Here is a 226,348-nt window from a genome sequence, read left to right on the forward strand (position 1 = left end):
TTACCTACTATATGACCAATTGTACATGGATGGCAGAACATTGGTTTCTGTGTATCCAGATAACTGTTTAATATTTCAATATATTTTTTTCCTTTCTGCCAACAGCATCCAAGGATTTCATTCTCATAGCAGTGTTTGGCCTGCAGGCTGATGAGTGGGAGGTAAGGTGGAAGACACCACCACCAGTACACTGTTTAAAAGAATGCTCTTTTCCACTTGAGTCTGCAAGCACTGTAATGAAGGAAAGATCTCAGTTCTGTTCCAGAGATGTGTTACATAGGGACATAAGTTTTGCTCAGGTGTAATTATCTGACTTCAGCTTGGTCTTCACAGAGCCTTTTCCTTTCCAATATGAAAGTGTTCAGGCAACTTGTACATGATCATCCTAAATGACTGTCATCATCATTGTGATCCATTTGCAAAAGAAACATGAAATCTATGTGTCCACAGCTTACCATGTAGAACTTGCTTAAGGTTGTTTTTCAGGTGCTAAATTCATTCATTCTTTCAACTTATGTAGTCACAGAGAAATATGATCTTCTGTGGCTGGAATTTCTGCACGCTGTCTGAGCTCCACATGAGGTCATTTATTTTGCACTGATGAACCTCTTATTTCTCCATGTGATTGTTTTACACGTGAGCCAGTAGGAAGAGTTAATCACCTGAATTGTTTCACTCCTGTATTCATCAAATTATTTTAGTCATCATGTAAAAGCACTTGCACAAGAACTCTAAGTACCCAACACCACTGAAAAATAGTCCTATGCTACATCTGTACAAACTGAAAGTACAGACTGAAACACATTAGAAGTGTTTAACAACAAAATAAGTGTTACAAATTTTCACTTTTCCAACCTAAGGAGGAAAAGCAAAGCTCCACAAAGTGGCAACACTATGCATCATTGTTGCTAGATTCGTGGAATTATTTTTACATTTGTGAAAGTTTTAATATAAACTGCTGCTCATGTGGTAGTACTTTTTCATTTTTCTCCTAGGGTTTTTATATCGTTATTTCCAGGACAGATAAATTAAGTTTGCACTAGGAGGAATAATCTTCCCAAATGCTTTCACAGGTTCATATTTTGCAGTTTTCCATTGGAACGGGAGTTTTGTATATATTATAATAGCACTCAATTACCAGTTAGGAAACACATCAAATGGGTCCCCAGTCAGATTGGGTGCTGCTCAGATCATTTTCACTGCTCTGCAGCACTAAGTCAGTCTCAGAGGCTGATTTATCTTCCACAAATAAGGTACACTTTATATTTTACAAAATTAAGGGTGCGATTATATTTACTTCATATCTGTGCCCTGTGCATGAAGATAATATGTTTCAGTTTGTACTTTAAAATACTTTAAATTGAAGCACAATTATGATGTTTGACAGCCATGTTGTGTGCTTTACACACCAGGATAGTAAGGGCAACGTTCTGAGGACCCAGTTCTGTTAATCAATACCTGAATCACAAAAGATGTTAAATTCCAGGCCAAAAAACAGCGAAGTTTGCTTTCACTTGTCAAGGATGCCAAAGCTGTCATCAAACACATCTTCACACATTGCAAGTATAATCTTGTAGAGTAATCTGTGTTACTATTTCTGGTCATTCTGAAAAATTCACCAGTTGGATTTAATACTAAGAAATAACAAAGAGATACTGAAGTCAAATCACAGCTTGTAACAATGTTCCTGAGCAGATTCCAGTGCTGGCCCAGCTGCATTCCTGAAAAGCTGTTATCTAAAGATGATGATTCTGTGAGGCACATATACTGCTTTGTCTACTGGCTGAAGCATACATTTTAATTCCACAAACAGAAAAATAGGAGTATGTGCAATTTATTTTTGTATGCTATTTTGATCCTGGAAAGCCAACATTAGGAAATGTTCACACAACAGTAACAGTTCCTAAACTTCAGTTTGATGAAATTGTCTTTTATTTTGATGTTGAAATGCATTAAAGGTAAAGGTATGTTCTCAAAGTGTATTGATCTTCACAAAAGGGAACACAGGTGACCTCAGTGTTACTGTTGTTTATCATTGACATGGAAATGCTATATGCTAGCGATTAAGGAAAAATATTGAGTGTAGTGTACATGCATTTCCCAGCTAGAGTGGCTCTGTGGGAATGAATGTTGTTTACAGTAGAGTTATGACAATATAAACCTACTTCACAGCCACATACAAATAAGAATCAGGCTTATGTTTCAGACAGAGTAATATATCATTTTTTTTTTCTTCTCCAATATTCCAAGAAGATGGGAACTAAATGAACAAAACCACACACTCCATTTTGATTAACCCTTGAAAAGTATTTTCAGGCAAAATCAATTTTGAAGGCTACCAGAATTAAATTAAAAAAATAAGTGAGAGTAGTTTTGCACCTCATGAAGGATTTGTATTAGAGGAGACACAATGTATCCGTTGCAGCATTGTTCTCTCTTCTTTGTTCTCACTCTTCTGCAGAAATGACAATTATTGTACAACTTCCTTCTTATATGAGATCAACAGTCAGGCTTGGAGCTGACTTTTGTGCATTTAAAAAAAACAACCAAACTACGACTTTGCTACCACAGGGTGGGATGGGACTACTATTGATGAGTCCTATAGGCTGTTGTGTTCTATAGGCTGACAGAGTTTTGCTGGCATGCCAGAAGGACATCTCATGGAGTCTTCAGGTGGAATATTGCTGTATTTTAGCAAAAATTCAATTTCACAAAATGAGTTATTGTAGGAGACATAGTTCCAGCCACATAGACAGATCACTGCTGCAGAAACTTATGTCTCTGATCTACCCTAATGATTAGTAGCTCATCTCACTGCTTTTTACTAATGTTGTTTATCATTTTCCTTGGAGAGTCTTGTGATTGTTTCTGTTTTTCCCTGTAATTGTTCATATTTGATTTAAGCTTTCCAGTTGTCCTTTTCTACCATTATCTCTCATGAGGTGCCATTTATGTAAGAAAACAGGTATGGTCAGCAAAGTATCATGTATGGTCAGCTGTCTGTATATCTGAGATGTTTTAATTGTACCTGGAATGTGCTAATGAAACATGCCTGAGATACTACAGTGATGAGCAGCAAAGAAATGTGTGTGACATACTAAGAATTCCACAGCATCTGGTAATTATTTGCTGTCAACACTTAAGGCAGACTCAGCATACTCTATTAAGAAATCATCCCTGCACTTGCTTTTCATATGTGTAATGCAGTAATTAGATGTGGAAGTGAGGTAAGTACTTCTTTTGTCCTTGTTTGTCCAGATGTTTTCTGTAACAGTGAGTAACCTCATATGCTTTCGGGGCAGAATTTGTCTTAGGGTGAGTACAAGGGCTTTGGTTATACACACTTTTGGGGAAAAACTCAAGTTTTAGACATGTACCCTGGGAAATTAAACAAAAGCTGTGGAAAGGCCTAAATGCAATAAATGGATAAGATCTTGTCCTGGCGGAGGAAGAGCAGCTCAAGTGAGTGGATGTTCACCTATGCTAGCTTCCCCCCACCCTAGTAAAATACATCCTCTACAAAAGAAATTATTTGAATGAGACAGTCCACACAGTACCATAACAAAGTGATTTTATTGACATTCCTCTATAGTGATATGGTTGAATAGAAAGCACAGCCTATCATGTGACAATTTTCTGTCAATATAAGCAAAATCAGTCCAACAATGAGGACCTTTCCTGCCATTAACTTTATATATTCTTAAACAAAAACTGTAACAGGCATATCTTTTTTTTTTTTTTTTTTTTTTTTTTTTTTTTAGAGAAATTGGAAGCTGCAGGGAATTTGGCTAATGGTACAATATTTACTATGTCTAGTAACTACTATGTACAGGCATCTGTTTTTCTACTAGAACAAAGGAACTACATGACCCACAAGAGAGAAAGTAACAATCCAATCTGTTGGACCTTGTGATGACTGGAAATCCTATCACAGATTTAGTAAATTGCAGCAGTTTTTTGTGTTTTGTTGTTGTTGTTTTTAATAATGAACAGTGAGGTACAGCAAGAATTATAATAGAAAAAGCACCGCATTTATTATAGAAAGATCTATTGGTCTATGTTTAACTGAAAGTGTTCAATCTTGACTGGGAAGCTATATTAATATTACTATAGAGACAGGGCAAAAAATATTATTTCAACAGAAATGAAACAAATCTCATCACATTCATCCTTCTGGATTTCCATAGACTGCCACAGGATTAACAGCAAAGGGCGAGTTTAACTCCTCTGCTGTGAGTGTGTATTTGTTAGTCAATTTCCATGTCAAAATTCAGTATCCTACTTTTTTTGACCTAGAGATATGTCAACTATTTGTTAATGTGAAACAAGAATAAGAAAGCACAAAGCCAACCCCCTCCACAGGCTTTCTCAGACTAGAATACCAACTCAGACCTTAGCTACAGTTCGCTAAAAACTTCATGGGCACTTGAACAAACCTGGTGAAAAAAGTCCTGTGTAAGACTGTACAAAACTCATGATTTCTCCATTAGATGTTTGGTGTAATTTGGATGACTTACTCTTTGCCTTGTCATAGCCACAGAACTCCTTAGAACATAAAATTATATTCCAAATATGCACAGCCACATGATTAAGACTGGATGCTCACAGAATATACTGCAGACTGAAATGACATTTGTAAAGTTTAGACCTGATGCAGACAACAGTAAGGTACAGCTGTGATTGTACTGGATCAAATCCTACATTTTGTGCTTATGAAGTAGTGTGACTACTTCAAAGCAGAGGGTGGACCTTCAAATACTTATTTTCATTCTCTTACTGTACTGCAACTGTAGCACCAGGATTTCACCAACAGCGATTCTCTGTTTCTTCCTTCTGCCATTAATACCATCACAACTATCACTTTGAGAAAAGTAAACTCACTGAACCCAAATGTACAAACTACCATCATCTGTTCCTCCTGTCAGAAACTGCACTTCAAAAAAGCTGTCAGATTGCCTATTCCACTTTTAATTTGCATTTTTAAATCTGCTGATGTTTGTTTGTGTCATATCTTAATCTAGCCAACACCACATGCAAAATGAACTGAGGTGAAGGAGCTGAACAGACTTTTTGAATGCTCATTGCTCATGTATTTCACAGTAAGTCTGCTTGATACAAAATTTGAAAGTCCTTCCTATGAGAAACTGAAATCAGAAATTCTGTAATAGTCATATTTTACAAATGAAAATGCAGACCTGGGAAGAGAGCAGAGATACTAATAATAGCATTTGAATCATAAGATCAACGAGGAAGGTTGTATGACTTGCAATACAACAATACAATAATGCAAAATCAATTTATTACGTAATAGACAGGTTTAATAACAGAGCAGAGGAGATGGGTTCTTCCCCTCACTTGTTATCACCATTCGCTCTCTCACTCCAACATACAGGGACACCAAGGTGCATGGCTTCCTCTTCACTTCAGAATGGGTCTAGACTCAGGCTGTGGTATGAATGAAAAAATGCCCTGTGAGATGTAGATCCAAATACCCCAGAGATTATATCAGTGTTTGAAAACATATTGGGGGAGGGTGTTTGGGAAGAAAGACGAATAGAAATGGAATCTGAAAGAAATGCAAGAGTAGCATAGTGTTTTCTTTATCTTTAAGAAATATTTGTCTGCTTTCCTTCATACCTGACTTTAGACTAAAACAAACAAAAACTAACAAAGAACCCCAAACAAACAAACAAAATCCTGCAACGAAATTCGCATGATCTTGTTACTTTGATGTCATCACAAACACCTACGCATAAAAACTTTTAAAAATACTCTTAACTTTTGCACTTGAAAGCTTGGACTAAGGATTTTGATGGGAAGTAGCAGGCTGTGCTGTATATTTTCTACAGCAGAAGCACACAAGCTGCTTGAGATGGCATTTGTCAAACATGGAGATGCACGGCACCTCATTTAGATCTCAGCATGTGGTGAGGGCCAGAATATTTTGGGAAGAATTTCAGGAGAAAACTTTTGTTCTTTCAGTCAGTGGGTTTTGATGCTGCCTCTGAAATACAAATATATTATGCTACAAAATATAGTTTTACTTTTTCTTAAAAAATAGAGTTTTAAATACTTTAAAAAAATAACAAACTAGACAGCATTGCAAAGATATTTTTTTTAATTTTTTTTTTACTTCTTTTACTATGTCAATGAGGCAGCTCTTCATGCACTGTTCTCTTTTGCCAAACCAATAGGATACTTATCTGCCTTTTCTTCTATTGTTGGAAGATGCCCAATGTTTGACAAAGCACAGATAAATTTGTTACAATAATATGACCAGGAATAAATCAGGAGTACACTGAACTTTGGAGCTCAGTGGCGAAGAGGCAGAAATAATGTGCACTGGAAGATTTTGTTTGATCTCTTATGCTTTGACTCACCCTTATGTAGTTCATATGCATGTGATAGATGTACTCAGAAAAAAGATTCCATCTTTACTCTGCAGTGGGGCTGGGCATGTGCGGCAGATGCTCAAGTTCTGTGGAAATAACAGGCATGATTTCTGGTGTCTGGTATAAGAAAGGCGGCATGTAGTTAAGGCATCCCTACACAACTCTACTCAATATGAATAACACGTATTTTAAAATATGTTCTCAGTAAAAGCCATACAATAAATTACTATAAACAAGGCAGAAATGTTACAGAAATAGAATGAATGGGTCAACTTAATTATCCCAAATATTTTCTATATCATTAATAAAACGTACTGTCTAGATACATACTTTGGGTTCCCCTACCTTTCAGATGTTCACTAATGTAAGAATCAAAGCAGAATGGTAAGAAACTATGAATGCAGTTTTTCAAGTGTGATGAGTTTGTGTAGCCACCATTAAACTATGTGAGAAAACAGGGTTCAGCTCTTTTGTCTGGAGATAAAACTGGGAATGTGTCAGACACTGAAGTAATCTGATTTTAGTTATTCTGGAGCACAGCTAGAACACAACTGTTACAAGCCCCCAAAGGAGTTTGGTATTTCATGTGAACTGTTGGATACTATGAAGTTACCTTCCTACTTACCTTCATTCACCCTTCACAAGACTCTCACTTCCTATTTCGTGTATCCTTTCACATGTTTAGCATCAGAAGTAGTTACACTTATTTTCTTTTCCCAGTGAAGACAAACACTTTCAATTTGAGATCAGTCTTGGAAAACAAGGTCAGCAAATATTAATAAGTAGAACACAACAGAGCAGTGATGTTGCCTGTAATAGCCTCAGCAAAATCCTTCCAAAAACAAGCCTATTGCTGTTTTCCTTTGCTTCCCTGCTTTCAGAGTTGGAATGCAAAGTACACCAATTTGAAGTGGGTTCTGTCTGGAGAAATAAGAAACTGCTCTTAAGTTTGGCCATACATAACATGTCTGGAGGGCCCTTAGGCTGACTCCAAGAGGAGCTACAACAAAATTTTAACCATAACAGAGTTACAGTACACTTCATCCTTGACTAGCACCACCATTCACTGCAGCTTCTCATTCGATAGATCCTAGACTAAATCTTCCTGTCTACAACCATTCTGAAGGTTATGGAGATTTGCATTGAACAAGAAAAGAAAAATGACAAAACCAAAACCTGTCCCCAGCAACCATGTTAGCCCAGTCTGACAGACAATAAGTGGCTTCTAACATAGGGGATGGAATCGTCTGTATTTCCCATTTGGAAAGGAGCATTTTAAACATCAGAGAACAAAGATCTGGTAAACAGAATCCAACGGTATTCACAAGAGTAGAACATTCATCTGATTTCCCATTTTCCTTGCTGCATACAATAGTAAGGTAAAGGAGCCCGGTCTTTATGCTACATAATAAGATATCCTTCTTTAGTGTGCACAAACTTATGCTTCTTATGTGGTAAACATTACAATAGAGATGCCTCTCTCAGTATCTCTGAAGTGCAGGTTCTCTTCAGTACTGGCAAAGAACAATTGTAGCAATCATTGTTTTTTAAGTATTCGAAGGTCCTATCTGCACTGTGAATCTGGGCCAGTTCCAGCTGATGAAACTGATGTGAGTTCATATATAAAAGGACTGTTCATTAGTGTCTCTGAGATGGACAGTATGTACAGAGAAAACAAGAATGGGTGAAGAATATATTTGACCAGCTCCTCGTACTGTATTCAACTGTTAAGAAGTAAGATGGGCTGCAAATTGATTTAGAAAATGTAAGTATATAAAAGCTTGGAATGCTTGGGTTTTTATTTTTTTATTTTTTAATCAGTGTAGGTGGAAGTAAACAGTTAATAACATTTGATCAAGTGTAGTGTAACTTGCATTTGTATTTTCATTGTTATTAATGGAGGTATTTAGAGAAACCTTGAGACAGTTGTTTTTCTATTGCATACAGACTAGCAGTCCATAGGAAACAGGATGAAAGCATGAAGTTTAGATCTTGGAGGGTGACAGTTCTTCATGCACAGCCTTTGTCAATCTTGATTCTTTTTTATTTTATTTTCAAAACTGAAAACATGGGAAACCAATATTAAATTATGTTGGAAAGATGACATCAATAGCCAGAAAAACAGCAGAATTGCCTGAAGCCCCTCATTCAAGTCCAAAGGTACTAGTTTCTTCAACAGCTGTCAACAGCTTCTCATACAGCATAGAATATGAGGGGTAAGGTGGAAGATCCAAACGGTTGAAACATGTGTGTGCCCTGTAGAAGGAAAATATGCTACATGTTAAGTTTAATTCAAATAAATACAAAAGGAAACAAATATTGAGAAAACAAATTCCTATTGAAACTCAAGACATTCAAGTTCACTTGAGAAAAAATTGTAACTATTAAAGCAAAACTGTAATTCTCCAAGAGTCTGAGGTACTGAAATACATGTGCGCGTACAAATGAATATTTCAAATATAAAACTCAACCTAAGTATAAACGTAATCATAGAATCTTAGAATTACTCAGCTTGGAGAAGACCTCAAAGATCATCAAGTAATGTCATTCTCTGCTATCCCTGCATTAAATATTGCAGATATCTGTAGAAAAATGTCAGAGGTCGCTAAGGAGCTGGGATCTAGGCCCTGATACAGAAAAAATGCCACTATCACTTCAGTTGCCTTGAGTTCCCCACCCCCCACCCCCCCCAAAAAAAAAAAAAAAAAAAAGAATAAATAAAATGCAACTCAGCTGTACATCTAACATGAGCAGCTAGTATGAATCCTTTGATACTCTCTCCTACAGCATTCTCCTGGAGAAGGTGGCAGTCCATGGCTTAGAAAGGTACACTCTTTGCTGGGTACAAAACTGGCTGGATGGCCAGACCCAGAGAGTGGTGGTGAATGGAATTAAATCCAGCTAGTAATCAGCCACAAGTAGTGTTCCCCAGAAGTCAGTTTTGGGGTTCATACTATTTAATATCTCCATTGACATCTGGATGAGGGAATTCAGTGCACTCTCAGTAAGTCTGCAGATGACACCAAGTTGTGGGAAATTACTGATCTGACAGAGGAAATGATGCCCTACAGAGGAACCTGGACAGCCTGGATTGATGGGCTGAGGCCACTGGGACCTGGGGGTATTGGCCAACACTTAGCTGAACATGAGCCAGCAGTGTGCCCAGGTAGTCAAGAAGGCCAACGGCATCCTGGCTTGTATAACAAATAGTGTTGCCAGCAGGATCAGGGAGGTTTATCATCCCCCTGTACTCAGCTTTGGTGTGGCTGCACCTTGAATACTGTGATCGGTTCTGGGCACCGCACTACAAGACACTGAGGCCCTGGAGTGTGTCCAGAGAAAGGCAATGAAGCTAGTGAAGGGTCTGGAATACGAGTCTTATGAGGAGTGGCTGAGGGAGCTGAGACTGTTTAGACTGGAGGAGGCTCAGGGGAAACCTTTTTGCTCTCTATGGCTACCTGAAAGGAGTCTGTGGAGGGGGTCAGTCTCTTCTCCTGTGTAACTAGTGACAAGACTGGAGGGAATGGCCTCAAGTAGCACCAGAGGAGGTTCAGGTTCAAGAATTTCATCTCCAAAAGAGTGGTCAGGCACTGGAACAGGTTTCCAAGAGATGTGGTAGAGCCAGTGTCTGTGGAGGTGTTTAAGGTAAGGGTAGATGTGGTACTCAGGGACATAGTTTAGCGAGCAATGTTGGTGGTAAGTGGATGGTTGGACTAGGTGATCTTAGAGGTCTTTTCCAACCTTAATAATTTTATGATTCTATCATCTTTAATCTCATTCGTGGTTCACAGTGCTACACTGTTTCTCTCCTTTTAAGAATACTCTCTATAAAATTATGTGCATAAGTTTTTAAGCATTTTGCATTATTTTTGTTATTGTAAGGGATTAAAGGAAGCAACAAAGAAAAAGAGTGCACAAGCAGTACATGTGCACATAACTTCCTTCTATTCTGGTTATAACTTCAACCTGTCCCAGGAAAGAAGATGCTCCCTGCTTCAGAAAATGCTCTAGCTGGAAGATTTCTCCATTCTACTCAATCAGCCAGAGAAATCCAAGTCATTTAAAGAAGTAAAATATGTAACTTTTATTTCAGGATAAGCCTTTGCATATTAAGTAGGGAGAGTAAAAGCCAACTTTGAAGAACAAAGGCTTGAACCTGTTGGCTGCTCATTGCTATTTCATCTGAAATTCTACATTAGTTTGGAAGAATCCATTATGCAAGTTTACACCAACAGAATCAGACTGCCGGAATCTGGCAGTATACTTGGAACCTGCTTTAGGGTTGGTCATTGTCTGGAGATCTGGGATTTCTGGAGCAATCCTTCTTATGTGTATGAACTTAAAATAAATATTGACAGGAATAATGTGCCTGGTATAGACATCCTTCAGAAATAAACTACTGGCATAATCTAATTCTTGAAGGAGTATATAGCAGCACTGTTATCTGGTTCATGTCAGAGAACGGGTAATGATGAACAAGTTCACCAGTAAATTTAGAATTGAGTTACTTGATTCACAGCCTTGCTGAAAAAGTCCTGTTTATCCAAAGTGCTTTCAAGAGGCATTCTGCATGTTACTTGTTAGTGGTTATTCTTTGAAAAATAATGCATTCTAGAAATTTGCACCATGCATCTCTTCTGGGTTTGCTACGTTGCTGTTCCAAGTGCAACAGTGTTGCTGTCTTTGGTTATGTCATCACATCACACTCACTATAAGCCAATGGCAGTTGCATGCTCCCTTGTCAAAGTACAAGGACAAGGTGTAAGAGAGAGTTGCCTAACTACTTCAGCATTCTGGAGAAGAAGTGAGAAGATGCTGTGTCTGATGCATGGATTCAGATGTGAACAATTCAAATCATTTATTACAAGTTCTCACATCACTTATATACCTTCACAAGTTTTCTTTTCCTAGATTTCCCATTCGCCCCTACATGTCAACATTCCACAAACACTTGTCAACTGTTCATGTGGGCACTTATCCTATCAGAGCCGCAAGCTGTTTGTTCTTCTTCTAGAGGTGTCCTTGGTTCTCATGTTGTTTATCTTGCTCCACAGCTGCTGCTCTCTACAGTCCTTCTTGTATTCCAACAAGAAGACACACAGATTCATAGAATCACCAAGGTTGGAAAAGATCTCCAAGATCATCTAGTCCAACCGTCAACTTGCCATCAATATTTCCCCACTATGCCATGTTCCTTTGTACAACATCTAAACATTTCTTGAGCACCTTGAGGAGAGGTCACTCAACCACCTCCCTGGGCAACTCATTCCAGCATCTGACCACTTTTTCTGAGAAGCACTTTTTCCTAGTATCCAACCTGAACCTCCCCTGGCACACTCTTCTGACGCGGTTAGAAGTTATCTAACACTTCGAGAGAAATCAGAAAACCCAAGGGCCAGACCAGCCTGTTCTCAGTGACCCACCATCTACATGGACACAGTACTGCATTTATTGGAGCAGGGGCTAAGAACTAAGAACAGTAATTAGCAGCTGCAATCCATATTTGAGCACATGTATGACTAAACCCGATGACTGCTAAGAATGAGAGCTGTTCTAGGACTTTGAAGATGTCTAACAAGGTAACTCTCACTTTAAAATTGTAGGAATTGTCAGAAGGAGAAGGGAATATTCTAAACAGCTAAAGTTCACTCATACGATATGGCAGAGGCCAAAGGCCTACAGGATATGACAAATGACTTTTCTTAACCTCTAACTCTGAGTAAATATGTAAGTAAATACAAATAAACATGAGTAAATCATAATCAGGCATTTTAAAAAAAAAGTTTAAAATAACATTTATTTGATTGCCTAAGATTTAGAGAATCTCCGAGTTTAGCCTGCATGTTTTACGTATTTCTTAACACTGTGTATACTTGGCAGCACTCCATTATTTTATAAAAATACAAGTAATAATTCACAATGATCAAGCTGTATTCATTCCCCATGAGCAAGTGTTGTTTCTCTTTCCCCTGGCTAAAATGAATGCAGAGCTCTGAGACTTCTAAAAGGTTCTAACAACGTTCACCTGGAAAAGAGGCCTCTTTCAGTGATTAGTAGACAAACATGAAGTTGTTAATGTGAATATCCCAGGGCTAACTGGATCTAGGTAATAAGTAATGCCTAGGTTTGTAAAGAAAGTTAAGCAGAGCAGAAAGAGGCCAATTACTTTTTCAGAACTTAATAGGCCAGCCCAAGGTGTTTTCTGTGCATGTGCCAAGGCCCTCCCAACCTCCCCTGTTGCCTCTTTCCCACTGTGGGAAGCAATGCAGAGAGCACTTTGCAGAAACACTGCACAGGCTCTGACTTTCAGCTGCTGCCTGGCTACAGGATGCATTGCCCCTGGTCAATTCCAAAACCCTTATATGGAACCACACCATATATATGCTGCAAAATGAAGATGAGGCCTATGAATAGCAAGCTGTAGCTCTTGGGCTTTCCACAATGCCTGCAGAAGCTCAAAGCACACAAACCATCTCACTGACCTTACATAATTCTGTCTGTTTTTAAATCTCAGTTTTAAATCTCTTAGCTTTCTAGCTTTCTCTATAGTATCAGTAAGGTCTTTATGGTGAATGCAAATAAATCAGAACGTAACAGGTGTGATAAAACCAAGTTATTTTAAAAGTCTGCTTTAAGGTGAGATGAATTATGCCTTAAAAACCCTTCCCTTTTTCTGATTTTATTGGGGAGTCCATGTAAGATGTCAGCTCAGAACCTCTGCTGACATGGTGCCCTGGTCCAGATCTTGTGTGTTCCCACTTCATAAAGATGCGTAGACTTGGACGAGGATCATGAGCAGCTTTGGACTTTTCCTCTCAGTAGTATGATTCTGGGTAAACAACATGGATGGCAAGTAACTAGAAAACTGTGTCACAGCCACAGTTAATTGACTGTCTGAATTTACCTGCAGGTCTATGAGAACAATTTTTTGTAGTGTGCCCTGAGAGTGGTTAGCCTCCTTGGGACTGCAGCTGAAAGCCCAAGGGACTCTCTGAAATTGCCTCCCTACCTAGGTGGTCTGGAACCTTCCTACATAAGACTTGTTGTGATTCTAGGCAACCCTGGCCTGATGAGAGTCACCAGAGCAAACTCTGAATGCAGGCAGGTAATCTGCAAAACATGTTTGGGTGCTTCAGGGTTTGCTTTGGCTTCCAGTTTGTTTCCAAGATAGTAGTTTATATACGAATAGACAATGGGGATCTTGGAGTGCAGGAAGAAAACATCCTTCGAAGGGCAAATGTTATGTAAAAAAACTCACTTAGCAAATTCATCTCAGAGGTGCTGAGATGCGGACCCATACTCTGTAATCACACAGCCTAAGGCAACTGTAAGAACACTCAAGAAAAGGTGTCTCATTTCTGGGAGAAGGATGACTGCTGGTTACAGGTATGAAGAGAACTTAAATCTCAGCGTTATTGCTAGCTGTGCCACAGCTCTCTGCGGTAGCCGTAAGTAAGACCACCTCTTGGTGCCTCATTTCCTTCATTCTTAAAAATGAAGATGATTCCTCCATAGGAAAGCATTAAGACTCTGTATGACATCACGGCTCATTTGACCCTAGTTGACAGAGCTAGATGTAACAAACTGAGTATGATCACCACACAGTTCCTCCACTAAGCTTCCTTGTGATGAAAAAGTGGAATCATCAGAGCAAATGAAGGGATTACACCCAGGTCTCTTGCCAAAACACAGAAGTAGATTCTGGCTTTCATGGCTCTGTAGCTTCACAAGTATTTTTATTAGTATTTTGGGAGCAAAAGGAACAGAATCAGCTGACAGATGCTTGTCTGGGCCTGGTAAAGAATCAAAATAAGGCAGCAAGGTTTGGATATGTGGATATCTTTACCTTAACCACTTCCCAGGACTCAAAGTAGTTTAAATTGAACCAGCAAATAAAAAAAAAATAACAAAATAAAAGACTTATCTCTGAATGTAAATACAGAACAAACTGATAATTGTTTCTTTATTGTTTCAAGATGTTCTTAGAGATTCATCATCTCAGTCACACAAATGAAACAAAGTACAGGCTCATGCCTCACATCAAACCTCTGTTTTTGTACTGTAGTTGAGACATACCTTGGAAGGGAGGTAATTTTCCCCCATTTCTCTATACAGAAACGCCGAAGCCCATTGCTTCCTCGGAGAGCTGCAAAGCCCTCATATGGCACACTTGATGTTCCAGTAACAAACTGCAACAAACGGAGTCTCTGTTCATTGTTAAATCTCTCCACTGCTGCCCAGAACCACCGTATTACAATGTGTCCATCATGGTAACCTAAACCAAGAAGCAATGGAGAGAAATTAAATTCATACCTTCCAGTGTAACTAGCCTAGGGGAGACAATCTCATCTAGAAAATCTCCTGACCTAGCAATATATTTTATTCTTGATTATTGATAACTCATAGCCCCCATCTTGTCCTGGCTCTGGATACTATAATATGACTAACTCACTTGGAACCCTAAAATTCAAATATATATTTATTGCATATATGCTTCTTACAAACTCCTTGGCAAGAACAGGGGCTATGTATATGAGATATAAATGACCAGTTGTAATACACTACACAGTTTAACTTCTAGTGGCTTAATTTCTGGTTCCCAAATACATTCTCATTTGAATAGCAAAAGTGTCCAACATATGGAGAAGAGTTTGGGGCTGCAAACTCTTCCCTGGCAAACTTCCCACATGCAGGGTTCTGTGCCTCAATTGGTGCTTATAAAAGCCAGCAGAAAACCAGGCTAACTTTGTTTCAATAGCTAAACTTTAAAAGAGGGAAAAAAAGGGAAAAAAGAGGAGGAGGATAACATGGGGGACCAGCTGTACTTGTGATTAGCTGTTTATTTCAAGGTAACTCAAAAGTTAGGCAGTCAGCAGCTTGTATTTCTGAGAGGGATACATGAAGCTCAGAGACTTTCCTTCTGTGATATAGAACTCATGGATTTTGCATTTATTCATCATCCAAGACAGCCTTGATAAATCATGCTCAGTATTTAAAGCAGAAGCAGACCATACATTAGAGAAAAATGAAAAAGGTCCAGCTTGACACAGGTTGAGGGGATGGCTAAGCAAGTTCTGTATTCCATACAAGTGTAATTGGGAGCAGAGGAGTTCTACTCATGAACCTTTTTCTCTGCTGAAGTTGAGAGGACTTGTTATATTACTTTCAAGGAGACCAGGAGTTCATTCACAGTTATGTGAGTAAGTTTTAGACCTACTACTGCAAATCCTTTTCAGTTCTTATTAGTTTGTTCCTGTTAAGTTGGTAGTTGGTAGAATGTGAGAGTAGATGAAATCTGGACAGAAGTAGCAGAAGCAATTTTAGTGTTATTACATCTGTTGATTCAAACCTAATGTCTTACTTATTTTTTCTCATTAGTTAATCTTCACAAAAATAAATAAATAAATAAATAAATCTTAACAAAACAGGGCATATCCTTCAGTAAAGAGGTGGAAAAAAGTGGATAAAATCTTTCACGTTTTAGACTGAAAACATTCAAAAATATTAGTAAGCATCAGCAGGCAGATTACCTCCTCGATATTCCGTGTTGTTACGCCAGTCATTGAGATCTATTTCTGCAGTGCCAGCTATAACCAGCTCCAGTTCTCTGGCATCAAAAACAGAGACAAGCCTGGAGTCTACAACCTGGAACATAAAACACTTGTAAGCACAGTTTCAGTCTGGAAATAAAGAGATGCGATGCCTCTTAAACCTAGTGCTCTGACAGACAGCTCTTCAGATGTTGGCCACTGAAGTCTGCATGCTGATGGCAACTTTTCACTCCTCTGCTGATAAATCTTTACAGATCTGCTTATGTTTGATCTGCAAACAATGACAATACTTATGATTTGACCTGAATGAGGCAGTAAGTAGCAACCCATAATCTGTGAAAAAATTCTTCATTGTTAACATTGATTCTGATGAGTGATTTTGATGGTGCACTAGATTTGTAATATGAAAAATTTATTTTGTACTGGACTTTGTTTACAGTTTTGTACAGTCAGGGCTGACCACGTCTATACAGCTACAAAGGCACCATCACCGGCTTCCTCTTTCAGTAAACTTTAGTGCATGACTGCTCTGAGAGATCAGTTATTATTACCATTCTGTGTATTCAGTATGTGCTGCTCTGCTTTCCAGAGATCCTATTCTTTTGGTTTATTTCCCGCTCTGAGATGTCCCTCAACTTCTGCTATGTAACTGCTGCCAGGGAAAGACACGTGGTTGAATGTGATTAATATGGGATATGAATAGGTGACTACCTGGAGGGGCTAGCAAGGCAGCAGGTTTTCATCCCATCTTTGAAAGTCCTTGTAGCAGCTCTGCCACAAGGATGTCCTTAGTTCCAGGTCTTCAGCAGAGGTAAGTTAGAAAAACTTAGGGACAACAATGCAGCACCAGTCATGAATATCAGCAAGACAGTCAGTTGACTGTATCCCAGGACTAACTTTACTGTAGTGAGTCCCTAAAAATGCAGGCACACCAGCTCCTAACTGAAGTCATTCTGCTACAGACTCAGACACTCCAATTCCTTGCCATTTGTGTGTTTTTGACTTCCTAGGCTACTGATGAAACTTGTTTAACCAACGTGTCATCTCATTCAGATGATGAAAGCAAGACCACAGTGGTTACTGTTACTTACTTCGTAGAAGCCACGGACCAGGGCCTCTGTTTGTTGAACAACTCCTCTTTCCACTCGCCATTTAACCATTCTCTCAATGTACTCCTTTTTGTTCTTTTCTGTCACTGCTGTATTTGCTCCTCCAGATTTCAGCTCTCTCTCTGTCACCTACAGAACAAAGACGAACAGTGGAGTAACCATGTATGGATCACATCATGTTTTAAATTTAAGGTGTGCTTTGAAAACATAAGTGCAAAATGTAACAGCTATATTTTTAGTTCTATCCCCTGGCCTCTTGTCCTTCTTCAATAGAAAAAAGAGCAATAATGATGGGCACTCACCTCCATTCCCCAACCACTCCTGCAGCACATACAGAGAGTGTTTCAAAACTTTTGGCTTATCACATATATATTTAGCAAAATGGGAAACTTTCAGAAGTTACATACAGCTTTCTGTCCTCTGTTCCTCTCTCAGCTCTAGCTCTAGCCTTGTCCCCAGATGAAGCTGGACTGTTGTGCAGGTGACTCTAAACTGTACAAGCAAAGATTGATTCTGAGGGCACAGTTTATAACATATGCACAATATGCCATTCTGGCCAATCTTTTTTCTTCTCTCCCAGTTGCTCCCAGGGGGGTGATATTCCTGCCAGCTTGCTATTGCTGCAGGCTACCCAAGCAGTAGTATGGGAAACAACAGGTTGGACACAATTCCACTGTTGGAACTTGGCAGACCATTTTGCCAACTGGAAGTGCTATGTATCTACTTGTGACAGAGTCTCTTAAGCAACAACTGTTACACCTACATCTAATTGACGTAGAATAGGTGTTAACTCAAAAATGCCAAAAGCTAAGAAAATTCTCACAAAATAAATAGTTCCAATACACTACCTAAACAGGAACTGGCAGTGGATAGCACCTCACACAGATGAGAAATACAGTCACTGTGGCATTCAGAGTTTTATATCAGACATCCAAACATGAGAAGTTATAAGCTATTTAGGAGTAAGAAAATGGCAATCAGTATGTACTGTAATCATTTTATTTTTTTTTTAAACAGATTTGCATTGCATTTTAATCGTTAATTTATTTGGCTTAGGTTACTAGGGCTTGAGACAGAGGAGTGATTTAAGGAATCAATCAAGATTCTACTTAGCAAAAATATACTCCTTGCAAGTGATAGGATATATTATTTATTCAGTAACTATTTTCACATTGAATCCAGTGGATTTTAAAGGAAGAATGTTTTGCTCTCATCTTCAGTTTTCTGTTCCTATAACAATGATGTCTAGTGCAGATATTAAATGATCTGCACGAATACATGCTCATTACTTGTACTACTTACATTATTATCTATTTGTTAGCTCACTAAAGTGCATGCAGAGAAAATTTAATATTTACATCATTTTGCAGGAAGGACACATAGAAAACTGAATTGTGGAAATACTCAGTGAGCCATCTAATATGTAGCTTTGCTGAGAAACAAGTAAGGTTGGATGTAATGAGTTAGGGATTCTTATCTGGTTCAGGCTAAATTCCCAAATATAAATCACTATGTCACCATTTCACAAGCAAAGCTGCATCATTCAGATGCTGTGCTGTACTTTCCTATACTGCACTGGTTAAAATCAACAATGAATAAATGCAGTCTAACTTTAAGCATGACCATAAATCCAGTTCCTCTGAATTTCCTTTCAAGGTTTCCCACAAATACCTAGACATACTCATTATTTCTTCAGCTTATCTATATAATTTCAAATACAATTATTTATCTAGACTTGGAAACAGCAAATCAATGACAGTGGATTCTCCCTCACACCCCCAATCTCTTTTTTGTTTGTTTTTCTTGGAGGTATTAGCCACAGTTTTGAGCTAGAATTAGGAGGAGCACATTCAGAGCAGCAAGAAGACACTACAACAAATCTAACACACTTCTTTAACCTGACCAGAACAATTGCCAGTGTATCCACATATAGGGCTTGGAGACAGGCGTGGAAGAACACTTTCTGCAGGGTAAGAGCTTGGGAAGTTACTTAAAATCACAAGCAAATGATTCTGGTGATTCTTCATTCCCTTGTACAACAAGTAGACTAACTTCATTTTTGAAAATATCCTCTGAAGTCTTGCTTGATTTATCTCATCTTGCTGTGCATGCCTTCACTCTGCACTAGCTCCTGTCAACTCTCCTTCTGAGGGCTACGCCACTGTCTGTATATTCCACCTGATCTCTCCATTCTCTTTGACACTGTACATCTCTGCACCTTACACAGGAGTTAATTTCCTTCTCTTGAGATTCTACATTATTTGACATGCATGGTTCTTCAGCCTCCCTAGCTTTCAGCATGCACTTGGAGATTTTCCCCTGAATATTGCTTTGAGTCTTGTCAAAGCTTTTTAGAGATAATTATAATCCTGTATGGGTTACAACAGCAAAGGCACCAAGGCTTCAATGCAAGCCAAAGAAATCCACAGAAGACACTTCTATGTGTTCTGGTCACCAGACTGCACTGAAGTCAGTGTTGTTTCCTATTTAAAGTTGGAGATATCCAGATCAGCTTGATTAAAGAGAACTGTCTGACTAACGTAGAGCTGAATGGTAAATAGTTTAATACTTGTATACAGTAAGATGATAAACAGATGCAAGTAGATAAGAGACAGTGAAGCTAACAGGAATATATTAGACAAAATAATGGTAAGAGTTGACATGTCTTATATGACCCACCAAATACTTTCCTTTTGACCCCCTCTTTCCAGTCACATCAGCTTTAAGTTACATTATTGAATACACTGAATGCCACAATCTGTGTGAACTACACTCCGGAGAGAAAAGCTATGCTACACTTCAGATAATTCCTCGTGTTCATCAGTGTGTGCCTCAACAGGCCTGTAGGGAGGCTGCAGCTGGTATTCTATATTACAGATCCTAAGAATAAACATCTGCATTAAAACACGTGGCTTGAAAGAAACAGAAGGCAGGAGAAGAAAATGTTACTGAAAGGCTAAATGATCTATTCCAACATGAAGATGTTCATCATACTCAACTTTGTCAGCTTAAAATTTGTTTTTCAGATATTTTGTGTAGCTGTGCTCACCTGTCCAAACACCTCCTCATTCACTGTGAAGGTGAGATCCAGGATATCTGTGATGTTGTTATCTTTCATCCATTGCAAGCTTTGATGGAACTCTTCATCCAGGTACTCTAAGTCACTTAAATCACATGGCCTGGTTATGAGGCAAGAAAAAAGATGTAGCTGAATATATGAATCTACAACTAGTGTCAGGACGACTCACCAATTAGAAAGTAAGTAAATCTATGACAAAGATCCAACATAAGGCTGGTGTTTGTGTATCGGTTTTTTGTGGTTTTTTATTTTATTTTATTTATTTATTTGGTGTGTTAAGAAACACAAACCCTCTTAAACTAGTAAAGTAGCCAATTCTGTTGGCTGCCTGTATTATTTGCTGTTGGAAGGCACCACACCCTTGGGAGTTCAATTTTATGTGTATCTTCAAGATGCCACACACTTCAGAGCACATACTCACCTTCAGCCCCAATAGGCCCCACCATGTTGTGCCTGGATGCTTCCTTGTATTTGTATCTGTCATCCTTAAGGAGAGCTCACAAGACTGACATAAGGCAGACCAGGCATCTAAATTTTTGCTAACAAGGAGCCAGTTTTGCTGATTGAAAAGGCACATGTATGTTACAGGCAATTTGGTTTCAAAGCCTAAGGGGGCAAGAAGGATGCAGGAACACTCTAGGTTTTATTCTCTTTTCATACTAGCTCAGATACATTATGAAGATGATTGTTTGGAGCAATACTAATTGTTGAAAAAAAAAATAAATAAAATGTATGTTAAATAACTCTAAAGACTCAATAAAAAATTCTTTCCTGATTTGGATTAATTCTATTTCAGCTATGCTTTGTCATGACTTACTACTTGTTAATACTGCAAATTTTATGTACGTTCCCTTCCCACAATCTATTAAAGAGAGACAGATTATCAATTAAAGTTAACCTTATAAACCTTACAGAATTGACAAGCAAGATAATATATTATTAGTAGCTTCTGCTTGCTAATGTAAATGACAGTAGAAGACCAAAAAGAAACATTCACTGTTTCCATCTGCATTAGTATTCCTAATTTAGTCCAAGTTGTGAAAAGCTACTCCACTAGTGAGAAATCATGTATCTTTCTTAATATGTTTCCCCCCTTTATTTAAAGAGGAAATAATGATATCTGTTCTACTAAAGATGATTTTCAGTTTTCCATATATTTTAATTGCTTTCATAACTTTAATCAATATTAAACTTTGGAATTATGGGTCAGTACTTTCAAAGGCATATTCCTAAATATCTTACTTACTATCCACTTTTAACAACATAGGCAGCATCTACCAAGGGCAAATTTTTTGTGAATGTCAAGAAATGAACAAACCATGAAACAAAAGAAAAAAAATGGAAGGTCGGAGTGCTCAAAGCAGTTCCATGAAGGTCTGTGTTTCTGTAAGATCCACTGCTAGATCACTGCTTCTGCATTATTTCTGCACAGTTGTATGCTTATACTTACAGCCTTAATAGTGATTTGTAGAACGGCCTTGTGAAGAAAGCATCAAGAAGGTACTGATGAATGAGGGCAAGACCAAGAATACGACCACTGAACCTGAACCTAAGATACAAAAATGCAGAGTAAATGAAATATAACTCAAGACATTCAGCACAGAAACTTACACAGGTAGTAGCTGTTCTTTGTTTCTCATGTAGTTTCTTATATTCATTCATTTATGTATTTTTTTCCCCAGCAGATATTTAACATTATCCCTCACATCTCTGACTGATCAATAATGGACCTTTCCTTAATCTATCTCCTGCAGTACCCATATGTGTATCTGGCACGAGGTGTGCTTGCCTGTGCCAAAACAATAAATGTTTTGAACAGTCAGATTCTGTGATCCTTTTTTGTGAAGCAAATGTTTAGACAGTGAAACTCTGGCCTTAGCAGAAAAAAACATTATCAAAACTCTTTCCACAGTAGGACTTTGAAGTACTATACAAGGGTAATGAGTTGAATTCATAGGCAAGGAATTGAGATTCAAACAAGATAACTGTTGTGAACAAGGACATATATTAAAATCATGAGCTAAAGCTCAGGGAAACTGTACTTAGACCACTGTCTTGATGATGATGCTCAGCATTTGCATACTTCACACCATTAGGAACAACCTCCAGCCCTATTCCAGGTACACTCAGAAAGTACTCTACCCAATACAGTCCATGATGTGATGATAAATTGTAAATTCTTTTATGTTTTTGTTGTTGTTGTTTTTCTATGACTTAGGCATTCTCCCATCAAATCTGGTTTCAAATCAATAACCTCAGACAGAAAAATATAGAACTGATGGAAGTCCAAGTGGAATTGTTTTTCTTCTTCTTCCTCCTTTTTATTCTTATTATGATTTGGTAAAAACAACCCCTATCATGTTCAAAACTTATTTGTGAAAAAGGAAAAGAAAAAAATAACACATCCTAATTGCAAGTATTTGAATTTTAAGCTGATTGACATCATAGTGAAGTTTTACTGCACAAAAGATGAGAAAGAGAACAAAAAGCTGAGAAATCATTCCTTCTACTATGGGAACCAGAGTAAAGTAAAGAGTAAAGACTCTTCTTGCATAAAAATTAAACATGAATTTCATAAAAAAGCAGCGTAAAATATCCATGCAGTCAACTTTATGCTCATGGGACAGTACAACAAGTGCTTAGTTTGTCAAATGGGTCATAAAATAGCATGATTTTGGCACAGGTAGCATCTACATCACCACAGAAGCTGCCTCAGGATCCCCTGCACCCAAGAAGATGTTTTCAAACATTCAGGAAAAGAGGTAGGCATGTTACATAGATCTGATAGAAAGGCTAATTTGCTGGCATGGATTGAAAGCAATTCTTATATAAACATCAAGTACACCCTGTAGCGCACAAATAAGAATATGTATAATCAAACCTCGTAGATCTAAACAGATTTAACTGTGTTCTTTCAGATAGAGAAGGACTGAAAATAATTTTTCTGAAGACTGAAAATGTTCAGCATGTACATATGTTAACTGCAGGAAAAACTCTCACTTAATGGAGGGTTGCAGGAAATGCGTTAAGTCTCAGTTTCTCCATACATGTGAAATATTTTCCAGTCATTATGTCCCTTTTTTTACTTTGCATACAACTACTCTGCACTTTGATGTGCTCATTTTGGATTCTGGCATTAAATAAGCTATCAACAGAGGATGAACTTTTAAGCTGGGGAGTGGGTGGGAAGCAGAGTATTTTTCAGTTCTGCCAAAACTTCACATCTTTACATTTTATTACATGTGATCTATCTCAAACTTACCACTGTTCACTTAAAAAGAGAAAATATTAAATACTTTTGAGGGAATTTTTCTACTATACCATGTCTTTACAAGTCTTGCAGAATCACTCTACAGAAAAAAACATGTAAAAAGTAGCTGTCACACAAATGATAAGCCTCACGGCATCAAAAGGCAAACAGTTCAATAAATCTGCAAATCTAAAACAACTGTGGTTGTGACTGACATTAATCTTCAAGTTTTAAAAGGATAATCAATCAACTGTGAATTCTGAAAACCATTTCATCCATGTTTCTACCAGTTTTGGAAACAGGAAAATAATTAATTGCAAGTTAGAGAGACTCTAACTTAGACTCTGCTGGAACTATATCAACAAGTAAAACTGCAAACAGAAGATTTAGCACTGACTTGGATGAGAACAATGTTAGAGAAAGGGACAGAACTTCAAAAAACTCCATTCCTCATGAACACATGCAGGTTAGTACAGTGTCCTCAGAGAAACTAGTGTGCAAAGAGTTAATAGAATAATCCTATTATTTCTGTTTTAAAAAGCTTAATGAAAACATCATCCTTATGTCCAGACTTCTGAACACTGTCTTCCAGTTATACATTTATAGCTGAGTTCAGTCAACATAAACAGCATAACAAACTTGGAATGCCTGCATATCTACAAGCTAGCTGTGAAACCTATCAGGCTAATTATAAACTGCTGCTCCCAGCCAGTTGTTTCCCTAACAGGTTCAAGAAGTATTACTGAGGACTTACAAGATTGCTTATCTTTCCCTTGGGTTCTGCAATGTTACTCTACTTAATGCTATTATATGTACACGCATCTTTGTTCACAGTATTTATTTCACACTACAGGCCAATGGACTTCATCTCTCTTTCATTAAAAAACAAACAAACAAGAAACTAAAAATACCTTAAGTCCAAACAACATTCTGTATGCAAGTAGCCTCTACCTATACAAGTAGTTGGAAAAACATGATCCTAAGTGTTTAACTGCTACTGATTTCTCATTCAAGTAATAATGGCTATAAATAAATATATTAGGTGTCTTTCCACCTTTTAATATGTCCTGATTATCTTTAAAATCTGCCTCTTCCATGATAAAATCTCTTAATGAGAAGGACAAAATGGGAGTAGAGAACAAAGTAGGATGTATCACTTCTGTTAAAAAAACTGAAGCTGAACTTTTTTTCCACACAGACACTATTTACAACAGATAAGAGAGAGGACTTATTTCGAACACCATGGGATAACATGGTATGACCAAATCTGGAGAAATTTATTCACAGTGTAGGCAGAAGAGGTCCTGTGTCCTGGAATCAAAATAATTCCTCACAAATACAGCCTCTGAAATCAGAAGTTTATTCATGCCTCCTTTAAGCTGAACAAAGGACAGTCTGTATTTTTAACTTGAAAACTGGGAAGCCACTGCATGATGTTTAATTAGTAGGGTTGCAGAGGGAGACCGACAAGCTTTAAGAACTATGCCACTCTCCTCCTGCTAATGACAGCAGAAAAATAGTCCTAGTGCAAAGATCATTGTTATCATAATGTTCCACTGCTGGAAGTGGCAATAGAAAAAAACTATTCAGAGACCATTACTATGCCACAGCAACTCATCCTTTCTTCCACTGCAAACTTAGTAGAGAGGATTATGCTTTTTGTTTTTCTTGACTTCCTGCCCGCTGTAAACCAAAGCAAACAGAGAACTGTCTAGAAGAATAGAGGGACATGTGCTACTGGCAATTTAAAAGGGCCTGAGTAGCATTCCATTAAAAAAAAAAAAAAAAAGAAAATAATTTCTAAGAGGAATCAGTGAGATTGGTTAGATAAAGCAAAACATAAGAACAGACAAATGTGATCAAGCATATGCTTCACTGAACCACACCTGAAGCTATTAAAGGGAACGCAAATCGCAAAGGTGGAGTGATCTAGTGGCAGATAGAAAAATAAAAACATCACAATATGCATTCAGAATTTTTGATGAAGAATGAATTTGTCTGTTTGCACACATACAAGTTAAAGAGAAGAACATGTTTTTGCTCTACTGGCCATGCTGTACACAGGTAAGGACACTGGCAGACAGAAAAGGTGTACTGCTTTCTCTGGGCCTTTTTAAAGGCCTGTAGTAGGTACAGAGCACCAATAAGGCTCTTGGAGAGCACTGTATAGCTTCCAAGCACCAGGCTCATACTAAAAGACTACACATGATATTCTTAGAAAAGGATCCACAAGAGCGTAGCCCTTATTCCCACCCTTTTCACAAAGAACAAAAACATCAAATTCCAAGTAATACAACTAGAATATCTGAATAGAATGTACCTCATCACAATTCCTTTTTAAAAGCTTGCTGTTGTATTTACAATTACTCCTCCTCTTTCTTCTCCCAGTCTACCTCTTACTTCCCAACAGCAGCAATGACACTTGCGGGCAGTCTAGTCTAAACAGACAGCTTTCGTGTTTTGCATTTCTATTTCTGAACTGCTCTACAATGATTGTTCAGTTCTGCATAGAATGTCCTTACCATTCCAGGTGATTTTCAACAAAGGCAGACATGGGGCTGATCTGTACAGTGTAAGTGTCATTGGCTGAATACTCAAACAGCCCGTAATATGGATTGAAGAGCTCCTGAGACAGAAGGAAAAAGAATTCTCGAGAGGGGCCACTGTAGTCCAGCCTGGAAGGGAAAAGGTGAAAAAACATAAAAAAAGAGAGTCATTCACATTTGAGCAGATTTCCTTGTTTTTGCTTACATTGGCTGCTAATACCTACCTTTGCACAATTAAGTGTTTCTAACATGGTATAGTTCCTCACCCAAAACTTGATTATAGAGCCTAGAGGGCAGAGAGCAAAAACTCTTTTCTCACTTTTTAGCTTTTTAGTGAGTGGGTTTGAACTGCCTATGAGCATATGAGTTCTCAGATCAGACAGCTCAGACAGAAGCAAAAATTGATCCTACTTCCCTACTCCCAAAGATACAATCTAGCCCCTGATATGATTTCTTAATACTGAGAAAGACCAAGTCTCAGACAAATTCTCTTAAGATGGAATGGTGATCCATCAGTTATTCCATTCAAGTTCTTCCAGTTTCGTAACAGTTTCAAATACATGTGGTATACTTCAAGTTCTGCTTTGCAATTGCATGTTTTTGCTCTGTAGAGAGTGAAATCTTTTCTTTTTTCTCTTCAATTTAATTTTTAAATCAGTTTCCAGTAATACTGAAAACAAACAAAAAGTCATCACGAATGAATTAATCTCAGTTGTGATAGATTTATTAAAACCAGATAAACCTTTAATACTGATTATTAGGCAGGCTTTTCAATCTGAAATATATCTACATATAGCAAAATGAACAAATGATTTACAGCCATACATCATGCATGCAAAATCAGTTTCTGAGGGAGGCATTATTCCTTATGCTTAATAAATGTCAAAGAAGTGGAAAACTGCAGCTGGATCAGAATGTTTTGTAATATGTTTCAAGTTACAGAAGCATAATCACAAGAGTCTGAATGATTGGCTTGTGTAACAATAAAGATGATGATGGGCAGACAGGTCCACCACTGTCTGCTTTACATTTGAAGGCTCACTGCCATCCCCCTTCAGCAGCTTTAGGCCTAAGATCATGTGAGTGAGACTAAACATACAACAGCAAGAGGGGGTGGTAATAACCCCACTTGAACTATTAGTGCTAAACATGCAACGTATCCGGTTCAATGGACACTGTAGTTGGCATTCATGCTGATAGCTAAAGAACAGTGAACAACACCTGCTTATAAACAAAAACCTCTAGAAAAGATCAGATACTGCATTTCAGAGCAACACATTAACTCATCATAAAGCTTCATGGTTCATTTTCAATATCATTTTAACTTTGAAGCATGTTTTTGTTTTGTTTGTTTGTTTTTATTAAGTGAAACCTTATGTACAAAGCTATTGAAAAATATTATTTCAAGCCTTTGTTACAAGGAACAGTGGAAACATGCAGAGTGGTTTCCCCATTAAAAAGCATAAGGATTAAACCTTAATTAAAATGTACCTCTAATAAAAAAATGTTAATTGGGTGGCATGCAAAGCAAAAACATTTAAAGCAAATCTAGATTCGTTTTTTAGAGTAGGAGTAATAAAAAGGGTAAAGGCTTTCCCACTAATTATAGTCTTGAGAGTGATTCAATGTGTAACCATGGGCCTGTAGCTCAGTTTTGTCTTCCATCCAGTCCAAATATTTATAGCAACAAGGTGACATCAGACTTAACCACTTAAATTGTCACTTTCAGACATCTAGATGCTATAAGAAAACAAAGAATTTTAGCTATTCTGATCTTTAACAAATGTTTGGTCTAAGATGGATCATTAACACAGAAGTAAAACAAAAACTTAAATATAAACAGTGCACAAAAGAAGGCTCAGCCTTAGTCAACTCTGTGACTAGCAACATAACAGCTACTTCAAAATTGAGCGCGTTTAGTGGTTTCCTACCCTTCCTCTCCGACAAACGTGATGTAGAGTTTGTTTCGTTGGAGCTCCTTGCGTGAATATGCCATCACCTGGTTGAAGGTTCCTTCCAGTAAGTGGTCACGTCGTATAATTAACCTGCAAAGGGAGGCAGAAGTAAAGATATAATGATTGAACCTTTTGTGAGTCTGTAGGCCCAAAGGTAAGCAAGAGCTGGTAAAGAGAGAGATTCGATTCCAGAGAAGTCAAATGAAGTTGTGTCCACTGGCATACATCTACTTGACTAGTATGGCTTTCATTAGGTTATTTTCTATATGCTTCAAATGTTAATGTCTTCACAAAGCTGTGATGAGGTTCAAAGTGTTGCTCTACTAACGCACTCTGCTCTCTGCACCCTCTACATATAAATCTGTATGGTAGAGGGGGCTGTGAGTTTCCTGTGTATATGAGGTCACAGCATTCTGGGACTGGCCCTGGATTCAACCCAGTGAATGCCTATGGAATTATTGTTTCTGTAGCAGGGTAAGCAAAGGGAGTATCACCCTTCATTTATACAACACACCTCTCACTCTCTCACCAGCTTCTAAAGCAACTTAATGAACAGTGTTTTTTAATATCATCTGTGCAAGACATTTTTCTTGACCATGTCATAGACTTTTTAAGACAGACCCACTAAAATGTATTTCCTTCTGCCTGGGACTTCCTTAGCATTACACTAAAGGGGATAACCAATGACTAGGACTCCCCAGGTCTGTAAGAATATTTTGATGATGATGCTTGCCTGGAATAAATCGCTTAATTTCAGTTCCACCCCTCTCCCCCCCATAACAGATGTGATTTGGTAAAAGGCCAATCTGATGCATAAATTCAATCAGATGCCCAGGAAATACCTTAGAAACATAGAGTCTTTTAGCCAAGTAAGATGACTCAACCAAGTACGAGTAGGTATAGTGTCTCAAGACAACTACCACGCTGTCCCAGAAGCCAGTCCCACAACTAAGACAATGATCGCCAAAACACATGAAGAGAGGTAGAAATCTCCCTAGTTCAAATCTACAAGGGCTACCAATACAAAGTACTACCTGAAGTTGAAACTGCATAGATGGGATAACTTCTGTAGCATCATGCTCTGATCCTGAATTATTAATAAGTAGATCCAAAGGACTTGGAACCGCTCCATTATTACAATGAAATAGCTGGTAATGATATATTGTTTATTACCATGAACAATTGCCTGAACAGATTATTTTCCTTCTAGAGAATATAAGGAGGAATATCAACACTCTTTTAAATAGGTCAGTGAAAGAATATAAATCTGTAAGAAATAAAATTTCTTCACTCTTTTGCAAGATGTATGCTTATCAGACACTGATGACTCACATATGAAGTCCAATCTCCTGTGTTTTTCCCACTCCCTATCAGTCAGTGCCTTCATTCATGGATAAGGATTAAAGACAATACTAGGCCACATTATACTATTTAAGTGACTTGTCATAATACTTACTTAATTTTCCCTGGACCTTGTCCATATCCTTTGGCTTCAAGTTTTCGATAGAAATTACGTAGTTTGGCTTCAAAATCTCTCCTGTACGGAGAGGGTGCTCTTGCGCTTGCTCGCTGCAGTCCTGGTAGGAAAACAGCATTTTAAACTGCATGGTTCTTTTAAATTCTTCCAAATCATGTAGCTGATGTTTTCAGATACAACTCACTAACAAATGCTTTAGGAACTCCTTACACTAATACACAGGGTTTTTATGCACTTAGTATTAATTCTACCTGGCATAAATGGAACTTTAAGTCTGTATAACTCAGATGACTTCCAGAACCTCTATCTTCTTCGCTAAGAAAACAGTTAAGGTGGTATTGTGTGTGCATGCCTTTGTGCTGCCTGAGACTTTAACTATGATTGATCTGTATGAAAATGCAAGGATCAGAGAGGCATGACTGAAATGTCAACATGCATAACTCCCACTCACAGTCATTAGTATTTAGATTTTCTTTTTGTTTTGCACTTTTAAAAGATCTCTCTCCTTTGCATTGTATAGCAGATCTTCTTGCTTGGCAGGATTAAACCTCTGGAGCACAAAGCAGCAGTCTGGAGTCTAGCACCCTAGCCAAACAGAGAATCAGGTTTCCCTGAGTTAATCTCACTGTATATTAAACACTTCCAGTCATCAACACAAAAACACTTTGTGGCGCTGAGAAGGATTTCCATCAGCAAGAAATGTGACATTTTCCTATTATGGTTCACACATACAGCAGATTTTCAGTAATTTGGGATCTGTTTTGTTTTGAAGTCGGCATTTTTTAAGTGGTTGATTAGTTCTTATGTATGAAGAAGTGCCATGCCATGGAAAGAAGTCATGGATCATGTCAAGGAATGGATCCATGAAATCCCATTTCCCTTTCTCAGCAGAAAAGACAATATAAACAAGCTCTTATATGAGAAATCTGGCAGAAAGTTCTCCATAGGTAGGCAAAAAAATCCCAAACACATTTAGTGGAAGCACAAAGTACCATGATTGCCAGAGAAAAACATTACTAATTCTGTGTCAGTAAAACAGAAAGGAGTATTTACATGCTGTGCAAGGAGAATCCCTTGAGACAATGTTGTTAGACTTTCTGACCCCCATAACTTAATTGTGGTTCTCAAAGGATATGAAAGCAGTGGCAAAAATAAGCAAGCAGACAGCATGTTGCCACAAGTTAGTATTGCTCTTCTTTCTTTTTTTCTTCTTTCTTTTCACAGAGAAAAATCAGTGCATCTCTGTAAGCCATGTCATTGCCAAGTACCTAGATTTTGTCTTGCAGGAGACTTGCTTCTGATCTGTCCTTATGCAGAGGAAAGAGGCTACATTTACTTACAATGATGTTTAAAGTCATTCATGACAATAGAGCATTCTGACAAAACATTGGTCTCTTGGAGACAAAGGCTCAGCATATAACTTCTTAGTATAAAAAAAAATCAATTTTTGCAAAGCCACCTTTGAGATTTGGACACCTCTTGTCCAACAGTTTTGTTTGAAATCAGATAATATTAATGGATGTTTTCAAATATTAGCCAAAAATAGATTTCTTCAGATCACATTTCTGTAAATTTCTCTCACAGTAACCACTGGACACAGCCATGCAGTGAGACTGCAGTAGGGGGTATATATCTTGGCAAAATGGAGACATCAGTTCTTCAAATTTCTATAGCAAAGAATAACTTCAGAGACATACCACAGCTGGAAATTACCTTCTCAGATAGCATGTCTTTCTGGAAAACATATTTCCTGTCAAACTTAAGTTCTCAACACAGGAGGTCAGACAGGATGATAAAGATAATTCCGTCAGGCCTTAAAATAGATGAGTCTTGGAAAGAGGTGAAGTATTTGGAACACAAACTGGAGGTGAGTTAACTCTATAGGAGTACTAGAAGTATTACAACAAGCCTTTCATTTGGATGTTGCTCTTTGCTCGTCACATAATACGAATGTACTTCCATGACACCAAGTTATATTGCAAGCACATTATTCTCTTTTGATCATAATCTTTCCCAGATATATATGAAAAGCAGCAAAATACATTCTTCCATAAGGGCAATTTCTGATTTGTGTGCTCTAGCTACTGTTAACATTTCAACAGCAATGACAACTGATCCAGCAAAAAAGCAGATTTGGAATGGGCACTGGAATTAACAGGTTAACAACTTATGCTGGTTCTCTATCTTTTCTTTTGTATTTATTAGATTAAATACCAAGACTGCAAGATTTTGAGTTATTTTTCCAATCCCCTCACCTGGAGAATTTTGGGGTGATGAGCAGGGTGAGCAGCGAGGAGAGAAACTGTAACCAGGATGGAAAGTGGCCTGGAGTGGTATGTAGGACATGATATCTTCTTCAAAAAGGCTGCATGTAAAAAGTGATAGAGAGAGGTTTAATACACATTCATCACGTGAGGTAATGCAATATTTTCCATGTAAACTTAACATGAAAGTCCTTAACTATGCTAAAAAATAGTAGTTAGCATATAAAGATCAAGCTCCCCAGTCCCAATAAAAGTCTTTTTACCCAAAAAGCATTTACTGCACTGTACTTCAAGGTTCATTTGTGGGACGTGGCTCTGTGTGTATGGACATCATCACTACACTAAAATTAGCAATTTTATAAGGAGTTGCATTATTTACTTGTACTGTGAAATAAAAGTTTTTTTTGTTTTGTTTTGTTTTTCTTTTGTAAAAATAAACCAGCTTTAAATGAAACATTTTTACTTGATTGATTTTATCTGCTTTTTATGGTAACACCTGAAATTATTGAGCTAATTGTGGATGGAGTTTATTGCACTGATGGAGGCTGCCTTCCAGGAAGTAAGAATGGAATGACTGACACTGGCTGAATTCTTTTGAGTGACTCTCAGTAACAATCTTATTCTGATTACAAATGGTCCCAAAGATTTATCAAGATCTTTTCAGTTATGCCGGGAAAGAGACAGACACTTTCTCTTGTACAATAAGTAACAACATTATGCTTTCAATCAAATTTCTTACCTCAGCAGAATTACTAAATCTGCATCACAGGACAACTTCTCAAGCCCATGTGTACCTTCTGTCCGAATATAATGGATCTTCTCCCTGAGACATAAATAATATTATTGGCAAGAGGAGAATGAAAGAAAAAGGTGAAGAGAACATGCCACAGTTAAGGCATGAGCTAGATACAAAATTATGATTCCTTGGTGTTTCGCCAGTTCCTGTTTCTTTCTTTTCAAAAGTGGCAGACAGCTTAACTTCCTGATTAATTTGCTAATTACACTAACATACTAGTAAAAAAATAATCTATTTATATCACTCAGTTGCCTAAAACGAAAGATATTACACCACATTTTGGAAAACAAAATAATTCTTCACCTTCTAAGCCCATGTGTAATATTGTAGCTACTGTCACTGACAGATAGACTTGTTTAAGGTTACAACTAAGATATCACCTTTCATTAACAGTATTTCACATAATACCACTTCCTGTACCTCTGCCCATTCTAGCTGGTAAAAACCACATTAGAATATAAAGAATATGATACCAACCAAAGAAGTTACATGGTGTGTGCACAAAATCATGCATTTTGCTTCTTCAAATGAATTCTAACAAGGATGGAAAGCATGGGATAGGATCCCAAAAGTAGGTCAGACCCATGAAAAACATAGAGCTACATCCCAATCTGCCAGCATGTTTTTGTAGCACTACTGTATCCAAAAATATCAAGCATCAAAATATAAAGTCAAAAGATCAGAAGTCAAGGATGTACTTTAGTACTTCTCTGGATGGGGCAGAGCCAAACCTTGTAAAAGATGGACATTTGTCCCCTAGGAGTTTGCTTAAGGTCTGCTATATGAGCATTAGATAGTAGTTCAGGATTACTTCCAACCTAAGCTACAATCAAAGCAATTGATTGAACTTGGAAGCAAAGGGCTCAATATCCTGTTACAAATCTTATTACATGCTGACTAAGCTGTGCCATCTCCATCATGAGTCAATTTTGTTCTCTGCTCAAAAGGACTTTAAACCATCATCTGTTCTCTGAGAAATGAAAATTCAAATTACAGCTGAGGGACAAATGTCTGGAATAATTTGATGGTGAAGATAAAAAATTCTCAGTTACAGAAATGTACATCTTGAAGCAGCAGTTTTCATTCTTTCTTTCTCATTTTATTTGCATGTATTAATTCCTTCAGGAAGCAAGTCTAATCCTTACTTCCAAAGAACTCTTTGTCTGGCTCTCACGTAAATTATGAGTCAGGATGGCTATCAGAAGAAAATCACCAGAATATCTTGAAGGCTCTTCTGCTGCTCATCCTTTGCTTCTTTGCTGGGTCCCCAGCTGCACTTTTCACTATACAAAGCAAACTAAACCCTTGGGCCAAAGTCTGTGCTAGTGTACGCTGGTATGGCTAAGACTGACTAAAGCCAGCTCAGGTTCTGGGCCAAAACAATTAATCTAACTTTTGGAATTAGAACGAATTTAAAATTGTCTTGGCTTTTAGTTTTGATTTTTTTCTTTTTTCTTTTTTACACCTAACAGAAAAGAAATGGGTGTAAAAAAACAGAGATATAATTTAATTACTTAGGAAAGGACTACCTTTAAGTCAGGAGAAAGAGTAAAGGCAGGAGTACTTCATAATATTGCTGCTTATAAAGTCTAGAATGGCTATGTCCTTGGCTTGAGTATAAATCTGACCACAAGGGAGAATTCTAACTTCTACTGGAATTACTCGCTTTTTGCTGTTCACTCCCATCAAAACTGTATGTTAATGCTATCTTCTGAAAAGCAAGGTGATAACTGTAGATGAAGATAGTTTCTGCTATTCAGTGACACTTAGCGACAGATTTAGTAGAATTTGCTTTTTTGACTACAGTAAATAACTTACGGAATTTGGTGTCAGCAATGTGGAACAAAGCAGTACCTGAGTGCGTGGTTTCTGGCCAAACTGGGCTGACGCTCTTGCAGCATCTCAAAAATGTTAGGCTGGCGTAGAAATGCAACAATCTTGTCATTGTAAGCTAAAAAGGGAAAAAAAATAATACAGAGTCTTTATTTACCATTGAGGGGGCCTTCTGGACATCACTGCGATGATGCAAGGGCCCACTGACTGCACTGCTAGTGAGACAAGGGACAACATAGAGCTACGTATGTGAATGACAAATTGTTCTAAAAGATGTTTTGTGAGCTCTGATTTGAAAAGGGAAATTTGGCTTACCCAGAGGTAATGTCTCATAATGATGCTGGTTTCGAATAGCTGTTACGAGACTATTGCCTGGTCTGGCCAACAGAGTAACTCCTCTGTTCCGAGAGACTTCAGAAGCCTACAACAAAGGAAGAAAGGAGAAGAATGAGCAAATGGCAGTCAGCAGCACGCCAACTGGTAGAAATGTTTTTGACCTTTACTTTTATGACTTTCAGAGTGAGTGGTCCATGATGCTGACTGACTGGAGGACAGAAAGTCTGCATGAAAATTATAGCTTTACATATCAGTCAGCGTAAAAATATCAGGTAAGGTTGTGCTCCCAAATGTAGGGACATTATTATCCACAACTATCATACCTCTTCTATGCCACAATGAAGGCAACAGAGTCCAGAAGTAAAAGCACATTAGAAAATGTCTTATAGTGATGGAGTTCTCTGTCAGTGAAAATAAAATCTCTGTCACATCATACAGTATCTTGTTCTAGCATAACTATATATATGTCAACATTTTTACAGCAATGTTAATTTGAAAAACAAAAAAACCACAACACTACAAGTATTCTCTCTGTATTGTTGAAAAGACATTTAACATCGGAATAATATGAGCAAGATGTAACTGCATTGAGCACAGTTCAGAAAAGAGCTTTTGCCTCACTTTCGTAACCAGAAACAGATACTGAATTGTATATGCTGAAAAAAAGAACATCAACTAAAAAAGTAGGTAAATAAGGAGAAATGAAGAAGAAATTTATAGCTGCTACTTAATTGAGAGACTTTACTTAAAGAATGCCACTGTCCTAAACACAGTATCTAAAGGAGGGAAGGCAGATTCATTGGGAGGTAGGCAGACACTTAGATCTGAGAATATAAAAAGCCATACAACAACAGCAATTTGTCTTCAGTATGTCATTATGTAATTTGGTTCATCTAATGCAGGGTAAACTGATAGATTTATAGACATCGTAATTGATTCTGAGATGTTGCAACCAGTGTGGAGTGTCCAACCCCAACACAGAGCCTTTCAATGATACAATATCATTTCCTGGGCTTTATATCACTGCTGGATTTGAGAAGCTTCTGCCTGTTTGAGCCCTCTACTAGCTTGCTGTGGTTTGGGTCAGTAAGGAGAGTTATATTACTGCTACATCTTTGTACATCCTTGATCTTTCTTACTAATAAGGAACTCTTGCCACTCCATTATGCACGCTTACTTATTTTTCTTTTGTCTTCAAACTTTCTACCATTCCATCATAGTGATTTCTACTGCAGGAAAAAAAAAATATATCTGAGAGAGAATGCAAAGTTTTCATCCAAAAATTAGGCAACCAAGAGTTTAATCAACAACATTTTCTCTCTAAAAGATTAACTCCCTTAAGAAAGTGCTCATGGAAGCCTCATTAGCATTATTGTCAAATTAAGTAATTTACAGTGCCATTTAACATCAAGAATCTACATAGATGAATATCAAAACAGAGGTCATTCTTTCAGGAGAAAAACTCAAATAGAGAAAAGCATAAATATTAAAGAATAATTTATGAAATGTTTTCTTGGAAGAGGGAAATGGGATTATTATATGCAGATTTTAATTTTTTTTCCCCTTAAATAAACAACATAGCCCATTCAGCATGTACAGATTAAGTTAAAAGTAGCAGTTTGAGTCTCTGCTTGACCTGTTAGTAGTTGGATAAGCTCTGAATAAAAACACTTCAAAGCAATAGGCAGCCTTCAACAGAATCTGTTTGGCTGTTCTCTGTTCTCTTCTGAGAATAAAATTAATTTCCGTAAAGCAAATAAAATGGCCATATTTCATAAAACTTATTTTTATTCTTTAATTACACGAATGAATCTTAAAGGTACACATGGAATATCAAAACAATTATTATTTTGCAATGAAAGGTATTCAATTCAATACCACAGATCTTTAGCAACAGTCAAGGACATGTTTTGACAAACTGAAAAGATTTGTATGATTTGTGGACATCACGGAAGGGTGAGCCGGTGATCACCATTTGTTACATGATGACCACAACCTAATCACTGCACTAGATTTAGTCAGGGAAATCTGGAACTTGATGGTAAGACTGACACAGTTTGATGATTTTTGTTATTGGTATTCCACATCATAATATCATGAAGCATGCTGGAAGTTAATGAGTTAATGCTCCAGTTCCATGGATTGTCCATACTTCTGGTTACCTGTCCCAGAAGTGAAGAATAAATTACAGCTCCCAGAAGACTTCATTATTCTGTTTCTGTTTTCCGTTCAGAGGGAACAATAAAACTGACTGGGAGTCATGAAGCTCTCTCTATGCTCATCTCTGTAGTGTGTGCTGCCTAGTAACCTCACCTATAGCATTAGAGGAAGGCCGCTTGTTTTAGACACTCTCTCATTTTATTTGATTTACTAGCTTCGATTCTAATTATACTGTATTATACTGTGTTATCTCCTATCCCACTATTTTATTTAGTAAATTCATTTTCTTCCTTAGCTCACTGCTGCTGTTTTCCTCCTCTGGGCCCATCTGCCTATCTTTTCCCTACTCTCTTTCCCTTTTTTCTGGGACATGGGTCCATGAGTCCCTTCCTCCCCATTAATCACAGAACTAAGCTGAACTGGGCTGGAATCATGAAAAAGACAAAAATGGCTTTTACATGGAGTACATCCTTCAGAAAAGCACTGTGTTTTGGCCTGAGAATATGAAAAAATGGAGATGTAATCACGATGTAGATTAGTTCCTAATGATAACTCTTCTCACTGAATTTCAACCCTTATGTCAATTGAATTGTTTAGATTTTACTTCCAATAACCAATTCTTGCAATACCTGTTCTTTGCTAGGTTAAATAGAATTCCACACATTGTATTTTCTTTTTGTCTGTTGCTGAGTACTGTGGTTATAATCTCTTAGAACCATGATCACTTCTTCATGATTGCACAGTTCAAAGCAATTGACAATTGTGTGAAGCTGGGGTATTTCTTTTTTCCCATTTGGGCTCATTTATCATAGAATCATAGAATGGCTTGGGTTGGAAGGGACAAGGCTACCAACCTCTAGTTCTGGTACTAGACCAAGCTTCCCAGGACCCCATCCAACCTGGTCTTGAACACCTACACAGATGAAACATCCATAACCTCTCTGGGCAGCCTGTTCCCGCACTTCACTAGTCTTTCTGTGAAGAACTTCCCCCTAACATCAAATCTTAACCTTCACTCCTAAGCTTAAATCTATTCCCACTTCTGCATGACCTATTGCAATTTACCTATGTAACTTATCCCTTGCAATTTACTACGATTTTTATCTGCTACTTCTGCAACTCATGATGTAGCATCACAAAGTCCCTGGGAAGTCCATAAAGACACTCAGCAACTCCTTTGGGCAGTTGGGCAGACTGACTGTTGCTTATACGTGCAAAAGCAGGAAGGAGAGTTTTGACTCTCAGTCTCCTTTCTATGCCTTCTCTGGCCTTCACAAGGAATCATGATTGAAGCTGCACTGCTCTGCTTTCTTTCATATCCATTTGGCATCTATGCATCTTGTTCAACACCAGCAGTCATCTTTCTTGATCCTTCATACAGAAGGATCTTGATAACAGATTCTGGAGGCTATACCACTACAACTAGCCTAGCCTGAAGATAGCTGAGACAAAGCCAGGAGAAAGCCCCTAGTGTGTTGCTACAGATATGATTTCCACATACTGGAGAGTTGGTCAGGGAGGAATCTGATGAGTTTTAAGAAGACCAAGTGTAGAGTCCTGTACCTGGGGAGGAATAACCGCAAGCATCAGTATAGGTTAGGGTATAACCTGCTGGAGAGGAGCTCTGTGCAGAAGGATCTGGGGGTCCTGGTGGACAACAGGTTGGCCATGTGCAAGTAGCATGCCCCTGTGGCCAAGAAGGCCTTAGGCATCCTGCTGTGCATTAAAAAGAACATGGCAGCAGGCCAAGGGCGGTGATACTCCCTATCTTCTCTGCCCTGGTGAAGCCACATTTAGAATACTGTGTCTGGTTCTGGGATCCTCACTTCAAAAAACACATGGTTCTCCTGGAAGGAATGAATTGAAGGGCCACAAAGATGATTAAGGGCCTGAAGCATCTCCCATATGAGGAAAGGCTGAGTAACCTGGGTCTGTATAGCCTGGGGAAAAGAAGACTGAGGGAGGTTCCTATCAGTGTTTATTAATATCTAAAGGGAAATGGATGACACTAGGCTCTTCTCAGTGTTGCATAGCCATAGGACAAGAAGTAATGGTCTAAAGAACTCAAACATAGGAAGTTCCACACAAACATGCAGAAGAACTTCTTTATAGTAAGGGTACAGTAAAAGAACACTGGAACAGATTGTCCAGAGAGGTTGTGGAGTCTCCTTCTATGGAGATATTCAAGACCCAGCTGGTCACCTACCTGTGTGACCTATTGTAAGGTATCTGCTTTATCAGGGGGACTGTACTCAGTGATCTCTTGAAGTACCTTCCAGCCCCTGCAATTCTGTGATTCTGTAAGTTAAAAATCTCACTCCAATACATGAAATTCTGTGATTCTGTGATTTATAGAACAAAAGTATGTCCAAACATACTGTGAAGAAATAGCATGAAACACAAAGTTTCATGGCCCAAATTGCAAATATTTGAATCTTTTCCCTGTAAGTGGTGTGCTTCCAGGCACTGATCCAAAGATCTTGGGAATCAATAGGAATGCTTCCAGAGGAGGTGCAATTATTCCCAGAGGGGAAACTAATGGCTATGAAAGCACTATGAGATCTGGGCCATGGTGGCAGTGAGAGTGCCAACACTGATAGCTGTTTAGATCGAAGGCAGCTCTTCACTCTCTTCCCTGTACATGACATTTTCTTTTTGGCAGCCCTGCAACCACTTGAAGAACTAAGTGTATTTCTTGTGTTAGGTTGGCTGAGTAGCTCAGCAGCGTTTCTGTCCTTTACAGGGTGGATTTGTAATCAAGCCTCAGAAAAGTATGAGCCCAAATGTGAATCATCACAGAGGTGGCTTTCACATTCATATCACTTGAATCAGTCACAATAAAAACATTAAAGTGCAGGCTGCTGGCAGAGGGAAGTTGTTGAAGTGGTGGGAGGACAGGACTTAAAGAGACACTGATGCACTTCAGTATTCTGAAAATATTGTGCTGTATTCACACAAAAGACTCCATCAAGGCTACTTATGTCTTGCCTGCCCTTGGTGCTGAAGCACTGACCTCACACTTAAATGAGCTCCTGATTCTAAGTTCCTTTGGTAGTAGGAAGTGTTCAGGCTGGTCCCACTGGAACAAGTGTCAATGTCAATTTCACAAACACTTCTCCTAATGATTTTCTGCAAGAGATAGATCCTGTGGCCCTTACACATATCTACTCCCATTCAGCCACAATCTTTACAAATCTTACACTGTATAAGAATCTGATTACCACTATCCTTTCCTTCTTAACTCCACAAAACAAAAACAGGATTTATGTGCCTGCTATCCTTCCCACACTACTCAGTGAAATAAGTCATCTCTATGAAACATAGGAAAGATTGTTTAGCATGATTTCAATGCAATAATATGCATTACTGTACCCACTAGGGAGTATATCTCTTCAGAGAACAGTGCCACAGTGGAGAATGAAGAAAGATACAAGGCTGCTGAAGTATCAAAGTATACAAATAAAGAGTGGCTTGCCTCTACTAAAGCAAGACAAGGATGGCAAACATGGGTTCTTTTAAAATCTGTTTTATCACCATTTCACTGTAATTTTTAGTGTACTTGTTTATTATTTTATTCTGAAAATGGTAAAAATATAAATCTTCATTATCAGCAAACACTCACAGAAACCATTCAGAAAGAACTCTTACTTCTTTGGAAGATAAAAATCCACAAGACCTTTTTTTCAACACATTTTAAACTGACTACTGTGAAAAGGGATCAGTGTTGATACTAGTTGGTTACCTCTCCAGCACTGTAGCTACGAAGCCGCTGAAGATGTTGCCTGTGAGTCAAGTGATTAGGAAGACGACCATTCTGCAGTGGGATCCTGGGATCTATGAATGTGGTAGCACGACTGTTGTGGTCAACGAAGAAAGACTGAAATATACAGGAACAATGTGGTGTGATTATTTTTGGAAGAAGAAAGCCAACAAGTGTGACAGTACTGTGGCAACAGACGGTGAAAACCACTAGAAACTGCATATCAGAAATCCCCCGTTAAGGCATAGCCCACAGATAGTATCTTCAAATGATAGGACTTTCTTAGCCAAATTTAGAACAGCTCTTGGAAAACATCTGAAGCTACAGAGCTCAAAATTACATGTAAGAGCCATGAGGCAAGCAAGGCAGAAGAGAAGAAAATCACTAGGGAGCACTGTTTATTTGGTAGCAAAACCTCACGGAAGCAGACACTGTCACTTGCATGACAGACCTCTACTCTGGATGAAACCTTCATTAGTCCAGTACTTCCTCAGATATGGTGCAACAATCCGCAGGAAGCTAGAAGGTTACCACTATGCTCTACAAAATTTGTTCCTGATGGTTTTTTGTTTTTTTTTTTTCCCCCTGCTTTTAAAATAACTGCTTGCTGCAAGTTATTTAATCCAAATTTTTTCCATTTTTGAGATAAGAATGAGGGAACCTTCAGTGATCACATAGCTTGAAGTGATTTGTTTTGTTGGTACTCTTACCTTGCCCTGCTGGTCAGTTTTTATTTCCCAGCCACGAGGAAGCTCTAGTCGGGTGTCAGCAAACATGTTGATAAAATTTACAAGGTCTCTGTTGTGCTGATAGCGCTCAAAATTACGAGCATCTCTACGGATCTTCAGAATCATATGCTTCAAGCAGGTACTGTTAGTGAAGACTCGATAGGCACTCTTTGAAATGGAAAATAGAAGTGAGAAAAAACAGTTCTAATTTCAAAATGAAATGCTTAGTTATTTCTTGGGACATCTATCCAAAGAAATGAAACACATACTGTGAGAGTTGCATTAAACTGAACAACTATTTTACACAAACATTTAGAAGTAAGAAATACAATGTGGAAAGCCAAACATTTCTGCACACTGTTCAGTTACCCTCCATACAAACTGCTTAATAAAGCACACTACCTATTCAAGCTGCATATAGTTGTGTCTATTTCATTTCTTTCATAGACTAGCAGGAAGCCTGCTTGTGTGACTGGATGATCCAAGAAAGGTGCAAAGACTGCTGTGAACAATGTATTTATGGTATGATTAAAATTAAGATGGTTTTGGTAGGATTTATCAGCTGAAGAGGACTGCAGAGCAGATGTCTGTCAGGATGTTTGTTACCTTATTTATGGTCACTTTATAGTGACAGAACAGAAACAGACACATTCAATTGCCTATTTTTGGAAGATATCAGTTGCTTCCTGGAAATGAGCATTTGTTTCTGCATTGACTAAAAAGCCTGTCAGATGGAGATGTTTTTATGAGTCACATGAATACCATCCTGAAGGCAAATAGTCATATCTCATCATGGACATTAAGAACACTTTTTAGGAGAATATCCAGTTAAGCAGATCTGAGTTAATGCTGATCCAGGTGCAGAAAAGGAGGCAAACTGAACTGTATTTGTTGCCACAGTGTATTCAGTGATATAATACCACAAAATACACATTTGGAGGCAACATTTTTTCTCATCCACAGGCCGCTACTCTTGGACCTTTACTCCAGGGAAAAGGTTCCAGACAGGGTAGGAAACTTCACAGAAAATGTGCACTTCTTCTGAGCATTTCACAAGACAGAAAATGAGTGCTCTGGTTATACTGGTCACCTGAAAGGACTGAATTACTCACTAGAGCATTCATTATACTACATGAAATACTTTCTGCCTTTTCTCTCTTCTTGAGCAATTAAGGGTTAACAGAGAATTCCTGTCTCCACTGAAGTGAGTCCTAGTATGTTTATATGTAATCTGTCCAGTGAGTCTGGTTCCAAAAGCTTTGAATTCTCAATTTCTGTGTACTTTTAATGCATTTCTGCAACTACAATGCAATAAAACATTTACAAGCATTAGTTTTATAATGTGGGGTTTATAGTTGCAGTAGTGCTGAGAAGGGAATACTCTTTGCAGCAAAGGTCCTTAATTATGACAAAACATTGGTATATGTAGTGAAATCAACGAGATATTATCTTTGCCCTGAAAATAAAACCTGAATATACCTCAGGAAAGCTTTATGGTCACAAGCAGCTGAGTTCTCACCCTACTCCTTTACAGAAGTTCTATTTCACTCTAATATTTCATTAATAACTCTGACCAGCACTACAGAAACAAAAAACGTATAGTAGATTTATCTCTCAATAGAAATAAAGTATCTGCATAATGAAAGCCTTTCCCTTTTAACTCTAACCGCTGCATAATGTTTTCCAAACCCACCTTCACTAGTATAATTAGTAGCTTGAAATTTTAATGGAGGCATGTTGCTAAAATATAACAACAGCATCAAGCCAGGAATTACGTGGGTCATTATTTCTGTGCAAGTGGAATCTATATGACTATTTGACAGATGTTTCAACAGATTGTTATTGTTTCCATGTTAGAGACAGTTTATAAGCTCAACTGAAAGCTTCTCTTGACTTTTTTTATTTCAGTAAGAAATGAAATTGAGATTTAAATCTGCTAAGAACTTTTTCTTGCACCACCACAGAAACATTTGCCCCTTCTGCAAATAACTATGCTGAATGAAAATTATACTGTTCCCAGACATAAATCCTCATATATTACTCTGTCAATGGAAGAAATTATGTGCACTCCATAACATAGTTCAGGTAACATCAGATGAGTAAATATATGTTGCCTTCTACAAGACTTCAGGAGCAATGAGCTCTGGCAGAGGCTTGGAGAAGGACAGGTGATTTCAATCCACAAAGTGCTGTGGCCAGAAGCAGTCATTCGTCATTACTTAAACACTGTGCTGAGATAACTCTTCAAATGTTTCAATTCCTGTTCATTGCAACAAGAAAGGGCATCCCTATCCAGAAATAGAGCGTTTTCCAAATATTCAGAAGTCACGTGTGGATGCCTAGCGAAACCTGCATTCTATATAAGGAAACCAAGACAGGAACTGCATCTTCTTGTGAGTTTTCCCTACATACTTGTCGTGGTGAATCTACCACTGAACTTTTTCCACTCCACATCAGGTTTACAAACTTACTGTATTAATTAAAAAAAAAAAGAAAAAAAGAAAAAAAAAGTTATTTTAATGTTTGAAACTTCATTTTTATTCTTGTCCTTTTTGTTCCAAAATAGCTACACTGACTTGAGTCAGTATTTCTTTCATTGCTTTATGCCTACCTGCTTCTTGAGAGTGCAAACTGGAGTTAATAACTTTTCCCCTCTCTCTGTTCCCCTGAGATTTTTTTGCAATCTGAGTGAGGTTCCTCAGGAATATGGCTCCAAAGGTAACAACCTAACTCCCTGCAGGAACAGACAACAGAATCATCAACCTGAAATCAAGGGTTCCTGCTTATTCTGGAATAACATTAATAAGCTTCTCTGTGCCAGGGAATTCCCTGTGTGTGGCAGAATCCTAGCAAGATTTTTCTTGGCACAGTCTGTCTGTGCTGTCCTCAACCTGGCCTTGTGCTCAGAAAAGACAACCAAGCCCAAAGTCACATAATTCGAATTCACTGTGCATTCTCCCTTGAAGGCCTCAGGCACAGTACTGGGACTCAGAATAAGCAAATCATAACTACTCACATAGTTTGCATGCAGCACAGTAAAGAACTCAGGATTGGTGATAAACTTCACAGCTGGAGACTGCAGCAATAAGGTGATTTTTGGAGAATTCACAGGAGAAAGGGAACCTTCCCTCCTAATCTCTGGACAGAAACCAAAAGAAGCACAGTTTTATTAACAGTGGAAAAGACAGTGGGCTCATGCCAAGAGGAAGAATCAGTTTGGCTACAAAGCGCTTTAACTACAAGAAAACTTTCAAACAGATTAGTTCCCTCCTCTGTTATGAGGCTTTGTCATATAGTTAGTGATGAGTAAAAACACAGCTGTGCCTCCTTCAGTGGCAGGTCTCTTAGATCTGCTAGTAGCTTATCACAAAGCTGTACTCATAAAAAAACACAAACATATTCCATACTCTATGCCAGGGCTACTGCAGGTGTGACCACACAAAGAAATGTGGTAGTGCAGAAACCATGCCCATAAACAATAAACTGAAAGGCCCACAGTTTATCACAATGCAGCAAAAATAAAACAGAGCTGTTTTTACCACTACTGCATTGAACAAAAACAGACACCATCTTCATTTTATTTTAAAATCATTTTTTCCTAAAATAAAAATGCTCTGCCTTAATAGTTGTTTAAAAAAAAAAAAAAAAAAAAAAAAAAAGAACCTTTTTATCTGTCTTTGTATCTGTAGCTTCAGACCTAAACCTTTTTTTCTTTATAGCACCCTGCTATTCTATTCCTCAGCATTCCTCAAAACTGAATGCCAACACTGAGTAGCACTGAACATGCCCTCAATAACTATTTTCACATACCTGAGCTTGGTTGGGAAGGCTCTGCCTCAGAGTCACTTCCTCCTCCAGTGGGAACTCTCTCCACCCTGTTGTTTGCTACACCATCATCTTCAGTCCTCTCTGTTGCAATTGTTCTCTGGATATTTTGGTATCTGCATACATTTAGAGTAGGGAATAACATGTCTTAGTTAACAGAATAGCATTCTCATACTTCCTACATTAATAATCAGTGCTGTTTTTGAATGATTCCAATATTTTTACCTCCTTGAAATGTTAAATCTGTTCACACCCAGGGCCAACCATTACTCTGTCTGTCTGGCATTTTGTGCTACAATAGCTACACTAAAAGTCAAGGGAGACTCAAAAATCAAGTTCACAAAGGTACTTGAACTACAAATTTCTATTAGTCTTCTCTTTAAAGCTAAAACCTAATCTAAAAATATTAGTGGATCACAGTTCTCTTTCTCTCTTCATCTTAGGGTAGCAAAATCTGTGGTGCACTGATACCCTTCTGCCTTGCTTACTACAATATCGATACAATATGCTCAACCCTAACATAGTAAAGGATTAAACACTAAAAAGGTAAAAGTGTTCACAATGTGGATGATGATATAGCATGGCCACTTGTTGAGAACACTTCTATTTTGGTAGGCAATTTGTAATGCAGCCAAGTAGACTGTATGAACTCAGAGAGCAACAACCTCATTAAAATGACCATAGAAGAGGAAAAATAGGACACAACACATCCTGAGTGAAAAGCATAACAATGTGTAATATCCACTTATGGAAATTAATGGGATTGGATATTAGCTTGCATTGGGTGGTGACCAGCTAAAGAACAAGAGAGAAGAAACAATACAGACATAAGCAAAAAAATGTGAGGAGGATGACAGAAGTAAATGCTGAACTGAAACCTGCAAACACCTTTAAAAACTATATAATTTCCATATTAATTATGGAACTAATTGCCACATTAATTGATGCTAGAAGGACTAATAACTCTTAGAGATTATTCATATCTCAAATACTTTACCAAATCAGGAACAAAGTATATATCTGGCTGTGGAAATAACTGTTTCAAATATGTACTACACAAAATAAATTCTAGTTAACTTGTTCACTCATACAAACAGATGAATAAGAAGAGAGATCGTGATTTCTTTGGTGCTACTAGTAAGCCATGAATGTAAATATTTTTATATATTTAATAAGATAATGTATTTTAAATCCAGAGAGAAAGAAGGAAGTAGAAATAAAAGGGAAAGAAAGAAAGAAAAAAAAGGAAAGAAAGAAAGAAAGAAAGAAAGAAAGAAAGAAAGAAAGAAAGAAAGAAAGAAAGAAAGAAAGAAAGAAAGAAAGAAAGAAAGAAAGAAAGAAAGAAAGGGAAAAAGAAGAAAAGAGAGAAAGAAAGAAAAAAGAAGGTCTTGTTAATTAATTTATTAACTTTTAAATTTTTAATCTGTATTTTTGGATTGCATTCCTAAACATACATAAACAAGACTGGCTTGACTGCATTTAATCTGATCCAACATTGTTTGTCTCCCATTTTCTTGACTTAGGCTCTTTGTTTCTCTCATCTCATATTTGACTTAGAATTTTTAATTACTTTCTCCCTCTCTCTATGTTAAATTATATTTTATTCCAAACAGAAAATTGGTCAGGAGTTAGTTCCCTAAAGAGACCTGGTATCAGTAAAGACAATGGTGATTTGTTTTTTACACTTCCAATAAGCAGTGAGTGTCTCCAATAGTCTACTGCAACTCAACTTTGGGCAGATGAATTAAGAAAAAACAGTTAAGTTCTAATAGATTTACACTAAACTTTCAGAGTAGTATTTATATCCTTCAGCATTCAAAGGCATTTAAAACTGCATTTAATGTATCAGATGAAAGCTCAACAAAGAGCAAATTTAGATTTTTTTAAAAAGACTGGGTGTTCTATTTTGAAGTCAATATACGTCTTTACACAGAAATTCTGATAGCAGATTTCATAACAGCATGAATTTACATTAGTTGCTATGTCCCTCTGATTTAGACCTACACTTCACATTTTTTTTCACTTGACTACAGGCAAATGAATAAACTTTCCATTCCATTACTGGAGGAGTTTTACAACACTTATGTACAACAGCAATATACATGTTTTTTAAGGATTTCATGTAATCAAGGGATACAAGCACATTAATAAAAAAAAACAACAAAACAAAACAAAAAAACAGCTGTAGAGCTGGGCAGTAAGAAACCGGATGATGTTTAACAAAAGCAAGTGTAGAATCTTGCGCCTAGGGAGGAATAATTGCATGCACCAGTACAGGCTGGGGGATGACCTGCTGGAGAGGAGCTCTCCAGAGAGGAACCTGGGTGTCCTGGTGGATGACAGCCAACAAGTGTGCCCTCGTGGCCAAAAAGGCCAATGGCATTCTGGGGTGCATTAGAAAGAGCATGGCTATCAGGTCAAGGGAGGTGATCCTCCCCCTCTACTCTGCCCTGGTAAGGCCTCATCTGGAGAACTGTGTCCAGTTCTGGGCTCCCAGTACAAAAAAGATTCCAGTGGAGGGCCACAAAGATGGTGAAGAGAATGGAGCATCTCCCCTATGAAGAAAGGCTAAGTGAACTGAGTCTTTTCAGCCTTGAGAAAAGAAGACTGAGAGGGGACTTGATCCAGATCTATAAATATCAAAGGTGCAGGGTGCAAAGTGGCAAGGCTAGACTCTTTTCAGCATTGTGTGGAGACAGGACAAGGGGAAATGAGAAGAAACTGGAGCATAGGAAGTTCTGCATGAGTGTGTGCAAGAACTTCTTTATAGTGAGGGTGATGGAGCACTGGAACAGGCTGCCCAGGGGGGTTGTGGAGTCTCCTTCTCTGGAGACCCGCCTGGGTCTTTTTAGGGCCAGGCTGGCAAAGGGGACACTGTTGTGGGTGTGTACTACAGGCCTCCTGATCAGGAGGAGGAGGTTGATGAGGCCTTCCATAAGCAACTGGAAATAGCGGCACGCTCCCAGGCACTGGTACTTACGGGGGATTTCAATTATCCAGATATTTGCTGGACGACCAACACGGCCAGGCATGCGCGGTCCAGACAATTCTTGCAGTGCATTGAAGATAACTTCCTGATGCAGGTGGTAGAGGAACCGACGCGGGGTGGGGCATTGCTGGACCTTATTCTCACCAATAAGGAAGGACTTGTTAAGGAAGTAAAAGTTGGGGGCAGCTTGGGATGTAGTGACCATGAGATGGTGGAGTTCGAGATCCTGAGTGGAGGAAGCAAAGCAAAAAGTAGGATTGCTACCCTGGACTTTAGGAGAGCCAACTTTGATCTCCTTCGGGACCTACTTGGGGCTATCCCGTGGGCCAGGGTGCTAGAAGGCAAGGGGGCCTGTGAGAGATGGTTAGCGTTTAAACGGCTCTTCTTCCAAGCCCAGGATCGGTGCATCCCTGTGACTAAGAAATCGGGAAAAGGTGCAAGGAGACCTGTGTGGATGAGCTCATGTGCAAGCTCCGCGGAAAGAAGAAAGTACATGATATGTGGAAGAAGGGTCTGACCACTTGGGAACAATACAAGAATGTAGTCAGGGACTGCAGAGATGCGACCAGGAAGGCCAAAGCCCACCTGGAGTTGAATCTAGCTAAGGAGATAAAGAATAATAAAAAAGGCTTTTTTAAATACGTTAACAGCAAAAGGAAGGCTAGGGAGAATGTGGGCCCCATACTAGGTGAGGGGGGCGCTCTGGTAACAGGGGATGCTGAGAAGGCGGAAATACTGAATGCCTTCTTTGCTTCTGTCTTTAGTGAAAGGGCTCTCCCTCAGGAATCCCGGACCCTGGAGGTTGATGAGAGAGTCTGGGGAATGGGAGATTTCCCTTTAGTCAGGGAAGAGGTGGTCCGTGAGTGCCTAGGAAACATTAAGGTCCATAAATCCATGGGACCTGATGGGGTGCATCCGTGGGTGCTGAGAGAGCTGGTGGAAGTCATTGCTGAGCTGCTCTCTGTAATCTTTCAGAGGTCTTGGAGAACTGGGGAGGTGCCTGAAGACTGGAGGACGGCCAATGTCACTCCAGTCTTCAAAAAGGGCAAGAAGGAAGACCCGGGTAACTATAGGCCAGTCAGCCTCACCTCTGTCCCAGGGAAGGTGATGGAACAGCTTGTGCTGGATGCCATCTCCAGACAACTGGGTGATAAGGAGGTTATCATGAGTACTCAGCATGGGTTCACCAAGGGTAGGTCGTGCTCGACCAACCTGGTGGCCTTTTATGAAGATGTCACTAGCTGGGTGGACAGGGGGAGGGTGGTAGATGTAGTCTACCTTGATTTCAGTAAGGCTTTTGATACTGTCCCCCATGACATCCTTATAACAAAGCTGAGGAAGTATGGGATAGATGAGTGGACGGTGAAGTGGGTTGAGAATTGGCTGACTGGCAGAGCGCAGAGGGTTGTCATTGGCGGTGCGGTGTCTGGCTGGAGGCCTGTAACTAGCGGCGTCCCCCAGGGGTCTGTGCTGGGTCCGGTCTTGTTCAACATCTTCATCAACGACCTTGATGAAGGGATAGTGACCACCCTCAGCAAGTTTGCTGATGACACGAAGTTGGGAGGATTGGCTGATACGCCTGAAGACTGTGCTGCCATTCAGCGAGACCTGGACAGGCTGGAGAGCTGGGCAGTAAGAAACCGGATGAGGTTTAACAAAAGCAAGTGTAGAAATAATTGCATGCACCAGTACAGGCTGGGGGAAGACCTGCTGGAGAGGAGCTCTGCTGAGAGGGACCTGGGCGTCCTGGTGGACGACAGATTAACCATGAGCCAGCAGTGTGCCCTTGTAGCCAAAAAAGCCAATGGCATACTGGGGTGTATTAAAAAGAGCGTGTCCAGCAGGTCGAAGGAGGTGATCCTCCCCCTCTACTCTGCCCTGGTGAGGCCTCATCTGGAATATTGTGTCCAGTTCTGGGCTCCCCAGTACAAAAAAGACAGGGATCTCTTGGAAAGAGTCCAGCGGAGGACCACTAAGATGGTGAAGGGCCTGGAGCATCTCCCCTATGAGGAGAGACTTAGGGAACTGGGTGTGTTTAGCCTTGAGAAAAGAAGGCTGAGAGTGGACTTGATCCAGGTTTATAAATACCTGAGGTGTGGGAGCCATAGTGGTGAGTCTGGTCTCTTTTCAGTAGTGCGTGGGGATAGGACTAAAGGTAATGGGATGAAAGTACAGCATAGGAAGTTCTGCACGAATGTGCGGAAGAACTTCTTTACAGTGAGGGTGATGGAGCACTGGAACAGGCTGCTCAGGGAGGTGGTGGAGTCTCCTTCTCTGGAGATATTTAAGACCCGCCTGGACGCCTTCCTGTGTGACATGGTGTAGGGAGCCTGCTTTGGCAGGGGGGTTGGACTCGATGATCTCTGGAGGTCCCTTCCAACCCCTACAATTCTGTGATTCTGTGATTCTGTGGATGCCTATGTGCAACCTGGTGTAGGGAACCTGCTTTGGCAGGGGGGTTAGACTTGATGATCTCTGGAGGTCCCTTCCAACCCCTACAATTTTGTGATTTTATGATTCTGTGATTCTGTGAGAAGAAAGTAGGATTAGGCTCCCAGATTTGAACAGTCACAGCTGTGTTGAGTTTTTTTCTTTGTTTATTCTTTTTTTTTTTTTTATTTTTTTATTTTTTTTAAGCTAAATTTCCAAAGCTTTGTGGTTTTGGCAGAGCTGGAAATACCAGGCTCCCTTGTAATTTTCTGGTTTTCCCATTCCCTCCCAGAAATGAAACCAGGAAGCTGAGTAAATTGGTTCAAAAAGAAAAGTGGACAAGTTTTTTCAAACTAAGCGGTTTTGAGTTCCATTTTGTTTATAGTAAATGTTCAGGCTGCTGGTAATTCTACCTTCAAGCCCCATGTTTGCTCTTGCCTAACCTAAAATGATTTTCAGGTGTTGCTGAAAACTGTTTCAAACAATGAAGTTTGAAACACAACAAACCAGTATTTCTAAAATGAGTGTTTAAAACAATGCCTACTATAACACTTTCCAATTAAAATTTATTTAAGCTTCTTTTGCTCATAATACATAAATCCAGAGACTCTAAATACCTGAAATTTGTTTCAGGACAAGGATAATTTTATAAATTCAAGCAGCCAGGTTGAAAATGCAGAAATCACTTTCCAATTCTGAAATGCCCAAGTTTTTTAACTGCATATTCACCATAAGTCTTGTTTATCAGAATCTTGAGAATGTTTTGTTCCCAAACTTCGAAATAACTGGAGAACTCCCTATTCATCATTTTAAAGCAATATAGCTCTTCAACAGAGCAGTTTTTTTCCTCTGTCCCAATAAGTCATGACAATTTATGTCTCCAGTGGTATTCAGATAAAGAGAACTATGCCACTACTGAAAATCCTCTATACTTTTGACTTTGTAACTGAATTTCTAAATACCAAAAAATATAGAGATTTAGTGAAAAATGTTAGACCTATTAACATTCAATTACCAATCCAAACCAGTGACAAGTCATAAACCTGGAAGCCAGACAACCTACATAAAAATACAGAAGGAAGTTTGTGGCAAGGACATCACAAACGTACATACTCTGCAGTATCTGAGATAGTTAGTTTATGAATTAATCTGTGTTATTTAAAAGAATGTTACACTCCTAAAATCACTCTCACAGACACTTATTTCTAGTCTTAAGCGAGAGTTCAACTTTAAAAAAAATAATAATAAAAAATGCTGATGTATATCCAAAAAAGAGCTTTTTGTGGCAGAAAACGTGCTTATCAGTAGTCAAATACTCTGAGCTTTCATATAGTAAAATCCCTCTTATAGACAAATGCAAAATGGTAGAGGAGAGTCATGTAAATCCTTTGAAAAAAATCTAGATTTAGCATACACATTGGGACTTTTTTTTTGTTGTTTGTTATTAACATGGTAGCTTGATGCCTTCTGGGAAAGCTGTAAGGGAAAAAAATACAGCTTCTTTCACTTCTACGAGACATAATAAACATTATGAAATGCTATCCAAAGTAATACATTTGGAGAATAATTTTTTTTTTTTTTTCAAGAAAGAGATGATAGTGTCAAATTTCCATGTACAACAATGACTTAAAGAAGATTGATACACTCCCCAAAAGTTATGAACACTTTTCTGTGTTCATTCAGAATCCAGTTCTCCTTACATACTGTAATTCCAAAACTATTCTGCACAATGAAAACAATACTTCTAAACTTTGTATTTTACTTTTAGCTGCAGATCTTTCTCTTAGCACAGAGAAAAAGACCAAAAAACCTTTGTGTCATTTTACATGCTATAATTAGAATATAATTTCAGCTTTGCTGTCTAGAAAGGAAACCATATCATTATAGTAAGCAGGGAAAAAAAATAAAAATTGTCTGAAGAAAGAAGGGAGGACTTTTAACCACTGTTAAATTCAGCCCAAAAAGTGAGCAAAAGAAAGAAACAATAAACAAATCTATTTCTAGACCAGACACAGAATAGCCTGGGGTGGAAGGGACCTCAAGGATCATGAATCTCCATGATACCTGGAGGGCCACCAACCTCCACATTTAATACTAGGTCAGGCTACCTAGAGCCCCATCCAACCTGGTCTTGAACATCTCCAGGGTTGGGGCATCCACAATCTCTCTGGGCAGCCTGTTCCACCACCTCACCACTCTCATAGTAAAGAACTTCCTCCCCGACATCCAACCTAAATCTTATCCCCTTCAAGTTAAAACCATTTCCCCTTATCCTGATATTATCTACCCTTTCAAAGAGTTGACTCCTCCACTGTTTATATATATTACCTACTGCTTATATATTACCTAATGTTTATATATATTACCCTTTAGGTACTGAAAGGCTGCAGTTAGGTCACCCCACAGCCTTCTTTTCCCCAGGCTGAACAAACCCAGCTCCCTCTTCATAGGGGAGGTGCTCCAGCCCTCTGATCATCTTTGTGGCCCTCCACTGGACCCTATCCAACAGCTCCCTATCTTTCTTGTTCTGGGGGCTCCAGACGTGGATACAGTACTCCAGATGGGGCCTCACAAGGGCAGAGTAGAGAGGGACAATCCTCTCCCAGTCCCTTCTGGCCACCCCTCTTCTGATGGAGCCCAAGATACCATTTGCCTCCTGAACTGCAAGAGCACACTGTTGGCTCATACTAAGTTTTTCATCCAGCAGGACTCCCAGGTCCTTCTCTGCAGGGCTGCTACCAAGGACTGCTCCTTCCCATGTCTGGAATTCCCCCAGTCCAAGTGCAAAACCTTGTACTCTGCTGTGTTGAACCTTGTTAGATTCCCCCATGCACACCTTTCAGGTCTGTTGCAGTCCCTCTGAATGGCATCCCTTACTTCCACTGTGTCAACTGCACCACTCAGCTTGGTGTCATCAACAAACTTGCTGAGGTGCAGTCAATTCTACCATCAACGTCACTGATAAAGATGATAACGAGCATTGGTCTTGAGACAGACTCCTGGGAGACATCACTCATTATCAGCCTCCATCTGAACATAGAACCATTAATCACCACCCTCTGTGGCCTTTCAACCAATTTCTTATTCATCAGGTGGTTCACCCATCAAATCCACATCTCTCCAATTTGGAGATAAGGATGTGGTGGGGGACCATGTCAAAGGCCTTGCTCAAGTCCTGGTAAATGACAAAAGTTGCTTTCCCTTTGTCCACCAATGTTGTAATGAAGGGAAAATGTGTGTCATACTAAGATACATCTGAGCTAGCAAAGAATGAGCTGAAAGATTTAGAGCACCTATTACAGCACTAAGATATCCATCTCTATCTGGAAAGACACAGTACAGTACATCTCTATTAGAGCAGTGTTTTGCCCTAGAAAAAGACAGACCTTTTGGTGGGCTTAACTAGCTTGAGTAGAAATGCCACACTACTATGTAATCAGCAGTTAGCACAGAAACATTTGTAGTTGCTGCAGTGCAGTGCTAGGTGCTGAGCCATGAGTACCACTCTAAGAGTTAAATAGAAAAAGTAACTCTATCAGATGGAAGAGCACTCCTTTCTCTTTTGGGAGTAATTTCAAAAATGTTCTTCAAAGGCCGTTTCATACAGTTTGAAAAGTTTTGAAACATCTTTCACTCAACAGCACCCCTCATGTGGGCAAATTTGTGTACTGGATACCCATAGCAGGTACACCAAAACAGAAAGTCAGCAGCAGCCAGGGCAGGAAGATGTGTGTTTCCTTTGGACAATGAAAGAAGCTTAGGAAGCCAGTGGGATGCAGTGAGGAAGGAATCACAGAATCATAGAATGGCCTGGGTTGGAAGGGATTCCAAGGGTCATCAAGTTCCAACCCCCCTACCACAGGGAGAGCCACCAACCTCAAGATCTGGTACTAGACCAGGTTGCCCAGGGCCACATCCAACCTGGTCTTGAACATCTTCAGGGATGGAGCATTCACAGACTCTCTAGGCAGCCTGTTCCAGCACATCACCACTCTCTCTGTGAAGAACTTCCCCTGACATCCAATCTAAACCTTCCCTCCTTGAGCTTAAGACCATTTCCCCTTGTCCTATCACTCTCTACCCACGTAAAAAAAAAAAAACCAAAACGATTCTCCTCCTTTTTACAATCTCCTTCTAAATATCAGAAGGCTGAAATGAGGTCTCCTTGCAGAACTTCTCCAGGAAGGAAACCATTGGGGCATTTGTTGAGAAAAGAACGTGTATATCTTAGAGGAATACAGATGCAAGTGCTCACCGCCGGTTCAGCTGCTCCATTTGCTGGATAGAGCCAGACCTGTGGATCCCATCTGGTGTTGCTGCAGCTGTGGGGCGCTGCCATGTGGTAGTTCGGTTGACATGGTCAACGTAGAACACCCTCCCATGGCTGTCTATTCGAGCTTCCCAATCTGGGGTTGGAAAAAAAGGAAGGGAACATGCTGTCAGTGTGATATCTTCCAAGAAAATTATGTGGGGGGATACAAAAACATACATATATAGATTCACAGAGAGAAGATATATACACAAGATAGATACCATACACATGCCTATACGCGTGCAATATTTGTATATATATTCAACATACACATTCAAATGCATATATATACTATGTGCTTATCTATATGTATATATAGTATATGCATATACATAAATATTTCACACATAGTACATAAGTAGCCTACGGAATTTACCATCATAGACTACAAAGACACATTTTAAAACACTGGATAATTTTACAATTACTACTACTAGCTGGCTGGATTCATTACAGGTCAGGACAGCCACAGAGAACTGACACTTAGTAGAGAAGGATTAAATCTGTGCTAATGTGGCAAATCCATGTTTTATGTTTTGTTATGTTTCAGAATAAACATGCTTACACATGTTTCTTACAACAATTATAGGCTTGCCTGAAAACTGATCACAGCCTGATTGGACATATCCATACAAATCTCTGTAGATATACACAAATGATTTTCATAAACCTAGTGTTCTGATGAATGCCAACTTGACTGAATGCTTGCAGCATAATATTGAGCTTTCAGTCACTGCCTCCTTTTAATGTTCAAAGTTATCCCAGGATTGAAAACTAAATGTTCTGATGGTTTCTGGAAAATGGCAATACTGATTAAAAAAAAAAAAAAAAAAAAAAAAAAAAAAAAAAGTATGAGGAAAATTCAAGTAAGTGATTTACTTAACAAATCTCCACATTGGATTGCTTGGAATGTATGGAGTTGTGATACAAATGTGACTTGCTACCTTCATATTTCTACACAATCCATCAGCTAATGATGTACCTATCAATAAACACACACTTTCTGCTTGTGCTTATTACAAACCTCATGAATGCTCATATGGTAATTACCTTTGGGGGGAAAAACAATTTTCTATTCCCGTACTCTTACTGTGACTACTCTAACTGGAGAGTCCATTCCTTCTACATTCTCCTATGACCAAATTGGGGTTCAGCTGGACTTCACTCTTTACCTCTTATCTGCTACTGCTACTACGAGTAGAACTGAGTTGCATCTTTCTGTGCTGTGTCTGGAAACCCATTCTTCACAGTTTCCTTCTCCAGAACGCCAGCTATGGCTAAACTCAGCTCCCATATCTGGACTGGTCCTATCCTAGTGTAGGTAGTCTTAAGTCTGTGGCTGGTAGCCTGTGGCACATTATTCCTGGGAACCTAAAATGAACACCGAGTCCTTGGAGAGATTTTCTGTGATACTTCATAACAGCAAAAGCCTTATACACATGCATGATTTATTTTAGATTTGACTGTGAAAGTACTTTGGTAATTATAGGTGCAAAAACTACGCTAACATAAGTACATACATACAGTCTCTCTGTGAACATCATATAATATTAAGGGGAGGGCTCTCTGGTTATCCAACTGGGTAAGGTTTCTCAAGGATGTTGCAGCTGTATCAAGAACAAGAACATAGCTTCATGAAAACGATGTCTAAAACCAAACAGTGAAAGAGAGCACATAAAGCACAACAGATGCACATTGAATGAAATCAAACTTGACAGGGCAGGCTGAAGGCCAAAGCCTTACCAAGCATGCTGTCACCAGTAGTGGGTGTACCACCATGGCCATTCTGGAGCCATGCACTACCTGCAAAATCCCGTACAAGGAAATTATCTTGGCCAGATCAACGGTGACATGTTGTACCTTAAGATCACTAAGAAGGTCTTCTTGCTGTCCTAGTCATTACTTCACACTAGAGTACATATGTAACAAGCTGAGAATAATAAATCTCAATGGATAATTAAGGATTTGTTGGTAATGCTCATACCCACACTCTTATTAGTATACATAGAAGACAGCAATATTGAACTAGAACCTGCTGATCCGACACTTACTAAGAATAACATTATCCAATTACAGTGTAAATCTAGGGTTTCCAGCCCTTTGCATTACTTGCTCTAGACCCTATCTTGCAGTGTAAACAATTCTAATTCAGAATTCCTGAGCTTCTAAGTACAATCTAAGAGTACTTAGAGTACTACTTCTAAGTAGAATCTAAGAGTAACAAAACTTCTTCAGAGCTTGAAGGCGTGAACATTTCAGGTCAGAACTGTGCAGACTGGATTGCAGTTTCAGGATGGCTATCTCTGCAGGACTCATCAGACATCCTGCAGCATTATGTACAGACATGAACTACCTCTGTCAGTGAGCACTGCTTTATTAATTGCTGAATGTGTATATGCACCTGAAACCACATGTTGACACTTTTAGTGGCATACTGAAATATTAAGAACAGTGTCATGTGGCTTTTGGGACTTCCACAGTGATCCTAGATAAGCACTATTCCTCACAACAGCTTTTAAAATCAGCTGAAGAGCTATTCTTCTGATCACTTAGGAAGGCTGTTGAAAGAGTGGAAGGTGCTGGTATTTTGGTTGCACAAAGATGTCAGCTGAACTTTCTGCCTTCCCACAAGACAACCAGTGAGTCATACAAGTCACTGAAGCTGCATACAATACCAGATTTGTGGACAGATGGATAGATACCTGCACAGAGAGATGAACAGGCTGACAGGTGAACTGACAGACAGGACTCAGGTTTTGAGCTATGCTCAAGTCCCTTCATGCTGCTTCAGGGGCACAGGTAATCCAGGAAGCAGCCAATTCTCTTCAGGCTTTTCTGTTACTTTTTCAGGCAAAATAAAACGGTGACTACAACAGACTAACCTTAATCTAACCTTTACAGAAGTAGCATACTCAAGCACAGAGTGGAGACAGGTCAGTACTTGTTTGTTTTCTAGTGATCCCCCTCCATCAGATGAGTCATATTTTACAACAGCATCTGAAACTGCTCTGATCTGTACCAGAAGATTTGACCTCTTCTGGCAGGCCCATAATCCTGGAGTGGCAAAATAAACAAAAAAAAGCTGATTTTCCCTTTCCAAGCTCAGCCACTCCTTTTGTACAGAGCAGTGCTGAACAGGGCACATATATTTTTCTTGGCTTCAGTTCTGTAGGGCATGTAGCAGTACTAGAAAATGCATGCATAATAAGATGTGAGCATTAATGCCATCAGAAGACAGTAAAAGCTCTGCAAATCTCCTGTCAATCTCATGTAGGCATTAACATTTGAGCTGATCACCACGACATTCCTAAACAAACAATAAATCTGGTCTACCTTAATTTCCTAAACAAAACTTTCTGAAACAAAATTTCCTCCCCAGTATCAACTGTTGTGCAGTTATGATGAAATTAAGTTATTCAGAAAACTCCCAAAGAGAAAAAGAACTGACCATAGAATATTCCATGGCCAATGTATAACCAGTCAACAATGATCTTGCAGCACTGACATTTTTTTCATCAGTGCAAAGAGGTTAATTTTGCAAGTAAGAAGAAAGCCAGGTTTGTTCACGTAACTGATGCTTAAAATACAATTTTTTTTTTTTCCCTTTCACACCACTCAAGAATTATTTAATTGTGATTAAGAGGCATTAAGGGCACTGAGACAGTGATACTGGATACTAAGATTAAGACTATAGCTTTCCTTTTGAAACAACTTTGAAATCTCACTAAGATCACTTAGCACTGCCTTCTTAGGTGATATTATCTAATTCAACTTTTTTTCCCCATAAAATCAACTTAGTAGAATCTATTCCCATTAAAGTCAATATACTTAATTCTCAGTGCTTTTATACAAAGTCTCAAGCCATTATTGGTAAAATGATGTTATAAGCAGATGATACAATAAAATCCTACAAAGGGATATAACTTCTAAACTGTGTTGTCATACACTGCTTTTCATATACTTAACCCTTGCGAAAGCACTCATGAAAATTAATTGTAGAAATACTTGCCTTTTAAGAATAATTACAAGAAAGAGGGAAAATGCATTGAATTGGTTACGGATGAATATGGGACATGGCTTCACTGTACATTTTGTTTATCTGAGGTGGTGTCAGCATCTATCACTAAGCCATCTAATTGGGAATGTGCCCTATTCACAAAACACTGAGTTAAGAGTGGGAGGAGGAAAAATATTTTCCTGTTACAGAGGTAACCATTCCTCATTTCATCATTCACTAGCATGCCACGTGGGAACTCTAATAAGACTTCACTGGGCTAAAGGTATTTGAATCATTTATGCTACTGTGCAGCTGACACCAGCATCAGGACTATATTTAGCTTATGGAATACTGACAACATGGCTGATGATGAATTACTTTTCAAGGGCACCACAGGACAAGTTCCCTCCTCGGGCTCTGAAGAAAACAGAGCGCTTTGTTCACATGCCTGGTTGTTTTTCTGAGACACTGCGTGCTTCGGGTTGTAAATCACGTGCTGAACTTGCAAGTTCATTCATAGCACGTTGCAGGGCAAAGACTGCACTCTGCTGGGCAGTTAGCGCTAATGTAAAAAGCGGAGTAATCCTCTAGGTACACAAGGGAAAAGGTACTAAGACAAGTGAAAATCTTCAGCAGTAGATACAGAGGTAAAAGTCCTGCCTTATCAGACCGCTAATCAGTTATTCTCCATAAAAATCTCTGATTTTTGTTCATATCAACTGCAGATGTCATTACTTCCAATAACAAACAGAACATTAAATTGATCACCAAATCAAAAAACAGTATGATGGCATTACCATGCATGAGCTGCCTTTCACAGAATCATTTGGACCTACTATTTGTTTCTGGTGCATCCTGACTGATCAAAAGCTCTGCTGGACCTGAAAGCAGGGCTGACTGAGCACAGGGAGTGCATCCCAAACTGTTTGAAGTGGGTTACAGAAAAACCTGAAGACAAACTTTACAAAAACAAAAAGCGAACAAACAAAACAAAACCCACAGTACTTTGCTGATAAACCAAAAGCTTTTTTTGAAAGGCTTCCAGCACACCTGACAGATACATATTCATTCCAATCTCACAATATTGACTGGAATGAGGAAAATACTATTATTTTCATTTCATGGTAGTTAAAGAAGAGAACGGATCAAGGCAAAAGGATGTTATAGAGGTTGTCCAAAATAACATGACAACACCTGAAGTCAGGGTCAAACATGGGAAACAAAAGACCATATTGCTTGGGTTCTGGAGAAAGTATATACAGAACAGATGGAGTTATATGGAAAGACATACTGACCTCTACACTGTTTGAATTAACAGGAAAGGCTGAAAAAATGTAATAAATTAAAAAATGCCAAAGCTTACTTGGTGGAAGAGGCTCATCGATAGTTGGGTAGTGATGATGGTCAGGCCGCAAGGAAGGAAGCTGGCTGACTGGCTGAGAATTATGGAGTAAAGGACAATCACCTATGGACAAGATATTCAAGATATTGACAGTCATTCACTGTTTTCACAACATGGTTCAAACTACTGGTTCAAGCTACTCTAAAACAAGTGATTATTTGTCACAGAGGTTTTCCTGGTATAGTTGCAGCTCTATTTATTCCTATTCCCAGGCACTATTTTAAAAACAATTCATACACCAAAGAATTATGAAAATAATGCAGTCAGGGCCGTGGTCTCAGGTTATAGCCAATGCTAAGCTATTATGGGCCAGATTCTGGACTCATAGGCACAAAAGTGTAAGCAGAAGAATCAGGCTTGATCTCTGAGAAATATAGTACAGCTCAAGCTTCTGTAGAAAGTGGACAGGAACATGCAAAATCCTGGCTCCAACTTTTCTCACCAGCAGAATACGAGGCTAAAATCTGCCTTGAATCTTCCTCTGCTTTTCCAAAGAATTAGCAACTGTATAAACAGATTGGAGAGGCAGAATTATGCAGTCCCTGTAAAGCAGAACACCTCCTTCTACAGGTGTTTTTCAAAATTCAAAGTGTTCATCTTGGGTAGGAGGAGAGAGAATGAGATAAGAACCAGAAACAAATAGGAGACAGATGATAGAAGAGGAAAAAAGATAGTAAAACATAGTCAGGACCTGAGATAAAGAGAGAAGACCTGAGATACAGAAGGAAAGAAGAAGGAAAACTGACACACAGTGGACAGTGAGACAGTAGTTTTTAGAAAACAGTCATAGTGTATATGTGCAAATATATCTGAATATGAAATAAATGAAATCTAAGTAAATGTCCAAACTCATGTTCCTTTGAGAGGAATAACTTAAGATCCAGATATTTTGTTTTATAGAATTCTGTAAGATATGAAGAAGTTTATTGTAAGGAAGAAAAACTATTTTTCATCTTAGACTTAACTATGAGAATGAGGAAACTAAAAGATAAAAAGAATTCAGATTCTTTCTCATTCTGTCCTTAAAACCTCAGAAACCAAGATTATTTATCCTAGTAACAGACACTTAAAAATTAAAATCAGACCATTCAGCTGAACCAAACTGTGTGCTGTGTTAAATCAGTGTTATTTTAATATCCTAAGAAAGTACATTAAAAAAACAAAAAACAAAACAAAACAAAAACAAAAACAAAAAACAAACAAAAAAACCATACTGCTACTAGATATATTAAAAAAAATGTCTAAAAATAAGCATACACAAACAACAGCTACAAGGCAGGAGCTAATTTTGTGTAAAACTGAAAAAAATCTCACACCATCCAGAAGCGAGAAAAAATACTTGTCAAGAATACTCCTTCTTCTAGGTCCTTTGATGACACCATATGGCACCTTAAATTTCTCCTTTAAAACACTTGTATATGGGCATATCTAACAATCTTATCTGCTGTGTGTTTTGAACAGACAGCAGAGTTATGTAAGTTATTACTCAGTGTTAAAAGTCTACCATAGCCTTAAAAACTGTGCTATTTCTACAGGTGTTGTAGCACAATTTACCAGAACATTAATCTATGTTTCTTTACTTACCTCACCATAATTGACTCTCCCCTAGTCATGACATTTATGCCAGTGGAATCATGGTAGTATCGGTCACCCGGAGTGGATGGAGGTGACCACATCTACTGTATGTGTAACAGCCACCAAACATGGATCAACATGCAAATTTACTGAAGTACCACCTGGTCATACCAAAAGAGTAGTAAGAACAGGGCTGCCCTTCAGACATTCTCTCTTTCATCCAGACAAGGCAAAGTTGCTGTGCTTTATATAGACTCAAGAGACAAAATTTTGAAGTCGTGCCAAATCCATACGCAGAAGACATCCTCTCCCTAAAACCCCTCTCAGATGTGCACATGGTCCAAAATAACCATCGATTCTGTAACAACTGTCTCATGCACATGCACACTCATGCCCTCCTGGGTATACAAAGACCCTCACTTGCAAGGAAGGTCCACCCTGCTGAGGATTTCTATCTCTCCGTACTTCTGACAATTAATTGTTTGAGCTAGAACTAAGGGTTTAACAATCCCCTTACACCTTTCCTTCTGCAAGAGCAGAGAAAGGTCAGGGTAAATGAAGTGGGAATGGACAATAAAAAGGTACAAGGATGCTTTAGCATTCTCTCAGTGCTGTTTAAATTTGGTGTCACTTATACCAGGAGACAGCTGACTCATAATATGGGAATGCAAATTCTACTTCTTGACCATAGCAGCCTCCGAGGCCTTTACTTCTTCAGCCTGAGAAAAATGATAAGTGAACTGAAGATGAGTAACCAACTCTATCCTTCATGTAACTCCATACGATGTAAAAAAAACCAAAAACTTACCAAAGGTATATATTTAATGTTGAGGTTTGAAAAGACTGGGAAAAAGAATACCTACATTGCGAAGAAATAAGTGATTTTTCACATTATGTTTTATCTCTAGAGAAAGATAAGACAAGAATTTTGTTGGATATTGTTCAATCTGAGAAAAAAAGTATTCTGAGTTGCCCTGTGATCTGTGAAATTTGATGTAGATTTGTTTGAAAACATGAAAAATTATTGGGAAATTTGTGTAAACAGGCTTTGTAAGAGGCAGCTGTTTCATTTCTCACTTGAAAACATTTCCTTTTATCCACCTATACAACTGGGTATATTACATACAGACACCAGCCTGGGTCCTTAGCTGAAATAAATCAGCATGTCTGCCCCTTGACAAGCACAAGCTGACCCTCTCACTTTCTAGCAGAGACATGGCAGTACATCAGATATGTGAAATGAAACAATCCCAGGAAATAAGGAATGAGTTGGTGGATGTGATAATGCTAGTCTTCCACATAACTTCAGCTAATCTTGATTTTATAATGATGCATGTATATCTACAGGAATCCATATATACAGATCCCCATCTGTATATGTTGGGATATTTAAAGACAGGATCAATTACCCAGCCCTCCCTAAAATATTACCCAGCTCAGAGACCCCAAGTTTTTATGAAATCAGCCATGAGCTATCTGAAACCTTGATTATTTGATGCCTTCTGTGACATCCATATAATCAGGGTTGCTCAGTTCATAGATTCTCAGCATCTAACCTTCTCTTCTGCTGCTTGGACCTGCTATTGGGGTGTCTAGACTTTCTGCAGCTAGTTGTGGATTCCCACCATGAGCTACTAGTTCATCTGGCCACTGGGAGGAGCCATCCACTTGCTCCCTGTCCAGCTCAGGGCTCTGTACTGAGTCTGGCACCGATTCAAAAGCACTATTCTCCTCCTCATCATCATCCTGAGAGGAAAAGACCGTGCTCTCAGAAATCTTTGCACTGTCAACAGAGGAGAAGCGGGTATGGCTGGAGAAGCGATTGTTACTGTCATAGCAGGAGGTGCTGTAGCAAGAAGTGCTGTAACAGGAAGTACTATAGCAGGAGGTACTATAGCAGGAGGGGCTGTAGCAAGAGGTATCGCATGCCTCACAGTCATTGTCACCATTGGGTCTGGAGCTTGACTCGCTTTCACTTCCTGTCCTGGGGTTTTCCCCATCCACCAGTCCATCATTTAAGTCAGAGAGTTGCTCGTCTAAGGTCCCAGGAGGCACTGTGCACTGGCTGAAGTTCTCTTCGGCCTCATTTTCTGGAGGAGGCTCTGCTGCCATTGTCTCACTCTCACTGACTGTCTCCTTCTGCAACATCTCCTTGACTGTGGACTCTTCATCATTCTCCCCACCATTGCCAGCATCTTGCTCTTCTTCCCCATCACTGCTCATCTGTGCTGAGGGCAGGCTGTGGAGCAGGTTGTGGATTCTTATATAGTGAGTGCGAGGGGTCTCTGGTTCACCACAAGCTGAAGCTATAACCGTCTCAAGTTCAGACACAGGCAGGGAGCATGGCCTTGTTTTCCTCTTTGCTGTGGTTCTCAATTGATGCTTGCTGTCTTCCTCCTCTTGGGCTGATGCCCCTTCTTCCTGACTCTTCTCTAGGTCTTTGCCAGCATACACATCTACACTCACCTCATTGACCTCTAAAGTTTCTGTGCTGTTCAATACTCCATCATCTTCTTGAGTACCAGAATTGACTTCACAATTTTCTCTGACTTCAGTCTCGGAAGGAGACATGCAAGCCTGCAGACCCAGCTCCTCCATGAGGTTCGTCGCATTTAAAGAAGGCAGCACTTTTCCTTGGATGGTTTCCAAGGAGTCAGGAACTGGCATGGCATCAACCTCCTCATCTCCTGCTAGCTCTTCATTTACGTTGTTCTGGTTGACTTCCCTGGGTGGTTTGACAGCCCCTGGGCTATCAATATTGTTCACATTGTATCCATTTAGCTCTTCTGGAATTGTATTTTCTGAGGTCACTGTGTTGATGCATGGAGGCTCACCGAGGCTTTCCTCTGTGGGGTTGTTCACAGGGCTTTCCTGGAGGTCAGCTGGCTCAGGATCTGCACTAATGGTGACCTCTTCATCATCTGTACGAGACAGAAAAAGAAATTATTCTTTTAACACAAAATGTTGACTGAACAAGAAGCTTGGCTGTGAGGTCAGAGGCATCCACAGCAATATGAGAAAATTAAAACATAAATTAGAGACTGAAACGAGTGGTTAACTGAAAAAGGCTGTTTTTGTTCTAGGCAGTCTTTGTGCAGTAGATTTAATAATCACAGAACTTACTCATGGTAGTAATGTGTATGCAGCATACTGCCTTCTTGCCATATAACCTGAAAGTAACACCTTTCCTGAAACTCCCCTTTAAGCAAATGGGCATGGGGAGGAGTAGCATGGTATTGACAAGGATGCCTTCTCTGATGCTTTAATTACATTGTTCTTGTCATGCAGAACCTGACAAGATTTTACAACAGAGAATTTAGCAAATTGCTTATCAACCCCCTGAAGTCTGGAAATTTTTTCTTTGATATGATCTTCTCTCAGGTGCCAGACAACCTGGGCTTTCTGATCCCATCCACCAGTCAAAAGAAAGACGTCATGTTTTTCCAGTAAGGGGCTGGTCATAATTTCCTAGTATTAATGCAGCTGTTGGCTTGACAAGGTGTACCTGAGGCAGAATGACTTTAGAGAAGAAAAAAGCCCCTGAGTATTATTTATTACTTATTACTGAGATTTTCACACAAAACCAAGATTCCAACTGACACCATTGTGACTGAAAGGGAACAATACATTTTCTTTTACTTTTTTTTTTTTTTTTTAGATTAACAATAGTCAAAATGAGGAAGTCTTCAATCATCTTTACTATCAGATTATTCACTTTTACTTATAAAATGCTCAAATGTTGATGGCTCTGCAAATAATTGCCCACCAAACACTTCCTCAGGACAGATGACAGAGAAGCAGGTGGGACCTTAGTTTTTCATCCTCCTCTCTCCAGTGACATGAAGGACTATGTGAAGCAGTAAAGAACAGGAGGACACATTAGCAGCTGTAAGCTAAGGGGAAGCAGGGAAAAAACTGCAACTCATGATGCATTCTGGGGACAGAAGACTATACACTTTCCTTTCCTCATGACCATAGCTAAGGTCCCAGAGCTGCCAGGAAAGAATTTAGACTTCTGAGGAGAAATGAATGCAAAGCCAAAAAAGAGCTGGAAAAAGAATGCATTAACACTAACAATTACCTTGATGAATAGAAGAAGTTATCTCAAATCGGAACTGCAGCTGGCCACTGACATGATCTGTAGGAAGCCTGCGACCAAGTGTGTAGCTTACAACCCTGTCCCTGAAAGAAAACAAGTACTGTCACAATAGACTATAGCCTACCAAATATCTACTGTCCATAAATAAGGCTGCTGTGTCCTACAAAAATACGGAATGTGTTTCAGATTCTATTCAACCCAGCCATGAGGGCATGTTGACTTGCATACAAAAGAACAAATGGCAGAGAAGGAGAGGACAGTGTCTTCAATTACAATGGAACAGCTGAGTCAGTGATTTATACAGGTTTTTGCCATACACAAGCACATATGTATATATAGAGAATGGTGGAAATGGAACTTCTGCAGCATGGGCATGGAGATGTCAACATCGGAACCAAACAACTCCCACTTCAGCTATTGTAACAAGACTTCCTTGCTGACCTGACCATATCTACGCTTATGCATAATCTCACATTTCTGTATTTCTTTTCCTTCATCATCTGCACAAAACTCAGCTTTCCTGTACTTTCTTTCAAAATTCTGGATAGATCAGGCCCCACTTACCACCTTCTCTTTTTAAGCTGGTTGAACTACTCTTCATCTCTTTCCACCCCTCTTACCTCTATGAAGCTGAAATATCAGGAGAACACCTTCCTGACAAGGTTGATCAATGATTCCATTCTGTCCTTGTGCAGGTCCCTCCCTTTGCCACACTTCATCCACCCCTCAGAACAGAATGAAACTACAGAAGAGATTAACTTCCCAGTTGCCCAAAATGAGGTCGAATCAACGTCTGCAAAGCATTTGTTAAGTGCAGAGGCTTCACTGAATAGTAGTATTTATATATCTTTTAAAGAGACATAGTCCCAGTTGGGCCCAATATAATTATTAGTGTAGTTTCACATGCATTGGAAATCACATAAATGAGATGATCTCAAGTTTTAAGTATGTTTCCGAATTTCTGGATTCTCATTGGGCTTGCCTGAGATTTAAAAGCCACTGTGGTATAAAAACTAAGCCAGATCTAGGTACAGGCTGGAGGCACTGCTCTTCGCAAAGTATGTCCTTAGACAGACAGTGTTTTCTATAAGGAAGTAAAATAGGAAGATATAATCAGATGATGATGACAAATCTTTCCACGTTGAGGGAAGCCAGTGATTTCAGTTACAAAGCTCTACTTTCCCCAAGCTGTTCTTTTCCATCTGGTTTCTAAAAAGCCATTCTGTCTTTTCTACTTGAGAAACATGCATGTAATTTAGTCCCTTCTGTTAGATTCAGCTGTCAATATCATAGCCAGTTTCTGAACTAGCTGTTCAAAAACACTTCCAACAAACCCAGCATCCTGCTGTTCAGCTGAACTGAGATCCAGTTTTCAGAAATGCCTTCCTGGCAACTGCATTATCTATGCTCTCTTCAGTAGCTTAGTCTTTCACTGCTCCTGAAGGTCTAAACCTCAAAGTTCAGAGCAAACATTTTGGCTTTGTCAGCATGCTATCCATCTATCTCAGGTTGGAGTATATTACTTCAATACTGCTGCACACACTCTCCTTGGACATTCTTATAATGGGGAAGCAGGGCAGGGCAATGCTGCTATTATGAGGATATTCCTTGGCAGCAGTGGGAAGGTTAGAAGGACTCAGTTACAACATATATTTCTACAGTATTTCCACTGTCTAAAGGGAGGAGGAACAGATCTGGCAAGATTTTAGCCCAGAGTTAATTCTCTGAAATATGAAAGTAGACTGCTGATAGCACTAAAACATTGTTTAAATTGAAAATATTGCACTCTCCAGATTTGTGGCCAGGATACACACAAAACCTTTCCTAAATGCCAGTTCTCATGTTTCAAAATGTAACAGATAAGGTTATAGAGAGAAATCAGTGCCCATCGTCCTATACAAGAAGACAAGTCTCAGTTTAATAATGCCCACACAACATCATTATGTAACTATAATGATGTATCACCAGGAACTTCAAATTGGCAGCACACTCCTTAAACAACTGAAAGTACAAGCAGCAAAATTACCCTATAGCATGTCTTTCCAAGAGGCGCTGAACTGGCATAGAGAGTTTTCCCAGGAAACGCTTGATGATTGGCCGGCTCTTTGCAAATTTGTCTTTAACTTCTATTTCCAGGACATCCGTGGGCAGGGAGACAAAGCTGAATTGCTGCAATAAAAGAAGAGTAAAGAACATGAAGCCAGTGGCTGAGCTACAAAGTACTGCTGCATACGATCAGCCTGCGGGATTCTCTGGCTTTTTCACAGAACAGAAACAGGCCTTGGAACCCAAGGCATAGGCCTGTAAATAAAAATAGCTTGTCCTCAAAACAATCAAGTGAAAACATCCTATAGGTACTGTGTAATACTGCAGAATCAGGCTTGGAGAATGCAAGAATTTCAGATATTCCTGGCATATTAGCAAGAGAAGGCTTGTCTATGGTAAGAAGAGTATATCTATGGGATCTAATGAACTCTGCCCTAGCAGTGGTTATTGATCTAGATGTAATTGGCCAGATGATCTTTTTTCCATTTTTCCACACAATTTCTAAATACTTTAAATAGCTGCATGTAAGTACAGCAAAACTTCAAGCGTGGAGAGATGTATAGTCAGCATTTTCTTCCACTAGACTGCCTATTTGTGGCAACTCAGCTTTGCAGCACACCTCAGCTACTGAGTAGTAGGGAACTAATGAAGTGTCTCTCCAGGAGGAACAGAGAGCTTACCTCCTGTGCAAGAAGGGACAGGCAACATGTGGAGAGTACGAGGATGTTGCTAGAATAATCAGGGGGAAAATCAGAAAGGCTAAAGCCCAGCATGAACTCAATCTGGCCACTGTTGTAAAGGACAATAAAAAACAGTTTTTACAAACATATTAACAGTAAGAGAAAGGCCAAGGAGAATCTCCATCCTTTACTGGATGCAGTGGGAAACATGACCACTGGGGATAAGGAAAAGGCTGAGATTCTCAGTACCTTCTTTACACCTGTCTTTAATAGTCAGACTAGTTATCCACAGGGTTCCTAGCCTCCTGACCTGTAAATCTGGGGTGGGAGCAGAATAACACCCCCCATGATTCAGGTGGAAACAGAGACCTGCTACTCCACCTAGGCTGTCACAAGACTTGCTGTCACAAGTCCATGGGGTCAGATGGGATTTCAGCAAAGTTTCTGATGCTATATATCACGCTATATATCACTATAACACTGTCTCCCGTGCTGCTCTCCTACAAAAGCTGGCAGCCCGTGGGTTGGATGAGTACACTCTCGGCTGGGTAAGGAGCTGGCTGGAGGGCTGGGCCCAGAGAGTGGTGGTAAATGGAGTTAAATCCAGTTGGAGACCAGTCATGAGTGGTGTTCCCCAGGGGTCGGTGCTGGGACCTGTCCTCTTCAACATCTTTATTGATGACTTGGATGAGGGCATTGAGTGCACCCTCAGTAAGTTTGCGGATGACACCAAATTGGCAGGGAGTGTCGATCTGCCTGAGGGTAGAGAGGGCCTTCAGAGGGATCTGGATAGGCTGGAGAGCTGGGCCAAAGCCAACGGGATGAGGTTCAACAAGACCAAATGCCAGGTTCTGCACTTTGGCCACAACAACCCTGGGCAGCACTACAGGCTTGGGGCAGAGTGGCTAGAGGATTGTGTTGAGGAAACAGACCCGGGGGTACTGATTGATGCTCGGCTGAACATGAGCCGACAGTGTGCCCGGGTGGCCAAGAAGGCCAACGGCATCCTGGCTTGCATCAAAAACAGTGTTACTAGCAGGAACAGGGAGGTAATTGTCCCCCTGTACTCGGCATTGGTGCAGCCGCACCTTGAGTACTGTGTTCAGTTTTGGGCCCCTCACTGCAAGAAAGACATTGCGGCCCTGGAACGTGTTCAGAGGAGGGCTACAAAGCTGGTGAGGGGTCTGGAGCACAGGCCTTATGAGGAGGGGCTGAGGGAGCTAGGATTGTTCAGCCTGGAGAAGAGGAGGCTCAGGGGAGACCTTATAGCTCTCTATAACTTCCTGAAGGGGGGTTGTAGTGAGCTGGGGGTTGGCCTCTTCTCTCGTGTAATCAGTGATAGAACTAGAGGGAATGGTTTTAAGCTGCGTCAGGGGAGATTCAGGCTGGACATTAGGAAGTATTACTTTTCGGAAAGAGTAGTCAGGCATTGGAATGCACTGCCCAGGGAGGTGGTGGAGTCACCGACCATGGGAGTGTTCAAGAAACGCTTGGATGTGGCACTGAGGAATATGATTTAGCCAGGAAGTATTGGTAATGGTTGGACTAGATGATCTTCTAGGTCTTTTCCAACCTTGATAATTCTGTGATTCTGTGATATCATAGCATTTTCCTGAAGAAGCTGTCAGCAAATGGCTTGAATAGGTACACTCTTTGTTGGTGGAGGATCTGCAACTAAAGTCTTATAAGTAGCGGCTAAAGGAACTGGGATTGTTTAATCTGGAGAATAGGAGGCTCAGGGCAAACCTTATAGGTCTCTGCAACTACCCAAAAGGAGGCTGTGGCAAGGGGGAAGTCATCCTCTTCTCCCATGAAACTAGCAATGGGACTGAAGGCAATGGCCTCAAGTGGCAGAACGGAGGTTTAGGTTGGATATTAGGAAGAACTTCTCTGAAAGTGTGGTTAGGCATTGGAAAAGGGATGTGGTGGAGGCAGCGTCCCTGGAGGTGCTTAAGGAAAGGGCAGATGTAGTACTTCAAGATATGGTTTAGTGGGCAATATTGGTGGTAGGTAGACGATTGGTCTAGGTGACCTTAGAGTTCCTTTCCAACAGTAATAATTCTATGATTCTATGGTTCTTTTTTAGGGCATTCTGGCATCCTTCTGAAATTTCATTCCTAGAAAAAGCCATATTTGCTCTAGAAAGACAAGCAGATTGCCTCTTATCTTTCCCCATTTGCAACAACTTCTACAGGCATTTGTCAATACCAGTACTGTTAGAGTCTGAAGATCCAGAGATTAATTTTTTACTTCTAAGTTGTTCCTACAATTTTGATGATAAGCATGTTGGAAAGGACAGACCCTGTTAATCCCCAGCTAAAAGAAATGCTGCACCACTACAGCACACCTTATTAGACACTGGAGAACCTGTACAAGGCATTGTTTTAAAAATGTCCCAGTACAAGAGAAAGCTTTAACTGATATTTTCTCTGGCACCAAAAATCAAAAAGTTCTAATTAACTATATCCACAGAAATACAGTGAAGGGAGAGAGAAGCAAAAGTGACCTAATGGAGAAACCCACATTAACATACAAACTCTTCTTGGGAATAACAAACAGTATTGCCAGTTCTGGCTTTGGCAAGCGTCATTAGGATACTCCTCTAATTTACACAGACTGTGCACACCTACCTTCTGTACTGTCTTGTATTCCTTTATTCACGTTCAAAGAGATGCAAATCAGAATCAAAGATATTCTGGATTAGATGACATATTCAAATTCTTGTGCAGTCTCAGTGACCTAAACATAGATCTGAACTTACACTGCTACCTTTATGTTGGAGTAAGACCTGAAGGGAAGACTCAGAGAGTGAGTTGCTTTTGAGTGCTAAGGTTTTTTGTTGCTGTTTGTTTGTTTGTTGTTTCTTCCAGACCCAATAATGATTTTACATATGAAGATAGTTCATTTCTTTGACATGAACAGATCTTATGGGAGTTTTGTGTATGATTTATATATGGTGAAAACTGAAGATACATGCCAAATGCTGACTTGATAGAATATATCTGTAACCATCCATAAGAAAATAAAAACATTTCCAGAGTCTGAGAATAGTTTACACAGAAAGCAAATTGATGATGATGATTAATTCCCATGTTTTCTTTTCAAAAATGTTATTTGCATGCCTGGATATGGATTATAGTGATGAGCTCTCAAAAACAATATCAAGAAAGTTGCTAAAATGAAAAGAATAAGTCTACTATTACTGATTTAAAAAGTCAAGTGCCAGTGAAGTGCTAAGAACAGTCAGCATATTAACTGGTGAAAGTCAAGTAAATTATTACATTGGTGACAAAGAGCATTAGGCTCTTAGATTGGAGTTGAATATGTGATACAATTAAAAAGAATATATTTGTGATACCCATCATGTCACAGGGACAATATATGCAGGAATAAATCTTAAAATGCTGTAAATCACTTTTGATGGGTGAAGACAGATTTAATCATTCAGATGAATATTTCATTAGTGGCTTTTTCATTTGATATACTCTAGTGAAACAAATTAGTGCTCTAGGTACTCACTTTTCTCCATCTGTATTATTCTGTAGCCATTCAAAAATCTCTAGTGCATATCACTTCTGTCCCACACAGTACTTCTCATATAAGCAACTGGATAAGTTAAAGGAGAATTCCACTTTCTTAAACTTACTATACTACTTATCAATGACAACACAGAATATTGCTGCTGAAGGGTAAGAAACCCTACAAATATTCTTAGAGGGTCTTTGGCCTGGGATTCAGCAGTGACCACAGTATCAGAACCTGTGTGGTACCCTATTCTGGCATGGCACAGTGTTTCTTTTCCTGCAATAATAAGGATGCAAAAAAACTGTGCTGCTGTTTTAACATTTCATACAACTCTTTACATTGAACTTCTTTGAAGTTGAATGGGACCTTCCATTTTGACTTCCTAGATTTTCCCCCAAATTTGCTCTCCCTCTTTATTGGGAAAAAAGCCCCAAAGAATAAAAAGACCCACTTATTTCACGTAGTCTACGGAATTCAGTGTTACTGGCTAAAAGACCCATGAATTTTCTTTGATGCAAGATGTCTTTCACTTTACAAATGACCAATTTCAGCCTTAAGACATTAAATGTTTAAAAGGACTCCTGGAAAAAATAAAGCACTGGCAGTGCTTCAAGAGTCATGATTTTTCTTCATCTCTTATATACTGTCCACAAATTCATTAGTATAGAATAGACTGGAACTATATGAAGACTCCTGCAAGTCCTAGAACACAAGATTAGCGAGACTGATAGTATGCTAGGTGCAGAAAATGACATCAGAATGTGTTTCTGAAAGAATGACATATTAGAACAATCTAGATAATTTTTCTCACTCCTTCCACTCATTTCTGAAAGAACTAAAGCTGTCCTGGGCTTTCACACTTCAGTCATCACAGGATACTAAAACAAACTGCAGCTTTAAAATCACAGCTTTTCTGTTTAGTGAAACTATTTGTTCTACTCTTTATGTGGCTATGTGTATTGGAATATCAAGTACTGAAACTGCTACTCACAAGGCAGTGCCATTAAAACCCCTAGCAAAACACTGAATTCAGGATTTAGATTTCATAGCATCTGTGCTGGACTTAGGTACAGCTTAGGTACAAAGGCCTGCCTGTCTCTGCAGCTTATTCCATCATATTTGCTAAGAGGGAGAAAGATTATCTAAGTTAAACAATAAAAAATTGAAGTTCAATCAGTGTCATACTCCTGTTGTTCCTTCACATTGAACTTCTAATGGAATAATGCATTATATGAAGCATTGGTAGGATTGCAAATATCTAGATCTGGGCCGTAAATCTGATCAAAATGAGATAAAATACAATCCACATCCAGTTTAAAATCATACAATTATTTTAAAAAGGATAAAGCATCTTGAATGAGTGGCTCAGCACTCAGCCAGCCTATTACATTGATACCACCTTGACAGATGCAGCCAGCACCCAGACCCTCTGCTTCTATTCCTGTTGACAGTAGTACAGAATTCTCCTCTTGCCAAACCAACACATCTAGCATTTGAGTCCTGGACTATTTCCTTCTTCTGATTGGTAATCTGAAGAGATAGATTTCATGAGAATTTTTTTCAAGTGCACTATTTTTCAAAGGTTGCAGGTTCTCTGAGATGCTGTCAGTACAAGTTATACATTTGAAAATACATTAATTCTGTTTATCAGTTCTGATACATTAAATACTACTTGTCAAGTGCTCTTGCAACAGAGTACTGAACACCTCTGCTTACACACATCAAGTAATTTACCAGAAAAATTTAGCTATCTTCAAAGTGATAAAGCAGTCACTCAAAGCATTAGTTTGTATCTCAGCTATAATCTAACAATATTTGTAAAATGGACACTTAGGTCCAGACATGGAGAAAAAACTGGGATAGTTGTGATAGTCAGTGCCAAGAGGAAACCAAGATAATCTTACTATCAGTATACTAAATACAGTCACAGAGACATACATTGCCTACAACTGTAGACAGTCATTGGCAATTGTTTTGGCTTGTGCCAGTCAACTGCTGGAAGTGGGATGGGGCTACTACAGGCAAGATAGCACCCCAGACAGGTTGTTTGGATACACCTGACATGTTTTAGATGATAGCAGAGTTGAAGTACATAGATGCAAGCTGTCCAGAGTCAGCTGTTTTATAGAACCTGATCTATGTTGTTTAACAGTACAGATCTATGTTGTTCTACAGAACATATATTGTCAAAGAACGCACCACACTGAAAGTAGAGCCAGGAGTATGAAAAGAAGCTAGACCATTAACTATGAATCAGCAGTAAGTTCTCTGTGTGAAGGGAACACGTTTTTATTTTCTATAATTGCTTTATTCTCATTACTGACTGTAGAGAGGCTGTGGCACATTCAGTAACTAGTCTGAACCTTTCCTTGAATATTTACTAGCTTTTGTAATTGCTCACTACAATATTCAGCACTTTGGCTTAGCAGAACTGGATGCTATGCTTCCATATGGGAAAATACAGAAAAAAATCACAGAAGGACTCCCCTCAACCACTGCAAGATACCACATGGTTCTTAACCTGCTTCACTGAACAGTACTCACTGAAGGCTTTCACCTCACTTTCATTTGAGTATTGCTACAAGCATCAAAATACAACTCATGTCTTAGTAAGAAATTTCCATTTGGTTATATCCTCCTGTATAAAAGACAATGAAACAGAGCAATAGAAGAATAGCTTTAATTCAGGGTCACTTGTGCTGAAAAATATTTGAATAGCCTGTGAAATGAAGATCATTAGTATTACAAGACATAGGTGAAATATTGTTTGAGGTATCACAGTGCTCTCAGAGTGTTCTTTTAATGCAGGTGGTTACTATGCATATAAAACAACTTGATAAGAATATGAGGTGGAACAGCAAAATGAATAATGAATATAAGTAAGTAAATGAAACAGCTTATTTTGCTTTGTAGGATTTTATTTTGATGGTGATGTCCTACAGAATTAAAACAACATTTTCATTTCTGAATTTGTTCAAGGGTAATCAAGAACATATACAAATATAACAATTTGTAGTTTTATTTGCCTGTTTAAGAATTTTTCAAGCTTAGGAGCCAAAACTAATTAGATATGTTAAGAAAGAGAAAGAAACTGAAAAAGAGATCTTCTTGCTTCTGTTAACATGGCTATGAGAGAACCTTAGGAAAGAATCACACTTTTGAAGTAATACACCCAGAGTATATTGGGGAAAAATGACCTGTGATGGAAGCAGTTAATGAAATAACTATGAGTTCTCAACATTTTTCATTTAAAGTGTTCATATCCACCAGTGTTGTTGAAAAGGTGGATGGAAAAATAGCTGCCATCACAATTTAGCAGTTGTTTGTAATTCTCCTTCACTTGTCCCATAAAAGGATAAAACTGAAGAAGCCTAGGAACTTCTGTGCCAGATATGCTAACTTCAGAGCAGTTGATACGTGTAAACTGCAACCCAAGTACAAGCAGTTAAAGATTTCCACATCAGCCAAAGAAGATGATGGATAGTATGCTGAATGACATCTCTGTAGTTGTAGACTACTTACCCACTAAAAGGCTAAGAACAGAAAGTAAGAAGATACGTATTTGTACAAAATCAAGAAAACCAGAGGGAGAACACAGAAGGTAGAAGTCAGCTATGTGTTTTTCCTTTCCTACATTTACTATTAGGTCATTTCATTGTTTCTCCTTTTATTACTGTCAAACTCTTTGGAAAAGAAACGTCAGCTCACAAACTAAGGCATATCTTATGACCCTTGACACTTAATTGGGGCCACATTCTTCCTCTGTGGTTGTTTTATCCTCCAGAAGTGCAAAAAGACCTTGACATGAGAGCAAATTACTTTTGCTGGAAGTTATTTTTGATAAAAGACTTCCAATCAGTATTGAGCACTTCAAAAATGATAATTTTCAGACTCTATCAGCACAGCTGATGTCCCTTTCCAACACGAACAGCTTGTGTCACCTCAATAGTTTAGCCTGGCAAACAGTGAACAGCAAGATTACAGGCGCATCCTATGTCCTTTGAGCACCAATTTCTGGCATCCATGCTTTCCATGAACTCCCACAATCACATGCACTACATGAGACACATAATGCAGCAAGTTTCCTTTTTATGCCTGCTTTCTTCTGGACTGGTGTGTTATACACTTTACTGAAACATTTCTGCTAATGACCCCCAGTTTCAGCAACTCTGACCTGGGACCCCTCTGCCAGATACATCTGATGCTTAGGGCAGGAAAAAAGACACTGCTTGGTGGATGCCTCACAACAGGGCCTTCCACTTAAGTCCTGTAGAAGGCATTTGCTCTCAGACTAGCTTGGAGGTGTCATCTCCTCCCTAACAAAGGTTCACCTGTAGCATAACCTGATGTGATACTTAATTTCTTGATCATCCTCCTCCATGAAAGAGTATTCAGTGATAATTCTTTAATCTCCTTCCCTGCTCTAACTTTCATGCCTATGCAGTTTGACCTAATTATACCTAAATTACTCCACAATTTACATTTTAATTTGAATAAATCTATTTAGTCTACTTATTTACTTCTACTCTTTCCTGCATTTAAGATGTTGGTTCTGAAAGAGAATATCAGTAAATCAAACTCATAATGTCGAGTTCCTTTAATTCCTGAAAGACTTCTTATTCTTTTCTCTCTGTTTCCATTTTGGGTGTAATTTAAGAACAGCAGGGAATAACTGAACTCTAAGATCTTATTAATGACCATGAAGCTCTTCCAATAACAAGCAGCAGACTAGAGAGCATTTCTTCAAGGTGATAGGTAAATGTGCCAAGGTTGATTTCAATTTATACTACCACTGATATTTTTGAAACACACAGATTATTTTTATTTGCATGCTATTCTACTTTTTTGCATGCTATTCTATTTTAATTTATATAATGTTTCCTCTCTGTGTAAGAATACTATGACAATCTAGTAGCAATCTTTCACATTATTAGAATATATTTTTCAATTCTGGGTTACATTTGCCTTCCATAATTAACTTCATAAATAACATCCACAAAGAACAACCCATACTAAAAGTTCTAATTTATCACTTCTAGCTATTATTTAAGCATTTTGCATTGATAAGAAACTATGACACACACCAGACTTTGTTAGATCAACAACTGTTTAGACAAGGAAAAGCTTACAGACAAGAAAAAGCTTAAAAAGAGAAAAGAATATACAGCCAAAGTTGTTTCCATGTTTTAAGACAAGTCTTGGCTCAATACTTAAACTGCTTACCTCTCCTTGCCAGACTGGGTTAACTGTATTGCAAATGATCTTAGACCTTTTCTCCTGTCCATGATGAGGAAGTGCTGGGAAGATGCTGTGTTTCCCAGGCTGGATGGAAATCTTCAGATAAGGATCCGGATTGAAAAACATTCCTTTCTTCAGACCAAAAGCCTGGAAATCTGAAATAAGTTAAATAAGGTAAAATAAACTGATTATTTTTTTCAAATTAGAGGCAATTCTCTAGGAAATCAGGAAAAATAGACAGGAAACTGATGAGGAATTTAGATCTAGGTCAGAATAAAAAGCCAACCAAACAAAAAACTTACTATATTTGTTGTGAGGTAACATAGGGCTGAATCTAAATATTTAAAATTTATTATCTAATTAAACAAAATTTTACGGCCCGATTGTGCAGAGTAATATGGCTTCTAAATCAGTACTTGTGGAACTAAATAAAAGTGATCTGAGCTAAGCAATTGCTCATTCCAATTCCAAAACATCCATTCATTTTGTGACATAAACGTGGCTATCATGATACTTCTCCTAAGTATCAATTTTCTACTTCTACAAAACATAGCTTTTAGATTACTTTTTTCTACATGAGAAACCATTTTACATTTTTTTTCCACTTTAAAATGCTTCCTTGCATGCGTGGGTTAACTCTACCTGAACTCATGGAAAACTCATGTATATGATGTCAAAATTTTGAGCAGGACATTCTAGCTGCAGAACTCCCTGATATATGAGTTGTGCAGAGAAAATCACCATGCATTTATTTCAACATTAAGATCCTGAAGAAAGACACAAGTTCATTATGATTTCCTACAATGAAGTCAATGAAAAGCAAATATGCAACTTATGTCAGTGAAAAGCAAATATTGCAACAGTTGCAAATATGCAATATATCAAGTAAGTTGATTTTGACTGCATAATCCACCATACAATTCATACAGCAGATCATCAAAAGCTGTTTGTCCAGAAACTGACTGTATTAAAGAAATCTCATTCTTCTAATGTCCTCTAATAAACAAAGAAAAAGATAGGGTATATCGTTACTAACATATGAAAGTATTTTGCTGACACCATGTATTACCAAGGTTAAAGCAATACTTTTACACAAGTAAAAAAATATGGTTCAAACTGTTAACATGGGTTTCTTCTCTAAGTGTGCAATCTGTAAGTTACCAGCATGTATCTAATGTATCAGCCCCTGATTAAATACTTTATGGCAAACTCTTTTGCTTCAAAAGTTGTACTGTTATAAGAGCATTCCTGAAATAAAAACCAAGATTGCAAAAGTATGACGAATGAAAACGCCCAGCAGTGTAATAGTGTCAGAATGCTAAAATATAAGAGAAGGAAAAGACCTCTTGGATCTTATTTTCTTTCTTTCTGATGTTTCCTCAAAAGATTCTGAAGCCACAATTTTTTTTGCTGTATGTTTGATTTCTTTTTCCTTCAAAGAGCATCCATTCTATCTTTCTGTACCACTGTGCAAACAGATATTGATAGATACATAAATACTAGGTATCATAAAAAACCCTCAATAGATTATGATAACCTATCACTCTCTTTATTTTTGGGAAATAAACAGTCATGAAGGTTAGGTACTCCTAACCTTAATTAGTAATTTGATTATTATATTTGGATAAGAAAAAATGTTTTAGGTAAGCACATGAGAAATTTTATCTTTTTGTATCATTTTCTTGCTTAGATTGCACAATACAGCAAATTATGTTAAAATGTTAGAAACTTCTATTTTTAAAGTCCAATACACACAAGGATAGCAGAAGTAGCTTTCTCAAGTAGAGAAGTAGCATGTAAATATCTCACCAAAAATTCTGAGCGCCATGAAAATCAGCATAAAAAATCCAAAAGCTCTGAATAATGCTACATTGACACCTGTGTATATGCAGAAGAAATGAATTTAATTTGAAGTGGAACTGATGAATGCTGTAATTTGCTGTTACTACAACACTCAGGTACACTCTTACCACTGCTTTGTAACACCTGATCAGAAGAACACCACCTGTTCCACTTTCACAAAGGAAAGTATTTCTCTCTCCTCTGTGTTGTCTTTAGCAAAGGCTCTGAAGATACTGAATATCTAGGATTAACTGAATACAAATCTTGGTAAAACCAATGAATCCAGGCAGCTGAGATTTATCTTGCTGTACACTGCAGTTTTAGTGTATTTCTTGAAGACGTTATGAGGAAAGGCTACCAACATAACTCACCCATGCTTTCCAAGGGTGTATTTTCAGCCAGTTTACTAAAGAAGTTATTGATATATCATACGTCAGTTTCCCATTTATTCATAACTCATGCTTTTGTGTTAAAAAGGTCATACACAACTATCAGTCAGATAATGTGAGGCCATCTCTCTTACAAAAGATGATGAAAAGAAGAAATCCAGGCAACAACTGTAAACTTTTTCACTTCTACAGACTTTCAGTTTAAAAAGTATGTGCATCTTATGCCAGCTAGGCTCACTTCACTATATACAAATGGCTTACACCACGTGCTGCCTGCTGCCCCAAGGGAATTATCAATTTGTTCCAGCTTCATGTTTCCCTTTCATACGTGCTGATTTCTGGCTACCTCAAGGAGACTTATGGAAGCTTTGCTCTGGGTTATTTGCAGGCAGGTAGTGTCTGCCCCTAAGGAGGGCAATACACTTTGTCTACGCTGTAAAGAGTCATCTTGTAAACCCATTTTTCATGCAGCAAACCAAATTTTTTGGCTCTGATGATAACTAGTTTGTATCTTTGTGGCAATTTGGAAATCAGTGTGCGTTTAGTGGGAAAACATGCAACTAGATGGGGATGTTAATCAATTCACAGATGGAATCTGTGTTTACCAGGTCTGATTTTGTCTCAGTACAAGTGACTAAGCTTCCTGAAGGTTAGAGGAGAGAGTATGACAGTCACATTTTGTCATGCACAGCAAGGAGATTCTTCAATCATAATGATTAGTAAAACAATTGTGAGGATAATATTTCAGTTCCTTGCAGATATAATAAAGTACTGGATTTGATCCATGTCATAGAAAAGAATGGAGAATAAGAGTGACAACCAGTGTATGGAAAGAGCTATTTCCTAAGTGAATTATTGTTAGTCAGATCATCAGTCTGTTGGTAGGCAAGTTAATGAAGTTAGAAGTTGTTCTCCCCAAGAGTAGAGAAGCTTTTGTCAACAGCTGTAGGAGAGTATTCCTAGAAAGTGCTCACAAGCATATTTTGTGCAGTTTATAAACACATCCCAAGAGGAACAAGTCCACACATCCACCACTAGTCTCTTGATGGTGCATTTACTGAAATAGACAGAGTTTATAACCAACAGAAAGGTCAAAGACCAGTGAGTAGCACAGCTATTACTCTTAAGAAGGTGTTATTAATGTTCTACTACTTGGTAAACTCCATCCAACAAAAGACAGGTATTGAGTTTTTTTCATGTTTCCAAGCACCATTAAATTGATTGCCATTGCTGCTTTTCAGCTAGCTTTGTATATAATATATGTGAGAGAGATTATTAAAGCCCCAGCAATTCCATGGTCAATTCATTGAATTCACATTTTTCTTATTAGCGTACTAGCCATGTGTGCTCAGAACCAGGAAGTGTTACATATTGCTCATAAGTCAATTGACCCTCTGAGAAAACAAGACATTTTGAGTTAGGCCAAACTTGTTCAGAACATATCTAAGAGCCTAATGATTTTCTGCAAGGTTACCAGGACACTTGAAATAACAAAGCATCACCAGAAAGACCACAGTCACAGAATCACAGAATTACAGAATTAGGTTAGAGGGTACTTTAAAGATCATCTATTTCTAACCTCCTGACACAGGCAAGGTTGCCAGCCACTAGATCAGGCTGCCCAGGGTGCCATTAACCTGGCTTACAAAAAATAATAACGTAAGTAAGAGAGAATTGGCTGGTACCTTTACACAAGGAGGTTCTGAATTTAAAAACAAACAAACAAACAAACAAAACAAACAAACAAAAAAAACCAGACACAAATTTAGCTAAGCAGGATAGATTAGCCTGAACATCTTTGTTGAATGAGACAACCAGACAAGATATTAAAGACAGTGAAAAAGAGGGAAAAATCATTTTTCTAGTAGGATGTGCTACAAAGGGACTATGGAAAGGATTCTCATTTCTATGAGGAAGAGGCAGTGGAGGTGTAAGGAAAGAAACAGGACTATTTATAAATGAAAAGGAACTAAGAAATTAATTATTCATAAATGGCCAAAAGGCTATTTTAAAAATTGCCTTAATCAAGAAAGAAAGCACATAAAAAGTATGAAAAGCTACTCTGAAAAGTTTAACAGTGAGGGTTTCATCGCTGCAAGCTGTTAGACGCTGGAGTGAAATACCATCTCTTATCTTCCTCTGAACCAGACTACACACCTGTCTTAGACAGACAATATCATGCAAAGCTCCATACCACAGGGTAAGACTATGTGTGTTGCACAGGATAATGCAGTAATTAATTTCAAAGACTTTAAACACATCAATCTAGAGCACTGCAGTACCTAGCCGCTGGTGTACTGGAGGGGGTAGCAAGTCACCTCACCTTAGCACAAGCTATGGAAGGTAAAACAACAAACAAACAGGTGAGTAAGTGGTAACTTTACGGTTTATAAAGAATACATTTGGGCAAGTCAGTTTGAGTTGGGGGAGGGCAGAAAAAGTGGCGGGTTTATGGTAATATTCATTAAACAAAACTTACTGGCTACGATTCCTGTTAGAAAATTGATCATTAGGGCTTCAAGGAATGTTTAGAAGACAGACTATGTTCTATATCCACATTTTGATCTAGCATTTCATAGCAACTACAATTTTCAAAATAACCTTTAGTGCACCTAATATTATTTTCAGTTGTTATTTAGATTCTAAATTCCAAAAACTGAAAAACTGATGTTATTTAAATGTGTGATCTCAAAGATATAGAAAATAGAAATTTAAAAAAAAACACAAACAAAAAAACAACAAAACAAAACAAACAACAATCCCTGAGTGTCCTATGAGTATTCAGGTTCATATTTTAAGTTTGTGACATACGTAGATCTTCTGCAATTTTGTCCCACAGAATCACTTAGTAGATTAGAAGTGTGAAATATGTTAAATATTAAAGCTTGAAAAAAGTTATTTAATGTGATATATTGTTAGGAGGTGTATCACACAAATAACACTTTCTAAATACACTATCCAAAGGAACAGTTTCCAGGGCTTTCAGTAAATGTGTTACATTGCTGCTAGAACATGAACTTTCAGTGAAGCAGCTGGTACACTTTGGGCAGATTAGCACATTTCTTCTCTCTGTACCTCATGCAAGAGAGCTTTGACACTTTCAGCAGCTTATCAGAAGCGTGGCACTCACTGGCAACTAAATGCAAAGTTGCTGAATAATTTTCCTTCAAGACTGTATTCAACCTAACTAAATTAGGCTTGTAATATTTCTCTTATTACTTTAAATAAAGAAAGCAATAATAATACAGTTGTAGAAAAGACTAAGAAGCCTAATCATGGGAAATTATCTTCATTGAGATCAATGTTGCTAATTAACTAATTAATTTGAACTAAGTTTTTACAGGACCAACTTCCATCACTAAAAAGCAAATACTTTTAGAAAACAAAATTTCTACAGATCTGTTTTGGAGAAGTTAGTGATCTCCTTTTGCTTTGAAGCACCAGTTTACTGTTTCTGGTCTGGAGATAAAGTCTTATGAAGAGAAGCTGAGGGAACTGGGATTGTTCAGTCTGGAGAAAAGGAGATTTGGAGGAGACCTTATCACTCTCTCCAACTACCTAACAGGAGATTGTAGTGACTATGGATAGGAAAAAAGGTAATGGTCTCAATTTGCACTAATGGAGATTAATACTGGATATTAGGAAAGCTTCCTTCTCTGAAAGAGTGGTCATGCATTGGAACAGGCTGTGCAGGGAAGTGGTGGAGTCAACATCCATGGAGATGCTGAAGAAACATGGAGATGTGGTGCTCAGGGACATTGTTTAGTGGATATGGTGGTTGAATTTAGCAGTCTTAAAGGTCTTTTCCAATCTTAGTGATTCCATGATTCTATGATTGGAAGGGACCTTAAGATTCAACCCCTTGCCATGGGCAGGGTTGACATCCACTAGACCATGTCTCTCAAAGCCTCACTCAATTTGTCCTTGAAAGCCTCCAGGGATGCGGTGCTGACAGCTTCTCTGGGCAGTGTGTTCTAGTGTATCATCACATGCACACTCATGCATGGATAAATGTACAGAGAGAGCCATACATATGTATGCATAAACACACACACATATACATTAAGGGTTTTAATAATTTCAGTTTCCCACTCTGGGTTTAAAAATTTCACTCTAACAGTACCTTACCTGACAATGAAAAACTTATCAGCCTCCGATTTCCCTGTCCCTGGATTGAATCTTCATTGGTGATGCTTTTAAAAATCTGCTGGCAGAAGAACAAAGATTAGAGGAGTATCTCTTGAACTGCTTAGTAACTGACCTTTTTACAAGGTAACCAAAAAAAAAAAAAAACAAAACAAAACAAAAAAACAAAAAACCAACAAAAACAAAAAAAAACCCAAAACAAACAGTTCTACAACCATTAATCAAAACAACGTTTTCATCTGGGTAACAATTTAACCACTATTGGTCTAAGTAGGACCATCCTGGATTCATTTCACTAAAATATTATTCACAAAAATATTATTGTAATTTTAATATAGTAGTTCCTCATCCCAAAAGGGACTATGGGACTATTTATTAAATGAGATAGAAGTCATGCATAAGGAGCTCTCACCTCTATTAACATTATCTGTCTTTATAACAATATTGATAGGGTTGGAAATCTTTCTCCAGGCAGTGTATCGAGCACATTTTTCTGAGAGCTTATACTACCTTATGAAACAACTGCATATTATAACAGTAAGTATTGATGGTGAAGCTGAAAAAAATAACATAAATCAATAGGTGACTTTTTGAACTCACTTAAAACATATGGGCCAGGTCCACAGACTGAGTTTAATGTTAGGCTGCTGTTATATAAATTAAAACTCATGTTGCCTTCTGGCTGTGATCAAAGCTGGGAAGCAAAAATACCCCCATATCAGCATATAAGGCATAAATAAGAACCAGCATCAGCTGGAGGACAGAGTTTTCTCTGCTGCTTCCCTGAACAGAGTTGAAGAAATTACTCTGTGAGTCAGGATCTGAGTTCAGCAGGGCAGTGCTGCTACTCTCACTACCTCCCACTGAGCCAAGCCAAGTGCTGTGCTGCTCCTGGGAAGTCACAGCTCCTCACCAAGCTTTCAGTCAAAATAGAAAAAAGAGCATTTATGCAGTAAAGTTCCAATTTCTGACAGAAAAAAAATAATAAAATGAAGTCCCACTCAACTGTGACTCATTGCGCAGTATATTAAATAATGTGTATTCAAGCTTAACTTAGAAAATAGTCATCTTTGCTTCCCTCCTGGAAGTTCAAAACAGAGGAAGTGGCACTGCAGTCCACTGTCAGGGAAACAATGAACACAGCTGACTTGTCAAGACACAAGCAAGATACAGACCGTAAATGTACAGAGTGAATTCTGTCGCCATTTAAAAAATGGGCTCTGCTGGACTTGATTTTTTGCCATGGTTAGTTTGTTTCTTATATGTTTTTTGTTTCTTATAGACAATTTAAATGAGGAAATGAGTATACCATACCATAAGCAAATTCCACCATAGCATGGATCACAAAAATCGTGCAATTACATCTTTGGAATTCTCAGGTAACCAGGTTTGAAACTACTTATTAAAGCCACCACTGGCTTCTGGAAAGATACAACTTTATATCAGCATTATATGTGACACTGAAAATACTGTGATAAGAACTCCATGGCCAAAGCTGTGACTCTGTCAAGAAACAATGACATTTTTTGAAATTTGTATTTTTCACACTTCTTCGATGGCTGACATTTATTATACACTATCCTTTAATGCTTACTACTTCTGGTCTTAGCACAGTTCTTTTCCAGGAGAGTGCCTGGGCCAATGGACTAGGTTTCATTTTAATCAGCTCAGCAAATTTTAAAGTCTCAGCTAAAAGCCTCCACTCTGTGGTCTGTTCTGCACATGTATGACACATCTCATCTCAGACACAGGTCCCAGAGACTTGGTGTGTGCCCAAGTGGGCTCAAGAGCAGCTTTACATCCTTTCAAAAGAAAAGAAATGTTTCTGCATGGATATGCCTAGGGTAGGGTGTTGCAAATGCTGGGAAGGTGGTTTTACTTTAATGCTGACATTCTGAGGAGTTAAGATGACCAGTGGTGGAGGAAGATTAGTTATACCAATAGCACGGCATTATTTTGCTTGCTGTGTAAGGGAAGCTGAGCATGTAAGAGTTCTCCCTGAGCTTTTGGACAGCCAATGTAATTATGTTTGCCCCACTGTCTAGCTGGAGGTAAGCTTCCAGGACCAAACCAAAAATCTCAGGAACCTTGAAACAATGTGAAAAGTCTTCCAATGTAAGTCAAATGGCTTTTTTGGGGAAATAAATAAATAAATAAAAATGCTATCAGCTTCAGGGTCATCACTTTCTGTAAACTATCAGGTTCTCCTTGGTTACAGGCACTCTGCACAGGATATGTAAGGGAATGAACATGCTTACCAACTACCACCAACAACCACACAGATTGGGATCTGTGGAGTTTTGATGCCTGGGATGAGAAAGTGCATGGATCTTATTCCTTCTTGCCATTTATCATGAAAGAAACTCTAACTAATTTTAGCAGCTCCAATAAAATTTCACTAGGAGCTTTGTCACTGAAGGTAAACTTTGAATTTTGTCACCATGATGCTATAAAAGCTCTTCTCAGCTGCAACTTAATGCACGATTAGCTGAGAATGACATTCATCTTGACATCTCACTGACTGAAGTACGTGGTATGAAAAGGAACAAACGTAATCTTTCCGCATAACCTTCACTCCTTTATGCCCTTGAAGTGAGAGCTCAGACTGAATTTGTATATTGTTATTGTTTATAATGTAATGTTTGAAGACTGTGCATCTCAATGCAATTATTTTTAAAGTCCTGATGTGAAACCCTATTAATATGCTTTTATTACATGCTTCTCTCATACATAGACATGCAGAGATAAGATCTGAGTTGCAGCTTGAAGCCTACTTGAATCTTTCAAAAGACAATATTTCCTGATCCCGATTCACACCTCACAGTATCACAGAATCACCAAGGTTGGAAAAGACCTAAAAGATCATCCAGTCCAACCATCCACCCATTACCGATAGCTTCCACTAAACCATGTCCCTCAACACAACATCCAATTGTTCCTTGAACACCTCCAGGGTCGGTGACTCCACCACCTTCCTGGGCAGTCCATTCCAGTGCCTGACCACCCTTTCTGAGAAGTAATATTTCCTAATGTCCAGTCTGAGTCTCCCCTGCCACAGCTTGAAACCATTCCCTCTAGTCCCATCACTAATGACACGAGAGAAGAGGCCGACCCCCAGCTCACAACCTCCCTTCAGGAAGTTATAGAGAGCAATAAGGTCTCCCCTGAGCCTCCTCCAGGTTGAACATTCCCTGCTCCTTCAGCCTCTTCTCATATGGCTCATATGGCCTATGCTCCAGACCCCTCACCAGCTTTGTTGCCCTCCTCTGAACACTTTCCCTGCTAGTGATGAGAATCACTGGTATTTTCATAAGTGTGTGCACTCAAGCAGGTAAAGAAGCATCAGTGTTTCCTTTAAAATATTCTCCATTAAACATAACCTGCAAAAATCTATTCCAGCCTAGTACAGAGCTTCCCAGCCACTGAAGCATGGGCAATTGGCCACCTCCAGAGTATGCCACAGCTATCTGCAAAAAGCACAGAGGTACTTGAGGCCATGTCAAAGTTTCTCATGACTTGCTGAACTCAGGAAAAAAAGTCCACACATTGTAGTTCTTTTCATTATCTGAGAAGAGAGAAAAAAGAAGACAGAAGTAAATGACTGAAAGCTAAAAATAATGTAGTGTTGTCCCAGCATCACTTTTCCTTGTGCATAGTTCCTGCGAACGCTGCAGGGAAGTTACGTAACCCTGAATGAGAAAGGAGGCAGGCTTCACATTGCCAAAAAGAGTCCCTGAAAATCCCTCTCTGTTTAGCCACGGTTATGAAAAAAAACCAAACAAACATACAACAAACAACTTGAGAAATCCTACATTATGACAGTACCTCAACTGTTACTGAGGCAAAACCCTAAGCACATACCTAGAAAATTGTCTAAACTGAAGCTAAGAAACAAAAACTGACAGTTAAAGTATCTTCTGAAGTGCCTTACCCTTCACAAGCCTATTTGAATATATGGAGGAGTAACAAGAACTATAGTCTTGCTCCTGAAAGTAAAGTGGCTCCAGGGTAAACCTCAGGTACTTCTATTCAGTTTCCCTCTATGAAGAGGAAAATATTTTTGGGTAAGAGTGAAACGAGTATGCAGGAATGGAAGAAGCTGTAAACATTTGTCTGGTGTTGCAGGACAAATGTCCTTTTACGCAGCAGAGTGACCTGTAACAGTGCAACATGCTAGTAAATCACACTCAACACTGCTCTCTATGCTACTCTTTGTGCAGCCCAACTTAATTATTTTAAAAGTCCTGATGACGTGAAACAGAATATGATTTTGTTACATTCTTCTACCACACATAGATACATACACAGATAGCAAATATAAGCAAATAGTCCTTTTCCAACAACACAGCAGAGAAAAACACAGTTATGCCTTAGTTTTACTATTTTTTAACAGGCTTTACTCTCTAGAAGGGCATTCTAGGACCATGGAACAATATAGACAACGGAATTCAACAAAGCCAAACAAATTCTCTTTTACCATACATAGAAGAAACATTTAGTTTAAGAAATTGTACTCTTCGCTAACAATTACAGCACTTGAGTAGCCACAGCTTCTGCTGCAAAACAGTGGTAACATTTAATGACCATAATCACTATTCTCACATGGGCAAGTATTTCTTACATTTAAAACACTGGAAAAGGCAGTGGCATTAGAAATACCACTGCACTAGCTATTTGTATTAATGTTGAGTTCATATATGATGAACAATATCGATGTGACCTAATGCTCAATTCAATTAAATTCCAGTTTTAAACTATACTGATTAGCATCTAGAATACTTCACACTGACAACATGCATTATTATAGTAGTAGTGTCTAATATAGATTAAATCCTGAGACTGTAAACTTTTAGGGCTCTACACTGGATCATTCTACCTACTAGAATGAGTTAAAAAAAATAAAAATTAGTTATAGTAATTATCAAGTTATACAGAAGGGCTTATGCTTCTCAGCAGCACTATTCAACTTGTATGGAAGATGGAGATCTACCAAGAAAGAAACCTAGAAACTATAATGTGAAGCAGCAAAATATCTTCGGTTTTATGCACCAGTTCTGACAATCAAAAGCACAGATGAAAGCATTGCAAAGAAGAGAAGCTAGTGACCTGTGTTTGATTCAAATCACAAGTGAAAAATAGCCTCAGCTCAGTCCCCAGCTATTCATCAGCAGGAGAAAAAAGAAATAGTGCTAGATGTGTCAGAGCAAAGAACATGGCGCTGCAGAGTTGGGTGAAAAGACAGGACTGACCAGTAACTGCTTGTCCTCTCCTTGCCTCAAGCTCCAGTTCTCTGCTCTCTGCTTTTCAGGAACACTAAATTTGCCTTCATATTTAAAATAAAATAAGCAAGAGTAATAGCCCAAATTCAATGGTCATAAGGAAAAGAAGCTGATGCTTTGTTCTGACTTCTTTCATCATTTTGCATTTTTCAGTTCATCTGAGACATAAGATGGGTCCAGAATTCCCCAGAGAGACACAGAGAAAAGTACCAGTTTCCAATCTGCACTGCTTTCCTATTGTCAGTTTAAATCAGCTTTGAGCTATTATTTAAAACGAGTGTGTACATGGCACAAGTGATAAGAAGATTTTCTTGAAAAATCACTTTCCCATAACATAGCTCTGCTGGCTTTTATTGTTACCCCTTTGATTTCAGTAAATATTAGGACAATCTCCTAAGTGAAAATTGTCTTTCCACAGTAAATGAATATGAGGCACTGTCCCATATTCATGCTTCACATTTTACCATCCTCTCCATAAAGGAAATTGTCTTTAGTGGTTTTGTGTGAACATTCCTATTTTCTCCCAGTGCTGACTGGCATTGGTTCAGGAAGAAAACTTGATTAATTAAACACAGAGTTCATAAGTACTTTTTTTGTGACCTCTGTCACTCAACTTCTACTACCCCTTAGGTACACAGGGTGCCATGCAATGTGAGGGGTGAGCTGTGGGAGGAGCAAAAGGAGATCTGAGCTTCATGACTGTCACTGACAAAATTATGACTATAATTCCAAGAACTGCTTTGAAAATCTAGTCCTAATTAGCGGCAGTGCTTCAACTACAGCCCTCACTCTCTTAATAGAATTATCCAGTTCTTGAATGCAATTTATTCCACTTATCCTGTTAGCTCATTAAGCCACTGCGCTGGCACCATAGTATTTTTCTGTTATTTTCATAGTATTATTCTGCAAATCACAAGCAGCCAGTTTCTCCATTAGCAGAGCCTAACTCCCTGCTGGCTTCTCTGCAGTTGCCTTGTGTCCCCAAAGGATTGTGAGCCTACACACATGTATAGCCTTTCTTCCATGTATAGCAGTTGTGGTCAGTCCTGTTCCAGCCTTGTAATGGAATGCCTCCTCAATGCTATCACCTAATTAATGGGAGAATTTGCTATTCTGGAAATCTAGCAATTGCCATCTGAAAGCAGACAGCTCTTGTCCTAACTTGCAGCAGTGCTTACTGATTATTTATTTTATTTCCAGGAGAGTGAAGTTTTTCATTTGAAAACCTTCTCTCCTGGAAGCCTTTACAGAAGTTAGCAAGAAAGCAAGCAGGTAAATGAATTTCCTTCCTCCCCTTTCCTCCCTCCCTCCCTCCCTCCCTCCCTTCCCTCCTTCCCTTCCCTTCCCTTCCCTTCCCTTCCCTTCCCTTCCCTTCCCTTCCCTTCCCTTCCCTTCCCTTCCCTTCCCTTCCCTTCCCTTCCCTTCCCTTCCCTTCCCTTCCCTTCCTATTTCTCTTTCAATCTCTTTTTTTCTCTCTTTCTTTTTTTCTCTCTTTTTTTCTCTCTTTCTCTTTCTTTCTCTTCCTCTCTTTCTCTCTCTCTCTCTTTCTTTCTCTCTTAATCTCTCTTTCTCTTTCTTTCTCTCTCTCTACTTTCTCTCTCTCTCTCCTCATTCTCTCTCTCTCTTTCTCTTTCTCTCCCTCTCTTTCTTTCCCTATTTCTCTCTTTCTCTCTTTCTTTCTTTCTCTCTTTCATTCTCTCTCTTTCTTTCTTATTTCTCTCTTTCTCTCTTGCTTTCTCCCTTTCTCTCTTGCTTTCACACTTTCTTTCTTTCTTTCTTTCTTTCTTTCTTTCTTTCTTTCTTTCTTTCTTTCTTTCTTTCTTTCTTTCTTTCTTTCTTTCTTTCTTTTTCTTTCTTTTTCTTTCTTTTTCTTTCTTTCTTTCCTGCTTTCATTCCTTCCTTCTTTCTTCCTTCCTTCCTTGCTTTCTTGCTTTCTCTCTTGCTTTCTATCGTTCTCTCTTGCTTTCTTTCTCTCTTGCTTTCTCTCTTTCTCTTTCTTTCTATCATTCTCTCTTGCTTTCTCTCCTTCTCTCTTGCTTTCTCTCTCTCTTTCGTTCTTTCTTTGTCACTTTCTCTTTTTTCTTTCTTTCTTTCTTTCTTTCTCTCTTTCTCTCTTTCTTTCTTTCTTTCTTTCTTTCTTTCTTTCTTTCTTTCTTTCTTTCTTTCTCTCTCTCTTTCTTTCTTTCTCTCTTTCTTTCTCTCTTGCTTTCTTTTTCTCTCTTTCTCTCTTTCTCTCTTTCTTTCTTTCTTTCTTTCTTTCTTTCTTTCTTTCTTTCTTTCTTTCTTTCTTTCTTTCTTTCTTTCTTTCTTTCTTTCTCTCTCTCTCTCTTTCTTTCTTTCCTTCTTTCTTTCTCTCTTTCTCTTTCTCTCTTTCTCTCTCTCTTTCTCTCTTTCTCTTTCTTTCAATCATTCTCTCTTGCTTTCTATCTTTCTCTCTTGCTTTCTCTCCTTCTCTCTTGCTTTCTCTCTTTCTCTCTCTCGTTCTTTCTTTCTCACTTTCTCTCTTTCTCTCTCTCGTTCTTTCTTTCTTTCTCACTTTCTCTCTCTCTCTCTTTCTCTCGTTCTTTCTTTCTCACTTTCTCTTTTTTCTTTCTTTCTTTCTCTCTTGCTTTCTCTCTTGCTTTCTTTCTCTTTCTCTCTTTCTGTCTTTCTCTTTCTGTCTTTCTCTTTCTTTCTCCCCTTCTTTCTTTCTCTTTCTTTCTCTTTCTTTCTTTCTTTCTCCTCTTCTTTCTTTTCTCTTTCTTTCTTTCTTTCTTTCTTTCTTTCTTTCTTTCTTTCTTTCTTTCTTTCTTTCTTTCTTTCTTTCTCTCTCTCTCTTTCTTTCTTTCTTTCTTTCTTTCTTTCTTTCTTTCTTTCTTTCTTTCTTTCTTTCTTTCTTTCTTTCTTTCTTTCTCCCCTTCTTTCTTTCTCTCTTGCTTTCTCTCTTGCTTTCTTTCTCTTTCTCTCTTTCTGTCTTTCTCTCTTTCTTTCTCCCCTTCTTTCTTTCTCTTTCTTTCTCCTCTTCTTTCTTTCTCTTTCTTTCTCTCTTTCTCTCTTTCTTTCTTTCTTTCTCTCTTTCTCTCTTTCTCTCTTTCTCTCTTTCTTTCTTTCTTTCTTTCTTTCTTTCTTTCTTTCTTTCTTTCTTTCTTTCTTTCTTTCTTTCTTTCTTTCTTTCTTTCTTTCTTTCTTTCTTTCTTTCTTTCTTTTTTCATTTAAAGTGCTACAAATCCTTTCAGCAGATTCTAGATAATGAACCCTGGAAGTTAAACTAAGTTACAGGACAAAGTTGCTGTTTAGTGCTATCAGTATTAATGCAAAGTCCTCTAGAAGGCAATTATCAAAATGTTTATGCCAAAAGGACAGTCAGTGTCTCCAAACTGGCATGAATATACTTCATACTTCCCATGTCAGTAGAAAGCTGTTCTAACATAACAAGAAGCTAAAAGAGGGATGTTATGAGCAACCACTTTCAATTAAAACAAAATCATGGACTGAGGCAACAAATCTGAACCTTTCACAGAGTCCATTATCTTTTTCTTCCTAAATTTTATTAGATTCCCCTTTTTCATTGTTTTAACATTTCTGCCTAAAAAATGTCAGCTATCCTTTGGCAGTAGTGGAAAAGCTTTGATTAGAGACTTTGATCTTCCTACAGTCTTTGAAATTCCATTTAAATAAATTCTTAGATTTTCAAATATTTGGACAGTTGTATGAGCATGTGAGATAGGATTTAATATGTGCTTTCTGGGTTGAACACTGGATTACATCTAAGTGACTGTAATTTTTTCATGGTATGTAGCAAACTTTTTGAGACGAGCTTTCTGCAACATAACTCACCAAGCACCCATTTTGGCTCTCTGTGCTATCTGACATCAGAGGGCCTTTAAGCACTAACAAGTCTCTCAGCAAGTTTATAGCAGTCCAAAGAATGCCAGTAGTTTACACCCTACTGTGAAAAATGTTCTTTTACAGAAACACAGGGTTCTTTCCCACTGTCCTTACCTCTGCTCTAGTTAGCTGGGAAGAAGGTTCCTTGAAGTTGCTAAATAACTTGGTGTTCCCAAGAGCTACCATTATCCACAACCAAAACAAAACAACAAAAAACGAACAAAAAATTAAGAAAATCTGGGTTTAAGATCAGATTAACATCAGGTAGCAGCCTAATGCACAACAGGATCACGCCTGTAAACTTAACAGGTCTGTACACAGAGTATTAATGTGCTTAAGCACCCTTACAGCAAATAACTGCATATAACAACCTCCAAAGAACAGCTAATATAGCCTCTACAGCACTGGGAGCTTCATCATTTATAAGCAAAACAAGACCAGTAAGCACTGTTTCAATCCCATAATTCAGCAAAAAATTTGCACCTTTAACTGTAGAAATCTCAAGAAAGTCTTCTATTTTACTGTGAACTAAAAACATGTCACTAACACCTTTTCTTTTTGAAGGCATATATGGCGGAAATACCCTAAAATACAATGCATCCATGATGTCTTTACAAGATGGAAAACAATGTTAGAGTGCAGTTTGTTGCTTCAAGGCAAGCTTTAGAAACTTGTTGCACTTCTGATGTAGTTTGGCTGGGACAACAACATAGAAGAGTAATGCTCACGTGTGTGGGAGACACCTATATCATTCAGTTGAGCTATATTTGAGGAAATAGTCTTGCTATCAAGGAGTCTGGATGGGGACTCTGGTCAATCATCCTTCAAGCCATAAAAAAGCAGCAATGCAGTGGACAATGCCCATTCTTCTGAATGAATGCCCCAAATAGCAATTCACTGTGAATACCATTATTTTCATAAGTGAATTATAGACTTTTTACTTTCAGCCTTGGATACTACTTTAGGCAAAATAGAAATGACTACAGAGATTTAATAAGAAGAGAAGTATCTTTGCTACTTCAAATGTCCCTCAGTCTTGCTGAATTACTAATAAAACATTGCACCCCATAGAGCATTTCTTTTTTTTACCCACGATGGTACAGAAAGAATAAAGCTTAAAAGCAAAAAAAACCAAAAACTCATTCTTTTACAGTATCTACAGTTTCTTAATGTAGCCTCATTCAAGCTCAGTGTTTTGGGTGATACATCTGACCCAGTGGAAAGTGACTATACTGTTTCAGTAAACTCATGGTCTTCTCTTTTCTAATTGCCTTCCTTTTCATATTTGATTACTGCAGCTGAGTAGCCACTATTTTGTTTTCCTTAGCTTACTGCTTTGTATAGCAGCAAGCTTTAAAGAGTCAACAGCTTTCTGCAGTGAAGTGTGGGAAAACTTATTGTAATCAAACTGTCACAGATTAACTCATGTTAGAAGGGACTTCCTGAAGTCATCTGGTCCAACCTTTAAGTTAAAATCAGGATCAATCTAGAGGCTGGTCAGGGCCCTGTCCAGTTTTGGTCTGATCCTACAAACTTCTTAGGCAATCTGTCCTGATGGATAACTCCTCTCACAAGGAAGAAGTATTCCAGAAATTTAATAAGAATTTCCCTTGTTGCAATTTGTGCATATTGCCTGCTGTGTTTTCACCATGCTCAATGGGAAGAGCATGCCTCCTGCTTCCCTACAGATTCCCATTGTGTAGTTAAAGGCACCACCAATACCCCATGTAAGACTCCTTAAGACTGCACAAATCTAGCTCTATCTCTCTTGCTCCTCATATATAACAACAATGACTAATCTGAAAGATAAAGAAAATAGGGGTTGTATTCATCCCAAAAAATGACTATGATGGGATGTTATGGCAAAGACATTTGGAGGACACAACTTTTACACATTCCAACTTCTGATAACAGCTGAGTTAAAAACAGAAATCTGGGTACCACAGCTTCATGAAACATTTGCTGCATACCAGATGCAAAAGACTTTTGAATGTAAAATGATTAAATATGACAGATGAATTAAAGAAGGAAGTAATAAGACATAATAACAGAATAAAGAAGGAAGTAATAAGACAGAATAACAGAAGGAAGTAATAAGACATGCAGACAATTACTATGGCTATCATGTGACCATAACAAAAGATACTGGAAAGTAAGTGGCGAGGAGACACCAGACACGTATTGAACCCATTAACTAAGCAATGGTTTGTGTAATGACCTTCTTGGTGCTGCTGAAATAAAATCACTCCAGTTCCCCAACCATCAAGCTTTTAATATCTTCAGTACAGCTCTGTGCTGTACTGTAAGTCTGCTAATTAAACCACTCTGTGTCCACATTTAGAAGTTCATAAAGGACCATACTCAGTAAGGTTGAAGCGGCTTTTTTAAAAAAATTTTATTATTTTATATGCTGTGGCCAGTGATACTGAGGGATGGATCACAAGCTCCACAATCAGTGCTACTTAACTGTGGTCCACAACAGTGCAAGAAGTTGACAATGTTTTAATGCAGACAAACAAGTGGTGTCTTTAACCCTGCCTTCTGTTCTGCCCCCGCTTTCCTCCACATTCCTGCACAACCTCATATTCAGAGTAGCACAGTAGGAAAAACTCATTTTGCTTAATAATTAATTTAATTAATTTAACAGATATTAGTTCTCTTAAGCAAGCTCTTCCCTGTTTAAAACCAGGGCAGTGCCAGAAGTGCGAAATAAAACAGATTTTAAAGTTACCAGGTGCACAAGGATGGTACCACAAGGTACCCCTGCAACTTCCACTTCTGATCACTCAGTTATACTTCAGTGCACTGCACAGGGCAGGCACCTGAACTGCCTTGTTTGTCTTGGCACACAGTGAAGAAGAAGAATCTGAAGAATCCTTGGATATACTCATGCTATATGCAAATGATTTAGTGCAGAAAAAGCACCACAGGGTATCTTGGGCCCATTTCCCCTGTCTTTCAAAATCTTTCTGATTTCTGGTACCAAAGTTGTGTTTGTTGCTTGTGTTTGAAACTTCAATCTTTAACTGCAGAGATCCAATACACTATGCCTCATCTTTCATATGAAGAGATCAGGAAATTAGAAAGAATACAAAATTTTAAATATATAAATGTGCTTGAAAGCAGATATTCCTCCTGCCTCAGAACAATAAAAAAGGTCAAACTTTCATGTTGTGATTTACAGGTTGCTGCTCAGGAAATCAATGCTGATGATCGCAAATAATATTATTGTTTGTTCTTCCTCTGCTCAGTTTGTCATTGTTAAGCAATAAAACCTGAGCACATACCTCTCTCATAAGTGGTGTCAGTCTATGATAACATAAACTAGTGGTAATAATGGTTTGAACCACACTGAGCTGAAGAAGTTGATATCAAGATAAAAGGGAAAAAGCCACAAGGCACTCAGAACTGCATCACTTATCACTTGTTTAGCTACTGACATATCTGAAATGTGTCCTAATTCAAATAGAGTTTGAAGTGATTGTACTTGCTTATTCTATTTTGTTTCTAAAGACTCTGCTAATTTGGAAGAAAAAATCCTAAACTTCTCCTGTAAAAGCAATGAAATTTCAGCATTTGCTCCACACCTTTAATGAATCAGGACCATAAAAGCCAGTATTATTGAAAAGTACTCAGAAGAGGCCTCAGTGCAAATGAGTTTTCTTAATCAGTGCTAATTAGGATATAGAAAATCATAACCAAAAATGTAATTACATTGAACTACAGGCTCAACTGTGCAACTATTAGAAGGCTGCTCTTGTGATTAAGTATGCTAGAACATAACAGAGCATTGCTAGATCAGGCTGTAAAACACTACCATGGTTTTATAATGAAATAAAACAGAAGGGAAGGAATGAATTCATGACATTTTTCAACTGTAATAAATGTGTTGAGGGTTGTTCTCACACTAAAAATAATTCTATTTGTATCAAAGGAATTCAAATTCTGCCTGGAAAATCTGTTCTCCAAACACCTGTTAATGAACCATTGCTTCATGTAACAGCTATCATATCACTTTGGTGTTCTGCACCCTGGTACCCAATCCTCAAGTACAGATTTAGGTAGATACTACAATATGAAGTCTTGACAACAATAGACTACAAATGAAAATCTGTCTGGACTGTTCCTAACCATCTCCTTGCTCTCTGTAAGGGAAACGGTTGATCACAGCCTGAGCCTCTAATTAACCACCCGAGGCAAGCAATGAGTCAGCTGTGGGAGCACAAGTGAAGGTAATTCAGCTGTGCTCCTGGAAGGGGTGGAGATTGGCTCTCCTAGATCCCATTTAAGGGCTGACCACCCTTAAATGTACTAAGGTAGCATCTTTTTCTGGAGATTGCTTCTTTTTGGAGTTTTTTGTGGTGAGCCTCAACATAGGCAAGCATCCATCTTGACTGAAAGCCTCAGCATTGGTGAGTCTTTGCTTAGATATCCTCTGGCTATATATTTACTCTAATTACAACTATACCCTTGTATTATTCCAACTGTACACTCTCTATTTTTACCATCAGCTCTTGAGAACCATTCAAGACAAGTATAAACTGAGCATAAATAGGGCCATGTAACATGAAAGTGCTAATATTTCCCGTATGCACAGTAAAATCTTTCCTGTTCCTTTCTAAGAGACGCTAATATACTTTCAGTTACTTCTCATGAGCCATTACAGCTACTTAACTCCAGACACCATGAAATTGTGATGAAGTTGCTCCCTGTGTATTTACAGAAAACCAATGACACATACAGCTTCTTGTTAAATTGCTTAAGTAACTTCGCAGTAAATTTTATTTCTTTAAATCCGAAGACTTATGTTCTCATGCTGTATTACATATTTAGTGTCAGCCTACAACAGTGACAATGTATGAACACATGAGGTGGGAGGAGTGTGCTCAGCATTGCTAGAACTGTGAATACAAAAACATCAGAAGAAAACAAAAATGTGCAGATACTTTCAACAGATCAGAAGCATATGCAAATAACCTTCCCACAGTTTATGGATGAGGTTTTTTTCAGTATTATTCAACTTTAATCAATAGAATGTATTCTCTTACAATAGTTTTTTTCTTAGCTTACATACTCTGTCAGACCCTCCTTTACAATGCAAAGAGACTACCTTGGCAGAGAGACCTTTGTTTTTCATTTCTGTAATCTACTCTGCATTCCATGTGAGCAAGTATTGCCAGTTCCAATCATTCCCTCTGTTGCTTTGCCTTTAATTTTTTGTTTCTGATTGACTCCATCTCCTTTACAGGAAATCAAGAGTTGTATACAGGGATATACTGAACGAAGTGCTACTCCTCACCTTGCATTAAAAGGCAGCTGCAACTGGGAGTGCCTCTGGCTACTTCATAACTCAAGGTAATGGAAGAGGACTTTTTTGTTAATTCCTGACAGGTACTGAGTCACCTAACCAGACCCCAAACCTCCAGAAATGATGCTCCTGGTCCCAGAATTGACACAACTCACACTTGTTAAAGACACCTAGCTTTCATTCCTTGCTGATTAATCACCAATAATTAGGATTTACAAACAAAAGATCAGCAGCCTGATTTTGTTTTCCATAATATTTTGTTTTGTTTATAAACTGTAACTGCTGAGCAGTGCAGTAGCCTCTATAAGTTGCTGATACCTCTCCTGTTTCTTAAAGTATAATTATTCTTAAACTCTCAAAATCAAACTGTTGGAATTATTAGATGTAATGAAGCGCCAGAAACACAAGTGATCTTAAAATTCACCTATCACAGAATAAGGCATGAAGTGAAAAAGAACACACAGCTGAGATTTTAAATCCAGTCTTTGGAAAGAAGAGAAAGGTAGCTGCTCTTACATGTACACTATTATAAAATATTGGCTTGTAACACATCTGTGAAAATAAGGCAGAACACTTCATAATCAATCAATTTGCTATGCCCAGCTGAGGCAGCATTTCCACATAAGTACAACACAGAGAAGGTCTGTTCCGATTATTAGCTTCAATTTACAAAGCTTTCCCCGTGATGCTAAGTGTATTTGATGAGAGGCATCATGATCTATGAGACAAAAATGGTGGCAAGAAAGCTCCAGAGATTTGATCAGCTGTGATTATTTGCATCTAATACAGCTAGAGAGCATTTCCAGTTTTGCGAAGACATTTGTCCTGAGGCTAAAACATCAATTCTCCACTTATTGTCTTTTAATTGTGATGTCTCCAATTTATCTTTTTAGGTGATAAACTCTTAGGGGAAAAGATTGTCCTTTTCATTCAGTATACTGCTCTTGTGCCTGCCTTATTTTACACCAAAAGAGCTGTGCTCAGGTTAAATCATTTTCGTAATAACAGATTCCCCCCCATAGCAAGATGTATCTTTCCTATTGCTAGAATTAATTGCTGTAACTTGTTTTTCTACAACAATATCTGATGTAAAGATGAATTCAAGGTTGCATTGTAAGTAACAGAAGAGAAGCAAATACAAGAATGTTCCAGATGCCATAAAAATATTCTTTTCTACTAAGGAAGCTGTTTGGCTCACCCATACCATAGTAATGCTTATGCTTTACAAGTACAAACTAACATGTACAAACCTGCTTTATGGATGTCACTTGTCCAAGTTGTTCCTTTCTGCCATGATTACATTGTCCTAAATTCACATTTAGCTTTCACTGTGTCCAAACTGGTCAAAGCATACAGCTCATGGTTCTCAGATATTTAAGCTTGATGATTCATAAGTGATAAAATGTGACAGGACTTTTCACTGACAAATGAACTGCAGGGCATCCTAGTCAGCAGGCAAGCAGTTCAGATAACTGGGTTAGAGTGTAAGGAGATAAATTCAAATGGAGCAGAACATTCATAATATAAGGAAGGTGAGATGCTACTCAGCCTAAAACATCACTGGTGCTATACAAAGATATCCAGCTAATGGCAATGTTTTGTTTTTTTTTTTTCTTCCCCCTTTGAAAGCAACTTTTCTTTTAACTGTCTGTTAAATACTGCCTCAGCAGCATATGAACAAGAATGGCAACCACTTCTGGCCCCCAGCATAACTGTTTCCAACTTCTTTTGTCATTTTAGTTGCAACTAAGCACAGACAGTGTGGGATTTTTTGATGGTTTTATATTATGGTGTTAGGATCCTGCTGGTTTTTCTGCCTGCAAGGCTCACTGGCAGGATTGGATGCACAGCAGGTGGCCACCCTGCCAGCTGCTGCCAGAATCATGCCAAGACTCAAACAGAACCTGCCTGGGTGGCTGCAGATGCAGATGAGTCTGTGGTAGCAGGGAAAGTGCTGACCCCAGAATGTCACCTGTTCCTACATGCTGCTTTTCTCAGGACACCTGCTCCTGATCTTTTTCACAAGCTATGCCAAATGAGGTTTGTTTTTGGCAAGCATATAAAGTCTTGCTCCCTCTGCCCCTCTAGTGAAAGCTGAGTTTCAGGGTGAATTTGTGATGCCATTACTACATTGGTAAAAACTTACCCCCTTCTAGGCAATGGGCTTTAAAAAATCCTTCAGTGTCTATACTCACAGAAGGATCTCTATGAGATTTTCTCCCTACAAAGCTTCTATTTCTGACAGAACTCTAAGGTCCCATAGTCACTGGTAAAACTCACACTGATTGCACAGGGTAAGTTTTCAGGCACAGACCAGAGGATTCCCTCTTTGAGCTGAAAATATGCGTAAGAACCTGTTCCAGGATCTGAAGTCCCTGCTCTGCAGCTAGGCCATGCCAGCTTGAGAAGCAAGGCTTCGACTGGTGATGTGAGAAATGCCATGCGTGGAATCCCAGGGCAGTGCTCAGAACCACTGGAGCAATGAAAACAACTGAGGGATGTGATGCATCCAGTTTGATCACAGAGGGTCCAGAATGTCAGATCTCACTAGTGTAAGGAGCCTCAGGCCCTCAGACAAGCTATGTGCATGGCACTATGCAGTCAGCACTTAGCTGATCATACTGAGGAACACAAGAAATAAAGCAATCTATCACCTCGCTGCTCAGCCACGCTTAGCTTATCAATTCAAAAAACAGAAGAGAATTAGCTGCTCCTCAGTATACTTTCCTGTGGAGTGACTGCAAAGAGATGGGGAGGGGCTCAGTGACAGGGATAAGGAAAGCTATTCTGTGCTGTCTAGCAGGTGGTGAATGAGCATAGTCAAGTACAAACCAGAAGAGTTGCTACTTCTTAAGGAAAAGAACTTTCTGATAATTTCCCCAAGCCATTATTTGGAAAAAGTGTATTTTAAAACAGATAGGGCAGGTCATTTTGTGATTTCTTTAACCTGTGCTATTAGTGAAATCATAGTCAAAAGAAGTGCAACCACATACAGGCACTCACCAAGTATAATCACCAGTATTTCAGTCCCACTGTCAGCCTATGCAAAGGCACATGAAAGCCCAGAAAAAAGGTAGGGCTGAGCAAATCCTTTCTTTTCCTCATCTATTCAGTTAGGATAACAGCATTTTTGAATGGTGTAGAATGCTGTCAAACTTTCAGATACTTTAGTAATGAGGGCTACACACGCACTGCAAAGAGCCAGATGATGACAGTCAGCTGGGACTGGAGACTGAAAGACCATGCTTAACTAAAAGTCTTCACACATGCAAGAATCAGCCCATTATTTTTCTGTTCAGTCATACCCGACTTTTCACATCTTGGCTTGAATTTTTCTCTTGTGCTCGTAGAGCAGGGTCACCCAGGTTAACACTGCATAATCTTGGTTACTATTCCTTTCTTCTTTTTTTTTTTTTCACTGCTTCATATTTGCCTTACAATGCACCAAATATTTATGTCATTCAGCGAACAACGGAAAGAAAACAACAGAGAAATCAATGATGCATCTACAACACTGCTGGCCTCTCTGATCTGCAAAGACAACCGACAAAGCCAGACTAGCCTGCAACCCAGAAAGGCAAAAAATATCAGAGAAAGATGTGAAAAGAATGCTACTCCCAAGGACAATGGTTTGACCCTCACATAGAACAGTAATGTGACACTACTTAGCACTGCATTTTGTTTTTTCAGTCATATACAGCATACTTAGCTGAAGACCATAACTAGTGTTTCATTTTTCATTTGATCTCTGTGAAGTATTTTACTAAACTGTAATCTTCTTTTAAACACAAAACCTCTTCAGCTGAAAGTGAATGTCTGTTTCATTTTATTTCACATATATGAGCAATGACCTCAACTGAAGAAGTTGGGAAGATTATGTATCTTAGCACAAAGTGCAGGTTGTCTGACATTCTTCTACTAACTTAAACATACTGTCAATAGTTAATAAAGAAACATTAACCCTTCCACACTAAACCGGACAAATCAACTTACATAGTTTAAACTCAGGTCTGAGAAATAGATGCGAATAATGAAAAATAAATATCCTAACCTCTCAGCCTACTGGTATTCACTGCTTTGGTTGGCTGGCTGGGTTTCAGAGAAGACTTGGACTGAATCAGTGACATAGACAGTCCCCCATAAACTGATGGCAATCAAGAAATAAATGGCAAGGTCTGAGTCAACAAAACACTACATGCTGCAGACTATAAAGTGCTTTTCAGCATCCCATAAAATGAAGATGTCCAAGGGAATGTCATGATGTTCCTCTGACCACAGCTGAAAAGAATTCCCCAGGATCCAGAAGTGGTGAATGGACTCATTCTGAGCATGTGAGGAAGGTGTATCAATACACAGGTGCCTTTCATTACTACCAGACACATCAACCGCTACTGAGCATACAGTTTCCAGCTGTTGTTTGCATCAAAAGAAGGTAAACAACAAAAAGTCTCTACATGCATCAAGGGAGAAAAAAACGTAATCCTTTCCAACCCAGATGCAATCAGACAGTCAATATATAGCATGTAAGACTTTTCGGCCTTTCTAGAGTTATTAACTTGGGACCATTCCAAAAAAACCCACAACACAACACCAAATAAATCCATACCAACAAATCAACAACAGAAAAAAACACCCCCAAAACTTTTAGAAGTTAAGCTTCAGGAATGTTCACTGAAACCTACATACAACAATGCGTAAGACTGACCTTTCCTTAGCTCAACTTCCAAAGTAAACAACATCAAGACTCATCCTTCTCTAATGCTAGTTGGACTAGAATTCCTTAGTTCATTCAGGTCTCTTCAAAGATAAGTCTAGCAGGCAAAGTCTGTCAACAAGGCCAGATAATCTCTGGCATTCAGCAAGTCTCTCTTTTAAAAAATGCCCACTCCCAGGGTCACTGAATTTTCAAAAACAAGACAAGGTATGCAACTTCTTAGAGCCAAGTGAGATACAGAGCTTTGCTAAGCTCTAGCAAATCAAAATTGCTCTCAATGAAGCCTCAGCCTGTCAAAAATGATTTTCAGTACTTCGATAGATCAGGGCCTCAATGCTCACTTCTTGTCATTGATGTTGGCTCAGATACAGTGCCATGAAAACATTCATGCCATGGTTTTGTAAAACGCACCTAAGAAAACTGCACTTCTTTTCTCAGCATTTATCGTACTTACAATCCAAGGATCCCTAATAGTTGAGAGATTTTAATCAAGTCTCACAGTACTCAGTAGACAGAAGACAAGAAAAAGAGATACAGCTAGGACATGGGACTGACCCCAGATCACAGAAGTTATCTGTGACAGTTTGAGAGCAGAATCTAAGTTCTTCTGGCTTATAAATACATATCTAAACTGAAAGAATACTCATTCCTCTTAAAAGCAAATATCCTGTTTTATTTTCATACATTATTATACAAAGTTGGCAAAGAAAGCAAGGCACAGAACAGTGATGATAGGGAAAATAAACAGAAAAAAAAAAAGAAAAAAGGCTAGCATAACTTACGGGAGCTGCATTGTTTTTCACTGTGATGCTTGGAGTTGTGGCTCGTAGTGCCCCACTCACACCGTGATAGTATTTGAAGCATATCTTTGTTTCAGCTGAAAAAGATAATTATTTTGGATTAGAAAAATTGCCAGGGAGAAGTTGTACAATTGGTTGCAGCAGATAAGCATGACATGGTTCACTCAAAAGGCTGGCAAACAGCTGAACTTGAACCATGAGAGTGGTTCATCTCTGACTGGTAGGCACAACCTCCTGACTATGATCTTCTGCTTACTGGAGTGACATTTACAATTCAACTCCTATGACCTGAAACAGTTTAAATCTCAACCCAATTACTACAGGCAAGCTTCAGAATACATGATTGTTATTGTTTGGCTATGCTGCAAAGAATTTCAGATACATCAAACACAAGCACAGGAAGTAAGAAACCTCTTAGGACAACATGACTGCATAACTGATCACTGACAGGTTTCACCAAATCAATTTGTTTTGGTCCTGGTTAGAGCAAAAATGTATAGCTGGCTGAAGGCTGCTTCCAGGAAAAATGTGGAGACCCAGACAGAGGTCACATGTTCACATAAAAGGAAGGCTGCTGCTAAGAAAAATGTGGAGACTCAGATTGAGGTCCTAAAACAACATGCTAGTGCTTATGTCTCTGGTTGTAGTGAGAGCCAGAGCCTGGCCACTGAAGTGCTACGTGAGGGAGACAGCACTTGTGTAAGAAGTGCAACCAGCTAAATGACTTACTCAGTATTGTGGCTGACCTGAAGGAGGAGGTGGAGAGGCTGAGAAGCATAAAGGAATGTGAGACAGAGATTGATTGGTAGTGCCAAACCCTATTGGCCCCAACATCTTGCCAGCCAGCTGAGGCTTCACATGAAACACATCACCCTCTGCTGCCTTGCAAACAGGTGATAGAAGGGAACTGGCAGGCAGACAGTGTTCCTCCTTTCATGAGGCCCCTGACCTCTCCTTCCCCTACCAACATGTGGTGAAGAACTGGGGGGTGTGGGGCAGTGGCAAAAGGCCCATGCTCAGCAATGAAGGCACCCCCTCCCAGAGATTTCTGTTGGATGGACATATGCTCTGCTGGGTGAAACACTGGCTGAATAACCTGGCTCAAACAGTTGTGGTCAATGGAATTAAATCCAGCTGGCAGCCAGTCAGAAGTGGTGTCCCCCAGGGTCAGTACTGGGTCTGCTTCTATTTAACATGTTTATTAATGATCTTGATGAAGGAATTGAGTGCACCCTCAGTAAGTTTGCAGACAACACCAAGCTGGGAGGAAGTGTTAATCTGCTTGAGGGGAGAAAGGCACTACATATGGACCTGGATAAACAGTGTGAGTTTCAATAGGGCCAAATGCCAGGTCCTGTATTTTGGTTACAACAACCTCAGGCAACCCTACAGGCTTGGGGAGGAGTGGCTGGAAAGCTGCCTGATCAAAAGGGACCTTAGCGGACTGACAGACAGTCAGCTGAATATGAGCCAGCAGTGTGCCCATGTGGCCAAGAAGGCCAATGGCATCCTGGCTTGTATCAGGAATGGTATGGTGAGCAGGACTAGGGAAGTCATCCTGCCCCTGTACTTGGCACTGCTGAGGCCTCACTTCAAGTACTGTATTCAGTTTTGGGCATTTCAGTACAGAAAGAACATTGAGGTTCTGGAGCAGGTCCAAAGAAGGGCAACAAGGCTTGTGAAGGGCTTGGAGAATCAGCCCTACAAGGAGAGGCTAAGGAAGCTGGGGCTGTTTAGTCTGGGGAAAAGGAGGCTGAGAAGAGACCTTATTGCTCTCTTCCAGTATCTGAAAGGTGCTTACAGTGAGAATGGGGCTGGTCTCTTCTCACTGGTGACAGGATGAGGGGAAATGGCCTCAAGTTGTGCCAGGGTAGGTTTATGATGGATACCAGGAAAAACTTGTTTACTTGATGGGATTGTTAAGCACTGGAATAGGCTCCCTAGGGAGGTGGTTGAGTCACCATCCCTGGATGCGTTTAAAAACTGGATGTGGTGCTCAGGGATGTGATTTAGTGGAGGGTTGTTAGAGTTAGGGTAGTATGGTTAGTTTATGATTGGACTTGATGATCTTTAAGTTCTTTTCCAACCTGAGCAATTCTTTGATTCTATACATGTATTATCTGCTTTGCCAGTAAGTACATAAAAGCATTTTTCAGAAACAGTGTAGTATCATAAGACCTCGCCTTAATGTATTTCCACTGACCTAGAAGTATGTGGATTAGTTGAGAAACACAAACAAGACCATGATCTTGGACTTACGGCATTGCTTTTGTAAAATACATTGATAGTCAGATAAATACATCAAGTAAAATCCATTTCAGTAACTGTATTGAGGCACAGAAGAAGTGAAATCACCTTTTTCAGGAAGGATATTTTCAACCAGGTTCTCTGTTAGTTCCTAACTACAAATAAATATCACTTGCTAGGATTCTCCATAATCCAACCCTCTAACTCTCCTGGACTGAGTGACCTGCCAGAGCACATACTGGCTTCCTACCTGCCTACAGACTTGAATTTTCCTTCAGAGCAAACTAGGATGTGAACTGGCTTGTAAAGATATGAGTGTGGCATCTGAAAGATGACTGTTTAAATGAACACAATGTTAACATCTTGCAGTTTGAGCAGGGGGGAAATGGAAATCTTCAGCAGATGCAGAGAATCATAGAATAGCTTGGGTTTGAAGGGCCCTTAAAGACCATCCAGTTCCAACCTCTATGCCACGGACTAGATCAGGTTGCCTAGGATCCCATCCAACTTGGCCTTGAATGCTTCCAGCGATGGAGCATCCACAGGTTCTCTGGGCAACCTGATCCTGTGCCTTACTAACCTCTGAGTAAAATATTTTCCACTAAATCTGTCTTCCCTCTATTGTGTTCTTACTATCTGCCCATGTAAAAAGTCTGCCTCTCTCATGATTTTAAGCTCCCTTTAAGTACTGTAAGGCCACAATGAAGTTTCCCAAGAGCCTTCCCTTCTCCAAGCTGAACAAGCCCAGGTCCCTCAGCCTTTCTTTGTAGAAGAGGAGCACTGATCATCTTTGTGGCCACCTTTATGCATCTGAAGGTGCTTTTCACAATCAGGTTCTCCTGGACACAACTGTCCATAGAATGACAACAAAGCTCACTGTAATTATGGTCTCATACTGTGCAACCTACTTTAGGGAACCTGCTTTAGTAGGGGAGTTGGACTAGATGATTTCCAGAGGTGAGGCACCTTCCAATCTCTGTGTTTCAACCAGAGAGCCAGTATAGTGCATTCTCCAAACACACAGCACAGGACAACCAGACACACATATCTGCTCCCCCAGTGAATTCAAACACACGTCTACCACTACCAACAGATGCAAACATTCAGCCTGTTTATTTTGCAGCACTTCACCAAAAAGCAGAACAGGATGCAAAGCCCAACAGACCCACCACACAAGGATCCATGGCCCATCCCAGGGTTGGACAACAACCTGAACAAAGTTCGGCAAATTCTAGAGAATTCAGAAACCATCTGAAATATAGACAAGGCAGTGATATAAATTACCCTGGATATTATCTGTATAGGTGGTAACTACAAGGATGGTAACAAATGTACAGAAGATATAAGTAAAAGGGGAACTCACCAGTGATGATGCTTTAGCTGAAGGAGCTGGGGCAATCTTCGCTGGCAAGCAGTCACCAAGAGATGCTGCCTCAGTGAGGGTCAGCCCTTAAATGAGGTCTCAGAGGAGGTGGAGTCGAGCTCCACCCCTTCCGGGAGCACAGCTACATTACTCTCACCTGTGCTCCCGCAGCTGACCCAACACTTGCCCCAGCTAATTAATCAGTGGTTCATGCTGTGATTACCAATCTCCCATACACTCCACCCCTTCACAGAGTGAACCAATGATTAGGTGAGTTTTCCCCTATTACAGAGACCCGACACGACGCTGATACAATCTCCCGTTTCACTGAATGTTGATGTTATTCAGATGATGATGATTGGATGGGTATTCACGATCTTCCATGGGCCAGTGCTTCATAGATGTTACTGGAAACAAGCCATCTTAAGGTGCAAGTCTATCTGCATTTCATCAGTCCAATGGAATTGTTCTTTGATGGTCCTAGAGGCTTAGAATCTTAGGGAGAATGATACAAATGCTTCAAAAGTACCAGGAGAGGAAGATCCGCCCTCCAGGGCAAGATACAGGCTGTATTCTTATCTTGTGTCAATACTTCTGCTTGTACTGGATTATGTCCTGGACTCCGATACCATACCCTCTGGCCAGATATCTGTGGCTGTATAACTATATCTGGCACCAGAGGAGGAGTCTTGATCTGCCATAGGGACATGATAGGTGTCCCTTTAGCAATAAAGACTGGAGTACTGACCATGATGTCAGCAGGCCATGTACCTATCACCGAGGGGGTGACTGAACCTCCCACCTCCAATAATCTCCCTCAAGGTGCAAGTAGGCCATACCACTTGGGTCCTACCTGCACCTTCTAGGGCCAATTTATCTTAAGGATTCCCGGTTCTAAATTCTCAGGGGCACAGAGCAGAAGATTATTTTCATTACCAACCTTCGGTTTTACCTCATTATCAGTACCTGTAATTTGGATCCTAAGAGGGGAGGCCCATATAGTTTGTAACATTTTCAGGGCACTGGTTCTGCCATCTCGAGGTCTTTCATTCAGGTCCCGCAGGGTTTCATATAATCTTTTCGTCCACCCCTGCAGGGACTGAGAGTCTGTCTTCAGGGCAGCCTTAAGGAAACCATTATAGCGTTCAATAAGGCCTGCCCCTGTTGGGTTATATGGCAGGTGGAATCGCCATTCAATGTTGTTTTCTTCTGCCCAGTGCTGTATCATCGCTCCAGTAAAGTGAGTCCCTTGGTCACTCTCGATAACTTGAGGTGTCCTGTATGCAGACATCAGTTTAGTAAGCGCCTTAATTGTGTATGCTTGATTTGCCTTTGGTACGGGATAGGCTTGCAGCAGTCCACTTACAGTGTCAACGCAGTCAGGGCATATCTCGCCCCCTCAGACTGAGGGAGGGGCCCAATGTAATCAACCTGCCATCTCTGAAGAGGACTATATCCTCCAGCAATGTGGGATGTTGTTTCAGGCAACGGTCTTGGTCTCATCTTTGAGCAAGCATCGCAATCCTGACATGCTTGGTCGATGTCAGATAGTTGTACAGGCAGCCCCCATGCTTTAGCAGCCACCCACATTATCTTCTGTCCAGCATGCTGTAGCTTCTGATGCAACCAACGGGCAACATTTTCGGATTGTGAGTTCTCAATCCATCGGATTTGGGCCACTGTGTCAGCTTTATCGTTTCCTGGTGACTGCAGAGGTTGATGACCAGAGACATGGTAGACACATACTGTCCTGTGTTTGACTGTATTCCAAATGTCTACCCACAAGTCTTTACCCCAGATCGGTTGGGCGTGGATAGTCCATTCCTGGGTAGCCCACTGCGTAATCCACAGAGTAAGCCCCCGGTACACAGCCCAACTATCTGTACAGATGTTCAGGACACCGTCACCAGGTTCTTTAGTTATAACCGTCCACACGGCTTGCAATTCTGCCCATTGGCTGCTCTGACCATCCCCCTCATCAAACCAGATGGTCTCAGTAGAGGGATGGTATGCTATTGCTCGCCACATGCTTGGGTTGCCTCTGCTGGACCCATTCGTATACCAGGCATCTTCAGGAACAGGATATCTTCCTTCCTGAACAGGACTCTTCTCTGGTGGAGCAACCATCGGTTCTTTTGGTGTATCACTGTGATACGTCACTGGGCCTAGGATTTTCTGTAGTTCTTCTTTAAGTGGAGATGAAGACAGACTGCTTCTCTGGCTTAGATAGGCGACCCATCATGCTACCATTTGTGCTTGGGCCACCCCTGTCTTAGGAAGGTGAGTCAAATCTCTCACCCACCCCTGGATTGGTAATGTAGTTTTAACTATGACGTCTGCTGTTTGTGTTATCAGCTCTACCGCTTGCAATGCCTAATAGGCAGCCAATAACTGTTTCTCAATCATGCTATATCTTTCTTCTGCTCTGTGCCAAACCTGAGACCAGAATCCAATGGGGGGTTCGAACAGAACTCTGGCGTTGTCACAGGCCCCAGCCAAAACCATCCTGGGCAACATGAACATCTAGTTCAGCTGAGAGGGTTGGATCAAATATACCCAATGCCTGAGCTTGTTTAACTGCCAGTTTTGCCTGTTGGAAAGAATCCTGTTCTACCTTCCCCCAATTCCATGATTGACCCTTCTTTGTAAGCTTATACAATAGCCTCAATAGTTGAGCTAAATGAGGTATAAAGGAGCACCAAAACCCCAATATACCCAAGAATTCTTGCAACTGTTTTGATGTTGTAGGAACTGGAAACACTTGGACTTTATCTACTACCGCACTGGGTAGTACTTTGGTTTTCCCGGACCAAATTACTCCCAGGAATTTCACAGATAACCCCGGACCTTGCACCTTCTGTGGGTTTATAGCCCACCCTCTTTTCTGCAGATAAGCTGTCAACAAATCTGCCTCTTGTCTCACCGCCTCTAATGAATCGGACATGAATCGGTCATCAATATAATAATATAAATTGACATTATTTGGCTTTTCCCACTTAGCCAGATCACGCGCCACTAAATTATGACAAAAAGTAGGCGAATGCACGTACCCTTGGGGTAGGACCTGGAAAGTCCATTGCCTCCCTTCCCATGTAAATGCAAACTGATCTTGTGATTCTTCATTGATTGGAATACTGAAGAATGCATTCGCTAAATCTAGGACACAGTGATATGTTTTAATTTCCCTGCTTAGTGTGTCCATTAGGGAGGCAATATTGGGTACGGCCGCATGAACGGGCAGCGGGACCTTATTCAATTCCCTGTAGTCTACTGTCATCCTCCATGTTCCATCCGGCTTTTGCACTGGCCATATTGGGGAGTTGTATGGGCTATGTGCAGGCCTTATAATACCCACTTTTTCTAATTCCTGCACCATTTTTGTTATTTCATCCTGCTCACCCAGGAGTCTGTACTGTTTTACATTAGTAATCTGGCATGGCTTCGGCAGACAAATAGGCTCATGTTTTGCATGGCCTCTCAATATTGTCTGAATTGCCCAGATACTAATGCATCTCTGCCACAGCTGGAACTCTCCCACTGTTGTATGGAGAGCCAGACCCCACAAGATATCAATTCCTAATATATACTCTGGAATTGGAGCAATGGATACCTTGTACTCCCGTGGTGGGAGGCGCCTGACCCCCAATTTTACCCAGGTTTGGGTGACTGGAATGGTCTGTCCCTCAAAGCCTCCAATCATCACTCTATTACCTTTGAATTTGGTTGGGTCCCCATATATTCTAGATGTCTCTGCCCCAGTGTCAACTAGGGCCATAACCTTCTGTACATTCTTTCGGAACCAGTATATCGTCAATTCTACACAGGGACTCCAGTCCCACCTAGAGGCCCTAGGGGGACTGACATCCCTCGTCACGCCATGAACTGAGCCAGGTTCAAGTCTTTTACCTCTGATGCCTCTGGTATCATGACCCAAGGCGGCTTCTTTTTCCTACTCGGAACTACAAAGTCTTCTAAATTCCATGTTGTTGTTGATCGCCGCTCTATAAGTCTTATCCTTGGTCTTTTGGGGTTATTCTGAAATTTTTGTTCATCCTTCAGCTGCTTCCACAGCTGAAGGAGAATGTGATTGGGCTGACGATCAATTTTTGAAAATTGAACGCCTGCCCGGAGTAGATCATTGAACATTTGTTTTCGGGACACTCTAAAAGGCCCTGCCCAAGGGGTTCGCGGGGCCAATATTCTGGCTCGCACTATTGGAAAAGCCTCAGCATCCTCAATCACCCTGATATTGCGCTTAGTTCGTAGGTGCTCAGTTTCCCCAAGGTCCACTACCATTTGGGCAGCTTGTTGGACTGCTGCTTCTGCGGCTACTAATGGGTTGAGTATGGAAACCAGTGTTCCATACATACGCGAGGGAGCTTGTTGTAAAATTAGGTCACTCATTCCTGTGGAGAATCTTACCATATCAGGGCTATCAAATGTATCTTTGTAGATAGCCTCTTGCATGCCTAATTCTCGTATATAGTTTTGAAGGTCTTTCATAGAAGACCACATCCCTGTGTTTACTGGTATGTCAGTTTTATTTGGCCACACCATGCGGCAGGCAGCCATTAACCAGTCTACAATTGAATGGTTTTCCTCAGGGAATTGAGTCCCAGCATGCAGTCTCTGCCTAAGGGCAGGATGGACTGTTATCATTGCCAACTTGGATACTTCGGGGCCACTAACCAGTACACTTTCTGCCCCCAAATCCCATAGTGGTAATAACCTAGCCGGAACACTTTCCCTTGGCTTTTGCCTGAATCATTGCACTAGGTCCATGAGTGCAGTGGGCGTGTATGGATGGGCCGTTACATGTAAATAAGATTCAGCAGGGGGCCATTGTTCGGGGGGCACCCCTGCTGGTCGATCTTGAATTTTCTTTGTTTTTTGAGTTACTACCGGATGGACTTCTAGTAAGTCCATCTTAGGTGGCTCCTCTAGGTCAGATTTCGTAATCTTATTTTGATCCATTTTTTCAGGATCCTGATCGTCATTTAATGAAATATATATAATTTGAGGGTTGGATGAAAAAAAAATGACAGATTCTTCCCCTTCAACAGATTGATCTTGCCCTCCAGTTTTTCAATGTGGGGCTTTAATAATTTATTTTCGTGTTCAATATTGTTTGATTTTATCTCTGCCTGATTTAAGGCATTTAGTAATGACCAGGCTGCCATAGACACAGCCATTCATCTTTCTTTCATAATCAAAATACCTTTTTGCAGTCCCTGGAAATATGTGATTAGATGGTAGGGGTCCATATTATTTGTTACTTGTAAAGGGCCCCATTGTTCAATAATTGTTGCCAGATGACAATATGGGGATGCCTCAAACCCTGGGATTTGTCCAGGGAGGATCTTTCCTAAGGTGAAGGTGATCTTCTCCCCCTTGAACCAACTAAAGATATTCCAAACAAAAGACATTTTTCCTCTTATATTTATAGGTGCTGAGTCAGTGACTCCTGGCTGTCTTGCCAAATGTATAGGTGGTAACAAATGTACAGAAGATATAAGTAAAAGGGGAACTCACCAGTGACAAAGCCTTAGCTGAAGGAGCTGGGGCAATCTTCACTGGCAAGCAATCTCCAAGAGATGCTGCCTCAGTGAGGGTCAGCCCTTAAATGAGGTCTCAGAGGAGGTGGAGTTGAGCTCCACCCCTTCCGGGAGCACAGCTACATTACTCTCACCTGTGCTTCCTCAGCTGACCCAACATTTGCCCCAGCTAATTAATCAGTGGTTCACGCTGTGATTACCAATCTCCCATACATTACCCAAATGACATTAGAACATAATAAGCAAATGTAAGGCAGTTTGCATTGTAGTCTTGTAGATGAGCTTGTTCAGGAATAAAGACAACTGTTTAACTCTGTCCTGTTGTTCTAGCTACACTGCATGGTGCAGTGGTGTTGTCCAGTTAATTCCAGTAGAAACAAAGACGTGCCATTGTTATTTTCATAACAGTAATTATGAATAGTAGCTCACTGGGTCAGGTAATTAAGTTATGAAGTTAAAATCATGAAGTAACGAAGTTAGATTCAGGAAGCATCAAAATGCTTCATCAGTTGGTGTTTGCTAGGAGCATGTGTTACATGAGGCACTTCCACAATCTGGTTGTGATTTCCTCCCATGGCTCTTTTTGTTGGCACTAGCTAAGCATTTCTGAGCTCATCTGTCAGGGAAGCAATGTCTTCAAAATTGTGTGTCTTCTATGATCAGTTCCATCTATTACTAAAAAAGCTGTTGTTACTCTTTTGGGCAAACTTTGTGCATAAAAAATGAGAGTTGTCAAAATTCAGTAATGAAAAGGTAGCTGCTTATGGTTATGCGTGGGAACTGAGCAAATCACATCACAGAGGGAAGCAATTAAGTTATGAGTCATAAAGTTTTCCTCCAGGAAGATCCAAAAGGAAAGTAAATAAATGGATGATATTCTGCTACAATCAGATCACTCAGAGACCATCTTTCATTTCAGTGGCCACAGCAGTCTCCAAAGCAGTGAAAGAATGGGAGTTAGGGAGTCTCTGTAGAATCACAGAATCACTCAGGTTGGAAAAGACCATTAAGATCATTGAGTACAGACATAAACTAACCATACTACCCTAACTCTAACAACTCTCCACTAAATCATGTCCCTGAGCACCACATCCAAATGGTTTTTAAACACATACAGAGATAGTGACTCAACCAACTCCCTGGGGAGCCCATTCTGGTGCTTAACAACCTTATCAGTAAAGAAGTTTTTTCTGATATCCAATGTAAACCTACCCTGTCACAACTTGAGGCCATTTCCCCTCGTCCTGTCACCTGTCACCAGTGAGAAGAGACCAGCCCCGTTCTTACTGTAAGCACCTTTCAGATACTGGAAGAGAGCAATAAGGTCTCTCCTCAGCCTCCTTTTCCCCAGACTAAACAGCCCCAGTTCCTTCACTCTCTCCTCATAGGGCATATTCCAAATCCTTCACTAGCCTTGTTGCCCTTCTTTGGACCTGCTCCAGAACTTCAATGTCCTTTCCATACTGAGATGCCCCAAACTGAACACTTGATGAGAGGCCTCAGCAGTGCCAAGTACAGGGGCAGGATGACTTCCCTAGTCTTGCTCAACACACAATTCCTGATACAAACCAGGACAGGGAAGCTAGGAGTGGCATATAGAAAAAAAACAAAAAACAAGAAGGAATTACAATGGGAAGTCCAAACAGCCATTAGAGGCACATCAGTAGCTACCTGAAACCGAGAGTGCAAGATCATGTCCTTTGTACTTGCAACACCAATGCTTGTTGCTATTTTTTGCCAGATGTGGCTTTTCATAGTAGGTGATCAGAATATAACCTCCCATGGGATTCTGTAAAGTCCCTCAGTGTTTTGTTTAGACACCAACAATTTTAAACCTAGCAAGACCTAAACACATGAATCATAGAATCATAGAATGGCTTGGGTTGGAAGGGACTTCAAGGATCATCAAGTTCCAGTCTCTCTGCCACACACAAGGTTGCTTATCTCAAGATCTAGTTATGATCAGATTGCCCAGGACCCCATCCAGCCTGGTCTTGAACACCTCCAGGAACAAGGCATCCACAACCTCTCTGGGCAACCTGTTCCAGCACCTCACCACTCTCTCAGTAAAAAACTTCCACTTGACATCCAGTCTAAATCTCCCTTCCTTTAGTTTTAAATGATTCCCTCGTCCTATCACTGTCTACCAACGTAAAAAGTTAATTTCTCTTATGTGTACATTTTGCTTGATCCCAGCTGCAGAATTTCTTCCAATTTTGTTACAACTTTTTTCCTGTCCTGGTCTAAAACAGACATTTGCACAAGCACATTTGAACAGAGACTCACACGATTCTTTCTTTCTTTCTTTCTTTCTTTCTTTCTTTCTTTCTTTCTTTCTTTCTTTCTTTCTTTCTTTCTTTCTTTCTTTCTTTCTTTCTTTCTTTCTTTCTTTCTTTCTTTCTCTCTTTCTCTCTTTCTCTCTTTCTCTCTTTCTCTCTTTCTCTCTTTCTCTCTTTCTTTCTCTTTCTTTCTTTCTTTCTTTCTTTCTTTCTTTCTTTCTTTCTTTCTTTCTTTCTTTCTTTCTTTCTCTCTTTCTCTCTTTCTCTCTTTCTCTCTTTCTTTCTTTCTTTCTTTCTTTCTTTCTTTCTTTCTTTCTTTCTTTCTTTCTTTCTTTCTTTCTTTCTTTCTTTCTTTCTTTCTTTCTTTCTTATCCTCCTGGAACTGCAAGATACCAGATTTTAAAATCTCAACTTCCAGATTATTACAGTGCTACTACTCAGGAAGGAAAAAGGTATCTGGAGATAAGTTTAACCAGTATATAATGACAATATTTTCTCTCTTTCTCTTCTGTTTCCTCTACTTGATAATTCCATTTAACAGTTGCCCGCCTCCAAGAACCATGGAGTCACATGTTAAATCAGTATGCTAGTGTCTAATGGGTAACAATAAATTCCTCATAGTCAGTAGCACAGTATCTTCTGTCCTAGTTTCACTTGTTTGTGCCTCCGGAGTTGCAGGTTCCATGCACCACTGATTTTTCATCTAGCCACGTACAATCTACCTCTATTACTATGCAGTTCACATGAAGCGATACAAGTCTGCTTACTCACAACTGCACTGTGATTAACTGCTAGTACTCAGTAATTTTTCAGCTGCAGACTCCAAAGCACAAGACGGGTAAGCCATACTGTTTTTTACTACCTGCCTCTCATCGTGCACTAGGAACATAAAGGTAACCAGGAGTTCCTATTACAGGAGAAATATAACAAAGTGGTTCTGTGAAGAGCATAAAAATCTCATTTCAGTACAGTATTGCTTATATACTTGACTCATAAAAACTGCCTTTTGGCAAGACTCACTAATGAAAAATGTTAGCAGCTGGACTAGATGTGTGTTTGTACATTCATTGCCAGCACTTGCATACATTTATTTGCATAAGCAGGGCTCCTAGCATTGCTTATTACTCTAGTTGGTTGACATGTGTCATAGAGTTATCTAGACCAATCTCTGTCTGTGACAGTGGGCAGTAGGCCCGTGGGCCCCCTGGCCCCCAAAAATGGGAAGGGAAAAAGGGGAAGGAGAAGGGAGATGGGAGCTGGGCTCAAGGAAACAAACAGAGCAGTGGCAATGATCTAAGTAGGAAAAATTATTTTACTAACTATGATACTGGAATGCAAGGTAACACAATATAATACAATCTAATTGAAACTGAGGCTAATAAATCAAGTAAAATAAGAGAGAGTTTTCTGAAGACCGAGAAGACTACTTTGAAACAGAAGGCGCCATGGCTTGGAAGCACACCCACACCTGCTGCCAGGCAGTGAGAGAGAGAGAGAGGGAGTGTCACTTACATGATGTATTTTCCTCTCTGACTGTGAGGTCCTCTTGGACGTGTAGTTATTCTCTGTGCTCCACATGATGTTATGATGTGGAATACCAACAGCAAAAATTATAAAACCATGACAACACATTCCATTACAAACCCTGTCTTCAGGTGCCCGTATGTTTTCAAAGATGCATACATTCTGATAAAATTTTGCGTGCTAGATATCTACCTCATATATATGGAGACGCCAAGAAAATTTCATGCAGAAATTTGTAGCAGTGAACTTAAGGGAGCACATATTTTTACTCTTCAAAGAGTTCTGATGATCTTTCTTTTTACTCCCCATATTAATTTGGTGCAGTAGGGAGTTTACTGAGCATTTATCTTTTAGTATTCATGTAAAGGTACATCAAAGATCAACTAACCTCTCCAGAAAGACAGTCTCTCAAAAAATTTGGTTTGAGATGTCTTTGATTTCACCATCTAAACACCCAGGAAACTTTTTCTGTGCCAAGCACGTTCCAGACTGGTGCTAAGACACTTTTTTCTACAATGCAGATCTAAGCTCTTTCTGGCTGTGCCCTGTCTGGGTGTCTCTCCTGCATGTGGGAAGAATCTTGCTGAGTATGTATGAGGAATCTTGCTGTGCCGAGTAGAACACAAGAGGAAAACACAAACCCACTGCAGAAGTGCCTGTGTTGAAGAAAGAGATAAAGGTAGCAGGGAGGACTAGGAGGAGAGTGAGTGGGAAAGAAAGAATCAGGACAAATCAGGTTTTGGGAAGCAAATAAAATAAAATTCTGATTTTTAGTGATCATAGGCTTGAGTGGAGCTTGAGAGAGCAGGTAGCAGAGCAGTTTCACAGGGAACTGGCAATGGGATTTACTGTCAGCCAGCTGGCTCAAATACTGGCTGGGTGGGAAGAGTTTAGAATGCATTGTAATTTTACAGACATCCAGAAGCCCTTGTGGAAGCCTACTTCATCATGATCAATTGCTTCCACCAAAGTACTGCTCGGGCTGGCATTCAGAGCTACATCTGAAGTCAAGGCAGGGAAGAGCAAGGCAAAGCTTCCTCAGCTCCCTATCACAGGAAAGGGCAGTGACAGAATGGCACTGCTAAGTCACAGAAGCTGAAGATGCAGAATGTTTTTACTAAAAACATGTTCTAGCCTTTGTACAGCAAGGAAAAGAATCTGAGGTTTGCATAGGTGTATATTTTCAGTCTGTTACTCACTTCACAAGTTTTACTGCATGGCACAGTTAATAGGATTGAAATTTGGTTTTCTCAGGCAGCTCACATTCTTAAAAATTATCATTTCTTCCTAAAATCATTTTATGAAATATGAGATCAGGAGGGATATATATATATATATATATATATATATATATATATATATATATATATATAAGGACTGTTTTACCATTCCTGGCACTGAGTTGTGTGTGATCTCTCATTGCATTGCAGCCAATAAGTAATTTGCTCCATATTCATAATGACAGAAGGACCCAGCCCAGAACAGGCAAGAATTGTAAATTATTATTATTTACAAATTATATTATATTACTTACAGATAAAGCCAGAAGTGCTATCTTATCTGCTTAGCCTTTCATGGATTGGTGTAAGGAAAGGACTAATAGGCACCAACCTGAGTAAAGGAACTGGGCTGTAACAAGTTACTTGCATTTCAACCAAGGAGAGAAAAGCTATTTCAGAGAGTCATTTGCAAACAGCAAATTTTAAGAGCTGCACTAACACTGAGATTTTAATGAAATTCTGTAGCCTACAGGCATACAATGTTTTTATGTAAACCAGCTTAAAGATGAGCTGTTCACCATCAGCATTTGCAAGTAAGCAACATACTTCAGAAAAACTTGCAATCGTCAAAGCATTTTAAACTGTGTGGTAGCTCAGTTCATAATTAGAAACCAAGTTTGCTTTCAGATCTTGAAGTACTGATTGCAGGCAAAAGAAAATACATGGTTACCTATTTATGACTGAGGTTACATGAAACAACTTCTGAAATGCAACAGTTATATCAGCTTAAGATCTAAAATAACAACTATGTTTTAAAACTACTTGTCACCTTGGATACAGTTGACTAAATGATTTTCTTATAAAAATCAGTTAGTATATCTACAGTGTTTTTTCTGTCACTGTTATTTGTTCTCACTTCAGAACATTATGACCAAACAACATACTATTTCTCCCGTCCCTCCAAGTAACTCCCCCTTTTTCCTCAGCCAGTAAAATGAATTAATTGGTTATGAAAGTACAAACTTACAGAGCAAGGATCTTTCAAAAATAGCAGGTAGAAGCATGATCCATCAAAAAGGAAAAATGGGCAGAGCTCGGACTCCTTTCCCTATTCCTATTTACAGCCACTCAGTCATCCCAGATGAAGCAAATGACTCCTGCCTGTCCAGTGTGACAGTGACATCCTTTAGGCTTCTCAAGTTAATTGTCTCCTGCAGCAGAAGCCTGTGAACCACCAACTCCTTGCTTTTATCAGGGCAACGTTATTTTAAGTTCTTAACTAAATACCCATGACTGCATTATGCCTTCAGGCACAGCCTTGAGAAAGAGATAATTTATGAACTTCAGATATAGCCCTAGGAGGCCAATTGCCTCAAGCACAGCCCTCTACACCACAAATTTTTATTCCCCTTGATCTTGAAGTATGGGTGGAAAAAACATTGATACTGATTAGCAGAAGTGGAAAATCACATCCATCTTACAATCACTTATTAGTGCTTAGAAAGGTGTAAGCCACAACTTTATGCCTGCTCTGTGAAGAGAGAAAACAGAATGAGAAAGGACACCTCTCAACTCCAAACCCAGCTAAGCACAGATATTAGGGAGGAGTCACATTTGTATTTACATCAGAGAAAGTTTAGTTTAAGACAGTTGCTACAGCATTTCTTGGGCCAGTCTTTGATCACTTTTGATAAGCATAACTGAATTTCATGTTAGAAACAGCAGCATTCCCTTGAGTCAGCTGTTCACATTTTTACTCAAGAACCACCCTTGAAGATATGAGCATGCCAAAACTGAACCTCTATGGAGCTCACCATTTCCCCACTCTTCCTGCATATTATGCCCATTCTGTCACTACTCAGCATACCTATTGTAACAACTGTTTTTCTTCTTTTTGAAATATCAGCTTTTGTTCATCATCTATTTCCAGTGTAATAACTGGAGAAGAAAACTGCAGTAATCACAAAATCAAACATGGCTTTCCAAAATCCATCAATTTCAAAGTATCTTACTTGATACCAGCAAATAAACGGGGCTACAGATAGGTTACATTAAGTTAAAATACACTGATTGTAAAAAGATCAGTGAGCCAAATGATAGGTACATTGTATGACTGTGCTATGCTTTCATGTGCAATAAATTTATGTAACTGTGGGGAAAAAATTACTGTGAATCAGATACTACATATGTGCAGGTGAAACATTAACATAGTGACATTTCAAGGAATGCAAATACTACGTTTAAACATTCAAGGGGACAAAGAATTGTAAGCAGCATGAGTGAGAGACTGCAGAATTACAAAGGTTTATTCCCTAGCAAAATACACCAAGATGTACACTATGGGACTGGAAATAATGGTCTTCAAATGATCGTTAGTTCCTATCAATCAAAAACTGCCATACAGACCGCAATATGTCAGTCACCTGAAAACATCTGCCAGGTGGCCACTGCTTTCTCTCTGGCTTTGTACTTTCATGCTTGGACACAGAGTGCACATTACAGATGTTTGCTTCACTGGCTGGTGCTTACATTTTCAAGCCTTCAGAGCTGCTGTTCTGACAGCAGTAGCTCCCAGCTCACTCAAGCCTATCCAAGCTGAAATTGCTGCAGTCACACAAACAAGTGACAGACAGGAAACAGTGTTTTATTTTTTTATAGTTAAAGACTCAGGTCTCAAAACACAGCACACTCAACTACAGAGTTTGCTGCACTATGAAAGGGAAACTCTAATGCAAATCCTCAAAAGCCTGAGCAAGATCTAACAGGTGTTATGTGTCAACACTCAGTAGGACAGGTACACAGTGCAGACTGCAGATAACCTAAGCTATTTTTAAAACACTTTTTTAGAAATAGGCTTGCAGAGAACCTATAAAAGAATCTAAAGCAGAGTGAAAGGGCATCTGAAAAAAAAGGAAGAATTAACAGAGTATTCTAGAGTAAATTTGCTTTGAAACACCTGCACATTCATAACATCTACTATTGCTGATTTGTAGTCAAGTATCTACTGAATACCAGTTTCCCCCCTCAAACTTGGACACTTACTTATATATACAATATATACTTTTGGCACTTAATCTAATGTTGGCACATGCATTCATACCTCCTACAGCCCCAAGCAAGTGATTCTAAACCTTAGCATGTCTATAAGCAACATTTAAAAAGGAAAATGCTGTGGCTCTTCCTTTCAGTCTGGAACACAGGACATCTGATGTTTGTGCTTGGTGTAAGGCTGGAGAACCCAGGCATCCTGCAGAACCTAGGTCACTGCTTTACTGCCTCTAGTAGAAACACACAGCACTCAGCATGCAGGATGAAATGCACTGATGTCAGGAAATCTGGGTTCTCTCTGAACCTCTTTGAACCTGCAACCCAGTCCAAGAAGATAAGACTGTGAAACAAATCCTTTCATTAAGTGGTTTTCATGATAATGAGACTGTTTGGTTACAGGAGAAAAGAGTGGTCTTCTGTAAAGCAGTGTTCAAGAGGACACTCAATACAAATTCTAACAAAGCTCATTACCATCCAGGAGTATCTATCTCAGCAGCAGTTAAATTCCTAACAGGTGTATTAAGGCTGGTGAATCTGTCTGCAGATGTAAGGCACCACATGCATACTTCTGTACTGACCTGAAGGGACTGAATCAAGCAGGTCATCAGAGGATTTAGCTCTACTTATTACTTAAGCTGCTGTCAGTCAAGTCACACTGAAATTGAAAAGTACATTACCAATTTCTTTCAAAGCATTTGCTCAGATGTTCCCTGTATCAGTTTATTCTTAAATCACAGACAGTTTTGTGCCTTAAAAACTCCTGTGCTGTAAGCCTGTTCTTCCCAGTCTTAGAAAGCCCACTGACAGCAAAGCATTTGGTCCTGCACCTTGGCACCTTGCTCTGCAATCACGAAGAAAGGAACTCAATGTGCTCAAACGTGCCTGTGCCATCACTCATCCAATTATGACAATTCTGCAACTTAAATAGTCTAAGAAACAACTCATGACACAGAAGTCATACAAGCATATTTGGAGGCAACATGTTTTAGCTCACCAACCAGGTCAGAAGGAATCTGTATTAAAAAAATACAGTAAGTGTGGGGTATTATCAAAGGTTTTTTTATTAGTTATGATCATCATTAAACATGTCTTTTTTTAGCAGTGCTGAGAGCAGAAAAAGAAGGGTTTTTCTTTCATGTACTGCCTCCAGGAATTTCAGTCTGAAAAGCAAATACTTGAACTCTCAGCTGCTGTGAACTGGCATCGCCTTCTGCTAACGGAACTGTACTTGTTTGTGCACATCACATGCAACCTACTGTGGTTCTCTACTTGTGTATGTATAGTCCAGACCTGAAGTCTCAAATAGGCTCTGAGGATGCACACATTTGTCTCCCTGCAAAAAAGCACATAAGCTGTGCTTCTGGTCTTCAGAGAAAGCACAGTCCCCTTGTATGATGCTGTGGAAAACATCCAGCTGCTGGCTGCTACACTAAGAATTCAGAACAGGCATTTCCAGTACTGTTTTATATTTTTTCACTTTCCCACCTTCTTGTAGCCTCGTGGTATATACCTACCATAAACTCATCATTACAGCCTCAGAGTCCTATTTGCAGATACTTTGTTGGTACATATTCATTTGAGTCAGCTGTCAGCATACAGCAATTTTTGTCAGCTTTGAAAAACCACTCCAAAACCTGCTTAATGTTTTTAATTTATTACAGTGCCTGAACTATAGATTGCTTGCATGATAGCTGCTAACATCCCAATTCATCTTTTGTTAAAGCCAACTGAAAAATTTCAGCTGATTTCAGTAGATGGAAACGATACCAATCTCTTATTATCCTTCCAAAAGAAACAGTCATCCAAGCTGTAATTTGTTCATTTCACAACCATATATTACTCAGCCTTTCTCCAAAATATTTCTAAACTTCACACAGTATTTCTGTTTGAAATAAACTTGCTGCATGTCCTACCAACCAGATTATGTACTCCACAGTACATAATGCATACAGGTCAGCTAAATCATTTTACACGTGTCAAAGATATATTATTTAGCATTTAAGTGTATCTCAAATGCAACAAATTTAACAAATTTAGAAAAAGAAGTATATCTTACAAAGCAAAATCATATTCTATTTTCCAAACTGTACAAAGCTGAAATGGGCTAATTCAGAAGCAGAAAATTTATCTTTGCATGCATTTTATATATTTAAAAGGTTCCCGTGGACTCGTTTTCTAACAGAAGAAAGCAGAATATGAGATTTTTTTATCTATCATAGAAGTTCAGCACATTTTGTAGAGAAGCAGAAATTACAGGGGTTCCTAATAGCAGTGTTAAGGCTGCGTTGGGAAGTCATTATTAAGTCAGTTTTCAGGGCTTCACAGCTTCATCACAAAACACCCATGTATTGGTTTTAAACTACCAAAGCAAATTTCATTTCAGAAGCAATATTTTTAGTTATTTTTCCTTGTTGTAAAAGTGCAAAGAGAAAAAGAGAATAATCAAATTTTCATACTTTTCAATGAATGCATATCTTGAGAGTTTATAATTTTAAATCATCAAATTCAGATACTTTTTTGGTGAAGTCCTTGTCCTGTTGTTAATTTAAACATTAACAGCTAGTTCTCCTGACTGTAGTAGAGAAAGAATTTCAATCTGCTACTGGAGAAATTCATATCCTGCTGCCCACAGGGATGCTCTAGAAGAACAAGTGCCTTCTCCTATTTAATGTATGCTCTTCTTGAGGTTGTTCCAGTTGTAACATAATGCAAAATTGCTCAGACCACACTGAAGGACACAGAACAACAGCTTGAATACATATGAACATGTCCTCTGCACTAGAACACGATTAGTAAAAAAAACATCCCATCTTTCAGCTAAAAGCAGTCCCACACTTGAGCCCCACACTTCTCAAATCTCTGGATAACATGACCCAAAGCAACCCTACAATTACTTGCCATCAGCTAACTTGCTAACAGGTAAAGACAGTCAGAATTAACACCCAAACACGAACTAGGCTGAAATTGGTAACAAGGACCAGGGATCAAATAGTGCCTCCAGAAATGGTGTGTTAATGACAGGCTGCTTCTGGCAGAGGCAGCATGGACAATGGAGGGGTAGCAAGGTGTTAAATACCACAGATGAGTCTGCTGTATGTGTCTCTGAACTGAGCCTGAATCCTGTAGTGTGCTAAGTACAGAATATTATATATTTATATACATAAATCCAGAAACCCTAGGCAAGCTATGGGAAGGAAATAGCCCAATCCCCCCATGGGAGAGTATCAGAGTATCAGCTCGTGCTAGTTCCTAGTGTTTTCTGGAGTAACCCAGGTTAAAAAGTGAATTCAGTAGCACTTAAGTGCTTTCAGTAGATTGGACAAATATCTAGCTAGCAGGGAGACAAACCAAGACTCTGAAATATCTACAGGCCCCTGAAACACCCTGATGTGTTCCCACCCATGGACTTATTTTAAGGGATTCGAGAAAGAGAGCAGAACTGTAGACAGACACCACAAGCCTGAGAAGCCTGTGCTAGACAACCGCAGCATTAAAATACTTTGCTGAGCGCAGACTGATTCTCAAAGCCAGAGGCAGTAGAGAGAGATGCACATGAGACCTTTTCTTCACAAAAGCAACTTCCCTAAATGTTCTGCCTGCTGGGTTTAGAATCGAGAGTCCTTACCATGAGCTGCTGGGAAGACTCTCTGGTGCCCCTCTACTGCAAGAAGATTATATATTTATACACAGCGCTTCTTCTCTGTGTTTACACTCTCCACCTTCCGTGTCTTATACTGCTGCCAATCAGGAGTCTCTGCCTGGGGGAACACTGCTGTCAAGTTACAACATCCACAGTTTAAATTCTGATATATATGCATCACTCACTTTCTGTCCCCACCTCTACATCCTTTCTGTAACACAGCCGCAATTTGCTTCATAACCAAAATCTATTTTGTTTCTCAAGATGCAAATAGCCTTAAAAAAATATAACCTAGAGACAGAGAAAGGCCACCTCTGAAAATGAAATAAGACTTGATTCAATGTAGTCAACATTGAAAAAAAAAAATAAAAAAAAATCACTAAAGAAAAAGTTGCTCAAAAAGAAACTTTATTCTCGAAGATATTCAAAATTTCACTAGGAGATTTCTTGAGCAACCTGCTCAAACTAGATCTGCCCTGAACAGATAACCTCCAGAGGCTCATTGCACCCGAAATTATTCAACGACCGCATTTATAGCTTCCTTACAGTGTAAAGGCACCTGTAAAAGGAAACAAGATTATCAGTATATGCAACATAATCACTTAAAGCTCCCTTAATATGGGCCCTGACTGAGAAGGCATCAGACTTGCAGCTCCTATTCTCAGGGATGAGACAAGAGCTGTAAGTGATCTGTGACAGCTCATCCCACACAAGTAAACATGTCACCTCCTATGCTTCTGCTTCCTACCATCTGAGAAGTGAAGAAATACATGGTAGATGCACAGGTCCCGCCATGAAGGAGAAATGTCTGGAATTAATACTTGTTCTGTGGTGCTGAGATCTTATACCAACAAGGCAGACTCCTGAAAGATTTTTGCATCCATGAACTGAAATTATATCCTAAGTTTAAAAAACACAAATACATTGCTTTCTACTCATAATTAGTATGAAAATTATTGAAACGAGACTTACTACCTCAGCACTGTTTTGGAGCAAATATAACCTTTTAATTCATGTGCTGATAACCCTTCCAATCACAACTGCTTCCCACTTACACTGCATTCATATTTGACATGAACATCATCTTCGTTTTTCTACCAAAAAAACTCCACTTGGGTCAAAATCTGCACCTGGGCTCTCTGTATATGGTTGCGTATGTAAGGTGCTGAGCTTGATGGAACACAGGTGCCATGTGCAAGTACTCCTTAATGATTTCAGTGGGAATTCAGTACCAGGTTCAGAAACATGTCCAATGGAGGTATTCAAGGGAAGAGCACAGGCCACTATACAAAAGAGAGGGAATCTATCTTCCATGGCAATTTCATCAAATTCCTAGACAGTACCATCTAACAGAGACTCACCAGTAGTACTTCACATTGGCAAGGACTAATATGTGAAACAGAGATAATACTGTAATCTCTTGCTGAAAGCAGCAGAATGATTATCAGTCACAAAACATTAGCTAAGTTATACAGATCCATTAAAATAAACTATGAGAAGACTTCAGCACCCATCCTGTGGAATACAAAGTTGCAAATTTCAAAGAATGAAAGCAGTATTTGTTCAGACACTCCTCAAATACTAGATGAGAATGATACAGTTGCTAGCCACACCTCTCCGTTTCAAGACTCCCTCTTCATTTCTTCAAGTACACTCCTGGATGACACAGAAGTTAAAGGAAAAAAACACATTATATGGATGAGTTCTGAAGCTAAAGCAAGTACAATGTGTCTGAGGATATGCTGATGTATGATGAGCACGCGCTATTCCCTGTGGCATTATGCCCAGTACCTACCTGATATCTTCAGCGGGACTAAAGAAGAGAATGAGGCAGAGAAAATCAGAACTTAAAGCTGCCCACAAATTTTAACACAGGGGCATGGAAAGTATAGGGCATTCCCAGCTCCTGATACTATTTGAGTGAGAACTGTTGCAAGGAGCATACAACCTCTTTTCACTTTCCTGGAGTGGCAGAACTTCTGCCTGCCCCCATCCCTATCTGTTTCTAATGAAAGGTGCTAACAAGCTCAAAGCACCTTTTACCCAAGGTTTGAAATCACAGGGTATTGCATCTCCCAACAGGTGGTACACAGGGTGCTTCAGGTAATACTTTGCCTTAGCTTACAACTGGGGGCCAGGCCTCCTCACTTCACTCTCTGGTCATCAGGCTCCTGAAAAGTATTGGCATTTATTTCCATCATGCTTTGTTTTACCCAGTTCACTGAGCTCAAGGTGTTCAACACCAGGCAGAGCAGGTGGTGGGCCCTGCTGTCTGTGAGGTCACCTGGCAGCACCAGGACAACAGCACCCTTCTGCCTACATACATGAGACAAGACAAGCTGCAGGAAAATAACAAGGCAGAAGGCATAATAAGGCACTGATAAAACTGAGTCTTTGTTGTAGGCAGTGGATCAGCTACACAAGAGTTGGGATGACAGATTACAAGGGAAATTAGTGCTGTCCCTCACAACATCTACAAAAGTAAACAAATAGATCCAACACATTCACAGCTGGCTCTAAATATTAAGAATGGAAAAGAACGGAAAAATTCTAGCTCTTTCAGTACCACCTTTTGTCAGGCTTATTACAGAAAGCTATAGCAGCCCTACAGACACCTCCCCTCTCTTCACAGAGGAAGAACTTCCAGAAGTTACAATCTCTAAAGAACAAAAGGCAAAAAAATGCACTATGTAGTCAGGCATGCTCCAGAACTCAGTGTAATTAGCATTAGAATTGTCATTAAACATCACTGACATTCTTCACCATTGCCTCAAGAAATATAAGATGTTCAGTCTTGGATGCACTGGTAGAATGGCCTTGTTTAACGTTAAGTAGTTGACACAATAAGCTCTGGTCTCAGCTACTGGGAACTGCAGTTCTGTGAAGAAAGACTTGCTCTGACTTCAGAATGCCTAGGATAAAGCATTCTTTCTCATTTAAAGCTTTTCAGTTCACCCTGGCAGAACTTTCTAAAATTCCTACTGCCAGCATAACCAAGCACTCACTTCAGTCTCAGCTTTATGCATGTAAACTGCAAAGGAAAACAGAGAACAAGCACAGTGGAGCAAGACAGGTAGTCCCAGCCTGGTGTCACCGCGCACACATGCTGTGTTACACAAATAAACAAACAGCCCCCATCTCCACAGTACAAACAAAGTACGTCCAAGTGTCAAAAAATGCTGCGGAAATTGAAAGATGGAGGAGAACCTGATTTGCAGTTTCACAGTTAAGTTACCACAGTTCCACCAAGCAGAAAGCTAAGAAATAGCTGTCTCCTGTCTTCCTATCTTGTGAGGATTGACCTATGCTTCCATTCATGATAGGTTGGTGGCTACAGTCCTGGCACAGAAAGACTTTGTAAGATTAAAAAACAAAACAAAGCAAAACAAACAAACAAACAAAAACCAGAAAATGATGGCAAAGATTAAAAGGCTCATCAAAGGACACAAAAAGACGGTTCTTGAAGAATCACAACAGCTCTGAACTGGGAAATGCCTTCAGCCAGGATCAGACAGTTCTCTCCCAGTGTTAAAGCCTTGAAGCCTTAAAGGTAAGTATTAAAGCACTACAGGGCTACCAGGCTGAGAAAATATGAAAGAGTGATGAAAAGTGTGATGTCGATATACAGGGTGGAAAATAATGACAAAGTATTGAAGAGACTAGTACATGTGCAAGGAGAGATGCAAACAGTGAATGCACACTTTTGGATATGAATCTCTTTTGCTACTTCATATCTGTTTTTTTTTGTTGTTGTTGTTTGTTTGTTTTTATGGGTTTTTTTTCTGACACCTTCAACAATTCAGCTATTTAGTTTTATTAAAACCATTGAAGATGATACTTCTGTGTTGCTTCAGCTGTATCATCTGTGATCTCTTTAAGCTTAAAGTCTAATTTACTTACACACGCTTTAACCAGTGAAGTGTAAGTGACTTGAAATACAAAAATTTTAAAAAGGCTTCAGCTTTGTTACATCATATGTTGATATGATTGCATATCATTTATTTGGAAACCTTTGAGGCTGCTACATCCTTCAGTTATTTGTACGTTGAAAGTGGCCTTTAAATCAGCTGCCTAAGATAGATTTTCTAGAAAAAGCCCCACATAAAAGGGCTGATACCAGTTTTGTTTCATCTTTATGTTCATATTCCATAAATGCACACATACATAGTATATATTGACCATAACCCAGTCATTATTTTCCCTGACTACCTGCTATCTGTAGGTATACCAGAATCTCAGAACTCTAACTTACTTAGTTGAATGCCCTTTTTACTATGAAATCTATTTTAATTCTCAAGTCCAACAGCAATTAGTAACTATAACTGGTCTTTGAAAGGCATATCATCTGTTTTTGATAAAAATGCAGCAACAACAGTAATAAATGTAATATATCAAGTTCAGCATAAGCTTTCACATTTGTGAACTGTTTTCCTGGTTGGTAAAATTATATACTGAAAGTCTCATGAGTTAACAGAGGTTCCAGGTATTTTAATATCTTTGATGCAATTATAACTTTTGTCAAAACTTCTATCATAATTTTAAAGATATGACAGTTTGGTACTGTGCTTACAGAAAAAGGCTGCACTGCCCCTTAGTGAAATGGTTTCTTGTACCCTTTCTTTGTATTGTTGTTTAGGCAAAAAAATCATGCCACAAATTTCAACAAAGTAGAGCATGTTTACTTTCCAGGTAAACCCATTACAGGCTCATTCTTTCATTGCAGTGCCCTCCAAGTCTTGACACAAAGCGCACTTCCCTAGTGTCACATAGCCCCTTCTCTCCCGTTTACTCTCCCGAAGCCCCAGACAATTTGTGTTTACCATGGATTGTTGCTGTTTACCACTGGTTGTTATAAAGCTCAAATTGCTAAGCTTCTGCAGAAATACAAAACTGGACATAGCATATTGTTGCTTCCACAGTTGTTAAGGGTTTTGGTTTGCTGAGTATTAATAGATGAATTCTGTTCCACCTGCATTCATGACATAATTTGTAAGCAGTTCTCTCTCTGGCTCACACCTGTTACGTATCTGTCTGGCAACACTACACTGCAAGTTCATGGGATGGCAACTGGAAAGGAATATGCCTCTCTGGGAAAGATATTTAACACTTTCCAAGGTAAAAAACTAGACCATTACAAACAAACTCAAACTTTTTGAAGTGACATGGTATCTGAAAATGATAGAAAGGTATACATCAAGAAATTTCTTTTGTTTTGAAAAGTATGAGTTCCCAAACCAGGCTATCAGTAAATCTGAATAAATAAATAAATAAATAAAATATATTAAACAAGTACCACCAAAACACAGAAATGTGTACCAAAATGAGAGGCACTATCCAGGCACTATCACAGACCCACCACACAAAAAGTATTTGCCTAACTGAGACTGTAAATATACCTGAAAAAGCAAACATTGGTGTATCAGCTGACACAACCCACTTAGAGCTTAAAGAAAGAGCTAAACATCCAAAACCATAGGATTTCAGTTTTATAAAGGCGCAATTAGTGCAGTTCACACAAAAAAGTTTCAATCTCTCACCACAGATTTCTCCTGATGCACATCTCTCACAGTACTGCTAGTCTCTTTTCCCATAGTGAGTCCTCCAGGTCAATGTTTTTTGCCCGTAATTATAACTACTTCTGATTGAAGAAAGATTTCTGTTGTGAATGTCCATTAAGCTCTTTACTTCAAGCTGCTGGAAACAGCATAATGGTAATTTTCTCAAATGTTGTTGAAAGACACCCAGTGGGGGGTACTAAAGACTAACTGCTGACAAAAGCAAACTTTGACTTCTGAGGTTGGACAGAATGACTTCCATAATCCCTCAATGGGACAGTCACGTTACATAAAATATGAAATCTTTATACATTCCAAGAACAGCTACCGAGCCCTTCTGTCTTAAGGTTTTGGGAACTTAGAATTTAAACTCGTGTAGGAATGATTCTTCATTTTGCCATGTTATGATTTCCCGTTTATCATGGTACTTTTCAGGTACAATGGGCCAAACAATGCAGTGTATACCATAACCTTTTCTAAAGCACTGTGTAGCTGCCAGTGTTGACTCACAACATACACCAAAATACAGATATTTACTGGCAAAAGTAAACACAGAAATGATAGGTTACCTTTGCAAATGAAAGCTACTCTGTTCTATAGAGAATGAATACTAAGCAAGATTCCAGTCAATATCAAGTTAAAGAAAATATAACATTATGCATAGAGAAACAATGTGGGCACCTTGAAATGAATTGCTGGGTCTTAGCTACCTATTATATCCTTTAACCCCTAGTAAATAAAAAAAACTGCCTAAGTCAGAAAGTGCTCCAGCAACATATTAACAGAAACTAACAATACTCCAGCTGGGGGAGTCATTAACACTTACTTATCTTTATATGATTTTCCACATCTCCATCAGTGTCTATTTTTGGAGAAGGATACCATGTCAGGTTAACCTTTGACTAACATGGCAATTCTTATACTGCATTACTACTTAACATATTCTTGTCCTGTCCCCAAGGTTGTTTCTGAAAAAGAAGGCGGGTTTCTTAGATGAGACTGATTTTGACTATCAGTGTCTTTCTGTCCAGAAAACCTCACAACATTCATGTGTGTTGTGCAAACATAAAAAATACAATATCAGTCTAAAAAAGAAAAGTCTTAAAAGATGGTGGCCTACACAGTTGCCTCTGGAAAGAAAACACAGAAAACTACCAAGCACTGCAGTTTTTAACATAATGTTTAATCAATTAAGAAGCTGTGTATTTTCCTCCAGAATTCTCAACAATGAGCAGGAACTCTCAAACATGCTGCTACATAAATATGATTCAGTCCATGTGCATCAACCTTTTTCACTCTGTTCACTTCTCATTTCAATAGTAAAGCAGCTCTAAGTGTATCTACACGTGCTATTATTTACTACTTCCTACTTCAGTGTCCTCTAATCTGGACAGGGCAATAATTTGTCCTTCATAGGACATAATCTCAGAGCTGAGATTCATATTCTAATGTTGGCAGCATAACAAATTACCAAGAAGCTGCAGATCATGAAAACATGAGCTGCCCAACTACAGTGTAGTATGACTTAGTTTTAAGTGTCAGTGAGGGATGGCTATGCTAAGCTATGTATTCTCATATTAGGGCAATTTAAGAATGTACACAAAATCAATTTACAGCAGTTACTATGTCTCAGTTAACAGAGACAACTAATTATGCTGCCATAATTAACTGTGCACTTGAGCCCTTAATGAAATGTGGCCCACCGGAAGAGACTTTCTCGTAAGGATTTCTCACATTGACTCTTTTCTCTTCTGCTTTTATCAATAAACTGAGACACTAAGGCCTCTTCAAAATCCTGTTCTACAATATTACATCTTCTCCCCACACTTCTTTAACAGTTAAAAGCATGATCAGTTTCACAGACTGATAACTGAAGATCAAATGAGCAGTTGCAAATTTATCACATTTCAAAGGTTAAATCCTATGAAGTATTTCTGCTCACAGGTGTGTGGATAAATGACTGCTGAATTCTTATGAGAGACTAAGAACAGTCCTTGATCTGGTACAGCTATTGAGTATCAGTTGACTTGAACACTTTGCTACTACCACACAGGCAAATATCATATTTCTAATTCAGAGGGCATTTCTGTTCTTCTTAATACATTCAAAGTTATGGCAACATTTTTGGCCTTTCCTCCAGGATGTATTAGGTGTAACACCATCACAAGAACAACTCAACAAGGAGTTCAATTATCTTTCTGCAATGGCTGAATTATACTATAGTAAAACTGAAAAAATACTTACGCTCCACAAAGTAAGAACTGGCATCTATCTTCCAGACAATCTGACCACGATGAGAACCATTGACTCCACGGTTCTTGTAGTCCAAAAAGTTTTCAGACAAGACTTCGTCTACAAACAAAGAAAACAGTATCACCAACTGTTGTGACAGTGTGCATAACAGAGAGTCAGGCTAAAAATTCGCCTTTGGCTTTACAGAACATACTATAGCTGCTAGACAGCTTGGCACCACATGTTAAGAAATTTGCTTTCTCATTTATATTTTAAATCATTGCAGCTCTTCTTAAAATCACAGCTTTTCATGGATGTAATTTTGAAAGACACATCCCTATAAAATTCTCAAACATAAAAACATCTTGTTTAATATAGATCAATCCCTATCTAATTAAAAATAATTGTCTAGCCACTATTCCTTGTCCTGCATACCACCGAGAAGAGCCTAAACACATCCACGTGCCTTTAGATCTTTATAAAGATTAATGAGATCTCCCTTCAGTCTTCTTTTTCCCAGACTGTACAGACTCAGGTTACTCAGCCTTTCCATATAAGGGAGATGCTCCAGGTCCCAAATAATCTTTCTGGCCCTTCACTGGGCTCCTTCTAGGAGATCCCTGTCTTTTTTGAACTGAGGAGACCAGATCTGGACAGAGTATTTTAAATGTGGCCTCACCAGTGAGACCAGAGAGGGAGAAAAAGAGAATCTACCCCCTGTGGAAGAAGGGATGGGCAACTCAGAAAGAGTACAGAGAAGTTCTTAACATGTGTAGAGAAAAAAACAGAAAGGCAAAAGCCCAGCTTGATCTCAACCTGGCCACTGGGGTAAAAAATGAACAAGAAATTCTTTTACAAATACATCTACAGTAAGAGGAAGACTTTTTACTGGATGAGGCTGGGAATGTGACCACTGAGGATAAGGAAAAGGCAGAGGTTCTGAACGCCTTCTTTGTATCTGTCTTTAAAGATTGGACTAGTTATTCTCAGGTTTCTCCATTCTCTGACCTGGTAGTCTTGGCTGGGGAGCAGACAAAACCCCCATGATTCAGGAAGAAAGAGTCAGGAACCTATTACTTCAACTGGACTGTCACAAGTCCATGGGGCCAGATGAGATTCACCTGAGAGTGCTGAGGGAACTGGTGGAGGAGATAGCTGAGCTATCAGTACTCTTTGTTGACTGGTGAAGTCCCGGAAGACAGGAGGCTTGGCAATGAGACTCCCATCTACAAGAAGAGTTTTAAGGAGGACCCAGGGAACCACAGGCCTGTTAGCCTGACCTCAGTGCCAGGGAAGGCTATGGAGAAGACTGTCTTGAGGGATATCATGTCATCATCTTTATTGATGACCTGGATGAAGGCATTGAGTGTACCCTCAGTAAGTTCGCAGATTACACCAAGTTGGCTGGAAGTGTGGATCTGTCTGAGGGTAGTGAGGTCCTACAGAGGGATCTGGACAGGCTGGATATGTGGGCAGAAGCCAATAGGATGAGGTTCAACAAGACCAAATGCTGGGTCCTGCACTTTGGCCACAACAACCCCAGGCAACACTACAGGCTTGAGGCAGAGTGGCTGGAAGACCGTGTAGAGGAAATGGACCTGGGGGTATTGATTGATGCTCAGCTGAACGTGAGACTGCAGTGTGCCCAGGTGGCCAAGAAGGCCAACAGCATCCTGGCCTGTATAAGAAACAGTGCTGCCAGCAGGAACAGGGCAGTGATTGTCCCCCTGTGGTCACCTCTGGTGAGGCCGCACCTCGAGTACTGTGTCCAGTTTTGGGCCCCTCACTGCAAGAAAGACATTGAGGCCTTGGAGCATGTTCAAAGAAGGGCAACAAAGCTGGTGAGGGGTCTGGAGCACAGGCCTTATGAGGAGAGGCTGAAGGAGCTGGGATTGTTTAGTGTGGAGAAGTGGAGGCTCAAGGGAGACCTTATTGCTCTCTATAACTACCTGAAGGGAGGTTGTAATGAGCTGGGGGTCGGCCTCTTCTCATGTGTAATCGTGATAGGACTAAAGGGAATGGCTTCAAGCTACGCCAGGGGAGATTCAGGCTGGACATTAGGAAACACTACTTCTCTGAAAGAGTGGTCAGGCAGTGGAACGGGCTGCCCAGGGAGGTGGTGGAGTCACCGAGACTGAAGGTGTTCAAGGAACGTTTGGATGTTGTGTTGAGGGACATGGTTTAGTGAGAACTATTGGTTCAACTATTGGGTGGACAGGATGATCTTGTAGGTCTTTTCCAACCTTGGTGATTCTTTGATTCTGCGATTCTGTGAGTATCACGTCCCTTGATCTGCAGGCCATGCTCAATTTTATTCACTGCTGGATACTGTTGGCCTTCTTGGCCACAAGGGCACACTGCTGGCTCGTAGCCAAACTGTAGTGCACTGGAATACCCAGGTCCTTCTTTAGAAAACCACGACTGATAGCAAAGTGCTGATCAGTTGAAGCTTTTTGGGACACTTGGAGGTTGTCAGGCTACAACACTAATTTTCAAAGATGTCTGTAGCAACGAGTAAGCTATAAAAAGTTGCTGACAGCTTTCAGGCTGAAGGTTGAGAAAGCAACTGCGTTGCATGCAAAGGGCTGTGTGCAAATAACAGGCAGTGAGTCTTAAGTGCAGCCTTCTGTCTGTAAATACTGATTAATTTTTAGTTTGCTTTCAAATTTCAATTTAGACTGTGTCAGCCTACTGTTTTCAAGACAAATCTGCAAGCCCTATCTAGTACAGAGGGTACCAAACATACTCTGGCCTCAAGGTGAGGGTCTGCTTCCTGATGGTCTTTCATTCAACAGATGAAGAACCACTGGTAAACCTTGAATTGTCTCCTGTTTGCTTGTGATTTTAAACTAGCATTCAAGACAACTAAAAAATCACATATTATCACCACACCAAAACAGAGTGTATGGTTTTGATCATTAGTAAATGAAAACAGCACAACAAAAAATAAAACAGACATTTACAGACCACTAGAGACTTAGGGGTAGAGGCCTGAGGCAGGCTGGAATGGCTTCACACTCCGGAGGCTGAAGCAACAGCCCTGCTGGTAATGTTATATCTCCCTGTCATGGCCTTGCTATTCAGCTTCATGGACTTGCCGTGGGCTGCAAAAGCACTTAATCAAGTGGGGAAGGCCCGGTGGCGCAGTGGTAGAAATGCCGCTTTGCAACACCAGGGCCTGTGTTCGAATCCCCCCTGTGGCGCAAGTGGTAGAAGTGCCGCTCTGCTACACAGAGGCTCAAATCCTGGGGGTTGGACTCGAAGATCTCTAAGGTCCCTTCCAACCCGCACGAGACTATTATTTTATTATTATTATTATTATTATTATTATTATTATTATTATTATTATTATTATTATTATCTCTCTTCACAGGAATCAGTGAGGAGCCACATTTCATCAATGAAGGCAGCTCTAATTTTGACAGAGACTTCTAGAAACATCCTCTAATGGAGTCAGCCTCACAACTGAGAAAGCCCTAGGTGAGTGATGCAATTCTGTTCCAAAGACAATTACATTCATATTTAGTCACAAAAAAATTGAGGAAAAATATGATATACTAAATTCTTTATTAGAATATATATATTCTAATATATATATAGAACATTAACATGATATGAATAAAATACATTCACATAAACATGGCATGAATCACTTAATTACCACATAAGTCAATGAAAAAAATGAAAAAGATCCCATCAAAATGAAAGACACCATGTCTGAGAATGGAGTGATGATGTGACAAGTTGCAGAGCTCCACAGACCATCTGAGGCCAGCTCTGATCAGGCTACTTGGAAACATGGGGAAGCATGAGGTGGTGTAGAGACATGAAAGCAGTGCCTGGTACTACCATGGCCACAGGGCTTCCTGTTCCTGAACTCAAGCAACTACTTTGAATGCCGAGCTTGCCACACTGATATAGACTTTGAAATAACTTCCAGAAATAAGACAAACAATACAAAGTAATAAACACATTGCCAGAGATGTCTATATCAATGAGCAGGTTTATCTGTCATATAGAACCAAGCACAGCACTTTTGAAGGCGGTTGATAGGCATACAAAGTCAAGACACTTCAAGAGCAAGGTATTATTCAAGTGTATATATATGCAAAGAGCAACATATTATTCAATTGTATATAAAAGTTAAACAGAGAAGACTTTTAAAATTGAAGAAAACTTCACGTTCACTGAAAGAATAAAGCAGCAGGCACATACCAATGTTATTACTTCAGTTTTACAAAGCTATGCTACTGAAGGAAGAAGATAAGTGGGCTACCAATAATGAAGTATTTAGTGTTGCTCTCTTGAGGGATTTACAGAAGAAAAACTTTTAAAGAGATAGTTAATGATTGAAATGAATAATTATAAACAGCAGTGTTTTCTGCAATACATTTTCCCTTTGTTGACTTGCTAATTGTCAATAATTGTTTTACTACTCCATCTCTCGCTCTTTGTAGAAGTGGAAATTTTTAATCACATTTACACAGTACTTTCCTGTGGTAACCTTCCAAACTCTGGTACAACTTCTCTTCTTCATTTGTATTTTATAGATCCTTTTGTCTTCTTTTAAATGTCGAATTACATTTAAAAGGGGTAGAAAAGTATTTATCTTTGACTGCTTCAGTAAGGACCACCCTAGATATAGATTATCCATTATTATACACTTTATTCTGGGAAGCAGAAGCACCTGAGAAGATTTAAATGTATGAGCTGTGCTCTTTGGTCTGCCAGAGAAAATGCTTTATACTTAAAGGTGACCATATACCAAAATGTTGTGCTGAGATGAAGCCTGCAACCCTGACTACATACAGAGGACATCCTTTATTTCAGGCTTGCTGCTCTCTAGTTTCATCTCTTCTGATGTTTATTTGTCATATTTAGATTCTGGAAGTTGCTGGAGAGGCTCCAATGCCTGCCACATTATTAAGACGCATGACTAATTATTGTTTTTCAAGATATACTGTTTATAAAACATCATTCTTGCTTAAAAAGGCTTAGCTGAGCTAAACAGGGTGGCTTTGTTTAATAAATCACAGACATTTTAGGCCAGAGTTTAGTGGCACAAGAGATCCCAGAATCTGGTATAAAATGCTATATTCACACATACTATCTGTCAGGGCCAGCTGGCTCACACATGGGTTGTTGTCTGCTTCCCACAGCTGGCATAATGGTTACACAAGCTCTGCGTTGCACAGTCTCTCTAATTTGACAGAGATGTCAGCATCTGCCCATATCTGAACCAAATCACATTTACATTGCAAGATGAGCCAGTGGGGATAACTACAGCAAGCCCTCTCCGTTTTGTAGGCACTGGCAGAAAGCTTGGCGGGCCAAGGTAAGAAAAAAGACTGGTCTTCAACTGCATGCTTAAGTTAGAAGAAGAACACGGGAAAGGAAGAAGCAGGCTGCTCTACAGCTACAGCTAACAAGTGAGGATATGAGAAAGAAGAGACCAACTGTTCTCACCAACAAACTGATGTACCCACACTACTGCCTGCTAGGAGAAAGGAATGTTCAGAATGGACAGTGTACAAAGGAAAAGTTCAGGTAGCACAGTGTGTCATGGAAAACATAGAGATATTCACTCACAGACAGCAACCACTGATAAAATACAGGCTTAGGCAGTAGAAAGGATGCTTTAAGGTAAATTTCCAGCATTCTGCAATATGCAGGTGTCACAGGTTACCTAGATTTACCTGTGCCCGTGACAGGGGGGAGCCACCCCGTAGGGCCCCCCGGCCTGGAAAGGAAGGGAAAAGGGGAATGGGAAAAAAAGAACAGTGGCAGCAATCTAAGGAGGAAAACCTATTTTACTAAATATGATATCGGAATACAAGATAACACAATATAATACAATAAGATTGAGACTAATAAATCAAATAAAGCAGAGAGAGAGAGTCCCCGAAAACCGAGAGGCCTACTGTGAGCTCTAGGCGACACAGCTGGAACACTTCCCACTCCCCAAGAAGTCTGAGAGAGAGAGCACTCCAGCCTGGGAGCGAGACTATATAGTGTCCTGGTCCCATGACTTATCCCTAACTGTGATGTGCTCTGGGATATGTAGTCTTCTTCTGTGAACTGCACATTCAGCAAAATCATCCATGCTTTATATGATGTTATGATGTGGAATACTGATAGCAGAATTACAAAATTACAAAACCATGACAGCAGGTCACCCAAGCAGGAGCAGATCCTTTCAGTACCCCCCTGACACACCATACATTTTGTGCTACAGAAAAAAAACAGCATGCTGGTACTGTTTGTTTAGCTCTTACAAAACAGAGAAGCTTGCTATCTGAATGGTAAGTGACCAGGGCAAGAATGAAAGGAATTCATAATAAAATTTATAATGACAATAAAATTTATTTATGAATCTCATGATTTAAAAATCCAGTATGTAGATCCTTCTTCCAGTCAGATGCCCTGTCTGTACACCCTGAAAAACACAGTACCTCCTTCCAGAGAAAGAAAACCATATTTTCAGTCCAGTAGAAATTTAAAGATAGTTGGGATTTTTGAACCAAACAAAATTTACCTCTAGAAAAAAAACGTGTAGGTCCAAATGGGAAGTCTTTTAGTTTTTGAAGGGGTGTATTTTTGAAAGGTGAAAATATGAAAATAAAAGTAGTTGAAACTGTTCAGCAGATGGAATTTACAAATACCTTCTATCAATTAGATTTAGTTGGCAAGTGATACTACTCTGGGCATGCTACTCACCAGATGCAAATATGACAGATATAGCACATTAAGAAATAAAACAGTGTACGTAAAATAGACAGCTGTCTAGATCATTATGCATATATGCATATGTTTGTGTATGTGTGTATCCATATAAACACATATATAGCAGTTACAACATACCATGTGTAAGTGTGGAGATGACACAACACCAAAATAGAAAATAGGTGCATGCAAAGTAAAAAGAATACTCATGATTTCTACTGATAATTCTAATGACAAAGGAATGGAGCTTAAAAACATGTTGCATCTTAATTTCCAAAGGTAAATGGTGAAATGCCTCATTCCACCTGTAGACAGAAAGAAGAGCAGAGATGCTGCTGCTCCCTTTCATGTATTTCATCCAGCAGCTAATGGCTTTTGAAATTTTTTACAGTGAAGCACTGTGATGCATCTCCCTGCCTCTGTTTCTGAAATAAGACTAACCTTTACACTAGCTCTCTGCTTAGCTGGCAGTTCTTACTATAACCTGGATTTGGGCCCACCTGACTGAACACAAACACTTTGCAACCACCCTCAGATCTTCTGAGGCTTCATTTGCTCAGATGGAAAATGGGGAGCTAATTTAGAGAACTGTCATGTGAAGAAGTATTCAGGATGCACTATTCTTTGAATGTCAGCTGGATACAGTGACTGAGCAGGCAGTTGAAGTGGGCTGGAGGGACTGCTGGCAGAAGCGGCTCTCTGCCTGCCCTGCTCTTGGGCACAGAGGTGCCAGCCAGCCAACAGGCCTTTAGAAGTGAAGTGGCTGCAGACCTCCAAAGCTGTGTCAGGGCTGGAGCAGAGACGGGCAAGCCTCTAGCACCTCACATCTCCCTAGAGGAAAAAGGGAAGGTGATGAATGAGTAGAATGAGCAGCCTGCTGGGCTGCAGGGGCCTGAGAAGTAGACAAAAGGACCAAGGCACTTAATTATTACATTAGCATGTGCTTGGGGAACCAGTAGCAATTCTAACAAACCACTTCTTTTTACTGAAACAAATACCTCCAAGTACAGCCTTTACTGCTAAAAATATTCCATGCTGTTGCTTCCATGCTGAGAGATCCCAGCATATCTTACAAGTGCTCTCTGTAGTGAGATAAAGAGTTATCATCGAAGAAAGCTTTCAGATGAAAGACAGTGAACAATTGACAAAAAGCACACTGTTTTTCAGGGGAATTAGGAAAAATTGATAAAAGCTACTCCTCAAAAAGGTCTGTAAAAATGCCACAGAAACTTCAGATGCCATCAGCAGGACTTCAGTATTTGAAAGCTTGTCTGAAATACCCAAAGAGAAACAAACAGAGCTGATACATCTTCCTCAGAAGAAATGAGGTAGTACAAAGTACAAACAGCAGAGTGATCCTTTTGGTCAGTTTGGGTTAAAGAGGGAAGTGAAAGAACAGTGCACCTTCCCATACAGTATTTAGCTGATAAGTACGATGAGTCTATCTTTCCATACTCTCCAAGGACAATAACTGCAGAATAATCTGGGCTACATTTAAATTTAAAAAGTACCTAGTACTAGAAAGGAACACAATATCAGACAGTTTCCTGAACTTGGTACAGTACTCCAGACTCTTATCCATCATTAATTTGATTTAATACTGCATACTACAATACTTAATGCAATTATTACACAAAAATAGAAATCACACTTCATGTCTTGACCCTTTATAAATAAGAAATGCTGCACTGCTGAAATTACTTAAGGTTTTATAGTCCTTAGTTGAACAAATCTGCTTTAGTTTAAAATTTAAAAGTGCTTCACGTCAATATGTATGTCTGTACTATAATCATACATAAGCATACGGGTGAGTCTTGGGACAGGTGCTACTTAACATCTTTATCAGTCACACTGACAGTGGGATTGAGTGCATCTTCAGCAAGTGTGCAGATGACACAAAGCTGAGTGGTACAGTTGATACAATAGAAAGAAGGAACTCCATCCAGAGGGAACTGAAAAGTGGGCTTGAAAAGTGGGCCCATGAGAACAAGAACCTAATGAGGTTCAACAAGGCCAAGTGCAAGGTGCTGCACTTGGATCACGGCATTCCCAGGTATATGTACAGACTGGGACAAGAACTCATTGAGAGCAGCCTTGCAAAGAACTCGAGTGTCCTGGTAGAAGAGAAGCTGGACGTGAGTCAACAGCATGCACCTGCAGCCCTGGAAGACCAATTGTATGTCTGGTTGCACCAAAAGAAGGGGATCAGCCCCTGTGAGGCCCCATCTGAAGTACTGCATTCCAGCCCTGGGGACCCCAGCACAAGAAAAAGTTGTTGGGATGGGTCCAGAGAAGGGCCATGAGCCATGAGGGCTTGGAGCACCTCTCCAGTGAAGAAAGACTGGGGGTACTGTGCTTATTCAACCTAGATAAGAGAAGGTACTGAGCAGACATCACTGTGGTCCTCTAATACTTAAACGGAACTTATAATCGGGAAGAGAACACAATTTTTATACACTCTAATAGTGGTAGAAGGAAGAATTGTTTAAAACTAGAAGAGGAGATATTTAGATTAGAGGTTAGGGGAAACACTTTGTCCAGAAGGTGGTGAGGTGCTGGAACAGGGTGTCCAAAGAAGTTGTAATGCCCCAACCCTGGAGGTGTTCAAAGCCACGTTGGATGCGGCCCTGCACAGCCTAATCTTGCGCATGATTTAGAGGTTAACAACCATGCTCACGGCAGGGAAACTGGAACTAGACTTATGTTTAAGGACCCATCCAACCAAAGCCATTCTATGATTCTACAATTCTATGCCTGTCCCAGATACAGATTTCCAATTTAATGCTCCTGGACTTCCAGATATCTTTCCATAATCATGACAGATGGGACTCATCTGGCTTTTTGTACAGCAACAACTATACTTTAACTATGCATTGCACAATTTTCTCCACACTTACTGACATTTAGCTTTCACTTCAAAGATAAAATGGGAGAGAGGATCACAGAAATGATCATGAATACCTCAGTGCATGTTGAAATCAGAAGATACACAACATTTGGTGAGATACAACATAAAAGAGCTTTTTGTTGTTGGTTTGATGGGTTTTTTTCTTTCTTTTTTTTTTTTTTCCTTCTTTTTTTCTTTTTTCTTTTTTTCTTTTCAGTTCTTAATATATTAACCAGTCCAAAGTTCTTGACATCAGTGGCAACCTTGCTGGTACAATTAGGAAAATGTGGGTTAGGAGAAAACAGCGAACCCATGAAATTGCTTAAGGATAATAAGATAAGGGATGTTACAGGGCTAAGGCAATATAAGGAAATTATATAAAGAGATACAGGAAGATCTAAAATGAAAACAAGAATGGGAGAAATAATCTTCAGTACTTAAAAAATGGACTTTTAGTAATGTTGAAAGACGTAACTGCAGAGAGCAAATTGAATTGAAGATTGTGATCTGATACAGCAGCAAAAGCTCCACATAACTCAGACGTGCACTGAAGTACCATGTTGTAAAGAATCTCTTGAGAATCTTGAGTGATTTTATCTGAAAAATGGCATTCAATTATAAGCTTATTATAACATAGAACTTCAGTGAGGAAATAAATGTCTTTAGGGCCGGCAAGATCTATGGATAAGAAAATATAAAGAAAGATAAATGTAGTCATTACAGTCATCATAAAGAACTATGGGGATATTCGAATATTACAAACAGTGCACTTAAGTGTTACAAACGCTAAGGAGTGAGAAGAATGATTTAGTTTGGTTTAGGAAACAAAGATGACATACACATGCTGAATCTTCAAAAAGCGAGTACTTTGTTTGGATTAACTCTTGTTGGATTAAGCTTCATCGTGTTGAGAGTTACATTTTTGCATCCCACTGTTCATGCTGTGATTGAGTCTACTCAGTCAATGGTCTTTAATTGCTCCGTGGATCAAGCATTTTTGAGGACTGAGGCCATAAACTGACTTTTGGTATTCTCTGACTGCCTGATTTCTTCAAAAATGTTTTAGTGAGTGGTCATTACTGTCTTAATTACTAGTGCAGTATATACAGCAATGTGGGTCCCAGAGCACAGAAGCAGTTTTATCCATGGATATAAGGATGCTGGAAATCACAAAGGCCTGAATCTGGTATGCTCCTTGCCTGTATTATTTCCCTTTCCAGATATTAAAGGTGACAGCTGAAGTGGAAGACTTTTCTGGAAAGTCACGTGTTACAAAATACCACAGCTGTCATTTCATGCAGAAATACTAAAGGAAAATGGAAATCTTTCAGCACATAGTACACACATCTCTACAGGAGCTTTTGAATACTAGCATTATTAACAACAGACAAATACAGACACAAACCTTGAAAGCACTGAGAAAGGATAACGGATCAGAAGCTGTAGTTAATATGCATGTAGTTAATATGCAGAAATCCTTGAGTGCATCTACCTATAAGAGATGAAACTGAATCGAATGCTAACTGCTAGTGACATACACAGTGGGTCTGGAAATGACACATGCTGGTTTTGTGGGACAAAGTGGTCCACTAGATACAGAACTGCAAAATACAAAAAAGTTACTCAGCCTGAAAAGACAAGTCACTCCCATGAGATCCAAAAGCAGCCAGGGGAGTGCAAGCCAGGTGGAAACAAAGAACTCTCATGTAATGTTCCTGCCAAAGCATACAACATCTCTTACCTCTACTGTTCAGCATTTGAGTAGAGATTTTATTGTTTGTTATATCAGGTTTGCTCCTCTAACACTTTTTCTTCCTGAAATAAAAGGTGCTATGCTTTGTGAAAACTTTGTGGCCACTGGTCACTGCTCTTTTACAGAGGGACCAGAACTGCAGGTGTCAAGCAAAACTAAACTTGCAGACATGCTCAAAGCAAGCCAAGGCAGCTAGCCACAGCCCAGAGAGACCAAATACAAGATAAGCCATCAAGGAGAAGTAATAAGGAAGAGCATGATCTGATATTAGGCTATAAAAGGATCAGAAAGGTGGCAACCCCAGGATATAACATCCAAGCAACAACTAAATTAACATCTTAGAAGCAGGCACATTGTGATGGCTGTATCTCAGGTAAAGAGGTAAAGCAACCAGTGTGTAAATGCACAGAGTGAGATGAAGTCAGGGATTAGAACTGCAATGCAGAGACCCACAATTCCTAGTCTTATATGTACATTACCACTTCTATGACTCTCTGCTGGCCATACATGACACACTGTTCATACGTACTGAATGTTTGATAAAATAGCTGTACAAACAAGTTCTGGTCCAAACTCAACTGCAGGAAAAATATATGGATCTTTCTGTTTGATTCAGCAGGCAATACTAGCACACAAGGCCCTCCAAGCCTAATCTGCAAAATGTTCAAATAAATGTTTAGATGACATTAATGAGATTTCTTGGGTTATAGTGCAATTTGCCTTTCTGGGAGAGAAATAACATCAAAGGCTAAAATAGCAGAGCAACACCTTACTCTAAAGCTAAACTTCAGTTAATCAGGTCAAAGCATTTGACCTACTTTACTTACATATACTTGAGAACTACTGCATATAAGTAATATTAGCACTGATTGATTCTTAAAGTCAGTGTGCACAGACACAGGAGCAAACAATTCTTTCAAAGTTTGATTTAAACATTTCTCACTAGATACTCTATATCAGATATAGAGATTATGACAGATGTGAAATCTAGTAGTGGCTAAAATGTTACTGCATTAATTATAAGATAGCTCTTCAAAGGAGCTGCCAGAAGCCCGTATTAGTTTATCTAAGAGACTTCACACTGTAGCAAATAGTAATATTAAAAGAGAAAACAGAGAAAGAGAAAACTGGTAAATAAGTGCAAGTATTATATTCCATCTATCTCACATACTATCTAAATGACAGATCTTTAAAGATATATATTTAAAAATCACTATCAATTATTCATATCTTTGTTTTGGCTTCATCTTTTTTTTTTTTTTTTTCAATGTTTGTTTTCTTTACCAATAGCTTCTCTGTAAAGAAAGCTCATAAACACCGGAGATTTCTAAATAGAAACAAACTTGTGTTATCATTCAAATTTCTCAGAGAACTCTTTCTGGTTGTTTACAGTGGACATGTTTCTGAAATACTGCTGATATTCAAAATGCTATACCTCCCTTGAGGGAAGACACATGCAAATATCAGGCAAGCTGTCACAGAATTCAGTTATTCCACTGTCTAGCTTTGAGCTGATACATGCTACATGTCTAACTTCTAATGGGAAGTTAGACTTCTAGCTTAGCAAGGATGAAGTTTAATTCCTACTTCTGAGGGCACAATATCTCTTAAACATCCAGAAAGGCTTGTTTTTTAAAGTCCCATATTTTCCGTCATCTTACCATGGCTAATCTTAAATTGCATTAAAGTAATAAGACCTATATTTGAACAGAGTCAACATTTACAAATCTTCTTTCAACTGAAGAGTTTTTCTTATGACTCTTCAACAAAATTAGTTTACTTTTAATTTCTGGGATAAGTATTGGTATTCCTGTGAAGATGTTCTAATAATTGTCAGAAATGTATATAACTGCTGGAAATGTCCTTATTTTGTAGAGGAGAAAAGGCATTCTGGAAACACTGTGTCATATTTTGCTACAAAGCATCATTTTGTAGATACATTGTTTTCTTCTGGGAATGAAAGCCAGAATTTTGGGGAGAAAATGCTATTTTTAGGGATGAAAAGCATTATTTTGGTAATAAAATCAGTTTTGCAAGGATAAAGAGTGATACTTAACTGAGAACTTTTGATTTCTGGGATAAGTATTGATATTCATGTGAAACTGTTCTAATAATTGTCAGAAATTTGTATATCTGTTGGATACGTTCTTAAATGTAAAATGAAGATAGGTATTCTGGAAACAATGTGTCATATTTTGTTACAAAGCATCATTTTGAAGATGTCACGGGTTACTTAGATTTACCTATGCCCGTGACAGGGGAAGCCACCCTGTGGCCCCCCCCTCCCAGGGCCTGGAAAGGAGGGGAAAAAGAGGAATGGGATAAAAACAGCGTCAATCTAAGGAGGAAAAACTTATTTTACTAAATATGATATCGAAATACAAGATAACACAATATAATATAATTGAGGCTAACAAATTGAACGAAACAGAGAGAGAGAGTCCCCGAAAACCGAGAGGCCTACTGTGAACTCTAGGCGACACAGCTGGAACACTTCCCACTCTCCGAGAAGTTCGAGAGAAGAAGGGCACTCCAGCCTGGGAACAAGATTATATAGCGTCCTGGTCCTGTGACTTATCACTACCCCTGTTGTTCTCTGGGATATGTAGTCTTCTTCTGTGGACTGCACATTCAATAGAAGTATCCATGCTTTACATGATGTTATCATGTGGAATACTGATAGCAAAATTACAAAATTACAAAACCATGAGCAGGAGTGCAGACTTGGGATGTCTGTGCAAGTGAACAACACAGATCACAGAATCACAGAATCACAGAATCACAGAGTGGCTGGGGTTGAAAAGGTGGTCCTTAACGATAATCTAGTTTCAACCCCCCTGCTATGTGTAGGGTCACCAACCACTACGCCCAGGCTTCCCAGAGCCACACCCAACCTGGCCTTGAATGCTTCCAGGGATGGGGCATCCACAACCTCTCCGGGCAACATGTTCCAGTGTGTCACCACCCTCTGAGTGAAAAACTTCCTTCAAAAATCTAACCTAAATCTCCCCTGTTCCAGTTTAAAACCATTCTCCCTTTTCCTGTCACTATCCACAGTAAACAGTCATTCCCCCTCCTCTTTATATGCTCCCTTCAAGTAGTAGAAGGCCTCAACAAGGTCTCCATGGAGCTTGCCTGGGTCCAAACTGAAGTATGCCTGGATCTCCCACTCCTGTCAATTTATCAAAAATGTTGAATGTAGTATGCATCAGTGCTTTAATTCAGGATAGAAGTATATTTTTGTAATGATACTTCCCATTGCGCTTGCTTTAGTTCAGGCACACAGACTATTCTTTCCTGGTGGATCGAAACAGAAAGTTGCACCATAACTACTACTTGACTAGACTGAAGCTGCTCTAAAGACAGACCCTTTGAAATGAATTCAATAGCTGATTGCTTCTAGAGATCCATTCCTCTAGAATTGCTCTGTATCATAAATGGATAGATACAGTCACTGCACCGATCACTTGCCTGGGCTTCAAGATTTGTTCACATCACATCAGTACCAAAAAATCAAGTGATTTTCACAGTCTACCACACTCTTCATAGTAACCAGAAAAGTAAATCCCACCTCATGTTAGGTTTTGGAAAGGAAGGAGAGAAAAGAGTGGAAACAGTAAAAGAAATTAAGGTGTTCCTGTCTGCTATCTCCTTGAGTATTTAGATTGGGAACCTGAGAGGATGGGGACAATACACCTCCAAAGAAACTGAGGGTCAATGGTTCATTTATTGGGGAATAAAAACAGTAAACATTTTTCAATTGGCAGCAGCATTCATCAGAATGAGCCACTGATTCTTTCCATTAGCATCAGGCACTCTGCCAGTAGGTGCAAGGATGCATTTCACAACTTATACTTCTAGTTTATCGGGGTGCTTGGGGCAACATCCTTGTTGATTAAGTAAAGTATGAAGGACTATCAGGGAGAGTTTTTCATTTCACAGTTAACCCTCTATGTATTCAGGTTACCTGTCAAAAAAAATTGAAGTTAATCAGATGGATGTACCTTAATAGCCCTTGAAACAATCATTTGAACTCAAAAGCCTGTCTTAATGACTTCATCCAACATGCAACAGCTCTGTGAACTTTCTGTTGACTCCAGACCACCAGAAGTTGCTCTTTTCCTCTTTTTACAGGAGCAATACAGTTCTTCATGAGTTGTTTGCACTACTGCAGAATAGTCACAGTGCCTAGAAACGGGAGTTGCTGCATCTTTTCATCTGCAATCTTAACTGTAAACAGAAGTAATTGCTAAGACCAACAAACCAAACTGCTTTCAATGCATCTGTAATCCAGTCTGGTTTTTGTTTGTTTGTTTTTCCTGAAATATTTAAACTCCAGACTCCTACTTTCATTGATTTTCAAAACAGGTTATTTTATGCAGTTACTCATGGGAAGAAGTACTAAAGCCTGGCTTCCTACGTACCTCACTCCTTTCCCTCCATGTCCTAGGCCATCCTCGTATTCTCCGTCTCCAAGTCCCACCAATACAATGAACTCCATTTCCAGTATCAACCACTATGCTGCCAAATCTGCTTCAGTCTCACTAGTTCCTTCTCACATCTTGTATACTGCCAACATCATTGTTCCCAACATCCTCAGCGCAAGATGTGAATGTTTTTGATCTTATCCACTGAAGTGTTTAAACAATATACATTATTGCCCAACTCATAACCTTATCTGCTTAGCCTGCTGTCTGTGCAAGATACAGCATTGTTACTGGAAGTAAAATGCTTGCTTAGTGCTTTGCAGGCTCATCCAAACAGGTAAGGGCAGCACCTGATCAACATTTCCCTCTGTGTAATGCACAATTTACAGATTTTGACAAATTTACAAATGCACAAACATTTAGAACTTCATATTAAGACCTCTAATACATAGGGGAATATGTCTGAAACTAATCCATTGTGCTTAAAACTTATCAGATGGCAAAGAATTAACACAGATTTCAGTCTAGGCAGCAGGACTGACTACTTCCATAGGAATCAAATCAGGTCAAAATGCTTATTTTATATCAAAGTGAAACAATTAGGTAAAAGTCCATTAAAACCATCTCTTATTACTCTTATGTGGAGCTAGGCTTTAAACAGATGGAGATGTCAAAAATGTGCTAATGGCTGAATACAAACTCCAAAGTGTGAAAGAAAAAAAAAGTCCTCTAGGACACAACTTCAGTCTGCCTCAGTCTATAATTATTATTAAAAAAATACCCTTTTGACTGTATAGGAAAAGGCATACTGCTTCACAGGTTTTTTTAATTATTCATATTCTGGACTTCTAAAATCTCTCATCTGTTACAAATTACTCAAGGACTTGCAAGAGGAAACCCTGAAAACACCATGCATTCTTTGCACAGGAGGCATTTGCACAATATTTAAGTGGCTTTAAAAATGATGTGCTTTGAAATTTCAAGAAATTGCCAATAGAAAGGATTGTCATATCTCTGTTGCAGAGAGTCGGAGTTGGGACTACAACTAGCAACTCAGTAGCCAAAGAAATCTTGTAGTATACAAACCCACTTTGAGATTACATTCAGTGGAGCTGTATTAGGTCTTTATAATCATTAGCCCATAATACTCTAACATTTAAAACCAATAAATGCAACAAGAAAAGCAAATGGGAAGGTGTAAGAGGGACCTACCTATGAGATACATGCCAATCCAGTCCCCTGCATCCACTTCTTCCTTTATATCCCAGTATATCACTAGGTCCTGTGAGTGCCCAATGGAATAGTAGGAGCTGCTGACCATTAGGGTAGATCGGCTGTCTGAAGTGACAAGGTCCGTGTCACTGGTCGACCTAGGAATGGTGACTGACTCATGGGAATTGTTCCTGATGTCCATGTTATGAAACTGGTCAGGGTTATAGCTGTATCTGAGCGGCTCTTTGCACCGGCGCCGATTTTGTGAGTTCCTAGATGGTGATGCCATGGCTGCCAGGCCCAGGAACCTGTTTTGGTAAAGATTCTGTAGAGAAAAAAAGAGAGAGGAGTATTTGCAGTATAATTCATATTTCAGTTATGTCAAAGTTTATGGAAAGCAGCACATCAGAGGTTAAGAGAGAAGCACTTGGCACTGATATGTGGCAGAAAAAAGTTTAGCAGGAAAAAGATATTGCTACTCCAACTTCTACTCTTTAACTCTTGCCATGAAAACAAGTGCAAAAGTAAGCCGTACACTGCCAAGCCCAGCTGCAATTGGCAGTGTGTGAGGAAAACAATAGCAGTTGTCTTCCTTGAAGTTAATGCACACATTTAGACACAGACATTGTGACTATTAGTCTGCTAGGTAGTCGTTCTCTTTAGAACCAGGAGGCTGGCTTTCTACTTTTGACTCGTGGAGTCAGTTCCTCTCCTCAGTAATTCTTGTTACATCTGCAGAGAAATCTTTATTAAAGCACAGTCACTAAATTTGCCTGTTTGGTTTAGATTAGATGATTAAGAACTTCTCTTCCCATCTCCAAACTGGAGGAGTTTGTGCCCTAATCCCTCATACCAAAATAAAGATGCTTTCACTGAAGTGTAAATACAAACTAAGTGTTGCAGTGTCTTTCATTATAGCTGATGCTTCTCACGCTATTCTCTCTCTCTCTATTTTTTTTATTATTTTTTTTTAATTTTAATTTTCAGTAGACTGTGAATACAATGTCTATCCTCTCTGGTAGGGATTTAAGAATATACCAGCCAAATAATGGGAATGGAGGAGGTTGCTTCAGAGCAGTCATTGTGTCAGCAGTCAAAAAAGTATTTAAATTCCAATCTACCCTCCTCTCTTGAGACAAGCTGAGTGACTCGCACAAAGTGCATCATGGTGCATGATGAGATGTCATGCATTTATTATAAATAATACCATACATGCGTGGCTGTATGAGTAAAGTAGAACAAAGATCAGGGCAAATAATTATTCCACATGTAATTGCCAGTTTTTCAGCTTTAACATGCAACTCTAATATCTGTGTCTGTAAAATGCGCAAGCAGACCCAAAGCACTGGTGACAGTGTACTAATCACAAAAAAAAAAGGCTTTAAAAAAATTAAAGAAAGATCCTCTCTGCTCCTTGTGGAAGCAATATGGTCCATCACATATACCGACCGTAACAGCAACAACAACAACAACAACAACAACAACAAAAAGAACACAGCTACATTCTCATTTTTATTATACAGTGTACAATGTAAATTATAAAGCTAAATTACTGAAAGTAAATTAGGAAGACATTTTTCACCATGCTTGTCACTAGTTACACCAGAGAAGAAGCTGACCCCCATCTCACAACAACATCCTTTCCAAGTAGTTGTAGAGAGCAATAAGGTCTCCCCTGAGCCTCCTCTCCACCAAACTAATAAATCCCAGTTCCCTCAGTCACTCCTCATAAGACCTGTGCTTCAGACCCCTCAATGTCTTACTCGTAGTGTGGGGCCCAAAACCTAACACACTACTCAAGACTCAGCCTTACCAGTGTTGAGTACAGGGGGACAATCACCTCCCTGTTCCTCCTGGTAACACTATTTCTGATGCAAGCCAGGATGCCATCGGCTTTCTTGGCTACCTGAGAATACTACAGGCATAACACTGGTTGTTGTGATCAAAGTCCAGAACCTGACACTTAGTCTTGTTGAACTTCATCCCACTGGACTGAGGCCAGTGATCCAGCTTGTCCATATCCCTTTGAAGGGCCTTCCTACCCTTGAGCAGGTATTTAGTGTCATCTGCCAGCTTACTGAGAGTGAACTCAATCCCCTTGTCCAGGTCATCAATAAAGATATTAAATAGGACAGGCCATAATACTGACTGCTGGACAACACTGTTCTTGAGCAGTCACCAGCTGGATATTACTCCATTCACCATCACAACTAAGATTATGAAAAACCAGCTAATAGAGATTTTTTAAAATTAATATCAAGTCAAAGCACAGAATTAATATAACCACTGTTGGATAACACATAGATTTCCTACTGCTATCAGCTAAGCTAGGGTAAGTTAGAATTTCCTCCAATTAATTCACTAATTAAATTTATTTTTCATATCAGAAAGAGTCCTTTCATGTACAGACAGCTTAGCAACAAGTATTTAGACAAAAATATCAATGTGCTAATAAAACTAACTCTGTAAAATCCTACTAAAATGAGATTTTTTGAGAATTATCTGTGGACAGAACCTGCCTCTTATTTACAATACTAACTCCATCTTTCAAACATCAGATAAAAACAAATTTTAGGAAGTTATTCTTTCACAGAAATGCAACTTCCCCTAACAAGCGAAAGAAGAAAGGTGAAGTCAAAGGAAATGACAGACAAGATCTGTAAATAATACTGATCTCAAAAAATGCATGAACAGAAAACTTAAGATCAGTAAATACTTCAGAAATATTACTTCCATGTACTTCCATATTTACTTCCCTTTCATACTTACAGCTCTATGTGCCCCATTTCCGTTTGGCACTGCGCAGCAGAGCTGTTGCAAGTGCTGCCCTTCCTCCACTCCCCCAGAAAATGGCACCCAGAAAATTCCATCTCCCAGAGATCAGAATAATCTTTACAGCAAATTACTCTGAAGGACTCAGAGCTGCTACATAGCTTCTACTGGAGAGCTAGAGTGCTTTCTGCCTGAGGAGGTGAGAATGTTATTATTTGGGATTATTATGCCAGAAGGATACATGATGCCTTAGCAATATAAAGATAGACCCCAACTCAGGGTCTGCAAGGCGCCAGCTCTGTTCGCTTCTTAGATATTTCAGAACTGCCTTTCAGATACACTGACTCATAACTAGTTACTCACTACTACTGCTTTGACAGAGCAGCTCTGTCTCTGCAGGTCAGGATTGTGGTATGATAGTCTTTTACTGTCCATACAAAAGATATTGATATGGCTGAAACACAGGTGGTCACTGGAGTACTAGCAAAAGAGGAAACTACAGGAAATAAGGAGGTGCTATTAGTCAGCTGACAAAGGGCTCTAACTAAGGGACGTGAAGACATGCAGATGTCTGCAAGCAACCCTGAAACCAGGATTCCAAGGGCAGCTTTGTATGGTGGGAAGCCTGGGACATAGCACATTCGCCTGTCAGAAAGTTTTACAAGACTGTTGCTAAGTCTGATGTCATGAGCAAACTGGTCATGCACTTCCCTGTTTCCTTGTTTCTCCTCTGGAGATGAAGGTTCTCCTGATATATTTTGCAAATTACAAGTAAAAGGTTATGTGTTTTGTAAGACAGACACAGAAGTAGAAATTTAGAGCAGGCTGGTCAAAGAAAAAAATTATGACAGCAAAACTCTTGAAGTAAGTTCACTTGTATCAAGGTGGATATTGCACTAACAGAAATATAAGATAGTATCAATCTCTATTAAAGATTCAATTGGGTGGTCAATTTTAAAAATGATTTTAAGGCTCAAGCTGTAGCTCAGGTGTGAACATACAGAGTAATACCTCAATACCAAGCCAGGAAGTCAAGCAGAAAAGTAGCACCGCCTATAAGGAGGCGCAGATCTTTATCTTCAAGCTGAGCCTGCCGAAAGGGCTTTCTCCACAGTTTTTTGCAGGCAACTCCTGTGTGATGGGAAACTCAGCTCTGTTGGATGGAAGAGTGAAAAATTGATAATGAATTCCTCCTTATGAGGAACACTGGCATTTCCCATCACCACAGGTACAGTACAATCAACCCTGAGATTGGAGACTACTGCAAAACAATAGGATCTGGACAGCCCAGAGAACATTTCAGGATCAGACCCTTTACTTGAGAGGCACAGGAATGATTTCTCAGAGCTCCAAAGGAATTACTTAATAGCACGACAGTGTTACAGGCTCCCACAAGTCTAACAAGAACCATTTTTCTGCATGGTATTACAGAGTGTACAGATGAAACTGCTGCTCTTGGGGCGACTAAAATGAAGGAGGTTACAAATGTCTCAAAGAGATTCATGCTGCAATAACATCAAAGAACATTTGTCTTAATATTGCACATCTTTGGCATACTGTATATATATTTATGGTTATAATAAACACTAATTGGAAATCTAAGCCATTATACATCTGTAGTGGTTCAAATGGACATTAATAGGTAGTTCATTTTTCCATTTCCTGACATTTGTGCATTTCCAGTCTAGCTTTACTGCTATGTTAATGCATCCTCTTCCATTTAACTCTGCTTCAGTGATGTGCAAATCATTGTGAAAATCTGAATCAAAATGAAAGAACTGGCCCTGAGGTCAGACTGGCAAGGTTTGATGCTGGTGTGCGGGATTGATTCTCCATGTAGGTGTATTAGTCACTGCAGCAAGATCTGGCAGTACAGAGCCAGAGGTACTCTTAGCATCTACAGAACACGTCTAGTAACTACACCCAAAAATTAAGAGCAGTCCACATTTCCTGAGAGCACTTAAGCAATCTCCTGGGCACAAGTGGATGGACATGGAACTACATGGCAATATAACCAAAGGCAGAAAACTTGAGTTCAGAAAAAGGAAAAAAAATAATAATGCTTTATCTCTTCTCTTTCTGGAAGAAGTACAAAAGGAGTGCTGTCCAGTGAACTCAGGAAAGTGTGTTGAAAGGCAGACACACTGTATTTCCAATTAAATGATTCTAAGAATTAAGATTTGCGCTGTATAACCAAACAAGATTCTCTGTAAAAATAGCATTTCACTGTTGTTTGATGAGATCACTCCAAGCCTCTACAATGTAAACTACTTCTGTCTCACTAGAAGCAATTAACAATAGCATTCCACAAGTTTATAAAGACACAGTGATAACCCAGACACAGTTCACTACAAAAAGCACTGGGAAGTTTCTGCAACAGAATGCAGCAAAGAAGAAAATTAATTTATTCATTTCTCTCAAATTCTTAGCATGAAAGCAGTATCATTTTAGCCAACTGGCACAGCAAGGAATGAGAAGCAGCCATCAGATTTATGGATTAGAGAAAAGTGATCCAAAATTATTGCCAACATTAGTAAAATACATATTCGGGTATGAAACAACAGTTAGACATGCAGCAGGGCCTCGATATAAAAACTCAAAGAGACAACTGCAAGGAACTAATAAAAGGGTCAATAAAGTAACATTTTAAACCATGATAACACTGCACAGCATCACTGTTCCTTTCACACTACAAGATGAAAGAAAGAATATTAGAATCTGCTCACATGCTATTATCAAATACTCTGAAGTGCACAGTGCTAGCTTTTGCTGGTGCTTTATGACACACAGAACAGGAAATCTGTATTTTGGCTTGGTTTTAAATACCAGCAGAAGGCAGGAAAGTGCCACTACACTGCTAAGGGATAACACAAATGAAGCACAGGGACTGTCTCTTTCCAGGGGAAAGATGAAGCACTCACCTGGTAGGGGAACACAGTCCCTTCCTAACAGACATCCCCGTGTCCACCAACTCCAGCTTCACCGCCACAGCCCTAGTGACAGCAATGCCAAAGACTAAACATCACTTCTCATCTTTTTAAACACAAGGACAATATTTGTATACAATAATCACTTCAGGTAAAAAAAAAACAAAAACACATGATCATCATTCAGTACCAGGTAGTTTGTTTGATTTGCTATTTGAAGTAAAGAAGCACAACCTCAGCAGAGAGCTGCCCAAAAGAGTCTGTGTGTCTCACAAGAGGTAATTTTTTGAAGTCCAATCACTCTTCCCATCAGATCCAGATGGATTTCACTGGTCCCCCTGGAACTCTGTTTACTCCACAGAGGCTCAAGAGGGAAGAGGTAAGAACAAGGATATGGCTCCCCTCTGAAGGATGAAATTGCTGTTCCTCTATGAAATGAGCAACTGGTATTCATACTGAGAGCACCAAGCAGCTAACCACCCTGCTTCAGGTTCCACACACAATAACAACAATTTACCTGAGGGACTTTAATAACCGGTAGCTTCATTTCTTCCAGTACGTCCCCCATGCAAAACACTGCTGTCTTTAACAGCACTCACGGTGGCCCAGATTCACCCAGTTCCAAATGAAGTCACTAATTCAGGGATGCAAGTTCCTAGGACTTTCTGTATAGGCAGAAGCAAGAGACAGGGCACCTCCCAAAAAAGACTGAGACCAAACAAGGCTTTCTCTAGGATTATCCAGCTCCCCCTCTCTTCAACTGTTCAGAGAGCCTGTGACTGGTGAGATCCAGGTTAAGTCAGATGGTGAGATCTATGTATAATCATTTTGAACTCTATAATTTTCTAATGAAAGACATAAATAACCAAGCATTTCTGAGAGTGTCAGAAAATGTATCTTCTAAATACATTTAGGCAGGCGAAATAGAAATCATTAGGCAGATTAAAAGCACATACTAAAAATATGAAGGAAATGATACAGAGTAAATATGAGCCATGGAAGGATATCCCTTAATATACAGCGTTTCCCAGAACTGTCAGCTACAATCAACTCTCTGCTTAGAATTGGCCCCACATTACCCAACTCCACAGAGTCCAAAGACTCTTCCAAAAACCTTTTTGCTGAAAAGAGTCCTAACTTCTTACGGTGTGTAAAATCTCAACATCCTCTGACATCAGGGCAATAGTATATCTTCTATGCTATCTTCTATATCTTAGTGTTCACTAAAAAAAAAAAAAAAAAAAAGCTTGTGCGATTTTTGTACTGCATACTGCTACCAGAGAGAAGAAGTAAACAAACAAAAAGAGAACTAAGTCAAATGCATTTTTTTCAATCCTAGGCACAACAGATTGTTTGTAAAACTCACACACATAAAAAAAAAAAAGGTAACAATAAGCAACTAAGCCCAGATATTTTAAGTTTGTAATATTGATTAGCCCCCATTCAGACACAAGCATGAATCTTTGCACACCAAAGGTTTGTGTGGACACATACTGAAGAAGGATTTATCCTACAAAGCTTGCACCTACCATACTGTTTTCACCACTGATACTTTCCTCTTTATGTCCACTTTGCACAACACAAAGGGATGGATCCATTCATGTGTCTCAAAGTATCCATCGCTGCCATTAGCTGCAAAATCCCTACATACATAGTAAGCACAATTCACTACAAAAAGTCTAAAGACCTTCCCTTCCCTCCTCTCTCCCATGACTCTAGGCTGCCAGCAAGGTCCCTGCCATGTCCATAGATAACTACGTGTCTTTCCTGTATTCTTCTCTTTCTTCTCTAGCAATTCTCAGAGTATCTCTCCTCTTCCTCACTCAATAATATTATCATCTTTTTCTCACTCCTAGACAGGGTGGGACAGTGAAGAAGTCACTAGATGCTGTACAGGCATAAGACAGACACTGGTTTCCATGTAGGGATGTTGAATACAAAAACAGGAGGGCTGGCAAGCAACTCTCTTCATTCATGGTTCCTTCCAGAAGACCACAGTTGCAGACTCCCTGCACCACAGCAGAGAGCATTCTAAATCTCAGTTCATTCATTGCCTGTACACTCTGTCATGATTCTAACCCACATCTTCATTTCTTTTTAAGAGGAAAGAGTTTTGAAATGTCAGCATCTTAATCCCCTAGGGCAGAGAGGCAGGGCAGAGGCAGGTAGGTCTGAGAAGACTGCTGGGTTCTAACACCTCCATCAACCACTTCTTTGATCCACAGACAATAACAAACCAGACACCAGCTTACTGGGCATGCCCTCAGCTCTGTCTTCCACCTTTCAGTGAAGCCTGGAATATTTCCTGACATTTGGAAATCAACTGGCCAAATAGATCCCGCATTATGCTATCTCCAGACCTTCACTGAGTGTGCTTGATGTTGCTTCCAATCAAATTAAACTCAAAACCTGCTGTATCACAAAATTTTGTGCATGGGAATATATCTGTTCACATTTTTGTGGCAGGGTCTAATTTCATTTTTCTTTTTACCCTAATTCAAATTCTTTGTGTTCTTAAGACCTCAGGAAAGTTTTCAGATGAGAACATTGGTGACATAGACCAAAAGAAGTCAAATTCTACTCACTGACAGACACAAGCATATAAATGTTCTTGAAAAAGGTTCAAGCCATATCTTCATCTCACATTAATGAGTACCTTTAGCTTGAGTTAACAGCATTTTTGATGCCATTGGTTCCTTGAGAATTACAGTTTGTAAGGCTGCACTTTTAAAAATAAGTGAACAAAAATTTTTGAACTTACTTTTCTAGTAACAACCTCTCTGTCAATGAAGTGCTCTAAATCCATTGAGGATTACCTTCCAATGCAATGCAATGAAAGGCTAAATTTTAAATAGTATTCATAAGAACCTGTGGAATTAGGCAAATCAGAAAACTATTCATCTATGCTGGTCATAAACTTAAGTTCTGAATGAAAGATTGACAATCACACAGCCCGTCATAGGAGTCACAGTAACAATCACATCTCACTGAAATTCTTGCTGTAGGACCTAGTTCCATTCTGATTAGGACCACGAAAATTGTCTAGTGTCCAATTCTTTGTACAAATCAATTGAGAGGTGTTTGGTCTCTGGCTGGTCTGTTGAAATTAATAGCATTTCTTGTACTACAAGATGCCATTCAACATAAAATTTTATACATAACTTGGACTTGTAAAATTGGAATGTCAGAGAGGTTAAAATTTGGCTTTTGAACAGGTAAGCAGTTCTCAAAGACTACAAAAATTCATTTTTGTCGAAGAGCTGTGAACAGAAAGGACACTAATTTGGGAAGTTTATCACTTGTAATACATTAACTAATAGACCACATAACAAAGTTTCCAGAAGGCGTTCTCTCAATATTAGTGAACAGTAGTTGACTATGTTGTTTTTCTAACCTCTAACTAGAAGCTGATTATTTGTATTGAAGACATTCGGATCTCATTGAGAGAGCATTCACAGAAACAAAAACAAACCAACAGTAGAATTAATGAAACTATTTTCCTCCAGCGCTGTAATCTCATTACCAACAAATCTCCACCAAAATCCCATAATTTTTCAGTCCATTTCTCTGCAAAAAAAAAGCCACAACACCTCAAGCAATATCCAGATAACCCCATCAGCTGGAACCAGTGGCAGGAGGGCTCTGCCTTCCTTTGCCTGCCCAACATGGCTCTATTTCATCTCCCCAACCACCAAGACTTTGAAGAAACTCAATTAGTGCACAGACAGCTACTCTGCTCTCTTCTGCTTAGAAATTAGCCAACGGCTTCAAAAGTAATTAGTTATGGAAGTGACAGGCAGACAGAAAGTGCAATCATAGGAGTCTTATCAGCCTGGGAAACCAAGCTATACAAATTGTAGGCACCTCACCAGTTTAATTGATTACTCAAATAAGGGAATTTACTCATGTGTGCACGTCTGCAGAATCAGGTGTTGGGGCTGGTTACAAGCAGTTATGAAAATACAACAGAAGCCAAATCAAAGTGACTTTGGAGGAGCAGAATTTGACTTAACTCTAACATAGCACTACATCCTTTCCACACAAAGTCCAATAAAGTTTAATTACAAGTGAAATGAAGCACATATGTATGATAAACTTCCAGCTTCCTAGTAAATCTGTTGTGATTTTTTTTTTTTTTATACAGTGATAAAGGGGGCATCAAGCGTGCAATCTTTCTTCAAGAAGTGAAGAAATACAGAACTGAAAACTTAATGTCATGAAGGATGAACTCATTGAAATTACAAGGTCAAAAAAAATCTCACTGACACTTTTGGTTTTTAAAATCCCACTTCGATTACAGAATATACTCAAATGTATTTGACAAAGCTTTCTCTATGTATTGTAGAATAATGCAGCTAGCACTGTAAATTGTTTAAAATTAAACAAATTGAACATTCATTGATTTTAATTAGTTCTGTCCCATAGAATCTCACAAACTAATGGAGATTTTCAGACAGTTTTCCTATTGGCTTTGAAGAGACGGACCACATCTTGAGAAAAAATTTAAATTCACAATCAAAATACTTGCGCACATCAAAAAAGCAACACTGGGGTATGTCACACAAGGCAAAGCTGCAAAATACTACAGATGCAATGCAGGTGTCCACTTTGGAAATTCTGAATGTAAATCAACAGCATATTTACCTTTTACAAAACCAAAACCGACCCATTGGAATGTCAATTGAATAAGATTTGCCCACCCAGTTATACAAAGTGCTTCCCTGGGAAACTTAGAATTCTCCATAGAGCTGTTCCACGTTGCAGTCAGTCATGTTATTCATGCTTTTGGTTAATCTCACATGCATTTATCACCAGCAATTCAAAAGAATCGATAGTCAGTTGCTTTAATAAACCACACTGTTGCCATGAGACTTCTTGTTGGGCCCAGCCAAATTTCTTAGGAGTCTTTATGAGAGCTCACCTCAAATGCTGCTAGATGAATTGGGCAGTGTGCTGTTGGTGAACCTATAATTGTGGCAGTCCGTATATAGAATATGACTGGACTTACAGTGCCACATTGGTTATCACTTAGAACTGAAGCACAGCCATCCCCAACCCCTCTTATATCTGAGGACAAGATGGAATGCAAAGGGGGTTTATCTTCTGCCGAACCTCTTCGCCCTTTTCAAGCAACACTCTTTACTTAGGAAAGAACACACTATCCTACAACAAACAAAACCTTTTCTTTCAGGGGGATATTTTATTTAAATTTTGGACAGTGGCCAAATTGAAATCCTGTTTTATTTTGTTTTTTCTTGTTGGAGTCATGGAACAAAACTGGTAAATCCTCTTGATACGTACTTACATCATGCAGTAATTTACAAATTCATATTATTGGCACATGAAGTGTCAGATGGTGAACAGTTTTCAGAAGCTACAACATTCAAGTATTACTTTTCACCAAAAGTGGTGTTCTTTCAAACACAGACACACTTTCCAGTTCTTTCCAACTCCAACACACCTTGAGATGTATAGCACATACTTCTGGGGAAATTTAGATGTACATGTGTACAATATCACTGAGTTTACAGCTATAGAGAGGTGAAAGGAGGAGTGCTGTTGAACACTCTCACAAAAATTCACAGTTGTTGTCAAGGTCTTTTCCAACCTGGCTAATTCTATGATTCTATGTGGCTGCATGCATTTCCTCGTGAAACATACAAACAAAAAACCCAATAATAACAACATTTCAGTGACAGATATAACAACTGATAGGCTTTAATGCACATTCTGGCCCTCCTTGATAATGCATGGCAATTTAGAAAACTAAGCTGTGCAGGAAGATGCATACAGCAGCAGTGGTTTTCTTATGCATGCAGATCATCTCATAGGTCCCATAGAAGTGGTTAATGACAGTCAGACATTTCTGCAGCTCACACATTAGTGTCTGCTGTGATGGCTGATTTGTGTCTTGATGACTCCAAAATAATTCATGGTTAAAAGCTGTAGCTTTCAGGAAATGCCTTGTGAAGGTGATTGGTTGATGCATTCTGTGCTTTGCCTGTGCATAAACACATGCAACGGAAACGTTACAGTTGCCTGCTGCTCCCAGGACCTCCTTGCTAGGATCTTAAGACAATTACCATGTCTTGAATGAATTATTGGGCATGTCACATAAAACACAAAACTAAAACAACACTGATATCAGATGGTTACTTAAGTTCAGAAATAAAACAGAAACAAAACAGAAACAAAAGAAAAGATTACTGCAAATGAAATTTGGTTGGACATGTTATTGAAAAGATGCTCAAATTAGCTGAACTGCTTCATTGTATCTTAAACATGGACGAGGGGCAGCTGCAATGAGCTCTGAGCTTTGGCACATTCCATTATGAATGACAGTGAATTTATAATGGAATGGTATGGATGGGTTTTATAATCAGAAAAACACACTGACCTTAACACTACACAGGTGGAGCAGCATAATGACCCGCCAATTGTAAGCGCATCAATTCCTGGGGAAAAGTTCAATGAGGTTAACTCAGCATGTATCCCATAACCAACATAAGCGACATTTAAAAACATTGTTTTTCTACCCAAACTGTCTTTTATTAATCGACTTGATTCACTGTTTGGCAATGAGTATATCTTCACCACAGTAACAGCATACGATATTATTCCTCAGTACACCAGGATGTTGTCATGCACTTTAACACCGAAATACACACCCTTAAAAAATAAGAACAGGATTTTCTACAGTAAATTTTGCAGACTGTACAGGATTAGTCAACATATTCATTTAACTCAAGAAGCATCCAAAAGAGAGCAAGAAGAAGCAGCCTGGCTTTAACAAAAGACACCATTAGTGTATTTTCAGCTTCATCATAACATTCGCACATTGAGGAAGCTTAGATAGGTGGCAGTCAACTCACATTTCTGTTTCCCATCAATTCATTGATATTCTTGTATATCTGCAAAGGAAGTTAATTTCTATGTGACATACTTGAGCAGATGCAGGATCCAGTATAATTTTAGTAGTTCAAGATCAGACCACAAAATAGCAAGTGAACCTCTACTTCTCTAATTAATCTCAACTAGCACTTCAAAACCTTATACAGTACAAAACTGTACAGTGAAAAGTGATAGAACAAGGAAACTCCCGTCTGAATCAGGGAAGCTAATAGTGAGGACAGAAGGCTTTTGAAACATGCAATAATAAAAAATCTCAATATAAAGAAATGTGAAAGTAGTCCACAATTCATCTTCAGGAGCATTTACAGTCCCTATTTTCAGTTAATTCTCTCTGGTTATCTTCTGTGACTGAGTACTCTGACATTCTACAGCTTAGTAGCTACACAAGCAGAGAAAGCTCCTCAGTAAGAAGATGCTCAAATACTCCATGTTTCAGAGAACCAAGGAACCACATAGTCTGAAAAAGACCTTCAGGTCACTAGGTCCAACCATCAACTTGACCTGCCAAGTTCCATCACAAACCATGTCCATTAGTGCCATGTCCACGTCTCTTAAATACCTGCAGGGTCGGGAACTCCACCACTGCCCTGGGCAGCCCGTCCACCATACCCATGAAGAAATTCTTCCCAATGTCCATTTGAACATCCCCTAATACAAGCGGAGCATTGCCTTATCACTTATCACATGAGAAAAGGAACTAGCACACTATCACCCCGCTCTAAAATTCATTCTCATCAGCAGTTTCCACTGTGTACTCAACAGATGTTGTCTTATAACAACACGATCAAAACCACTAGGACTGCTAATTCAACAAAAGTACAATGAAAAGAGAAAGGAAAGGTAGGATGCCTAGGTATACTATTCAAAAACACTCAGTTCAAAAAAGGTTTATAAGATAAAACATTGCCAATTAGATTTTCAAAATACATAAGGGACGTGAAATTAAACAAAGTAAAAGTGCATGTGGTGTTTTCATCTCCCTTTACTCTTCAAAAGACACTAAATCTCATGGACATAATCAATTTTATTTCCATACTTACAAACTACCTACGATTTGGTCACTTGTGCTTAATGATAAAGTGTATTTACATTGGAAATACAAAGGCCCCTCTGAAAGTAATACCTTCTGTTATAGTACGTTACCCCCTTATGTCAGAGGCAGATGTTGGTGGTATGGTAGTAGAGGATTGAACTTCCCCACCAATACTCTCTTACATCTTGTTGCTGTGTGACAGATGGCAGCAGAGGGGCAGTCTGACAAAATAGCATCTGACATGGAAGTGTGTGCAAAACAAAGGCATATCACTGAATTCCTTGATGCAGAAAAAATTACACCCACTGAATTTCATGGACATGTGCTTTTATGGAGACCAAAGAGAGTGAGGTCGTGGGCAGTGCATTTCAGCAGTGGCGACATCAACAGCAGACCACCTCCACTGCTGCAGATTTTTACGAGATCAGTATGCAGGCTCTTGCTCACTATTAACAAAAATACAGAGCTAATGGTGGTGACAATGTTGAAAAAAAGGTATCTCAGCCAGGATAAAGATGCTGAAGGAATGGATACTGAAGAACAGAAGAGTTGCACTTGTGTGTGTGGCAGGACCATTTGCAGCCTAAGCAACCATTCATTTCCTGGCTGAGAACAATGCAGATCTCCAACAAAGCCACTCCTGCGTCCTGAGGATAAGTAGTTTCTTCTAAGCTCTCTAAAGGAGATGAGAGTAAAGTGGTAAGTACAGAGGAGAGTGTCCTAGGCAGCTGCTTTTCTAACCTATTCCTTCTGGGAACCCTGGGGAATTCAAGTTCATTCAGTCAGTATTTACTCCCTCTCTCATAATTTCTGTTTTTATCTCCCCCCCACCCCTTCTAACACCTTCTCCTTCGTCACCCATCATTTAACATTAAGGTTTCTTGTTTGCTCTCTTGATCATACAAGCCCAGCTGTGCCTCAGCACCACTCTCTCCCTCCCTGTTTTATCTCCTTTGTCTCTACTTTTAGAGTATCTCCTTTTTTCCTCCTTCACTTCTAATTTCCTACTGCCTTGTCCCTTTCTGCACAGAAGCTGTTTCCAGCCCCTGATTATGGCAACCAACTAAAATCAGTATTTATTTTATATTTACACACAACTACCCACAGAAAATTATATTTCCACAGTATCTTTGTCCCTCTTATCCTCTGCTTTTATTTTCAGTATATTTCTGTATTGGTTGCAATTAGCCTCTGAACTGTTTAGTGCCTTGGGGCAGCCAGAACAGTAATTAGCGCAGGCAATCTGCAAGCACAGTGTGCTGCACTGGTTAATAACAATGCAGTCTGTGCAGGAAAACTCATCCAAGGCCAAAAAATTATTTCAGCAGTGGTCAAGACTTTGTTGCTAGAGTCAGGGAGTGCTTGTGCTCAGCTCCCTTGTGGGCTTGATGCCACTTGCACTGGGCTGATCTGGCACTGCAGACAGAAACTCAAGGAGACACCACAGCCATGCTACCAACAATATTAATAAGTGTGTTAACAACAACAAAGCAGGTATGCTTCCCCCCCTCGCCCCCCTTCCCCCCCCAGTACAGATACAGATATGCTCATCCGTTTTTTTACTACTTCATTTACCCCAGCATCAGTTCCAATATGGCATTAATTAACAGTTGTCTGCCGCATGCTTTAAGCATAGTCTTTCCCTTGAAGGGATCAGAATGACAGTTAAGAGATCAGAGTGAGTTTTTTAAACTTCCTCAGATAGATGGATATTTGAAAGGATTTTCTGTGGAGATCAAACTAAAACAAAGAAAGCTGTACTTATGCTGGAAGTGTTTGTTCCTTCTGTCTCAAGGAGTAAAAGCACATTAAAAAAAAAAACAAACAACAGTTGTATTTTTCAATTTTGCTAGCTATGATTGCTATCTGAAGCCACTATTTTCACTTCTCTAGCTACAGCAGGAAATACATGAAATCCCTTAGAATAAATGCTCAGTCCTGTGACTGCAAGTCAAATCTTAACAAATTATCATGTGTAAATTAGCTACTTCTCTCACAAACCAGTACAAAAATCAGCCATTTTAAGTTCTCAAAAATAAATAAATAAATAAATAAATAAATAAAGGAACATCATTAGGATAAAGAATTAATATGCTAATTGAAGATTTAAATTGCATGGAGATAAACTTTGGTTGCCTGAAATCTGGCTCAAAATTAGTTACATCTGTTGCAGAAAGCACTCTAGCTTTCTCAAGCAAAGACAAAAGATCTGTACATATTAATGTAAAATAAAACCTCCAATTGATACGTATCACAAAAAGTAATGAGGTAACGATAACCTCATGGCATATTCAGGCGAGATCTCTCCATCTGCTACTCTGTTAATGTACAACACTGTTCTCAATTTGCAACTCCGTGCCTTGGAAAGCATCAGATAGCTGTAACAACAAATAGCTGACATTGCTCAACATGCTGATGCATAAGATGTGGTTTAGAAGCAGGTCCTGAATCAAGACTGTCCACGTAGCAAGGAAACACATGTGGAACAAAGAACATGATTTCTGCCCCAACACAGTGAAACCTTAGAGACAGCCACCCACCAAGTGCCTAAGAGGAAGAAAGACTGAAGAGGAGACACTGCAGGTATGTTGGCAGTGAAGTCTGATCAACAGTGATGCTGAGCTCCTGTTGCAGAAGGGAAGATGGTAGAAATAGCATCTACCGGTCACAAATTCCACTGATGATATACACTTGCTGTGTGATATATCCTGCAGAAATGGGAGCAAAAACCAGAAAAAACAGGAGGGAGACAGAGTGAGAAAATATACCACTGACAAAATGTGCTCTGTAGCTAGAGGATCCTTCCAGTGATGTTGTGAATAGGTACAAAGTGAGGCTCATCTAGTCTAACAAAGGCCATTGCAACAACCAGAGCTCCAAGGAATGAAACACCTGAACCAGGAATGAGCTCCAGAAAGCCTCCTCTCATACAGAAACAATTGCAACCAGTCTGGTTCCAGCCTCATTTCCCTTCCCCAGAGGGATCCAGTTCTGAAAGAGCACAAAATTTCTTGCTTTAGTGAGCATCTAGAAAATCGGTCCCCTTGGCAACTTATCCTGCCTCCTCCAGATTTTGTCAGGCTACTCACCAAACTTCTCTGCTTCATATATGACACTGCGGCTATGGACAATGAAAACTAAAGCAAGTTGGCATTATTGCAACAGTAAGGTAAGTCTAAATTAGGGTTAATGTCTGTCTTTACCCTCAACTGCAGGGTTTAACAACCAGGCACAACCCTGCCTGTTGTGGGGCAGTTCAAGAGCAGCAACAGCCTACCCCTTTCTAGAGCATTGCCACCAGGCCTCAGTGCTGGCCCTAACAGAAAACATGCTTGATGAGGGTGAAATGTGCACAACACTACATCTTTGGACAGACTATTTCTTGTCACTCCACTGGCTCCAGTATCTTATAATTAATAACTTGTTGAAGGGCCTGGCCTCAAGTCTTCAACCTCTCTCTGACAATCATGATTTTCCCAGTGATGTGGATACTTGTCAATACACTAAGTAGAAAAACGGTTTAATGCAGTCTGTCAGCCACTTGTGAAATAAAGTTGGATCTGAACTGCCATCCTAGAGGATCAGCAGAATACTAACGTCGGCAGATAGATTAATATTTGCTAAATGGAGTTTACCACTGAATGCTCTGTAAATATCATACACAAGGAAATCAACTCATCTCCCAAAGAAACAAACATGAGTAAAGAGTAAGTATTTGTATACCTTATCCTGATGCTTCAAAACCCTGCATTTGCAAACTCAATGTTAGGATGTATGTAGAAGCATTCTCTTGCTAGAGTAGTCAGTGGAGATGAGGGAAGAAAGATTTGAAAAAAAACAGCACACAACAGCTATGCAGTAAACGACTACGTTATTTTGTACGAGTAGGACTTTAATCTATTAGACTTGTAGCAGGAAAAGGTACAAGACAGAAAACTTTATTTAGGACTGCCTAAATGCCATTATTCCTCACTGACTGCAACAAGCCACTAAAGCCTATGTCTGCAAAGCAGCATGCTTCAAGTGTAACAAATAGCTACTGTACATCTCTGGAGCTGGCAGTCTCCTCAACTTATCTGATGAACTGTGACACAGAAACATCCAGCCATCTATTACCAGCACCAGAAATACCTTCTCCCAATTGCTCAGTGCAATGACTACTATCTGCAAACTACAGTTTACATTTAATTGCCAAAAAAAGAGGAAAAAAGAAAGCAAGCCCAGCAATACCACACTTCTGCTCTAACTGATAAATGCTACACCCTTTGACTCATTTCTAAACTACTGTAAATCTTAATGCTGCACTCTCCTAATCACTGATGAAGGCTCAGCACCCCTATTATTTCAGTGGAATTAATGTGATTCAATTTCATCCTATTTTCACTGCAGATATAACAACAAGCCACAGTAGCAAACTGGCACTTTCTATGCCAAAGATATTCAATTATTACTGTATTAAATGTTTGGGTTTTTCTGACAGTTCACTGCAAAACGTGGAATTTATGGTAAAGATGTGATGTTTTAAGGCAGGATACACTATATAAAAAGATTCTAAAAGCTCAGGGCCAAGGTATGATATGCTAGACTTTTATTTGCTTCTTTATAAAAACAATGGAGAAAGTTATCACAACAGCATCTCACAGGATCGTACTGAGAATCTTATCACTCCTTTTCACAGACCAGGTTCCATGTTGTTAATGGAAAATACAAAAAGGAAAAGACTGAAAAACTTCTTTCCTCCTTGGAAACATGGAATGTCCTAAATGAGAAGCATTACTTTTGGTCAGTGGTTGGCTTCAACTTGCACCGAGTAAATGCCTTGGGTAGAGACCTCAGAAAGCCCCCTCTTGGGGACAAGTAGGTATTCTGATACATTTTGATGTATGCTTCTGTTCTTTTGGTACACTTTTTACTGCATCAAATCATCTTTTTAAGACAGCTGAGTGCTCTTTCCACTTCTGACATTAAAAAGTCTGAAAGTCTGTGATGGGATTTAAAAGCATAGTTGGAATTGTCCTCCAACCATAGAAAATAGAATTTGGTCTCTGCCTTATGCAACTAGTCTGAGTCCAAACACCCAATCTGTTAGAACCAAGGCAAGTTTCATCCCTAAAGAACATGTACATGCCTCACCATGAGTGGTGGGGACAAGACAGAACGGAGGGACTGTGCCTGTGCCCTACAGATGCACACTGCAGGAGATGAACAACTCGATCCTAATCCTTGCTCACCAAACAGACTGGGATCCTGGGCAGCGGAAGATACTAAGTATGAAAGGGAAGCAATACCCATGAGGTTTTAAAAACCATAAAGCAATGATTTGCCCTGTTCCTCCAGCACTTCTCTTCATGCTTGGACATTCGACTTGACACAAGACATCAGGCATGCTTGTGGAATTCTGCACAGCACATCAGGACCTCACCCCTGGGGCCCAAAGTGGCTGGCAGCTATTATGACTCTTAAAGTGTATGTGGTCATCCTGGGGGCTTTGAACAGAAGTGACTGTCTTCTGGAAGCAGTTCATCTCATTTGCACAGCCCTTACTCATGCAGCTTGGAGTGGAGGAGGTTGAGATGAAGAGGTGCTTGGGGCACATGTATCTGTTCCCTGCTATGCAGTCCAGCCTGTTTCCTCACATTATACATGCACCAAATATCCGCTGATGTCAGCTCTACTTGCTGTACCAGCCTCTAATCTCCAATGTACATGTTTACCTGATGGGTGCAACACTGCAGCTACATGGGATTTTTGGCTATAACAGCCTTTGCAGAATGTACTCTGCAGAGGGGGGTATTTTTAACGCATATTACATTATTATAAATAGACGGAGAGCTAAATTCTGGAACTAGCTCATGCTGTTAATTCTAATTTAGTTTGGGCCTGATTCCAAATGGATGACTGTGCATGCAAACATTCATCTGAATGTACAATTGGCTGTTATGAACATAAAATTATTTCTTGTGCTCATGCATGCATAATTTACATGCACTAATTTGGATGCCAAAGTAATTCCCAAGCAGAATTCCAGTGATCAGATTTAACTTGAAGACTGCCGTTCAAAAAAAAAAAAAAAAAAAAAAAAAAAGAAAGAAAGAAAGAAAACACAGAAACACAGTTGTTCTCTTCAGCCACACAGAAAGAAAGTAACTGAGAAATCACTTCTGTTCTTGTAACTAGAAAAACTTCGTTATAAGCCTATCATTTTCAACTTGCTGTTGGTTTACCTTACCCCCACTCCAATTTCCCAGTTATTTTCCCCCATGCTGTTTAATTTCTATTTCTATATTGTGACACATGAGCACAGTCATCCATCAAAAATAATCATCTCAAAATGAATGCAGCTAAGCAGTGTATCCTATCAGGCGTATTTGACTTCTACATTTAACGCACAAAAATCCAAAGTCATCTCAGGAACCAATAGCTGGCTTTACAGTTTTGAAGTGAAATACCAAAGAAGTGAATCCAACGAGCCATAAATGAACTAAGAATCATAACCTAAATCAAGAAAAATGTTAGACAAATAATTGCTGATGAGCCAACAAAGTGGAATTATTTCTCTCCAGGTAATTCTCATGCTAAAATTTTTTGTTATTTCCAAAATAAATGAACAAACACTGATAAAGCAGTTGTTTAACAAGCTGCCTGTAATGTTACATTTTCTCTTAAGATTATACAAAAACCATGAATAATCATCATCAAGTATGCAACTAGCAAAAGAATATCCCTGAAAACAGGACCAATGTTAACAAAGAGAATAATCTTTCCACACTCTCTAGTCTTCACCTTCCCATTGCTATACTAATTTTCCCTTTTTGGTCACCTTTCTTTGAATGGGGAAGGAGATATTTTTTAAGTTTTAAGATAATTTTAAGGGAAGTCTGTGTTATGCAAGGCATGAGGTCTGATACATAAAGGTTCACTTTTACCTGTCTGAGCATCGGTTTCCCTAAATTACAACCTTCTTAAGTCACATATTCAAGATGATAACTTGTAGTTCAAAGATTGTTCATTCCATCACAGCAAATTTGTTCTTGACTACAATTCAAGTAGCAAAATATAACCTGGGACTTTGCCTGTCTCTATCACTGTCCTTCATTAGCAGGATTAAAAAAAAATCATTTAGAAACACACAAGCACCAATCCTATGTAACTAGCAGAGGTGGAAATGACCTTTCCAAGACCAAAGACCTAACTATTCCAGCCTGAATCACTGATTGAGCACATGGGGAAAGGACTTGATTAGCCCTGGAAGTACAGGTAAAGGCAATTCACCTGTGTGACAGGAAGGGGTGGAGCCTGGCTCCACCTCTCTTAGACTCCATTTAAGGACTGACTGCCACTATGGAAAGATCTCTGAGTGGAGATTCCTCCTTATGGAGTCCTTCCTGTAAGCTTAGATCTTCAGAGATGTGTGAGCACCTTTTCTTTTGTAGTACTATCTCATCTGCACTAATCTTTCTAGTTGTAGTACTATCCCATCCATGCTGAACTTTCTAATTATAACAGTTTGTAGCCTAGCTTGCATTTGAGAATACAACCAACGTTATCTGTTAGTGTGTTACTTATGTGAATTGGGAGACACTGGGACATTCTGTGATTTTTGCATGTTGGAACATTTGTTCTGCACTTCATTCTTTTTAAGGAAAATACTAACTTAAGATTTTATTTACAAAAACTTAAATGATAAAGCACTGTACATTGCATGAATTTCAAGTGAGTTTTTCCATTGCAGAACACTTCTGAGTGTTTTACCTTAATTGATTGGTACATTTCACTACATCTAGCAGTTTAGCCAGCCCAAAAACATTTTTCATGTGAAGATACATTCCTTAGATCTTATGCAGATTTAACAATGGAAAAGATTTAGTAGTGAACAAGACAGTGCTGTAAATATTTGGGGAAAAAAATAACAACCCCAAAAACGCTGTTTATTTGTAGTGTTTGAGGAGTTTCAGGTTTGTGGAGTAAATACCAGAGTTAAAAGCTGTGATTACCAAATATTGTAATAAATTAAAAAAAATAATAAATCAATCCTGCCTTCATAGTAGGTTTTTAACTGTCAGTTTTCAAAACATCTGGAAAAGGTTATTGCTAAACGTCCCCCCCAAAATAATAAGACAAATTCAATCAAGTCTTATTTCTGACAAATACTGTTGCTTTCTTCATAAGAATTCCTTGCCCCATGCTTCTGAAGCATTCAGGATGGCCCAAAAAGAGCAAAAGAAATGACAAAAGACTGACATGTGAGCCCAGTGCTACATAGAACCATGCAGCAGCTTGTCTACTTCAGATGTTAAATCAACTTTACAAGTGTAACTTAAAGCAAATCTTAGTGGAATTTCACTTACGACAAAGACTACCTCAAGTGCCTCATCTCAGTGGTTTTTCTGTTTTAGGAAAGGTTTCGAATACATTTTCTAACTGGGAGTTTGAATCAAAGCATTACATGGATCACACAACCTGTTCACAGGATTCTGCTTTCTGTATGATCTTTTCAACAAGGCATCAAAATTTAAGCACAATATGCTTACTTTAAATTCTAATACATTAACAAACATCTTTGAGACCTACTTGACTTTTTTTTCTTTTAATTACATGCAAAATAACATTTGAGAAATCATATGCAAGTGTATTTTCATGTTACTGTTAAGCAGCAGAATAGCCAGTTATGAAATTTCAAACAATATGGAAAGCACACAGTTCAAATAATACATGCGGCTATAATGCACCAACATGCACTGAAATTTAGCAGACAGTTTATTCACTATGCCACACCAGTTTTATAGCTGTTTATAAAATCAAAGCAATGGAATTAGCTTGGCAGTGATTCAACAAAATAGGGAATCAGATCCTTCACATTTACATGCATTCCATTCTAGCAGAGGGTAAAATGAACAGCAAATTTTTCCAAAGGCTAAAACTCCATATCTTTTTCTCATAACATTTTTAATTACTCATTAATTTATTATGAATCACTATAAGCAATGAAATTCTAAAACATTTATTAAGTATACAGACATCAAAGAGCCATTTTGGCAAAAAGTATCCAAACTTATTTGTTAAGCAACTTTTGCATTTTCTCCACCAGTAAATGTATTTCAAGACCAAGCTTAGGAATGAAAAATTCCTGGAGAAAAATGGAAACACTTCCCTTCAGATTTAATCTGATGGTGATGATCTTGGGCTCCTAAATTCTATAGCAGAATACAGCAGCAACATCCAGAAGCAGTAGCAAGGATTAGGACCCCAGTGTAGGAGTTACAAAAACACACAGAAAACAACTGCTCAGAAATGCTTAACTGAAAAAGACAGAAAAGGGAAATACGAATTATTATCCTTACTTCACCTACGGTGAACTGAACATAGCATCCATTTGCACACCATGCTGATTTTATATTCTGCTCTTGTCATTTAATCACCAATCCACTGCTTTTGTTCTAAGATTGTCCTCAGTATCTTCTAAAATATTTCTACACTCTGAATTAGGAGAGCTCTGACCTCAGAAGATAGTAGCAGAAACCTTGTCAGGAAGCAGCATATATTCAAACAATAACCGCAATGAAAGAATGACCAAAAAAAAAAAACCAAAAAACCAAAACAACCCAACATCAAAAACCAAACAACCCCAACAATGTTTCCCCTCAGAAAAATATTATTTGGTTATGCACGTCATGGAAATGCTTTTTATCCTTTAAATATTTTTATATTTGTAACCACCAAAACCACAAAGTATTTTCAAGACACTTACGTGTCTTCTTTTGAAAAGGTCATTTACTCATAAGCGCTAGAAGTAGATAGTGAAGAACAGCTCTGTTTTCCTAGACTTAGTTCAACATCTCTTTTGATCACTTAATAGTCTTCACCTTTGATGTATGTGTTTAATTATGCACTTATCGTGCACTTATCACTTCTCATCTCAGCATCATGTGCTTTCACTGTGCCAGCAGAGTGGATTCTAACTCCCAACATCACCCCTGAGAATCAGCTCTATTTTCAAACCCTGCTAACATTTTCAAGCTATGACAGATCCTTCCTTACATTTTAACTGTAATTCATTGTAGTTGTAATTAAGCTACTCTGAAAAACTACTTACTACTGGCAGACTCCAGCTAAGGAAATCTCCTAATTTTCTCATGATGAAATCTTTTAAGTCAATAACAGGCTCCCCTTGGAAAGTCACCTTCAAGCTCCTTGATACCAATCACACCAATCAAATGGTTGGCTGGCGTTAGGAAAATAGTTTTTTAATAAATGAAAGAATAAATGAATAAATGTTTACATATACTCAAATGTATTCTTGATGTTAGACAATATCTTAAAAGACATACTTTGTGTCATGCCCCTTGGCCAACACTCCAAGTTACTACAGCCTAGGTATGAATGGTTAATATTACATTGGTTCAGATGAAACTGAACATGGGAAGGGATGTGAAAAAAAGTATTCTGTAAGTACATTGGTCAGAAGAGACAGGCAAAGGAGTGTGTACCTGCTTGAATAAAGGAGAAGGGAGAAATGGCTTCAACATACATGAAGAAAGCTGAGGTACTTCACTGGCAGTCAGGCTTCTCTTGTCTCTGAGACTCTAGAAGGGAGTGTGAAGAGCAATATCCCTCCCACCTGAAGAGTGAAGCAAATCTAAAACCACTTCAAGAGACTGAATGTGTGCAACACCCTGAGGCTGGACAACATTCATCACAGGGTCCTGAAAGAACTAGCTGATGAAAATTAAGATGTGATCGTCACAAAGAAGTGAGTTAGGCTGTCTCCTGGTAACTACTCAGAGGTTGTTAAAGTTATAGAAATGAATTTAGCCCAAGTTCACCATATGTCTAATGCTGATTACAAAAATTAGCCCAACATTTATTTAAACGTCAATGATTACAAACACAGAGCATTCCTTTTACTTAAAATTACAACTTGCATACGCCATAAAAGTACTTTCTCACATACATAATACACTTAGATTAGCTTCTGTATTATCATTACATTGTGTTTTGTTTTTTTTTTAAAGGAGGATTTGTATACCTCCATGAAAAGGAGTTTACTCAAAGAGAAAATAAAAGCTAATGATATTACAAAACTTTTTCAAAGTTCTGGGAAGCAACTCCAAAGCAAGCAATAGGAACTTCAAGTCAGAAAGATATCAATAACTGGAAGTGATCAAATATTCTGGCTCACTTTTGTTACACTCTCATACTTAGGGCAACCACAGTGGCATGGGAAAATGACATAAATGGGACAATTTGTAATCTGACTAACCCAGCAATGAAGGCTGGGTAAAACAAAGAGCCCAATAAACTACTCAAGTAGTAGCCTTCAGTATCTCAGTCTTTAAATGCCGATTAAGAGACCATTCTCAATAAAATTACTTATTTGACATCCTTGCAGAACCACTGAAGCCTGGAGTTTCAGCATGCATCATCAGGCACTTTCAGCTTTTCTCTAGCTCCTGGCACAGTGCCAAAATTAAGCTTGATGGGTTATCCAAAGGTGAGAGGCTACATTTCTTCAGGGCTCATTTCAAATCCTCAAGAATAAAACAAGCAAACAAGTCAGGGTCTGGAGAGACTGTGCCCAGAGACACTGCCCAGTTTCAGCTGTGCATCACAGCAAAGGTAACATAGAAGCTGGGGTTTAGATATTTTTGGTTTTGCATTTTTTTTTTTCTTCCTCTCAGCACCTGTCAATCTAACCAGTGATTTCATCCACACTAATTTTTGTACAGATTATATGTCAGTATCTGGCACAGATTGCTCTCCTGGTCCAGATATTGGGAGTATGGGAATTTTTTAACTGGCAATTGATCCTTAAAGGGTGGATGTGAAAGAAAACAGCCTAAAACTTGCTAAGATTTAATTCAGTCCCTGAACTAGAAAGAACTTCCCTGAATGTATAATTCTAGACACAGAACTCACCTTCCACAACAGTAATGCATTCTTTGTGCAAACCTACGCAAAGTCACTCTGAACATTGCAGACAAGTTACTATTTTGTGAAATTGTCACAACAGGGGGCAAAAAAAGTAATACATGAATGCTAAAATGAGCCTTTTTTTAAGTGCCTCTCACAAATCGTGGAGGTGACAGAAATAACAACAGAAGAAGAAAAGCCCAGGTTTTATTTTAAGTTCAGATTTGAAAGAAAATTGTATTGAGATCAGGCAATTATTTCAAAAGTAATATGGAAGAATAAAGCTTTTTCCTTTTCCAGTAACCATCCTTGTTGTCTGTCTTCCCCCGCAGGCACACAGTTTGTCAACAATCTAAGTAGTGCCTGTGCTCTGGGAACTCTAATTCCAGCATGATCGTTGAGAAAATGCTTACACACAGTATCTCCTGGTCCTGACATGGAGCAGGATCCCAAAGAAGATCATGGACTCAGCTCCATGCTCAGCCAGTTCACTAGGCTGGTGAGAAAAGATGAACAGAGTACAGACTGCACACTGTACCATCACTTATGCAAACCTAATCTTGGCCCTGAAGAGCCTTCAAAAGAGGAGACAAAGTATCCTCTGTCCTTACTTATAACCTTCTTGCTTTCTTCAACCAAAAAGTATTAGTTCAAAGCAATTTTAAAGGATCTGTGAAACAGAAACTATAAGAAACCATGGCTCCCTTTTGCTATCCCTTCACAAACTCAGACTATATCCTTTTGGACTTCCAGTCAGAAAGTACAGTCTGGTCTTAAAATGACTGAAGCGTGAATTTTCATTAGCTATATAAAGCCTGTTAGAATGGAAAGGTAAAGATCATCAGCTCTGCCCTTTTCTACTCTCTAAAATTCACATCTTCAGCTGAACCTTGAGAACAAGCAGTTATGTCTACACCAAGACTCTAATCTCCAACCCAACACTGATAGAGCACTGGTTAAGATCCTTTAAGGAGAAGCAGCAATTGCTAGCTACTTGGACTGTGATGACCTTTTATTTGTCAATGGCTATATTTCTAAAGATGCTGCCCACCAATTCCTCTTAACTCAGAGGTTGCAGAAGTATAGAGTTGGAAGTTTCCACCATCTCTGCCACTGCTACAACCAGTACCATCACTTAGCCTCCTTTGAGTACTGTTACATGACTTGAGATGTTTGAGCCTTTCTTTGGTGGGAATTCTGTAACTTCTGAAGTTCAAAAAAATGAGAAGTCTAAAGTGAGCCCAAAAGACAGACCCACTACAGGATCAAAAGTTACAGCAGAGGAATCCCCTGTAACACAACACAGCCACAAACATCACTAACCCTAAATTACATTTTAAATGGAAGGGACAAAGTACCATTTGCAATGTGACACAGTGGAATAACAATCTAAAGAAAACAGTTACTCTTACACTTAGAGACCGTTATTTTAGAGACTGCTCTAAGAATCACAAAAAAATGCCTTTCCTCAGCATCAAGATAGAGAGAGAAGCAGACATTATCCCAACTGTGCAGTGCCTCTGTTATGAAAGCACACCTTACTTCCATTCCCCTTTAGGTCATTTCCTTTTCCATAAAATTTACAATCATCACCTCCATAGCATTCTTTAATCCTCAAATTTATGCAAGGCAGCAGCACAGTAGCTTGCATGATACATCATATCTAGTTATTTCTCAGAATTTATTAAAGCTTAATTTCTTCCTGAAGGAGACCGAACTTTCAGCCAGTAGCAGAATAGACTAGGATAACTTTACATGCTGCTTTACATTTGCATACAGCTAAGCCCTTTTGATTTCATAAGTCTCTAGAGTACCTGACCACATGTTACAGCAGAAAAGCATCTGTCTGGATGTGGACATCTGGAGCTTTTTCTGACATCCCATGGATTTTGCAATTCACCAAGAGACTTGACTAGATGACTCCCAACTTTTCATGGCTTCAAACTGCCTACAACTCCCAGAGAACTTGCTGACTTTTGGTCTAACTACTTTGTTTTTATGATAAAGAGAGGAAGAACGATGTAATAAAGACTACAGCACAGACATGGACTAAGAAATGACTAGGCCAGTCATGATCTCTGACAGAGGACTTTCTATACAGTCAGCTTAATGTCTGTGCTGTGAAATCAGCATAATCACAGTGCTTCCATGTGCAGTGAAATTGTCATGTAACAGCACATGAGCACTGAGTACCCGGAGTGGGGGAGCCTAGATCCACCCTTGGTGATGCTTCAAGCTGTTGCTTCCAGGAGTGCACAGGTACTCAGATCCTGTGCTGTTTGCCCCCCTGCTTCTCTACTTTTCCAGCATGCCAGAATTCAAACTGGAGAAGGCTGCATTTCTCAGCTCACCTTTTTTTCCAAACTCTTTTTGGGAGAGGCGAGTTAATTCTTCTTGCTTTGATATCTTGTTCTATAGCACCTGTTTCTCAAATAAGGGCTCTGTCATCACCTTTGTTTTCTTTACAGGATAACATTACAACGTGTCTGGCATCTCACACATTCACTAAGGGTTATGCTTTATTTCATGACTGCAAAGTTCATGAAATGCAGGGTGAATCTGATCTCTGCTGGAGTCTTGAGAAGTACTGGCTACCTTTCACACAGTTGTGTATTTTCAGAACAGTGAGTAAGTCCGTGCAAGAATTTCTGCAAAAAACAAGATCCTGCATATAGCCATTTTAGGTAGTCTGGTAAAACTACAAAGACCATCATCAAGCACAACAATCAGCACTGAAGGATGAAAGGTAGTCGGTTAATAAGTTAAAGAGTGAAGACATCACAAGCATTTTGTAACACTAAATTGGTGCAAATGGTTTTAACTAGATCCTTTTTTTTTTAAGAGCAACAAGCAAGTTTGAGGTCTAGATCACTAGCACTTACAGGTCATTCTTTGTGGATTGTTTCTTCTTCCAGAAACTTGTAGGAATGAAAACTCCAGACACACCTAAATTTGAGGGTAGACACACTCATTTCAATGTTAAGATTCTGAAAGTCCTAAAGCCCAATTCCTTGTGAAGATCAGAGCTTTCTACCAGTGGATTTACTCAGGCAGTAAGGGTTTACTCACATTTAACAAGTTCAACTAAAGAATCTTAGCAAGAGCTGGATCTTAAATCCCTTGAAAGAATAAAGACTTGATCCGTGGTCTTTGGACAAGCCTCCAATAAAATTCACATGGAAAGTTAATCCTTCAGATGGAAAATAAACCACTCAGCAGAAGAGCCAGCACTTCAGCTTCTTCAGTCTTGACAAAGACTGCCTGCAGGAGAAAAGTTGATGCTAAGTGACATCTAAGAATAGACATCTTACATCATCTGCCTTTAAGAACTGACATTTTCATATTGCCCCATATCAGTAACAAAAGGTATGTAGCAAAACCACAATCACAAATGCTAGAAGCCCAAGAAAAAGGAGATATTTAGCTGAGCCTGAATTGCTAAGTAGAAAACTCAAACAACACATTCAGCCACCAGACAGATTTTCTCCTAACTATCTAGGCTTACCACATGGGTAGCATGCCAGAATGGACACAAAGCTATGGGAAAGAGATTTTTTTCAAAAAAATTGATAACAGAAGCAGAGCAATGACATAATGAAGAACTGCAGTGTTTTTGTAGCAGTATATTAGTCCATCCTTAGCTGCTTTGTCATGTTTCACGCAGGACTGATTTGCCTAAATGCCTCATTGTCTGCTGGCAGGGCATGGAGCAGCTTGTTTTAAAAAGAAACCGAAAGACAGCCTTCTGCATGGAAACAGCTGTTAGTACTACAAAACCTCCCACTTGCTAAGAACCACTAACTGACAGGACCAAACATACAATGCATCAGAATCAAGTTAGAAACCTTCCCTTAGTTTCTACTCAAAAACATCTGTCTGCCTGGTCTCTTTCTGAAGCAAGAGATACATTGTTTTTCTTTCCACTACAGCACAAGGATACTGCAGTGTCTACTGCACTGTACCTTTGCTTCTCTCTAAAGGCATCTTGGACAGCACTAGGTCTTGCCTAGTATTTGAATTTGTATTGGCATGACCATGTCAAACAGCCACACTGTTTGTGTAATATACAGACTTCAGTTTTCAAGTAAGTGATCAGATGAATCCCTTGGATTCCTAAAGCTCTGCCTGCAAGAATACTTGTGCTTTAGAGAGGGAAATCCACATTGAGATTTCAAAAACATATATTAAAAAACAAAACAAAATGAAACAAAAAGAATAGCCAGCCAGCAATGACCCTTTGGTGTCAGTGAGACTTTGTGTAACTTCGTCACTGAGATTGCATGCAACAGTCTGACTCAGTTCATCTTTCTCCTAATAAGAGGTCATTAAGTCTTTGTTGTGTCTCAAGACCACCCCTTGACAAATTATGGACTATGGCCTCAGACTACTACATTCAGCAGACCAACTGCTGACCGAAACAGAAAGGATGGAAGTGTGCAGACCTGCTCTGCTTCAGCTAAATCATGCTCCAAACCTGGTGTTTAAAAAAAAAAAAAAAAAAAAAAAAAAAAGTGGGTGCTCTGCACAGCTGAAAAACTGTATTTGAATAGGATCTCTTAAGAGATCCAGGCCTGGGGCCCCCAGTAGAGGAAGGACATGGAACTCTTACAGCAGGTCCAGAGGAGGGCCACTAAGATGACCAGAGGGCTGGATCATCTCTCCTATGATGAAAGGTTGAGGGAACTGGGCTTGTTTAGCTTAGAGAAGCGAAGGCTCTGGGGAGACCTCAATGCGGCCTTCCAGTACTTGAAGGGAGCATAAAACAGGAGGGGGAATGACTGTTTACATGGGTTGATGGTGACAGGACAGGGAGGGATGGTTTTAAACTAAGACAGGGGAGATCTAGGTTAGATTGTAGGAGGGAGCTTTTCAGTGGTGACACACTGGAACAGGTTGCCCAAAGAGGTTGTAGACGCTCCATCCCTGGAGGCATTCAAGGCCAGGCTGGATGTGGCCCTGGGCAGCCTGGTCTGGTGGCTGGCAACCCTGCAAATAGTAGGGGGACTGAAACCAGATGATCATTGTGGTCCTTTTCAACCCAGGCCATTCTACATCTACTTAAGACAACTCCACCAGCAAAATAAGGCTTTAGATGGAGCACACTAGCTAAATTAGAAGGAATTACTTGTTTTCCTTCTTACCATGAAATTTTTCCCTTAGCCTCCTAAACACTACAACTTTTAAGTTGCGCAATTATGACAGTAACATCAACATTCACAAAATGAGCCAACTTCACTCACAACATATAACTCAGCCTTACAGAGAACTAGAGCAAGCCTTGCAGGGTTCATATCTGACCTGCACAGGAAGTCAAACTGTGATTAGACAGCACCTATCTTAAAAATTCACACACTGCATTTTAAGGAAGACCTCTACATTAATGCCTTTACAAATACCAGACAGTTTTAGTGTATTTCATATGACCTCTAAAATGCTCTTGCCTGCTAGCTCAGTTTGTTATTAAAAACCATCACTGTAGGAGATCTTAATAGTGATTAACATTGTTTTTGTTGCAAAATAACACCGACTTTACTACAGTAACAAATAGGTTTGCTTAGAAGAGCAAGGAACCTGGTATGATCTGCACCAAATCAGACAGTAACTTCTCTGTAAATTACATCTGCCTGCACTACATGAATGTGAGCCATGTCATTTCGGAAGCACTATACTGGAATAGAAAAGGGAACACTGGCTTGCAGAACTTCTGACTGTATGCTCAACAGGTTTCCAGCTTGGGCATTTGGTTACCGGGCTTCAGCCCAGTTCCCTCCACAGCTCTTAATCTCTTCTGTATTTGCAGACATCAACATCTAACTTCATACTGTAGTACAGTTAACATCAAGTTCCTTCTCAGCCACTGCAGATGAAGCTGTTTCACTAGTGATGAAATACCTAAACGTCAACAGAAAGGAAATACTAGAGACTCAAACAGACTCTTAATACCACCTTAAAGGGTGCATGCTTGTCAAGCAAGGTGCTTCAGCCTTGCTTTCTGCTCTAATGAGTTTCTTTACATAACTGAAACAGAGGTGATTGTGATGGTTCCCCAACTTCATACTAGCTTTCAGCTTTGTGGTTTAAGTCAACTGTGTTAAATATATTTAAATAAACCCTCAAAGAATAGAGAGAGTGAACACAGGTTTTGCACATCCTAGGTGAGAACGCAAAGCAACAAATGCCAAGAAAAAAAAGCAGGAATGACCACTTGTGATTTTGTGAAAACAGTGATGTCCTTCCTTTGTTTTCTAATCAGCTGCTGAAAATGGTGCAATATGTTTTATTTTAGGTTGAGTGAAAATTTACTTGAAAAAAGGAGGGTAAAATGTTATATTCAACATAACATAAACTAATTTTTTTTGCTTTTTTGTTTATTATTATTTCATTATTCAGTTCACTTGCCACATTAAAAAATAAACTGTCTGCATAAGCCTATCAGAACATTTGGCTTTTTGATACATTTACCTCTAGTCCCTGTATCTGACATGTACAAATGTTAGCAGATGTCATGCACACTGATCAGAGGCAACTAATCTCATTTGTAGCCATTTGTCTTAACAGCAAAGTAAATATCCATCTTTCACTAGAACACCTCAAATCTGCCATAAATATGTATGACAAAACTGAAAACACACATGAAACAATACTTACAGGTAACAGAGAAAGAGTTGCTCCTTACTTGGGGGAATACTGCACATGAAGAATAGCTTGTGTTAAAAATACTTTGATAGATTCATACAAGGAATTATGCCTGTTTCAAGTAACAAAAATATACTGCCTTGTTTTTCACCCAGAAGAGAATTCAACGTGTAAAATACAAGCATAACAGGAAAAGTCTGTTCATGTTCAGATAAGTGTTTGTGTTGGCCACCTGCTCAAGTGGACTTAGTAAATCTGAGGTCGCAGTTCCAATTCTGAAGAGTTTTGCAAAATTTCATGCACACCTCAGTACAGCCAAATTGGCAATGAATAATATACAGTGGATAGATGAGGTAACCATCCAAGTTTCAACATTAAAATTTTATGCACTGAGCACATTTATGAACCTGAGTTTTAGATTCAAGTAACTGTTGTTTTTTCTCACTTGGGAGTACAAACACTATTTCTCACAAACATTTACAGAATAACTGAATCATGCTAATGTATACACATCTATTACATAATTTGTTATTGTAATTGTCTCAGTAATGAATGACATTCTAAATAACAGAATCTGAATATAGTGGGGGGTTTTGTCACATGACATACACATGTGAGTAGTCAGGAAAACAAGTATAAGATTGCACCACCTTAAATAAACTTGATAAGGAATACCTGATTCTTAGGTAAGTGAATCTGCCATTTGTCTTGTAGTACTGACTCAGATCTCCTAAGGAATTCAGTAACACTGCAATCACTAGGTCACTCTCAACTTCACAGTGAAATTTTCATCTTTATTGAGTTTTTCTTTCATTTCCTTTAATCCTTGTGTAAATACTTATTTCAGGGTAACTGATTTCCATGTTAGGAGAAAAATGGCAGCTAGGTCAGGCAAGACAATAACTGCAAACTAACTTTCCTTCTTCCAGTTCAGAGAAAAGAATAAAAGGTCTCCTATCTGTATTTTGAAGCACCTCCAGAACAGAACACCTTCCTTTAAATCTATTTTAAAAGCATCGGTGGTTGTTTTTATTTGGAATTTAAAAAGAAAATATTTGTTAAAAAGAAAAAGGAACCTCTACAACATCCAGAATAAGCATTTAAATGAGCAATTCATTTGCCAAATGTTATGTGGTAATAATGACAGGAAAACTATAAGCCTGGAAAACATGATGAACACAGTACTTTTAAACATTGGCAGTCTCTGTTATCACTGCCAGTGTTATTTGTAGAGCTTATAAAGGAATGAAGTCCTTATATTACAGTCTTACATAACAGTCTGCTCATCTCATTGCAGTGGACTAACTCAGTTATGATACTGTACAAATAACATAGATCTACGTGAAGAAAGGACTTTAGGTGGAGTCCCTTAATCATAAAAAAAGCTTTGTGGTGTCCCACAGTGATTTACAACCTCCATATTAAAACTACAGTGCAGTAATTCGAAATGTCCTCCTGACTAGCAGCATCTGAAATCCTCTGCTCTCCCCACTGTATGGAGAACAGTTATTTTTCTAAAAGAGAAAGAAAGCTTCACTCTGTTCTTTTAAATATGTCTGAAAAGTCAGATAAATCAGTCAGGATGGCTCCGCATCAGGGTGGAGGCCAGTCACAAGCAGTATTGGCCTTGGGACCAGTGCTCTTCAATATCTTCATCAATGACATGGACAACGGCATTGAGGTCACCCTCAGCAAGTCTGCAGATGACACCAAGCTGAGTAGTGCAGTCAATACACTGGAAGGAAGGGAGGCCATCCAGATGGACCTGGACAGGCTGGAGAAGTGGGCCCATGAAAACCTAATGAGGTTCAACAAAGCAACATGCAGGGCTCTGCACATTGGTCGAGACAATCCCAGGAAGTTATTCAAACTGGGGAAATATCTCCTTGAGAACAGCCCTGCAGAAAAGGAGTTGGGGGTCCTGGTGGATAAGAAGCTGGACATGAGCCAGCAGTCTGTGCTTGCGGCGTGGAAGGCCAACTGTGTTCTGTGCTGCATTAAGAAAGGGGTGGCCAGCAGGGAGAAGGATGTGATTGTCCCCTTCTGCTCAGCTCTTGTGAGGCCCCATCTGGCACCCAGGCCTGGGGCCCCCAGTTACAGAAAGGATGTGGAGCTCTTAGAGCAGGTCCAGAGGAGGGCCACTAAGATGACCAGCAGGCTGGAGCATCTCTCTTACAAAAAAAGGTAGAGGGAGCTGGGCTTGTTTAGCTTGGAGAAGAGAAGGCTCTGGGGAGACCTCAAGGCGGCCTTCCAGTACTTGAAGGGAACATAAACAGAAAGTGGAATGGCTGTTTACAAGTGTGGGTAGTGACATGACAAGGGGGAATTGTTTTAAACTGAGATAGGGGAGGCCTAGGTTAGATATTAGGAAGAAGTTTTCCACACAGAGGGTGGTGACACACTGGAACTGGTTGCCCAAGGAGGTTGCAGATGCTCCATCCCTGGAGGCATTCAAGACCAGGCTAGATGTGGCCCTGGGCAGCCTGGTCTGGTGGCTGGCGACCCTGCACATAACAGGACTGAAACTAGATGACCATTATGGCCCTTTTCAACCCAGGCCATTCTATGATTCTATAAAGATGATGGGGTAAGTCTGCTATGTAAACTCATAACCAATTATATCTCCAACCCCTTCAGCTCATTGAGAGGACATATTCTAGGTCACGACTTGTTAAGACAGTTCACATTTTCTAACTGTTATCACTTGACAACTCATATACCAAAATATACCAATACCATGGATCTCACCACAACTGGTACATTTATTTGCAAATGTTCCACTGAACACATTAAGAGCCATATCCATAAGGAGTTGAATCCTGTAGTGTGCAACTCCAACTTACCTTTTATTAGGCAAGGAGGGAGAAGGACAGAAATTAAGGTTAAATTTGTGGCACAGACAAATATTAATGTCTGGTGCACAGAAACCAGGAGCTTAATCTTGGCACTATCACAAACAGTATTTTCATTTTATTCTAGAGAATGAGAGTTATCTAGGTGCTTTTCTTAAAAAATAAAACATAAAAAATTGTTGAGCATGCAGATTACAATTTAAAAAATAACACTGACAGAACAATCTTTCCTAAAGGTAAAAGCCACTGGAATAGAAATTTCATTCAACACACTCAAATACATTTTTACTGATAACCACAAGAGGCATATGAGTGTTTAACAGCTGTAGTTGTTACACCTCACAGGCTGAGTGCTGCTTTCTTTCTTGCAGATAGCTGTTTAAATGTCTGCCTGCTATCTCATCTTCCATGGATCTTTGCCAAACTCTTCCTGACCTGCATATTTCCTGCCTTCAGATCAGCTCATAGATTCTCTAAGGGCAAGGAAGAAAGAATTAGTCTGGGTATACTGTGTGTTATCGCACCCAAAATGATAGGGCATGAGCATAAATGGGGCTGCAGAGAGGTCCACAGCAGATCACTGCCAAACTGAAAGAGCAATCTATATAGAGATACTGACTGCCCAAGTGTTATCAGTGACCAGACTCTATGTGACATACATGCATGTAGAAGAGTCTGGGACTGATACTAAAGGTAAGGTGCTTCAGTTTCATTACAAGTCAATTAGAGCGTCCTGTAATGAGATTTAACAAAATTGCTGACAACCACCTATTAAGATTTGGTAAAATATAGTGAATGTATTAAATCTTCTGTTAATGATTTCTATCTTCCAAAGAAATCATAGAATATCCTGAGTTGGAAAGGACCTATCAGATTCAACTCCTGGCTCCAAAGAGAACCACCACCCCCGTACCACCCCCCCCCCAAAAAAAAAAAAAAACAAAACAAAAAACAGACCATATTACTGAGAGCATTGTCCAGATGCATCCTAAAGCTCAGTTACATGACCACTCCCCTGGGGAACCTGTTCCAGTGCCAGACCCAGGTTGATACCCAACCTGAACCTTTCCTGTCTCAACTCAATGCTGTTTCCTCTGGTTCTATTGTGGGTCACCAAAGAGAGGAGATCAGCACCTGCCCTTCCGCTACTCCCCATGAGAAGGTTGTAGGCTGCCAATGAGGTCTCCCTTTAGTCTCCTCTTTTCTAAGATAAGCCATGGAACTTGAGCTGCTCCTCCTACATTGTTCCCTCTAGATCCTTCAGCATCTTCACAGCTCTCCTCTGGACATTCTCTAATAGCTCTATGCCCTTTTTGTACTGTGGTTCCCAAAACTGCACACAGTACTCAAGGTGAGACATTACATTGTAGAGCAGGACAATCACTTTCCTTGACTGCCTAGTAACGACGTGCTTGATGTGCCCCAGAAGACAGTCAGCCTTCCTGGCTGCCTGGGTACACTGTTGATCTTACTCAACTTGCCTCATTTCAGCAGGGCAAACATCCAGTGACTTCTGTCTCAGTCTGTATGCATAGCCAAGGTCACCTGTTCCCAGGTGCAGAACTCAGCACTTGCTCTTGTTCAACTTCACAAGGTTGGTGATTGCCTATAGCTCACTAATTTGTCCAGATCTCTCTGCAAAGCCTTTCCAGCCTCAGTGTCAACAGCTTTACCCAAATTAGTTTCATTGGGAAAACTGCTCAAAAATAACTTCTAGTCCTATATTCACATTATTTATGAAAACGTTAACAAGAATGGATCCTAAAATGGGGCTGTTATGGTTTTGCAATTTCGTTGGTGTTGGTATTCCACATCAGAACACCATGCCTAATAATGGGAGTAAAGGGGACAAGTTTTTTTCTGTGGACTGCCTTAAATGGGCATGTGGGGAGTGGCACCGGAGGGGACGTGGGGAAGGGGACGGGGTTGCTGGCCCGGCTCCCTGCGAGGGGACAACGCGGTCGGAGCTTCCCGCCTTCCACAGCTCCATCGGTGAGATTGGGGACTTGGTATTCTCTTTGTTGAAACTCTCTTGTTGTTGTTTAGCGTTATTAGGTTATTAAACTGCCGTTCGTTCTCAGATCACCTTTTTTTTTCCTTCATTTTTTGTTAGACCCAATCGCAATCTCCCTTCCCTTCCCCTCTCCCGAAACACACGTGGCCGCGCCGCACCGCGCCGTGCCGTACAGTGCCGCTAGAGAAAAGGGGGGAACTGTTGTTCCTGCTTCCCCGGGTTTGTTCCCACTGTCCCGGAGTGAGCTCTAGAGAGAACTCCGTGACAGGGGCCCTGGAGAGCCCCTCTAATGACCAGCTGCCAGCCTGACCAAAGAATCGTAAGATCACAGAATGGACCATGTTGAATAGGACCTCAAAGAATATCTAGTTTCAACCCCCCTGCCATGTGTAGAGTTGCCAGCCGCTAAGACTATGCTGCCCATACATCCAGCCTTGATGTAACCCCAGTTACTAAAACACTCTGGGCCCAAGCCATCAGCCATTTGCTTACCCACTGCATGATATTTCTGTCATACAGTTGTATGATGGACCTTTTGTCCAGAAATATACTAGAATAACTAAAATAACAATTTTTGCAAAAATGCCACATCACAGCTGTTTGAATTAGAGCACACAATAGTAATATTACATCATTGTGTTTATCACTGGCAGCCACAAGCTGCAGTTTCTCTGAGATAGACCTCTGAATGGAAACTTCAGTTTGGTGAGAAAAATCATAATGAGGAATGCAAAAGGGGAGAGAGGAAAAATGGATAGAGGGAAAAAATTCAACTGTGATTGAATAAATATAAAAGTCAATGAAGAGTTACTAGGCGATACAGATTTGAAGCTCATGATCCACAATGCACTGCAAGAGAGAGTATACTGTCAAGAAATGACTACAAGCCTGTGATGTTTCCATTTTCCATTTACTATAATATTTGCTCAGGGGAGACAGGAGCCACTTAAGAAGGACCTTCACTTCCATCAACTGTAGCTGCTTTCAGATTTCCATGAGCAACTTCATTATTACGGACAATGCTGTCTACTATAACTATCAGTAAATGTACACAAATATCTAATGACTTTTGATTGCTCAAACCTTGGACTAATGTAAGTTGCCCTCATGAAAGCAAGCAACTGAGTCCCTGAAGTTTTGGGGTTTTTGTCAACTGGAGGAATAGATTCCAAAACTTCTGCAAAAAAATTTACTTTTGCCTCTCAAACAGGTCCACATGTATGCATTTATTCTGTATACTTCATCAGCTATTTGTGCCCTAATAAAAACACTGCCCACAGGAAAATAATTCATTGGCAAATTAATATCATACTGTATTAATCAGAACAATTTCTGGGAAACAAATGGACAAGGATGTTTAAGAGACCTTAAAAAAAGTTCCCTACATAAACATACAGCCTGAAGTATCAGGGCCTGCCATATATTACAAATCTTGCTATTTTAAACAACTCCAAATTTAAACTTTTGGTGTGGACTGGGAATGGCATCACCAGAGTTCAGGAATGACTGGCATCAAAGATCAAGGAACATGCACATCTGTGCTATGACCCCAGGGGAGCAGCAGGGTAGAGGCACCCGCTCAAGAGTATTCAACCTTTTAAGAAGTCTACCAGGCATACTATCAGTAAGAATAAGGTCTCATGTCACTGCAGCAAACACTGAAAAGTCACTGGTTATCAGCAGATTAGCTCCATCCTTTGAGGGCACAGAGCAGTGTTTTCACCCTCCTGGCTCCCTTCACCAGCTCCTACCAAAGTGATAAGTTGCGCTGTGTGGGCACTGCCTTTTAATTAAAAGCCTTGTTATGCTCTGCACAATGCTTATTTTCTAAGTAGTGCATGAAATGAAAAAGGAATATCTTCCAGCACAATGTATTCCTAGGAGCCTCCCATAATTAGGGCAGTCACTTAATTTTCACGTTATGGTTTCTACTGGGTTATGTGCCAATTAGAAAGCTGCTGTGATGTTTGTACCTCCCTAACTTCTTTTAATCCTTTTCTTAAAAATTCATGCAGCTAATGTACAGCTGCCTGCAAGTTCTATCTATATAACAACAAACATTAAATATTAAAGTGCCCATACAGAAGTATTACATAAGCTATAGCCAACTCAGCAGCACTAAACCGTGCCTTTTTAACCTGCTGATCCTTATGCATTACACCTCCCACTTGGTGTTCAGCTCTGACATGATATGGGTTTAGGACAAACCCCAAAGGGGGCTCAGCCTGCAGAGATAAGTGCTTCAGCCAAGCTCCTAGCAGCAACCCTGGGACATGAAGAGGAACTGCCTCTCAGCACCCTATATGCAGCACAGAAACAGAGCAACACCTCACCTCATTCTGTGAGATCAAGTGCAGTTCAGGGCTGTAACTAACTACACGCTGCATTTTAAGCAGCCCAGCCCAAGCCTTGTGCTTAATCACAGGCAGAAGTTCAGCTGACTTGATGAGAGTTGATTCTAAGCTGCTACAGTGAGCTTTTATTTAGAACTGAAAGAAATAATACACAACTACCAGACTTTGGAATATCCCACTTGCTTTCATCTCTTATCAGTGTAAAACCTCGAAGTAACAGTGCCTTCCACAGAATAGAGCATTTAGAAAGCATTAGATTCAGTTATTAAACTTCTCCCCTGAATATTGTGTCCTAGACTAAATAGTTAAGTTGTAATTTTAACTGATGAGAAATTGAATTGGGTCTAAATTGGCCAATAGACCATGTACAATGCCACAGTCTCACAGTGCATCCTCTAGCCTTGTTCATCCCACAGTGTCTGCTGCTCCCTGCCACATTACCTGCTGTACCATGCAGGGACAGTGGGCAGTCCTGTGGGATGCAGCTCAGCCAGCTCAGTTGCAGGACACAGGGGAGGCTTGTCACACCAAAAGGGTGACAGGTTTTCTGCAAAAAAAATAAAAATAAAATCAATCTCTGTATGCCTCCCTGGGTAGATGTCTTAGAATAATATGGAGAAAGAATTAAGATTTCAGATGTGGTAAAAGCCATACAAAGAGAATTATTTAAATTGTTGATTACACCACAAATTAAGAATGCTTCTTATGATCTTAATCCTCAGTGTGCTACACTTTTGCTTTAGGTTTCAAATTTCCATTACGCTTTGCTCTCTTGATATGAGAACTTAAGAAACACAGTACCTCTTTGTGGCTCTTCTCCAAATTCCACTTCCAAGATCTTGCCTGAACTGTAGGCAGGAGGACAGGGCACAATGCAGGATGGACTGGCAAACCTCTGTATGTCAGCAGTTGTTTTTTTTCCTACTTACCATTACTTCTGCAAACCTCAGTTCTGTTTTTGTTATCTAGTTAGTATGTGACATTTATAGTCTCAACTCACTGCCTCAGTCAAAAATACGGTAGCAAAGAAAATGACAGCTGTAGCATATTACATCAGTTCTGTAACTTTTCTTAACCAGGTTTAAGAAACCATGGGGGGGGGGAGGGGGGGGGGAAGCAAAAAAGGCTAGTCTGATAGGATTTGTTTTCCGCATGTCAATACCCATATCACCTGCTCTCATTATGCTGCCCCACACTGCACCTGTAATAATCCCATCCCAGGCATTCCGTAATTTTCTTGGCACAGAGGACAGGTAATGGACAAATAATTATATGGGTTGTACCACTCATCATTCCTAAATACCTATAAAACAGTCCTTTTCTCTACTTCCCCAGGGTCCTAATGTGTATTCTAAAAACTTACATGACCGGCCTATAGAATGCCTTGATAATAAGGTCTTTCAGAACTATCAAATGCAAATCTCTGAATCTGCTGACTTTCAATACTCTAAATTTAGAGTTTCTATTTTTTCTTCTTCCATCCAGTAACATATAAGCAATAGTCCTAAAAGACACAATACAGCAGCTTCAACTTAACACTGAGGTCAAAATGTTTCTATCTAGATAAAGGAAACTACTGTGATTTAATTGTGAAGGTCAGAAACCACAGAATATTCCACCTCCCATCCCCCAGCACTAAAATATTCTTGAGGAATAGTTATCTTCTGTGGATATCAATTTTCCTATTGGGGAAAAAAAAACAAAAACAAAACACCTGCAAATAAGAATTCCAGACTATCTCTATTCCTAAAATAACAGTTCAGTGTACATAACCTATGCAACCTACTTTCTCTTACTTTAACTTCCTACCTTTCCTTACAACTCACCTATATTAAAACTTTAACTGTTATTTTGTGTATTTGGAGATCACCTAGAACAGGAATCTGCATGGCACATTTTAACCATTACAAATATATTTTTTCCAGGTATCTTCTCTTCCCTAGGCTGACCTTAGCATCCTTTTTCATTTGTCATAACATATTAATGTTTGGTGCCCACCAGAAAGGATTATGAATCACATTGCTCTGGCCGCCTCCAAATAGGTACCAGTGAAAATTCTTTAGGATGCCTTAGTTTAAGAAGAGTTCCCATTGTGTCTTCCTGTGGCTAAAAATAAAAATTGCTGTCAAATACAAAAAACTGTATATTGATTTTACCATTGTCACGGTTTAAACAAAAATCTACCTGCATCCGTGACAGGGGGACATGGGCCCTGCAGGAAGGAAAAGTTAATTAGGAAAAGAAAACAGAGGCAATGATCTAAGGAGGCACACTTATTTACTAAATACTATATCGAAATACAGTATAACACAATATAATACAATATAATTGAAATTAAGCTAATGAATCAAGCAAAATAGGAGAGAGAATGAGTCCCAAAACCGAGAGGCCTACTGCAAACTCTAGGCGAAACGGCTGAAGGCTCCCACACACTCCCCTGAAAGCCAGAACTCAAAAAAACGTCAGTCTAGCCTGCGAGAGAGATAATATAGTGTCCAGGTCCCGTGACCCATCTCTGACTGTGATGTTCTCTGGGAGATGTAGGCTTCTTCTGTAAGTTGCAGATTCAGTAAAATTATTCATGCTTTATATGATGTTATGGTGTGGAATACTGATAGCAAAATTACAAAATTATTAAACCATGACAACTATTTATCCTCCCTGTTCCTGCTCTGCAGGAAACTTCGGATGGCCTGAACAAAATGGGTTATGGGCTGCTCCAAGGGACTGTAGCTCAGCTGAGCAGGTGTAAGGCAAAAACAAATCAAATGTTACAAGTACATCTCAGAGTATCAAGAGTAAGTCCAAGGAGACAAGATGTGGGGCTGATCTAAATAAACAATAATTCCAGATTTAGGGTCTAATCTTAAACATGTTCTCCATGAAGAACGTGGGGAAAAGAGCCCAGAGTTCACTTGAAGAGTGACTTGAACAAGAAAACAGTCACGGGACTCTGTGTTCTGGTGGTTACACGCTGTGAAAGCATTACAAGTTTTCTAGAGTAGATGAGCATCCGATTTGCCTCCCTACCCATAACCATCTGATTCTTCACTACAGTAAAACAGATACAATAGACAACTAATGTGACAAGATAACTTCATCTGAAGAATATGATAAAGACAGTATGAAATACAAATAGCAGTTACACCTATACAATTCTTTTCTTAATGATTTAAGTGGGTTTCAAATCCCTGAAAAAAAACAAGAGTATTGCCTGCAGCATTACCTTTTTAGACTGATGTACTAGTGTTTGCAGTTGACTGCAGGGATACAGCTAATTGCTTTTTTAATCTTTCTCATTAAACTGGTGGGAAAAAAAATCTAGAAAACAGAAACCTACTACAGAGTAGATACACAGTAGGACAAACACATAACCATCTCCAGTCCCAAGATGGAAGCATGCATTTCACGCTGCCAATCCCATACTCGCTAGGATTGATTGTGCTAGGAACAAATACATTGCCTGAGTGTACACCATTTCTCCAATGACCTCTGCAATACTTCTCCACTCCAGATGGGGCCTCACAAGAGCTGAGTAAAGGGGGACAATCACCTCCATCTCCCTGCTGACCACCCCTTTTTTAATACAGCCCAGGTTATAGCTGGCCTTCCAGGCTGCAAGTGTCCAGAAATAAATAAATAAATAAATCCAACCTGTATTGGAAACCAACACCATTTGCAAAAGAAGTAAACTTGAAAATCTGTGGGGCCACTTTAGTTTGCATTAAAAAAATAAATAAATAAATAAATAATCACGCACTTCAGCAAATTATAAGGAATATAAACTAGACAGAGCTTGACTAACCATCCATATGATTCACCTTGGTTTACATTTTTCAGTAGAGATAAATTAAATTGGAAGGTTTATTATTGCCAACATCTGTGTTTAGGTTTCCATTCTGTAATCTTTCTGAATGTAGTGCAGACATTTTAGAAGATGAAGGCTATTAAAATGTGCTGCCTAGAGACTTCATGATAAATGCAAGATAAATAGGTTAGCTATTCCCTCTGGTGTACTACTCACATTAGATCAAAAAAGGCAAGAAGGAGAAGCTGAAAAATAAAAGTGTTAAAAAGTTACTTATAAAGTCCAACAGTAGGAAAAGAAAGAATGTAAAACTGGATTACTTAATAACCAGCTACTCCTAAATGCAATTTGACTGGCATAAAAAAAGACCATTATATCAACTTATAACCAATATCCAAACCTCTACCCTTAGTCATGAAACAGCCTCCTGTTTCAAGAGGTCTGGAAACTGTCACTTGGTCAGATGCTAATTACTCCCTGGGGATAACCTATTTTCTCAGCCAAGAATCCAGCGCTGCTGCCCACCTATTAAGTATTAAGTCAAGTAAAGGACTCCAACAGCACACCAAGCAGATGTTCCTCATGACTGCTCAAATTACCAGCAAGGCTCCAAGGACATACATCTGGGAAGTTTTCCCTGGTACCTGAACATTTTTGTGTATTCTTCCATACATGTAGGCACCCTCTCCACAACATCTGTAAAATAACAGTGTCTCAGAGCAGCGCTGGAAAGGTGCAAGCACTGGGAAGTGAGCACTGGGACAGCAACGAGCCACTCTGCAAAGAAATTTCATTCCACAGCTGCTTCACTTGGCAATTTAAGAGTGTCTCTAATTTAATTTTGGCATATACATACATGAAGGCTGTGCTTTTGACAAGTTTCCTAACATTTCCCTTGCTACATCCCATCCTTTTTACTTTCCTTCTCTAGACAGGTCAAAAATAGTTTGAGTTTGTATCAGAAACAGGAAAATAATCATTCCCCTATACTCAGCTCTGATGAGACCACACCTAGAGAACTGAGTAAAGTTTGGGACCCCTCACTACAAGACAACGAGGTCCTGGAGCATGACCAGAGAAGGCAATAAAGCTGGTGAAAGGTTCAGAATAAGGGCTCTATTAAGGAGCAGCTGAGAGAACTGGGATTGTTTAGTTCAGAGAAAAGGTGGCTCCAGGGAGACCTTATCGCTCTCTACAACTACCTGAAAGGAGATTGTGGTGAGGTGGGTGTTGGTCTCTTCTCCCCTGTAACAAGCAATAGGATGAGATGTAATGGCTTTAAGTTGTGTCAGAGGAAGTTCTGGTTGGATAGTAGGAAAAATTTCTTCTCTGAAAGTGTGGTCAAATATTAGAAGAGGCTGCCTAAGGAAGTGGTTAAGTCACTATCCCTTAAGGCATTCAAAAATTGTGTATACATGGCACATACAGATATTGTTTTGTGGGCATCGTGGTGATGGATTGATGATTGGACTTGATGATCTTGAGGTCTTCTCCATCATTTATTTTTCTATGATTCTATAGTCTGGGGGTAATTTTTTTTTTTTTTTTTTTTTTTTTTTAACACAATGTCATTTGTGAAATGGGAAATTAATTCCCCAGGTTTATTGATGCAGTGCATACATCACATGCATTACCACAAAAGGGAAGAAAAAAAACACATTGCAAAGAGGCATTCCACAAAATAGAAAGCCAAAACTAAGCACAAAACTAAAATAAAAATGCCTTCATAGATCACCTTGTTGAATTCTGCTGGAGTCAGAAGCAAAACACGCTTGTAAAATATTAACTCCTTTATCCATTTTACTTACACCAAAGAAGGTGCGTGCAGTAGAATAATTTATTGTTTTGATAATTGCAACACTGTAACGGGATGGAAATAACAACAGAAAGGCAGAGTCTATTGCTACAGCAGATAAGAACAAGCGCAAAAACAGCAGCCACAGACATAACAGAAAAAGAGATGCTTACCTTTAGAAGGCCTCAGGTTGGCAGGTATCTCCAGTAAGAGACACCCTTGCCTTCACTGCCAACCCTTAAATGAGGCCTGGGAGGGGATGGATCCTGACTCCAGCCCTTCCAGTTACTCAGATGCACTGCATGCAGCTGAGCTCCCGTGGGTTAGTCCTGCCTTCCCACCAGGTACTCAGTCCCTGCTCCAGTCTGTGGCTTAGCATTTCTGCTCCGATAATAAAGAAAGCTTTTCAGTAAAGCAGTAAATGACTCTATGATTCTTCTTTTTTGTTTTATAACATTAAGTGGAGCACTGCAGAAATGCATGCTCTGTGTGTCTATTGTAAGGTAGACAAGCCGTGAGGTTGCTTATTATTATTCTCCATGCTGCTTCTGATGAACAGATCTATGCACTCACTTTCCATTGGTTTAATCAAGGATTCTCTATGATACGCAATTAATCTTTAATATGAAAGTACTTAGGGAGAAGACAAAAAACACAGCTGATCATCCTGCCCACTGAAAACCAGATTAAGGAATTACTCAAAGCCCTTCTTCATATTGAATTTTTACATTTGTAAATCCCATGATATATGAAAGCTCAGTGAAACAGGTTTATTTTTACAATTCATGGAACAGATTGACAGCTTTCATTCAGATTGGTACGTTGGTAGTTCTTCAACAGTGAACCCACAACGGCACCCTTAGCACTCTAGGGCAAAGCAGAAGAAAGCAAGGTATTACCACAACTCACAGAAAGGTACTGGGGAAACATACTGAAAGCATGACACTGGCAAACCACACAGGAATTCTATCCTGGTCATAAACGTACATAAACACTGATGTGAGTCTAGTTTACCATGCCTTGCTACTCATTGCCTGGAAGGCAAGTCAGAAAGCTAAACTTTGAAATAAGGATGATGGTAGCTAGACAACCTGCTCTTGTTTCAGACAGGAAGTCAGCTGAAACTCTTCAGAAGCACGGATGGACTTCACCACCACTGCATATCCAATTCAAGTTTAAGAAACATTAATTGGATTTGGAAAGTCATAAGCACAGGAAGGAGGCTGAAAGCTGAGCAGGAATCAAAGACAAGTTCTATTGGTAAGGGAACCAAATTCACTGTGATGTCTAGGCATGATAAAGTTATAGCCATCAGAAAAAAGGATTAACAAAGAATGAATTTCCACATCGACTGAGTGCTTTAGGGCGGCACCTTAGCTACAGACAAGTTTCTGTGTTTGTACTGGTATTTAGTAGTTTATCACATCTGTTACTTCTTTTTAAGAAAAAAAAAAAAAAAAAAGCACAGCCTAGGCTATTTATACAGTTAGCACTCCTATATGAGAATATAGAATATAAGAATATAAGAATATAGAATATAAGGGCTACTTAAGGATTAGCTACTAAGATTTGGAAAAGAAAGTTCCTAAAAAAAAACACAAAAACAACCCAAATTCTAGTCACTGTTCAAAAGAATAGTTATCAAGTAAAACGCAAAAGCAGGTAATAAACTGCCTATGTACACCTTTGACGATTGAATCTAATGGTTTAAACTGTTTTCTCCACATCACTTCCACTGGGATCACTTCCAAGAGGTAATTTCTCAGCAGTTCGGGACATTAAGAGAAAACAAAAATCTGCAAGACAGTTCTTTTCCTCCTGCAGCTTAACATCTTCATGAGACTGGATGGGATGTACCCCAGAATGCTGAAGAAATTAGGGGTGTTACAGTTGGATGCCTCTCAACAATTTATCAAAGGTTGTGGAAGTCTGCGAAGGTCCCTGCCTAATGAATGGAAACTAGCCAACACTATACCCAGCTACAAAAAGGACATGAAGAAAAGAGCCAGGAAACTACAGCCTGTTACTCTAACCTCAGTCCCTGAAAGAGTTATGGAGATTACCCTGTGGGATACTTAATGCCCCTTGAAGAACAAATCTGTTATCAGGCATAGTCAACACGAGCTCATGAAGGGAAAATCCTGTTCTAACAAACTGATCTCCTCTAAAATCACCCACATGATGGGGAGGCAGTGGATGCAATCTTTCCAGATTTCAGTAAAGCCTTTAGTACCACACCTCACAGCACCCTCCTGGAAAACTTGTCCAGCTGTAACATAAACAGGCTTATCTCTGCTGGATGACAAACTGTCTTGACTGCAGTTTGAAAAGTGGTAGTGAATGGGACAACATCTGGTTGGCAACTGGTCACCTATAGCTGGTCACCAATGGTGTTCATCAGGGCTCAGTTCTAGAGACAGTCCCATTCAACATTTTTATCTGGATGCAGGATCAGAATGCATCCTCAGCAAATTTTCTGATGACACTAAACTGGGAGGTAATGCTTACTCCTCGAGGGACCAAGAGGCATTGCAGAAGGATCTGGGTGTATTGGAATATTTGGATGATCAGCAACAGCACAAAGTACAACAAAGGAAAATGCTAGGTCCTGCACCCAGGACAGCACAATGCCAGACACAGGCACGGATGGGAGATAAGTGGCTGGAGAGTTGCTCAGCAGAGAGGGACCTGGGGATACTCATGACAGCCGGCTCAGCAGGAGCCAGCAGTGTGACCCAACAGCCAAAGGGCAAATGAAATAGGCAGCCAAGAGGTGATTTTCCCCACTGTATCTAGTATTGGTGCAGCCCCACCTGAAACAGTTTGCAGTTCTGAGCTGAACAACATAAAAAGAACGTTAAGCATCCAGAGGAGGCTCCAAAGCTGGTAGCAAGTCTGTGAGGCCTGTCCTGTGAGGAGATGTTGAGGACAGTCAGTAAGCTGACAGGTAACCTCACTGCTTTCTGCAGCTCCTTGAGGAGGGGAAGCACAGGGAATTGCTAGGCTCTGCTCCTCACAAGGTGGGAATGGCAAAGAGCTGCACCAGAAGAAGGTGAGATCAGTCAATCAGAAACATTTACGTATGGTGAGTGTGGTCAGACACTGGAACAAGCGTCCTACAGAGGTGGTTGACACCTGTGCCTGTCAGTGTTTGAAAGCCATGGTCTGCTGGGTGCAATTCCCCTCTGAGCACTAACGTACTAAGAGACCCAGCCCTCCACAGTCCAGTAGAGCTGGATCCCATTACCTGAGCAGGGCAACACCTCAAGCTGTGGCTCCAGAACCTACATCAGCATCCAAAAGCTTCTCAGCCTGAAGTTGCCTTCTATTTGCCACACCAGTACCTACAGGAATACCAGCCTGGCTTAACTGTATTTCTTTTAATCAACAGGTAGCATTTAACCATGTATAGTCACCTCTGTAATGCACTCTAATAAAATACTTAAAAAAAACAGAACTAGAAAATAAAAAACTTCCCATCTTCACATAAATCTCATATGAAATACAGCATAATACAAAATTGGATAGGAATCACTATGAAATGAAAGAACAATATAGTAGCCTTGCATTTCTAAACTAGGGTCAATATGAATATTTAAACAACTTCTGAATTCTTTCTAATCATTTTAATCTAATCCCCAGTGTAGCTGAAATGTAGCTCCACATTGTAATTTCATATTAGGTTGCCAGTGGTAGCCAGACAAATATATAGGACAAGAAAAGCTGCCTTTTAGCTTCCTAACTAGTCAATGCACAGACTAAGGAGTAAATTATTCTGACTGTTGCCTGTAATCGCTGCACTGTAAAAACCTACTTTATGGATTATATTCAGACTCTAAGAGAAAGACACTCCATGGATTCTAGCCCTTACTCATATTTTCCCCACACACCTTCCCAGTGCCATTATCTTGAAAGATAAGTAACAAATTAACTGTTTTTCCAATTATCAGCAGTTTCAGAAAGCATCTCTAGATGAAAATAAATACGCATGCTTAAACATTTTCCTGAATTCAGACCATTACCAAAGGAACCGTGCTTTATTATACACATGTAGTTTAGATGTCTCAATTAACCAACTCTGCCTGGCCACAGCCTCCTTCCAGGAACTGAGCAGAGAAAGAATCCAGCTTTCTCACAACAACTAGAGGAATTTAATTAACTCCTCAACTTTGGCCCCTCTGTCAATTCCAATGATCTGATCAATGGGGTCAAAAGCTACAAGGGAGGCATGATACGAGAGAGACAAAGAGAAACCAGAACAGAAGAATGTTATTCTGCAAGCCTCATTTCATTAGAAAACCAGGCTAAAGAAGTATAATTGGACAAAAGACTTGTGACAGCAAATCCCCTGCTTGTGTGCAAGAATGCAGCTGGGCAGCACAGTAGTTGTGGACAAAGATAGATTTTGAAATGGTGTGCCTACCCTGTAGCAAAAAGAAGAGCAACTTGCAAGAAGCCATTATATCACCAAACCTCTTTCCATTCTCCTCCCCCTGCCCTTTTTAATTTTAACCATGGTGAAGGCTCATTCCAACACTGGGTTTCTCTTTGTTTGACACTATCGTAAAGTTGTAGGTCTGTTTTGTGAAATATGTTGCCATGAGAACTAATGTGTGCTGCCATGGAGACGATGTCAAACCCAGCCTCACATCTCAGTAGACTAAGGAAGGCAAGAAGATGAACTGGGGAGGAGAAATTCTTCCTTGAAAACTGAATGTTTTGAAATACTAGCAAATGTAACAAAAGTAGTGACAAAAATCAAGGCCACTACTAAGCTATCAAAACTTACTAATAATTCATATAGTGCTCCCTGAGGTGTCACTTTGTTTTCAATGATGTTCTTGGAAGGAGGGTAGCAAAATTTTTCAAAGTGATTAACAACATACATGAAAATCTAATAAATTCATTCTTAGACTATCCAGGTACCAAAACATGCCAGCCCAGCTATTTTTCCCAACCAAATAATTTTAAAACGCATGGCAGAGGGGGAAAAAGACTATTAACCGCAATGACTTGCAAAAACTGCATAAAATGCATATGTTTAATAAGATAACTGAATTAAAAATGACTCATAACATACACATGTAGTCAGATTAGGGCCTCAACTAAGGAGACAACTAAGAAACTGAAGATCAGTTCAAAATAAAGTAAATAGAAATTTATCTAGGTCTCTTTTTAAAGTATATGGTGGTTACCAAAAATCTTGTACTCATTTCCTGAACTCCAAAAACCTGCCATTTCTTTCTTCTGCATTCTTTAAATGAAAAGAACCAGCCATAACTAAAAGCCACCACTAAATTACTTTAAAGACTTATGAGGTATCTTAAATCCTCCCAGTAGCTAAATCCTAATCATTTAGGCTCCCTGAACAAAATCTGATAGACTGCCCTTAAGCCCATTCAAATTAATTTTACACAGAGTCTTTCTAACCATCTTGCAGAGTTTTCTTGCTTCAATGTATCTAAATCTTTGTCAGAGAAAACAGATTCAGCAAGAGAGATATGAGAATGTTGAATAGCTCCACAGAGGCTGCTGAAACCTGAAATCCTATGAAAACTATATTTTCCCAGATATATAAGGCACTCCAAATGTGAATTCCACAAGTCTATATGTATGATCAACACTTCTAACACACGGGCAGAAAAGCCTCTCTACTACCTGACAAATCAATGTTGTGTGCTATGCAGCTTGTTTTCAGAATCTGGGGAACAAATAAACTGGAAAAAGTCACTAAACAAAATAAAAAGGAAGTATTTTTTGTAATCATTCAGCAATAAAATAACTTCTAGTAACTAAATTCAATTTTGGCGAGAAATAACTTTCTGTAAATAATGTATATTTTAGACAAGAATAAATTTTAGGATTCATAGACAACTCACAAATAAACTTTTTACTTTTAATTTTCTTTTAAAGAAAAACACCACAAAGCCTTTTAAAAATGGATTATTATCCTTCAGTGCCCCTTTCCAAAACCAGCCAGGATCTAACTGATCTCACTGTCATGGGGAACAGTGTAAATCTTGCAATACACCTGTACTAAGATGCACTGATTTGCTGAGTTGCTCCCCTTCTGATTGTTCCATTTCACATATCTACATTATAATAATAAACAGGAATACTGATAAACAGCGTTTGAGGATTCTCATTTAAAAAGATCTTTCTTTTCACTCAGACTGGCAAAGGCAGATTATAAAACTACAGGAAATTCGTTTTCACCATATCATGAACAGAATTAAGTTTATGCTATATATTCCACTTTCTTCTCAGTCTCACTGGTTTGGCTACAGATTACTTGAGGTCATGGGGGAAGACATTCATCTGCAGTAACAGTATTTCTTCTCCTTAGGTATGATGTAAATAACATGAAAAAACACTTCATGCTCTTTCCTCAGCTAGTGCTGTCGCACCTATCATAGAACTGGCTGTTGGTACGCAGTATACCTGACCAGTTCATTAATTTTACATACCTTGTGGTAGAACCCAGGGAACAACAACAACAGCAGCAACAAAAATGTCTTTTAGCTGTTGCTTTTTTCTTCTTACCAGACTCTGAATTTGTACCATCTTGTTGCTTAGAGTTCATACATACCAGACACTTCTCCAGGACACAAAGGCAAACTCTGAGCCAGGTCAGAGACTTCAAAGTCTAGACAAAAGAATAAACAGTGCCTGGACTATAACCACTCTGGTAGGCATTTACTTTATTGAGAGATCCCAAGAGCTCTTACAGTGGGCCAAACCCAAAAAAAAACATCAAGAGATTGAGGAGGGGATGTAAAAAAAAAAAGATTCATCAAGAAAAAAAAAAAAAAAAAATCACCTCAAACCAATTTAATTTCCTCCTGTAGCAAAGTGATAGTTTCTGTGGCTATAGGGAAAAAAAAAAAAAAAACAAAAAAAAAACCCACACCCACAAATAAGTAATATCGTGGCTTCAAATAAGATTTTTTATATAATCTCACACAATAATCCCACAAGAAATTTTTAAAAATATGATCTAGTTGAAAATATCTCAGGCTAGATGGAAAACTCAGTGAGCAATATCCAGACATCACTGTACAAACTGTAGCACATGTTCAGTAGATCCTGCAGGCTGTCCCTGCTCAGTGGTTTCTTTACCTGGATAACAAAGTAGGAGTAAGCTTTAACTGAAATAGGCTTGAATTCTGCAGACAAACACTGCAAATATGCTGGAGGACAGAATCCAGTATGATCTTGACAAACTGGAGAAACTGGAAAAAACGAAACAACAGAAGAGAAGCACAAAGCTATACAAACAAAGCAATTGCATAAATATAACTAAGAGTACCCCTAGCAAGGTAGGAGTCTTGTGGGAGAGGAATCGTTGGTAAGAGCGGATGACAAACTGAACTCATGTCACAGTCAAGCTATTGAGCAAGAGACAAAAGAGGAGGTTGGAACAAAGAGGGCTGTGGCCCGCAGAATGCTTGAAGTCATCCTCCCACTGTAATGAGCATTAGCAAAGCTTGAACTGCAGTACTACATCTGCTCCTGGACACTGCGTTCAAAGAAACTGGCACTGGTTAGCAAAAAAAAAAAAAAAAAAAAAAAAAGTTAGAAAGCCTGGAGGTAGAGTGAGAGGAATGGTGTAAGTAACATGATTTACTGTTCACAATGCTACTGCAAAGAAAACATTCTTTTTGTGCCCACAGTAGACAGGATGAGAAGCAACAGGACTGATTATACAGCAAGAATCAATGTTAGATATTATTAAAAACTTTCTAATGGTATCAGAGAAGCTCAGGTACATGTTTTGATGAGAGTCTATGGAATCCTCATCCTGAGAAGCATTTGAGCTCCCAAGGAGCTTCTAGCCAAAATATAAGTAAACAAAAGCCAAGCAAAATAACTAAGTGGTCAGAATTTGATTTCTTGTAATTGCAGAATTACACAGCAATAAAGTATTCGAATATGGGGGTGTTTTTCCAACTGGCATTTTCTATCATTTGCATACCTCCTATTAAGATTTGCAGAAGACAGTGGGACACAACAAGATATGATAGTTCCTTTAATTTCTTGTCAAATTCTCCTTCTATTTTCATCTGCAATGAAAGACAAATGGGACAAGAGCAATGGCAGGTACCCTCTTTGCCACGTGAGAAGTGAGAAAAAATCACTTACATTAAACTAAAGGCTAACTAGTATAAAACAGATTATGGAAGCAGTAGTCACTCAGAGCAAAGGGATAAATAATGCTTTTGCTAGCCATTACACTAACAGTGAGATTGAGTGAATACCTTATAATTGCTGAGTCAAATCCAGTCACTATGGCGGGCACAAGAGCAATGGCCCAGCCCTTACAGCAGTGACAGCCAACTTATGAAATCACATATCATTATAGAAACTGTGCCCAGCATTTCAGCCTTTACCTTTGAACATTATTCTCCCGGTTTATTAAAGACCCCATGAGTCAAATGAATTTCAAAAGCATTGCCTAGGTGAGTAAAGGGTCAAAGGTAAAGTCCTGTACATTCCTTCTTCCTCCATTCATATACTTTTTCCACAGTTTCCCCATTTAGAATGAATGATGAAACTCCTCCCTTCTACAGCTGAAAATGAATCTGGATTCACTGTCTCAGCACCCAGCTCTCCACACTGCACCTTTGAGAGGACAGGTTAGCAGCTCCCCATCACGCCTCTACTAGGCCTTGGGCAGCAGGAACCCACCTAAATAACAGCTTTTGCTGTTTCCTCAATGTCTGTCATCACACAGAGCTATTCACATCTTGGCTGGCCCTCTGCATGCTGATAGCTGCCCTCTCACCTTCTGACATGAGCAGACCATACATGGAGAAATAACCTCAACTCAATGCAACATAAACCTACTAAAGCACTGGTGAACTTGCCCACTCTGCTCAAGATGCAGACTTATGGATAGCATGGCTGTTGAACAGTTCTTTAACAAATGCCATGCACTAGACTGCAGCTCCCCTCTACCCACTGGAAGCAGCCATTGCCTCAGAACTGCGGCTAAGGAGAGGCAATGGCAGGGGCTGCTGCATGGCCACAGGCTCCCACCAGCCCACTCCAAGGAACTTGTATGCCATCCCACAGGTCAGACGTGCTCCCTGCAGTACTGAAAGGAGCCTTCAGCAGCAGAGTAAACATGGCTTCAAGCCACTCTGCAGAACATCCTACCTCCAGGCTGAGTATGCTGTACAACCTCTTACTGATGGGCAGGTGCTGCTATCAAATTTCTCCCTCATCTACCAGCTTTTTGGCAATCCACAATAGGTCAATCTTAATGCAACTTCATTTTCTTAATTAAATTTTCTGTTAGGTATCATCACGGGGGACTATTTTTCTTCACTTCCATTATTTAATATTTCAGAATAGATACAGTTTTATCCTCTCAAGGCTTAGAAAGTTTCTCTCTTGATTAAACCTACAACAAGATTACAGGATTTTTCTTTTTAAGCAAATAACATTCACATTTGTTAAACAAACAACATATAAAAAAGTCTATATCTTAAGGTGTGGGAAACTAAGGGAAAAGGTGAAATGGTGAAGAATTCACCGGATTCAGATGACACAGCAGTGAGATATGACTAACTGGGAGGCACAGGGCTAGAAGAAAATTGTGCCTCAGGGATTGGAATTAGAATTAAGGGAATGGATTTACAGAGTTAATGCAAAAGGAGTACCTGAAAAGCAACAGCATACAGTTTAAAAGTAACAAATCAGGAGAGTATGCAGGTACCAAAAATGAAGGCCAAACAGAAGACTATGAGAAGATTTAGAGAAAAAAATAAGAACATAGATAAGGAACAGCTCGTATATAGAAGACAACAGTAGTTAAAGGACATGACAACGGTCACAAGATGAAATGGAAGCAAAGTGATTGCTCACCTCCTCTTCCAGTACAAGAAAGGGAGCGCAATAGAGTTCAGGCTCACAACAGACTAAAGGAGGGGATTCTTAATGTGATGGATGGGTAGTTGAGCTGTGAAACTCATTTTAACAGTATTATACATGCATAAATATGCTCAAAGAAAAGTAGAAGGTGATTCTTGGTGCAGATCTTTATTAAACAGTACTAAAAACAAACACCCAGTTCTGCACATGAATAGAAAATGGTTAGAATTGAGAGCAAGAAAATAATATAGAGAGGCTATTTTCTCATGGCAGACAAAAGCATTTGCTATGTTCTCTACATGTTCTCCTTTAGCCACAGTGGAGATAATTCTATTCCAACCTTTTGTTTGACCCACTGTAGTCATTCTTACACTGGGTTACACTAATTTCTCAGCGACATCTTCATTTTAGTGTAATCCCTGACAAAATGCCATCTCACTTGCTATAGTTTCTTGGTAAGTCTTTACTCTTAGGTTTTCAGATCTTTTCATAGGTGACTTCTGTCACAGTCACAAACACTTTAAGCTAGTACACAATGACAAGAAGAAATACCGTGCCTCCCTCCATTCTTTTTCTGTCTGCTTACATTGACATAACTGTTCTTCAAACAGCCAGATAAATCTCATCTGGGTTATAATCATGACATAAAATAATAGATTACTTCTAGCCTGGGTCAGTTCCCTGTTGCAGTTCTCCACACGGCCACACAAATGCATGTGTCCTGTCACAATGAAATGAGTCATGTTCCAGAAAGAGCGGCTGGAAAAGCAGCAGGATGCACTAGGATTATTTATTCTGGAAATGAGAAAGCTCAAGGAAAACCTTATCAATGTAGGTAGCACATTGGAGGGAGTGAAGACAGAGCCAGGCTCTTCTCAGTCATGCCCAGTGACAAAACAAGAGGCAATGAGCATAAAACGAAATAAAGAAAATTCTATTTAAATGTATGAAAGAACTTCAGGCCACAAATACACAGGTCACAGAAGAGTTATATTGTATTTGCTATTCAGTTATCTAGGAGGAGGTTGTAGGGGTCGCAGTCCAGCCAAAAAAGCATTTAATTAAGTTCTTAAGACTCAGTCTACAAACCAAAAATGGCTAAGAAAAGCATAGACAGCACAGTTATGATCTCAGAAGGATTCCCATTTTCAACCATGGAATGCAAGACACTTTAAAGGAAAATAGAAAGAATTTGTCACAATTTTATTCTTCTTATATAATCGTCATCAACCATCAGCCTCTAATAACATTAAGCACAGTGATAAGTCTTCTGCTGTTCCTCTTTTGTTTTGTCCATGGGCAGATAAAAAGTTTGACAGCTCCAAGTTTTGCCCAGATGATGTGGCTAACTGGAGCCGGGGAACCAGTGACCCTCACAGCAGAGAACCCCACCCATCATCCAACAGAAGGGGCACAGGGCAAGGGAAGATTGAAGTGTAAACGCATATGCACAATACAAGGCAAATGTTAGTAAAGATACATAATAGATAGGTGAATTAAACAGAAAGAAATCAGGGTAACAAAAAAACAACAAAACTAACCTTCAATTTCTTCATTTTATTTAGAAGATAAAAAAAGCTACTATGTTATTGCTGCATAGTGTGGTCTGAATAAGTTAAACTGATTGGTTAAACAAATGCACTGTTGAGCGTTCACACTAAGAAAAAATGCATTTTCCACCTGCATGTTTCAGCAGACTAAGCAGCCAGAGGATGGACTTCCAACTCACCGGAGCAACCCACAGAACATGGCATTAAAAAGGTCTTTGTAGGAAGAAGACAAATCATCACAAAAGGAAAGAAAGGAAAAGCTCCTGAAACAGTAAGACTTTAACTGAAGCTACCATTTTTCTATTTGTTGCACTGCTTGATTTCACTGCCACAGGAGAAGGAAAGCTAAAATAGGTCATATCTCTCCCTTATTACAATCACTTTTGAATGACCAGTTGCAAAGAGTTTGCCTTTGCTGTACCTCAGCAAATGAGGCCAGCAGTGTCAAAGTACAAGCCTTCTTGCAACTAAAAATAAGGTCATCTTATTACTGAAAACAGACAGACCTAAACAGCAGAAGTGTGTTTAACTTGCACCAGCTTAAGTTTAAAGCTCCAACATTTTATAGGCTTGCTACAGAGAGAATAGACATATTAGTTCCAATAGCTATAGAAAAGGTGATTGTGATGTGGAAGGAAGTAGAGATAATGACAAGAGGGAAAAAACTGCTCCTAGCACCGGAGCACCGTCAAGAGGAAGAAAAGAAAAAAGTGCTCCACTAATGTCTGTCCCACATGAAGGTGCAGCTACTTTTTTTTTAGTTATTTTAAGGACTCATGTGCCAAATATATCCTTACTGCAAGACCAGTGGCTTAAATGGACCCGTGAGATTGGCCCCAGGCTTCCACAAAGTAAATACAACAGGATGACAGCTATGATGTGCTAGAGACAGGAAATAGTTTTTAAGAAGTGGCTCTATGAAGCAGAGTACGTCAAGCCTCCTTTTCAGCACTGTAGGAAATAAAAACGTCTTGAAGTTTTCCTGAAAGCTGAAGCACAACAACAACCTCGTCACACCTCCAACTCTGCTCGCCCCCCAACTGGATCTGATCATTAAAAAAGGCTGCAGGGCTCCAGCTCCTTTGAATAGTTGACAGCAGCAACACGAACACATTCTCACGAGGTACATTTTGGTTGCTTAAAAGTTTTTTTTTCTTTTTTTTTTTCTTTTCCAAAAAAGCATTCCACAGGCAAATTTTCATGCAGAAATACATAATATACCACCCCCTCCTACCACATGTGCAAGCACCAGAACTATCTGAAGAAGGCAATTACACTGCTTGTTCACTGTAGTTATACAATTGTACAGTTTTACAGTCAACAGGTAAACAGACCATTGCATATGAAAGATTATTGTGATAGAAAGATAATCTATGATAAATGGAAAAATGCTCGCTGAAGGTGTACAGTAAACTCCCCACAGGAGTGATCTCCAGAGAAAGAGATCCTGCCTTAGTGGCAGTCAGCCCTTAAATGAGATCTGGGAGAGGTGGAGCCAAGCACCACCCCTTCCGGTAGCACAGCTGAATTACCTTCACCTGTGCTCCTGCAGCTGACTCATTGCTTGCCTCATGTGGTTAATCAGAGGTTCAGGCTGTGATCAACAGTTTCCCATACATTCACACATCATTGGATTCCTTTTCTTCCCTGGAAGAGGGAGAAACCAACAAAAGGGTCATCAAAACTTGGGTGATCCAACATAAGTAGATGCAAGTAAAAAGAACATTTTCTAAAGGAGGCTTGATATCCTCAAGGTGGCTTTCATGGAGACAAAATCAGCTCTTTACTGGAGCAGTCATTATGCTCATAATTACACTGTGTTTCTAACATATACATGACATGAGTTCAGTGTACAACTGAAAAAGTATGTGCAATGGGTGTTGGAGGGGTTAGTCTCTTGTTTCCAGCAAACAACCCTCTGGTGAGGCACCAACCCAAGCTGCCTGTGTGTGCTGAGCTCAGCTGCCAAGGCTGGCTGGAGGCCCTGAGTCAGCTCAAAGCTGAGAAGATGGGCCAGGACACCACTGCAGGAACACAGTCTGTGTGCAAGAGCACTAAGCTTGACTAGGGGTCTTTGAGAAAACCTACTCCATGCCAGGCCTCCATGGCCTAAAATATGATATTTCTCCTCCAAGGTAATGATATAAGAATTATGCCTCATTACACTTGATACTTCAGGTGGATCCAGAATTTGTCTGCTAACTTAAGCACACATACTTCTGCATGAAGTACGTCAAACGAGCATGCAGATTATTGTTAGACACAACACTGAATTATGGGGAAGGACAGAGGTCAGAAGACTAATATTGATGACAGACATTTGAATCCAAGATCAAATGAACAGGATGTGCATTAGGCATTAATGCTGAAAACTGTAATCCTCAAACCAACACACACTGCTACTGGCCCTTGCTTTACACATTAACTGTGTTTAGAGATCTACAGTTCTGCTCCCAGGCATCCTAAAAACACCTCATTCTTGATATCCCACATGCTATTCAGCACATAAAATACATGAACAAGCCCTTGGAACAAGCACTGGCACCAGAAACTCCCCCTCAGCCCTTTAAATCAGACTTATACTTCCCCTTGCTCTCTGGCTGAATGAATTTTTGAATACTGTATGCAGATGACAGCAGCTGGCCAGATGGGCATGAATTCTGCCCTACAGTTACATACACCTGGAGAAGCCTCCTGCCTATTAGGACACATTCCTGGAAAGTCATAGATCTGCATTTGATTTTAAGGTGCATTACAGAAATGGCAGAAATGCAGCAGTGCACTGGTACTGCCTGCATTATGCAAGAACTAAAAGCCTTGGGGAACACAGCAGGAGCCCTGCTGCTGTCTGCAAGTAAGCCAGTAGCATGCAGTCAATACAAGCTAATGTAGTATGCCTCCTTTTAGGGCAGCACTGCTTAAAACATGGCTGTAATACCCCTGGACATAAGCTGGTATGCTCACTACATCGTGTCACTACATTTTGTCATGCAGACACAGTAACTCAGATCTCCAGTTGTTTACATCCATCTTTCTACTTTTGTTTCAGGGTGTATCTGTGTCCCTCTCAGGATCATGCAGGAATGAGCTATTATTCAGATCATCAGTATTGTATTTATATCCCTTTTGGTCCAGGTAGTTAAAGGAGATGAACTTAGCTTCCCAATGAGTTATTGGAAGGCCATCACACAGATTGATCTCCTATCCATCTCTCAGAGCTATTACAAGGGGGTCACAAGACAGCCAAACACATTATTCAACGTGGACTTCTCTGAGCTGCTAGCAGATCCAATGCAAATCAGCAGGCTCCTACTTACACATCCAGCTCCATGTTCTTCCCTTGCTGAGCCTAAGAGCTACAAGCACACAAGCCCTGAGCCTGCTGCCACCACCATCCCAAGGCAAACTAGGCAAGCTGTCTTTCTGGTGAGCCTGGGATTCCCTAGGCAGGTAAACACCCCCCAAACACACACACGCACACACGGAGATGCAAGAATTAAGTTGGGAAAAATAGATCAAAGCAGGCATATATTTAACTTGAGAGCCCAAACCACAACTGTACTATACTGATAAATCATTGTACACATAAATTCCACATTTTATAATCACTAGGATGACACTCTTACGTGAATAACGTGAAGTGATCAAATTATTTTAAGTGAGCTGAGACTGCTGGAAACATTTATATTCCCATTTCCAAATGTCGGCTTAGACATATCACCTCTGACTCAAAATATCACATCCATTCTTTCTCTCTGAAGAAGGAACTTCTTTCTGCCACCACTTTTGGGAAATCACTTCTCAGCCATTTCCAGTGACAGCTTTAGACATCTTTTGTTTTTCAATATGGTGATGGGGAAAAGTGGAGGTTCCTGAATGAGCCTGGCATGGGCTGCTGCCCCTGTCCCAGGCTTCAAAAAGCCACTTTTGCAGGCAGGTTAAGCATTAGAGTCACAGTGTCCAGTATGGGCAGAAATGCAATGAAGGGAGAAAGGGCACAAGGGCAATCTAGAACTTCCACAATGACCTCTTGGGTTTGTGCTGATCTTCCAGGCTGGACAAGATGCTATAGCTAATGACAAGAGGAAGTCACCATGCTTCTCTGACAAGCAAATCTAGCAGCTGATCCTTAAATGGGATTCCTAAAAGGCACAGACTGCTTTCATCCATCTCTAAAATCGATCTCCAGCCAAACCTTAGCAGCACAAAGAGCAAGATGAATCCACAGAAGCATCCAGAAAATTTCACCACACCTTTGGTATGGTTTTCCTGTATTTTTTTGGCAGCACAATAGCTTGTTGATTTTGTTCACTTATTTCAACCTTTACAATTCCCTCTTCATCGATACATTCTTTTTAACACTAGTTGTAGGGCATCTCAAGCAGGCACTCTCTCTGCATCTGTTTCTGATTTACACACAGTTGAGCACAGAAAGATAAAAAACATTTCAGCATTCATGTACTTCTGCTTAGGGGATATATTTTTAATTTGGAATATCTCAATATAGTTGTTAAATACAGACACTGAGTTTTTTTTAATACACTTTCTATTAGGCACAGAGTATTAGCATGAGCTACAAACACGTTCTCATTGTCCAAGCTAAACAATGGCCCAGGAACACTGCATGTGTAGCAAGGCATGCTAGACAGAATAACAATGCTTTGCAACTAGCAGGTCTTGCAGAGTAGAAAGGGGAGAAGGAAGTGGGAAGGGAAATAAGGAGAAAAGAATGCGAGAAGGAAGCTGTTAAAGAGAATGGAAACCAATGGGCAGAAGGTGAGTATGAAAAATCATTGAGGAGGCTTGCTTTGAGAATGACACAGTTCTGAGGAGCATGAAGGAATACAAAGTAAAATTCCAGGAGCTGATAATTGTTCTACATCCACGTGTCGTCCCTTGGACCTATTGAAGAAATTCTGCCTTCAGTCAGATGTGAAATATCATTCTTCAGTGGGAACTTAGCTCATATAAGAATGAATGAATGTATCCCTTCCAGGCATAAAACAAAATCCATTAAGCAATGTTAAGAACTGGAAAGCAAAAATGAGTAAGTCAGTCTAACTCTTATAAGCCACTATAGTAATAGGTCTTGGAAAAGGAGTTCTGCCACAGGGTCCAGTGCTTATATGCTGGAACTCTTTTCTAGCCTAACAAGAAGAGAACAAGAAGGAAAACCAGTTCAGTTCATTATCTCCTAATAGCAGTCTGGATACTAACTCCTGTAGTTGTCTCTACCTTAGCCTGGTGCTAGAAAGACGAGAATGAAATGTCAGTGCAACTACAGAGCTTCCTTATAATACTCAGTTTTGTTTAAAAAAACAAAAACAAGCCTCAACACCCCCACAAAACAATAACCAACCAACACCACCGTCACTAATAAATACATAAGTACATATATCACAAAAGGCCAGATGGTACTGCTCTTCATCAAGCAGAGTTTCCAATAACTTTAGTAGGTGCTTTATTCACCTTCAGACCAAAGAATGTGACTTAATAATTCTTTTATTTGTCTCAGTCTTAGGTCTCTACTCTGGTTATGTATGTAGTGTTTCTGAATCATGGTATCAACCTCATGATGCCCTTTCCAAGAGCACAGTGAAGTCAAATGAAGTAACTTAAGTTCATGACAAGATTCCACTCCTAATTCTTACATAGATGCCACAGGCCTATAAGCAAAGCAGCAGATTTAATGGCCTTTCACCAGTCTGGAACAGCATAATCTTGGAAACGGCTGTTCTGACTCCAGGATGAAATACTTCATCCACATCTCCCTTCCCTCTTTCTACCTTAAATATAACTAAATCTCACTATTAAAAACAAGATGCTGCTTCAGAGCGTAAATCTGTTGTCTTCTTCACACAATCATGCAGCTGCAAACAAAAAGTGTATATTTTTTTATTTTTATTAAAAATACACAGCATCTTTTTTTTCTTTTTTTTCTTTTTTTTTTTTTTTCCCCACACATCATTGAAGACGTTTGACAAATAACCCAACATTTGATTGATGCTCTGCATTGGAACATAAATTGTAAAAGTTTAAATTTTCCTGAGGTTGCTTTAAGACACAGGCACAAGACTGTCACAAACAACACCACCAGTCCTGGCAGGGCCCAGGTTGGAAAGGAAAGCATTAAGCTGCCCAAGGGACCACTCAGACCCATCACCTGATCTCATCCACCACTGTGTCAAGCACTTGTAAGTAGCAGCCTCCCCAACTATTTGCTATGTCCAGCAGGGAGGAATACTGCAGCTCCAATTGTTCAGGAACTACTTTACAGCAGGTGCTCAGCTCCCAAGCAAAGCCAGATTATCCTCAACTTCATTACTTCTTACCTAGCTCGGCAAAGTTCACGCCAAATGCGTTCTGCTGAAGAGACAGGCTTGGGCAGGATGGCTTGTTTGAGGGAGAAACAGGATGCATGGCAACACCTTGTGTGCCCCGGTGGTGCAGGTGGTAGGAATGCCGCATTTCAACACTGGGGCCTGGGTGTTCGAATTCCCCTTTGGCGCAAGTGGTAGAAGTGCCGCTCTGCAGCACAGAGGCTCGAATCCCAGGGGTTGGACTCAATGATCTCTAAGGTCCCTTCCAGCCCACACAAGACTATTACTATTACTATTACCTTTTAAGATCTAGGGAACAGCTCCTTGATGTGTCTGATTCATACAGCCAGGCACTCAGAGGAAACTGACCAACACATGGGAGGGAACTTGTCTGACAGTCCCTGAAAGCATTCCCCATTGCTTGCCCTCCTCTTTCTGTCCCTCACGAAAAGCAGATGATTTCTTGCTCCACCTCCTCTGCTGCCACATGCTGGGGAGAAGTATCCACCTAGCTTCCTCTCTGCAGAACAGGTGTAGTGGGTAGCACAACAGCTCTTCCCAAGATCACAGGATGCCATTCTCAACTGAGATGGTGATGTGTGAAAGCACTTTGCCAGCAACAAAACAGCATGTTCCTCCTTTCTGTGCAGCAATAGTTCTGTCGAACCAGACATTCTGGGACCTGAGAAGCCTGATTCACCTAATTGAAGGTGCACATGGCAGACATTTTCTTATGGTATGGAAAAATTAATTATATCACATGACACATATCAGTACTGGTGTTCAAGAGCTCATTAACAAAATGACCAGAAGAAGTGCTAATAGAAACGAATGCCTTTAACATCACAGGCTTCCCAGATGACTCTTGCTACAGAGATGGATGGCAAATCACTGTCAGTCATCTTTATATTCCATATTGACTACATTGAAGCAATTACCTGTTTATTTTTAGAACTTGTTCCATTTTAACCACAAGTGATTCGCTCCAAGAGATGTTTTCTGCTGCATCACCACTTCATGGGTTAACAGCTCTCAAATTTAAATGGCTTTAAATTCTGGGACAAACACCTACTTTTTTTTTCTTTTTTTTCTTTTTCTTTTGCCTCTAAACATTAGATGGGAGTTTTAATTCAGGCTTAAAACAAAACAAATGCTAGTCTTTGGTAAGCATCTGCAGGGAAATATAAAAATATCTGGAAAATGTGAAAACGAGTGCCCATTTTGCTAAACGCATGAAATGAAACCTCCGCTGAGTGCTCAGCAGCAGCATTCTGATTGCTGCACACATGCTCACTTCCAAGTCCTCCTGCTCTGCAGCAGGGGAAGGCTGCCTGCCCGCATCCTCAGAGAACTTTGTGATGTGATGAGCTTAATGGTCCCCTACAGGAGCCCAGAACTGATTGTTTCCTTTGACATTTCAAACACCAGCATGAGGGTTTCCCTCTTCTTTTAATGCCTAAAGGAACAACCCATTTTATTGCTTCCCCCAGCCAACTCAAGGTTTATCTGCATTGTAGGCAATAGTCCAGACTGGTGAATGAAGGGCTGGGAAGAAGCCCAAGCTGCTGTTCTCCTGTAAAATGAGGGGTGAGGTGGAGACCAAAGGAAGGAGAGTACTGGGAAGGAAAGTTTCCTCCTGTTACTCCCTCTGGAGGGAAAGTACAAGCAGGAGCTGCCCCAGGTGCTGCAGTGGGGAACCAAGTCCAGGGCTTAGCTACTGCTTGGCTCAACCCAGCTCCTGCCTCCATCTGAAGGGAGCAAGCTTCTGGGACACAGACCTTCTCTTACCCCCAGAAATTTGACACCCTTGACAACTGCATACCTACTCTGCCTGCAGCCTGGGACCAGTCTTACCAGTCTGTATGCTGAGGGAGCCACAAACATCCCAAATGAGAAGGGGAACTCCACCCTACCCAAGGGGCAGCCCAAACACCTCCAGAGAGACAGCCCTGACCTAAACTTCAGTGGAGTATCCTACCAAAGCATTCCTGATTAAAAAAAAATAAAATGGACTCAAAGTCCATTTTACATCTACAAGTCCATTACACAGCTGCCTGGCCACCATTCATTAACTGTAATGAAAATGACCTGGGGCTCCTTGCATCAAAGAATCTTGTCATTTCTTCATTCTTTCCAAACATTTTGCTGAACTCAAAATTCAGCTGGAAAACATCAAATGGGATAGGTGGCATAGGTGGCATCTCTGCCTGCCCTGATCCTGGCTGTGCTTTTACTTTTCCCTGTGTTGCATGCCCCCCCATCTTCATGAGTATACCATGAGAAACCAAAACATTTACTTATGTCTTAGGGCAAATGCAGAAGTATATAAAATTTGGCCTTACACTTTATTAGGATTAATATTCATCAAATCTGAGACGAGGAGAAATTTATTTTTGAGGAATTAATCCAAATCTCTGCAGTGCTGGCCAATTAGCCACTGCAGAATTACAACAGCACATCAAACCTCATAAGAGAAATGAGTGGAAAAAAAAGCCTTCAACAGAAGTAAAACTGACTCATCTCTTTACTGCCAACACCAAGAAAGATGCTGAGCGTAAACAAACAGCAGACATCCTGAGGAAAATAGGTAGTCACGATGTCTTTTAATATGAATAGTCAGATAGACAAGATGGAGGGAGCAGGACCATCTTGCAGCTACTCTGGACCTAAAGGAAGTGACTAGAGGTGAAGTTTCCAGGAGTGGCAAGGCCACCAGGGACCTGGAAGCAGAGAGAAAGTTGATAAGTCCCTGTACATGGAGAGCTCCTCACTACACAGACTGCAGAGCTGCAGCTGCAGGAAATGTGATCAACTCAGGGATGCCACACGTACATTTAGATCTCAAAGCTCTCAATGGTCTTCACAAGCCACTTTGACCTGAGCTGGCTAGCATCCCATCTGAGAGTGAACCAGTGGACTTGTACAAGTGTCAAGCTCTATGCCCTATCTCTGCACGCTGACATCAGTCCTGTGAATATCCCTAGATGTGGGGAAACAAAGTAGGTTAAGACTTGGGATCAGAGAGCCCTGGGAGGAACATAAGGAAAGTCACCATGAAAACAAGTTATATTTCCTGGCAAAGTCCACCATGACCAACTAACTACTTTGTTACTTACTAAAACCCTTTGTTTAAACTTTACCTCGCAGGTGGGATTAATGAAGCTGTACTGTTAGAATTATTTTTTTAAGTAGCTTTTACAGGAGTTGAAACCACAGAGGCAACCTTAATGCCTGCATCCCCAAGACTGAGATTTCCAACGATTTCCAAGAATGGATCACAGAATCACAGAATCACAGAATGACCCGGGTTGGAAGGGACCTCAAGGATCATGTAGTTCCAACCCCCCTGCCTGGCAGGGCCACCAAACATACACATTTACTAGATCAGGTTGCCCAGGGCCCCGTCCAACCTGGTCTTGAACACCTCCAAGGACGGGGCATCCATAACCTCCCTGGGCAGCCTGTTCCAGGACCTAACCACTCTCTTAGTAAAGAACTTCCCCCTAACGTCCAACCTAAATCTTCCCTCTTTTAACTTAAAACCATTTCCCCTAGTCCTGCTATTATCAGCCTTTTCGAAGAGTTTACTCCCCTCCTGGGAGTAAGTTCCCTTCAGGTATTGAAAGGCTGCAATGAGGTCAAGAGCATCACCTCTTTGTTAGAACAGCTCCTGGCCTGACTGTATTCAATACAAAGACTCTCCCATCTTGAATCTCTCACACAGCATCAGAACCAGCTTTTCAGAGTATCTCAGAAACAAACTAACATGCTAAATCTTACTTTGGTCCCTATTCAAGAAATTACATTGTTTGTATGAGGGCTATGAACAAAAGCAGCCAAGGAGAAGCATTTAGCACTTTCATGAATGAACACTGCTCAAAGACAGAGGAAGCACGTGCAGAACTCCAAGAAGCTTCTCCGGGATCATCTTGTGATTGCAAAGAATGCTAGATTGTGCACCACCTGTATGAAATACAAACCACAGAGTGATACATTGCTTTGTTTACTAACAGACCTTAGTCAGTTATTTACTGGACCATGATAAGTACCACATTGTTTGTCAGAATGCATTTTAAAAAACACAGCATACAGATTTTGAATCTGTTATTTAGGATGTTCTGAATCTGAGTGGATAGTTTGGTTTCAAATTACTGCCAGTTACAGGTATTTATAGCTCCTGATAAAGTCACCAAGTGCATTTTGTGCTTTGGCGCATTTCAGGTTCACGCAAGCACATTTAAGAGAAAGAGCTGACTGATACCAAAGAGGCTGGGAGGCCAATGCTCAGGCCACACTAAGCCAGATGTGCACCACTGCACACATGACACAAGCAATACAACATGCCACAACCACCGAGTCATGTGCCTTACTCCTCACAAATGCTGGCCATTGGAGCAACCACCATTCTAAGCTGACTCCCACTCACCCAATGAGAAAACTGAATGGGCATTTCTTCCACAGGGACAGGTATTCTCTTTCCCACCAACAGACTGAGCCTGTATCACAGGCGGAATGCTGTGTTGGCAAAATGCATGCTGCTTGTTATATCTACTCCCTGTTTCAGTGTGAAAATCAGCATTGCACTTGCGCTGTCCAAATGGGTCTACACTACAGAGACAGAAGCAGGGAGAGCAGCCAGGATACACACTGCACTCCACTTCTTTATGAAACACATGTACTACATAGAGAAATTATAATCCCTTCACAGTAGAAAATCCAAATTTCCAAAATGAATCCCTGGGCTAAAATGAATTACTGTATTAACCACAATTCTGGCATGAATACTAATCAGAGAAGCACAGCTGATCACCTGCTATGTGCCACCCCTGGCCAAGCAGTTCTGTGTCCTGATGGTGGGGTGCCTCCAAGGGCTGGATGCCCCAATGGCTGGGTACCCCCAGAATGAGATGATGGTGTTGCTGGGCCACTGAACTCTCTCACTATGCACTTCTGCTGAGTGCAGCATTTAAAAACAAACAAACAAAACAAACCCCAAAAACACACACACACAAAAAAAAACAAACCACTACTGCAGCTCTGAACAGCAGGATGCAAAAATCTAAGCCCAGGCCAAGTAATTTTTTCTTTAAGTATAAAAAGACAGGAAACAAAGCAAGAGACAACGCATCGTACATGCCTGTTTTGATGCAAATCCATTTTCCATGAAGGCACAAAACAAGAGAAGCATCATTCTGCAGTGCTAGAGGCTAGGGCAACGTTCTTAACATACTCACAATAATTTTATTTAATAGCTGATGAAAAAGGCAGTTACATAAGAATGCAATAACCAAAACATGAAATCCTGAGGTTAGATTACAGCAGAACAGGAGGAGGGAGGAAAAAAAAGGCAGTTTGTGCCTTAAATTTTGCTGCATTGTCAAGGAGCCAAAAACCAGATTCGGACGTTTCTTCTCCTAAAGGGCAGAGCCATGACCACGGCAAATCCCGCACGGGACTCCCCGCCGCCGGCACGCATCCACATTCGCACCATGCAAACGGCGTGCGGCTACCCTCGGCCCCGACACCGTTCGGCGGACAGGCCAGATGCTCCACGGAGAACAAAACCACGCCGCCGCCCCCCGGACACACGCACACACACACACGCGTACACACGAGTGCCCTCCGCTCGCAGCCGGCTGTCGGCTTCCCGCAGCACCGCCGGTCTCTCGGCACAAAGGTACCCGACACATCGCCCCCGGCAGGCCGCTGCCGCCCCTCCACCGCCGCTCGATCCCCCGGGAAGGGCTGGGCCGGGCGGCACCGGCCTCCCTTACCTGGACAATGCCGGCCTGGGCACAGCTCATGCTCCCTCCGGCAGCGCGGCTCGCAGGGCTCACATCCCACACGTGCCGCCTGTCAGCTCCCCGCGCCGGACAGCGCTGCCCGTGTGTCAGCCCCCGCCGAAGCTCACCATAATCCAGCAGCACCGGCTGCAAAGTCCGCAACGCCGCCGCTTTCCCTCCTCCCCCTCCTCGCCAGCCTCCTCCCACCGCTTCCTGTCGCCGGTTACCGGGCGCACGGAGCCACTCACGCCGCGGCGGGCGCCCGGCAGACCGGCCCGCCCCTCAACGCGACGCCCGGCTAGGCCCGGCCCTCGCCTCCGCCCCGGGCCGCCTGGGGACGGTCGCCAGCGGCCCCTGGGGGTGGCGGCCTGCTCCGGGCCCACGCCGGGACCCTTCGCACCTGGGAGCGCCGGAATCGGTCCCCACCGCAGGCGGATCTGCGCCGCCCTCAGCTCTGCTCGGCCGGTCGCACCTGCCCCTCGCGCATCTCCGGGTGGGAACCTCGCCTAAAGCCGAGGGACCGAACGATGCGTGCCGGCACCGGGGCAGGAGAAATCAGCTCTTTTCTCCTTCTTGCTCCCTCCCGCAGCCCTGCAGCCCTCCTGCTGATACCCCGCCAGTAGTACGGACTCTGGGGTTGATGACTGATGTCTTCCCCCTCACACACCAAATGACATCTACCCCGCAGGTGAAACTCTGCGGGGAGCTGACGCCACCAGCCCAAGCCCCTGAGGGATCCCCAGCCTCCCCTCCTCTTGCTTTCTCTCCTGGACAGCGTTTTATAAATCGCACCCCCTGGACAAAGAAACCCGCAATCCTACAGCTGGGAAGAGAGGGAGTTTCAAAACACAGCTGCCACACGCGCTTTTCTCCCAAGGGTCTCGCGTTTGTACTAGCATCGATCCCTGTGCAGCCGACTCACCAAAAATAGAGCAGGAACGCTGCTGAGGACTGCGGCGAGCAGCAGCTTGCACCGCGCTGTGCTTGCTGCCCGTGCCCAGCTGGCGGAGGGGCTGAACACCAGCACTAGGCATCAGCTGGAAGACAGTAAATGCAGAACAGCAAAGTTCTGCTTGGACTCTTGCCGGATATTTGCAGATGCCTTTAGGTAGAAATGGCATTTTGCAACCATACCGTTGGAGTGGATCTTCCCCCTTCTCCATGCTATTAAATTTGTCATTTTTTCTAGAGTCTTCTATCTCACAAGCACAGGCAGTGATAAAAAATAAACACTGATTTCCAGTAGCTTCACAGAATTTAAGCTGAGGCATCTTTGCACCCAAGTCAGACTGAACTGGGAAGGAAAATGGGTACACTGATGGAAGAAATCTCTGATCAGAACTACTAGCACCAGACCAGCCGGCTGCTTCACTGGTGAGTCAGAGAAGAGAAGAATGCATTACAAACCCACATCAGCTCCTCAAGTCAGACTGAGATACAAACAGAGCTGCTTGATATCTCAGCACACATCTCTGTACAAACATGTTTCTGCAGGCATTTGAGAAACTTGGTGTGTTCAGATATGCACAGAACTTCTGCATCTAATGAAGCTGTCCACTGCTCATGGATTGCTAACAGCCTGCAGGAAGCCTCAATCCAGACATGACACTGAAACTGCTCATGGTAGACACCTGCTTTTGCTCTGGCAACTTGAAAGTCTACAGAAGAAATAGAAGAAAAACCTCTTTAGGAACCCCGACTGAGCACATGCTTTTCTCTTGACAAGCTACCACCTCTGCTTTCCTTCTAGACCGAAAAAACCATCCTGAATCTCCTACAGAAGCAGCAATTTTAGATTATCCACTGTTGGAGTCTGAGTAAAACAGGAGACGATAAAATTAAGCAAGCTGCATATTCCATGCGCACCTCCTGTAGGTGGGCATTTAAATTATGAACAGAAGATAAATGTGATTCTGTGGCAAATGATTCAGAAGGTAAACCTAGGTGTTAAAATGATCTTTTCTCTCATGTTGTTCAAAAGAAGGAAGTTGTACACTTTGGAATTAAAGTGGCTTCCACTGTAACTTTACATTTTACTGAAAAGGAGAAGAGTTACATAATGCATGAGGAACTTTAAAATTGAAATAAAGTTTGGCATTCCAGATGTTTATCTGCATTATAAACACGGCTCTGAATTTTACATGCCTACCTGTTATACACTCCCTAAACTCCCACAGACTAAATCTAATAGCAGGTGTTGCTGTCCCACAGGCAGAGTAACATAACATTTTCTTGCATCTTTCCAGCCCTAAGCTAAGGCACACTTAAAGACAATGTGAGGTGAAGATAATTTGGGCAGCCAATGTGACTGAGTCATATGTCTGTGTTTTGCCGGGAAGTAGCAGAATGTTGGCAGCTAGAGTAGTCCTGCAGAAGCATGAAATAAGGTCAAGAAAGAAATTTATTTTGTAACTGGTGGGGCAAGAAAAAGCAAGATGAAACAAACACATATTTCTGTACCAAATATTTCTGAGGGCCCTATGTGTAGGTCCTGGATTTTTGCAGGATAAATCTCATTGCACTTTCAAAATCTGTCATTGCGGTGGCTCATTTGTGTCTGGTATCTCTCAGGGCAAATTCTTAGCATAGTCTTTTGAGCAGAGGGTTTGCAGTGATTCTCAAGTGGTTTGATCAAAGAAGTGCTCAACTCAGAAATTCTAGCTATTCCTAGCAAATATCACATACACCTACATCTGGAAAAACAGACACATACAGCATCTGTCTTGCTACAGTCAAACTGTTAGTGTTCTCATTAAATTTTATTGGACAGAATTAGCTTTTTATTAGCAAATCAACTGCCACTGAGCTGATATAATATGGCATTTCTAGCTGCTGGACTTATTTGTGACCACACATCATCCTTATATCATTAGATCACATGACTTCTCATTATGAATTACTTGTTTTGTTGGGACTCAGAACTCCATTATTGATTTCAACACACACAGACTGTCTTTTTATCTTAGCTGATGCAACCCAATATCTTTTACTGTATTTTGCCTTACACAGATGGGATTGCTCATATATCATTTGAATGCTGTGCTTATGCATGGCAGTAGTCACTTGTCTGTGATGTAGGTACTAGGACTTCAGGCCTAATGCAATATCCTGATCTCCATCCCTGTTTCACCCTGGGTGTACAGATGTATTTCTTTGCATGGATATTTTATTACTAGAGCATGGGTATGTATTTGAATGTTGAGTGAGTTCCTGCTGAAAGTGGATTCTCGTGGCTTTGCTCTGCACCTGATTCCTGATCTTGCAGTTCTGTCCATTCCTACATGCCAGCCCAGGTATTCACCTCATCCCTCAGTAATTTAGTTTAGCTCGTTAATCTAGAACACTTAATCTGTTTTTCTGGGTTAATTTTCTAAGTTGAACTGGTGTCAGACCAACATCTCCCACCAACACATTAGAGAGGGATGTGAAATCATTTGGCCAGCAAGAAGGGGAAAAAGTGAGATTACTCCTTTGCAAGGCAATTAGCCTCACTAGATTAGTTCAGCCTTCTCATGAGATCTCTCCCAGACTGAACAAGATCAAACACAAGACAAGCAGGGATATTCCTCCTAGGTGGTGAAAGCCAAAATTGTTGCGTATGCTGGTAAATATAATTCTACTGTCTGCATCTAGACCTTGGAAAATTTTTGAAGATGTCAAATACTTGATTGTTTCATCCTCTCTCTCACCAAGGGTTCCCAGACAAATCATTAGTAATTTACTTTTTTCTCAACACTGGCCCACCACTGAGTATCAGGTCTGTTCTGACTCTGTAGGAGAGAATAGAGGAGTTCATCGTCCATAGTCACTTGGCTAACAAACAGTTCCACAGTAACAGAGGACTGAATTTACAGATGAAGACAGATGGGTTTATGGAATGGGAAGGGACTGAGAGAGAGGTTACACTGAGCGCAGAAGGACTGGAAAAAGATCAACCAAAAATGGGCCAGCATGGTAGGCCATATGTCTCTTCTAAACATTTTTTCTGCTCTAGTAGTTTGATTGCCACAGTGCTTCATAACTGTCTATGTTCTGAGACTTCAGTGGTTTAAGGTTTTCTGTTTTCTTTTGTTTTCTTTTGGTGGGGAGGTGTCTTTTTTTTTTTTTTTTCTTTTTTTTTTTTTTTTTTTTTTTTGTAGTTGGCACTGCTTCCAAAAATCAAACAAGCAACATCACCACCACTCCATTTTGTGTCAGGTTTTTCTACATGCATGTATAATTAGAACAATGTGAACACAGCTGTAGTATGCACAGACCTGAGGCCGTGCTCAGTAGTTCTGCAGGGTCATATCTACCTCAACACACAAATACATTGAGAATAAGTTTGACATGAGTTCATTTGCCACTGTCTTCTTTCATTTGTCGATTAATTCTACTAATAAGAGAAAAAGAAGTGGATATGCATTTAAACAACACATTCCTTTCAACTGCAGCCAAAATAACCTACTGTGAAATATTTTCATCATTCAGGACAGATGACCTGAGTATTTAATGCTTAGCCCACTGCAATATTTCTGAAAGAATCAACCATTCCAAGTTTAAACTCTGGCCAGTAACAAAAAGGGAGCTTGATTCTCTATCCCAAAGTTGCCAGAATTAAACTATGCAGTGTGGTGCTGAAAGGCCTATTTTTTTTTCTTTTTTTCTCACCAAAAAATATCAGTTTTTTAAATAAACTCTTTCTTTGCTTAATGGTTTAAAAGGACACCAAATAGAGCAAGGCAGTGAGATACAATATATCTCCCAAAGTAGTGCTTTAACTGTTCATAGCCTTGCTCCCTAGCACGCCGGTGTAGCTGTCTGTCTGTTTCCTATTTTCTGCACAAATCACTACCTTTTTGGTTTTCAGGCAGAAAATCCAGGGCCTGGCCCACTAGCAGCAGAACAGCAAGGCCTTACCTTATACTGCTCCTGGCCTTGTGTGCAGCCTGCTCTCCTGGTTGGGACCTACTCCCTAGCTGAGCCCTGCCTGCTTCTTTAGCTCTCCTCTTGTTCTTGTCACTGCTCTACCAGCTATTCCAGCTCATCACAAAAGCTTTACATGTAAACATGCTGTTCTTTACTATCAGCTTTTTTTGGCTCTTCTCCTAAGAAGAAGAGCTCTTCTTTCCGCAGCTACAGTGATTCCTCCTAGGCCTCAGCCCTTAGACTAACACCTGAAATCATACAAACTTTAAATCATGCCACCACATCACCATTCCTGCTGGACGCAAGAAGCTGTTACCTCATATTCATAATTTGACCTCCTCTGGCTTTCAGCTTCAAACAACTGTGACAGGTCTCATCTAGGAAGACCAAAGGGCAAATTTACAAAAATTAGACATAACAGCTTGCAGGGTCTCAATATCTAGTCTCTAGTTACAACCAAGACAATGTACACAAGGAATTATTGCTATAGATAAATCTTCAAAGTTTTAAAATGCAGTTTGGGGATGGTTGTTTTTCTTTCTTAAGTTGCTTGAATTACACTGGGGCATTTTTTTTTCCAGCACACATTTTAGCAGTTTTAAGTTTAGAGGTCAGCCTGAAAAAATCCCAAGCAGTGTTTTTATTTTCAGTGATAAGTACATGTTGTCAGCAGTTTGACTTTGTCTTAGAAGCATGTTAGCATTCTTAGTAAAAACTACTGATTAGGAGAAAACAGCTAAGTTACAGTTGTACCTAAAACAGATCTGTGTGATACATACTGCTGAAAAGTACATAAGTGAGAGAAATTCCAGGTCTTACTGTATGTACCCAACTGCAATACAAACTGAGTCTTCTCATGAACACATGGGTATCAGCAGCAAAACATAGGCCTCATTAATTCTGTGTGATTTGAATCACACCTGGAATTTCCTTCTCTTTTTATGTTAGGCATCTTTAAAGCCTATCTGTTTTCTGAAGTACAGTAAAAGTTCACATTCATAACTCCAGGCTACACCTATGCTAAAATTTAAGAGAATTTCTTTCTTGCTTAGCATCTCTACCTCCAGCCTTGGACTGGGGAATTAAAAGGGGTTCATGTTTGGCTCATGCAGTTCTAGCAGAGATGATTCTCTATTGGGAACTTAGCAAACGAGCTGTTAATAACACACCAGCTGAATTGCAATTGTCTCTGCAGAGCTAGCAGAAGTAAAAAGCAATAAAAACTGTTTTGACACTGTTGTTAGCAGATGTGACTGACTACATGTACTTTTCTGTTGAGTATGTAGGAGTCACAGACATTAGATCTTAGACCAAACCATGCAGAGTTTGAAATGGAAGAATTCAGGACAGAGTTTTGGAAGAAAATACAGAAGCAGCTGAAGTTGTCTCTGTGTGCCATGAGCATAGGGCAGCACCTACAAATTCTTTGTCTAAGCCCAGTTAACCAGTCCTATTGGTGCAGTTTCTCTGCAAATTACCAAGAAGCCACTGGGTGTTACAGCACAGTAACAGAATTTCCCCTGTAGGGTCTCTTAACAGGCACAGGCCTCTTTTTATCCTAACTTCCCAACCACATTTTCTCTCCTCCTTTCTTTATTGGCTGAAGTACTCAGAGGTTACAGACTTTCCAGTCCTCATAATGCATGTTCCTCCTTGTTTGTGACAACCCCATCTGCCATACATCACATGTACAATTAATTCTAACTTTATGTCGCTTAGGGCAGAGAAGTTAATATTAATTAACCTATTAAACCTGCACAGTAAGTCTGAAGTTCATAAGCTTAAGTTGTCAGTCTACCATTGTAGCTTCTTCTGGTCCCAACTGGTTCTTTTTTCTGATAAACCTTATTTGGTGAGAGTTTCAAATGGTTCTTCTTCTGATGAGGTTTATTTGGTGGGAATAGTTATTTGGCTGGAGAGGAATTTTCAAGCCTCTGCACAATTTGCAAGGACATCAGACACCTTGTTTGCAAGCCCCTTTTATCTCAACCTGTTTGTTTTTTCCACAAAGGAAATGGACTATGGAAGGCATGACCAACTGGCAGCTCATTACAGCCCATACTTTGGTTAGACCTTTGCCCCACAACATTATGGCCATCCTCCTCAGAGTATCCAAACATGATTGAGCTTGAATGAATCAAAAACACAGAATTAACAATAAGTCCTCTAAACATGCCACTTGCAGCAGAGGCCTTAAAAAAAAAGTATGAGCCAAAGGGAGAAAAGACATGAATTAGCTACAAGGGACTATCTGTCCCTGTTAGTCCGCTGGACAGCACTGCCTCCTGCATCTGTACAAGGCATGAAAGCAAAACACTAGGAACATCTTAAAAAAAGGGACACAGTGGGATCACTAGATACCATATTGGCATAGGCAAATTATCACCAGACACATGAAGTGGCTTTAGTTCTTAGTGTAACAACAGTCCATACATTCTCTTGGCACATCGTTTGTAGTTTAGTTAAAGCACAGGAAATATACACTACACTTTCCTCTTCACCTGATGTAGGATCTGAACTCTTTCATGCTACTTGACATACATAGTGCCCAACCGATGTGTAACAGCCACCAACATACCTGCGTCCCTCATCCTAAGTTCTCTACTCAAGACCTGTCTGACAGTGATAGAGATCCCATGAAGTTGGATCCACCTCCGCAGGATGACCTGCTGGAGGTACTTCCACCTCCATCAGAGCATACTGGTCACCATGCCATCACTGTCAGGCTGACCAGAAAGTGATCACGCCCCAGGGATTGCAGAGATGCTAGGATCTATCCACTTCCCTCCAAGCAGCCACCTGCTGGTGCTGATCCTCCCATCCTCTAAGTTTACTGCTGGCTGAGAAAACCCCAACTCAGGGCCATCCTACAGGCTCATTGGATTACCATTTCCTGGTAATTCTTTGCACAGCCAAGGCTCCTGTGAGCCTGTCTTTCCCATCCCTCTCCCTTCTCCCTCCACAAGACCTCTCATTTCTTCTTCACAGAGTCCTAAGGAAGAGGACAGGGCAGGGACTGCCATCCTCTGAACTGCTGTGCGGTGGCAACAGGAGTCCAGTGGAGGGACCTGAACTCCTGGAGGCCTCAAACATTCCAGAGTTGTGAGGGTTCCATAAGTTTACTGTTAGCTGGGAAAATCCCAACTCAGGACCATCCTGCTAGTTTCTTTGTATCTTTTATAGTTTCCATGGAAATAAATAGGAAGCATTACTTTAGGTGTGACCTACATACTTTAGATGTAGCCCAACAGAATTCCTCTGACAATTCCTCTTCATTCATTGCAGCCCAAGCAAGCCAAAAAACTGAGCGCCCATGGTCTACTGTGGTCTCCTCTCCCACACGTGTTTTCATTCATGTGAAGAGCTAAAGAGATTGTGCTGCAGCAACTTTCTTCAAGACCAGCAAAAGTTCCTGTGTTTTCCTGTCAACAAGTTTTTGCCTCAGGGACAAAAAAGAGTTAAGTACCAGGAAGAAGTCTGAATGTACAGTAAAAATGGTGTCTGGTGGGAAAAGGAGACTTAATCAATAAATGG

At 39.8% G+C, this 226,348-nt stretch overlaps 1 protein-coding gene and 1 pseudogene across 39 annotated transcripts; both read right to left on the minus strand.

Annotated features, from left to right (window-relative positions):
• Positions 1-3,554: 3,554 nt before the first annotated feature.
• On the minus strand, positions 3,555-220,023 carry HECW1 (HECT, C2 and WW domain containing E3 ubiquitin protein ligase 1). 38 transcript variants are annotated; one of them, XR_014943461.1, is made up of 31 exons: positions 217,898-218,202; positions 149,365-149,689; positions 132,375-132,482; positions 103,682-103,776; positions 83,714-83,792; positions 77,340-77,509; positions 67,892-68,034; positions 65,848-65,948; positions 63,323-64,687; positions 60,153-60,254; positions 56,313-56,399; positions 54,736-54,886; positions 45,047-45,177; positions 44,253-44,374; positions 41,219-41,404; positions 40,491-40,625; positions 34,568-34,673; positions 34,274-34,370; positions 32,363-32,446; positions 31,615-31,724; positions 29,339-29,459; positions 27,859-27,972; positions 25,904-26,056; positions 21,582-21,680; positions 20,102-20,231; positions 17,035-17,181; positions 15,923-16,037; positions 14,469-14,667; positions 7,018-8,648; positions 6,381-6,478; positions 3,555-5,445 (listed from the first exon to the last, which is right to left on the minus strand). XR_014943461.1 is itself a non-coding variant. In XM_085539856.1 (31 exons), exons 3-31 carry the CDS (start codon positions 161,485-161,487, stop codon positions 8,537-8,539), a joined length of 4,914 nt encoding a protein of 1,637 aa, XP_085395982.1. In that variant the 5' UTR covers positions 161,488-161,518; positions 161,936-161,974; positions 217,898-218,202; the 3' UTR covers positions 3,555-8,536. The 38 variants fall into 38 exon arrangements, 34 of the variants coding, with proteins under 34 accessions (XP_085395982.1, XP_032298887.2, XP_085395981.1 ...); XM_085539856.1 differs by adding exons at positions 161,461-161,518; positions 161,936-161,974 and having other exon boundaries at positions 3,555-8,648; XM_032442996.2 differs by adding exons at positions 161,461-161,518; positions 189,216-189,321 and having other exon boundaries at positions 3,555-8,648.
• Positions 111,180-112,735, minus strand: LOC146761845 (uncharacterized; annotated as a pseudogene). Its single transcript, XR_014943463.1, has one exon. The product of XR_014943463.1 is annotated as an uncharacterized LOC146761845 (transcript).
• Positions 220,024-226,348: the final 6,325 nt, after the last annotated feature.

Source organism: Coturnix japonica, chromosome 2 (genome assembly GCF_054131305.1).
Source record: "Coturnix japonica strain WE chromosome 2, WE-NBRP24, whole genome shotgun sequence".
Lineage (NCBI taxonomy): Eukaryota > Metazoa > Chordata > Aves > Galliformes > Phasianidae > Coturnix > Coturnix japonica.

Excerpts from the sequence above, each read along its gene's own strand:
- HECW1 (XM_032443004.2), bottom strand. The coding sequence starts at position 217,927 with ATGAGCTGTGCCCAGGCCGGCATTGTCCAG. Across the intron at positions 60,255-63,322 it reads TCCAAGCAGCAGAAGAGAAG|GTGATTGTCCTTTACTCCAT; the intron begins GTTAGATGCTGA and ends TCTTGTCCATAG. Across the intron at positions 29,460-31,614 it reads ATCACCCCAAAATTCTCCAG|GACTGCAGCGAGCAAGCGCA; the intron begins GTGAGGGGATTG and ends TTTTCCTACCAG.